The 240,549-nt window shown below is 40.0% G+C and overlaps 10 protein-coding genes across 21 annotated transcripts; 4 read left to right on the plus strand and 6 right to left on the minus strand.

Annotated features, from left to right (window-relative positions):
* Window positions 1–9,670: 9,670 nt before the first annotated feature.
* kdrl (kinase insert domain receptor like) lies at window positions 9,671–55,819 on the minus strand. 2 transcript variants are annotated; one of them, XM_085427355.1, is made up of 31 exons: window positions 55,701–55,815; window positions 55,294–55,605; window positions 47,679–47,769; window positions 46,574–46,785; window positions 44,904–45,025; window positions 43,482–43,641; window positions 43,237–43,379; window positions 42,975–43,146; window positions 42,721–42,841; window positions 42,441–42,610; window positions 39,084–39,240; window positions 36,931–37,036; window positions 34,715–34,823; window positions 33,364–33,648; window positions 33,128–33,274; window positions 32,737–32,865; window positions 31,559–31,665; window positions 31,057–31,186; window positions 29,859–29,963; window positions 28,199–28,312; window positions 27,944–28,032; window positions 27,593–27,746; window positions 26,753–26,850; window positions 26,277–26,399; window positions 25,917–26,028; window positions 21,418–21,517; window positions 18,932–19,037; window positions 16,759–16,877; window positions 14,742–14,820; window positions 14,263–14,363; window positions 9,671–11,723 (listed from the first exon to the last, which is right to left on the minus strand). In XM_085427355.1, exons 2-31 carry the CDS (start codon window positions 55,355–55,357, stop codon window positions 11,540–11,542), a joined length of 3,909 nt encoding a protein of 1,302 aa, XP_085283481.1. In that variant the 5' UTR covers window positions 55,358–55,605; window positions 55,701–55,815; the 3' UTR covers window positions 9,671–11,539. The 2 variants fall into 2 exon arrangements, with proteins under 2 accessions (XP_085283481.1, XP_085283471.1); XM_085427345.1 differs by having other exon boundaries at window positions 55,294–55,819.
* A 5,858-nt stretch (window positions 55,820–61,677) lies between these two features.
* Window positions 61,678–72,737, plus strand: tex11 (testis expressed 11). Its single transcript, XM_085427407.1, has 29 exons — window positions 61,678–61,705; window positions 62,837–62,949; window positions 63,246–63,330; window positions 63,814–63,893; window positions 63,977–64,057; window positions 64,167–64,286; window positions 64,514–64,594; window positions 64,718–64,803; window positions 64,880–64,937; window positions 65,029–65,124; window positions 65,210–65,291; window positions 65,536–65,614; window positions 65,746–65,897; window positions 66,067–66,152; window positions 66,449–66,586; window positions 66,743–66,845; window positions 66,973–67,097; window positions 67,651–67,736; window positions 68,375–68,428; window positions 68,539–68,579; window positions 68,691–68,768; window positions 68,880–68,950; window positions 70,409–70,522; window positions 70,734–70,800; window positions 70,976–71,125; window positions 71,234–71,342; window positions 71,446–71,566; window positions 72,154–72,321; window positions 72,666–72,737. The coding sequence occupies exons 1-29, from the start codon at window positions 61,678–61,680 to the stop codon at window positions 72,735–72,737; spliced, it is 2,724 nt and encodes a 907-aa protein (XP_085283533.1).
* Window positions 72,738–73,098: 361 nt separating this feature from the next.
* Window positions 73,099–153,595, minus strand: dlg3 (discs, large homolog 3 (Drosophila)). 4 transcript variants are annotated; one of them, XM_085427377.1, is made up of 24 exons: window positions 153,242–153,595; window positions 152,269–152,400; window positions 142,116–142,195; window positions 137,085–137,195; window positions 104,556–104,609; window positions 104,002–104,052; window positions 102,748–102,872; window positions 102,193–102,362; window positions 101,899–102,035; window positions 98,675–98,820; window positions 96,844–97,005; window positions 95,879–96,004; window positions 90,276–90,432; window positions 89,598–89,700; window positions 82,545–82,659; window positions 80,190–80,366; window positions 80,005–80,080; window positions 79,290–79,389; window positions 77,779–77,820; window positions 77,518–77,568; window positions 77,073–77,434; window positions 76,845–76,954; window positions 76,667–76,758; window positions 73,099–76,281 (listed from the first exon to the last, which is right to left on the minus strand). In XM_085427377.1, the coding sequence occupies exons 1-24, from the start codon at window positions 153,258–153,260 to the stop codon at window positions 76,175–76,177; spliced, it is 2,805 nt and encodes a 934-aa protein (XP_085283503.1). In that variant the 5' UTR covers window positions 153,261–153,595; the 3' UTR covers window positions 73,099–76,174. The 4 variants fall into 4 exon arrangements, with proteins under 4 accessions (XP_085283503.1, XP_085283494.1, XP_085283520.1 ...); XM_085427368.1 differs by lacking the exons at window positions 137,085–137,195; window positions 142,116–142,195; window positions 152,269–152,400; window positions 153,242–153,595 and adding an exon at window positions 130,157–130,742 and having other exon boundaries at window positions 96,844–96,988; window positions 98,676–98,820; XM_085427394.1 differs by lacking the exons at window positions 95,879–96,004; window positions 137,085–137,195; window positions 142,116–142,195; window positions 152,269–152,400; window positions 153,242–153,595 and adding an exon at window positions 130,157–130,707 and having other exon boundaries at window positions 77,073–77,245; window positions 77,333–77,434; window positions 96,844–96,988; window positions 98,676–98,820.
* Window positions 153,596–155,020: 1,425 nt separating this feature from the next.
* Window positions 155,021–165,359, minus strand: gdpd2 (glycerophosphodiester phosphodiesterase domain containing 2). The gene is made up of 16 exons (XM_085382839.1): window positions 165,199–165,359; window positions 161,529–161,748; window positions 160,727–160,830; window positions 160,463–160,556; window positions 160,283–160,342; window positions 160,084–160,182; window positions 159,894–159,984; window positions 159,379–159,524; window positions 158,841–158,923; window positions 158,333–158,492; window positions 158,016–158,225; window positions 157,780–157,928; window positions 156,204–156,351; window positions 155,978–156,054; window positions 155,861–155,889; window positions 155,021–155,525 (listed from the first exon to the last, which is right to left on the minus strand). Exons 2-16 carry the CDS (start codon window positions 161,616–161,618, stop codon window positions 155,473–155,475), a joined length of 1,593 nt encoding a protein of 530 aa, XP_085238965.1. The 5' UTR covers window positions 161,619–161,748; window positions 165,199–165,359; the 3' UTR covers window positions 155,021–155,472.
* Window positions 165,360–170,058: 4,699 nt separating this feature from the next.
* pdzd11 (PDZ domain containing 11) lies at window positions 170,059–177,340 on the plus strand. Of its 3 annotated transcripts, none has more exons than XM_085427433.1 (6): window positions 170,059–170,167; window positions 170,824–170,921; window positions 172,858–172,998; window positions 173,110–173,208; window positions 175,658–175,745; window positions 176,323–177,340. In XM_085427433.1, exons 2-6 carry the CDS (start codon window positions 170,829–170,831, stop codon window positions 176,355–176,357), a joined length of 456 nt encoding a protein of 151 aa, XP_085283559.1. In that variant the 5' UTR covers window positions 170,059–170,167; window positions 170,824–170,828; the 3' UTR covers window positions 176,358–177,340. The 3 variants fall into 3 exon arrangements, with proteins under 3 accessions (XP_085283559.1, XP_085283570.1, XP_085283580.1); XM_085427444.1 differs by having other exon boundaries at window positions 175,685–175,745; XM_085427454.1 differs by lacking the exons at window positions 175,658–175,745; window positions 176,323–177,340 and adding an exon at window positions 174,449–175,646.
* A 301-nt stretch (window positions 177,341–177,641) lies between these two features.
* On the minus strand, window positions 177,642–181,374 carry stard14 (START domain containing 14). The gene is made up of 6 exons (XM_085427420.1): window positions 180,991–181,374; window positions 180,723–180,870; window positions 180,241–180,344; window positions 179,911–180,028; window positions 179,764–179,816; window positions 177,642–178,904 (listed from the first exon to the last, which is right to left on the minus strand). Exons 1-6 carry the CDS (start codon window positions 181,162–181,164, stop codon window positions 178,698–178,700), a joined length of 804 nt encoding a protein of 267 aa, XP_085283546.1. The 5' UTR covers window positions 181,165–181,374; the 3' UTR covers window positions 177,642–178,697.
* Window positions 181,375–183,024: 1,650 nt separating this feature from the next.
* rab41 (RAB41, member RAS oncogene family) lies at window positions 183,025–191,179 on the minus strand. Of its 5 annotated transcripts, XR_014914276.1 has the most exons (9): window positions 190,987–191,178; window positions 189,821–189,879; window positions 188,596–188,649; window positions 188,221–188,326; window positions 187,191–187,302; window positions 186,692–186,785; window positions 186,191–186,284; window positions 185,092–185,158; window positions 184,816–184,885 (listed from the first exon to the last, which is right to left on the minus strand). XR_014914276.1 is itself a non-coding variant. In XM_085427490.1 (8 exons), the coding sequence occupies exons 1-8, from the start codon at window positions 191,063–191,065 to the stop codon at window positions 184,821–184,823; spliced, it is 636 nt and encodes a 211-aa protein (XP_085283616.1). In that variant the 5' UTR covers window positions 191,066–191,179; the 3' UTR covers window positions 183,025–184,820. The 5 variants fall into 5 exon arrangements, 4 of the variants coding, with proteins under 4 accessions (XP_085283616.1, XP_085283609.1, XP_085283601.1 ...); XM_085427490.1 differs by lacking the exons at window positions 186,692–186,785; window positions 188,221–188,326 and adding an exon at window positions 187,593–187,698 and having other exon boundaries at window positions 183,025–184,885; window positions 190,987–191,179; XM_085427483.1 differs by lacking the exon at window positions 186,692–186,785 and having other exon boundaries at window positions 183,025–184,885.
* A 3,623-nt stretch (window positions 191,180–194,802) lies between these two features.
* Window positions 194,803–198,483, minus strand: arr3b (arrestin 3b, retinal (X-arrestin)). Its single transcript, XM_085382852.1, has 14 exons — window positions 198,445–198,483; window positions 197,368–197,398; window positions 197,150–197,210; window positions 197,004–197,048; window positions 196,725–196,918; window positions 196,511–196,570; window positions 196,333–196,409; window positions 196,102–196,237; window positions 195,929–196,013; window positions 195,733–195,805; window positions 195,317–195,454; window positions 195,084–195,161; window positions 194,961–194,984; window positions 194,803–194,872 (listed from the first exon to the last, which is right to left on the minus strand). The coding sequence occupies exons 1-14, from the start codon at window positions 198,450–198,452 to the stop codon at window positions 194,803–194,805; spliced, it is 1,080 nt and encodes a 359-aa protein (XP_085238978.1). The 5' UTR covers window positions 198,453–198,483.
* A 6,870-nt stretch (window positions 198,484–205,353) lies between these two features.
* inppl1b (inositol polyphosphate phosphatase-like 1b) lies at window positions 205,354–222,395 on the plus strand. Of its 2 annotated transcripts, none has more exons than XM_085427505.1 (27): window positions 205,354–206,472; window positions 207,909–207,972; window positions 209,980–210,118; window positions 210,266–210,386; window positions 210,818–210,958; window positions 211,527–211,614; window positions 211,727–211,804; window positions 212,119–212,256; window positions 212,407–212,521; window positions 212,656–212,756; window positions 212,835–212,937; window positions 213,047–213,243; window positions 214,567–214,684; window positions 214,840–214,936; window positions 215,043–215,181; window positions 215,330–215,429; window positions 215,596–215,684; window positions 216,335–216,416; window positions 216,717–216,806; window positions 216,897–217,010; window positions 217,092–217,180; window positions 217,271–217,358; window positions 217,595–217,747; window positions 218,127–218,208; window positions 219,525–220,311; window positions 220,387–220,517; window positions 221,530–222,395. In XM_085427505.1, the coding sequence occupies exons 1-27, from the start codon at window positions 206,336–206,338 to the stop codon at window positions 221,621–221,623; spliced, it is 3,675 nt and encodes a 1,224-aa protein (XP_085283631.1). In that variant the 5' UTR covers window positions 205,354–206,335; the 3' UTR covers window positions 221,624–222,395. The 2 variants fall into 2 exon arrangements, with proteins under 2 accessions (XP_085283631.1, XP_085283636.1); XM_085427510.1 differs by having other exon boundaries at window positions 205,355–206,472; window positions 220,402–220,517; window positions 221,530–222,394.
* Window positions 222,396–227,124: 4,729 nt separating this feature from the next.
* LOC146677889 (P2Y purinoceptor 4) lies at window positions 227,125–230,672 on the plus strand. The gene is made up of 2 exons (XM_085427523.1): window positions 227,125–227,584; window positions 229,022–230,672. The coding sequence occupies exon 2, from the start codon at window positions 229,073–229,075 to the stop codon at window positions 230,162–230,164; it is 1,092 nt and encodes a 363-aa protein (XP_085283649.1). The 5' UTR covers window positions 227,125–227,584; window positions 229,022–229,072; the 3' UTR covers window positions 230,165–230,672.
* Window positions 230,673–240,549: the final 9,877 nt, after the last annotated feature.

Here is a 240,549-nt window from a genome sequence, read left to right on the forward strand (position 1 = left end):
TGCATTTTGGCAGCAAGGGGGGTAGCGTACTGCAGTGTCGTGGCACTTTGAAGTAAGAGAAAGCTTCTTGGCTTTCCCGATCCATGACATTACAAATGACTAAAAATCAATATGTGCTTTTCTAATGCGTATTACTTAGTGGGATTCAGGTAAAGCACTCAAATAATAAAGGTGTACACAGTGACAACCACTTTTGATTTTTCTGTAAGGAAAAAGAAACTGCTGGAAGCAGACAGGAACAGCCATTAAAAAAAATACAGATAAGAATCTATCTGCTAGTTGTTCACTACGTGTTTTATTACACTCATACAAAACTACCATAAACCCGCGTCCACTTTGCTACATCACTGCACTGTTTGCTCTGGAATCACTGGTCTGTCCTTCAGTTTCGGCCTTTCTGGTATATAATCAGACCAAATGACGCCCTCTTGTTGATTTCCACAGAACTACTGCTGTTGCTGTAACTTGATTGATTTTCAGTTTGACAACCTCAAGAGGGCAGCCTCCGCCAATAAAACCATCAACCCAGCCATTCTCTTCCTCTCATCCTTCCAATAAAACCAACTGATCCACACATTTTTAGAAATCTGCTATTAATAAATATAAGCTTTGCGATCATTTCTAGTTTATTTTCAATATTGCTTATGAAGTTCAGCATGTGCCTCCATGTCTAAATATGAAATCAGCTTGATTCTAAGTTTGCAAACTACTTTTATTGATGGAGGAGCTTAAAATCTATTAAAGAGGATGGGTAGATGAGCTTGCTGTGGATATATCTCGCTATGACTGAAGGTCTTGTCTGCATAATATTAATGCAATGTACAAAGACATGGATAATACATTTGTACAACTGATAATAATACACAGATGGCATCAACAAAGCGTGGGGCACAAACGGCTTCTGTTCTTGTGGAATAATATAAAAGACTTTATTTCTGAAGTCTTGAAGAAAGGATTTCAAATCTCTGTGAAGCTGTCTATCTCAGGTTCAACAACTGAACTTCAACACTCTGACTTTTCTTCCTTTAAAAAAAGTACTATTTCCTAATTGTTCTCTTTAAATGTCCATCTGACTGGGTTCACATCATTCTGCATCTGATGGTTCTTGCAAATCTGTGAGAAAAGTCCTGCTGTCAAGTAATTACATGTCATTAGGTGACATTTATGAAGTGAACCACTCTGCGGGAACTCTAGTTTGACTTATCTTAAGGAAATCTGCTCATTTATCATCATGGCTGCTGTCACATGGTGTTGGCCCTACAGACTCAGAGCATTATTTCTGGATGACATCATCAACACAGTTCACTCTCAGCACATCAGGAACAAAACGTGACCTATTTTCTGCCCTTTATTCTCACCCACAACTTTATGTTTCAATCCTTCTGGTATGAGCATTAGTTGGCAAACATTCTGATATTTCAGTATCGTTACTGAAACACCACTTCACCACAGAACTTCTATCATAAAGCCCTTAAATGACTTTTGTACTTATAGTTCTTTGTAAATTACAGTGCTGATGATCAAAATCTCAGCTCAGGTTCATTTTGATTCTGTGTTTGCATTCAAATGTTTGTTGCCTCTGAGTGCGACACGATAAACACCTGCAACTATCTAGTAAAAACACTAGATGGTGCAGTTGAGTTATGCAACGTCTCCAGTCTTAACGCTTCTCTTGCATGTGCACAATGAAAACTCACAGGTAAATGTCTATCACTAATTTCATTGTGTTTGTGTTATGTATTACGCCTCACAGCGCTCTTGTTTACTCTCATTGCTGTTGTAATTGGCATTGTTTTATGCTTGCCACTTGTTCCTGTACTAATAATCATTAAATAAATAGAATAGAATATACAGCAAAAGGCAGTAAAAGCTTTTATACAGCATTGACAAGGTGGCTTAGATAGTTTTCATGATAATTAAAAGACTAATGACAGGGAAAAAATGCAGAAGTGTTAAAAATGAACCCATAATAATTGAATGTTCTCATTGTCTGATGAGTCTTTTGTCTTTTTTTCAGGAATGCACATATTAAATATTTACTCACTGGTTTGATAGAGCTCGATTTGCATATGGCAGTAGAGAGAAGGGAAGCCAGTTTCCTGCTTCGGTTGACCTCAGTCACCAATAAAAATGTGCAATGACTTCAAACTGAGAAACAAAAGTCACATCTCTCTCTTTGAGCTCGGCATAATGTAAATATAGCAGATCAATGGCAGTCAGAGGTGAAGCAGCCCAGGAATTTATTGATGTCTTCAATTTAACACGGCACATCTCCACAGGGGATAAAACACAACCACTTGTTACTATTTTGAGAGATGGTTTGTTTTTGTTTTTAAACAAATTAACCAATCCTGAGTCCTTTATAACGCAAAACATCTGGGAAGCACGAAATCATGTTCTGCAGTAAATGTACTCAGGATACGACAGAATGAATGTTGGCAACGTGACGAAAATGTTCTTGCAAGTTGTTTTTGCAACAGTAACAATTAGCCATCCTTTACTTACGCAAGAACACGCAAAATTAAACTCTGAGAATTAGAAGAAGCTACAACATGCATTGCTGGATTCCTGATAATACATAAATACATTAGTTTGTGTCATATAATCCATTACAGTACGACAAAACAGTATATTTCACATCTAAAATGTTTTTATGTGAATAAGAAATAACTGTCGCTTTTGTATTTGAGCTAACATATTCACTAAGTCTCTACCAATTTGTTGTTTTAGTAGAAGCTGTTAGTCCTAAGTAATAGTTGTTCATCTCTTCCCATAATGATCTTTGAGACTGGAACTGTAAAAGAGCAGGATTATTCAATATTCAGTACCAAAGATACCACAGTACCCACAGAACTCTACAAAACATTTCAAATTAAGTGATTTGCTAAATATAGTACCTGTTTTTTATGTGTAGATCTAACTGTACTAAATCAATTCAAAGAGTCGCCTCAAGGCGCTTTATATTGTAAGGTAGATCTTACAATAATACATACAGAGAAAAACCCATCGATCATATGATCCCTTATGATTTAGCACTTTGGCAACAGTGGGAAGGAAAAACTCCCTTTTTACCGGAAGAAACCTCTGTGCTACTGTATGGCTAACAACCTTTGTCACATTATCTAGGATTTCGACTCACTAGGTGATCACTTGATGTTAAAGAAGAAATATTAGGACCTTTTATTGAGAAAGATGGTGTTTGCACCTGCTGCCACCACTGGGACTGCTGGGAAATATGTGTCATGTGGAAACATTTTCAAGAACTTCAGGAAATTAACAAACAAAAAAAAAGGACAAGAAAAGAAGACGAAAAAAATACATTTGTGTCGGGTTGAGTAATTCATGTGTTCTGCATTACTAAAAACATTTGGAAATCAAGTAAAAATAGTTAAATAGTTGAAAAACACATTTCTAGGAAAACATCAGAAAACTTGAAAGTTTAAATTTGAATGTGACAGGCTGGCATCCTGGCAGTGGAGAAAAGAAAAAAAGAGAAATAATGTAAATATAGCAGATCAATGGCAGTCAGAGGTGAAGCAGCCCAGGAATTTATTGATGTCTTCAATTTAACACGGCGCATCTCCGCAGGGGATAAAACACAACCACTTGTTACTATTTTGAGAGATGGTTTGTTTTTGTTTTTAAACAAATTAACCAATCCTGAGTCCTTTATAACGCAAAACATCTGGGAAGCACGAAATCATGTTCTGCAGTAAATGTACTCAGGATACGACAGAATGAATGTTGGCAACGTGACGAAAATGTTCTTGCAAGTTGTTTTTGCAACAGTAACAATTAGCCATCCTTTACTTACGCAAGAACACGCAAAATTAAACTCTGAGAATTAGAAGAAGCTACAACATGCATTGCTGGATTCCTGATAATACATAAATACATTAGTTTGTGTCATATAATCCATTACAGTACGACAAAACAGTATATTTCACATCTAAAATGTTTTTATGTGAATAAGAAATAACTGTCGCTTTTGTATTTGAGCTAACATATTCATTAAGTCTCTACCAATTTGTTGTTTTAGTAGAAGCTGTTAGTCCTAAGTAATAGTTGTTCATCTCTTCCCATAATGATCTTTGAGACTGGAACTGTAAAAGAGCAGGATTATTCAATATTCAGTACCAAAGATACCACAGTACCCACGGAACTCTACAAAACATTTCAAATTAAGTGATTTGCTAAATATAGTACCTGTTTTTTATGTGTAGATCTAACTGTACTAAATCAATTCAAAGAGTCACCTCAATGCGCTTTATATTGTAAGGTAGATCTTACAATAATACATACAGAGAAAAACCCATCGATCATATGATCCCTTATGATTTAGCGCTTTGGCGACAGTGGGAAGGAAAAACTCCCTTTTTACAGGAAGAAACCTCTGTGCTACTGTATGGCTAACAACCTTTGTCACATTATCTAGGATTTCGACTCACTAGGTGATCACTTGATGTTAAAGAAGAAATATTACTAGGACCTTTTATTGAGAAAGATGGTGTTTGCACCTGCTGCCACCACTGGGACTGCTGGGAAATATGTGTCATGTGGAAACATTTTCAAGAACTTCAGGAAATTAACAAACAAAAAAAAAGGACAAGAAAAGAAGACGAAAAAAATACATTTGTGTCGGGTTGAGTAATTCATGTGTTCTGCATTACTAAAAACATTTGGAAATCAAGTAAAAATAGTTAAATAGTTGAAAAACACATTTCTAGGAAAACATCAGAAAGCTTGAAAGTTTAAATTTGAATGTGACAGGCTGGCATCCTGGCAGTGGAGAAAAGAAAAAAAGAGAAAAAAAATGCACAATGTTTGCTTTATTCGCAGCATGTGTTCCCCTTCAGTCATTCTGCTCACTGATTGGAAACAGAAAACAGATCTAAATCAGATAGGACCGGGATTCTGAGCATCTCATGCTTCTGTGTAACTCAGTGCAAACAAGAGGCGTGCAGAGCTTATGTCTTGTTCTGAGTTCACCAGTGCATCAGCTTGTTCCTTGAGCCTTCCACCCTCGGAGTGAAGCGCACTTGCCCCCATTGTTCAGCACCTTCGGCTGTATAGAGTCCTCCACCACTAGGGGGGGCCTGAGAAAAATGCAGCGATCAGAGTGGCATAATTAATGTGAACATGATGGTTTTTATTTTGAAGCTCAGTTGAATGTTTGTGGTTTTAATCTCTTCTCTCTGGACTTCTGTTGGCCACCCTGTTGCTCTGTGGTGGTTTTGATGAACTTATTATTCTTACTGAACTCTGGTCTCCTTTCATACACGTACTACATATGTGCACTGGGGTTATGTGGGTTAAATTACCATAAATGTTCCACCCAGAGGACATGGATAGTTTGTTTTGTTTAAAACGTTTGACATGTTTAACTGTTCCTTTGTCTCTTTTGTAGTTTGAGATTTCGGTAACGGTCCAGGATGAAATTTCCAGATAACAAGTAAATGGGTTGTTATGAAATTTTGTATAAATACTAACGTTCCCCTGAAGACCAGTCCTAATGACGGGAAATTATGACCCTGTTGCACTCTCAAATGGTAAAAAATTAGACTTATCCTCTTATATTAGTATCAGTATGAAAGTACAGTCATGCAAGTTTTGCATATCTCTGTGTTTTCAGGCCATCTATCCATCTACCTTTTAACCACTTGTCAAATTCAGGGTTATGGGGAGGGTCCCATAACCTAACATGCATATCTTTGGCCTGTGGGAGCCAGAGTACCCCGAAGGAACTCATACAGGCACAGCAAGAACATGCAAACACAACACAGAAAGTCTCCAGACACTTTTTAAACCCAGAACCTTTTGCTGTGAGGCCACAGCGATAACCACTGCATCACTGTGCCAAAATCTTTCAAGTCACTGAGGATGTATCCTGCTGATTGTGATGGTTCAGCTTTTTACATTACCTTCATTTCATACAGGCCCATATTGGCTTGTATAAAGTAAGGTAAGAGCAATACGTTTATTCTGTAAAATAAACCTGTGTAATTTATTTATTTATTTTACAAAAACAGGAACCTTCTGTTGACTTTTTCAGACTGTGTCTGTCTTTGAGGTTACAAAAAGCAGGATTACTTATATAACACAACATACCTAAATGTTGTATTAACATTTAAAATCTCTTATTTATTCACTATCGTGAATGACCAACGATACGAGCCAGACTTTTGTTTGATTTTTTTTTTTATAAAGTGGTCTTCTGCAATGCACACACACAGCAGATGGACAGAATGTCCTTAGGAAGCCATCTGTAAAACATGGTAGAGGTTGTGTCATGATTTATAATTCCATCAATTTTTGTCAAAATTGATGGAATTATGAACATAGAAAAGTACCATCAGAGTTTAATCCACCATTCAATATCATCTGGAAAGCATCTGATGGGCAACAGCTTAATGCATGACAGTCACAAGCATGACAATGATACCAAACACACTGTCATGCAGTAAAATCATACCTGGATAGAACAAACACAAACTCAAACACTAGCAGGATGGATCAGCCTCCAAAAGCATGACTGACAGTCCATGACCAGGCAAAACAGGCTCTTTGGAGCAACGCAGACTAATTCCAGCAATTCACCCAGACCCATAAACAGAATACTTTTTTTTGATTTTTTGGGGGGGAGGTTGTTTTGTTTTCAGAACATCCAGTTCTGCTCTCTGGCTGCTTTTTGCCCATGTGTGGTTAGAGGAAGCGGGGCGAGGAAACACAGAACCTTCTAAGTGGCTCTATTTTTGCCTCACTGTTTGTTGTTTTTGTCAATTTGAGAAGTTTCTGAGAAATACGTCCACACCTATGCTGTAATCGCTCTTCATCTCCAATGCAGCACCATCAACATCTCAACATTCCCATACCTGCTGCACATGGCCATATATTGACCTGATGCTGATCTCTTGTTTGTTTTTTCCGTTTGCCCTCTGAACCACAGAGGACCTGAAGCTCAAGTCTTTATTTAGCCGATGGCTTGTTTTTTTCACTTTGCTCATTAAAGGTAGACTAAAGTTGGGTGTCAAATGGGGACAGTATCCGGCTTATTGTTCTGCATTTAGGTGAGAGGCGTGGACAGGCCTCGCCACCTTTCACCTTCTCGAGCAGGGGTCTGGGAATGGCATTCATGTGGGAAGGGGTTTAACCTGCTGATTAGTCAGCTGCCTGTAATCGTGTATGATAGGATTTGAAGCTGTATCACAGATGTTTTTGGCAAAGTTTCAGAGGCTCCCTGGGCTCATTAATGGCCGTTTTTCAGTGATTAATGGAAAGTTTTTGCTGCTGTGTTTGCTTTGGGAAGAGGCTGTTGGGAATGGTCAAGGAAGGTGGATGGATAGTATGAATGCAGTTGTTAAATGAAGGAAACGTAAACAGTCCACACTGTACAGTAATGAAAATGAATAATCTATATAGAAGGTTTCTAAGACTTCACTGAGAAACCTGGTGCAGGAAATCCCTCTGATGCTCTCCCTTTTTAATCTATTAACTTTTAATTTTCTCCTCATCTGATAGGCAGATTTCAAATCCATAAACTTCAACTCAAAATAATCCAATCAAACAAGGACTTCACTCGGTTCTTAATGAGTTTAGTTAGAGCCAAAACACTTTGCATTACTTTTTATAGTCCATCTGATTTATGCTCTAACATGTTCTATCTTTATGGGTTTTTGAGGAAAAACATCTCACTCGAATTCTTTTCTGCTTCAGTGCAACATTTGTCAGCCCCCTTTGATTCATCATTTATTCATTCCTAAATGCAAGGGTGTGACTTGTTGTCTTGCAGGGTGGTAATATGCACAAAAGGTTAGACCGGGTTTGTTTTGGACACCAAATGTGCAGAAATATGACGAATCGTCGCAGGTGTTGTGGTATCCACTGCTAGGAAATGTAAGCATTTTAAGTAATCCTTGTTTTTTAATGTAAATGAGTCAGTTGTTTAACAGCCTCTCTGTGGAGCTCTACTCCCCGCACAGTGGCTTCAAAGGAAAAGTGTCTCATCCTTGTCCCTGTATGGAAAAACACTGTGTGAATTTGCAGATACAAAAAACAAAAAAAACATGACAGTGAAGAATACCCTCCCCTTCAACATCCTTCCCTTGTTTGTTTGTATCTGGGAAATCTCTGGAAATAGTCCACATCGGAGGTTGTTGATATGTGTTTGGGTGTGACGTTGGGTACTCACTCGCCTTATGGTAAACAGCAAATCCTACAAGGAGACAGCGAAGGGCCTGTGGCATGTGGTCAGACACGCCCAGTTACCGGTAACCAGAGGGTCCCATAGGAAGGTGCGTGGCGTCCTCCAGTCGTGACCAGGATGATTAAAAGGTCCTTCCTTTTCCACTCAGAGGGGCATTGTGCCGGTGCACAGACAGGCTGCCGACACCTTGTCCCTGGAAGGAAGTGAGTGTTTCACGATCCAAAGAGGACAAGACTGGCAGAAGGATGCATGAGTATTTCAATATAAACAAATCATTTCATTAAAGTTTGCAAGCTCAGATTTCATTTCCGTTGAAATTATTCCCATTTGTTGAGTAAATACGCAGGGTAAGGACTAACAATGACATCAAGTGTTCCCAGTGCAGAGACTGGGAACCGCCCAAGCAGTAAGTAGATAAATCTGAATCAAAGGGGTCATTCATCAAGATAAAGACTTATTTCTCCTACACGTTCTGTGCTTTCTGTTTTTAGTTTTCCTGTGAATTACTAAAATAACTTTGCTCCTAAAATTTATATAAACAGTGTGAAACAACAAAATCACTCCTTGCTGTTAGCATCAGTAGCAAGGGTACAGGTAGGCTTTTTGCTGCTTTTCTCACATTGAAATCAGAATCAGAATCCTTTATTAATCCCAAAGGAAATTATGGGTTACAGCAGGCAGCACACCAATTGTGCATGCACACTTACAAAGGAACCTTCTGACCAAACTTTACACAAACATCACATTGGAAAGACATGTCAGAGAGGTAGGCTGATAGGAAAAAAACAACGAAAATACATAACATGAGGTGAGAGGAGGAGGAAAAAAACTCCACTCAGACTGAGCTCCTAATGGGAGAACAGTTTGAGAACAGAAAAAAAAACCCAGCACAAAAAGCACATGACTGTCAATACACCGTAGAAACACAAGACAAGCAACAGGGGCGGGTAAAGGGTAAGAGAGAGCCGGTGTAGACAGCGCATCCGGTCCTGCAGCATGTCTGCGCTGGTCCAGTCGACCCGCCATCTGCCCCGTGTGTGTATGTGTGTCCAGAGTTCAGCTGAGACTGTGTCCTTCGGCCTGCCAGGCTAAGTAAACAGACTGTTTTTGTAATTTTTAGGTTATTTTCAGTAAAATGACAACATAATCAGTATCCTAAGTCCTATTCTGGACCTTAGCGGGATCAGGACCCTGCAACACCAGACAGAAAATGTTCCATCCAAGGCAGAAGGGAAAGAAAAGCTGTGCCACCAACAATCCACTTTGGAGATCCCTTCCCAGGCTCCCTAACGCCCACCGATAGTGAAGCTGCAAGTAGCAGAGGTAGAGGATTAGACATGAGTATATAAGTGTGATAGCTCAGACAAAGATAGAGACGCAAGACTGAGACAGTTTGGACATGTGCAGAGGAGGGATTCATAATTCATTTTTCCACATATTTCAAGCAAATATGAACCAAGCCTCAAGTAATGTATAAATATATAGATCTTTATTTATTCACTTCATACACTCAGTTAACAGTGTTGGGGAACATAATTTTCTAAAACACTACAACTTGTTACGCTACAACACAGAAGCAGCTTGGAAGGAGCTTTGAGCTGCTGCAAGCATTAGTCATGATTTTTCCAAAGACATTAGATAAAATACAACATTTACCCAAACTGATCAGATATTGAGATAATTAATACTGTTAAAGTAGAGGCTAAGCTTGACATAGATAGCTATTTCCATAATCAACGGCAATGATGATGTTAGACTGGCATGAAATAATGCAACAAATAACAGAAGTGTTAATTCATACTTAAACAAAAAACAAACAAAAAAGAAAAAAATAATTTTAAACATGTGTTTCTCAACATATGTTCCTAATAATACACCTTTAAAAATACAAAACCATATACTTGATATAAAGCATCAGTGCATAATAACTTCCTCTCCTCTTACACAAACAAAACAGCATCAGGAAAGGATCAAAATATTCACTTTAGTTTACTCGCTGACAAACACGGTTTCTGCAGTGGTTAATGGGCATGAGCTAGCTGGATTTCCACTGGGGGTGTGTGTGCTGTATCACAACATAAAAATAAGCTCAATGTGCTTTTAAACATTGGTGATGTTACGCACTGAGCTGACCTCTCTCTCACACACATAGAGTTTTGATAGCCCGCACCACAAGCTTTACTACAACAAGATGCAGAAGCAGGTTCCCTCAGCATTATTATCAGTGAACACAGTAGCACAAACAGCATATAATGTCTGGAATTCAACACCAGGATATTGCATGGTGATATCAGGAAGACTGAGCTGGAAAATTCTTTGGTTAACTTAAAATATGAATGTATATAAACAACAGAGCTGGATTACTAAGTGACAGTGTCTTCAGTCTATAAATACTCTATTAGTTTAACTAGTGGTCTCTTGAATAAACTGTTCCTATGATGTTTCTAACTATGTCTGTACAGAAGAAAAATACGCTTTTTTTTGTTTTTAGCTGGACTAACTTCAAATGAAAAATCATTTCTTTAATACCTGGGTGGAAAAGACTCCATAGTCTCCATAGTCTGACTGTCAAATCTGAAGCTGTCTGTTCTTACTCTCAGCTCTACCCTGTTTCCCCCATTAACCTGTGATTTTCTGAAACCCAAGAGAGATCCAGAGTACCCTTCTTCTCTATCACTCTTGGTCAACCTGAGTTAGTTGAGCTGAATATTTGATGAGATCACAGGAGCCATGACCTCAAAAGAGACTGTTCATAATTAATGCGCTCCACTCTCTGCTTTTTGTTTTGAGCAAAAACGAAATTCGTATGAGACAACGGAGCCGGATTACAAAAACAGTTTCACAAATTACAGTTTTTATTTTTTCCAATAAAGTTAACCTATATATATATATATATATATATATTTTTTTTTTTTTTTAAAAAGGTTTTTGGTCTGAATTTGAAAGGTCTAAGGAATCCTCTCTCTTTTCTTTTAAGGCTTTTTCATCTCTAAACGCTGTAGCTTGTTTTAAAGTGAAATCATTGTGGTTTGTTTCACAGTAGATCAAAGAAATACCTGAGCCTGTTTTTAGCTGTTTGCCATATTACAGTGAACGTGGACCGGACCAGCAGCTTTAATGTTGCCTTCAAACTGGAGAGAAGTCACCAGTTAACAGCCTTCCTTGAAGTAGGAAGAAAAAAAAATCACGGTCAAGCTGATTCATGAGCGTCCTTTCGTATTTCACACTCAAGTGTTGCTAGAGAAACGATCCGGAGATAAGAGTCAAAACAGAGGAGGGCAAAGCCAAAGGCCTTGAGGTTGTCACTCTCAGATTCTCCAGGGACAAAACGGGAGGTTACACAGGAGGGGTGGAGTAGCGCACCACGGTGTTATAGTCAGGCGGCGGGCTGTGACACTCGAGGCTGGCGTCTAGAGACGAGTCGTCCAGACTGAAGTCCAGAGGGGGGACGATGGGCTGGTATTTCTCCTTCTCTGCGTCACACAGCATGGACTCTTTACTCTTACTCGCTGCCTTCATCCTGAAGCCACACAGAGATATACCTCGTTAGTTACACATACTTATTGTCATAAGCTTACACCTCTAAATATGTTTTTCAACTCAAAGTTACTGATTAAATTTAAACCTCTACGATTGGGCGTGGTTCTTCTTATCTGTGTTCATACATGAATGAAAAAAAATGAACGTGGCCGGAAACGTTTGCCCCAAAAAACCGGATGTTTTTTTCACTTGTTTGTATTTGTTTACTCGTGTACATCTATCTATACAGTTTTGTGCCTTACATCTCCATGGTAGCTTTTACTTTGTGCAGTGCACTGTACTAAAATGTGCTATAAGAATAAAGCTTTTCTTGCTTGCATGTATTCTTAACAGCATCTTCTCTTCGCTGTTGGCGAGGACCGCTCCTTAAAACCGCAAATTTTTAACCACGATATGAGTTTTAATCAACTATTTAAGAAATCAGATTTTCCGCACATTTCCTATTACTAAGGCTGGTTTTGGCTTTGGAAAATGGTGACAAACATTTATGACCTTTTACAGAAAACATAGTCATATCAGTGAATAATGGGACACCTCATCAGGCAAATTTGGAAAAGTGGGAAGAAGCAAGAAGATTACATTTTTTTTTAAAATTAAAGACAAGTTTAAATGGTGTGTAATTTGTTTCCATGCGTGGGGATTGCTACACAATAGCCTATGCACTTAAATGCTCTGTGCTTAATATCAAGGTTGCCTTCCCTCATGACAACTTCATTTGATTGCTCTCACAGTAGGAGGCTCTTGTGATATTCCTTGATTAAGATTTAAAAAAAAAAATCCCCCCTGTGAAGCTACCATCAACCAAACGTATGATGCAATCAATCATCTTGAGCTTTTCTGCTTGACTACAATATGAGTAATTGCCTCTTATTGTCTTGGTGTTGCTAGGGGTTCCCGGACCTCCTCTCTCAGGGCTAAAGGGTCAGTGCCCAGTGGGGGGAAGTGACAACCCTGTACTGGAATTTTATGCTGATGAATAAACTACCTGTTAAATTAGACATCAAAAGTAAAGAAAACAATAGTACAGAGTTGTTGTTTAGGCAGTGCCAAGGGCAGGGAGGAGGTCCAGTTGGACCAAAGGAAATAAAAGTCACTTTAAGCTGTGCTAAAGCCATCAGCAGACTGTTTCCCAGCTGTTCACATGTTTAAATCAAAGTTGCTTGAATATGAGCTGGGGTGTCTCTTAATAATATACCACATTGTGCTGAGGCAACATTCTCTGCATAATCAGCACCAATCATAAGCAGAGGGAAGTGAGGCTGGAGGAATGGTGAGGCCTGGGTGAGTGTCAGGTGGACCGTCATACAAAGCACTACAGCGGGGGAGAGCCATGTAAAACCCTCCTGAGTTCAAAGGTGGCAGTGATTGAGTGGTTGCCCAGCGAGGAAGTCCTCCCCTTAAAATAAAAGTCATTCTCTGGATGCCTGGACTCATTTTTCCTACCATGCCGAGGCCCTGATGGGACAAGCAGGCCTGCAATGACTCCTCGACTTCAGGTTTTGAAATCTAGAGGAGACTCTGAGTGGGTGTTTGTCGAAGTCTGGCAAGCTCTAAATCAGTTACAGGTTACAGGGCTTCAGAGTGTCATTAACTCTGCTAAGAGTGTCTCAGTTTTTTTTACACAGTCTCTCTTAATAATTTATAAGTGCTTTTATGTTGCTTTCACAACTTTAGCCTGCTTTTTGCTTGAGCTTAAGAGAGATTGGAAAGATTTGCTCTAGAACAGTTTACTTTACCATTGTTGCTCTTTTAAACCCCTTGAGTGTAAGCCATAGGACTTTGAAGGAGTATTAATAGTCGCTACTGTGCAGGGAGCAGCAGAATAATAGGAAAAGGTTTAAAGTGTAATTACTGAGCTCAGAGGTGTGACCCTGTAAATTAGCCCTGTCACCAAGCTTCACATGTAAACCTTAAGATGCCGGCAGAGAGCTGCATGAGAAAATCTCGGCAATATCAGATGTTTTTCCTAGAATAAACTCTAAAGTGAGAACATATTGTCTCCGGGTCTTTACAGCAGTTTAGAAGAACAACATCTTTAAATCATCAAACGATCAGCTGGATTTTGCAGTTTGTCTACGTCACTCCTTTGAGATTATTTGTATTTGTTGCCTGGTGTTGGATTGTAGCAGACAGCCATGAGTCACAACTTAAATCAGGCTGGGAGGTATCTCATTCAGGACTCTTTGGAAACAAAGAGATTTTAGTACTCGCTCTTAAAAACAGCCAAACGTCGGCCTGCTTTTGTGGTCAGTCCTTCAGATTGTCACCTTCAAGCTTTTTTCCCCACCACTTTTCCTTTGTGCTCCTATTCCTCACGCATGGGTTCTCCAGACAAAAGGGAAAACTGGCCAATTACTTATTTTTTTAGGCTGAAGAAACTTAGGCCGAAGACAGTTACAGCGTCTACATTCCTGCACAGCGGGGAGGTTTCCAAGCAGGTACTCTGAGTCTCTCACAGTGTGTTTGTGTGTGCTGATCTGTCACTGACGGGGGCATGAGGAGGGGTGCAGCATACGTACGCCAGAGCCATGATGCTCAGAGGTCGGCCTGCCAACGACTCAAAGCGCATTAGTGTCTTCATGTTGTCAGACAAAAGGCCCATCCCGCTGTCTGAATGACCCTAATGAAGATTGATCGACAAGCAGAGATTGAATACTTAAAACCAATGCTGTACATAGAAATTAAAACATGTGACTCAATTTAATGCATTTACATTTTAATTATTATAACTTATAACAAATTCCAGCTAACTTTAGCAAATAAAAGCAATAGCATCTAACTGCTGCAGGAAACCTGGCTCTGTTATAACTAACCAAATGTAGCTAAAGTAGGTAAGAGGAGGATTTATGAGTCAAAAATCTGAAACATATCATTAAGGTTTAGCTGTCACTGTATGTAACAGTCAAATGTGGAGCTGAAATCAAATAAAGGATAAGTTGTACTGAATGATGTGCATATTTTGTGTGTTTCAGGTTTAATTTCATGCCTAATAATTTACCTCGTGGTTCTCACTTGTTCCGTCCTCCATCATAACCTCATCAAAGGTTTTTACGCTGGCGGGACGGATCTTAATATTCCTGGAAGCAAAAAACAAAAACAAATCTTGGGTTAAGACTCCAACCCACCTTTAAACATTCAGTTCAGAGAGTCCTTTGATTACACTGGAGCTGAAAGGCCAAGTTCAGCAACAAAACCAGAGGAACTTAATCACTTGCGTCAACAATGTGGTGCATCTATGACATTGTACTTTGAAAACACACCTTGTTTGCTTTGCATTTCAATGCTCAGAGGCTAAAACAGCAGCTTAATTTAACTTAAAGGGTAGCTGTCATTACTGTGTTTCAGCACCTCTTCCAAAAACACACTTGGGGGACTTGAGAAAATCCAACAGCTCAACAAATATTATTTTAAGTGGACATAAATCCTGAAGCCTCGCTTTATAGTTTCTGAGGAAATACCTCGCAGGAGCCACAACACTGAAGGCTCGCAGACCATCGAGCTGACGTCTGTGTATTTCTTATCACATGCCAATCGGGTCTCTCATTGTCCTCAGGTTGGACCTAAACGTTCTCCTGGTTGAGTTTAGTCTGAACGTTATGGGAACAATAATTGTTTTAGATATTTTTCAGTTAAAAAAACGATTGAGGTATTTCCTTCGCAAAACAGACTCTGCGCTGTTTGCCTGTACAGTCTGAGGATTGGTTTACATGTACGTAGGACAAGGTGATGGATTTCCTTTGAATGACTTAACAAGTTCACTGGGGAGTGCAACAGACTTGAGCCAAGAAGACTAAAAGAGACTGCAGCCAATCTAGCAGCCCTGTGGGGCTGTAATTCATAAAACCGAATATTGGACAAATATAAAGTTTGACTTGATGACAGTTCTGCATTAGTAGATAAGAGAGGGAAAGTTATCACATGTAATCCTGAAGGAGGAATTAATGTTTCTTCTAAATTTCAATGGAAGACATTAAAACTCACAGGGGTGACAGACGGGAATTCTGGGGAACAACAACATTTCTAGACCCTGAATGTCTATCACAGACTGGAAATGAAAGAGGGACAAAGCCACTGTGATTTGGTTTCCAGTTTTAGAGCTTCAGCTCAAATCACTGTGTTTGGATTGGACTATTAAAATTAAGGGACATTGCACACTAACTGAAACTAGTGGTCAAGTGCATAAATTCATCAAGAAATGTTTACTGTGTTCAATATTCAAACACAATAAAGCTTCTGTGCAAGTTGACTTTTTTTTTTTAATGGAACCAGTGGAGTCGCCCGCTGCTAGCCACTTAAAAAAGAATGCAGTATTTTTTTTTTTACATTTAATATCTCTTAAAACGTTTTCAGAAATTTGTAGTTTACTGAACACATTCTGATATATAAAAACCCCACCGCCATTTGGCCAACAAACTCCATCGTGATGCAGGTGGCTTTTCCATCTTGAGTGAGTGAGTATTTATCTATTTGCATTGCTACTAAACCTCAATAATTCAGAGAATAGAAACAGCGGGGCATCTTCAAGTTAAAAATTCATATAAAAATAGAAAGAAAATAAAAAGAAATCTCAAAAGTAAAAGGATTAGTCCACCAATTTCTGTACTAGGACATTAATAGTTTAGGATTTATTAAGTTTTCATTTAAAATTTAGATTATGCTCAGCTTCTTGATTGCATTTGCTTATTTTGTTTATATTTGCTTATTTTTAGTGTTAGTTTTTTGTTTTATGATATATTATAATAATATTGGTGCAGGTGTAGTGTTGGGTGGAGGGTGAAGTATATGTTATTTTTCATGTGCAAGATTAAAGTAGATTTAAATCTGCACAAAATTTCATGGCAACTCCTGCAAATTTGCAGTCTGCAGACCTGTAGGGGTCAATTAAACTCTTTACAGCACCAGTGCCAGTGCTTGTGTATTGTCAGTACCATAGCAGGGAGGAAAGCACATGTGTCCGTGAGTATTTTAGTGTGATTTATGAAAACTAGTCCATGAAAAATACTCCATCTTCTTACCAGTTGCTCCCTGAGTCGCGGTGGGAGGTTGGCCGTGTCTCCTCTGACGATACTGGAACAGTCTGGTCTCCCACCTTTGCCAGCAAGGCTGTGTTGATGGGTATGTAGTGCTTACCCTCCTAAATCAACGAAACAAGAAGGTTTATGATTGATGCTATGCGCTCTGCACAAACACAAACTTCCATAGGTTGTGGTGAGCTGCCAAAGAAACCAGGCTCATGGCTCCAAAATCCATAACCATATTCATGAAGCTGGAACAAGTAGCAGGAGAGTTCATGACCGAGCTTCTTGTTACACAAGCTTTAGTAATGAAAGTCTGTTCTTTCTGTTCTGTTTCTCATGAAAGTAACGTTCACAGACTCATTTGTAATGCAACAGTTTTCATTTGATGTGATGTGATATGTGGCCTCATCTGTGTCTCTTATTACTTAACTGGACAATCTACAGTCCTCCAAAGACGTGAAATGTAATTCCTCTGTGTAGCTATCTGTCTGCAGTAATGTACATTATGGAAAAAGGCCTGTTTACTTCTGTGAAAGAAAGATGCCTTGTGGTTCCTGATGACTGTAAGTGGTCCGGTTTTGTTCAGGTTTTAACCAGTTTTCTATCCACATTGACAGCTAATAAGCAATCGTCTTTCTTAAATATACATTCATCAGCTTCAGTCGCTGCTACTCTTCCATCAAAAAATGAGGCCTTTTTTTTTAAACGTCAATTTTAAACGTAGGCTGTAAGGTTAAGAAGACAAACAGCCTTCAAGTGCACTTAACGTACACGGCAGGCGAGCAGACTGCCTTCATCAGAGTCTGCATGGATCCACTCTGGTTTTAGTCTTTTTGACACATGCAGGCATGCAAGCCATAGAAAGCGACTTTATTAAGAGTGAGTGTAATTTAGTCTTCCAAGCCTTTTTAGCAGCACGGGAACTCAGGTGTAAAATTTCACTTAGCTGCTTCAGTTTCAGCGCCAATCACGCTCTAATGGGACACTTTTGGCCTGATTTACTAATGGTCTGTGGCAGTGCAAAGCCTTCTTTTGGCATTATGAAGCTACTGTTGGGATTTAAAGCAGTGTGGTGTCAACTGAGTAAAATTACTTTTTACAGTGGGATGAGCAGTTTTGCAGTGTTTCAGGTTTTTAAGTCACAATGAAAACTTGATTTCTCTATGTGTCACATCTCTTACATACCTGCCAGTATACTTGTGTGCACAGCGCTGATTTTAATTAAAAAGCTGCAACATCACATAGAAATGTGGAAAAAATTGCTTTTTCATATTTATGCACAATGGATAGTAACAATAACTTTAATAATACAGTTCAGGCTCTATTGGTAAATAATGTTTCGTGTTCTCTTGGTAATAAGCTGGTTATTATCCAAACAAATTGGCTTTGTCTTTGTTGGTAAATTATGCATTGTCAGTAGATCAGCCACAGACCGTTAGCCTCATGCTAATTTCCCCTTTGTGCTTTAACAGAGTGAAGGCAATGTTAATGCAAGCATAGCCACTGTTCTGTCAAGTCAAAATATCTGCAAGTAAAAAGGTTTTCTGGACTCTCAGGTGTGTTTCATCTCATTTCGGTGTCAAATATTTGCCCAAAAAACTAAACATTACGACTTGTTCTTGTCTTTGTTGACCCAGTCATAACAAAGAGCTGTTCAGCTTTGTAACAGTCTGTGTCATTTGACACCAGACAATGTTATCATGTGTCACACTAACAATTACATTGTTTTTTTCCCACGTGTTTTGAAGTGTTGTTCCTCTACACAACCGATGGTGCCATTTCAAGGAGAGCCAAGTGTTTGTGCTGACTTTTGTTTCCCTTCTCAGTTACAGCGAGCAAAACACTTCAACTTTTGTTTTTTCCCCCCCTGTTAATCACAAGCAGTGCTTGTGACTCATCCTGTAAATCTGGTAACTAATATTGGTAAAACTGTTCTTGTATAAAACCGCAACATGGTCAGAAATCCTCCCTGATGTGGGGATTTAAATTTGAAATATATCCACACTTCTCAGTAAAAACACTTCAATAAATCTCTGGTATATCCTCATAAACTCGCAGTTTCAGTTCACGCCCAAGCCTGATGGCAGATCAGAACAGTCTGGTGTTTAAACAGTGAGACGTGAACTCTATAATTTGCAGTGTTTAATTGGTTAAGTTTTGCCCATCATACCTGTTGCACACTAGCCTGAAGCAAGTCTCCCAGCCTTTCCACCAGCTCAGTGAAGGTCGGCCTCTGCTGTGGCTCACCCTGCCAGCAGTCCAGCATGGTCTGATATCTGTGAGGAAAGAGCAAAGATAAATACTGGATGGATACACTTAATGTCAAAGCCAAGAACAACATTCGGTATATTTGGGTTGATGTATTGTAAAATGTAGCACCTTCAGGAAGAAAAACATCGACCTCCAGAGTCGTGGCTCTTTGTCTCTTTCACCACTTATAAACAAACCTCTTTTCACTGAGCAACCACATGTGGTCCACCTCTAAACCAACTGCCACACATACGCTTCTGTATTGTCAGTAAATCTCGAGCCTCTGGGACTGTATCAGTCTCTGTTCTGGTTTTGGGTGTGAAAAACACACAGCCTCGCTCAGGTCTCTGAAAAGCTGTCAACCTCTCTGCCCATGTGGGAAAACTCAGAGCTTTAATGTGATTTTCCATTGCAATGTCCAGCTACATTTCGTGAAGGAATTTTGAAACAGAGCACCTCAGCTCCTGTTTAAATTATATTCACAGCACACTACTGATTGGGATCAATCAATGGCAGACCCTTTTCTGCTTTCAGCTACAGCAGCTACCACATTCCCTCCAGAGATCTTACGTTTTATGTAAACATAGCCATTGTTATTACATTTTGCCATTATATTTAGTCAATCTCAGGTCTTAGGAGTTGGAAAAGCAGTTGGTCTGTTGGTATATCAACCCAATATCCTCGCATCGAAGAAGCAGAGATACTGGGATTCCCACCTTGATTAATACAGAGTGCACTCTACCAGGTGCTAGCCCTCTTAACAGTGACAGGATGTAGGGAGCATGATCACAGCCCTCATGCATATCATTGAGGAGGAAGTAGACACATTGTATGACTGCACAATTTAAACCACATTTCCTGGCTGGTCCGTAATGAGAATAAATAGCATAGGCCCACATGTTTAGAGGTCTTGAGGGAGTCTGGTGTTTCTGAGGGGGAAAGATTCTGAAGAAGTGAACTACTTCATCCGGTTGGGCAAATGCAGTAGGATGGGAAATGAGCATCCTATTTATTGTGCTCCCATTCTGTTTAAATTCTTGCGCAATGCATCAGGACGGGGGATCTTATTAGCAGGCGGGAGACAACATTCCTGATGAATCAGGGCTGTGAGAACACAAATTAAATGGCGCTCCCTGAAACCTCATGTGGTTTTAATCATTCTTATATTCTGAGTTTGGGACGAAGGTCAAGGTGTCATAACCTGGGATTAGAGATCAACTGTAAAAATCTCACGGGGATCACCATAATTCACCCCAATGACTCTGCATGAATTCCTGTGCATCCTATTTAAAGTGATATTAACTGGGGGTTTTTTTATCTTAACTTTAAATTACATGCAGGCCCCACAGCCATAAAAATGCAAAATATGTAATTTGGCAACCCTACACTATTTTAGACAATGAGCTAACTGAACTGAGATGGAAAATATGAGGGATTTTTGGCACCAGTAGGTCTGCATCTACAGATCATGTGCCCTAACTGAAATCTACGGTCTGGATTAGATTGAGTGAATCGTTTCCAATCATGGCCAGGCAGAGCTGATAGATTAATCCAGTTACCTTTACTTGGCAACATTCTGAAGCTTTTGATAGCATATCATTACTAAGCGGACGTGCAGCATTATTCTTTCAAAACAAATGCAACTTGTGAATTTTAAGTAAGTGAGGCGTGTTAAATGAAATCCAGACACAACATATGCACACGTGTTCAGCGAGAGCTGCAGAGCTCTGCAGGGTTCGGATCAGTTGCAGAGCGACTACACGAGGCGTATCACAAAAAAAAGTTTCACTTGCTGCTTTACGAACTGACAGAACTGACACCAAAGAGGGGGCTCTGTGTTCTCTTGCACATATTTATGTCTATCTGAATCCTCCAATCCTTTCGAAAAAGAATAAAAAAAACCTCCTTGTCAGGCCTCCAAAGTAGGCATTTGAATTAAGTGCTAAATTTCCTCTGCACCGCTGTCAGTCAGAAAACGCTTCACAGCTCCAAGCATGCCGCTGTAGTGAATCACCAGCTAATATTTCCTCCTGCAACTCCGAGAGCAGAATTTTTATCCAGCACCCCTGACCTGCTGGTGCAGTGCAAAGAGGGAGAAGGAAACAAGACCTCCTCTTAGCTGCAGACTGATATGACAGGGCTTATTTTCTTTGAAAGGAGAACATATGGCCGGTGATGTGGAGGTTACTGCCTGAGACATAAACACACCTTCAAACTATATGGTGTATTTTTGTTTCATGAAATAAGTCTTGGATTTTTCCAATCAGACCTACAGGATAAGACCAATATTCAGCACTTTAGTTCAAGTTATTTCTTAGGAACACTGCCTTCTTCACCGTTTCATCCCATTTGGTAGAAACACCTCCTCTTTTGTTTTTAAAGAAAGATGATACCCTGAATTCTTACATTTCAGAGGAAGCATATTCTGGCGCTCTCATCCTGGTTCCCTCTTTGAGTTTGCAGCAAAAGTCTTCATCGATCTGGACGCCCGGGTATGGGGAGGCACCTGACAGACAGACAACGTGGTTTGTTATTTGTTATTTACATAAAGGCGCAAACACAGTTCAATTAAATAACTACATCTGAATTTTAGATGTGAGAAAATGATCCCTTTGGATTAATTAAAGTATGAAACATCTACATTTATTATTTAAAGAAAAGGAAAACCTAAAATAGTTTATTCTACTTCTTATTTTAACTGAAACATTAAAAATAATATGCAGTGACACAATATTAACATAACTCAAGTGAACACAAGCCAAACAGATAAATTACTGGTCTTTGCTTTGTCACATAAAAATCTCTCTCAGATTTGGATAGTGTAATAAGAACTGTGTTCAAACCAATTTAAATGAAATATAAATGACTTCTGGCTAAAAATGATATACAGCCAAACCGTAATGTTTTTAGACTCGTTAAACTGTCTAATGGATCACTCACCAACCAAATCGGACATTTTATTTACCTTTGAACCATAATGTTGGGTATAAAATTCTAATGCTTGGTTTACTATGAAAACATAGCATGAAATACTAATGGGTATCAGATTCCCAGTCTGCTGGTTTAGGGTAGTAATGCCCATTTTCTGAATTATCAAGTAATATTTTTCTTTGCTCCAATCCCAGTGAATAATACAACAAATCATCTTTGCAGCTCCCCAGATTTACACAGAGCGACAGATTCGGCTTTGCACAGAAAGTAAAATACCCAACGTCAGCTCCAGCTGTCATCATATTTCTAGATGCGGCTCATGTCCATTCAGTGTTTCCTGACGTGTGGGTTTGTGTGTAAACAAAGCAAGAACCTGAACGTGGACTTAAATGGATGCACTAATCCACTATGTAATTTTAATGCATATGGCACAATTTTAACCTAAATATTTTTAGTGTACATGACTGGATTTTTGTTATAGTATTTACAAAGTAAAATAGAAGGAATTTCACATTTGATTCATGTGTAATACGTATCGTTAATGTGCAAAGTTTGCAATAAAATACCCATTTCATTATATCATACTGTAAACTGCTCTTGCCTTCTAAGTTATATTTAGTTGGTTTTATTACGAAAAAAGTATACTTTGGTATTTTTATATTCTTTAAAATTTTAATCAGCATTTATCGGTCTAATCTATAGGGTGGGCCATTTATATGGATACCCCGTAATAACATGGGAATGGTTGGTGATATTAAAGTCCTTTTTGTGGCACATTAGTATATGTGAGGGGGCAAACACCTCAAGATGGGTGGTGACCATAGTGGCCATTTAGAAGTCGGCCATCTTGGATACCACCTTTGTTTTTTCAATCTGGTTGTTCAGTCTGACGTCACTAGCCGTGTCTGGACCTAAACTCCGCTGCAGGTCCATATATCAAACGATCACTATGGCATTACTGAGAGTTGAAAAACTGTCTAAAGTCTTTCATCTTTAATAAAATGATCAGCGTTCTGCTCTACCAGGTGTAACAATTGAGTTTAACATCCAGGCATCCATGAAAACAGAATTTATGACATTTAACGGAGTTAGAAGTTAGCAGGGAGTTAGCTCGCTAGCTTCTATCTAAATACAATATAGCATGTCCTGACTGCGGGGTTTTGGAAACAAATTAAAACGTACAGCTCTGTTATCACTTCCAACATAAATGAAGACAGAAAACTAAACAGCAGTGACGTTTGTAGGGTGACTGAAGTTGGGCTAGCTGGTATATAATGATGTGCTACGTGACCGCTAGCGACACAGCTATGTTAGCATAATATAAACAAGCTAACTTTTTTTCCACTCGATAAAAGTTAACGTGAGTGTTCTCGGTGGTCAGGATCAAATGTAATCACATGGCAGGATGCTGTAAAAGGACCAAACTTCAGCCAGGAGAACAACTGAGATAATCCATCCACAATACGAGGTTAGTCATTCATATACTGTTGCATGGGCTGGGCTGTAGCTACATCCTAAGGTTTTAAAAACTGAGCTTAAATAAATGATTAGCGGTAATAAAAGCCGAGGGAGGTCAACAGTGATCACTGACTGTTTTAGGAGCTTTTTGAGATCAAATAGAAGAAAATACATAACATTAAACATGTTAACAACACAAAAGCCATATTAAACGCAGACTACTTTAGGCCCGGAAGTAGGATTCGTCGTGTCATCACTGAACAACCGGATAGGAAGAGGGCCATGTGACATATCAAACTTATTGGTAATGTCACAAGAAAAACAATGGTGTGCTTGGTTTCAACGTAACTTCATTCTGTAGATTTTTATACACCAAGCACACCATTGTTTTTCTTGTGACATTACCAATAAGTTTGATGTGTCGCATGGCCCTCTTCCTATTGAAAAAACAAAAGTTGTATCCAAGATGGCCGACTTCTAAATGGCCACCATGGTCACCACCCATCTTGAGGAGTTTGCCCCCTCACATATACTAATGTGCCACAAACAGGACTTTAATATCACCAACCATTCCCATTTTATTACAGTGTATCCGTATAAATGGCCCACCCTGTAGTATGAGAGACCTAGTACATTGTTTGGCATCAATACTGTACTAACAATCTGGATACATGAACTCAGAAAACTGAACTGACAAACTTTTGGTTCATAAAATAACAGAGAGTATACTGTAGAGCTCCAATTTGTCAAATTTAACCCCCAGACATCAAGTTGCACTATTGCAAAGATCTATTTCTCTGACTTTCTTTTGTTGTTGCTCATTTTGTGTCCCTGTTTCTTGATTTATTTTTGTAAGGCTCAGCTAACACTACCCAGATGTGCGAGTGTTTCTTGGAAAGTGTGGCGATAAGGTGGTGAGAGAGGAAGAGTAAGAAAGACAAAAATAAATAAAGGGAAGAAAACTGTGTCATTGTGACATCGGCATGCTTTCCACTGAAAAGATACAAATATACACCTAGCACTAGGTTTCTCATACAATCACGGACCAACGCACAACGCTGCCTTAAAGGCTGGAGTGGTCACAGCAGGGGCACACTTTTACACTGACCTGGCTGCTTGGTTACTGTGAGTTTATGTTGCCAGCTGGGTTGAAACAGACTGCTTGAATAAGGGGCGCTCACTTGTTTTAATGTCCCATGCCTGTGATAATATTCACAGGCCCTGATTGTTTTTTGCATGAGTGCCAGGAAAACTGTAATGCAAGTCCAGGCTGGCAATGCAAGTCCAGACGCCTTTGTCCCAAAGGCACAATTACACAGTGGAATAAGACAGCTATTACCCAGGACATCTGGTGAGGCTGTAAAAGCTAGGGGCACTAATCAAGTCCATTATCAAGATGAACATCATGCTAAACGTCCATCCATCCATCCATCCATCCATCCATCCATGTGTATGTGCAGGACTGCTCATATACAGTTTTGACTTATGACAGAGACGAATGCTTTATTGGCCTGCCAGCCCTGAATATGTGAGGATTACGAGACTAAATTAGATACATAAAGTGTAAATGTGAAATACAAATAATAACTCAGCCTTTTAATAGCCTTTTAAATCTATTTTTTTAGCTATAAGTTTCATAAAATGTTGCAAACAATGACATACAGCTATAAATACTGCCAACACTTCAATACTGTTTAAATGCTGAATTCAACTTGTTCCTGATATTTATCTTTGTTGTGTTTGCCTTTGAAATGTTTTTGCTAGTGACCAATAAATATCTTTTTGGTTTTGACTAAATAAAATACAGTTTGAGTACATATCAATTAGGCCTTAGGTTAGGTTGCACCTCTTGCTTAAAATCTGACCCATCAAGACACTCGTTGTCAGGCCTATTTAAAACCTGTCTGGCATCCAGTCAAATCCATTTTACCTTGTTTGTAGATTTTTTGCCTAAAGTTGACCTTTTGTACTAATTCTGTCTAAATACTTTTGCCTTTGGACTGCACTCGGGTAACTTTGCAGGATTCAGAGTTCAAGAAAATCTTTACTTATCCTATGCCGGTGCCTAGGTGCAGTCACTCAGTTCATCCACTATCTCTAACATGTTTTTTTAAGCTCTACTTTCTTCAAGGCCAACATCCCTGTAAATCAACTTTTATCTGAAACTGAGCATTTAGAGCAGTCTGAAGCCCAAGATTTAGGTTTACAGGGGTTAAATGTACATATGACTTTATAATTTTAAACTCTGGCCATGTTTAATATAATAGGTTGACTTTAAGGATATATGGTGACTTATGTTTCCAGAGAGAAGTTTTATGCAACTCACGCGTTACTCAGAACCACCAACTGTGATCTGTTATTTGCAAGTCGTCAAAATACAAATTCCTCTTCACAGTTTCATTTTGAGTTTAAAAATAATCATTTGTAACAGTCTCTCCCACAAAGAAGCTTTGGGTTTGGTTTTCTTGTACTGTAAAACAGCTATCATGTCTGTGTAAGAGACTCGTGACACTTACCCAGAGAGAAGATCTCCCACATGAGAACACCGAAGGACCAAACATCACTCTGAGTTGTGTAGATCTTGTCAAAAATGGCCTCAGGTGCCATCCACTTAAGCGGCAGTCTAGCCTGTGCACAAGTATTTAGAAAAGAGATTATATACTACCTTCTATCATCTGTGGATATCTCCAAAATTAATGTGAACACTGATTACACCACACTATTACATCACTGGGAAAACTAGGGAGTATAAACACACATTTCAAACAACTCCTAAATGTATCAAGTCTTCTTGTTTCTCAGTAGTTCTCAGTAGTAGCAGTAGTTCACTGTTTTGGTGTGGTCTAATAATGATACTAATAACCTAATAAACTTACATCTCCTTTGCGCACGTAATCTGGGTCCTTGTAGACATCCCTTGCGAGTCCAAAATCACAGATCTTCACAACATTATTCTCAGAAAGCAGGATATTACGTGCAGCCAGATCACGATGAATGCACTATTAAAAAAACAGCAAAAAACATAGTGAGATTTTTACTGCAAAACTGTGTTTTCTGCACATTGCAAGTTTGAATTCACTGCTACGCTGCATTTGGGGAAACATATGGTCAAGCCATCAGTGATATTACAATAGGAAATTCTTTTTTCTATATACAGACTCCTTCTGTAGATTATTTATAACAATGGCTTCATTCTCTAATCACTGTCATCCTGTTCTCCAAAACTATGAATGAGCTGAAAAATAAACGAGTTCTACACGTACATCCTTTAAACATCAGTGGGCACGCTTAAAAATAAAACCGTTAAGTTAACAATGAAATGCATTGACTTCTGTTGTGAGGGAGAAAATACCTTTCGTGAAGCCAAGAACTCCATGCCTTTTGCAACTTGGAAACTGTAGCAAATTAAATCTTCCAGTGTCAGAACTCTCTTATATAAATCCTCAGGTTCTGTGAAAGAAAACAACAAGTCCCAGTCAGAGTGATTATTCATTCTGGCCTTTAACTTTAAGACAATCCTATTCCTCTGCTTAGTGTTTTGAAATGTTATCAGCAGCCCTCCACACCTGTCAAATAAATCAGATAAGATGAAGCACTAACGTCTCTCAAGGGAGAAACTGCAAAGGCCCTGGACTACAACACGCCATCTTAAGAATCCATCCTGACACATACATGTCTCCTCCACACTCTGTCTTTGAAACATTCTTTATAGACGAGTGATAGAAAAAAATATTACACGCCCTCCTATTTTTCAGATGTCAGGTGAAACGTGTAGTTATGGACGCAGCATGCTGCAAGAGGAACTCACAAGGAGCTCTTCCACTTCCACCTGAGTAAACAGCTAATCAAACCCAAAATAACACATTAGAAACAACAAGGCTGACGTGCTGAGCTCAAGGCAGAGAGCTGTGCAATAGTCGGGGTCAGGAGAGGAAATAAACAGACGCCTCCCCAGACTCAGTGGGGTGACAGTCGCTCCTGCTGCACTGATTGTACTGCTGAACAGGAGGAGGAAATGTCCCATCAGACTCAGACTGAAAAACAATCTGATGGGAGCTTTCATTCCTGGGCAGAAGGGGTGGAGCAGAGGTGAGAGGAGGAGGGGGAGAAGAAGGGGGACAGCAGGAGGGACAAGTGGGGAGGAGAGAGGAGTGCGGGGGTTGAAGGGAAGCAAGACGTGCTTGGCTTTTACCTTCTTCCTCTTCCTCTGAGTCACAGTAGCTCTTATCTTCGATAAAACCAGAGCTCGCGGAGCTTCCGGTGCTGGCCACGCTCTCCAAGCGGCGCTTCATCAGCTCGCTGAGTTCGCAGCCCAATCCGGATGAAACCACTTTACCATCCGGGCTCTGATCGACACACAGGTTTCATTATAAATAGGAAATTCAATTATAAGTTTTACACGCATCAGATTTTTGTGGAATATAATCACACTGCATTAAGGTACAATGAATTTATCTTTACAAAATAGGAGACATTCCAAGAGCGTTGCAAAAACAGTTACTCTCTGTACAAAAATGACGATACTGTACAGATGGAGACTCACTTTGTAGACGAGAAAGTCGTCTCTCTTGCCCCTCAAATAGTTGGACAAATTTCCATATTTGCAGAACTCCACTATCATCATCAACGGTCCTGTTAAAGATGGAATCATTCCTCTGATTATTATTTACGGGAATAAAAACAAGGGTCAAAAACAGATGCCAACTTAATCCTAAACCTAACGAAGCTGGCAGTATTTTAGTATCCTTTAAAAAGACAATGCTTCTATATATTTTATAATCACAGTAATAATGCTCACCGCCAGGTTTCGTGCAGGCTCCCAGCAGGTTAACCACATTGAGGTGATGGCCAATGTGGATCAGGATCTTTAACTCTGACATCAGAGCCTTTCGCTCGTTTGATGTAGCGCCTCCTGTAACGAGTGTAAACATCAGCTGGTGCTTCAACATCCAAAGTAAATGGTCTCGTAAGCCTTTTAATTTTAGAAACTTCCAGCTTGACTAAATTCATGTGAAAAACAAGTAAGCATACACATGTTTTTTAACTAAAACAGAGAGTGGAGAGTTTTTTTTAAGTGCATTCAACTTATTATCTGTATTTATATATTAACAGTGAAATCTATTTTACTTTTTAATTTCTGAGACCTAAGACTACTCTAAAATCTAATGTGGTATACAGAAATATTACTTAGATTTTTATTAACTGCATTGTTTTGCACAATACATTGCAAGCAGAAAGTTTATGTTCACAGTTTTTTACTATGGGGAAAAGGCTAAAAAACTGGGATTACAGGAGCAATTTAATTTAATTCAATTTAAGTATTGAAACAAGAGAGAAAGCTATGTGGAGGGTTTTTTAGGCCCAGTTATATCAAACAGCTTTTGTTGGACGACATCTTGAAAGATAAATACCAAAATAATTACAGAGATAAGAGGGGAAGTGTTCACATTACACACCTGAGTTTGAGAAGTTTATTCAGTGATATGAGTTTACATTGAATTATGAGAATCGAGATTTAGACCATGCTTTTTTTTCCAATGACCAACCACAAAACCAAAGCCGCCAGATTCTCTGACTAAATCATGGCCAATCTGAGAAAACCTGCTGCTTTCCATTAACTTTGACCTATGACTAACAACAGCCAGAGCATTAGTTCCTTTCAGTGAACCTGTGATTTATGAAGAGTAGTGATTAATGATAAGAAAGAGCAAAACATCTACCCAGTGGTCCTATTTTTTCCTTCTTGCAAACACATCTTCCCCAAATCTCTACTCACTGATAGGTCTGCAAATTGCTTCTATAGCGTTGGCAAAAAGAAAGAATTTTAGGGAATTACATGTGCCATTCATGCATTCGCTGCGGTGAATGAAATAGCTTTGCAATAACAGCCAAAATTGTTTAGCTTCCTGTTTTCATTTTGAATATTTACAGTGAACATTTGGAAAGATGTCGGAATGAGATTGTAAATGCTTCAAATAAAGACTGAACACAGGAGGATTTCCAAATGTTTGACTCTCTAAAATGTGTCAAATAAACACATGAGCATATTTTTGTTGCTCATGTTGGGCTTGTCTCTTATACTTAAAAAAAAAAATTCACACGAATAACTTGGACACTTCTGATCAAATCCATTTCCCAATTCCCGTCAGCGTGAGAGGTTTTACTATACATGCACTTTGCAAGAAACCGGCATTGGATGTTTTTTGCTTTGAGCTATAACACCATGCAAACATTAACTCTGTGTATGGTGATGTAGTTTATGAGTCTGTGTAATGCATGTGAAATAAATCTTATGCAGAAGTGGCAGATATTCAACATTCATCTGCTGCACATTAAACGATGACTTTACTGCCGGCCTGTGCAAGTACTACGACCATTGCACCACTATTGGTAGATTGGCCAAATTATGTAAGAATGTGCACAACATAAAAGGTCAGTGAAGTTTTTGGACATCCTACCTTTCAGCATTTTGACTGCAACAGTCTTGCAGGTTGAGAGCTTGTCGATCCCAAAAGCAGAAGCCTCGACCACTTTTCCAAAAGCTCCATGGCCGAGTGTTTTGCCTGGCAAAGGAAGAAGGTTTTTGATAAGTGGAAAGGCATTAGAACTTTCTGTCAGGCTCTATAATTAAAGCAACCTGCTGAAGCTCTGACAGTTTTTCTGTGAGGATTTGTGGTTCACTTGAGACCGGATGATAGCCAGGTTCACTGATAACCCTACATACCAGCTGCAGAGAGGGGTTACACCTATTCATTGTACCTTATGTAGCTCTGTCTATGATTTAATACTAACTGATAACCTTTATATACATTTTTGTCATCATTAAAATTCAATCTAAAATCTTAAAGGCAAGATGTTACACAAACAGTGATGTTTAACTGAGACTTAATACTGATGCTCTGTCTTTGTTTAAATGTCATTTTGATGAGTAGACTGTGGAAGATTTCCAGTTTGGCCCCAAACCTGCATACATAAAACTTCCAGAAAGCAAAACAACATATTCAAAAATCCTGAGGTGACGGGCTATGTATAAATTTGCTGCTTTGTTATGATCTGCTGTATCTACACTTACTGGACTCTTTGTTAGGTACAAATTTAATTACTTGTTAATACAAGTATCTAATCAGTCAATCACATGGCAGCAACTCAGTGCATTTAGGCATCTAGACATGGTCAAGATGACCGGCTGAAGTTCATAACTCTGCAACAGAATGAGGAAGAAAGGGGATTTAAGCAATTCTCAATGTGGCGTGGTTGTTGGTCTCAGATGGATATTTCAGAAACTGCTGATTTATTGGGATTTTATCTTTAGGGTTTATGGAGAATAGTCTGACAAATAGAAAATATCCAGTGAGCAGCAGTTCTCTGGGAGAAAATGCCTTGTTGATGTCGGAGATCAGATGGGAATAGTCAGATCACCGTCACCAGATCTCAGGCCCACTGAGCTGATTACAACAGTGCCACTAGAGTATCCGACAAATCTGCAGCAACTGTGTGATGCCAAAATGTCAATATGAACCAAAGAATAAAGGCATGTATGGACAGGAAAGGGGTCCAACCTAGCACTAGCAAGTTATACCTAATGAAGTGTCCAGATGGTGCATATTTAATGATGAAACTTCTTTCAAAACACTGATGACACTAAGGATTACTCACCTAGTTGTAGGCGATCACGAGGAAACTCCCACTTGCTGCCATCATACTGAAGAAAATCATTCTGCTCCTCGAGTGGATACTCATCGGGATCAATGATGATCGATGGACCCATCTTATAATGTGCTGGTTGCTGAAAAATTAATGTTATCATTAACATTATGTTTTAGGTTATTTTAAGCGGCAAATAAGTAGTAAATAATACAAATTCTTCCTCTAGTCTTTTTTCTTTAGTCAAGTACAATATGTTCTAATTATTTCTTTTATCTAAGCTAAAAGGTTACTATTTCCCAACGATCATGACAAAGAAAAATCTTCAATACCAGCTAAAAGGATAATTCACTTAAAAAGCATTTACAACACACATGAGTCAGTCATTTCCAAAATAGCTGCCTTCAAGAACACAAAGGAGAAAGTGTAAAATACCACAAGTGCAATGCCACTCCCCTGATTTTGTGGAGTGATTCACTCTGCTTGTAAGAAAAAGCATAATGTAGTCCTTTACCTTCCTTAGCTTGCGAATGAAAAGAATAAGCATGATCCAGAGGAACGTTGCTGCAGCTCCAGTACACACCAAAATTATGACCTCAATATTTGGCTTCGCCTCATCACCTGGAAAGAGAAGAATTGTTGTCAAATACCAGACCTCCTTTGCAAAAGTGAAACTGTGGCCTTCTTGTGATCTCACATGCGTCATATTATATTGGCAGGGTCTGGTGATTTATGACCAAAAAGAAACAATCTGTAACAAATTACCAAATAAAGACTACGGCTTTTGACTAAAACCTTTATATCATCTCAACCTCTTTCACTCTTGTTTATTTGTTTCTTCCCAACTTCTCTTTCAGGGATTGTATATAAAAAGGAAGTGGAAACACGCTTAGCATTGGTGGTTTGCTTGGAGAATGCATACCACACTTTTTTCCTGTAGTGTTTTCATCTAAACACGGCTTTTCTAACCATCCATGTCCACACTACAGACTCACGTCTCTCAAATCTACACAAAATTTTTCCGGCTCTTATTTCAAGCCATCCTTGACTAAACAATCATGGCAGTGCACACATGTAGCTTGTAGCTGAAATATATATATATATATATATATATATATATATATATATATATATATATATATATATATATATATATATGAACAGCCGATTAAGCTAATTCTAAAGTGCACAGATATGGATGGAATGACTTGCATGATGGCCCACTTTTTTACATTTTCTAATGACCTTCTACTCCAATTATCTACTACGTGTTTCCAGTGCCTTGGTGGTTGTAGCAGTCAATCATTTTCAACTCATTAGTGGCCCTCTTAACACTTTACAAGGGTTGTGTCCTCTACATGATGGCTCCAAGCCAAAGCTATGATCATAAAACTCAAGAAGGAATTCATTTGGCATTCCTCGCAGCCACAGATTTTCTGTCAGGGGAGAATTCTCTCACTAAAGTCTGACCAGAGCTATTTGTAGTGATGACAAGAAAACAAGAGGCCAAGAGGGTCTCAGAGATGTTTTGACAGGGCATGCAGAAAATGCTTGACTCCCCTGATGAGCAATGCTCTTATTTTGATCTGCAAGTTTCATTTTATGCTGACAATCCAGTGCTGTAAACATAGCAGGTCAGATTGTTTGGAAATTTCTTTATGTTTAATTGTTAATATTCCATGACTGACTCACCAAACACAGTAACCACAGCGCTTGTTTTCAGGACACCCTCAGTGTTGCTGGCTATACACTCGTACAGACCCTCATCATCTTTCTTGACCCTCTCAATGATCAGGGTACCGTCCTCGCCCAGTGTGATACCTGAAACGCACAAACTATTAGTTAAACAGCCGAAAAGAAGTGCAGAATTTTAACTTTGGAAGTTTTTTGAAAACTCGTGGCAGTGCAAAGGCAAGTTTAATGACTACACAATTTTAACAGGATAAAACCTTTAATTTGTCAGTAGACTGCACTTAATTCATCTTCTTCTAATATGTCAACCCGGTTACAAAAACTGTAAAAACAACAACAAAAAGATTCTTTATGAAAGCCATAACATATGAGATACTTTTCTCAGTGGTACCTGGATTTTCTTCTAGTGGAACACCATTTTTCAGCCACATGATTTTTGGAGGAGGAACTGCTGAAGCGTTACAAACCAGCCTCAGGGTGCTGGTATTGTTCACATCTTGGCTAGTCAGATTTTGATTCAGCCACGGTCTTCTCCTGGCTGTAGGAAAATAAAAAAAAAGTTTGGATTATTGGCGCTATCACTGTTTCGTAGAGGAAAAAGTGGAATCATATATAGCTCTAACTTACCATCCAAAATAAGTACAGCCTCCTTGAGTTCAGCCTTCTTGTTGAGCTTGTAGGCTCGGCACTTGTAACCTGCAGTGCTGTTTTGAGACACATTGTGCAAATAGAGAGAAAGGGAAATGGAGTAGCGACTGAACTGGAGGCTAGACACGCTGGAAGTGACTGTTTGATTCCTGGAATCCAACCACTGTAGATCTGTGTAGAGATAACGGGTTGCCCGACAGGTCAGGTTGACGTTGTTCCCTTCAATCGCTTTCTGAGGTTCAGTGGTTATTTTCTCAGGTTGATCTAGTGTGACAAAGAACATGGAAAACAACATATTTAGTCATTTACATTTACATGGCATCTACATCCGTTTACATGCGTGCAATTATCCAAATTGCCAGAGAAACTAATTAGGACAACAGTTTTTGACACAAAGGTACTTATCAGAAGACCCAGAATGTCAAATTCCCTGTTATTTCCTGTTTCATCACTATTAATTAGAAGCATGTTGATGGTGCTTCTGCAGTGATCCAACTCGAGCGAGGCTGACTATGTGCCCCAGGGGATACAGAATGCGCTTGTTTATTCAGTTTGCTGGAAAGCATTCTCTGTTCCGTAAGAGAAGACAGCTGTTTTTACAATCCTGTCCTCTTTTTTTAGCAGCATTCCATCATTCTCTGCTTTCCTCACCTTTGAAAGAGAGTGGGATTCCTCTTGGGAATTCTCCCACCCTGGGAGAATAATTTTTTGGTACTTGGCATCCACTCCAAAAGAAGTCCTCCACCCTTCAGGACATGTGATTCATGCAACTTTTTAGGAAAGGTGATGCACTTTATTGCAAAGTGAGCTCTGCTTGTGCACGGTGACACCTCGTCCTCACTGTTATTACATACCTGTCTCAGTTGATTTTCATTTTGGGAACATTTGGAACTGCTCACATGCACATAAAAAGTAAATCCTTATTGCACACACAGGCTCATGAAGAAAGAGCAATGACCTGCTGGTGCAGGAGCAGGAATGCGGTTATTCAATGATGTTTTTAAATGCATGCCATGTACAGCACTCCATATGCCTCAGGACTTGTTTGCCTCTCTTCCGCCCCGAAGCTGTTCAACTACAGTGGAAGATGTTTTTAATTAATGCCCCCCTCTGGTTTCTTTATTGCACAATGCAATCTGTGAATTCCTTTCCTGTTCTTGCAGTTCATTACAGCGTGCGATGTGCACACAGATCATTTGTAAAGCATAGAGCTCATGGTATAGTGTGCTTTGTAATTGAACTAATGTGTTTCTGCATGCAGCTGTGTGATTATAATGTTTTGTTTTGTTTTTATTACATTTTACTTGTTGTATTCTGGTGACCTACTTACCATCAACATAGAAAGGCACTGTAATGTGGGCGCTGCCAATGTCGTTCTCAGCCTTACAGTAAAATTGTCCTGAAACTCGTGCATCTCCGATCACCAGGGTACTCACAGTCTGATTGGAATCAATAAAGCGATTGTGATTAATTCTTAAAATCAGATAAAACATAATAAATATAATAATAACAGACACAAATGCTTGATATCATAATTCACTTTCTGCTGTCAGTGTGATCGATTCTAGCGGTTTCAATCACCATCAGAGCACCGAGTCGCTCTTAATAAACAAGTGGGAGGTCTAGACACAGCCTGGTGTGCTTTATAGTCTGCAGTGCTTGACATTAATGAAAGGATACAGCTGGAGTTATAAAGGCCAAAGAGTCTCCTTCATACTGGTGCTATAGATCTAGACCTGGGCCTCCATGTCCATTTCCTGGAGAGCACCTCCAACGCCATGCTCGATTTTAAGGTTAGCACAATATTTTAATGGCTTAAATAGACAAAATAATAAGTGAGACACTTGGGTGAAGGCCAGACTGCATGGGGTTCTGTTTAGTGTTCATGGGGACATCTGTTTTTGGGGTCAGTCGGCTACATCAAAGAGAGTGAATGATGTGGGTACATTGTCTGGGGTATGCTGGCCTAAACTTCCTGGGCTGGTAGGAACTATTGTGTTGGCTGTGAGAGACCCAGCTGCAGCTACAAAACCACATCAGCGTGCCTTTACTTAAACTGTTCACTTTACAAACATACAGGCATCAAAATTAAGTATCATAACGTCCAAACCTTGCTGATAGAACATTTGTCAAAACACTGAGTGACCTTATGATATTATGTTACACCTATTACTTACCATTATGTAACATGAGATTGAAAGCACTCACTGAGACGATTGTGCCTGTCCCGAAGACGTGACCTGACCAAACACACTATGACCTCTGTGCCAAAGTCTTCCCTTAGTGTTTCCTTATATTATGACTCTCCTTTTTTGCTGGGCTTTCTGAGGAGGCCCAGTCATGACTGTGTTCTCATTCACGGGCCAAAACGATTTATATGAGGTGACAGAGAGGAATTTACCTCCACCAAATCCCTCTTCGTTTAAACTGCTGCTTGTTATCGTTGAACCTTAGCCCTGACCCTCATAAAGCACCGGCGACTGGCCACAGGTACTTGTAAATAAGAGGTGCCTCAATATCTATGTCAGACACGTATAAAAATCGATGACCTGTAAAGAAGGCCAAATTTACAGTTACGTGGTGTGCAAATGACTGGATAGTTCTTGTTGTCATGTATTTCACAGTTAGTAATGGTAAACAGTCACTTAGTCATTCGCATTTACATGGCATCGACATCCGTTTCACAATTAATGAGCGCACCAGCAATTTATGGACTACAAATTCAGCTCAAAACAAAGAATCGATTCAGAAAGGTCAATGATGCTTTCTCCTGCCCTAACACAGCTGTAATGGATTTCTTGAACCAAATCCTATACAGACAAGGGGCATGGCAGCGAAGGCCTGTTCTCAGTTAGGTATGGCATGAACAATTTTAGCATCAAGCTTCCACGGGAGATTTGAACCAAAGTCTGTGTGGGATGTTTGGGGTTTGCATGGCAATACGTCTTTGATGTCTTTTAAGGAAAACTAAGGGATTCTTATCTTCAAACTATCTAACTATTGATGCCTTAAGCGTTGATTTTTTAGGAAATAAAATCTCTCTAAATTAATATGTCTGCCTTAAAGCTAAACCTAAGCCTGCCTTCATAGTGTAGCTGTTTCATGTGCTTACATCTACTACAAAGACTCTGAAAACCTGGGGTGTATTTCACTTTAGTAATGGGAAAGGAACTATGTCTGTCAGTTGTGGTTGCACCATTTCCAAACTGCGGGCCTCAAAGAGCAAAAGCTTTTGTACAAGAGGAAAGCCAGTGTAGGTAAAGCAGTGTCTTTACCGCTATTTTTTTCTTGTAAATATAAATCCTTTCTTTTCAGATGCGGCTCATTAAATGTGTAATAAAACCAAGTTATTTGTCCCTAATTCCCAGGTAGCTTAATTCCAGGAACAAATCCCATCTCTTATCGCACATTTCTCCATACCATCTCTCTTCCAGTTCTTTATACTGGCGACAGCTATTTATTAGACTCAATTCATGAGGAAATGCATATTATAAAGTGCATCCATTGTTTAAAAACATATACTACATATAACTTTAATCTACATACCTTGTTTTTTCCTTTAACTAGTTGAGAATTCGTGTTTATGTTTTTAATCCAGTTGTAGGAATCATTTTTCCTTTCATCCACTCTGACAAAGACAGGCTCCAAATCACTACAGGAGGGAGAAAATGCAATAAAATCAATCATTCTGAACAACGAACAATGTAACAGTCTTTTGTATTTGAGAACTTTAGTGTAATATCAAAACACACCCTGTCCAGATCACACGATAATAATGTATACCCTGCTATCTCATTGTGAAGGCCCTCTCCTGAGGGTTCTCTGAACCCTCTAGCATGGGGTGTCCTACTTCTTAAACCCAGAGAAAGCCTTGATTTAGGCCCCGCTGGTGGTGAACAATTAGTTTGATGAGTGGAGAGGCACTGAAGGAAACAGCAGCAGCAACAGGAAGGGTTGTGCTGTGCGTCACCTCATACAGGAACACCCCTCCACGTTCTGGCCAGAGGAGATAAGGCAGATCCTGAGACCTTGGTGGTCAGCAAAGGACAGCTGATAACTTCTCAACCCTATATTTCTGCCTTCTTAAAAAGCTTCTCTCAAATTCAAACCCTCCCCAAAAGTGACATTTCCTTTGCTCCCAAAAGATTAAGGGATGCAAGTTGGATTTACAGTGACAGCTACTCTGCAGGCTCAGGGCACTATAAAACAAACATTTTGCACAATTGGCTTCCCACCAGGCTATAGCTGTTCCTCTGTCTCATTAGCCGCCTGCCACAGCCCAGCCACAGTTCCTGGTGCCAGCCCTGATTATCTTTGGCCCAGCAGAAAGAGTTGCTTTGACCTTACTAAACCTCTGCAATATTTTATCACGAATCTGGTAAGCAGCAGCTGGTTTTATGCGATAATTTAGTGAAGAAACCAATGGGAAACTGGTGGTTTAACACCATCTAGTATGTAACATAATTAGTCGCTTTCAGTCTGCATTGTTTTCTTTGCCACTGGATGTGGAGACTGATAACACGCAGCTAATGGCCTATTGTTTTCCTGATCTTACAATTCACAGGCCCTCCAAACCACGATCTGAGTGACTGTTCAAACGTTCATTTTGTGTACGGGTTCACCGCCAGGCTGGTATCCATGCACAGTCACACATATACAGCACTCTCAGTTCTCTTCAGCGCTGCAATAACTCGGGGAATCTGAGATTTAACTCCCCCGTGTCTCCCTCTTAGCCTACAGAACCACTGACCACTAATGAGAGGGCAGCTCTCCGCGGCTTTGTTCCTTTGATTAATGGGTCATGTTCTGGGACAGAGTCAATTGAATCAAAGTAGGTCTGCTTTATAGAGGGATCTCCGGGTCGGACTGGTGGCTCTGAATCCTGCGAAGGTATCTCTTCACTGCGTGTTGCTGTTGGTGATTTTGATTCAGTATTGTGGAGTTTCCGTCTAAAGGTACAAACTAGTTAAAGACTTTTTAATACCAACTTAAAAACAGATTTTAGACTAAACATACAAAAGAGAGACAGAAAAAGGTGAAATATCCTCTTTCAGATGTTCAGAATGAACAAGAAAGTATTTAGTCATATGTTTATTAATGTGACCAGAAAATGATATAACTGATGTTAGTATCCCATTGTCCCAAGTTTGAAACAGCTTAACAGATGTGGGAATAGCAATTTTGTCCTTAAAATTTCCAAAAACATAAGTGTCTAAAAATTATATGATTAACCATTAATTGTGAACCTTTTAAGACTTTGTATGATTCCATAGACACCCTGTGCATGGTTTCCAAAACATGGAGATTATATCCACAGCAGGTGGACTCAATTGCATCATTGCAACAGTTATTCAGGCTGAGAAAATGCGACAGTTTTTTATGCAGAGAGAAACATCAGGCGGTAACTTTCTGGAAAACCAAAACTGAAACTGGTATACAGATAGAGCTCATGACTTGGTAACTTTATAATTCAATTCAAACAATTCAAAGCATGGAATTGTTTTTGAGCCTACACTTAGGTTAAGTGGCCTGCTTGAAATTAGTTACTTACACTGTTCATTCATTCATTTCATTTATTTATTCATTTTCAGGCACAACAAATACCTATATTGAACATAAAATACACAAAACAAATGCTTTGAATTTCTTATGGTATTGCTCAACCGTGACAGACTGAGCATAACATGAGGGTGACTCACTTTTTAAACTTCGGTTCTGAATGAAATGGTTGCCAGTGCCAAGTGATGGTTGGCAACGGCAGGCCAAAAGCAGTGCAGGTTAGATGATGCTGTTTGCCCGACATGTAAGGTTGCACGTCCACAGTAGCAATCTCCGCCTCTGAAATACTTGGCTTCACTACATACACACACAAGTACACAGTAACCACATACACGCACAAACATGGAGAGAAATTGGAAGAGAAAGACAACATGTTAGACCAGAGGTCATGATTACCTCCTTTAAGAAGCCAAAAAAAGCTCCCACTCCCACATTACACATTTTTTTTAAAAATCAATTATGAGCAAATAAAAAAAGAATTCAAGATATTTTTTAGGGAAGCAGCATTCACCATGATAGGATCAGGAATTTCTCCTTTCATTATTTTTTTTCTGAATCGTATTCATTCAGCTTAGTTTTGCACCTTATGTTCACCCTGGCTGTCCACACCCCACTCTCTGTCCCACTGGGTTAGCTAAAAGAATCGACCGTACCAGCCCCGCCTGCTGTGGAATCTCAAAATGTCTCAAAAAGAAAGACAGTCTTGATGTGCAGCTATGAAAGGCGGGCCGTCGACATTAGCTCTCCTTTAGACTGTGTAGGGAGAAGAGTGGGGGGATGCCTGCCTAGCCCAGGGCTCTAGGTCAAAGAACAATCTCACCGCAGTCCATGCCTGGGTCACTGAGTCAACCATTTGTGCTGCAATGAACAACAGACAAAAATGCTTCTCCCACCTCGGGAGATGTACTTATCTCAGCACTATCTGAATTTTGGACAACAGAAATAGTTGTGTTGCATTCAGTGCCCCAGCTCATGCACACCTGCACATCACGTAGTAATCCAGAGCACTCTGACGACTGTAAACAACAGAGGTGTGGACTCGAGTCACATGACTTGGACTCGAGTCAGACTCGAGTCATTAATTTTATGACTTTAGACTTGACTTGAAAAAATGTTCTAAGACTTGTGACTTGACTTGGACTTTTACACCAATGACTTGGGACTTGAATTGGACTTGAACCGGTTTACTTGAAAAGACTTGATATTTTACCCCAAATACAAAATTTAACATGCATATTATATAGAGATTGAAAATGTGACGTCATTCACGGGTAGAACCGCAAAGGATTCTGGGAACTCGTGGCAAGCGGTACTAGCGCACGCAGGCTTTCAATTAAAATCAGTTATACAGCGATAAAAAGAAACACAAGAAGCCGTTGTATTATTAACTGCAATAGCCGGTCGCATGACAGCCACGGGAAGCCGACGGGTAAAGAGATCGGTTGTTATCGGATTACCTCGTTGAAGAGAAATTGTTCGAGCCATGTTTCCGAAGTAACAAAGAGGCGACGGGTGGCCTGGATTGCAGCCATTCAAAGGTCAAATATAACGTCCCAGAACACTCCAGCTCACAGGTTAGTCTGCTCCAAGCATTTACACAAAGGTCAGTGTTTTTTAGTAGTTAATACGTCACTTTCATAACATAACTGGTGATATAGGTTACAAGCAAGTCTGGCGCTGAACAGAAATTGTCGCCCTATGCTCCTTTATTTATTGTGCATAAATAGTGAATTGTCCTGACACAATATTGCGTTTCGCCTCTGTTATTATGGTACATTGACAAAAACATATACTTTTATTCACAGGATAAAACAGGTTTTTTGTATCACTAATTGCCCAGTACGATTACAGCATACAGTATTATTGTCACTGCTACATTTCTGTGATGGGTACCAGAAATTATTTCCACTACTAATTAATTACCGTTGAGCTCAAAGGTCCTATTAATAAACGGTTAACGAATGTGTATTTATGACGACGATTTGTGAGACTGGTAAACTTATGATACGTACGATGGTCTTTACTTTCTACACGGTGCATTTCAAGGTCCTGCACCCATCCGGCGGTAAACTGTACCTGGGCTTGTTGCAGTGACCGGAAGTTACTAAACTTCATGAGTGTATGCACTCACTCCAAGAACCGTATGATTATAAATATGCATATAAATATGCTAAGATGAGATAGCTGACTTCATCTAACTAGCAAATGTTGTCCAGGCTACGTTGGTGATACAGTTTTTTTAATGTGTATGATATTTTTGTCATGCGATTTTAAAGCCGGTCCTACAACCGCATCCAAGAATGACATGCAGCTTATCTCAGAACTGTCGGTGAAAACTATTCTTGGAGCTAGGTTTAATTGAGCTGCATTTTAAAGAGGTGCAATTTCACAATTTGTGTATATTTTCTAAGTTCACTATTTTGTCATGTGTTGAGAAAAACACAGATTTTAAAATTACATGGTCTAACATTTACATTTAGCATATAACTGCAACATTATTTTTTCGTTGTTTTTTTTTTTTTAAAGACTCGAAAGGACTTGAAATTCAAAGTTTCAGACTTGTGACTTGACTCGGACTTTTACACCAGTGACTTGAGACTCGACTCTGACTTGCCTGACATTACTTGAGACTTGACTTGAGACTTGAGGATAAAGACTTGAGACTTACTTGAGACTTGCAAAACAATGACTTGGTCCCACCTCTGGTAAACAACATATGAACAAGATTTAAAATAGTTCTCTAACTGGTGCCAGGATTTTCTCTCCACTTTGTTGTGTTTGTAAAAAAAAAATTCATTCCAATAAATAAAAGTTTTGTGAAGTGGGCCGGTCAAGGATCATAAATAAAGTTTATAAGAGGCTAGAGGGGCCTGATTTTTACACTTTTTGGCACACTACTGGGATTCCTGAAAAATGTTTAAAGAATGCTACTTCACACTTAGCATGTGTTCCCGCCACATGCTAAGTGTGAAGTAAGGGATATACAGTCTCCTTTTTGTTCTTTATAGCAAGCAGACTCCATTCATGTATCTACTCAACATGCTAAAATATTTATATCCTAGTGTTGACACTTATCAGTATATTAAAAGAGTTGTCATAACAATGAATTGCAAGCTGATTTTTCTCCAGCTAAATACATAATGTATAGAACATGCTGGTTATATGAGCCGTACTGTATGCACACAGGGTGTAAGGATTGGAGGGGTCTGGGGCAGCTGGAGCCCGTGTGCAGAATAGAACTCGGGCCTTTTACACACTCCACCAAGCCCCTTTCAAAGAGCCCCAATAATCAACAACAGCTGCTCCTGCTACGTCAATCCAGCCCTGGAATCAAAAAGCTCCCAAGTTCCTCTCACACTAGAGCTGCTACCTGCCGTCCAGTGATCTAGACTGAGAGCAGCAGCAGACGTGCTGGGGGCAGCCTCTGTCCACAGCCAAGGCGCTGCTTCATTTCGTCAGGATCAGTGAAGATTATCAGGTTTGTGGTAATGGCTTACCTGTGACTTCCAGAACGTAGCTGAGATTCCTGTACAGCCCCTTTGCTCTGTTGCCCAGGCTTATGGTGAACACGCCAGAATTCTTCTCCTGCACATCAGTGATGGCCAAGCTAAAATCAGACATCCTGTAGCAAGTGGAATTCTTCTGGATAGGAACCCCATCCTTGTACCTGAATATTAGAGGCACATAAAAGTTTGTTTGTTGTGCATATGCAATAATAGAGGTGCCCAACACTCATAACAAAAGGTTTATTTATAGTGGCTCGAAACCATTGCCTACCATGCTATCACGTCTGGTGGTGGCAAAGCGATGACCCTGGGTTCAAACACAATCTTCCTTACACCTTCAGTGACTGTTCTATGCTGTCCATTCTTAGAGGAAATGTTAAGAAATGGATGCTCTGCAACCAAAGAGTATAGATTAAATAAGGTTATCATTATTACTTTACAGGATCGCCCCAATATTACAATAATTCACAGCCTAAAATTCTTTTAATTTCACTTGTAATAATAAAGCATTAAAAGCATTCTCACCATAGACAACAACTTTTGCCGTGACAGTATCATTTACTCTGGGATTCAGCTCAGCTTTGCAATGATAGATTCCCTTATCCTCCATGGTAATGTTTGGCAACACTAAAGTGTTACTCATTATAAGGACCTTAGAAGGTTTGAGTAGGGACTTGATTATACTATGCCGTTTTTCCTGAAGACAAAGAAAGCACCATAAATTCCAGTCCTACTTATGCAGGCTGTTCCATAATATTGTAAAGTCAATGATAAACCATTAACTTACTTTGTCCTTTGGAAAATGCCAGGTGAAATTGATTCTTCCATTATAGGTGGTCTCCCCACTACAGTTGAGGATGAGGGTGTCTCCAGCCAAGATTTTAACACGGTTGTTATCTGGAGTAATCCTCACATTTTTAAGGACATCAGCTGTAAAATTGGAACAAACATAATGAAATGTTATGAAACCTTAAACAATCAGAAAGTTAAAAACAATTAAAAGTCATGTCACCAGGAAAGCAACAGACTCACTCAGTCTACTTGGAAGGTATTCTGACTTGAACACTTGACTGTTGACTTTGGCATGACATGCCAGCATGTTGTATGAATCGTAGGCACCGTAGGGGATCCTGAACCCAACCATTGGATCCCACACCATTTCCTTTGTAACCTTCTCAGTTAAACTTGGCGCCTGTAATGAAAAAGGCAAAACTAATTTGATGACACTTGTGATGCCAAATATAGGTCACTGAGCCAGACTGACTAAAGAGGAAGCTGCATGACTTCATTTAACACGTAACTCATGCTCCACCGGGCTCAGCTGGGGACACATCTGTTAAGCTGTTTTATAACACATGCATGACAGCCGTGAACTTTTCTAGACATTACCAGAAGGAGATGAATGTAGAAGAACGTAAATGTCCAGTGCAATCAGATATGACATTAAGCAGTGTTAATGAGAGCTCCAGGGTACAAAGTCCGTGTGATGTTTTGCACCTGCTTAATAGCACAGGTAACAGTGCAGTGAACTGTCAGTCATGTATCCTGCCGTTTTAACCAGTATTCCCAGTAACAAGCACTGTGAATGTGACTGCTGCATTAATTTATGCAATTAGGGAAATAACATTTGGAAAGGATGTCCTTGCCTGCTGCTGTTTGTTCTCATGTCAGAAGAAGGACTGGGATTGGAGGCAATGGAAGAGAAGGAAGGAAGGTGAAGAGGAAGGAGGAGTGTCATGCATTTATTAATAACAGGAAGGTCACACCAGTACTATCTGTGGCATTAGAGTCAGAAGTGATTATGCACAGTTGGCACTATGACACAGTCATATATTAATCGCAAACAATGAAACAAAATGTCACAAAAAAGCACAAAAAGGCCACAAAGGCACATCATCAAGTACTAACAGGGTCTTAAGTTGTATAGATAAGTGCACTGGAAAACAAGGGAGTACTCAACCGCTGCCTACTAAGATCAAACAGTCTTATGCTGTTACCTGTTGTTTTCTAAGACTGGACACAACTTTTCTGCTGTTTCCTGATGTTTGTAAGAGCAGAGAGACTAAATTTAGCCTGATGATCTATTCTGAGAAAAGCACTCTTGGAACACCTTCCTGCTCTTAGAGGAAGCAGACAGGATGACTCGCTTTGCCGCCCCTGAGCTTCCCATAGCTAAGCCACTGTCCCCGGTCTGCTTCTGTGTGCTAGAATGATTTAACACACAGAGGGTGTGAGAACCACTGTGATGCCCTATGCAAGGAGTGGAAGGACATTTTTTTCAAAACAGGTAAGGATACCCTGCTGTGGTATTAATAGTAATCTTCTCTCAGGAGACGTGCTGTGTGAGTTTCCTGGAAGTTCATGTTAAGCAGTGTCTATAGAATACTGTGTATTACTATAATATGCAGTACTATGAAGGCATTTATAAAAGCATGATGGTGCTTAAGACCCTACCCCTGTCAGTGTTACATCAATATCAGGTGAGGATGTCCGACACGGGACAACAAGGCTGGTCTCGTGCCTGTAGATGCCAAGAACATAATTTTTAACAGGCTCCACAAATGGCTGGTCGGGATCTGAAAAAAAGAATTCAACATCTTAAACACAAGTCAGGCAGAAACACCATTTCAAATTAAATGTGGCCCATCACAAGTTGTTTTTTGGGGAAACCATGTTTTCTAGTAAAATTATTCAGATTCTGGTAAAATAAGCCAACTTAATTTAAAAGTGCAGTGGTTAGCATTGTTGCATCACAGCAGGAGGATAATGGGTTCATAGCTGCCAGCTGGCTGTGATCCTCCAGTGTGGTTTGTGCATATTTTGTTTTAGAAGTGCATGTGTTTTCTCCCAGTCTCTGGCTCTCTGTCACTGTGATTCACTTGCAACATAACCAGGGTGTACCCCACCCCTTACGTCTGCTGAGACAGGCTCCAGAACCTTTGACCCACTAGGAAAAGGAGGTTTACCAAGTGAAAAAGAGCATGTCAGGGTATTCAACAGAGATCCAGAAAAGAGATCAAATCTCAGATTGGTTAATTCTGGCCATATAAGGACAGTCAGTCTGTGGGAACGCTGTGGCTACATAAATAGTCTGTGATTGAAGGAAGGTCGAACATTAGTGGTGTGAAAAAGTTACAAAAATTAACAAACAGCTGAAGATTTTTGAAATAGGACACAGAAGGTAAACTGTGGAAGTCATTTAAAAAGCACAAGAAGAATTAAAGCTAGCTTTATATTTATAATAGTTGTAGACCAATATTAAGCAACTTTATACCAACATTTTTCAAAATATAAAACCACTTTGGTCACATTGGCTGATATTGGAATTTACTCTCTGCTTCCCAGTACAATATCCAGTCATATAAGTGTATGTAGTGCCATGTGAGGTTTAGGGAAGCGTTGTTACAAGGAAAACAGTAGCAGAAGCAGGAAATGGTCAATGACCAGGGTTTCCCGAGCAATTAGCTTATCCTCTCACCTCCAGAAGAGGTGAGAGGATAAGCGGCACCACAGAAACCACTTCCTTTCTCTATTTTTTTCTCTCAGATGGAGACCTGTGGCACCTCAGTCAGGATTCCAGTTGAAAAAAAGGTAGCAATAACCGCCTCTATATTTATATCTAATGCATACAACTACAGATTTTAGTAAGCAGGTCTTGCTTGCTTTCTTTTTTGCACATTCTTCCCATGTCATTAAAAAAATCCTGCCTTTTGGAGCTGACATAGTGAAAAAGGTAGGGTACACCCTGAACACCATGGTCCTTTACATCCGTCTGCCTAACTCACTCTTTCTTCCTTCTATAAAGGATGTGTCTTGTGTCTTATGTCTTGCAAATACCACACTGTTCTTTGTCAGTTCAATACTGTCAATATCACCGTCTGTGAGATCAGTTCAATATTAAATCCTGCAGCTGCCATCAGGAGATAACAATTATCCTTTGAAATCTTTTTTTAAACACAAATCTTCCGTGCATTTTAAATTTCTGAATGAAAAAAAACATTTGGTTCAAAATGTAAGAACAATTTTCAGTTTTAGAGTTCAGTTTTTCTACCATTGGGTAATTTCTTAAATTATGAACCTCATAATTTGAGCATTATACATCCAAAACGGTTTCTAGCTCTCACCTTTTACATACACATAGGTGGATTTGATTTGGTCTGAACCATCCTTGGTGTATTTACAGGTGTAAGTCCCAGTGTCATTGGCAATCAGGTGTGTGACTATCAGTCTGCTGCAGTGAGACTGACGGTGAGGTCTTGAATCACACTTCTCCACCTTCACTCCCTGCGATGAGATCGACCGCTTGGCAAGTGTCCAGCTGAAGACACCGTGACCTCTGACATTATTGAAAATGAGAGAGAATGTTAAATGAGATTAGATCTTGGGCGAGGCAAATGGTATTAGAAAAAGCAAACCATTAATTCTATTAAAAGTGGATCTATTTTTAGAGAAGGTGTCACATCTGGCAGTAACCACAAAAGCTACTAAATTTAGTAGCTTATCCCTGGGGGCTTTTGGGCTTCATTTCCATTTTAAGTTTATTTCAAGTTCATCTTGAGTCATCCAAAAGTTTGAACTTTCACATGGGAACATGTTTCTCTTCAATGATGTGCTTAACTAACACATTCTTTCCACGCAGAATTCAGTTTAAAATGCTCATTAAAGAGATCCCAGAGGAACATCTAGCATTTCTCACATTCCTTTCCCTTTGCCTGCAGAATTTTGGGTCAAGCAGAACCTCTAGTTCTCATCCACATCCAAAAAACAAGACAGTGCTCTACGCATCAGGCTTCTTACAATGTGGCCTTGTAAGGAAGCATTACATTAAACCAACATGAGTTCCTAAGCATTCTTTGAAGGCCTAAAAAATGATGCAATACCCTAAATTCCTAAGAAATGTGAATGTACTTGGGTTCTAAATTCCATAAAGGAAGTGGCAGAAGACTGATAAACGTTGACCACTATCGCTGGTTCCGGTCAGGGACTGTCCCAGCTTCTTTGTAGCTAGTAAGAGTCCACAGAACCAGGGACGTCCTGCTAATTCTCCCTTAAAATTTCTGCCATATAGTGAGCGCAGAGTCTGAAGTCCAGCAATTAGAAGAGCAAAGGTAAAGTAAATGAAGTTGTATTGTAATGCAAAGTGGTTAAGAAGAGTTATACACCACCATCATAAATGTTTGATTACATTTCAAGTGAAACCAACAAAAGTAGGTGCTTTCAACTGCATACCTGCAGGTGAGGTTTAACAAATTGCCTTTATGAAGAACGATTGGATTGTCGGAGGGATGAATCCTAGGCGAGTTTGCGCTCTCCAAATGTCCTGCAAAACACACACACACACAGACATTTACACCAACTCTTCAATGGTATGTTTTCATCATTGTTATGCTAAACAAAATGAAAAGCACAGCGGGAAGTCCCCATTGCACAACTGCTGTGTAATGTGCCTTTAGTGCTGTGCGCGTGGGTTCACTTTGTCCAGTTCTACTCCTGCCTCTTGTGTAAGTGATTGTCCACTGAGAGCACACTGTGGGGACTTTTGGGAGCTGGAGATCAGGTTGTTGAATGGATCGGGGTCCTAGGTGATCAAAGATAGAATAAAGGGAGGAAGAGGATGATACATGGAGCAGCTGTGCCTCGATGCCAAAAAGGTCAACACAGTCCGATTTAGCAGGAACCAAATACTTTTTTTTGTTCATTTACTAGTGACTTTTTACTCTGAATGCTGTGCTTATAATATCAAGAGGGTGGAGATGTTTGATTCAGAGGTGGACATATCTCGTGTGGAGCCAGCAGAATCTGTTGAGAGGTCTCTCTAACAACAGTTAACATAGGAAACAGTGTAGTTCTGCCTGCTGTCCAGAAAGAGTCCCAGTCCCAGATGTTGTTTCTTTCTTTTCACTAAGATCCCTAAACAGCCTGTCACTGTGGACACAAAACAAGTATATTAAGTTTACCCTTGATCTGTTGTTAAGGATAATGTTGGTTTATGTGTTTGATGCATATACTGGCTTAAGGGGCGATAATGGCCTTTTTTATGTGTTACCCACACACCTGGAAACCTGCATTTACACACAGAAATACAGAAAAACAATCACTCACACACGTTCTCCTAGCATTTGTGTATTATTCAGAACAGCTGTTGTGGCAAGAATGAGCTGACGCTGCCAGTGTTGGCAGGGGGACTCAATATTCACTTCCTCACAAAATGTTATAACATCATTGTTTTATTGTCCAAGGTTAAGCAGAGGGGAAGGGTTGTGGCTTGCACTCTTTCATGTCGTAAAACCACACACTTTTGGCTGCATGTGAACACAAATCAAGAGCCCTGGCCTCAATAAACAACCACATAAGCTGCAGTTCATAATTGTATGGCTTTTATTTATAGCTGCCAGACAAATTTCTTAAGGGCATTCTACTTTGCATTTTTTATGCCTTGATACATAACAAGAAACAAGAATACCATCAATCGCAATGTAATCAATCAAAGACAAATAAAACAAATATAAACAAACCCACTATGTATCATGTTTTTTCAGCCATACTTATTACTGCCTTGACACATGCTCATGAATTCAGGTAAGAAAATCCCATGAAGTTGACTCAGTTCATCTAGATGCAGCGTTTTCAGTGGGAGAAATGCTTCATTACTAAGTCAACTGACTTCTTCAGTCTCAGCTGACAATAGGTTTCTTCCAGTTTCAAAATGTCCAAAATTAGCACCACTATGTGACAAGTTCATGGCTGTCAGGAATCTGCAACACAGAGGTAGTACTATCCCCACTGTAGTCAGGGAATTCCCTGAGTAAATGCAATTATTGCACCTGGACATTTGTCAGAGGTGATCCAGGACAGAAGAACAACCACTGCCATCTTTCACAGACTTATAATGCTTATAATGCAACTTTCTGTGAAACGTGCTCACCCATATGGAAAAGATATATATAAATCTTATAAAATTTGTATCTGTCTTGTGTGAAACTTGTATGAAAAGCATATAAGAGTGAAAACAGATACAAGATCCCTTGAAAAATTATATAATGAAACTTGTATGTTTTGGATACTTACTAAAACAATATATGAAAGTAATGAGAAAGTGGCCACTTTCATGAGTAAGTCATGTAAGCCTTACATGACTTACTCATGAAAGTGGCCACTTTCATGAAAGTGGCCACTTTCATGAGTAATCACATATAAGTTTTTACTATTTCTTTTCCATATGGGCATGTCCATTGTCCAGAGGTCATGACAATGAACAATAACGAAACTGAGCTTCTGGGCTATTGTTAGGCAATGGTGTCAGTTTCGGTCATTATGCAACTATACTGCATATACTGCACTGTTGTTATGCATAACCTGCCAAGAAATGTAACTGCACATTGAATCAATGCAGGCTACAAATATTGTGATTGGTCTGATCATTACCGTTAAGTCCTCCTGTGCCTTTGCAGTTATTAAAAAAAAAAAAAAAAGATCAGTGAGAGAAGAACAATCATTGGCTTAAGATGAGGACTTAAAATCGCTGAAAATTCCTGGAAAGAGCTTGCTAAACCTATTGGAAAGATTCTGAGGGAATTTCCAAAGAAGTGGAAAAACCTGGGGGACAAATATGCTTGCCACCTCCCAAAAATGACCACAACAAAGAGTCAACATTTTGTTTCTATCAGCTGGCATGCATATAAAAAGGCAGGACACAACCACATAATAATGAACACATATGCACCTCCACAAGCATAAGTGCCAGCAACATCGGCCACTTGCGTCGGTTGTGTCGAAGGCTCACCGCAAAGGTTCACCGCAAAAGTCTAAATCAGGGCAGAGACTGAAGACTTGGATGAGTAATGAGACGTTTTACCCCAATGAAAACACTTCATCCAGATTAAAAGAGTCCACTGAGACTAATTATGGCATTTTCAACTTCTTGAATCTTTGACTCGGTTACAAATACATCCCATGCATAAATGCTTAAGTCCCACAGCATACCCAGAATCATCATCTTGACCTTGAATTGCACGGGCAAAACGCTTATCTTTTAAAACTAGCACATTTTTTATGTCCTTCTCTTCAGTAATGCACTACAGATGGGTGAACCAGCAGGGGCCCCCAGCAGCCCATTAAAAAAAGACAAGAGAAGAGAGGAAAAAAACATTGTCTTGTCTACACACCCATCCTCAAAACTCCCATCTGCCCAGAACTGACCTTAGCTGGCATCCTGACAACCCTAACCCCCTGCAACAGCTGTGCCCTGCGTTCCTTCAGGAGATCGCCTGAAAAATGCCAGAAATTGTTCATATTGAGTTGGTTCAAAGAGCCCCAAAGCTGGTTCTCATTAAAAGGCATTACAAAGAGGACAGGCATGGAACAAACAGAGAGGGAGTCAGGGAGGGTGCGAGAGGCCGACTGACTTCTGCTTTTTTCACTTGCATGATCTCAATTGACTCACACAGCATCAAGCTGGTTGCTGACACAGAGCCATGTTAGCTAAGATTAGACCAGAATCACATTTTTGTGTCTTTGTCCTCGGTTGGCATTGATTAGAGGAAATGGCACAGGACACTGTGTTTGGAAAAGACAAATGGTCAGGAAATACAGACAAAATTTTGAACAGCATGGATTTCAGGATTTTTTCAATAGAAATGTCTGTGGTCAAGAAAATAATTAAATATTTAGTCTGGAAGAACGGCCAAACAATGGCTGAGACTGAGACTAAATGATTCAGATTTTCAGCATTGCAATGGAAAATAATGGCCTATGTATGCTCTGCTTAGCCATATTTTGTCAAAGGATCTTGAATAATACTTGTTAGTTATGTTCCTGACCTGAGAGAAAGCATATACTCTTTGTGTTTAAGAAGATACTTTGAGCACAACTCATAAAAAAATTCAGTGACTACAAACACCTTAAAACACTACATAACTATAAATTAAAAAAAAATACATAAAGCTAAATAGAAAAGTGATATAAATGCCACCAGCATGCTGCCAGTAGCTCATTGGTGATGTTGTGTAATAATTAAAAAAAAAAAATTACTGTATCAGATGACTGTACTGTCACTGAACCGAAAAGGAAACTCCAAGTCACGGCCCCTAAAGCGCAAGGAATAATGTGCGGAATTCCCTTCTCTTTTGCAGAGGGCACACTTCACCTCCCTGTACTTCCCCTCCCATCATCAGACGGCACGAATGTCTTGAGAGTCGAGGGAGAAAATCATTTTTGGGAATAGGGCCCAACGATTCCTTTGCGTATCATTGCCACTTTATCCTTTGCTCTTCTGCTGTCACAAAATTAGATGGGGGGAGAAGTGAGAATTACGAAGTAAATGAGCCAGCTTTGCTGTACTGTGACCTTGACGATGGACTGAAACAATAGTGAACAGTCTCTGCGATGAGATTTCACGATAGCGCACTGGTAGTTTATGTAAACAAACGTACTACACACTAACTTATTTTTATATTTTCTCTCAATTATATGTTAAAAGTACTTTAAATGGTATATGATACTACTCTGTCATCTGCTATGAAGCCAGACTAAAAGGCTAAACCTGATCAATATCCAAACAAAAAGTGGAAGGGGGAGAGGACGGATTTACCGCTAGAGTACATGAGTCAGCTTTGCCATACTGTGACCCTGGCAAACAGAGTGAAACAGTAGTGAATAGTCTGTCATGGATAGTGCTATGGTAGCTATTGTAAAACAAATGCAATACACCACTCACTATAACCCATTTTTGCATTTTCTCTCAACAATATACTGAAATTACCTTCCAGGGGGATACGATCCTACTGTCATCTGTTAAGAAGCTAGACTTAAAAGCTAAGCTTGATCTGTATCCTTCAAATCTGAGTTTGGGCGGTCTAAACATCGCACCTTCTCGGGGTCACGCTGCTGTCCTGCTGCAAAAGTGTCCGTGACAGTTCACTGCAAGTTAGACTGACAAAATATTCAAGACAAACTTTATCAAACCTTTGACAAGACTTGACCACCTGCCATAATAAGAACCAGCTAACAGTGCTCTGGCTGTGCTACTTGTGTCCTGGAACATTCTCACATGCAGAGTCCTACAAAAACCCTACACTTTGCCAACTGCAAGGTTAAGACAACAGTTACAGAGAAAGCCTTTTTTATTAGCCGTGTATAAGCCTTTAGAGGTTTGGAGGCAAAATGCCCCAGACTCCTCTAAAAAAAACAACAAAAAAAAACAAAATAAAGGAACATCTGGCCGTGATGGGCGGCCACTCTAGGTTATATGAAGCTGTGTAGAGCCAACAAAGAGGGTTCTCCTGCATGAGACTCCTAAATAGTAAACCCAGAGGATTCCTGTTTTATAATGTATGATTAAGACTAAGAGGCAGACAGAAGCTCCTTGAAATCGAAATCCCATGCAGGATTCAAAGAAAATATATTGCTGGTTCGAGGTGGATAGGTCTAGCATGGAACAGATGCTGGAATAATCCAGAAAAGCAACACAGTTCAATTTGTAAAGCTGAATTTCCCAGTGTAGGGGAATGACGTTTTCTGCTCTGCTGGTAAATCTCCCACTCCAGGTTAGTGTGTTTTTAGGATGTGTTTTTCTTGTGCTGCCTGCATGGAGCCAGATGTACTGCCAGTGAGCAATGAGCCCCCACTGCACTTGGCTGACACGTCATCACTCCCATTTTCCAGTCTTCAAGTGTCCACACAGGAAACAAAAAAATACTCTGGACACAACATCAACCCCTCTCATCACAAGACTGTCTACACTGCAGGAAAAAGAAAGAACTGACAAAGAGAGTGTTGTATATGATAAGCAACAATAAAAGGACAGCTTCCACTTTCCATTTCACCCATCTCCTTAGTCACTGATGTGTCAGTTATAACTTTCATGGCAATTTTCTTTCCTAAACTCAGGGGTGTCATCTGACTAAATGTAACTCAGAACCCAGAATAAAAGAATCAGTCCAACACAAGTGATCATTTCAATTATATATATATCATTACATTTAAAGGAAAACTCCAATGTATGAGTATTCCTACAGGCATCATATCTCAAGTGACATCCAGAAGGGTCCACTGAAAAAAGATTATCTTGCTGACATTTGTGTGAGCTGTTGCGCTTCAGTTAAATTGGTGTCAAAAGGTCAGAACGAACATATGTAACCTGTACTCATTTTGAATAAGAAGCAGCTGCAAGTCAAAAATTAAGAAATCAGCAAATACAGTTTTTTTTCCCTTTTCACTCTAAGCCATCTTTAAAATTACTGGGATATAGGTGGCTGTTGTGTAACAATAACCCAGTCGAATGCTTGCGCATCACTCAGTGACTTATAACTTTGCTTAGTTAACGATGACACCGTGACATTCTCACAACTATTCACCAGAAAAAAACATCTTACACATCTCTGAATAAACAGAGACACCTTGACGACCATCAGTAACTAATGTCTCTACCAGTCAGTGGCTCCTGTACTGAAACAATAGCCCCTTTCCTCCTTGCTATTGTCTTGTGGATGAAGTTTGACATAGTTGAACGTGAGCACAAGGAGCTCCGGGAAGAAATCTTTGCTCAGGTAGCGTGTCACATTTCCGTGACCTTTACTAGCCAGAACAATTCCAGGCTGCCTCTCTTGTCCCTACATCCGCTTCCTCCTCTTTGCGTCTTTCCCACGCTTTGTGAGTGGACAGTGAAGGAAACCTACTCAAAAAAACAGTGTGTGTGTGTGTTCAGTAAAAGAGGTTGAATGTGAACACTATTTCCTTTGTTTGGATGGGCTGTTTGTTTTGAAGTGGTGAGGAAGCCTCAGTTTGTATCTCTGTTACACACTGGACTGGACCTGGCACAAGGTGAAGGAACATGCCAGATTTACTCAGGTTTTGTGGCGTGAGACTGAGACAATGGAGTTGACAGGACTGTCAGATAAAACATGACACAATGTTTAATCCTGTCCACGCACACATACCAATTGCAGGAACCTTTCCTTTCATAATTTATAACAAAGTACTGACATGCAAAATATTCAAAGTATCTAAGAAAGCACACAAAAATAGACCATTCTGACAGACCATTTACTCATCTCAGTAAATCCAGTCATATTAAAATATAGAGCCCGACTAATCGCCTGTTATGAATCAACGCATTTTACCGTACTAACAATCTCCCAATGACAGACGACCTCTAGGGGCTTGTGTGAAAATTGCAAACTCAATAGCAGAATGATGATTTTTTTCTGTTGGCGCATGATCTTCGAAAATGTGCAAATAATCTGCGGTCATATCCATACACAGAAATCATTTTACACCGCAGCTGGGATCAAAGAATAACCCGCCAACAAAATCAGCTCTTGGTTGCAGGTCAATTAAACACCGGAGAAATTTAAATTACTATAAAAAAGAAAAAGAAAAATAATGCTAAAAAAAAATTATTGTAAAAATTGGCAGCTCAGGTGGCAGAGCAGGTCAGCCAGTAATCAGAAGGTCGGTGGTTCGATCCCAGGCTGCCTCCTAGCTGCATGCCAAATATCCTTGGGCAAGATACTAACCCCATGTTTGCCTACTGGTGGTGGTCAGAGGGCCCGGTGGCGCCAGTGTCCGGCAGCCTCGCCTCTGTCAGTGCGCCCCAGGGCAGCTGTGGCTACAACGTAGCTTGCCATCGCCAGTGTGTGAATGGGTGAATGACTGAATGTAGTGTAGCGCTTTGGGGTCCTTAGGGACTAGAAAAGCGCTATACAAATGCAGGCCATTTACCATATCTCGTGTTTTTAAATATTATGCAATCAGTCTTTCATTCACTGAAGGGAATTAACAATCAATCAGAAAGTCTGTTCTTTCACTCGTAAATATATAGTGTATGTAAACATGAATGACTCACCTAATGTTAGAGATAAAAAACACAAGATGACTGCGACCCGGTTGAAGCAGTCAGGTGGTGCCATGCTGCGAACTTCCCCAAAGTGCAAACCTTGTGATAAAAATAAATGCAATCGAGTCCCTGTTTGTCTCTTTAAATTCCGGCTGACTGCGAGTCTTAATTGGCCTATAAAACGCCTTTCATGAATCCCCAAAAGGTTCAGGTGCGCAAGGACAAAGCAGCAGTAATTTCCCCATATGCCTGCACGCGATTCGCGGGGGAGCTCTCCTGCGCTGCTCGGCAGTCCAACTCCCGGCACCGGCGCACTATCCTCTGGGCAGGTGCAAAAGTAGTAAAAGGAGAAAAAAAAGTTAAATAAAGGAAATTAAATCGGCGGTAAAAAATAAAAAAGTTGAAGTGAAAAGTACTTCAGCTCTGGTGCTGTGTTTGGACTCAAGAACGAGATGAATGAGCTCCTGCGCCTTGTACCCACTGTATCTCCTCCCTATCGCCTCTGTGCAACACTTACAGTGCCGTCCAGACGTGACACGTTTAATGGAGCCACACACAGACGGAGGACGCGACGTCACTTTTGTTGAGGAGGGGGAGGATGGGGGAGGAGGGGACGACTTCTTCATTTTAGCTACTGAGGGGGAACAGTAAGTCATTGTTCTGAGTTATTCCCACTATAACTGTGCAGGGGAAAAAAAAGATGGAACAGAAACGCAGTCATTGCACGTATCTTATCATTTAGGAAACTCCACTCAGTTTTTCATACCTGGCAGAAGCTCCCTTAGACACTAGAGATACTGAGCTACCTTAGAGTCTTAATGAGTATGTTTTCAAATTAAATTCACAAACCTATAAAGGGAGTTCTTCAATCACCTATTAGTAGGGAGCAGATGCTCTTCAGAAGCATAAACCGTCTCAATTTCTTTCTGAAATAAAATCTTCTGGTGCACGAAGTCTCTTATCTTTGACTTTTTATCCACTATCACACTGTACTCTCTTAGTGTTAAGGAATTTTCCACATCCCAACTGCCATAACTGAAAGGCTGTTGTGCCCAAATGTTGTTGATTAAAAGCAGTCTGCTTTAGTTAAAGCTCTTGTTAACATTGATTCATTACATATTTTTGCAATTTTTAATTATAAAATAAATTAGCACGCTATGTATTTATTTACTTAACTGACCTTTGTGTGCAACACTGATAAAAATCAACCTGTGTACCTGAGGTTAAAGGTAATTGCATTTATCTTGACTGGAGAGAAAAACAAAACAATGCAGTGCAAACAATCACTGTGATATCAGCTTGAATCTATCTGCCCAGGTTTGCAGAATAAACATTTGTTGGATTTATTTTTAACGTCAGAAACAGGATGCACTTCTTTTTATATCAATGTAAATAATCTTCTTTTGTCCGGCCGTACCCTGCAGTGTGTGGATATGCTGCAGACTGTTTTCTTTTTATCACAACAACAATCACTTTGCTGTTGCAGGTCATACTAGCAGGCATTGTAAATAAGAACATCCTGCCCTCACCTTTCCGCCCACAACAGGAATCCACAGCTACCATTTTGGCTCTGGATCGGAAGTAGTGTTGTGTGCTAAAGGTGACACACGAGGCAAATTGAAATGTAATGTAAACCAATTTTCCGACCTATAGCAGGAGAACTGTGATGTGGCACATGAGAGCATGGGAAACTTGGCCATTCCAATGCTGGTAATCCTTATGCTAACTGGGAGTTTGAGACCACACTGTCACAACTAAAGAATTCAGCAATTTCCTGCCCACTATCAGTACTTTAAGTCACAAACAGCCAAAGAAAGAGAAGCTACAGACAAGTTATTGCTCTCTCTCGTGATTTCTTTCGAAAAGGAAACATCATATTGAAGGCTGCACTGATTTATTTCTACCAATTTTTAGATTATGACTGTGGGAATTTCACTTTGGGAAATTTGGGAAGCAAGAATTGAACATTTTATTATTAGATGATAAACTATTAGCTCATGCATTGTAAGAGAGCAATAACTTGTAAAGTGTATAAAATTGCAACTCTAATTTTCTTAGTTTGTTTCCATATTTAAGCTTTTAAAAAGGGAGACATTCCCTTTGGGCTAGCAGTGCAACAGATAAGTCTCCTGATGAACAATTGCTGGAAGTTACAAGCTGAGAGGGGTAGATTTAAAATGATTTATTTTGGAAGCTGGTGCTCAAACAGACTGTGGGGGACTAACTGGTTGTACACACACCGCATGCAGTCTTCCTTTTGTTCGTCTTGGGTAAATGAACCAGAAGAAATGTCCTTTCTGAGGAGAGTAGTAGACAGCGTCTGACTGCATGCTCCGTCAAGTGACTGTACTCTGACATAAATGCAAGTAGTGCCAGCATTTCCAGACTTCAGACTGAGGGTGTGAAGGCAAAATTAGAAGTACAAGTTGATGAAAACTTGCTTAGTTACACTTTTCTAGTACTGTACCGGACCCCCTCCCCCCTCCTCCTACATTCAGAACAGTTTTAATTCTTTATGGCATAGATTCAGCAAGATGCTGGAAATATTCCTCAGAGATCCTGGTCCATATTGACATGATAGCAGATTTGTAAGTTGCACATCCAAGACGGAAATCTCCCAATACACCACATTTCAAAGATGCTCTATTGGATTACGATCTGGTGACTGTGAAGGCCATCTGAGTGAACTAATTGTTATGTTCAAGACACCAGTTTGTGATAATAGGAACATTGTAAAATTGTGTGTTGTCAGCTGGAAGTAGCCATCGCAGGATGGGTAGTAATAAAGAGATGGCCCACACCAGTATACCACCACTATCATCATCAGTTTTTGATACAAGCCAGGATGGATCTATGCGTTAATGTTTATATGAAATTCTGGCCCTACCATCTGAATCGCTCAGCTGAAATCAGGACTCATCAGACCAGGCAACTTTTTCCAGTCTTCTCTCTAATTTTGGTGAGCCTCTGCGAATAGTATCCTCAAGCTCCTGTTCTTAGCAGACACAAGTAGTGCCAAGCATGGTTGTTTGTTACATCTTCTTCAAGGCTGGATATGTTGTGAATTCAGAGATGCTTGTCTGTATACCTTGATTCTAACGAGTAGTTACTTGATTTAATAATCATAGTTACCTGATTCTCATTTACACAGGTTACGTAAATGCTTTAAGTTACTGCCATATAAATGGCCCATTAGATATTTGTGTAATCCGAAGCAGAACCTAATGAAGTGGCCAGGTAGTGTGTTATACTATGTTAGCAAAACTAATACTTGCATAAATTTGTAATTTTTAAGTCCTGGACAGAAGTTTGCAGAAGTCAGAGGATTTTTGGAAACTGTGTTACTGTATTAGGATCAGTAACACAGTTTCCATCTAGTTTAGCTCCATCTAGTGTTGATTGGAAAAAAAGGACAGGACTGGGAAAGGCTACATCTATAGCCATATTTTTTTTTTCTCTTAATGGGAAGCAAAAATGGTTTAATAAATATATTGATAGAATTTATGGATTAAGTGGGTTTTGTTGACTTCACACACCAAATGAACACTATTTTATTTATTCTGAACATTTGCCCTTCCAAGTATTCCATGCTACTGGTTTAAAAAGTGGGTACCTGCTTTCCTTTTAATAGAAAGTATTATTATTCCTCTGTTTTCTGCTCCCTTTAAGAAGTCACCACAGCTGACAATCTCCCTCAATCTCAACTTATCCCTACCATGCTCTTATGTCACCCTCTGCATATCCTTCTTCAGTGCATGCATGAATCTTCCTTGTGGTCCTCTTGTTTCATACTTAACAACCTTTGCACACCTAAACAATCTTGCATTAAACACATAGCCCCGTGAAAAAGAAAGCAACCCCCTCCAGCAGCTAAATATGTTCACCTGGCCTCCAAACTCCCCAGCTAATAATCAAGAATCCCTGGGATATGCCGTAATAACCCTGATCCACACAGACCCCACCCTGCAACACGCAGGATCCAATTTCCCATTGCCAGACACTACAGGATGCCCCCACAGTTCCCTTGTTCACACTCCAATGGGTCAGAAGTGTTCAGGCAGCATAACAGCGGTCCTATACAATATTTTGCAGATGGTTTTACAGCCATGTTGTGATTTCTTGGTATTCCTGTAGTAACTTCTTGAGCTAAATACAATATACTCCCCTAACAGAGACATATGGAAACTTAGGCTTTCATCTTTTTCTTTGATTTGAATTGCGTGCATACATATAAAAATAGGAATATTTCAACTTTTAGAGAGAAAACATTCACTTCAATGAGGAGACTAAAATATCTAAGTGAGATGTCAGTGTTTCATTATGTCATAGTGCTTTTGCCTACCTTGGTACCTTTGAGTATCAAAAAGGTATGAATAAGGGTGGAAGTTTGATTTGGGAAAGTGATGAATCTGTCAGAGGGCACTTTGTTCTTTACACCTGTAAATGGCAGTAAAATGGGAGTCTTTTTAATACTATTATTAATGTTTTGTGTGATTTGAAAAAGAATCATAATTCAAGTTGAAAATTGAAAAAGCCTTACCTGATCTCCTCTTTCTGCTTAGCTCTGATGCCCCCTCTTTTCCTGATACCTGTTGCCAGAAAGAAACCGGAAAGTTTTATGTACTGTGACTTACAACTAGATTTTTGGTTTTACACATAAGATAAATTGTTTTGTAACCATAATATCAGAAGGAGTTGGCGAGATAATATTACAGTCGCATGTCCGTCTATGATACCTATGATATTCTGACTATGATACCTGTATTAACAACCACAAGTAGAGACACCTGTACACTGAAAAACAGAACAGGTCTCTGTTCATGCATTTAGAATTACTAATAAAAAAGATGGATGTGCTTTTGTGGTAACATTACAACTTATATTTTTTTATTTGTTGCCTGGCAAGCTCTCTTTTTCTGTGTTATCCTGATGTCTATATCTAAAACAAATAATAAACCCTTAATTTCCCACACTAGTTACTATAAGTACAGGTAATTTAATCTACTTGCCAAGCATGTGATGACTGGAAAATGTCATTTGGCAATAAATGTAAACAAGTGCGCTAAGCCAGTCTTATAAGGCTTCTTAGATTTACCAAGAAATAAGGGCTTATACTTTTTTTCCCCCTTTTTTCCTTCCTTTATAACAGTAAGTATAATATCAACCATAGACTTTATTTAAGAGCTACTGGTGCCAACATGCGATCAATACCAGTTAGTGTTGGCAAAGTTAAAACTTAGAGCACTCCCTGTCAAAACATTTAGTTTTTGACAGAACTCCATTATCTGTAAGCAAACTTTGATTTGTACACTGCTAGCAATTCAACTTTGCAGTGAGTTGAGCTGACCTTAAAATGACTGAAAAATCAAATTTAATATGACTTTACTGCCTTATTTTATGTTCCCAGAAAGCTAAAGCCCTGCATAGCCTGGATCATCTTGTGCTCCAGTAGATGACCCTTCTCTCAAAAGTCCTTGCTGATTCTTATTTCTGTTTTAATTATTTTTAAATTGAAATACTACATAAACATAAGCCATATACATAAAACACTACACAACACATACATAGACCAAGGTAGATAATGGAAATGAAGGGAAAAAAAGACAAATCATTTTCAACAGTTACATTTCTTTGACCTTCATATCAACATAGTGTTGCATCTGCAAATATATAGAAATCTTGCTTTTATAATAAATATTTCTCTTTAAACATGTCAAAACTGTGCAGTTTTCCTTCTTTCATTATATTGTATAGAAATCCGAATGCACACAATAAAATCACAACTCAAGGATTTGATAATATAAATGTCTCCTCTAGTTTATGTTCTTTTATAACAGTTTTATATACCTTAAGAGTCAATTTCACCTAATATTTATATAACCTTGTTATCTGATACAATTGGCTGTATGGGAATGGGAGGTATTTTCTTTTTAGTGTTTTTCCATGTGTATTTTATGATGGGCTACATAAGTACAATAGCACTCATCTGTGCTGCAAAACAATAATCTCTAAAAGAAGTTAGTCCCAATCTCCCCATTGCAAAGTTTTGAGATGAACTGTAGGTCTTGTAGGACCTTGCCCCTCTAGCAAATAACTTTCTATAGAAGATGGGGATAAAACAGTAACCAACAGAAGCTGTCTTTATCCCTTTGTTTAATAGTATTTGATATTTGTCACACCTGCAATTATTATCAAGCTAGTATTAGGAACAGCTTAAGGTAGGCAGAATAATTCCCTCTATTGGAGTAATAGCTATTTTCAGTTGTTTTGCTAACCTCGCTCTCTTTTTCGCGGGCTTTTGTGATCGCTGTCAATCAAATGCCAACATTTCAGTGAGGAGCTAGCTGCTAGCACCTAGCCTGACAGATATTTTTATTCCACAAAAAGTTAGACATGGAGGAACTTACCTCAACTGTGAAAAGTGAGTAACTGACTCTTTCTCTTGACCCACCTATTTATTTATTAAAGTGTTTTTTCGAAACCATATTGGGTACCAACTGGAGCTGGAGCTTAGTTGTTAATTTAGCTTCCAACCTAGCTAATTCACAAATTGTTAAGTTGCATCTATTATCTGGACGCCCAATAGCTAATAACAGTTTTGTGCCTCTGGTATATTAGCTAAATGTTACTCAGGCCATGGAAGTAATAGTTATTTTTCTAAAAGATAAAGGGAACTAAACAGGCAAAGTCTGAAAATCCCAAAAGTTGTATTATTAAAACTTACTGCTGTTGGGACTATAGCAAGAAAACGTTAGCCAGCAGGCTGCCATCTACATTTGTAAGTACAAATCTACACCTGGGTAACAATTTGAAACTTTTAAAGCAGTTTTTAATGGAGAGTACATTCTCTTTATTCAATGGGTAAAAAGGGTACTTGAAGACCTTATGTGTATTTCAAACAGGGTCTTAGAATTTTTAAAGAAACTGCTTTGTTATAGACTTTTTATACATTTTGTGCAGCCTGATAATACAGATGATTAGAGGCATAAAACTGGGGTTCATGTTATCCACTAAACTGCTCGTGTTATCTTGGTCACCAGCCACAGTGAATTATCGTTATATTTTACATTATTATAACAAGCTAGCCCCCTAACTTGCTAATATGTAAATGAATACTTTTTTAAAATGGCAACTAATTAACCTAATTTGGGATGTATGACTCATACTTCATTTTAGATTATATTCTACCTTAAAAGATGAACAATCATTAATAATTGTCTTAATATTTCAGTGCTAATAGCCTAACATTAAGACACAAGAGAATATCTGAATTATTTTTGAAATGAGAAAGGACATTAATGTAGTCAAACTGGATTTTAAGACAGATTTTTAACTTAAACAAAAGAATAAGAAAGTGGGGTGCTCTCCATGTCCCACACTTTATTGTCTTGCACAAACAGTATCTGGTTTTCTTTATAGTGTAGAAAATTCGGATATTCTTATTGCATGAAAAATCAGATGTCACTTTTCACTTCAGAAGACAACATGTCCACTGTTACCCTGTTTGTGTCCTGTCAACGTCTGTTTTTGTTGACTTTTTTTTAATACACAGGTCTTACTGAGCTCCTGCTGCAAAAGCAGCTAACAGATTATGATGAAGTGATAGAGAAGCTCTTCTCTGAAGTCCCTGCACTTGAGGCTTTGCCCAAAATACCAGATCCGCAGGTAGACAAAAACATGCCAACTTGTTTAACTATACGCCACAAGTCAGTAGTGATGTAAAGTTATAGTATAACTATAAAACCCCCCAAAAAATAAAATAAAATGAAGAATTAACAAATACTTATTGAATAATTTTTTTTACACCGCTAATATTCTTGTTGCTGAATTAATCTAACCTACTACAAGTTATATGACTGTTGCAATAGTTGCATGAAGTTTAAAGACTTTAATTTAATGTAATATTGTTAATACTCATATACAAGAAGCTGGCATAATTTTTTTTGTTGTCGTGTTTACAGCTGGAGGAGTGTGCCATCAAGCTGTGGAACTGGGGAGTTACTAAGAATGTGGGTGTCACAATAAGTACAATTCAAAAAGCCCAAGGTAAATTTGTATTTGTATTGTTCCACCCCTTATTTTTCGTATTTTGCTAGGAAAATAGGAAATATATACAGAAATGCATTTAAACATACAAATGTACATGGAAATATATAAGACAAAAACTCAGTCTGTACTATTCTAACAAGTTTCAAAGTTAATATTTGGTATGAGCACCTTTATTGTTCAACCCATCCTAAATTTTAAAGGTTTTTGTAATTTCTTTAAGTAGTCTTCAGGAATAGTTCTCCAGGCTTGTTGAAGGAGATTCAAAGCTCTTCTTTGGAAGTTGGCTGCCTTTTTTCAGTTCTCTGTCAAGATGATCCCACTTTGATCCCATTTTGACTTTAATAATATTGAGGTCTGGACTCTGAGGAGGCCAGTCCAAGACTGATTGTGTTCCACTGTGCATTTTTCTATGCTTTATTACAGTGGTAGTATTTTGGGATCTTCTCTCCTCACATTCAAATACTCTCACTATGCTTACAGTGCGTCATGTTGCATGCAGTCTGTTGTACTGCTGTGAGCCTGAGAACCCAACAGAGGGCACCATTCGCAAGCAGATTCTGGTAAGCAGTACTGAAGGCAGCCTCTGTGAGTGCCCAATGTTTCAGGAGGACAAGGCATGTTTGTCAGTGTCTAATCTTTACAGATGGCCAGCAAAACAGGGAGAACCTGGCTGGACTGCAAAAATCCCCAGATGGCAGATAAATACTTAAGCCTTGCTGTCAAGGTGAAGAAGAAAATAACACTCATACTGATAGTCTCTTAATTCTGTGTAGGTTTTGAAGCAAACACAAATACCATGTTTTTAGAAATGACTCAGAATCTAATATCTCCAGAGCCTTGAAATCCTCTACAGCCAACTGATGTCCAGAGGCAATGGCACAGCTGACATCAGTTCATCCAAGGAGGATGTGGAGAAGGATCTACTTCGAATTCTCTCATACCAAGCAGAATCGGTGAGCTGTGGCGCATGTGATGTTCGACACCTTCGATGTGAATATTTGTTCTTGTGATATTTGGCAGCTTAGGAAGTGCCATTCTGACAGACTTGCAGTGTGAAGTGTGAGACAGCTAAAATGTGAACTGAGAAACAATGAGAGGGGTAAATTTCTGACAGCTAATAGGGAGTATTATATTGTTTGCTGACATTTAATTATAAGTTCAGATCTGTTCTCCTTTACAGGCCATAACTCAAGGCAATAACAAAGAGGCTGTGGCCTACATTCAGCGTTGTAAAGACATGTTGCTGCGACTACCAAAGGATGTAAGAAAAAAGGCCATCTGTTGCTATTATAACAACACTATATATTGATTTTTCACTTTTACACTACATATTGTTATGGGATGTGTGGGGGATGTTAACTGTGATTATACTTTCTCAATACAGACTGCGTACCTCTCCCTAATGTGCTACAACTTTGGAATAGATGCTTACAATGTGAGGAAGTATGAAGACACTGCTTTTTGGTTGAGGTAATATTCTAATGTTCATTTTCCCAAGAAAAATGTTGATAAAGGTTGCAATCGAAGAGAAATGTTTCCGTTTCAGTCAAAGCTATGATATCGGGAAAATTAATATGAAATATGGCCCTGGATCTGAAGTTTTGGTAAGACAGTACAATATAAACTTTCATACAAACATGACTGTCATTTAGAATTACAATTGTAATAAAAGTGATGTTAATTTCCCTACAATAGGCCAAGGCTTTGCGGCTCCTCGCCACTGTTTATTTGGAGTGGGACTGTGAGAAGTTTGCAGAGAAGGCGGTCAACGCTGTTAGCTTAGCAAACAAGGTAAAACATTAGGAATCATTTTTAGATTGTTATTTATATAAGCAGAGGAATCTTCAGCTTTTCAGCTAATTGTGTAATTTGACAGGAATGCGTGAGCACATATGGACTGTACTTAAAGATCAAAATACTCCTGAGATGTGAGTCATCAGACAGTGACTTCAGAGCAGGTTAGTTGATACCACAACCAGAACATATTGAGTTATTTAGACAGAATTTGATTGGTGCTGCAGTGGGTTGTTAGTCTCCAAAGTGATAAAACTGTGGGTTAGGTGTTCTCTTAGAGCTGTTCTGACTACAGTAGCAATAGATACTTATACCGAGAGCCTTGGAAAGAGTTAATATGTCTCTGTAGATGACTTCAGCAGAGTTACAAATGCACATTAAAAAGCATTTTTAAAAATTCATTTTCAGGACTTAATGAGATGCTGGAATCAGAAGTTTCTCTTGAGCTGTGCCTAAGCACAGTGAAACTATTAATCTCTGAAAAGAGGTAAAAATCTTTGTTTGTATGGTAATAATTCCCATTAGTTTTTTGTAGAAATATATAATACAGAAAGAAGCATCTTTTTTTTAAGTCTCAGGCATATTTTATCGATCTGAATATGTCTGTTATTTTTCTAGAGAAGCGCTGGCTTTTGAGTATTTGAAAAGTGTGTGTCAGCACTTTGAGACATCCCCTGACCTGGGAACTGCTCTTGTCTTGCACATTGAGCTGCTGCTGCAGAGAGGCAAAGAGCTGCTGGGCAAACAGAAGATTGAGGATGTTATCACTGGTACTTTATTTTTGCTATCAGTACTATAATAAATCTAAATTAAGACAGAAAAAAACTAAATTGCATGACAAATACTATATATTTATCACTGCGTATAGTATTAAAAAGAATGAATAATACTTTAAATGTGCTACTGTATTAGTATGATCATTTTTTTACACCCACATAGGCCACTGTACAGGCAAACAGCTGACCACACAGGCTCTTACAAGTCTCCATGTCTTGCTGTGGGATAAAGCATCCAAGTACTTTGAGGTACACATCTATTCACAATGCATTTTAGAGTCCATACAGACATGTATACTTATAAGCATGTTCACAATCTGCAGTGTTGCTTCACAACAGGCAGGTGGCCACAAAAAGGTCCACCTAACCCTTGTTAGGTATTGTTTGATGTTTCCTTATAAAACAGCATGTGTATGTTAGAAGTTTTCCTATAGTGTTAGTTCTTGTTTTCTGAATTTCCACCATAAGTAAGTAGTTTATTTAGCATAGGTTCAGTGTAGAGCTTTACTTTTCACATGGACAAAAGTTTAACTTTGTGTTTCCAGGCTGGAAGCTATTCTGAGGCTCTTCAGTGGTATAACTACTCCTTAAGTCTCTTCAAGGGAGGTCAAATGGAGCCCAACTTAGCCAAACTGCAAAGAAACAGAGCTTCCTGCTTCCTAAAACTTAAGCAACTGGAAAAGGTAAGAGAACTTGAGGCTGCTGTAGTTGGTAATTTTAAGAACACCAGTATTTATATGTCACTAGTGACAACTGAAGGTGTCCCTGGCATATTTTTTTTTACAGTTACTGCATGCAAATATGTTTTCATCTGTATTAAAAATCTTAATTTTTGTAAGGCCAAAGAAGCAATTAAGGAAGCACAGAGATGTGATCCAGACAACATTTTTACTCAGTTTAGCGTATACAAGGTGGCTGTGCAGGAGAATGAGGCAGAGAAAGGTACCTAAAAAAGATTACTTACTGGGACTGGGGCGCTTTATAAATCATACTAGTGTTGCCATAATAACAGCAATATTTTCACCATATTATTTTTGATGATGTGGCTGATTTATTTATTTTTTGCTAGCCTCAGGTGCATTGCATGCAATGGGACGTCTGTCCAAGAATCCTGTAGCCTGTGAGGACAGACTGCTGGTGTCGGAGGATGCTGCTTCCAATCTCCTGAGTCTGGCTGCTCAGATTGCTCTGGAGGTAGAATTGATCACAGGACTCATTGCTCGTTTCTGTACACCAGTCCTTCAGTTTAGGTCTGATTGAGTTATTATTACATTTCCCAGTCTTATGATGATATAGCGCCTCATCAGTGCTATTTGCAGCTTGGACAGAAACTGGCAGTTTTTGTGAGTGGGAAGTTGATGAGGGATTATGTCCTTGTCACTGAACTCATACTGGTTCCTGTGCAGAAGGGGCTGAGAAGAATAGCATCACTGAGAAGATGATCGAGCATGTTAAACCTTTCCAGGAAAATGTCCAAGCCAGCTGGGATCAAAGATAAAGCTTAAATATTTTTCAACTCTTGTTCGTGTAGACTTATACTGCAGTCCTTCCTCAATAGTTACATACTTTATACTATTATACAAAAAGAGGTGTGACTGTAACTTTCCCCAGCTATTATAATCAATAGTTTCAGTTATTAAATCAGCTTGAATTTTCTTTAGTGTACTATGTGATTCTGATGCGCATCGATAAGTATTGGTGGTGGGTGGCATTAATGGTGATGAGAAAGTTTCTAACTCTGTGACAGAATGGACAACAGGAAACCGCCATGAAAGCACTGGAGATTTTGTGTGAACACTCCAAAGATCAAGCACAGGTTCTGGTTGCTCTGAGGTATGTGAAAACTTAAGGATAACCTAAAAAAAAGAAGCAACATTTTAACCTCACTTTTATTAAAATAGTATCTAACATGAATGATATGATGTGACAGTATGTAGCCAAAAACAGATTGAGTACAGAGCCTTACACATAAGGCTGTTATTAAATAAACATACAGTTACATACACTCATCATGAGCACAAAGAACATTTTAATTTGGTACTTTAATAATTTGAAACCCCGAGTTAATATTCATGGTAACTTAAAAAAATAAAAATAAAGCTTCCACTTGTGAATAATTGCGTTTTTTTTTATTATGTGCTTGCATTCTTATTGTCTTGATTTGGATGCAGTCTTAGATACGTATACATTTGATGCTAATATCTAACTTTGCTAATGGATATCATGTTTGGTTTTTGAGATCTGAAAATAATGACTCATGTTTAAATCTCGAATTGGGTCATGATGGTACTGCGTCACACATTTAGTAGAGGTGGCTCAGAGATTGTATTTAGTCTCATAGTTTTCCACACACCTCTATGATCCACTGACCTATATTCCCTCACATTTTCACTGAAAGTATGTCTCTGTATAATACAGTTAGTAGGTGAAAGAAAGGAGGTCAACGCCAATTTCTTCATTCATCTTTTTAGGTGTTTGGTTCGGCTTGTTCTCTCCACAATAGAAAAATTGAGTGATGAAATAAGGTGAGGCGAGAAAGAGGGAAAATACCAAATGTTTTCATATTTCAAATTGATGCTGATTTAACTGAAAAAAACAACAACAGATCTACATTTCCTACATTCATTCCATGCAGTGATGTAAGTCTGGATGTCTTGCTGCCGCATCTAAAAAAGGGTAAGTGCAAATCCATGAGGGTTTAATTGCATTGTGAGTGGAAGTGTCTCAACTACAGTGTCATGTGTTGTGCGTCATAACCCTCGGATGTTTTCTTTGCCGTCACTTCAGCTCTGCAGACAATTTCACACCCCTCTCACATGACTGTCGATCAACGCACAGAGGAAGCTAACTGGTTCAGAAAGATTGGTGCTAAGATTCTTTCTCTTCTTTTCACTTCAATCTAACGTGGTGTGCTATGACTTAAAATCTTGCAGCACCTTCATTTTGTCTGTGTGCTCATGTGTGTCCTTGTTACAGCTTGGAACTTGGCTTTGCAGTGCGAGAGCAGCCCTGACAAAATGAGAGATTTCTTTGTGCTCTCTTACCAGGCAAGTGTCCTTTTTAGCTTTGTCAGGTGAATTAATCAATGTCTGCTCTATGTGGGTGTAGATCAAAAGCACCTGAACAGGAATAAACATTGCTTTATAAATAGAAACGTATCAGTTTACACTCACAATAATATGTGTTCCTTAACCTTAGCTTTAATGGAATACATACCATTACATTTGGATCTATAAAGTTTGATTTCTGCCAGCGATTTTCTCATGTCTGATTTACATACATGCCCTGATGCCTAAAAGTACCCCATATACAATTATTTTGATCTTATTTATAAGAAATTCAACTTACTAGTGGGCGATCGTGACTCAAGAATTGGGAGTTCGCCTTGTAATCGGAAGGTTGCCTGTTCGAACCCCGGCTTGGACAGTCTCGGTCGTTGTGTCTTTGGGCAAGACACTTCACCCGTTGCCTACTGGTGGTGGTCAGAGGGCCCGGTGGCGCCAGTGTCTGGCAGCCTCGCCTCTGTCAGTGCGCCCCAGGGTGGCTGTGGCTACAATGTAGCTTGCTATCACCAATGTGTGGATGACTGGTTGTATAAAGTGCTTTGGGGTCCTTAGGGACTAGAAAAGCGCTATACTTACTTTGACTTTTGGTTAAACGTAGTCAGAATTTAAATACAGTATTTTAGAAATACTTTCCTACATTATATGTACAAAACTATGGACTTACATGAGCTTTATGACCACTGATCCCCTCTTTGCACCTATAGCAACTTCCACGCTTCTGGGAATGTTTTTTGCAAATGTTGGAGTGTGTCTGTTGGAGTTTCTGCCCATTTAACTATGACTGATGCTGGACATCACAGTCTCCATTTTACTTCAGTCCTAAAGGTGTTTGATGATGGCAGCGAAGACCTACCACACCAAAAATTATCCAGCCACACGTTAATGGACCTGGCTTTGTTCTTTTGGGAATAGTTATGCTGGAAGAGAAAAGGGTCTTTTCCAACCTCTTCCCATAGATTTGGAAGTGCAGAATTGTCAAAAATGTCTTTGTAAGCAGAAGCATTGAGATTTCCCTTCACTACTGCTAGGAGGTCCAGGCAAACCTCAAAAAACAACCCCATAGCTTTATTGAATTCAGTGAATAAGAGGTGTAGCCTAATACTTTTGTCCATGTAGCGTATCATGTGTTAGTTCCTTTGTCATACGTGCTTAAATGTCTATTCACTGTGTCTAAATGTCTATTCTGACAGTGGCTGTGCTGTGTTCTTATTCAAACTGTAAAAACTGAGTCTTTGCTGCCTACAAACGAAATGAACTACAAAAATATAAGCCCACAGATTATGATGTTACTGGAAGATTTTTAAAAGTTCTATTTGTCTATCTGTACTTTGTGCCTACCTGTCAGTCTCAAACTCTTGAAAAAGAGAACTTGATCTCAATGACAGAGCTTTTTTAAATAAAAGAATAAATAAATATTAAGGTTTCTACATGAACCTATAGTTCTCCCAGCTGTGCCCACCTGATCGCACTCTCCTCATGGGCCAGAGGACATGTCTGCTAATGGCTGCTGCTGCTTCTTTGGAGCTCGGCAGGAAGTCTTCTCACCCTACCCAGGTGTGCCACCCACTGCCCATCTCCTACATTTAGCACACTCTCACTCCACATGGATGGAAATTTACCAAGACCAGTGGAGAGGAGAGGTGACTAACAACATCATTGGTGCTAGCGTAGGTGTTTAATTTGAATCCCCCTGCCTTTGAAAAGGAACTAAACACTAGGTGGCGATGATTAATCCAGAATGCTTTGCATGTTTGTCTGGTTCCAGGAGTTCACTCAGACTCTGGAGCACATTCAGATCTGTTCAGAGGTGTGGAAAACCCTGAAAGCATCAGGTGCATTTAGCAGCTACACTATTCAAACTAAAAGCAATTTTTATTTGCAAAGTGTAAACTATTTAAAACACAGAAAAGGAGAGTTAAACACAGTTATATGTTATTAAAAAGCTGACATAATTTTTTAAGTCTACTTCATGAAATTGAGCTATAAAAATGTATTCTCAATTTACAGGAAGCTTTCCAATGGACCCGACAGACTCTCTACTACTGCTGTATGAGTTTGAAGCTCGTGCTAAACTGAATGATCCCATAGTTGAGGCAATACTGGAGTCTGTGTTGGAGCTTGAAAGTGTTGAACCCAAAATGTTAGAGACCATGGCAGGTTAAAAAGACCCTCTATTATTAATCATGTCTGTGCTGAAATACCTAAAGAAACACATCAGTGTTTTCAGTATTCACTCTATGCTCTAATTGTCTTTCCTTTATGTAGCCTTGGCAATGGAGCCTCCAGCCTATTTCCCTCTGCTGTGCAAGAAGGCCTTGAGGGTTGCTCTCTTTCTGCACAAGAAACAACCACAGGCTGACCTGGCGCACTGCAGGCACAACCATCACTACCTTTAGCATTTCATTAATGAGCATTTTTTTTCTTTTTAGATTTTTAATGAATAGGTTATTGACTATTTTTCTGTGTCCTCATCTTAGCAAGTGTGTTCACAGCCTTATCAAGCTGTCCCTCCCAAGTGGCGTGTCAGAGGTGGAGGCCCATGTGCTCGAGGAGGTGTGGAACTACTACGAGGAGGCCCTGTCTATCATTGCAGCCGCAGTGAGTCAGCACCAATCACACACCGACATCCCTCGGCTCCCACCTCCTGTTCCCTCCAACAGGAATGCTCCTGCTATATAATTCACCCCCTCTTTTCCACTCCATGCTTGCCTGCTGTTCTAGAAGCCTCTTTTTATCAATGGGCTATCAGCCGCACTCCAATTAGCAGATGCTTCCATTCACCACCCCTTCCTGCCAATTTGAATGTTAATGCGCTGTACAAGTTGTCACACTGCCGGTGAGCTACAGCTCTGAAAGAGACATGAAATTATTGAGACATTATGCAGCTTTAGAGGCAGCGCACATTTCCCCTTTCATATTGAGTTATTACTTGAAAGATGTGGAATTCTTTGGATCAAAGTAAATGGACAAGATTAAAGTGTTGTGAAATATGAATGAACCGTCTCCACTGAGTTTGTTTCATGCTCTGTTTTTATGACTTACAAGCATAAGTAAATGTTAATATACAAATGGACAGGATTTGATGAAAGTTTACTTGGCATTTGCTGCCTCAACCCACTGAAAATGATTTGTACAAGACAGTAACCCAGGTGGCCTTTTGAACATCTTCCTGCTCTTCTCCGTAGCCGGACGACTTCCCAGAGATGGAGACCTTGTGGTTGCTGACTCAGGCTTGGAACACTGGGATTTTGCTGTACAGCTTGGCTCAATACCCCGAAGCTGAGAAGTGGTGTGGCCTGGCCATGAGCTTTGTCCGCCACCTGGGATCTCTACAGGAGAGCTATGAGACACAGGTAGAGGACTGGTGGAGAGAAGGAAGGGGATGAAACACTGGGTTGATAGTAGCTTAAATCATCCTGCTGCTTTGTTAAATACAGATTTTTGGCAGAATTAAATCTACATATCATTGTACAACTCCAGGGTTGCTCATCAAAATACACCAATTATAGTTTTGAAGTTAGCTCAAGGAACTTCACCAGAGGTGATCCTTTAAGTATTGCAGCTTTGTCAAGAGAAAAGTATGGCAATAAAACACAGTCTCATAAGGTTAAACTGGGACACAGCAATGAAAGTAACTGCTCCATTGTATAGAGGTATAAAAAGCTTAGTTATACAGCTGTTATTTATGTACCCACAGATGTCTGGTCTCTACAGCAAAATCCTGGACAGATTGGACAAAGCAAAGAAAAATGTCAACATGAAAGAATAGACAAACAGGTATAGGTCAGCTGTCGGGAGCCTGGTGCACGCCTGTTCTTCGGGGAAACCTACCTACGTTTATTCAGTTCAGTTTTCAACACCCTAACGTTCTCAATGTTATGAGAAACATTTACCAGAAATTCCAGTTTGGTATGTTCTTTTAAATTATTTTAACTGTGGTGTATTCTGGTAGACTAGTACATTCATTTCTGGTCTGATTCTTACCTGAACATTTGTTCTAAGCTCCTATCCATTTATACTTTTCCAACAGAAACTAAAAAAAAATAAATTAAATAAATCTACCACTGCAGTAGTTGTTTTTAAAGCCAATCTGTATCCCAAAGTAGAATAAAAGGCACATTAAAATCATATCTGAGTCACATATTTTATTTTCAAACAAATAAACTCTTGTCAAGTCCCAAAATAAAACCCAAACAAAAGTTGCAGGACTGTGTTCCCTCATGACTAGGACAGGGAAGACCATGAGGCCGAGTGTCCTGATAGGCTGTACTACCTGCAGTGACAGGAAGGAAACTACTGTACAATCAAAGGGTTCATGTTTGCAAGCACTTACTGCACAGATGTGCTATAACATAAACATATCATCACCCAAAAGTACAAACAAGAACCCTGTCCCCCCACCCAAAAAAATAAAAGTATATATGTCGTCATTTCTCTCATCAGAACAAAGACCCTCGTCAATTATACACACACAGAGGCATTCAGGTTCCATCTTATCACAACCTCAATGGAAAAGTGTAAAATGAAATCAAGTTCTTTGGGCTTTGACATGGCTGACTGAGGTATGAATACCACACACATTGTTAACAGTCAGCTGTATTTCAACTAAACGCCAGAGTGGACCAATTCTAAACCTCTAATAATGTACTGATCAATGCTCCTGCTTCCTGTGATATTGTGTAGGTTTCTGCCTGCATCACTTTATTTTACAATATATTGTTTTGTTTTGTTTTTAAATCTATACACCCAGACACGTTCCACAAGAAATCACATGTAGACAGGCCCTACTTGAGGGAACTGAATTCCCAACTGACTAGTTAGTGTTCCAATAGGCATTTGAAGAGAAATACCAACAATACAGCACATTTGTATGGAAATTATATCTCAAGAGTAGCTCAAACTTTACTTACCTGACATTTGTGGTCTATAAAACATGTTTGTCCCAGTTTGATTCACACATGCATGAAGCACAGGTGAGGGGGATCTGCTGGGGGCTTATTTACATCGTACAGCTACCACACCCTTTGAAACAGTCTGCAAGCAGTTTATAAATGGCTCTGTTCCCTTCGGTAATTCCCTGAACTCTGGTTTTGACACAGGTAATGACAGCTGGTTTAGCAGTGGTGCCTGGCAGGTGGGCACACCTGTTCAGAAAATGCCTGCAGGTACAGGTGCTCTGTGGGTGGGAGAGAGCAAGGGACCCAGGGGTCTAGGTTAACACTTCTTGTTTGGGTCTGGCTCTCTGAGGAGAAAAAAGAAGTATATCCCTTTGCACTCTTCCCAAAAAAAAAAAAGCTGAGGAAGAAAGCAAAAGCGTTCACAGGGTCAAGGGCCACAGCACTCCTCCTTCAGACGTGCTCTCTCACATGCACACATTAACGTATAGTGCCAAGATATGCATGGAAGGATGGTGCAGGTCATTTCAATCCTGGTGACGCCACAAAGCAAACTCAAAGGTTACCAAACTGATGGCCTTGAACAAGCTCCCAGCCTTGCAGAAAAAAGACAGTACAGCCCGATTACACTGTCCACTTGGAAACAGCTTTAGCTAAGCAACAGTGCCTTTGAGTAGTTTGTTCACATTTGACAACTGTGCAATCGCCCAAACGTGGCTGTTCAGTCACGGGGAAATGGTATCTGTATGTTAAGATTCCTGAGCTGGCCAAGCTCACCCCCAGACGTGCCAAGAGCTCAACACAGTGCTTCAGCACCTGCCAACAATAGATTAAGAATTCATCGATTTATAGATGCACAAAGCGTAGGTTTTCTCAAACCCAACTTTAGTGTTTTTGGTTGGTGGACGGGGGAGGGGGATGGGGGGCAATCGAAAACAGGTTATAGTTACTCTAATATTTAGGACATCCAATACAATTATTGTCTTGTTCTACCCGTTTTAAGGCCACCATCATGGCGGCAGATACGATAGTACCGTGTGACCAATCAGAAGAGAATCCTCTGGGAAGGCAGAGAGTGTAATAGGGTGATCTGCTGCTCAACATGAGTTGGGAGGCTCTGGTTATCCAAATTGCAATCCATTGGCCAAATTCTTCTTTAATTATAAAGGAAGAGGGTTGAAATACAGGGGAGGGAAAGTGCCAACAGAGGCAATTTTTTTTCCTTCTTTTCTTAATCTATTGCACTCAAGTCAGGCCTCCTGACAGTTGGAGGTCACAAATAGGAAAGATTTTCCTCATCAATTGTGTTCAGCCTCCCTCACAGACAACAGGTAGTCACAAAACAGAATTTGTATTTGATGTAAGGCAGTTTGGTGTTTTGCAGAGAGCCCAGTTACACTTCTCTACCCCCGTCCTTTACACAGAGCAGCTAAAAACCACAAGCAAAAAAAATCCCACAAGAAAAAACAAAAAAAACAAAAACAAAACAAAAAAGGAACTAACAGCCCTCCAAATTGACAATTCTAGTGAAGTGTAAAATGTGTAGTTTTTAATATGTAGTAAAATCTCAGTAGGATTTCATCATTTATTTTGTGATTTCATAATATAAATGTAGAGATTCACAACGCACTTCTTCTTGATCTGCCTCCCAAGATGTCTTTATCAGCTGCAGCACAGACAACTGGCAGATGACCAAACAGCAAGCTGGTTTGTGATAAATAGATCAGTTTGTAGGCTCCTCTACTAATTTCCTCAGTCATTATAAACAAGAGAGATGACTCCTTGAACAGTACCATCAGCAGGGCTCGATTTATCCAGTCTTTTTTAGAAAAAAAAGAAAAAACCCTTTATTGGTCTTCAACTTCTTGTCTTGCGTGTCTTTTATAATGTGATTTGATGAACATTTACAAAGTGTTCCAACTTGGTATGATTTGTCTCTGATCCCCTGAAACTTCTTTTTGAATCCCAACTCCTCTCCAGATTTCTGCAAAACCTTCTGATCTTCAGTCAGTCCCAGTTCACGAAAGGATGTATTCCTTTTCCCTTTTGTTTGCGGTTGTCAAATTCCTTTGGAATGGCATTTCCAGTCTTGAATGGATTTGTTGAGAAACTCATGCAGGGGTGTGCACAGTCACAGTAATGGTGATAAGACTTCTTTTTCATTTAGAGAGTAACATAATGATGACACTAAAACTTGATATGAAACATATCTGCAAAAAGGAGGTGAGGAGAGGGGCTATTTGGGCTTGGGTGGGGTCTCTGGGAGGCAGGAGGGGAGCTCTGTGCCGATGCAGAGAGGACGGCAGGAAGCTCAGAGTTTCTCTGAGGAGGGGATCCAGATGTAGGGCCCAGACTGCTCCTCAATGATTAGCTTGATTTTGTTGTAGATCTCCTCTAGTGAGTCACCCTGTACAATAGCTGAAGGCAAACACAAAGGGAGAGAGGTGTGTTATTTGGTTGCATCAGAACTAGAGTCCCCCCACCCCCCAAAAAGTAACCTAATCAAGAAATTCTTCTGTTGATCAATCAATTCAGTTGTTTTATGAAGCCAAAAAGCCAAATCATAAACAAACACACACCATCAGGTCATAAATAAAACTTAAAATCATGGATTGAGATTATTCACTGAGGTCATGGCTCAAGGGAGCTGGAGGGTCAATTTCCTATAGACTTACATACAACCACAGAATTCACTGACTTTAGACTTCAATGACAATAAATAACCAGATCACTGAGAAAAAAAAATCAAAACCTATATCCCAAATTGTAAGTACAAATATTTTTTGTTGGCAATGAGACTGACCTGTGAAATACTCCCCAAAGTCTTGCTCCAGTTTAACTGCCTTGTCAAAGACTTTATTGGCCTGCTCATATGTCTGCCTCTTATTCATCTCCCTGAAAGTGACAGTAGTTACGGTTAGTACGACGGACACAGACCAGCTGTGATCTTGATGACAGTATGTACAAAAGCTTCGACTTACATTAGGGCTTCAATGGATTTTGGTTTGATAAAGATGGCAATCGGATAAAGTTGTGCTTGCTGCAGTCGTTTTATGGCATTCCCAGAAACATCCAGAATGCAGTGTTTCCCCTGTAGGCAAGTAGAGAATACTTTAAAATACTCATAGTGGTGAAAATTTAACACTTTCTGATTTAACAGGCCACCCAATCTGGTAACCCAAGCTCACAGAGAAATGCTCGATGCCTACCCTCTCAGCCACAGTTCTGACAGACAAGATGCTTGTCCCATAGAGGTTCTCGTTGAACTGGCCCGCTTCAATAAACTTATTATCCTGGATATCCTTCTCCATTTGCTCTCTCGAGCCCACAAAGTGGTAGTCCTGGCCGTCAATCTCGTTCTCTCGCCTAGGACGAGTTGTATCTGCAGAAGTGAATGGAACAAGTTTATTTTTGTTGCTGCTATTTTGTTTAGTGTACTGTGTAGAGGTGTCGAGTGTTGTCAACTCACGTGGTACACACGAGCCAAACTTGTGGGGGAACTCAGAGATGAGGTCATCATTTATTCTGTCCTTCATTGGGCCCAAAATTATCACAGGTCTTGTGTAGTGGACTGAATCAAAAACAGAGAAGACAAGTGAGGATAAATGTAAAAATCTACAGCATGACAGATTGTGGAGAAGCGATTTCACTTACTTTCCTGTCGAATGACTGGCTCATAGGAAAGAATTGTGTCCTCCTGACCCTCTGTAACAACAAAAATTTAAAAAAAATGAAATTTTACATCCTGTCTGAAGGAATTACATAAAGCTGCCACAGCTGATAAAACTCCAAAATGAAATATTAGGTTGCAGATATAATTTCACACGTACATTTAAGGACATCTACCGTGTTATTCATCTATGTGGGCAGAGTAAAAGAAACCAGAGAGACCATGAGAAATTAAAGGTGACTCACTCGAACTACTTTCGCTGTCACTTGTGTTGGATGTCAGGCATTCTGCAAAAGCAAGAGAGTTTCAGATCATTTTACAAAACCATAACCACAGTGGCATTCAAGTCAATTCTCTTCCTATGGGTGAAATTTAGTTTCACCTGCCTCAAAGGACAAAAAGGGGAAAAAGAAAAGCACTCTGTTTCTCAGCAACTAGGCCACATAAGAAAAAGGGGAATAACGAAAGCAGAAGTTTGGTTTGGTGCAGCAGCCATGCTCTGGCAGTATTTGGGAAGTGGTTTTAGGTGCAAGCAATAGGAAATTAAGTGCTTCCTGTGTTAACATCCCAAATGACCCACAATCCCCAGGCCAGTGTTTCCTATTGCTAGATCTGTGCCGGTGGCAGCTGATTTCATAGCATAGAAAAGACTGAAAACATACGGCGCTACACTGTAGAGAGAAGGGAGGCAGGAGCTGGTTGACTTTGGGGAATAAAGCAACACCCTGCTCTGGTGATGTATTGTAGCTCTGCGTGACCTTGTATGACAAAACATGTAGAAAAATGTTGTGAGACATTCAAAATAAGTGTAATGTTCACCCAGCCTCTCTTGGGAATGCTTTTTATTTAAAATATATATCCACACTGTGAATCTGTGTAGATGTGTGAGTGTGTTTTTTTCTGTGAGCACACAGATTTGTGTGTGTCACTCTAAATTTTTTTCTTTTTTTGCATTCCCAGCTGGGCCTGCGGAGACAAAGCATTTTTCTCTGAGCTCAGGGGACAGCTGCTTGACACAGTACAACCACACACTTACTCAAACTCTTTGATCCATAAAAGTCATCGCTTAACCCTGGGAAGTCCTAGGTGTCCCGACAGGTGAGAGCAGAAACCAAGAGAAGAAAGCAGACAGGAAGAAGAAGAGGTTAGTGAGAGTTGGGGCAGGGAGAGAGAAAGAGAGAGAGGAGTGCTGTGTAGTGCTCGCCAGACCCACTGACACACGGCGCTGTGGTACTCATTGCGCCTGAGCTCCACTTTGTTCATAGTAAGCCACGGCCTTTCAATTACACAAGCCCAATCCCATTAAAATGGGATTTTGACCTGTTAAGTGTAAAAGCTTCGGCCTGGTTAATGAGATTCTTCCTGTTGTGGGTCAGTGACTGACTGGGAAATTGATCAGGCCTTATATACAAGGAGTAGCATCACAGCATTAGAAGGCGTGTGTGTTAATACAGCCGAGAACACACCCAGCTGGCAGCACACACAGTTAGAACACTCCTCCGGAGCCCACAGACAGACACACCAGAGAGAACCCCACATCTCCAGCTCAGTGGTGCTGGCTTGTGGCATGTGGGGCATCTCCCTGGGACAGTGAGAAAGGGATGAGAGTGATGCCATCGCACAAACCATCCCTGGAGGTGAGCGGAAAGATGAAAGTTGAGAAACAGAATTGAAGCATGAAGGGGAAAGAGGATGAAAACAACACCCCTCCCCCACCACTACCACCGCACACCCCAATCACACAGCTGGTACTCACGTTCAGACTCCAACTCCTGCACAATATTCTCCTTGCTCTTGTAAAACGGGAACTTGCGTGAGAGGTTGAAGCTTTTTTTGCGCTTTACTTTGACTGGCTGCTATTTGATGTGTGGGTGAGAGAGGGGAGGAAGGGAGGGAGGGAGGGGGGTTCAATGAGAGGGTGAAAACAAAAACAGAATGGGTTTCAATGAAGGTACTTCAACACCCATGCAAAATCAAACAAAAACAAATGAAATGTAAACAAACAATTCACATTAAATAATGAAAATGAAAGGCAGGTAATGGGTGGATATGAATGGCACATCAATGTGAAGGAAACAAGCATGCGTTTACCAAATTAAACATCTTCAATAAATTTAATCCTTGTACCACAGAAAATAATACAGACCAAAATTAAAGCTGATTTATGCTTCTGCAAATTACATCTGAGAGATTGTCGTCTGACAGACGTGCAGACATTTTGCAAGTGCACATTTCTTAATATCACTGAGTGCACGAGCTGTGGAGGTTGCGGAAATCTCTTCCTCTTCGCGGAGCCTCTGGGTAATCTATATAGTAATTCGAGAGCTTTTTGTGCTTGCTTCAGTGAGCAGGTGCTGGTCCCTTTCCCACACTCAGGGGGGAAGTAGGCCATCTCCCTGGGAGCCCAGCAGCAGCTCTGAAGACAGCCGCTCTGGCACCAGGGCAGGGAGCAGCTGGCCCTCTACACTTACCCTGTTAGACTCAATCATGCCTGTCCTGGCGTGGAACTTGACTGTTTTTAACCTGGCCCGCTCCTTCTTCTCCACTCTAGGGAAAGAAAGAGAAATATATCAAGTTCAGGCCGGGCATGAATAGGAGTAATCACATTAGCCTCGTCTGGCATTCGTACACCGCTGCAAATGAAGAGGAGTGATACCTTTTCTTGCTTGGAATGACCCCAATCTGCTCACTCTCTCCGTGAGGTGTGACAAGCCTCGCCTGCCACCACTCATCATCAGAAGCGTTTATGACATGAAGGATATCCCCATAAGAGAAGCTCAGGCCTTGGCTGGGCAGACAGCTGTCCCTCGTTCGATCGTAGTCAAACAAAGCTCTGCAAAAGCAAAGCCTTTGGTTACGCTCTTTCATCTTGTATCTCTGATCAAATTACTGTACTGAGCATTCGAAGTTGGCACAAAATGACAGTTCTGACTCTGCAGCATTACATAATTGCTCTTTGTTACTTTGTCTATTACTTCACATTGCTTGCATGTGGGCTGCGATTTGACAACATTTTAAATATTTGGTATTTAGAAACGCTTTAGCTGATACACAGTACTGTGCAAAAGTTTTAGGCAGGTGAGGAAAAAATGCTGTAAACAAAGAATGGTTTCAGAAATATAAATGATTGTTTATTGGCTCCAAATGTATTCTGCAGCAGGACAACGACCCCAAACATACAGTCAAAGTCATTAAGATGATCACAACATCATCGAGTGTTTCTGGGATTACATGAAGAAACAGAAGGACGTGAGGAAGCCTACACCTACAGAAGATCTGTGCTTAGTTCTCCAAAATGTTTGGAACAACCACCAGTCGAGTTCCTTCAAAAACCGTGTGCAAGTGTACCTAGAAGAATTGACGCTGTTTTGAAAGCAAAGGGCGGTCACAGCAAATATTGATTTGATTTCAATTTCTCTTTTGTTCATTCACTGCATTTTGTTGATTGATGAAAATAAATGATTAACACTTCCATTTTTGAAAGCATTCTTTGTTTTTTCTCACCTGCCTAAAACGTTTACACAGTCCTGCAGTCAGAGATGCCACTCATATTTAGTGACAAAGCCATATACAGTCACACTTGAATCCAACTCATTTATACATTCAACAATCAATTTTAAAAAAAAAATGCAACAGAAAGCAACTTCAGACATTTACTAAGGCATGCCATTCATTTTCATTTGCCGTTGCCGCATACTTTCCACTTCAATAGACCACGTTTACAGTCCAGGTGCGTCACTAGCTTGTCTGACAGGTCAAGCCACAGCTACAACTGAATCTAAAACTACCTGCTTTACAGGTTTAAACTTCCCTTGACCCATAAGCCTATATCTACAGGCTACGCCATACTCTAGTGGACAGACAGACTGAGCTCAACATGCATTTTTCTCCTCTGTTCTAAAGACTTGAGCCAGTCTGCTCCTGCCAACTGAAACTGGGAATGTCAATACATAAAGACTACTGGTGAAACTGTCATGGTGCAATATAGCTTATCTCTTTGTGTGCTTACCAGGGAATCGAAAGCACCTTCAACACAGGCTGAGGAGTGATAATCAAATTCTTTCCTTTAGCTACTTTATGGTACCTTAACACAGACAGTGAGAGCACATGTGATACTTTCAGACTAAAAGATTCCTGAGACTGGGCTGGGTGGACATGGCAGCTCCCACATTAGCCGGCAAAACTAGATAGCTTTTCCTGCATAACTGCGGGCTTAGTCACCTGCACAGGAGCAGGCTAGGCTCTACATGCCTCACAGGAATCAGTGTATATGAGAGGCATTTCTCACGATACTCCTCTGACCATAACAGGCCTCCAACGTAATAACACTTATATACCTTCTGAGACATCCCGATAAGATCCGAGCTACTTTCAGGAGTAGCTTTAATCTGATAGTTAAAAACAACTGAAGAGGCGGCTTGGCCGTCAGAACCGAAAGGGTAAAGTGAAATGAATTAATGCTTCAGCAGAAATATGGGGAAGCATTTTTGACTGCGGCGTTGCATCACACGATCCTTTCACCTTGAGCCCTGCGACTCAATGCATTTATATGAACAGAAGGTTGCCACCTGTTTCAATTCCTAAATGAGCCTCAATCCAGTTTGGCAACTTGCCCAAAGTGTCATAACACAGGTCATCTCAACAAGCTCCCCTGTCAGTCGACATTAAACAAAGTCATTGTCATAGCAGGCATCAAAACAACAACAGGGAACGTCTGTTCATCTTTCTTTAGCTGGTGATGAATAGTGTGAACCCAGTAGCCTGAATTAAATGATGTCACGCGAAATGCTTAGCATAAAAAAATAATATTGTAACATGTGATCTATGACATTTATGTCGTGCTGCTACTGTCTAACAGTGTGGCCGATTTTAACAACACGTGTGTTTGGGCTTCATCTTCCCCTGCAGACGAGCTGAGGTTTGTTATGCAATAGTGAGATCTTAGAATTGCATGTTGTGAGTACAAGCATGAGTATGTGTGTGTGTGTGTGGGTGGGTGTGCCGACTTTACCTGACATATAGGGAGCGCTTCTCACTAGTGCGCAGGGAGCCTGATCCTGAGCTCATGCTGCTGTTCATCATCTGCTCCCTCAGGTCGTGGATCTTGGACTCAAAGCGACTATACTCTGCGTAGCGAGAAACAAACAAAAACTGTGTCAGCGGCGGGTTCTGGAGAATAAACTTTCCCTTTGAAGTTTTACGGTTAATGCGCTCAAAGTTAACTTGGTGCATTCGATCTTGAGTAAAAAGACCAAACGGGAGCATTGGCCTCTGCCTTCTTGTTTCACTACGGTATAATTGGAGAGCTGTGCCTCAGCCAGTGCTGCAGTGAGCTACAGTAAAGAGAGGAAAGGTTGAGCGAATCCTTAGGCTGATTAATGACCCCAGGAACTGATGGTTTATCACAGATCTGCCTCACACATCCAGTCATCTTTCATGTCAGGTGATTAATTACAGGGATTAATTAGGTTCAACACAGGCTCTTTAGTGTGGTTAAAAAAAGCGAAGGCCTCCAACAATTTCAAATGCATGACCATTTGTCATAGGTGTGTAAATCCAGTTGCTGCTCAGGAGCACAGGGATGATGTATGAATCCACCTGGACCTGCTCATTAAGAAAGCTCTCATTAGCCTGCTGTGCACAGCGAGCTCTGGGGCCGGGCTGCTGGAACGAGCAAGGCCACCGCACCATGCAGCACACTGCCAGATAAACAGAACAGCAGATGCATCCAGAAAAACAAGTAGGCTAAGGTGCTCATGTGATCACACAAAGGATGTGCTGGAGCAGTATAAAGACAGCACTGTGAACAAGCAATTTTGTCATTTAAATGTTTCCTCTACTCCAATGTTTCATGTCGCACAGCTTGCATATCCTCATGAATGTAGCTGTACGCAACTGAATCAAATTATTACTGCCATGTGATGAGATGGAATATTGCTGTAACGATGACACATCTATGCCCTAATATTAATTAACCTATGAAAGAACCAGCGGAAAAGAATCTCATCCAAATTTATTCCACATATCGAGTTGACTGGCATGCCCGCAGGGGTACCTCACAGCTTAATCATCAATAGCTGGCAACACTTCCTGTAATTTGACCAACAAGAGATCAAAGTCCATATTCTGTCAAACAAGCCTGGAAGCAGCCTTGAAAAACAAACACCTACACCTACAAAGATGATTTAGTTAGTCCAAGCTCGCGGGAAAAATTCTGAGCAGGTGCAAAAACAAGCTTCAGGTTGCTGATCTATAACCCCCTGCCGAAACCAAAAGGATTTTCAAAGCAAACATGGATCCGGCCCAGGCCCGGTGACAGCGCTCCACCCTGATCTCTGCTCAAAGGGTTAACGATACAACAGAGTGACGCTGCAAGGTGAGGTAACCAGACACCGCCTGACTGCCTGTAACCAACAGCAACAGTGTAGCACTCCTAGAACAGGGACAGCGCACACGGAAACAGCCATTCAGACTAGTCCACTTGGCTTTCAGGCACAGGAGAGAGGAGAGAAAAGCAGCACAAGAAGCTGCAGCTTGGGGAAGGAGGGGCCGAGGGAGAAGACAAAGAGTAGCTAAATACAGAGAGACCTGCTTTACAATGCCACCAACCTGAGAACTGTACCAGCAACTCAGGGCAAGTGCACATTAGACAAAGCTAAACGATTAGCTTGATCAAATTCCTAACAGCAAAATGATTCATTTAAGTTCAGTGAGCACTGAAGAGGAGCAGAACTACAATCAGTTTTAAGCCTCTGGGGGAAGATGGGGTGGGAACTATAAGATAACTACAATTTGCTGCCACACCTTCTTGATAATGGTGACACCAGAATACATGAATTCTGCAGTAAATCGGTGTACAGCACAACCCAGTAACTGTAACTGACAGGGGAAAGAAAAACACAACTATAATCAACTTGTGCAAAAAAAACTAATTTCCGGCAATTTTGGAGTCAGGTCATATAAAACAATAAGGGAAGTTTAACCTGGTACACATTTGAAAGAGAACCTATAAGCTCCTATTTTAACCTCTAGCAGAATGATTCACGAGCCTTTAGATTGGCTGCCCCTCGCTAACAGAAGGTCTAAACAGACAGTGGGCGGGGCCTCTGTGCTCACAGCCAGAGCTGTAGGTATGAGACCATCATAACAGGAATATCTGCTTTCACTGACATAAAAGCAAAGTCATAGAAAAAAAACATGGAATCAAGAGTTTCGATGTGTTGGCCTCTACTCCTGTTTGTTAAGAGCACTGACCATTAATATCAGCATACCTTTAATATGTAAAATAAGGAAAAGCATTATAGCTCCCCCTTTAAAGCAAACAAACAAAAAGAGCAGGCTGTGATGGTGCTGAATGAGGGTCACAAACCTTCCACAACATCACCACAGGAGAACACCACCACTGTAGTGAAACCTCAGCCCTGTATTGATCGTTAGTCCTGCCTGAAATACCAAGCACGTGGAGCTACAGTAACGCAAACAAATCTTTCATCAGCGCGGCTTGACAGTCTGGATATCAGATGAAAATCTAATACAAATGAGAACAAGCTCAAATCTCCCATAACAACAGCATTTAAGCATGTGATCACTCACAAGTAGAGATGCAAATCAAAGCAATTTATAACTGTGTGCTAGCCATGTTAATAATCAGCCCAAGAGACAGTCTACCCACATGTTTTAGGGGGGAGGGGGTTAAAATATTACCTTGATGTCATCATGTCAAGGTAATTTGAGCAGTAGAAATCAATCCGGTATTTGACTAAGGCATTAAATAAACACCTGTAAACTGTAAAAGCAACTGAGTCACAAGCTTAAAAAAAAAAAAAAAAAAAAAATGTCATCACTCAAAATAGCTTTTCCTGCTGTTTCTCGGACACATGCTATTTAACAAATGACCGACAAAGCATAAAAGAAAAAACAAGAGCTCTTTCATTTCCACTGGCTACATCAAACATTACCAAAGAAACAATCTAACAGGAAATACTTTCAGAAAAACAGAAACAATCCACAATTATCTGATAAGACTCTTCATTTAAGAACAGCTATATCTGTCCGGTTAAGAACAAGTCAGGTTATTGATTGGGACATTCAAGACCAGCCCAGCTCTTGCAGGGGATCAATCCAACATAAATCATTCAGTGACATCTCTGCTCACAAGCCCATCTTTAGCCCAAAATTATAAATGTTAAATCCTGGTTTCTTAAAGCGATTAATACTCATGAGGTAGCCTGTATTTTTAGGAGTGACCCACAGGGGAAAAATAGATAAAAAAAAGAGAGACACAGCTAATAGAAACTGGGACTATTCTGCACCTCTCACTCCCACTGCGTGTCCTCATTAGTCGAACAGCTTTTTTATTTTGGGGGACGGTCGCTTCGCTTTTGATCCAGTTATGCAACACAGCAAGCATGTACTTGTAATGTGAGTGTGCGTTATGTTGACAGGAATAGTCGGGCCAGTGAACGTGCACGCCCCCTTCCCCGATATTACAGCGTGGAAGGTACATGTAGACCCTGCCTAAAATATTTCTACAAAAGCCCATAATGCACACTTGTGAGTTTAATGAGGGTGCTCGGAGGGTAACATTTCCTTCACGGCCCTCCTCCCACTCCTTAAATGCAAAGATTCTGGAGTAATTACACTCATTGATGTCGGGGCAGGGCAGCAGTGTGTGGATATACACCCTTCACTTCCATCGCTTAATGTGAGTTAAAGGCCTGGCAGTGCTCCAGAAAGCCACTGAGAGTTGGGGGCCCTCCCACCACAGCTTGTGTGCCCCATTGTGGCTTCTTGTAGTTTCAGTGTTGGCCTTCGATCACAGGCCCATGGATGCTCAGGCCCCAGCACCACAGAGTATACTCCAGGCATTTTGCCTGGCACAGACTAGCTCTCACTCTCTCCACTTCCCCCCCAGATTGACTGTCCTTGTACTGCTCACTGGGGGTTCCTCCTGCTCCAAACTCAAATGAACATCATGTCTCACACACATACACATACACACACCCCTTTAGGATGCCAGCAGAATTACTGAAAACAGATCTCAGGTCACCAGAGGGGATACAGGAAGTCAATCATTTGCCAGCACTCGACTTGTTCGTTTGGAGTAGTTTAAAACTGTATACAAACAGATAATTGTCTATCACGGAGTCACAAAGGGGGCACAGAACTGAAAGCAAGATTTGGTATGAAAAACAAAGCTTCTTCTCTTCTAACCACATCATTATTCAAGAAGCTGCCTGAATGACCCGACATGCGAGACAACATAAACTCACAGGGAAGAAACCCAACACCGCACTTTTATCGGTTTTTGATCTCAGTCTGAGCTTTTCATAGACTTTAACCCCAATCTAACTCACAGATCCCACTCCGACTCGGTTTCAGTGGCCTTGGAGAGTTACTGGACAGTTCAGGCTGATGTTTTATTGAAAGACAACGAAATATGGAGCGAGCATGCTACGACTTATGCCCCGTCACATTCCTGTCATAGTCCAACCTGAAAAGACATATAGACATAAAGCTCGCAATATCCTCCCCATTGTTGCTGCAGTATGAAGTGCAGCCTGTTCAAGTACACTTACAGAGAATGACTGAAGCACTAAGAAATACAGCCACAATCAAAGCTTTAATTCAGCATTAAAAAGAAGGAGTGGTGCCATTTTTTTGAATCGTCTGCTAATGTTGGAAATAAGGGCAACACGTGAATTCTGCTTTTGTCAGCTTGGAAAAGGGACCTCTGGTCAGAAAGTCGTAATGCGCAGGTGAAGTCGCAAAACTGACACACACACCTGTTTGACCACACCTCTGTGCCCCCACCTATAGGTTTAGGTTACATAAGAACAGTAAAGCAAATGCTGGATGAAATCTCTCTTTGGGGTATTAATTACAACCTAAAGCGACTTCACCTACCTCCAAGTAGGTTTTACATGGAGTAAAAAGCGGTGAAAAGTCGTCAATGGAGTCCAGGTAATGGCAGCAGTTTAGCGTAGACATACTTATGTTAACCACAGTATGGGTGAGGCGATCACATGTTTGCCACTGTAAGGAATTCATCTTAAGACTGATATTAATGAGAGCAGGTATAATATCGCACCAAGGCTTCCTCGTGGCTTATGAATGAAGAGCTCACACTTTACTTTGTCCTTCAGGAGTCAAAGTACAGGCGAAGAGCAGCAAACTACGGGCCGTACTGGCAACCAACACAAACATGTTCTACAATGTAACTCACTCTCTTTGTTCGCTTTTCACCCCCGTCGGTGTTTGCCGACACCTTCGACCTTCGTCTCACCTTCGCTGGAGAAAACTCTGGCTATAATCTCGCTGTGGCTGCCGGTAGTTTCTTCATCCAGCCATTAGGGAGTTCATGCGGCTTCTGCTCTTCTGCTGTTGTATCCAAGCCCATCCCCCATCATCGCCCGTACTGGCTGGTAGACATAAAAGTTTGCCGCTTTCCACCTCTTCACTTCGGGTGCGTTAAAGGTTTCCCCCCCTCTGGTGTCGAAATGGAAGCGGAGCTAGCAACTTTCCGCTTAGTCGCCTCTTTCCATCGCTGTGCGGGTCTGTGTGTACAGACAGCCCAGAGTTTGAACAGGGAAGGACAACAGCGGTTTCGTTTGCCCGCCTTGCAGTTGGCTCAACACTTCGGGCTGCTGCTGCCACAAGAGCCGCCCCCGACCGAATACTCGCTGAAAGCCGGCCTATCCGCTGCGCTGCCCTCGTTTGCAGCACGATCTGAGTGCGCATGGGCCGCGGCACCAGGTAAACCCGATTGCACCATTAAATAGATATTTAATCAACATTGTTATAAAGCTGGGCTTGCGAGAGACATGTAGAAAAAGAACCAAAACACACGAAGCCGAGATATCGTGATTTTCGCTAAATGCTGTGAGTCTCAAAACAATCGTTCCTACATTTCCCACAATGCAATCCTCCAGTGCACTAGAAGAGGAGGGGGGAAAAGTACAAGACATGCCTGGACCACAGGAAATCGGAATATTTGAAAAGAAATAAACATAATGGAAGAAACATTATGGCACATCTTTACGCTGCACCACAACTGAAACATTTTATATTGAATAACTGTTTTGCAAAACAAATGTTTAGACTCCTTACTACAGCACAAGTCACAAGCTTAATCCTTAAATTAAAGTAAAACATCTCATGGTACAATATAATTATAATTATTCATTCTTTGTGTATCACTTTGATGTTCCTACGGGAGCTGATTATCTATAATACCACATAACAAAATTTATTAGCACATTTAAATTTTATAATCTGCAAAATAATAATTACCAAAGAGAAAGTAGCAATATTTGCATCCACATTAAAGTGCAGTAAGTGGTTGAATTACCTTCTAAAACTGGTTGCTCTCATAAAGTGGAGTTGAACATTATCAGATTACAAGTACTCTAGTTCGGGGGCTGGATTAGCTCACTGGATACAGCAAGTGAGTGTTATGCTGTAAGGCTATTGCAGAGGCCATGCCCTATACTGGTCTTTCTCTCAGCTTTCCTGTCATCTCTTCACTGTCGCACCACAAAACAGACTAAAACAAAAGACCCCAACATGTATTCAAATCAGTACTCTAGTTCAATTGCATTAGCGAGGACCACCAATCATGATATCAAAGGTTTAGGGGAGGAATATTTATACTGGATCTTGCTACAAGGCTGCAACTTTTTTCTAATTGGCTGGTGCTCTCAAACAGAAGGTTTGAACAGCAGGTGGATGGGGTTTCTGTGCTCACAGCGAGAGCTGTTTGCCCGAGATGACCTTATCAAGGATATCCGCCCTCTGAACTTTAGAGCGGTCTAATGTTTGAGCTCTCCAGTCACGGTTAAGGATACAAATATTTGCACTTATGCTGCCTTGATTTCATTTTATTTTTTAATTAGTCATTTCACATAAATAAGCACATTGCATTTGACTTAATATAAACTCCGAGGCATCACCATTTTCACAGGAATAGGAGCAAGATAACCTGAATGACTTATTTGATTTCAATGTAAGCCCCGTCTTGGTACAATGACATATTCACACATTACATGAGATTGTAGGGTCTTACCTTCAGGCCTGTATTGAGCAATGATGGTAACGGTCTGCCCAGCTCTCTTCAGTGCTGCAGCTGCCTGCTCATGTGTGGCATTCCTTAGATTTACACCATTCACCTGTTTAAAAATTAAATAAATACAATTTTAAAAAGCAAAAAGGGGACATTTGGTAAGAAAACTGGTTAGATTTTTAAGATGGCTGGAATCATGTGATCCTTGAGACCTATACAGAAAAACAAATGTAGCAAAGAACAAAGTCTATGCTCAAAATAGATGGTTTCAAGACTTACTAATAATAAACCGAATTACTCAATAAAATTAGTAAACAAGTATGAAAATGTACAATTTTTTAATGATGTCAGCTGATGAGTCATTAGTTATCTTTTCTGACTGACTCATTTTTTCCATACATGATGTAATATGCTGCCAGATTAAAAGCAAGCTGAAAATAAACCAGTCAAACACAGACTTCAGGGCAGAGGGCAGCTAAGCTCCCTAAGAGTCCATTTGGATTTAATGTCTTGCTCAAGGACATTTGTGAGGCAGATATTTGCTGGCTTTCTAAACACAGTCCCTCCTTAATGTTATCATCATTATTCTGACAGCAGGAGTTGGCTGAAAACCCCTCTGCCTCAGACTTGTTTTAGTTGTTGACGTGGGTAAACAGAAAGCTTGAAGCTAAAAATACTAACTGAGAGAATCCTGTCGCCCCTCCTCAGCTCCCCGCTCAGGTCAGCCGGGCCTCCAGCCAGGATGAAGGAGACGAAGATCCCTTCTCCATCCTCCCCGCCAACAATGTTGAAGCCCAGACCAGTAGAGCCCTTGTGTAGCACCACCTTCCTTGGCTCCCTGTCAAATAGAGTGGCGGTGTCAGGGTGAAGGGCGGGACAAAGAGTGTATAAAAAGAGGCCAAATTTAAAAGAGACGTGGCCAAAACTGGAATAGAATTAGCATGAACAGAGAGTACAGAGACTAGTTTGTTATGTCAATGATCCCAAAATGTCAAGTGTGTCCAGTTTAGGCAGCTACATGCAGCAGGCCTGCAGATGGTTTATTGTAGGCTCACTCTGTTTATATACTTGAATCTGAGAACTTTAAATAGAACATTTAAACGATTTATGTTCAGGACACCACTCGCTGGTAGAAAACGATGATTAACCATATAATAACCATGCATAAAAACCATGCACAACACTGTTAACTCATTACAATAAAACAAGCAGGAACATGATTGGGTCCAAATGCCTGTCATCTATTGGCTACATCTTATGGAAATGTACACACGTGTCAACACTTAAACACCCACTCGTATCAATGTACAATGAGCCGCCTCCTGCTCGACAGACCTGCTGAAGCTCTGCTTTAGCTTTACCCACTATGACTCATCCTCCAGGAGGCTATTCAGACCGCCTCAGTTTTAAGATGCTAGAGAGGCCAAACCGCTGCTACGGTCCAGGCAAAAGCCCTCTGAGAACACACTTCACACAAATGCAAACACACCCACACACACTCTAGGAAGCCCAACAGTCGACTCTCTCTCACTCTTTCACGCACACATGCCGCGCACGCACGCTCGCGCAGATTTTCTATACAGATGAACACATAAACACACATGCATGCACGCAAAATGCAGTTTCCTTTCTCAACAGAAAACACTGCATGGTTCCCATTAGTGGTTTTCTCTCGCAGTACTCAGCCTGCGGTCGACAGGAACAATTCCTGCTCCATCCCTAATGGCTGCGCTCAAAGTCGCTGCTAAGACCATTTTCCCATTGATGGCAGCAGAGGCAGCATTCCAGACTTTCAGAATCATACCCATGAGCAACTGGAAAAATGCTGGAGACTCCTGAATAGTAACATCGTGCTTAAAGAAAGACTGCTATGCATTTTAAATGAAGTGAACTTTGCAGAGATGCTAAGAGCATCACACAAGATAGATCAATATCCATATAGTAGACTCCTTACAAGCAATGTGCTTACAAAAAAAGATTCTGGTAAAGAGATTATATGACTGTGCTGATGAGACTCATAACATTGCTACATTATGCTCCAAGTTTTATCCACAGCCTTTTAGAATTAGCTAAGTGATAATTGCCTTTGAATATGCTAAAACAACTCACTCGCCTTCACACAAGTCAAGCCTAAAATAACCAGCTAAGCTAATTCATCTCAGCTTGACAAGGCACACAGATCTCCATGGTTACCTGAGGATCCAGAGCCGGTGCTTACTTCTGAAAGAGCATTTCCTAACTGTGCGTTCAGGCAGGCTCCTCACCAGCGACATGGAAGATGAGATGTTGACCGTGAACATGTTCGCTATGCCACATTGCTCAGCTCAGCGCAGCATTACTCCCCGACCCCTCTTCCTGTCTGGCCTTCCGCAGTGAAGTGGAATACAGAATTAGAAACTCCTGGGATCTGGGCCTTGTGTTCCCTATCTCATTCTTGTGTGATGTGATGGGAAACAGCTCCTCTTCGGGCTGTGACAGTTGCTCGCTCCCTATCACTAGTAAGGCAACGCATTTAACCCTAACAGTCCCAAGCAAACAAAAAAACCTCTTCGATTCTACAGGAAGAAGCAAAAAACAAAACAAAACACTCTTGTCTCGCACCTGGAATAATTTGGATGGACTAGAGATTGTCCACGTTTGATCCTCTTTCAAGCAATCCCCTCGTTTCTGCTGGGATGCTACTGAAGATTCGGCCCCCCTCCAGTCCAGCACACCAGCATTCCTGTCTGTCAGCCTGGCCCTCTGGACACTAGGCAGATATATTCCCAGAAGCTCCTTGCTAATTTGTCAGAGTAAACAAAAGAGGAGCTCATGGACTGACTTTCATGACTTTTAGGCCTTTGATTTGACGCCCTCATAGTCTGTGGAAGACTTTTGACAGGTGCTTTTCTTAACAGTTGCTGCTGCTGCCCTCCAAGGAGGTATGTGTGTGTGTGTGCGTGTGTGTGTTGCTTGTCCATAGGATGTGAAGTGCTTGGTCAGTTACATGGAAAATGGGAGTGAATTCCTACATTTTAAAAATGCAGGGATCAAGTCCTCCCTTTCTATCACAAGACCTGCTCCCCCCATCCCATCCCAACTCCCTCCCACCCCTCCGCCTTTTTCATCCATGCCAGGAATGTAAACAGGTATTGAGCAGCAAAAAACCCTCTTCTCTCTGCCCAGCGGTTTCTTTAATTCAGAAACCACCCTCCCCTCCCCTCGCTATATTATCCCTCTGTGCTTCACTTTTCTGGCTGAGGCGGTTGCAGTGCAGTCCTAAAGCTCTGAATGGATATCTGGGCTGCAGGGTTCAGCAGGTCATGCTGCCCTGAACTCAGCCAAGTAATTGGCTCTGCTTGGCTGATTAATGGTGGACACTGCAGATGGATGCCATTTTCTCCACAGACAGACACTACCTATTGCAGCACTTTATCTCTCCCCATCTCCAAAACAGATTACATCAGCGTGTGTTCACGGGGACGCACCATCTTCCCTCTTCTTTTTCATTGTCTAAATTTTACCCATAGATTTTTCAGTGTCCACCCCCTTCTTCTTCGGGGTCTGCTCTTTTCCTTTAATTTGACAGGAAAATATTTATTCATTGCTAAGGTGATAGACTGTTCATTCTCCGTGCTTCTCACCGTGACTAAGAATAAAATCTGAGTAATAAATGAATAACACCTAAGTTGGGAACTCTGCTGTGGTTCTTTTAATTCTAAACCCCTCATTTAACTCGCAAACTAAAGGTCATTGTGTTATCCAGATTCTTGAAGAAAAAAAAACAGTCAAAGGTTGTGTTTCCATGTGTGCAAGAGACACATAACGTTACTGATTAGCTCAGCTGCTTCGACAGTACTAAGGCTTCTGTATTTACACAGGCTGTGACTAAACAAAGAGGCCGAAGCAGGAGGCATTGTTGCATACAGTAAGGGGAAAACATGCAAACTAAAAGTGAGAATGCATTTCAAAATCATGCCATAAAGTGTTTGTTTCCTTATTAACTTTACACAGAAGTCCTTAAGCTGAAAAACTAAATCAAAATATTTGGTGGGACTATAGCACCAATTCTCCTAGGTACACTTGCACATACTTTTTCAATGTTCTTTCAGCAACTTTGAAAACTTTCTTGCAGTTTTGTGTATTTAGACTGTCTTAGTGCCTTCTGTCTCTTCGTGTGATCCCAGACTGACTCAATGATGTTGAGAACAGGGCTTTGTCGGGGCCACGCCATCTGTTACAGGACTCCTTGTTCTTCTTGTTGCTAAAGATGCTTTTTTCCCTTTTTCTTGTTAATATTACTCTCACTTTATGTTTGGCGTCTTTATCAAGATGCAGGATAAATTTAGTGTTGATCAAATGCCTCTAAACATGTAAAATGCCTAAAATGTTTGCACAGTAATTTGCATCTGCAGTAAAGCCTGACAGGGCTAGTAGAGGGTTGTTGCTTGTTTAGTCATCTTGCGCCCTGTCACGACTGCATGCAGATGTATGTTTACACCAAACATGCATACTAATCTTTTCTTGAGTCCATTGTGGACGGAAACAAGGATTTAAAGGATTGTCTGATTACACCATATAATATAACATATCTCCAGAAAGGGGGGTAATATCAGATGGAGAAGGGGGTGTTGGGGACGTGTCTGCGATGACACCACTGAGGGGGATGTGCAGATGGGCAGAGGGCCGATATAAGCTCTGACTCATTCCTCACAACAAGTCTGCTCTACTTCTGTGGAAGCCTGTGCCTACTATAGCATCCATCTAAAATAACCCTTCGTGTTTGGAGCCAATGAGGAAGCTTTGGGGATTGGAAAGAGGTGTCTGCCCTGTGCCCAATGGAGTAGAATGACGAGAATGATGAGATCGAGTGGTTTGTCATTTATGATGTCCTCAGAGAAAATGGCTTTTGATTCTGATACCCAAATGCATGCATGGTCACCATATGTTGGCTGCTCTCACTTGCACAGTTGGCTTACAACGTGTCCGGTGTTCTTGATCGATATGCACAGGTATGGCATGTGTCAGTGTCATAATTGCATGCTGCACTTTAAGCATGGCACGCGTGTGTTCGTGTGTGTCAGCGTACAGTAAGCATGTGTGATTGGTGCTGGCAGTATGGGTGATGAGAGGGGTAAGACCTGAGTGCATGGCCTGGTTTTCCCAGCGTGCATATGAATCATGACAGCTGCAGCACTGTCTGCTGCCCTGTACAGGATCAGGCTCTCTGTTTACATTTACATACATAGAGAAGCAGGCAAAATATTTCACCGCTCCTGTCATCCACACTAGCCTTCAGTTCGACCCTTCCTTTCAAACACCACATTTACCACAAGCATTTAGTTAGAGTAGGACTACAGTCACTCTCCTTTGCACTCACTGCAAGGCATATATGTTACACAATAAAGGTAAATTACATAAAAACAATGGTTTACACACAGACATCAGTGCAGTCATCCATGAAGTGATGGAAAATGGACAAAACTGTGGCTGTAGAAACAAATAAAAAGAAAAACATTCAATTAAATCAAACACCAGGAGGCCTTTTGCAAATTTGATAATGCCAAACAGAAAAAACCCCAAATGCAAGCCATAAATAATATGTATATTATGTCTTCAGCAGTAAGCACTAGCCAAAGTAGCTTTGGCTGGAGATATAGGCTTAGTTTTATCAATGCCTCCTGACAGATGGAATTGAGCAGCTTGTGGGAGCGTGAAGCCCTTTCGGCTGCACTCCTGCGGTGATGTGTTTGTGAAGAGCAGGTACGACTCCATTTTAAACTGCGGTGAACAAAGCACTACTGTTTGAGATTCGCACATATGAGCAAATTAGCAGGAAATCAAATATTGACCGAATGGGAGTAGGCCGTTTAAAATATGAAAAGCACAAAAAAAGCGGCAACGAAAAAAAAAGAGAAAAAAAAATGAAACAAAGGGCAATGACTATTGAGATTTTCTTTTCACTTGTTCTCTACTCAGTGTTCTGTTGATGCTTGTTTCTTGTGAAGTTGTGAAAGATAAAGTAGTAGTTCCAAATAAACTGAAAAAGCCTCAGCAAAAATTTACATGCAGACAGAAAACGAAAAGAATTCTCAACATAAATATCGCCTGCCTCGCCCTCCAGCTCTCCTTTCCTCCCTCCTCCCTTGGTTCATCTTAATCTTCTCTACTGCTATTTATGTGCACAGATGTGGCCCAACACACTACTGGTAATCCTGATGGGTTATATGCCCTGGCATTTTTCTAAGTGCCGAGCTACAGAGAGGAGGGTTAGCTAAGCAAGGTATGATGGACTAGGTTAGTACCTGCCAGAGAAGGGGAGTGGACCTTGGCACAAGGGAGCAGGGGAAGGACAGAAGCCTCTGTAGAGGGCCTGGGGCACCTTGCTGTCCCCAGGTTTGTGGATGACACTGTAAATAGGTTCAGCCCTGCTGTGGGGTACAGGAATCACAGTGAACGGGACAAGTGTAGGACACAAATAAAGCACACATACCAACAAAGATGCGACAAAATGCACATACAAGTCATGTAGACAGCTTGTACAAGGACATTACAAGGCGACGTAACACTCGGCCAGTAAGACAGCACACATAGACACCCGCATGCAATCACACAGACAGACACACACACACACACACACACACACACACACACACACACACACACACACACACACACACACACACACACACACACACACAGAGGGAATATAGCCTCTTCCCTAGAGCTGTGGGTTAAGCTGACTCAAAGCCTCATGGGACACTCCAATCAACCCTCTATGAATGCTACTTCTGATCCAGTACTTGGATAGGAGGTCAAAGGGTAACACACGCTCGTAACAAGTGTAAGATGTGACAAAAGACTTCTCTCAGCACACAGCTGCCACACACTGTCCAGCTATTAAGTAGTATGCACCATCGGGGCCTCGATGAGATGAAAACTGCAAGCTAAGCAGATTCTTTTGTTAATCAAACACTATAAGCTACTGTAAACAGGTGTATCCTTGAAGCCACCACAACAACGCTTGTACAAAAGCAACAAAATAGAGGCTACTGGGAACAAAATACGATCCATGTTAAATTAAAATAGTTACTTAATTTATAACCGTGTTTCTTTAATACAACTACACCAGCCAATACCAAAAAAAGCCAACAGCTGATCTCCACCAACAACCTGTGCTAAGACTTAGCCAAAGCTACGCTTATACAGCCTTATGAATGTCAGGTTATGGAGGAGGATCATTCATGGAAGAAGCCGGTCTTTAACGTACCTCGTGAAGTCTTCCTCCCCCATCATGTGGCGGGGAACGGGCGAGTACCTGGACGGGGTGACTTGGGGTGGTGGGTACACTGGCTTGGGTTCCATTCCCCCCATGTAGTTGTGGCTGACGTGGTTGTCCACCATGGTGGGGAAGGCTGGAGGGAGGGCCAGGCCAGTAGGGGGAAAGAAAGAATGATTACAACACCTGTGCAACAGGAGAACTGCACAAAACATAACTGCATAAAGCTGGTTAATCAGATATTACCGGCTCCTAAACGACAGCTTCATTACCACACCAAGACACTGCTTTATAATGATAATATTCACCCAAATATAAATATGATTTTTGTGTCTCTGTGTGAACCAAAGTGGGAACACAATGAAATAAACTGGGAAAAAAAGAATCCATGAGCAGATTAGAATACTTACTGTTATCTTGTTTTTTTTTAGCTCCATATATTTATTACTGGACTCTTACTAGACTGGCTTTGCATGATTCACAGCTCAAAATAATCCCTTTGTTAAGTATCTTTTACTGGAGCCAATCACTTCACCCATGGTCTAAAAAGAGCTTCTCATAAAGCCAGCTTTCTTCTGATTGGCTGTCCCTTGCAAACATAAGGTCAAAAAGGTAGGTTAGTGATGCTGCTCAACCCATAGCCAGAGTTGTGTGTTTAAAATGACCATAATTAAGATGTCCTCTTTCTATATGTATGAGGAAAAATCATAATTGATTTACCTTCTGGGAATGTACAGTACAACCACAGATTAGGGGACCCATGAAAAAGGGAATAATCCCTCTCTACATAACTCTTTATATCCATCTCTCTGGAGTACAGATTATCGATATAAGACAGTTTGAATTATATACGCCTCCAAACAAGTTTTTCTAACTTCTCTGTTTCTTTATAACTTGTCTGATCATCTGACTGCTTGTATTTCTGACCACATCTAACTTCTTATTAACTTCTTTCCTGCATTCCCAAAGCTTAGCAATTAACTTGGTGAGAACGATGATATTATTAGGAGTAGAAATAGTGGCCAAAACCACAAAAATAGGACCCAGGTTTTCCTTTAAAGTACCACTGGGACATTTTTTATAAGCTGGCTCGCTTTTTTATGCGAACAATGTAATCTATTGTTTCTGCTATATGTCTGTTGCAAAATGGGGAACTACCACTGACTAATATGTGAAGGCATGTGCCGCATTTTTCTAAAAACCTGTTTCCTTGTGCATGCACATAGCAGACAGATCACACACATGAACAAGCCTCTTTTTCTGAATTTACATTTTTAGCGTTAGCCGAGCGTGATAAAGCAAGTGAACTACTTCACTTGCAAATCCGGAACCACATCTAGATTCAAGGGTTAGTGAACTTAAACGCAGACGACTTCAAACATTCGGAACTTACAAAACCTTCGATAGCCCCATCTAATACTAAATCACTGTTGTGTGGAAATTTGAGATGCTGCAGCTCAAGATCGTGGGCTCTCATGAGCAGGTGGGATGTGAGAAACCATCCACACTCAGTGGGAGGCAGAGAACTGTGCTTGTTGTTGCTGTGGGAAGGATTGTGTGTCTGTGTGCGTGTGTGTTTGTGTGCACGAGCGTTCACTACATACACTATGTGGGTGTCTGGGCATAGCAGTTTTGGGGAGAGAACAGTGAACCAACAGAAAAATTCAGAAAACATCGCTGGTAAAGATGAAACTTTAAAAAAATAATCATATAAAAAAAATTACTCTTTACCTTACATCTCTAATTTTGGAGCTTGCTGATTATTGATTAGCAAATTTGCACTTATAGTACGACTACAAGAACAGGAAGAGGTAGATACGTACTGCTGGAGTAGTCTGGTGGGGCATACATGTCGTTCAAATGCACAGGTCCCGGCTTGGCCACCTTGAGGTAAACCATATCGGAGGTGTTCTTCAGCGCAGCTACTGCCTCCTCATGACGCACATCCTGTAGCACGATGTTGTTCACCTGAATGCGACGATAGTCCAGAAATCAGAAGAGGGGGAAGAAAAAAAAAATCTTTGTATCAACACCTGAAAGCCTTGTGTCTCCTGCTGCACTGTGACAACATCACGCATCACAGCAGTCATCACACCAGCCAACACAATAATGAATCATAGCTTGAAGGTATTATGAGATTTCAGTACATTTCAACAGCAAAGTGAAAGGTTGGTGTGCCGTGCAGTGATAACAGAGGTCAAAAGCAGTAGGTAGAGGTTTGAAGGATGCTCTGTATCTCTCTTTACTGTTTCTCTTTTAAGATTCAGGTCCCAGGAAATATGCTGCCAGTCAAAAGTTATTCCAGCAGTTTGGTAACATTAAACCAATGTGCTCACTTGCAATAATGCAATAGAGAACAGGAAATAATGCCATGTTTCTTGATCAGTCTATGATCTGTAGCAGCATGCCACAGTGCCACCAGATCTGCATTTTAACTACTGATGTCTTTGAGTTGACATTTTTCTTTTGTGTGCATTTCTTTCAAAGGCCAATTTTCTGCCTTGCCTGCAACTTCTTCAAAATGCAGCAGCACAGCTTGTTTAAGCAGACGTCACCCCAAATCCTATGTTTTAAAAGTGATTTTAAGATTTTACTTTTCAGTTTTAAACCACATCTAGGTCTCACCCCTAGCTACGCTGCAGAAATGTTGCAGCTTTAGATCCTCAGGTGGGGCCCTTCTGGCTGTTTCAAAGTCGAGGTTTAAATCTAAAGGTGACTTTGGGTTTCCCATCAGGGCCCCTCTGATTCGGAACAACCTTCCTGAGGAGAAGAGGTTTGTAGAATGTGGGACTTCTGAATGTCTATAGACTTTATCTGATGTCTTTTTAAAATCTTGTTTTTCAATTTCATTTTCTTTGTAAATATGATCTAAATTTTCTTGTTGTTGTCTCAACCTTGCTTTAATTTCATTCAGCTTTGTTTACTATGAGTAACACCACGTCTTATACCTCAGTATCCTGCTTCTTGTGTTTGTCAAACCATTCTTTTCCTTTTTATTTTGTGAAAAACTTCTTCTTATTATTAATGTTAGTAGTAGTAGTATTAAATAAAAAGACAGAAGCTAGGCTACAGAAGCCTAATCACTTGTCCAATCTGACAAAAAAAGGTCATGAATGTTACAAAGGTGTTAGAGAATTTCGTAAAATATATTGTGTTTGTATTTAAATAATGATTAATGACAGCTCAGTGATGAGTGCAGCGATAATTACTTGGACTTTTACTCATGAATGCTGATTAACGATAGTTTTTTTTTGAAAAATATCTGCCTTTATCAAATATTTCTCTCTCATGCCCAGCTGAGGGGCTGCTTTATTGCCCCAATTCGTGACTGTGTTATTTTTCTTATAAATTATTCTAAGTGCTAATAATGTTGTCACATTTAGCTTAAAGTCACAGGATGTGACACCTAAGTAAATAATGTGATGTACCTAACATCTGAGCACTCAGTCAACCCAGTATATTTTAGTGCCATGCAAGAAGTATTTTCCACCTTCCTAATTTCTTTATTTTTAAAAAAAAAATATTTGTTACACAAACATATTTCTGATAATTAAACGAGTTTTAATATTAGACAAAGATAATTTTTTTTATAGTTTTTAAATGTTGATTTCATCTGTTAAGTATAAAAAACCTAACTGCATTCGAGTGTTTGTGATAACTGTCAATGAGTTGTTCACATCACGGAGAAGTTTTGACTCACTCTTCTTTGCAGAATTATTTTAATTCAGCCACAATGGAGGGTTTTCGAGGATGGACGACCTGTTTAGGGTAATGTCAAAAGATCTACATCGGATTTAAGTCAGGACTCGCAAACCTTCATTTTGTTATGATTGAGCCACTCAGAGGTGAACTTGCTGGTATGTTACTGATCATTGTCCTGTTGCATAACCCAACTGGGCTTAAGCTTCAGGGTATGAACTGATTGCCAAACATTCTCCTTCAGGATTTTCTGGTAGAGGGCAGAATTCATGGGTCCATCAATTATGGCAAGCTGTCCAGGTCCTGAAGCAGGAAAGCAGCCCCAAACCATCACAGTACTGCCATCATATTTGACTGTTGATATGTTCTTTTTGTAAAATGCTGTGTTCATTTAATGCCAGATGCAATGGGACTTAAACCTTTTTTTAAAAAAAAAATCAGTTTTTTTCTCGCCAGCCCACAGAATATATGTTGGGAATCCTGAAGATGCTTCTGACAAATTTGAGACGAGCCTTTATCTTCTTTTCGGTCAGAAGTGGCTTTTGCCTTATGGCCATATCTGTCCATTCTCTTTCTTATTTCTAAATCATGATCACTGACCTTAATTTAGGCAAGTGAGGCCTAAAGTTTTTTAGATGTTGTTCTGGGATCATTTGTGACCTCCTGGATGAGTCGTTGATATGCTCTTGGTTGGCCGGGCACTCCTGAGAAGTTTGCACCACCAAGTTTTCTCCATTTGTGGATAATGACTCTCCCCGTGGGTCACTGGAGTCCCAGAGCGTTAAAATAGCTTTTTAACCCTTCCAGACTGACAGATGTCAACGTTTGTTGCTTTTTGAACAAACAAAGCTTACTTTGTCTTCGGGTTCTGTTTAAGTGGTTTCTTGATTTAAGAGGTCTGGCAGTAATCAGGGCTGGGTGTGGATAGTAATGTGATTAATGCGATTACTCAGTTAATTCGTGATTTAACAAGAGGGTGGCAATTCCTATTTCCCACAGGACCAGGTAGGTTTGGATTACTTTTTCCCTTAAAAAATGAAATCATCACTTAAAAACGACATTTTGTATTTACTCTGGTTATCTTTGTTTAATATTAGAGTTATCTTGATTATGTAAAACAGGTAACTATGACAAATATGTAAAAAAAAAATCATAAAATCATAAAAGGGACAATTTTTTTCATAGCACTGTACTTGTCCGGTTATAGAAATAGCTTTATAGAATGACTGCAAGGAAAATGCTAAATATCTGTTTAACTTGCAAGTGAACCACATGAATAGCTAATGAATTCATTTGGATTCGAGTGTCAGATATGCGAGTGAGTCAGAGGAAGGTGCAGGCTCCTACAGCGAGCAGCCGGTCTCCGGTTTGCAGTCGTCCATCTTTTTGAGCAGCTCCACCTTCTATAATCTTGGTAATATAGATGCTGTTGTCTCCTGGGATATGTTGATTCCCAATCCCTCCAGCAATGCTGAATCCCAGTCCTAGGTGAATAACAAAGACAGCCAGTGCTTTAAGAAAAGGATCACCCCAGACTGCATGCTTTCATTCCAGGTCCTATTTGTAAGATTATGTTATTTATTACCTTTTAAGCAGCACTGCAATCACTTTCAAAAAGAATATGTTAACACTGACTCTAACCTTTGGGCCCTTTCAGCAGGTTGACCTCCAGAATAGTCTCAGGTGGGGCCTGTCTCCGTCGAACCAATAACCTCACCACTGGTCCTGCCTCTTTCAAGGCTTCCACCGCCCGGCTGTGAACCACCTCAGACACATCGACATCATTCACACGCAGCACGCAGTCATTAACCCTGTGAAAGAAAAGGTTTAAATGTCACATGTAAAGTGCATGGAGTTCTGTGGAGTTTACTGACTGCATAAAAAAGGGAGACCCAAGCAAAGCCAGTATAATCAGAAACCTCAAAAGAACATGAAAAAGAACTTCCATATCATAATTTCTGCATGTTTCAGGCTTTGGTCTTCCAGTGAATCATAAGTCTGAGGAAGCACACAGAGCCTGGGGGCAGAGGGCTGTAGAAACTCTGCCTCCCACTCAGCGCTGCCTGGCGGGACGCAATGTTGGTGAGCGTTAAAGATGAGAGTAGAGAGGTTAGAATAGAGAGAGTATAGAGGAAGTAGTGGAGCTTAGTAAGAGTTGAAGAAATAGGAGGCAGCAGGAGGAAGACGGTAACTTACCCCAGCCGCCCATCCATAGCAGCTGCTCCTCCGGGGATGATCTTGGTGATGAAGATCCCTGGATCATCAGGAATGTGGGGATTGTCTATTCCTCCAGCAATGCTGAAGCCCAGACCAGAGTTCCCCTGAAAATAGGTTATGATTAACATTTTCAACATAATACGATAAACAGCAAACAAAGTAAGCTCAAGGTTAGTGCAATATATCTCTTTTAGTGTATTTAAATCATGTGATAGATGCAAAATGATCCAGAGATTTCTCCAGGCACTTCCTCATGCCCGTTTCTGTGGAGGCTCGTGTGTGTGACCGCACGTCCCCACGTGTGACAAATTGAAATGCCATTAGAAGAGGGAGCATGTACTCTATGAACCCACAGAGAGATATCTGTGTATGAAGTACATTAAAAATCTGGGGTAAAGATGAGCTCAGAGTCATCATTTCGGTTGCCTGATACAATGCTTCTCACTCTCTGCAGGAGATGGATACTGCCACCTCCTGCCGTCCCTGTCCCTGAAACGACAGAGGACCCATTTTGATCCAGCGGGACCAGGCACACTGCTGCATCTGACAGCCATGGCCACAGAGACAGGCAGCAAACAAGACAGCTGAGAAAAGACTTCGCTTTATTATTTTCTATAATTAATGAGCAACAGTCGCAACAAATTAGGACAGAGGGAGGCTGAGGCCTCCCAGTGTGCTGCTCTGGAGCCAAGAGGAGTACACTGGGCCTTACCACCAAAAGTTACACACCCACAGACCTTTTAAAGTGTGTCTGTGCATAGTTCATTTAAGCTTTCTACATGGAGAAATGCCACTTAGAGCGGAAGGGGCAAAGAAATATGCTGCATCTACCGTGGGTGGAATAATGAGAGCAGAAATGTACAGTATAGCTCTGCCAGTAAACCTGAGCCACCGCTGACAAGTTCAGTGGTGGCTGCTAAACAATTGCACAGGAAGGTGCTTTACATTTCTGGCGTCTGCTGATGACATGTGTATCAGGATTATGTAAAAAGCCATGCCTAGCTGGCGTTAATGTGGGTCACATAGGACATCACACTTACGACGTTGCTAATGCAGTGAGAAAACGCCTGTCTTCACTTGCATAAAATTTTATATAAATTAACAATCATTAAGATTTGTCTTTGGTATTCATTTAGACTGAGCTGCTTACCACCACCTAGTGGGGAGAAATCCATCAATCATCAGAATGAGGATACTGTGGGAAAAAATGCATCCACGATGTGTAAAACTTACCCTCTCCAAAATGATCTCTTCATATTTATACATCCCATCACTTCCATTAACCTGCCAAAAACAAAACACAAAAAATGAACAGCATGGTTAGTGACACCTCTGAAGACAAAGTATGTAGTTTGCCAACACGTAAGAAAAATGGGACGTGTACAAATGCTTCGGCAAAATCCTTCATTGTATGTCCAAAAATGAGAAAAAGATCAGACTGAATACGAGAAACCCAGTAAATCGGGATTAGTGTCAAAATATGGCTTTACTATATATATGAAAACCGCCACACATTCCTTAATGCTGTAAATGAGAGGCGCATTTCTTTCTTAAAATGCAAACGCTGTAAGAATACATGCGCAACTGCAGAACGCACAATCCCAACAAACGGGCAGAGTCAATAGGAAAATGGATGTCGGTCCACATGGCAAACAGCATGTTGCTGCCAGGAGGAGGCCTTTTCATCCACACACACTCGCAAACATACAAACATGTTCATGCACTGACACAGGAAGTGTGAATGAGAGGGATATATACTGTAACAGACAACGAGAACAGATACTTACATAAGGGCCTGCATCTAGTGAGTCTGCGTTGACAATGATGGGGGGAGGGTTGGCCTGTGAATATGAAGAGATACACATTATCTCAGTGTGTGAGGCTGGCAGCACGCAGACGTAATGCGGTACACACACTATCGCTTGGGAGCAAAATGAACGGATGCCACAGGAACAGGCAGTGAGTCTCCTTGGGAGTGAGACTGGGGAGAGAGATGAGGGTGGGGTGGGAGGGGTTGAAAGGGGGGTGTGAGGACTGAGAATGAGGACTGGGGCAGTGAGACTGCTGCTTATTAACCGTCACAGCCAGACATCCTGCGGTCACCTCATAAAACAAAGCAGCTTGTGTTCCAGCTGTTGGCACAATACGTTTATCCCACATCTACTTCCACATAATGAAAGCACGGAGCATTGTCTAGAAAAATGCATGAATTTTGGCTTGGTGCGCTACAAGGTTTACGGAATTACACAAACTCTACACAGTAATCTCCTCTCACGTCTGTTATTCTACATGCAAACAGGTAGTTTTTTAATCTCTCTTTATGCAAAATATCTGTCTGTCGCACTTGTTTAGTGAACAGAAAATAACTGGTGCTTGGTCTGAAATAAACAGCTCATTTAAACGCATCATGATGCCAATTTTTTAATAAACTTTTTCACCTTTTTCAGTTGTCCGGACGCAACAGTTTAACAGCAAAACAGACAGAGAGGTCAGTAACTGCTTGTTGCAGGGTTACTGTCAAAAGTTAAGGGTCAAACAATTCTTGAGTACTATGATGGGTTGAATTAGCTCAAAATATAATGAATACAGACTCTAAAAGCTATTTTAGATTTCTTGGTAATAATTTTTAGGGAAATTGTTTATTCTCTCGTTTTTGTTTCCGTTAAGGCTTTTAAAAAAAGCTCAAATGTACAATAGGGAGCACGTCTTCCCAGCGGAAATATCAAAAGCAGCATTTAAAAAGCAAAACTCAAACAAGATTAAGTTTCACAGTCCAATTAACCTCCCAGCTCAGCTCTATTGTGCCACCTGGTGTTTCTTTGCCCACTTCAGGCATGCAGAGTGAAGTTTGATGGAGGGGGTTTGTGTTGGAGCAGCCGATGGCCATCCTTTACTTCTACTGATTTGATTGACTTGTGTGCGTGAGGGGGATGCAGACAGCGGTGCATGCAGGGCCTTATACTTCCAGGTCCAGCACTGAGGAGAAAATCCTTAGCTGTCTGTCCTAACACTAACCTCGCCAACCTCTCCCAATCTCACCCTATCACCTTACAGTGTACAGTGTTTAAGCAGCTGAGTTTGACTGATTCTGAAGACTTACATATTACACATCGCCTATCATACATCTTTTCAATCTGAACTGTGTTACTGTGCCATTTCCACTTTATAATTTAAAACTACCTGGAGTGATGCTGCTCTACTGCTCTACAATATGAGCACATATACACAGATGTACATGATATATAATTAGATATAAGGAAAGGAAATTCAGGAATCTGGGATTTGGTTTGATAAAATGAAACTATATAAATTATTTTTTCAGTTAACTTCAGTTTGTCACATTCATGATATAAAAATCCACTTTTACTTGCTCTATTGAACAGTTACCATCAATTATTTACAAAGGCATGGATATTAAAGGGACACACGCGGGATGAATGGTAGAACAAGATGAACATTTTTATTTTGTCTTACTGTTTATATATCTACTATATTTCTTAGCAGGTCCTCAGCTGTCTGGGGTGATGCGCATTTTATTGTCAAGTCCTTGAATATACACTCACTCACACTTTATTAGGTACATATTGCTAGTACTGGGTTGGACCCCCTTTTCCCTTCAGAAACTGCCTTAACTGATCATGGCATAGATTCAACAGGGTGCTGCAGACATGATATCATCACATATTTGCAGCATGTTTGTTATCTGCACAGCCATTGTATAAATATCCCGTTCTAGCACATCCCAAAGATGATCTACTGGACTGAGATCTGATGGCTAAAAGCGGTTATCAGTAGATTGGTGCATAATTGTGGTTGTAAAGTGGTGGATATGGCCACAACAATACGTAGGTAGGCTGTGGTGTTTAGATAACTCAGTTGTTATTGAGGGGCCCAAAGAATACCCACCACCAACAACCTAAACTGTTGATACAAGGGACGATGGATCCACGCTTTTATATTGACTGAACCTAATTCTGAAACTGCCACATTAAGTGCAGCAGAAATAGTCCACTTTTGGTGACTTGTTGCCTTAGTACTTTAAGACTGTGGCCTTCTTCTGCTACAAGATGAGACGTGTATTCAGATATGCTCTTCTGCATTTCTTGGTTGTAAAAACTGGTTATTTTAGTTGCTGTTGCCTTCCTAACACCTCGAAGCAGTCTCCTCTGACCTCTGGGATCAACAAGGTATTGTTGATTGCCCGAGAACTGCTACTCACTGGATATTTTCTCTTTTTACAGACTGTTTTCTGCAAATCTTAGAGATGGTTGTGGAGAAAATTACCAGTAGATCAGCGGTTTCTGAAATGCTCTGGCTCCAAAAAGCATGCCATGTTCAAGTAACGTAAATCACCTTTCTCCCTCATTCTGATGATCACTTTAAACTTTAAAAGGTCGTCCTAACCATACCTACATGCCTAAATGCACTGGGTTTATGGGTTGATAGTTGCGGTGTAGATATTTGTGGTGATGAGCAGTTGAACAGGTGTACCAAGTGAAGTGGCAGGTGAGTGTACATCATGCTAATAAAGACATTTACTGTAAGATGTTAATCTACTTGAACAGCATTAAACAAGCCTCTGATTCAGGGTTTTCAATCAAGCTGCTTGTGGCTGCAACACATCTGTGTCTACAAAACAGTGGCTTGACACACACTCTTGACAAAAGAGTTCATCCTTTGATCAAAAGCGCCTTGCAAGATATGCATAATTTCATTCACACTTCTCAGTGTCAAGTTCCCTGGTAATGAAGGTAGGTCTCCAGACAAAGAGGAGCTGTAGTTTTAACCTGCTCCACTCAGTAATGATGTGCTATGACTCTGGACAGCTGTGGCCCTCCTCCTCCTCGTCCTCCCTCCCAGTCAGCACAATTGGGCCGTCGCTGTTATCTGCATATGGACTAACAGATGCTCACGTCTGTGCTTGTGTTTGCACATTTCTCATGAACGGCTTGAACTTTCCCTTCCCTTCATCTTAGACCCCAACTCAACAGAAGATTTTGGTGGTGAAAGCATGTTTTATGTCAGTGGCAGTCTACTGTGAATGAAAACCATGAAACCGCAGTTGACGAAACACAGCCTGGGGGCACCTCGGGGGAATACACTGGCTACTGTTGTCCCTTGGTGACTGACAGACTAAGCTACTGAATCCACTACTGAGACCACATGTGAACACACCTGTTACAGTATAATGCCTCCAGTGCTTATCGTAAGTAACACAGAAAACTAATGCTTCCCGAGGGGATCACCAAACCTACAACTCCGGCTGAAAGACAATAAACCTATCAGTGGTAAAAAATACAGCAGCATTATCCTGGCCTGGGATTGCTGCGTAATCCCTCTATCTGAATCTCGCATAACAAGCAAACAAAAAGGAATAATGGAAGATAATCTCACCCCGAGTTTGTTTAACATTTAGCAATTTACCCAGGTAACTTGGATTGGACTGGATTACTGCCCCGCCTCCCCCTGTGGAGAACCTGCTCTCACCTCTATGCTAACCTCACGCACAGGAAACAAAACAGCTGGTTAAAGAAATCCGACCATAAAAGAGGATTAAAATACATAGCAGAGGTAGCATATAGCACTACCTGTGCTGTAATAGCCCCTTTAGAAGAACGACGTCTTACAGTATCTGGATTTTCCTACTGTGAGATGTAAGTTGAAAATCACACAAGTGAAGCGAAAATTCTGACTTTCTATGTCTATGCCTCTCCAAACACTCAGTGAGTCTCCTTGACACTGTAAAATCCACTCAATGTCTGAATTTTGCAGAAGAAATTTACATGGCAGCCACATTGGAGTTTTGTCTCGATCTATTATTTGGATAATTACATCCAATCCACGGGCATCTGCGTGTACACCTGGTACAATAAGCACTCTAATTATCACAATTCTTCCCACATGGGCAGTGTATTTTGTGTTTTTTTGTTAATAAACATCATTCTCCAGGTAAAAAGGAAACAACGGCATGACTGGTTTATTTTAATAATTTTTGTCGAAAAGCGGAACTTGCTAGTCGTAAGAGGTCATGTGAGGTGACCTTTTAACTTCCCGGGCAGATTGTTTTTTAATAATGTGCCCACAGCAGATGGCATTCACAGCTGGCTGGGGTCCAATCACATCGCAAGCCAGTTGATCTGATCACAGAGCTTTCAGTGAGCATTTGTACCTTTCATTTAAAAGTGCTTTTTCTCATCTAGAAAAGACACTTTGACGGTGGTCACATTAGAGTCGGGTTTCAACAAAAGCTCATTAAGGTGTATGAGTACGACTGCAAAGGACTTTTAACTCCAGACTTTAATCATTTATACAAACAGTTGCTGTTCTTTACATGTGTCCATTTACAGTGGTAAGTTCAGGCTGAAGCTTTAGCACAATCCTGCAGGGACACCCATACAAACAAGCTGCGATATGGACACAAAGACCTAATGCGCACACGAGGACAATAAGTCCAGACTGCCTCCCCAGCATGAGCTCCTTCCAACAAGTCCACACTGACCACCGGGAGCGATGATCGCCACAGTGCTTTCTTTCTCTCGCTCCCGAGGTTCATCTGTTCATGATGGTTTCCTATTCACCGATCTATCATCTTACTCTTCTGTCAGTTGCGACTGTGGCATCTGTCTCTTGTCTCTCAGCATCACAGAGCTTGTGTATCATGTTCTGGTGGCACTGCACCACACAGCACTCAACTTGGCTGCAGACCCTCAGGACAGCAAAGCTACACAGACTCCCAGTGAACCTTGGCAAGTGCAGGGCACAGGCTTCATCCAAATTGTTAAATAATCAATGTGTTCCCATGGTAACCAGCGCTCGCACAGCATTGGCTTAGCCACCTCCCCTTGCTCCACCTCTCAGGGCTCTCGCTGTTACCTCACTGCAGTTTATGTGGCTCTGTGCTCACACATGCCCGGCCATAGGCTGGATGTGCCTGACTGCCTTTTCTACACACACACAAGCACATACACACCGCAGAGCCCACACACCGATTTAAGTGAATACCACAGCTTATAATTTACATGTCTATAAAGATGTGAACCCTCACCATTTAAGGCACAAATCCATTAGAAGGAATATTCTTTTTATTCTGACTATGCATACGTTTAATAGCACGCAGGCAGGCGAGTACTGAAAGGGAAAGGTTCCTTGTACAGGGTTAGATGAGATAATTGAAAACACAATAATATTGCAACAAATATGTTTATCAGTACAGCATTAACTGCTTGACTAGCACAAACTTGTCTAAAATTAACAATTTACTGTTTTATAGGTGATTTTCTTTACAGTTTTTACAGCTTTTTACTTTTTATTACTTCCTAAGATAAGTTAAAAGGCTACTGAGGGATAGTCATATCTACTGTACAAACCTGAATAGTACAAATAAGCCACTCCAATACGAGCAGCAAAATGAGTCTAAACAGGTTTGCACATAGCCTCTCCTTAACATATAATTACTACTGTGGTAAACAAATGGCAAAAAAACATAACAAATATCAACAAATCTAATTTTAAATGTGTTGGTGAAGCTTGCATAACATATACGCAGGCAGCTGCCTCTGTTCAAAATAATCCAAAACCTTAGGAAGGTTTGACTGTCAGCATTACATTCTGTGCTTTTAAACCCTCATCTTCGTCATAGGTAGAGGGGGGGAAAAGACGGAGAGGCTTCAGCATGTGCACGGTGACAGCATGCTGACAGGGCAATAACCCTTTCCTCCTTAGCAAACATTTCCATATCAGTTCTGCTCTCACCAAGGCACGCTGACATGAGAGCTCAGTCTCCAGTGGTGAAATATGACAGTCAGCCCTGCTCAGACGATGCGCCCAGTCATTTAAATGCTTCAGCCGATGCTGAAGGAAGCTCTTCCCAGGCCTGAAGTCAGCGCTAATAGCAGATAGGAGAACAAGGTATGCTGTGACGTGCTTACGTTATCTAAAAAAGTAGATGCCTCTAGCTGTGCTGCGTTTGTTTTCTAGCAGAATGAGAGATGCAGTTGGTGCTGCTGCTCTGATCCTTCGGCTCTTATTGGCTTCTCGTAGGCCACGCTGCAGTCTAATCAATACCTGCTCAATTACCATGCGCCCAACATCTCATTCACGCTGTATCCCCTGTGCAAGCGGGAAGAGGGAGGGCGAGAAGCCAGGTGAGAGAAGAAGCATCTGAGAAGGCTGAACAGATGACAGCGAGAGATGTTTTACTTGCAGATGCTGTCAAAACTCAATGTCAGGGACAAAGGCGGAATAACGAGATGTAATAAAGAAAATCCCACAGCGGTAAAGGTCAACTGTTCCAGCTATCCCTTTACAACGGTAGCTGAATCCAGCCATTCATTTCAATAGGGAAATTAATTAGTTCGCACATAAAACAGACCAATTAAAGCTCAAAGTTTTCTGATTTGATGGCTATGATTGAGCATTTTGACTATGTTGCCCCCCCCTGCTTCCAAACCCTCCCAACACACACCTATGAAGGATGGACACACATCTATGAAACTATAATTAATAGCCCGTCACAGCTGTCAGCAGCACTCCCTCCTCATCTTTATGTAATATTACAAAAGCATGCTCTGGCTTACCTCTCTGCCATGCTGAGCAGCTTCAAATGAGAGCTGGCTAGTTTGACCTTCACAAGTAGCAGCCACTAGGTAGAAGTACTGAGTGTAACGAATATTCATAACAATGTTGCTCAAGAAGGCTTTCTACAACTGATCGGGTTTGAACTTGACTGCACCTCGCTCTGTGTGCTTGTGACAGTACATCTGGCATGTAGCAAGCGTGGATTCTGACACGACAAAGTGGGAAAAGAGCAGGTTGTAAATAATAACATTAATAGTGGCTGACATTGCTCACGCTGGCTCACGGTGACAATGTCATGGCTTACTGGCACACTTGAATACAGCTGAACTTCTATTAATGTTATTACAGTGTAGTTAGACAGACCTGTGCTTTTCCAAGTGGGGTGGGTGATATTTCAGTATTATCTTTTTTCAAAAGCAACATGTTTCCACTAATGTCTTTGATTCAAACCTTTGACTTTGATTGTAGTGGAAACTAATGCAACTGAGTTATGGAGAATTTTTTCATCAATCTGCCACACAGCCGAGACACCAGCAAATCCATAGACCACACTAATTTTAAGACTCCACCTTAATTATGATGTCAAACATTCTCCTATGAAGTTTTGTGACTGCATCTTGAATGCTTGTAATGCTTTCATAATAAAAAAAACCCAGTCAAAAAACTCAAAACCACAGTAGATTTCTCTATTTTTCCATCACAGATGCACAGAGACAAACAAATGGCCTTAATAATATCATGACTTTAGCCGTTCTTTATATTCTAATATCAGTACTGCTGTGGTCTGTGTGTTTTTGGAAAAATGACAAAGCAACAAAGCAGTTGCTGCAGGTGATTATCTAAATCAAGGATCTAAACCCTCAGGGCGTTATAAATAAAGAAAACTTGAAACATTTTTTGCAATCTACAGATAATAAGGTACAGAATAAACCAACAGAAAAAACCAAGAACATTTAACAGCAGAAATGTTGAGAACGATTATTTTTAAATACATTAAATATTCGTTTTTCATTTATACATTGCAAAAAATGGGCCTGATTGTCCAGTTTAGAAACAATCAATAAACGGATTCAACTGACTGACTCAGTATCCTAACCATGTCGTTATTCTTTGCTTTTAAAGACCATACAATACATACATTCCTGCAACATATAAAGCTGCACGACAAATGATGCATCGGTGTCAGCCCTGTGACTGAGTCATCCCTGCTTTTCAGATGTTGCTGCTAATAAGTGGTAACAGCATTACAGGTGCTCTTGGAAACAGCCAACCGCTGTGCTAAAGATGGGTAATGAAAAACTTAGAAACAATAATCATCACAGATTTTTTAGCAGATACATGTACTGGGAACATTACTAAACTGCTAATTCAAATTAGTCACTGGTCTCACAACCAGCACCACCGAGTCAATGTCACAGAAAAACAGCTCCAATGGAAACTACCACATGTGCTGTGGTGAGGCTTCACAGTGACAGGAGTCTAATAGTCATCAGTATAATCCTGCCTGCGCAGGTCACTGTAGCATGTTAGCGCTCTGCTTTTGACTGGTTATCCTGAAAAAGCCTCTGAATTTATTTCCCTCCGATGGTTTGGATTTGTAGCTCAGGACTAGCTACAGCGCACAGCTACAACCAACTGAGTGCTGCCATTTTCAAGCTTTTATGGGTTTACTACTCAGCTGCTCTGATGTGAAATATTCTTAGTTTTCATTTTTGGTTTACTTTGCATGTGCCAAGTTACTAAGATACATCTTCAGCAAATAACTAAAAATGTGGACTTTTTTTTTTCAGTGGAGGAAACAAGCTTCCATGGAGGAAACACCCAGGCAGGATGAGGTGAGATATTTCACAATGCGAGTGCAAACACTTAAGAAAATATCCAGAAATGAGCTCTAAATAAATTAGCTAAATAAGATCTTATAAGTCTAATATCATATGAATATTTAGGTCAGTTGTTTTACTTAAAGATTTATTTTTAGTCTGTTATGCCTTTATCAGGCAGCAAATGTAACAGTAACAGAGAGATGGGACGATGGGCAGAGAAGGTGGATGAGCAGTTACCAGCCTCCAGCAGGTGAACATGCAATAGTTTTACATGAAGGTTTTTGTATGAACTAATGTGGCAATAAAATGATTTTAACTGTGAGTTTCAAGTGTGTTAGCAGATGGATTTTTAGTCATGGATAGAGCTGCATTAGCTGTTTCTAGTTGTAGCTTCAAATTTACCAAAAACACAGCTGTTTATATACTAAGAAACTAAGATTTTCATCAGTCTTAAGTCTATCCTGACATCTCAAATGTACTAAAGACATGAAATCTCACAGAAGTATCATACTGAAAATCAAAGCGATCCTCATCAAAATAAATAAACACTACGAGTAGCAAACAACACTGTTTTTTAATGCTCTGTTTTCACTTTTGTCACCTTTCCTTACTTCTTTCCAGTGAACCCCAGACCACAATCTTCTGAGCTGCATTTAAACCAATCCAATTTTAGACTTTTTTTCCTTTAAATGGGAACATTGCAACTGTGATTCTGCTTCATGGTCCTAACAGTATTGCAAACACGATCCTTAAACCCCTTAAGTGCATGTTATTGCAAGAAAAGAGATTAGCTTTCTTTAATTTCCTTTACCTGCTTTTGACTACACACGATTTTGCTCACGCAGTCCTACCTTTCATCAAATCTGCTAGAATATTTTGGACCAAATGGCCGCTGCAGCTGTTCAGGCAGCGCTCGTTCACAAATCAAAATCATGATACAGTGATAAAACTATAGAGAGCAAATACAGAGTCCTTAGCGATCTACTGTAAAATAATATAGTGAAAATAACAAGCCTAACTTTGGCCTAAAGGCCAATAAAAACCATTCGTCCCCATCTCTCAGGAGCCGAGGCCTGTCTCAACACAGCGGCAGAGATCCTCCTGTCATGGTTGAGGTTTCATGATTTTCTATAAGCTCCACTTGGGAACGCCCACATGCACACAAATCTCCATTCACTACCCGTGCCTGAGTTTTGGCTCACAATAAGTGTAGGTGTTGAAAGTGATGAAGAATTACAGTAAGTAGGACACAAGCGAGGCAACAAATACAAGAGCTGCGCCTCTAGTTTCCCTCTGATAGTTATGAATACATGAGCACATTTATCCATATGCTGATGTATTTAGCGCCAAACAGCAGAGGGGAATAAAAGCAGGGCATTGTTTTAAACGTTTGTAGCACTTTGGTGATTGCCAAATCAATCTGCCTCCTGTCGAGGGTCCAGATTGCCTATTTTTCACTGCCCACCTTGGGCTGCGTTCAGGCAATACACACTGTCCCCTAAAGAATGGGTTTCAGCCAAGAGCAGAGCAGCCATATTACTGGACTGGAGAGATGACACACTGATCTGAAAACATGCAAACCTTTTATTTCTCTGACACAAAAACCCCCACTGTATACCAGCTGGCTGCTGAAACACAACAACTGATTTAATAGATGGAATATGATAGCAAAATATATGGGCTGCAGACATTAAATAAATAAAAGGAATTGATTAAAATATCTTTATCATGTTTTCTGTCAAACGTGAAGATGCATGCTTAGCTTCAAGACTATAAATAGAGAGAATAAGCCCGTTGGACTCTTTACAAATAAAGGTATGAGAGTAAACTACCTCCCAAGATGTCACCACACCCTGCTGAGAAAATCCCCCTGTGAAACCACAACTCACTGATTTGCGACTTCAGTTTTAATGCAGACGACGCAAGCAAGATTTAATATATTAATTTTATTTTTACCTCTAGGACAAGCCAGTGCAGATGCATCAGAGATATTATGAGGTCAAAGAATTCCGAGTAGAAATGCACACAAGACTTTTGGGAATGCCAGAGATGTTGATGGTCCCTCCCTTCCCCTCAAAAAGCCAATCACCATGTAGCACTGATGCATGTGCTCGGTTTCTTTGCATAAACAGGAGCTGTAGCTTTCGGGTCGTAAGATGAAGCCAGCTTTAAACCAGCATTCTATTCGAAGGCCACCAGATGGCGATAGCTGTGGCTGCAAAAAGGTTTCGGGTTCTATAGAAGTCTTTCTAACTTGACCTCTGTAACCACTTTCCTGATGACTCACTCATTCATTCATTTTGGGTTATACTAAATGAAAACTTAAAGTTGTTTTGTAAATCTAGGTATATGTGTAATATGAATTAGCATAACAGTTGCTTAGGGCTTCTGGTGGGTTTAGGTAAAGAAGCTGACTGTGTTGGCTCAGGTGGAAAAAAAAATAACCCTTATTTTTGGGCAAATTGTTTGTAATCACATTTGACTGGTAACTCTACACTCTACACTGACCATCCATTTAGATAGATTTCTCTTGCTAGCCTAAACTTAATACCTGGAGGTGTTTTCAAGATGGCTTTGTATGAGTCCACCTAACCCAAAAACTCTTGGCTCCAGCTTCTTAAATGTAAGCACAGTAAATCTGTGAGCTTTGGACTGCTGGTCAAATCATTTGCATCATCATAGAAAGGCACAGCTCATTTCTCATTTTGAAAGGCTAAAAGAACGACTAGTTTGACACTAAATGTTAATGCGGTGTGAATGACGGGCTGAATTTCTTGAAAATCCCAAATTCTGGCAGAATGTACTGATGTTGCGTCATTCCTGTCAATCACACTGTCCCTCCCCTCCCCTCCCACATTCCCACCTGCTGAGATATTCTAGAGAACATATGCAGGGCTTGGATTTGGCTGATTACATAATTGCACATTTTAATGGTGAGTATTAATCCACAGTGGCCCATATTGGGTTTTATAAGCAGGCAGATTGGGACCCGCTGGCTCTCAGAAAGCAGGGGCAGTCGGACAATGAAGCTCTGGGCTGGAAGAGCGCTTTACAGTAGAGCTGAGGACCACTACTGTGTTCCATAATGCTATTCACCACATAGCAACTGCACATTTTTATACTGCATTTTAGTCACAGCATCATCAGCATCAGAGACATATTTTTCTGCATATAAAGAAACGATTTGCATCCTGACTGCTACAGCCGTGTGGTTGAGGGAAAAATTGTCTTGGAAAACAAGCAGGCTTTGGTCGCCTGCGTATCAACATTGCAGCCTGTGGTAATTAGCTAGCTGAGCAGCAAAGCTGCTGTGCAGCTCTGACTGAGCCTGCACCATGGCAACACACAGGGCTGTGTCTGAGCACAGGCTCCTCTCTGCTTTCCTCTCCTCCCCCTTCTTTCCTCTTCTTGTTTATTTATTTATATTTTACTAGCTCATCCCTTTCTTTTACGCCAAAAACTCTCATTTCTTCATCTCTTTCTTCCTGCTTCCCATCCTTTCCTCTCTGCCCATCTCTATTCCTAATCACCCTCCCCTGCCTACCGTCCCCTGTTGCATCATCACACAACATAAAAGACACTCGGTGGTTCACATACAGGGAGGGCTCGGCGCTGCTGCTTTCCTCGACATTCTGAATGCGGGGTGGTGAATTTTTCTGACATATGGCAATCAGTATCATGTCTTCCTGCTAAATTCCATGTTCATCTATGCTGGATTACACACAGTGTGCATTTTAAACATATTTAACAACAACATTTCTGTCAGCTGATCGAATGCAAAATGTTCATGCTGAACAAACTGCTGAAAAAAATAAGAATTGTTGTTAATATACAATTGAGTAGATTTAGGCTAAATGCTAGATTTAAAATGTGTATATGTGGTAATTAACAGTACCTATAGGCACAGCTGTAACCTCTATACCAGCTGTTCCTTCCTGTGTCTATTTTTATGCTAAAATAAACCAAGGGTGGGATAGACTTCAGCTTCTGGTTACAGTTTCACACTGAAATGGCGTACAGTAGGCTTTGACTTATAGTTTCTCTTGTTTGGTGGCTTTGTCATAAATGTTATCAAATCAGATAGCAAGTATACAAACTTCATTGGTTTAAATAGGCAGTACATGCAGTGAAAGTTTGTTACTTTTGCCAGTGCTGACCGAAGCCCTAAACTTAGCGTTCACACCACAGAGACTGTTACAGCGGGACTAAACACTTTCCTGATGAGTTTCTGGGCTCAGTTCTTACTTTCATGTTTTACTAAGTAAAACAGATGCAAGTCCATTTTTAATGTTATGATCATTTTAAGAGTCTGAACATGGTTGAAACCCTGACGTCATCTCCCCAGTCAAAACTGATCACCGTACAATGAGAAAGGCTGAACTGTAGAGAACCGTCTCTTAAAAACTGATCAGATAAATAATATAGATCTGGTTATTGCCAATTAGTTCACCAGAATGAATTTTAAACGTGTGTGGTTGCAAATTTGTGTCACTGCTCAGATGTGGTCGTTCTCCTCATCATTTTTAATCAAGAAACTTTCCAGAAAAAGAAAATTGTTCATCTACCTTTATTCTAATCAGTAAAGCAAACATAGAGACACAGACTTATCTTACTAGAAAATCAAACGTCGCCCAGGTGATGTTTAAGATGTGCCTCAAACATGGTTCGACTTTCATTTTGGAACTATTTTATAAGCATGATTTATTCAACACTGAAATGTTTCTTGGTCTATCTAGGATAGGAAGACTTTTCAGTCACTGAGCAGTAGCCACCGAGGCTGTGGCTGTAGCATCTATGATTAGCATCCTGCATACAAAGGCAAATCAAGATTTATAAAGTGTCAAAGTGTTATGCTCTGTGCACACAACCCTGCAGTTAAAGACTACAAAGAAAAGTCATCCAGTCAAGTTTTGCCCATCTGACCCTGTTACACCTGGAAAAGCACAGTTTTGTGAAAAAAGGCAGTTTGCACCTTTGAAAGTGTTGATAAGACACCTTCCACACTGGTAATAAAGAGATCTGAATGATTTCTAGCTGCTATGCTTAAACATTAAACATAAATGTTTCCTTTGTTCTCTCCTTGCATGCCTCAGCTCGTGTTGCTTCAGCTTAAAGTCAACAAAAATGTCGGAGGCAGATCTTTTAAGCGGCTGCTTATGATCATTTCTATATAATGTTTACAGAGTTTTGGTAGAGTGAAGCATCTGTTTCAAGGTTTTCGTTTTTTTAAGAGCATTTGGGGAATTCAGAAAAAGCTGGGAGCTGGGAGAGTAGTAGTGGGAAGTTTTATCGAACGCCTCACCTGGGCGAGTGATTTCAGGTTCAAGTTTAAAATGAATGCAGCAGATACTTAACTTTACTATCAAATAATTGTTGTAAGCATTAAGCTGCCATGCTATGCTACTGGCTGCGACTCGTGTAACAAGTCAGTTTTTTAGAGAAGAAAGAAAGCTGAATTATTTTGGAAAATCCACTCGGCGTTTTGCTCTACTTATCTCGTGGTCTAGGAACACCTTTTCTGCAACTTAAAGATTTCCTTTGAGAACTCTGATACACCATGTGATCATTGTCCCTTTAATTGAGAATCTTGAGTCTAACTGATAAGGACATAAGTAAGTAAAATGTATTTATATAGCACTTTTCACTGATAAAAATCACCCAGATCTATGTGATCAGACTGACATGAGAGTATTTTTGCTGCTAATACTAAAATGAGAAAATGTGGATGGCTAGCTTCTCCAGGAAAACAAGAAACCTAAACATTTATACGGGTTGATTCCCCCAACAGGATTAGCATGTGTTCCAATGGTGAGAATCAATGTTTCATTAAGCTACTGTGCATCTGTTTGACTAATAGGTACAGGTACCTACCTAAATCGCTTTAATCTGGGCAAGTAAAGACAATGATATGTGGTAAGAGTTTGTATTTGGTATGTAATTTGGTATGTACTAGAAGAGCACGGCAGATATGATAAGTGTCACGGGACAAACAAAAAATAAACTCTAAATCTTCTAACGGCAGTATAATAACAAGTGACTCATTTTTTCCCGTCTCTGTGATTTAGATGTGTCTGTCTGTTTTTCCAAAATTGATGTAGATAGAAATGATTTTCCCTTATGAAAATAATATTATTATATAATATAATAATTTGTATATACAACAGACAGAGGCCTGGATAATGCTGGCTGTCAGCTTGGTGGGTGGAAACAGGAAGCCCATGTGATATAAAAATATGCTGTATGTTCATGTAACAGGAAGCTGCAGATGCCCCATGCAGGTTCTGGGGCTTGGAGAGAACCTTCTGCTCCGCATGTTCCTTCAACATACAGACATATTAAATAGGAGAAGAATATACATGGTTCTTGTAACATGTCGGCGGCCAACACCAGAGCAGCCTCAGTGCTTCTTGGCATTGAACATCATGTTTTCATTTACATCTTCTGCCACAGGTGTCCAAAGCTTTGGCAAAGGCTATGACACATGGGCCATTTTCATCTCGGACTAGACCACTCACATCAGGAGAGACATTTTTTACTGTAGGATAAGGATGACTACTCTGAATAACTTTGTATAAAACTGCAGTGACCACTTCGTCTAAGCACCGGTTTATGTTTGCCACTGTGGGAATACATCGCATGGATGGCAAAAGTGGCATCACATCCACTGGCGCAAAATGGACGAGCCTGAGGCAAGACCACACCGCCCGTATGGGCATTTATATGACACACGTGTGCAGGAGCACAGGGATTCCCAGATGGCACAGAACTCATGTAGGGAGATTTCTGCAACACTGCTGCAGAAGACTGCAAATGGATAAAAGCGCCATAATGGTGAGTATAAATGCATGTGGCTGTGTGATGATGTCACATCGACAAGGCAAGGGACCAATGCAGGGAGCATAAATGTAATTTTGGCAGCAAAACTAAGCCACTGGACTGCCTCACTGGGTCAAGGTTTCTAATTCCACCTTTATTTGTCAACCTTCTGTATATTCTTATATGCAAATCAGTAAACAATGCAAAGAATCACATATGAGCCATCTATTCATAGTCTGAGTGTCTAACAAAAATTTTCCTTAAAAAGCTCTAAAATAGTTTATTAATATAGCTTTAAAACTGCTATATTGTGGGGTTTCTTTTATAAAACATATAAAAAGCCTGGACACATTTATCAGGGTTATTAAATGATTCATGTGGAATAAGGAGGCTGAGAATTAGCTGCCTTTGAGGGCAACGAGACCTGAAAGAAAAAAAAAATTAAGCCATTAAAAGGTTTATTAAAGGATTTTCTACAACTTGTTTCTTATTTTAGGCCATTGTTTACATTAGCTTACATTAATTTGTAAGATATGGGTTAAAATATATAGCTTTTGTTTTTGTTTTCACTTAATATTGAAATTATATCACTTTAGATAAATGCGTTTGGGATTGCTCAGGCTTGTCTTCTCTTCTCATCAGAAAATGGTATCAAAAACATGGCATTTGCTACTTAACAAAGATCTTGTTATTACTTTTGTACTGCAAAGTCATCCAAATTTAATCAATAAATGGCTAAATTTAAGGTCGTACCCCGTGCAGCAATGCATACAAATATCACCGGCCTAATCATGCTGCTGCACAGGTCTGGAGATGCTGCTGCATCTTCTCCGAACACTGCTCGTCACCCCAAGATGAAACCTTTGATTCATGTGATGTATGAAAAAAGAAAAAGCGGAGGAGGCGAAGGGCAGTGGGAGACAGGAGGGGGATGATAGAAATGAAGAACACTGAACAACAACACAGCACACACACACACGCACACACACACACACACACACACACACACACAAATGAGAGGCCAGACCAAATGGCTGAAGGGCTGCTTGGATAATGCATTAGACAGAGATGGCACTCAGAGCAGCTACACATGGTAAGAAATGCACTGCTTTGCCAAATGTCCTCCACACACACACACACACACACACACACACACACAAACACACGCGCGTGCGTGCACGTCGGTGTAACTAGAAAATGGAACACAGACGCAAAAAAGTCTTCATTATTCTGTATGATGAAATCATGAATTCTCATCACTAAGTAAAGCTCAGAGAATTTCCTGTAGAACAGAATTTTAACTACTTGGTCATCAGCTCTTAGTATTATAATTAGTTATACCATCGGAGATCCATATATACCATGCATACATAAAGGCAAGGCGAACACTAAAACGTGGAATGAAAGCAAAAATATCCCTTTGTAGATTACTATGAATGAGTGAGAACCAAATCAGTGAAAGTAACCCTACTGCTATTATATCCTTCCTGAAAACTCTAGCAAATACTAGACAACCTACTTAACTGGTTAAAGAACCTTTTAGGAAGTGCCCATTGAAGGAATTCATGCTGAATTAGATGAATTTTAAATTTTGAGCCAAGCCAAGAATTGCAACTCAGTTGCTCCTTTGCGACAAGCAGACACGTACAAATCTGAAATATGAGCACTAAAGCTGATTCATATACATCTGCCCATTTACTTTATCTTCATTATTTAGTTAAAGATTTCCATTTAGGCAACACTTCATTTCTCAGCTTATTTCGCAACAGGAAAAAGTTGCTCTTTTAAACAGATGGCATTAGATTTCCTTCCGTTTCCTTTGTGCGCCATCGTGCAATGTAGAGTCATATTTACAACTATGTTTTCTTGTATATCAGAAATACTCTCTCCAGTTAGTAATGCCAAGTCTTTCCCTTCTGTCATAATGTATCGTGTGAAAATGCTGAGTACTAAACTAAACATGACTTGAAGATATATACAAGTAAAAGCTTATTTAGACAGGTAGTGATTAAGCCCTTGGAGCCACAAGAGGGCTTTTAATTTAAAAGGCTTGAGCAGGAAGTATGGGTATCATTAGGAGCGTCTCAAAAACTGCAAAACAGAAGTGTAGGAAAATAATTAGGAGACTGAAACAAAGTTCCTTCTGCAAAAGAACCTTAGGTTTGGCATGACTAAGCTGCTGTAGGTACACATTTATTTATTTTTTCACAGAAAATGCTAATCCTGATTATACTAGCACTTATTTTAAAGTATTCTTTTATAACTATTCAGTAGTTACATCCTGTTTCATTGGTTGGACAACTCAGGATTTTGTGTACCTTATTGTAAAGTGTTACCAAAATAACAGCCGATATGGCGGTTGAATAAAAGCAATAAAAGCACAAGCGTTGTTGAAAGCACCCACACACCCCCACAAAAATGAAGAGGAGTCAGAAGGCTTAGGGACTAGCTCTTCACTGATATTGATTGGATATACACGTATTTCATGTATTGCAGCATGTGGGTGATGGAACTGGTGTACTTTGCTTAGGATGTTAGCACATTCTTACTAAAAGGAGTCACGGGGGGGAAAATACGATACGATCTATCACAACGTTTGATTCTTTTAATAAACAACTACAGGGGTACAGGATCACCAAAATCTCATTCCATCAAAAGGCCCGCATCCCTCGCTCCATCGCTGATTCAGACGTCCAGTCTGCCCTGCACAGCGCAGCACAGTCGCATTTCTAGGCCAGTCTCTACTGTGATCAGCAAAAACCCCTTAAATAAAACAAAACAGGCAAGCAAACAAACAAATAGCACTCCCCTCCCTTCTCTTTTCTCTTCTGCTCTCCTCCCCAGCTGGCAGCGAGTGCCAGAGAGGGGAATGGGCGAGTTGATACGGGGCTGAGCCCTGGCAGGGCCTCTGACAATGACCATATGGATCACAGGGGCACGACAGCCTCGGCTTCCAGCAGGACACACACCTCCACACACAGGATCTGCCGCTTCGGGCTACTGCACCTGTAACGCTACACTAAAGCCTCTACATACATCACATAGCTGTAGAGGGGTTGCGCTAATGAGTAAACCACTTGATGAGCTTAAATCTGTGTTGGCAGAAGACACAAGAAATTTCTCTGATTCCAGCGTTTCACACAGAACCTCCATTATGAAAGAGTACGAGCTGATTCAGCTTGGTAACGCAGCAAACGGGGGAAAAAAGAAAAAACAACAACAACCGAGTAGAGGCTTTTAAGAGAGGTGTAGGAGGTGGGATTAAACACAGTTCAGCTTTTGGGTCACAGGTATAGCCGCGCTATATCACAGGTCTTCAGCTCCTATAATGGTGGCTGGCTTGTCAAAGTCTCCACAATTTGCTGACGTCAATGTCTGACTAGCCATTTCTCCGACGCTCTGTGCTTACCCTCTTTAACAGCATAAAAAAAAAGCTAACTTTTGTCAAAGTGCACATAAATATTGCAGTACGCCTTGTTTCCCTTGTAATGTAGTGCATTTCCCATGGTTCACTGTTCTCTCTTTACCCTCACACCGCATGGGTACAGAACACTGTGTTTTTGGGAAAAGGTTGGGGGTGTGTGCTTATAGTCTATGTGTATATAGTTATATGAAACAGTCTGTCTGTTACAGCCTGTAGCAGCGTTTTTAATCCATTGTTTTCAATCCAGTGGAAAGATCAGTGTAAACTGTCAAATACCACAGCTGCAAGTACAAAAGAATAGTAACCAAACATCTATGCACCATTTCAGTAGCAGAAACATGTTCATCGACATTTTTTTCTCCTATCCTATGTTGTCATGCTGCCAAGTGAGCATGCCAGGGTGAAATATTAAGACACTAAAACACCGCTAAGAGGCAGCAGCTGCTGCTCCTTGAAATGTGCAACAAAGTGAAAAGCTTGGTGCAACAAATCGTGGACCTGGAATGCTGAATTTGCACGTTTGTATCGCAGTTTTCAATATACTGGATGATAACACACAATAACATCCTTGAGCAATGTCACGCAGTGCCTTAACATGTTGGAACATCGTAGCAGTTCCGAGATTATGAAGAAGCAATTTCTTTGTTCTACTTCTTGAGTTTTTACTTTGTAGGAAATTCTAGTGGGGGTTTTTATTGATTGCAAAACAAATAGAAATATAAAAAAATACAGTTGAGAAAAATCAGTCAATACTAATAGTTAAATTAACAATTTAGCTATCTGCCAATGCTGGCGCTTTTTGTTTGCATTGTTTTTGCTGTAGTTAATCTACCTTTTGGTCTGCGGAAGCACAGAATTCTTCATTTAGCTCCCTAGAAAACTATAAAAATATATGAAGCATAGCAATGATGTCAAACAACAGATACAGATTGGCGAGTACCACATTTTAAATGTGATCTTATTGGAAAATAAACTCAGCCAATAGGAAGCACTAAATCTTTCATATCTCATGTTGATTTCATATTTTGCGGTTTGGCTAGATGGTTTAATATATGCATTCACTTGCACTGAACTGATCGCTGTAATGCAGTAATTTGGGTAGGAAAATGTAAAACATTTCACCTCCTGCATGGTTAAAGCAGGCAAATCAGTTTGAGGAAAAAGGTTTTGAAACCTTCTACATTGATTACTCCAAATATGTGATTTAATTTTCACTTAACTCATGAGTGAGTGAGAATCTCCTTCCTACAAACATTTTTCTGCTCATCTGTATTTCAGGGATGCCTGATTGAACAGCCTTGCTCAGGTCATGCCAGTCTCCATTAGGTTAAAATAACCGATTTTTGTTATTTTAAAACATGAATTTTCTTCTTTGTGTGTTTCCTTGTGTTGGTCGTTGTCTCTGAGTCTCTGAGTTAGCAAAACAGCCCCAAACCATGGTGCCCCCTCTCCTGTAAGTCCAGGTGTTTTTTTCTTGTAGTGGACACATAAACAAATATAAAGTTGTAGGCATTTCTGCAGGTGTTTTAACGTTACTCTCGGGTTCTTTTTCACCGCTTTCACGCTTGCATGTTGTGCTCTTGGTGTGATCTTTGCAGGACGCCCACACTAGGGAGAGTAGCAAGAGCTCTGAATTTGCTCCATTTGTAGGCATGTAGATTTATGATGAACACTGAGGTATAGAAACACTTGTGTAGCTGTTGCAGCTGCCTGAATCTTAATGACTACCACACTGATAGCAACAAATAGTCTCAGGGTTTAGGTTAGGTTCTGGTTGACATCTACTCGTTTTTTGTTTTTTTTTTAAATCAGAAAAAACTGTAGTGCCAAAACGTATGAGAAATGTTCTAGGCTGTGAATATTTGTCTAATTTAGGTTGTGGCTAAGCCAAAACCCAATTCTTTTAAGCCACACCGCCAATCTCATCTCATTCAACAGCTGAGCTTTTGGGTTCACTTACTTTTCCAGCTTGGACTTTAAGTAATTACTCGATACAGTCGAGACAGAAACTGTGTAAGCGTTCTTCATTTAGCGCGTTAGTCCATAGTTAAGACTTACAAAAAGATCAGATCACATACATCCTGATAACTCTAAACTTTTTCCTGAAAAATGCAAGCTGTGACTCCAATTGTGTGACGTTACAATGAAAAGCAAACGCATTAAAAAACAAAACAAAAAAAACAACCAAAACTGAGCCCTTGTTTACAGCAGGTTCCGAAACGCTTCACAAGGTTAAAATGAACACAGGACCTGAGCTACACATTGAAAGATTTCAGAGAGTAATTACCAGTACACTATATCTGCCTGTTTCTGCCTCCTACTAAATTTAAAATGCTGCTTGGGGTGAGTGTGGGAGAGAGGGAGGAACAGGCTAGGAACGAAAGGTCTTCAGATGAAATGTTAATTCAACACTGACGCTAAAGAGCGATGTCTAAAAGCACTGACACTGTAGGGTGGCAGCAGACAAGCAAATAAGTGGGCTTTTATAGTTTTATCGGTACATGATACTGATTCATAAGGGTTTAAACTATAAAACATAATAAAGCTTGGAATAAAACACAGAACACAAATGTTAAAACCTGGAAAACAATAAAAAATAGATACAGACTTGAATGAAGTCATCCAAAGTTGATGATGGCACTTTTTCTTACTAGGTTAGGAATCTGTGTTTCAGACTCAGATATCAGACCAAGAAAGATGCAAAACTACTTCTACTGCAAACCTTTTTCAAAAAGATTTGGGCCGTTGTGTAAAGTGTAAATAAAAATAGAATGATTCTCAAACATTTAAACCCTATATTTATTTGAAAGTAGTAGATGATAAGAGATAAAAAATGATCAATTTTGTTGTTTTCTGAAAAATGTATATCTTTGGTTTGAATTTGATACCAGCAACATATTTATAAACAGCTGTATCATGGGTAATAAAAGACAAAACTCACATGTAAATTTGCTTAAAATTTCAGGTTATTAGATAAGAATTTTGAGTTGGGGGTCTCAACATAACTCAAGCATTAGACATAATAATATGAAATTGAGAAAATAACTTGAAATTTTAGGTTATTAATCCATTACTTTAAGAAAAGTACCAGAATTTTTTCTCTTACGGATGGCATTCTTTTTCCAATAGTAGAAAAAAGCTGAATTAAAATGTGAAATTTGTTTTGTAAATGATGGATGATGGAGAAAAGAGTGAATGCGTTTGATCAGTAAACATTTCAAAAATCAGTACTGGTAATGGGGGGCATTAGGGCTAAAAGCTGGAGTAGTTTCCATATCCTTTAAGGCACCTTTAATGAAGAACAATATATACCAGCATTAGAGCATCTAATGCTGCCATCCAGCCATCCTTATTTTACCAAGACAATGTCAGACATTGTTATCACATGCTAGAGCAACATGGCTCTGTAGACTGCTATTATTCACCTTCTAGAGTTGTCTCAACCTCAACCTTTATAAATTTGCTTCTTGCATCATACTGAAAATAAGTTTGCATTTAAAATAAAAACAGACAAAAGAAAGTGCTGCAGTTTGAAATTCATGTTACCTTTGTACTAACTTCTAATGAAATATATAGTTGAAATTATAAGCAAATAATTGCAAAACGTCACAACTTTTAAGAACAGCTGTGTGTTAATTTTGTATAAAACTGGGCTGGAGACGATAACATCTCCTGCAGGTGCAATGATGAAAAATGCCATCCATCATGCATTAACATTCACACCAAATTTCTAAGGAAACATATGGACATAGTGAATGCTGTTTCATCCAGATTACACACTGCTTTTCTTTTTCCTAGACAAGCTCATAGATAAACCCCTCCTTGATCTGATGAGGAAAATTCCAAGCCTTAGACTAAGCCTTTCGAGATCACAGTTAGAGGATCCAGCTCAAGACCTCTGGACGTGGAGCACACGCAAATCCCATCCGTTAATGCTCTCTGGGTTGCTGTCACAATAATGGCAAATCAAATCAGACTGAACAAAATCTCATCAGACAGATGTAGAAACCAATGATACCGATAAATCAATGCGACTGTAAAAAGACGCACGAACACACACATGCACAAATTTCAGATTGAGGCCTGAAAGCTCCCAAGTCATAATCACCTATGGGAGTGTTTGGCATGGAACGCCCACCACGTCTGTGCATTCATTTAAAATGCCACAACCACTACAGAGACATGTTATAAACAACAGGTCTGGCAAAGCGTTCTGGACTAAATCTTGATGCTAATAAATAAAGTAAAATCCAATTAATATTTAAAGCTAATCATAGCCACGGAGTTGGAGAACACACAAAGACAGATTGAAGCCCGCAGGGGGAAGAAGGAGCTTTCTGACTGATGCTCCCAGTAGACTGAGGTCTCTATTTTTCTCAGATTTAAATTCAAAAGCTCTTGTTTTAAAGAATGTTCTTATAATCCCAGCAGAAATCATCCATAATTAAACTAGCAAGCTCATGACAAAAGCAACACAATCATTCCCTAAATAGATGACAGAGGTGGGGTTGCCTGATCATTTCCTCACATATGCATGAAATGTTCATGGCTACAGGAGCCATTTAAAAATGTCAATGATCCAGCTATAAAAAGCCAGCTCATACAATTCTCAATGACTGTGCAAGGTTATTACTTTTCATGCTAGCATGCCCAAAACATGAGTTGTTATGAAAGCTATAAGCTACAAGGATGTTGGGCGTGTGTGTTACTGCCCTGCTCTCTCTGGCTGTGTTATAGGTAGTGGGGGAGGGGGAACGTTCACTTTTCCCTAGCTAGGATGAGCAACGGTGAGGAGGGCCAGGAGGGCGGGGGTTATGGTGGGTGTGCATTTCTACCCATGCTGTGCTATAGCTCGTTCATGGGATGGGAAGCGCATATATGTAGGCCATTCACATGCCTGTTTTAGGAGATGGAGGGACAGATGCTTGTCCACAGTGTCAGTGCCTCTCCTGCTTCTCTCTCTGACAGCACCACCAACTGCCTCCTCTTACATAATCCCCTCCCCCTTCTTCAGGGCTGCTGCCTGCATTTATTGGCTTATTTCTCTCTTTTTTAACCTTTGCATTTTTACCCCACTAACCCCCGCTGCATGCCCCATTCCCTGACTCATTATCCGCAATTCCGCTATTTTTATTCCAGTGAAGAAATGTAAGAAATGTAGACACTCGTATATTCAAGCCATGAATGCCGGGTTGGATACGCTTTTTTGCAGAGTTTTTATGTTGGTATGTATTCACACGACAGAACGAGAGAGCAGGGATCCTTCGAAAGGATAGCACAAGCCAGGATTCGACTGAGGGGTTTATCCATTAATGGTGCTGTTTCAACAGGATAAGATCACTACATGAATCACGATGCAGTCGAAAGAGATTTTTCATCAAGCAGATGCTAATTTGCTCCAGTTGTAAGTTGAATATTGAACAAATACGCTGGAAAACCAAGGGGTAACACTGACGGAGAGTAAAATTCTCCATGTAAGGAATAAATGCTTACATAATCACATCTGCTTTGAGCTTTCAAATGTGTGAAACATGAAATACGCATGACTGATCTGGATGTGGCTGTAATGGAATAGATTTAAATGGATCATGCACAAGACAGAGAGAATGTCCATTTTCTTTTTTTCGCCTCCTCAAAGCTAAAGCCTCTCCTCCATGTAGTAATCTGCTAATATCAACCAGGTTGCAGCTCATACGAGGGCTCAGCTCAGGAGGAGCTTTCTCCACTGTGCTGCTGAAATTTCAGCCTCCATTTTCTTCTCACCTTCCTCACTTCTTCCTATTCTTCTTCCAAAACCAGGCTCAGACACAACAGGGGGTGAAATACAAATAATGCAGTGGCTTCACTTGCCGCAAACACAGGACTGCACAGGCACATACTTATGCACAGCAAGATCCATTCCTTGAATCTCATGCTCACCGAGCAACCCTTCCCCCACCCAAGCTCAATCTCATGCTCACATACATGCACCTTCCTTAATTAAAGCCTGTGCTCCTGAAGCTATTCTGACCTTCCATCAACTGTGATTTACAAATACATGTAAATAAATGGAGGCAACAGACACAAAATGGTGCACATGTAAAGAGGCAGTTTCATTCACACTGTGCGACACATAAAACAGGCAGCATTTAGATTGCGTCTCATTCTCTGTTTGTATTACACAACACAGTCTATTGTGATGCTTTGAAGCACAATGGCCTGCAAAAAATACAGGGACTGGCATCAGAGATGGATTTCATCATCCCTTCCTCCACTCTAAGCTAATTAGACAAAATCTGTTTTTTACATCTAATTTCTTTGAGTCAGCTTGTAATGTCAGGGTTACCGACTAGAGGGCTAATTCACAATAATTGCAAACTGCCTCTCGGTGCTGCTTCCATGAATGAAAATGCACCATTTCTTTGGCCTGTGGTAACTGCATCAGCATAAGCCTTTGACGACACACACACTTGGTGTGTTAAACCTATAAGCATTAGTCATCTGTGCCCAATCCAAAAATGAAGATCATCTACATGCATGTGCCGTGAAGCTAGATCAGCTCTATTCTGCTCTACAATGCGAAATACACAAGCGACAATTAGGAAAGAGAGGGCTTGAGAAGAATACTAAATCTGAATTTTCTTCCTTAAACCGACAGCTTCAGCTGGCACATGATCATTTCTGTTTTACTATGGCAACAGCCCCTCTGATCTGCCTCGTCAGGTCCCACGAGCCTGAGCTATGTAACAGAGTGAGGAAGAGGAGTTACCTGGTCATACCACTCCCGGTTGGTGCAGGTGCACTCGGGCCACCATCCTCCTTGTCCACTGGAGTTGTTGCCATTTACTTTGGGGCCACCCTTGGATTGGCCCTTTGGGTTGGGGCCTCCAGGGCCCCCACCAGACATAACCTTGCCCTTACTTCTCCCTAAAGTGCCCCCTCCTCCTCCCATGCTTCCACCTCCCCCTGAGGCTGGAGGGGGTAAGGTCTGGCCTCCACCATACCCAGGTGGGTATCCATAGGGCTCGGCCTGCCAGTCTCCTCCATACGACGGGGCGTCCATCCTACGCAGGGCAGCCATACGGGTCACCTCATAACATTCTGGGCACTTGCAGCAGTGGTGGTGTTTGTGCATGCTGGCTGTGCTGGCTGGGCTGACACTGAGATGAGCGGCGTGGCACTCTGTCTCTGCTGCCTCCTCAGATCTCACACAGCACGCTGTGATCGGCTCACAGAGCGCTAATGCCGATGGAAATAACACTAATCACAGGAATTTCTACAGATTTTCCCTTTTCGTCAAATCCTGTCACTCTCCAGTTTATTCCTTCCGGACGCAGAAAAAAAAACGGACTGAGAGGGATGGGAAGCAGCGACAGGAAAACAAAAATACAAAATGGGCACGTAGTCTTTGTCCTCTTGACGTTGAAGATCAAAGGAAATATTTAAAATATTGTATACCGCCACACAATCAGAGACCAGCCCTGATGATAGAAATTTCCTCTTGCTTCTCTTGGTTCACAGTGATACGCATATAAATTCATAGATATATAGATATTTTTTGTTTATATATCATATATATTTACACACACAAATACATATAAAAATATTAATATAAACAGACAAGCACAGATACAGATATGTACAAGGATAAATGTATATATATATAAATATCTATATGCGTGTGTACAAATATATATATATATAGATATATAAACAATATGTATAAATAAATGATATCCGCAGATGAAAATCTTCAGTTAATTCTTGGTATCTTCCTGTTCTTGTCAAAATCTCGCGGCTTTTTTTTTCCTCCTGCGTTGAAAATCGTTGTCTTTCGCTCTCTGTCTCTTTTCTCAGCCTGCAGAGAGGAGCTGAGCACTGGATTGCCTCTCAGCCAGCTTGCCCTAGATGTGGATTATTCAGAGGGATGTGAGCTAGCAAGAGCGAGATAGTGAGAGAGAGATATAGAGCAAGAGAGAAAGAGAGAGAGGGAAGCAGGAAGGGACGGAGGGGGTGGGGAGGGGGAGATATGTAGCAGCATCCCTCAGCCCTGACAGCCACAGCCAATCAACTTGCAGCGCCGCCATCAGCAGCAGCAGCAGCACCAACAGGACTGAGCGCTTCAGTAGCTGCTCTTAAAGGGACCGCAGCACCCAAATCTCGCTGCTTCCTGCCTTGAGTGAAAAGGCACTTCTTCCCTAATCAAAACACAATAAAACATTGTGTGTGTGTGTGTTTTTTTCCTCTTAATATTTTAAAGAGAAAAAGGTCAGGAAGTCATAGTCTGCAATCTGCCAATGCAGTACTCAGCCTCTGATCCGCAAATTCTGAGTCTAATCCATGTTTTCATCAGACCAATGCAGCTGAAATCCAACTTGCAATGAGCACCCCTGTCATTCTGATCACTGGTCATCTCCACGGTCATCCTTAGTTCAGCTGCAGCCTGAACAGCTTTCTTGTGCTAGTAATTGTCAACCTCAGGCTCTGTGTCACAGTACACATCTGTAAATACTCTTGCAGTGGAAGTAGGTGCAGGAGATGAAAATCCCTTTTCTCCTCAATATCATGGCTCTCAGCAGAGGATGCATTTGAATCACGTTGCATTACTTTAAAGCGTTCTTTCGTTTCAAAGCGGCACCGCTGTTGCATTATTTTAATGGCAAGTCCTGCGCGTGTGCAGGACTGGGTCAAAAATAAGCACGGCGAGGGAAAAAGTGCACTCCTGATGCCTCGTATAAGAACCATAGGGGAATTATTTCATGTTCACAATGATGACATCAACACATGTGTACGAAACCAACACGATTACACGCTCGGGCTTTCAAGTGGGTGGAGGAAGAGATTGAGAGTGAGAATGTGTGAGCGGAAAAAAACCCCCACTATATGGCTTTCATGTATCTGTGGCAGTTATATTTTCAGTAATGCGATAGGACTGCTTGTGAGCCATTTTAAATGCTTGTGAACTCGTGGGCTGATCACAGCTAGATACAAAACATCCTGACACTGAGGGTGAAGGGTTTTTTTAGTGAACTGAGAGGGAATGTTACAATGTCGCCATTAAAGCCCTGTATACATGCATTATTAATGAAATGTGACGGGGAACAGAGCTGGGTGTGTCTGCATGGGGGAGAGGGTATATTTATACATAGTCTGCATGTTACAGTGCATATATACATTAAAGCAAGAAGCCTTTAAAGTGTGTTGATAGACACCATATTGCCATATTGAAAATCTGACATATATAAATGCCTATCCGTGCAACCTTCCCGTTAAACTGAGCAGGACTTTGAGGGCAAACTGGATTGTGTTGCAGCCCTACCAGGAGGCACACACAGCAGGCTCAGGCTCACTTAATTACATGCAAGAGTAACTCACTTCATTATAATGATATCCTCTCACTCTAACCTGCAGAGATTTTCATTTTCAAGCAAAGAGCAAAAAGAGGCATTTTTAAACAGATGCTGGAAACCACTGTATGAGTTACATCGTAGGATGTGCAGCCACATATGCCGCTGAATTGAATTAGAGCGGCGAGGCGGGGCTTTGAAGCAGCAGCCTGGAAGACCAATGTAAGCATATCGATCACACCACACATGACAGATCACATGTTGCAAGCATCCTTTCCTAAAACCCCTTTCTCCTGTCTCTTATAAACTGTCCACACTGCATTTACCAGTCAGTGCAATCATGGGGTGTGCAGTAAGAAGCTACCTTTATACATACATATATAAAGGTAGGTATGGGCAGGACAAGAAAAGAATAACCACAGATTGGTAATCGTCCACATACAAACACATGAACAGGTGTGACCAGTTCACATATGCAGACAAATCTTAGTACCTCAAAGAAAAGGAAACTGTTTCAGTTCCATATTATAGATGGGAAATACAATTTAAGAGCTGCTTTTCTGTACAGTTCAGTACAGAATACAGAATTAATACAGGAAAATGATTTTGCATGAATTAAATTGTACTGGGCAAGAAATGTCTTGATGGATAAAGCACTGTCTGTACTGATTGTTTAAAGTTTATAAATGGAGGATAACGGACGCATTAGTGAATATAGTGTAATCAAATACCATTGCCCTGGATTAAATGCAGCTTTTGCAAAGAGTATGTTTGCAGAAGATGGCCTCCCCTCCCTCAGCCTGGTTCTGCCGGAGGTTTCTTCCTGTTAAACGGGAGTTTTTCCTTCCCACTGTTGCCAAGTGCTTGCTTATTCTTTACCTTACAATATAAAGCACCTTGAGGCAACTGTTGCTGTGAACTGGTGCTATATAAATAAAATTGAATTGAACTGAATTAAATGTGTCCAGAGTGTGTAAGAAAATCCTTGTTAATATTGTCTTCAGGCAAACAGCATTAGGTGATTTATGGCTAAAACTAAGACTGCGACCTCTGACCCTCTGCTTGAGTTATGACACACGGGAGGAGCACATAATTTGCTTTTTGAACAGAGATGCTTCATTTCAGCTTTCGGCACCCCCGACACAATCAGCTCAGCAGCAGCCTTCACAGCTCTCTTATTACATGAACCCACCTGGACACCCTGTAACAAACACACGCTATCATAACGAGCATTACAACCCCCCCTCCCAACCACTGCACGGACCATCTATTGAACTTTTCAGTCATTTCTAGGCATTTCTCAGAGAAGCTGTGTAACTGCTCCTTCGTCACCTGACCGGATTTAGCACCATAAAAGGACAATCGGTAGTGAGGCAGTCTTAAAGAGGCAGCTCCCAATCAACACATAATAAGATCTTGTACTGTAGCCTTAACCAACTGTAATAGGGGATGAAGAAACAAGTCTCTCGGGTATCATTACATCCACTGAAAGGAATTCCCAGATTATAGAAGAATATGTGAGATATATATTTCACTGACAGGTGATGTGTTGATGGGAGGCAAGTAATTCGCACAGGGTGAGAAGACAGCAAGTCAGTCAGTCTAATTCAAATGAGTGAGATCATTTAGATTCGCCACAATGCTCTCCCAGCATTTCAGAAGCAGAAAACTGAGGCTACATGCCTAAGACTCCTATTAATAGGCCTTAGTGGCAGAGAACAGCTGCTCCACCACACACATGAAACTCCAACTGATGGAATAATGAGAGAGAGAAGCATACACATGGAGATAAATGAAGGAGACAGGAAAAGAGGAGAGTGAGAGATTTTATCAGAGCTGCAAGGATAAGGAACAGTGTTTATGCAGATTTCGTACACGCATAAAGAAGAGGCAGGAAAAAGAGCAATAAGAAAAGGGGGGGTTGGTTCAAGTAGGAGGTTATAGGATCAGGTGAAAGTAGCTGATAAAATGTGATGAAGGTGGTTGAGGTCCACTGCAGATGCCGTAACAGAGGAGAAACCGAGCTAAGGTGCCCTGTGTGTGGGCAGAAATGCGATGACTAGAGGGGGCATTACTGAAGCATGGTGCTGAACAGAAGGGGAAGTAAAAATAGAGAGAAGAAAAACAGAGAGATGCTGAGAAAACAACAAAGTGCTTATGCATCCGTGAGTGCATGGGAATGCAAAATAAACTGTGTAATTACCCATCCACCTTGCCACAGAGTGCAACGCTTCTGAAATCACTGTGCTTGCTGAGTGTGCATCATCACGAATGTGCTCAAAGCATGTACGGCATGACAGCAGAAGAGAGCGAGATGGAGGGAGAGAGGAGAAAGAAAACAAAGACGCAAATTAAAAGAGGAATGAAAAAGACGGGATAAAACATAAAGAAGAGCGAGGGGAGAGATAGATATGGAGAGAAAGAGAGTCAGAGCAGTCTGTAGGGATGCAGGCGGGGGAGGAATGTGGTTTCCATGGCAACCCGCGGAAGGCTGAGCTCTGGGTGTCCGTTCCAGCTCTGCACTGCACCGGCCCTCGCCTCTCAGCCGCCTTGCTGTCTCTCTCCAGCCTCCCCCACTATAGCTTTCTCTTTACACCCCCATTCTCTCCCTTACAGTCCCTCCCTTCCCCTGCGCCTCCTCATCTCCCTCCTTCATGTGAAAGAGGGAGTCTCACACACACACACACACACACACATACGCAGCCAGCTCCATATTATCCATACCAGAATCAACCTGTGCTGTCACTGTTTTATTATGCAGGCATTATCATACAAGCACAATGAATCCATGTGCTCGCAGCCACAGCCTGCATCACCTCATCTTTTACCTGGTCCAAGTCCACTAATCCAAACGCCCCCCTCACATACACCCACACACACACACACACACACCTACTGCACTAGTTCTGGGCTTAGCTCAAAAGCCAACGCCTGCAGCCACTGTGCTGCCATGTGCCTCTGGCCGTGCTGTAATGGGGAAATGCGTGTGAACACGGCGGCCTTTAAAAGCACTGAAGAACATGGCAGCCTACTGAGACATATCTCTCACATGAAAGATGAGGACTGAGCATGTTGCTCGTGTAAGCATCAGATGAGCCACAATCCTTTAAAGAGACCGCTTGGCATTTGGAGAAGCATCATTTTGGTATCACTTTGGCAAGAAGCTTATCTGCTGTCTTGCCAAAAGTTACAGCACAATAAAACAAGAGGTGCCAGGTAATTAGCTTCTTTTAGCAGGACTGAAAACAGCACGTTTAATTTTTTCTATCCAAACAAAAATCATAATCCACACAATGTAGTTTTTACATTTTTTTTCACTTGGAGATCAAACAAAGAGAAGGTGTTAATCTGTGAAATTTATACATGTTGGTAATATGAATTTTGTGACATTTTGACAAGCGAAGCCAGTTTTTTCCCACTGTTTCTAGTCCGAAACCAAAGTAAACTTCACATCTAATAGACAGACATGAGGGCGGTATTTGCCTTTTACCTCATAGCAAGCTAGTTAAACAAATAGTACTTTGGGCTTTTGTCTATCTATCTGAAAACATGTGCTGCACTTTTGTTAACTCATAAGAAGGACTGACATCCAAGGTTGAGTCATACTCATGCAGCAAAAAAAGTTAAAAAATAACCCTGTTTATAGTCAGCCTATATGATAAATCAATGCATTTTGTAACTTTTGTCAAGACATGCTCACTTGTTACAGTAAAAGTTGCATGTATACCAAGAGGTCAACAACTGATATTGGTTAAGAAGACACCAGAGCAAATCTTTCTCTGGTGGGAGAAGTTTCACCTCTCACCGTACTGTCTAGAAAATAAAGGACTAAGCAGAGCAATTAAAGATGGCTTTCGGGAACCAGTGAACGTTCTCCAGGAGTCAAATGTTGTCAGGTTAGGGATAGTCCAAACTTAGAGACTGTGGACAAGAAACCAATGACTACATTGACTGAAGTACGGTAGTCTGACATTAAACTGTGTGGAAAAAAAGAACTATCATAGTGAATAACGAGTGACTAAGAAAACGCTGATTCAGGGACAGCATATATTGCACAGTCTTAAATTACTTATTTAAATCTTTTTAAAACCAGCCCGTAGCTACAGTGAGATCCTCAGCATGGTGAATTATATGACCACATATTTTAGGCCTTTAAGTGTTTTATGATATACTATTAACCACGGTGTTCAGTATTACCATAATAAAAAGCTCAATAACTGTCGTGGAAATTTTGTAAGCATCACATCATCAGCGTCACAGTATCGTCTTTCTGACGTTTAATGGGATCATTGAGCAAAAGTTGAGTTCATGACAGTCCATGGAAGCAAATCTTTGCTTTGCGTAACTCACCTTTGGCACGTCGACATGAGAACGAGCCACCAAACCAGAAACTCGCTCCACTTTTTGAGGGCTGCTCCTGCTGGTCACTCGGACCCGGGACACACTCTGTCCCTCTTGATCCTGCAGGGGACACACATAGTATTTGTTTTTCAGACAAGTAACGTAAAAATATTGTCTCGCAATAACATGGACACGCTTGTGGATACCAGAAAAGATAATCATATACATTAATTTTCAAATGGCATTAAGTATATAGGTAAATGATGCTCTTCTGCATAATTTGTTAAAGCAGTCTGGTCAATCTCCACTGACCTCTGACATCAACAATGCACTTTCTCCCTGAGAACTGCTGCTCACTGGATATTTTCTCTTTTTTGGACCATTTTCTGTAAAAACCTAGAGATGTCTGGGAAAATCCCAGTAGACCAGCAGTTTCTGAAATTGCTAGACTAGCCCGCCCAGCAACAACAACCACGACACATTCAGAGTCACTTAAAATCACTTTTCTTGTCCGTTCTGATGCTCAGGTTGAACTTGAGCAGGTCATCGTGACCATGTCTACATTTCTAAATGCACTGAGTTGCTGCCATGTTGGCTGACTAGAGATTTGTGTTAGCGAGAAGTTGAACAGACATATCTAACAAAGATAGTGAGTTTTGTTGAATATATTATTATTATCATTCATAATAAATCCTATGAAAAAGATGTGTAATATGTTATACAGATTTACAAACTGTAGTACTAATTTAACCAACAGGAAATGCTAAATATGAAAAAATCACTCTGAAATCTTTTTGAAAACAATTGCAGAACTCAAAATTTTGAAGTGTGCATCTATTTTTTAAACAAAGTATTATGTTTTCTGTATTAGGTATTCGGAGTAGATTACATGTCTTGTAATCCAAACATAACATTACTGATCCTAAACATGACATTAACTGCATTTGTAAATAATCTGACAACACCAACAGAGCTAGGACGAACAAGCTAGCTTAGTTTAGCATAAAGAGCTAAAAAGTATAAATTTATCAGTCTACCAGCACCTCTACAGTTTACCAATACAGTATATACTTTTTTTTTTTTACCTTCTTTTGTATTTTTAAATTATTTAGTCTGTCAAAGATGCTTCCTGAACCCTAAGCAGGACTTCTGACAGACATTTAACAATACCAGGCTAGCTATTTTCCAAGTCTTCAGGGTTTATGCTAAAAAAAATAGTCACCTACTAGCTCTTGTATCATAAAGAGAAATGAGCACATGTATCCTATTAGTGTTCTTAGATTTCTGCAAGGAAACAAGTTTGCTTATTTAAAACTTTTTATGTAATAATTTTAAATACTTTTTAAATTTAAAAAACAGTCAGGAGTGACTCCCAATCTTGTGAAATAACATTGTGTTGAAGAGAGAGAGTAGCTTTGGAAAATCAGAAAGTTAAGAAAAAAAATGCAGCACAGCACTGTTTGTTGTAAAAAGGGCGCAAGACACAAGACAGCCAAAGTTTAGCAAATATATTATATGAGGAAACTAAACACAGTGTCCTAAGCCTGGACATAGACTGAATAAAGACCCTTAACTGACAGCAGAGGGCAGCCTTTAGAGCAGGCCATCACCTGTGCAAATCTGCAACCACGTGTTTCCACCAATTTTTCAAATTCGTTTTCAAATAAAAGCTCTTAACTTCCTTCCGATGGCTTTAAATTAAAATGAAAGCTCCTCTTTTGCTCAAGTTGAAAAGATAATATATATACACCCACACGCTGAAGCATGCGGGCAGCTGTACCTGGCATCTATGTAACCAACTGGAAGAGAGTTGGAAGGCAAAATTCAACCATCAGAATTACATCAATGTGAAGTTTGCAGTCTTCTCACAACATTTTCTTTACATTAGTGAGGCTCAGTGAGTGTGTCCTTTGATGGCACCTTCTCCACATTTAGGACAGGCAGGTCAGCTGACACTGGCAGACAGTGCAGCTGTAGCCCCTTCTAATGCTGGAAGCTAACAGTATGCCTTTTGCACAACACATAGCCAGACATCTGCAAATTGGTGCAGTCATTCAATTAATTACTTCAAGTCCTATAACACTTGGAATTCATGATATATTTAAATTCTATTCTTTTGATATTTCATGATTATATCCCAATACAACCAAACTAGTGACATCACACTTAGCTTGGAACCAAAACATTAAATAACCACTATGAAATCAATCACATGAAACTAACTTGTTCTCTTATGGTTTCTTTTATTTATTTTCTAAAGGAGCCATTCTCCACTCTCACCTGCTACTCTGCACCAAATCAGGGAATTTGCAGACTCATTTAGTTTCCCTCCCATCCTCCACTCAGGTGATCGTATGGCTAGAATACTGATGAGCACCTCGTCGGGTGTCCATTAAGCAGCTCTCTTTCTCTCCCTTAAACTTCCCACTATGACTGCTGCATCCTTCCAGCAGCTTCTCTCTTTCCAGGACTGTGCCTATAGGCCTCACAAGCAGCTGGGATCCAGACAGTGAAGGATGGGGGAATGGATCAAGAGGCATGTTGCACTGAATTAGAAGCTGAACAGGGTGGATCACAGATGCACAGAGACGAGCTTAGGATGTTGGACTAAAGTTCAAGCCACAGTCATAATTTATGGTTTAGATCCTCTACCATGGGGAGTGACAAAGTTTGAACACATGGCCCTGCAATAAGCAACAATTTATGCTTGAATAATCCAGTGATTTCAAACCAGGGCTACTTTTTTAACTGCCCAGCAAGGGGGAAGGTTGTAAGAAAGGACGGTTAATTTTTAAAAATGACTATTTTTTGGAACAGATGATTGTAAAAGAAAAAGTCTTCTGCTCTGCAGCATCAGTTCAATACAATCAAGTGGATGACAAGTTTAGTGCAGTTCCTCTGTTCAACTGACCAGCCATAATCCAGTTCAGAGTTATGAAAATTTTAAAAAAAAAACACACTGACATTAAGTGATTGACTTGGGGGAAGGGCTGTTAAGCATAAAGGAATAATGTTAGATTAAACCTTAGTTCCCATGTTGAATGTTGAATTACTCTCACCTTCCTTTACATAAACCAAAAGGCACTGAAAAAAGTCCTACATGATGTAAAGCCACATGAGGATTCATAAAAACAGCATCAATCGAATTATTGGACTGTGGATGAAAGTTATTATTGATCCCATCACACCAAACACAAAGAGCAGCTGGAGTGGATCAGAAATGTGACGACCATCCTGAGAAAAAATCTATGCTTATTTTTAAAATGAGTCATCTAGGAGGTATAGCGTGAGCCATCAGTTGTCATACATAAATCACCGTTTACAATTTAATGTCTTTTCTACAGAGTTGGCTCTTTTTTGGACTGCTTAATTTATTTGTATAAACCCCATATTGACATATCTCCCTTTTTTTACACTGAAAACTGTGTAACATGGGATCTGGGACAGCACTTAGTAAATAATAAACAGCAAAGAAGCTGCATCAGGCAGCAAATTAATCAGCAGAAAACAATAAACAGAAAAAAGCACTAAAGCTAAATAAACTATGAAGGATCCCCATTTATGGTAAAATGGGTCCTGAGCAAAATTAGGGAATCAGTGTTTCAGTCAGGCAGCTTGGTCGAAGTAAATACTTTATAAAAGTAAATATGGAGATTAAAGATACTATATCTGCTAAAAATGAACTAAGTCTGATCTTATCTGTGGTCTATGTCAAAACAAACAGTCATATGTAAACTCATACGCCTATCGAGTTTGCCATGATGGCTTGTGATGACTGGCAGAGGGAGCAAGTCTGTATTTTCCAGCATACTTCCTCTCTGTAGCTCACCAATGAATTCAAAATCACACATTATATTTTGTAATACATTAAAACTGAGAAAAGCTTTAAAACCAATGTTGAGGGGGCTTTTGTCACCTCTGAAGTATTTTGATGGCAGCTAATGGTCGTCTTTCAACGCTACCAAGACTCCAGTCACCTAAAGGCAAAGTAAGTGCTCATTCAGTTGATGTTTGAGCAGATCTGAAATCATCTCCTAATAATCTATCACTAAACTGCTCCACACTCACAAGGTGAAATACAGTCTTGGTTTTACTAAGCATGTTAATTAGCTGGATTAAACGACAACAGTGTCTTTGAAGAGTATTTCAGGCCAGTGTAATTGTATTAGTCTGACATTTCAGTTCAAGAATCTGGTTTCTTTGCTTAAAAGAATGAAAGCTAGCCATTGTGCCTCAAATTACATTTTTTAAAATTACATTTAAAAATTTGGTGCTGAAATTGAAATCATGTTGTGCCGGTCCAGCCTGCGTGGGGACTCAAACTGCAAACAAATGTGTAGGCACACTCATGTCGTCATTATTATACAGACGCTATAGCATATCTCTCTTGGCTACAAAGAAAAAGAACAAAGGCCATTCAGCTAATGAGTTATTGAAGTCAGCCAAAGATCAATTTCATTAACATTTTGGCATAGCTCAAGGAAAGTTGCAAAGCAACATTAAAGCACACAAGTGATATCAAGTGAGCAGTTCCAACCCATCTAAAGGCCATTAGGGGATAAGTGACAAAAAAGTGTCTGTATATAACCAGAATGTGTGGATTTGTTTTACATCACTTGCCTCCACGATGCTGTACATTTAAAAACATTTAGGCCTACATAAACTCTCCCTTCATTCTGCGTCCCACACTAAAAATATTCTAAATAACCATGCGACTATAAACACTTGTTATAATGACAGGACTGGCTGACTCCCACTGATGAGCAAATGGTAATCAGCGCTCTTTTGACTCTGTCTAATTTCCTCTTCTCCCTCTACCCATGGGTGCCCCCGTCCAACTTTTTCTCTGTCTGACACTCACTCACCAGGTTGAAGTCATAGCTACTGTGACTCATGGTGACATGTTATCCGTGTAGGAGTGCGAGGGACACAGGTAATGACATCTAGCGTTGCCTACTGAGTAACAGCAAAGTGCACAACAGCACGTGTGAACATTAAGCTTATTTTCTTGAAATATATAATGTAAAGCAGGAAATTTACCTCCCACACATCGCGCCTGTTGTCTTCTTTCACAACAGTTTGTTCTGTTTGCAAGGTCACCTCGTAACACTCTTGAATATCTGCGAGGAAAAGAAAACTATAATAAGCATTTTTTTTCCCTTTACTTGGACCACAACAAACATTACAGCAAAAGACTTTCTTTGTTTTACTTTGTCATCTCTACATCTTTGTAAGTTCTCAGTCGTCTAACTGCTTTGGATGCGTTAAAGAATCCGCCGATCAATCACCGGCACTTGGGGAGAAGTCTGTTTTTTGTCCTCAAGGGTACAGTTGGTAAAAATGTGGGGGTGGGAGTCGTCTGTTTACATGGAAGCTATGTCTCCATATTTGCAAGTGTTCTTCTTATCTTCTTGCTGAACTACATGACTCAGGTACTGACTAAGTACATCATCAAGTCTGTGTCTAACATTATAATTTATCATACTACCTGACAAGAGTGTGTCACAAAAAAAGAAAGAAAAACATCCTGCACGTTGTTATTTGTCACTTACACGACACGTGATTTTAAGATCTCTTTGCTTTGAAACTCGGTTTTACGCCAAGACTTCTACACATATTAACGAATCAATACATGTAGTTCACTCTAGCTGACTGATGGGACAATTTATAAACTCTTGCATTAGCAAATTTGGCCACTTCAACACATGAGCATCAGAAAGGGACAAAAACAACTCGATATCACAGCAAAGCATGTAACCCTGGCCCACCATGTGGATGTCATGCTTTGCTTCTCCTAAGTGTGAAATAGGCGCGCATGCAGAAGTTGCAGTACCAGGATGCTTTACTGTTATGTTGGGTTGGGAAAAAAATATGTGATTTAACTGAATTTGAATCTGTTATGGTTGCTGGACTGTGAGTGAGTGTTTTATAAACTGACGATCTACTGGGATTCCCCACACAACCATCTCTCGGGTGGTCATCTTTACTGAGTATGGTCTGAAAAAGAGAAAATATCAAGTGAGCAGCAGTTCTCTGCCAAAGGTCAGAGGAGAATGGTCAGAGCTGACAAGTAATTCAAGAAACTCCTGGTTACAACCAAGACAACGCTAATATAGTTATTATTCAAGGATAGTGTAACCATGGTAACCATCTTTGATTAGCATGTACTAACATGACAGCTAAACATAAAGAACAGCTAATAATAACGACACCGTAAAGCCACCAGTGGTGCTAATAAAAGAACTTAGGAGCATTAATGTCTATATCAGATTTTCCCCGGAGCCACACGAGTTCTTTTTTCTAGACTTTTAGGAAACAGGGATCCCCCAAAACTACATGCATGGGCAGGGCTAATCAAGCATTTGCCATTAATTGTTAGGCAGCATGAAATTCAATCAAAAGTGAGTAAGTCTCAGCGCACTCTTTAACTCCTCCCCCCTTCTTCTGAAGTCTTCTCATCACTTCTTGGCCCATGTCCCACGGTCAGCCGCTGAGTGGCAGCCGTTTGACAAGAATGCGCTGAGACAATTTTGCTGATGCCAAGTGAGCGCCTGGTTACTGCAGTGTTGACATAAAGAGGTTGCAGAAGAGTTCATCAACTTCGCACAGTTCACTGTCAGGACAAAAATGGGCTGCAAAACACTTTGGAGGTGAAACGTTTTAAACATGTCTTTCAAGAATGTGCACCTCTTATTGAAACGGGGACTCAAAGTCTATGTGCATGTGTGAGACGGAGAGACAAGAGTCAGTATGTCCCAACAAGACGCTGTAAGAACAAAAGTGTAAGAATGGAGCATGTGACTCATCACTGTGTCTGAATGTGGAGGAGTGAAGCCATGTGTGGGCAGAGCAGTTTGATGACCAGCTGACTAAAGAGCAGCCTCACTTACACAAACTCTTATGCACATGCAGACACGCAAACATGCTGTGGGCCTACCTGCAATAACCTAATTCCATATAGATGCAAATATCCACAGTCACGCAAATGAGCCTCCTTACTTTACCTCATTATTTTCTACACATATTGTAGTACGCCACACTGTCACTGTGTTTATTATCTCTCTGTGTTATATAAGCATCCCAATAGTGAATGGATACAGTGCATGCAACATAACTAAAACGTCCTCAGCTTAATTCCAGCTGAGAAACCGACTGCATTTTACACCCCGCCTCTGACTGCTTGTTTTCCAGTCTTCCAGGTCACTGTCCAATAAAAGAAAAAAATGCCTAAAGACAATCATTTGAAAAAAAAAAAAAAGGTATCCTCATATCCCCACACAGAGTAGTTGCTGAAAATTTATTGTTACTGATGGTTGAGCAAAATTTTTATTTAAAAGTGACTTCTCTCTACCTGAAAAGTCTAAATCCAATACAAGATCAACTCTTATAGTAAAGAATTTTGCTTTGCATCTGTGTCTGCTGGTCTGGGTGTTTTAGAAACTGCTGATCTACGAAGATTTTTGTGCACAGCTATCTCTAGGGTTTATAGTCCGAAACGGGGAAAATATCCAGCGAGCTGCAGTTCTCTGGGTGAGAATGCCTTGTTTATGTCAGAGGTCAAACAAGAATTGTCAGACTCCTTGGAGCCGCTAGAAAGAGAACAATAACTCAAACAAAACTTGTTACAAACAAAGTATGCAGAACTGCACCTCTGAACACACAACATGTTGAACCTTGAAGTAGATACAACAGCAGAGGATCACAGCTGGGGCCACTCCTGTCAGCTACAAAGAAACAGAAAAGAATATTGGAAAATGTTGCTGGGTGAGAATTTGTCATAAACAACACGTCTTGTATCAGTGGTATCCTCCTAACCTGAACATAACAAAGCACAATCGGCTTCCACGGTCATCAGGTTTCAATTCATTACGATGTGGTGGAACAGGAGACTGACATCATGTATGTATGGTCAATATGGACCAAAAGCTCTGATAGATGTTCCCCAACCTTGTTGAACCTTGTGAGTTCTGAAGGCAAAAGGGAGTCCAACCTGGTACTATCAAGGTATACCCCAATAAAGCATCTGGTTAGTGCGAGCTACTGCTGTACTCAAAAAATATTCAAGCCCAAAAAGGGCATGAATATTTTCCATGTCAATTTTCCAATTAATTTTATACATCAGTGTAATGTAAAACATAAAATTCAATGGAATCTGTTCTGATCTGAATATGTTTCTTAATGAATATTTATATAACTGAATAAAACTATTCATTTCTGTTGCGTTTTATTCGAAATAGATGTTTATGAAGGTAAAGAATCATTTGTTGACTTTATATAGCAGGCAGCTATGCCACTTTCTACCTTTTAGCTGTATAAAGCTAATCTAAAGATGGAATTTAGGAAGTGAAGCTAAAGATAGTCATCAGCTTAAATTCAAACTGAAGACTACCACCTGACCTTTGACCTAACCTCACAGAGACATTGGACACCACAGGCTGCCATGCACAAGCTAGGATAGACTATTACTGTGAGCTGTAAAAGGCCTACTTGTTCATGCACTTGTATATTATTCTCACACAATCTTTGACAAAAATACACACAATCGTTTTATTTTGAAGACGCCTCATGACATAAAATAACCAAATATCTAAGCAGCAGGTCGTGTAGAGATCTACTGTGACACAAAAACCCAAACAAACATAAATTACTCAAGGCAAAAGTCTAAATTTTATAGGGTTATCAAATGTCACTTCCTGAGCAGTACTCAGCTTTCTAACATATTCGCTCATCTTTCTTTCCAGTACTGTCTCTCACACATTCATGTTTTTTTCTTCCCTTGAAGATACAGCCACAGTACCTTTAACTAATAGACAGACTGTGTGCCAAACTGCACAGAAACAGCTTAAGTGTTAATTAATATTAAAAAAAAAAAAAGTGTAACTCCACTTGTGTTCCTGCTCCAGTTCTACAGAGCTAGATAGATGCTGAAGTACTGAAACCACAACTTTACTGACATCTGCACACAGGATTTTAGGAGTTGCAGGTATAGGACAATCAGGTGACACAGGAATATCAGGCTGCTTATTTACAAATATCAAATAGTTTGAAGTTATTGTGTATTAATACTTTTGGATTTCAACATTAAAATGTATACAAATGCTAAATGGAGTCAATTACTTTTTAAATAAAGTCAAATCTGAAACGTAAAACTAATGCAAAGCCATCACTATACATCTTACTGAGGAGCTTAGATTACAGGAAGTCTCTGCGCCAGGTGGAAAAAGATCCGAGAGACTGAGCCGCCAGTATTGCTTAATATTTTTCCTGACTACTGATCCTGTCAATGACACAGATCCGGCAAAGATGCATGGTTTAAAGCAATCATCTGGTTCATCTAGCTCAACAAAGGCTCTCAGAAGAATTCCCTTTTTTTATCAACAGCTTTTACTTGCCTTGTTTGCTGAGGTTGCTGCTTTTACGATTGAGAGACAGACAGACAGCAAAGGCATGCCCTGCTTTATGACAGTAGTAACATTGTTTCTCTGGCTTTGGACTTGGTGGACCACCTTTAGCTTATTGGGGCTAAAATGCAGCATTTTTCTACGTATGCTCACAGTTGGATCTTTCACATTTACTCACACAAATACTCTTGTAGGTCAAGGCAAATTTCTGCAGCAGAACTTTAGCCTGCTGTAGGGTGGTTACATTTTATTCATTCAAATGTAGCACAATCTGCTCTGAGACACAGCTCTCGAACTGTTCAAACAACATCAGCTCACTTAGTGTTTGAAAGCCAGTAACTTTGCTTGGTACATCCCATCTGTCAAAGCAAACTTAAAAATTGTTTGAAAAGAGGTTCTCTTCATTTTACAAGAGAGCAGCCTCGGGTACCAACTCTGGTACCTTTAAATTTGTCGTATATGATGCTATCTTCAGTTGAGGGAGCTGCACAAGCCTCTTGTGCCTTATCAACCAGCTTGTAGTGAAACGGAAGAGACCAAAGATACTTTGGCTAATGCAAAGCAACAGCAATGGAAGCACAAAAATGAAAGAAGGTCTCTGCTTCAGTTTCCTGAAACCGAAGGAATAGACCAATAGTCTTACTCACAATGAAGAAGAGAGATGAGGAACAACAGAAGGACCAGTAGTACCTTCTTGACTTTGTTAAGGAGGCACAGAAAATGGCTCAGTGTTACTCTTTTGACACTAACTCAAGCTGGAGGATCCTGATATTCTAAAACTCAATTTCCCTTTGGGATTAATAAAGTTTCTCTGATTCTGATTCTAATAGCAGCCTTCAATCTTACGGCAGTTTAATTTGAACTCAAGCTCATCTTTACATGTATTGTCTTTTGCCTCAATTTTAAGATGGGCTAGGTGCATTAAAGCATAAATAAACTTTAGACAAAGGTGAACAATCAAGAGAAAATGAGGCCCGAGGCCCCTGCTGAGACCCTGAGGTGAGCAGCAGCTTCACCGGCCTCCTCCCCCACCCTTTCTAAGGAGCAAACCATTCTGTCCACCATTAGGAACAGCAGACTTAAACTCCTTTTCTGTAGTGCATTCTTTCTAATGGTCGACAAGGGACAACTGGTTGCAGATATCAGCTTGAATGGGTACATTCTAAGAGAAAATAGCTATGCTGCTGCCTTGATTGAAAACCTCAGCGAGTCCTTTTATAGTTTTGACATAGTTTATGATTATGGTAGATGGTTAAGGCCAAAACACTCAACTTGAGGCTTCAAAATGTAGGAGCACAAACTAACGAATGTCCACCTGTCTATGTATTTAAGAAAAGTACCGGTAAGTTCAACCTTGATTAAATCTTGAAAAATATTAGTTTAGTTAAGTTTTGCAGGCCATGCTTCAGCTGCATCTTGGACACCTGGCTTGTTTTCACACAGCTAACACTTCTAATTACATCACTCATCTATTTTTGGCAGAGTTAACAAGTGAGAGAAAGGTGCTCAATCACATCTTGAAGTGTTCTGAGATCAGGATTCACAGACACACTTCGTACAGGGCTTTCGCTTTTTTCCACTTCAGTGACCTTCCAAACAAAGTTAAAAAAGAAATCGTTGAACTGTTCCAACCCTCACAGACCACATAAATTCCTGACCATAAAACACAACACACAATCCAGACCAGAAGTCTCTTTCACAGGACCGATTTCTGGGTCTATTTTGGGGCGTCTGGTCGAAAGCTTTTTTTGTCACAGTTTAAGGGGGTTTTCCCGCATTTCCCCCCTCATCCACAGTCCTCCAAAATATCTGCATGCATGATCGGTGCATTGCAGGCCTCTTCTTTTTGTCATGTACCTATTTAATTAGACTGACATCATCTCTGTACTTCCTGCCTGGTTGAATCACAAACAAAAAAAGACAGTGCCCCTGGTTCTTTACATGATGATGAGCAACCCACTGCTCACCAGAGCAACACATTGACAGAAAACTAGGTCACAGTTTTAAGGCAGGGCAAACAATTCCCTCCCTTGTCGCTGTTTAAATGAAATATTCCCCAGGAATTTAGGCTCCACTGTAATTGAAAGTGTGTCGGCCTGTATGTTTGCCCCAACTCACAGCGAGCAGCACCCCGTGCTCCCCACTGTATGTTTGTACGTTGGAACAAAAGGGTAGATGCGCAGTTAAGGCAACCTTTGTTTGTGACTGTGCAGCCATGCTGACATCCAAATGGATGAACACTGAACCTTCCCACGGGACGTGCAACACCTCTTTACTTCCCGCAGAGTATCAAAGTTAAAGAAACTGTAAAGACAGAATACTTTACTATGCATCAATTTCTTTAGAGTCTGAAAATGGCAGATTTTCAGACTCAGGTCTTTCATCTCTTCTGAACAACACAGTCCCTGCTCCAGAAAATTTCCTCCCACCATTAGACTAAATGGCCCATATGAACCAGTTCACATGGCCCTGAGCATGTGAAGGCAAACACAACAGGAGCGGATAAGAGGATGAGTAATGTTTATACTGCACTGTATTCCTATTAGTGCTATGAACCGGCTGCTCTTCCACTCCGCCTGCACTGATGAGAACCACATGTTGAATGAGGGGCCAGTCTTCTTCAACCATTCACCTGAGACACAGCGACCAGACGGCTCTTCTACTTCTTCTACCCTCACACATTGTGCAGATGGTCCAGAGAGCCAGGACGGCCTGGAAGAGGCTCGCATGGGAGCCTAGAGCTATTTATTTTCCTGTCGGCCTCAGGCTCGGCCCTGATTGAACATTCTTTGCGAGGAATGTTTGGAATCCTGAAAGCTAATCCTCTCCGAGTCTCCCTCACCTCAATAAATAATAAAATACATTAGATCTGATTTCAGGTTGATTACATTAAAACAGTGCATGGTCAAATGTCCACTAATACCTGGAGAAATGGTCAGTAACCACATGGGGTTTTTTGGTGACTTTCTCTCTCAACTTTAGGGTGATTTTTTTAACAAGTTAACCAAGTTCAATAGCTTTGGTTAGCATTCTAACAAAAGGGTGACATCTATCCAGTACAAAGTAACACATTACTGTAATCACATTACCATTTATGGTAGCGTGGAATGGTAGCAGCACAACTGTAAAGTGCAAACTGCATTCAGGACAGAAGTAGTTTCATTATGTCGTTCAGTTCATAATAATTTAAAGAGCTTGGAAAGAAAGTGACTGGATTTCTTTAAGTTTCGTGAAGATGCTTCTTCAGTTCCAACAACCAAATGGTGGAGAGTCCCAGGTAAACCCTACTTGGCGTTGTCTCTTAAGAGGGTCGTTGAACTACTGTTGATCATGTGACTCATCACATGAGCCAAGGTGCAGGAAAAGAACCAAAAAAGCTGATGTTGCTAGCACAACATTAGCTCTTTGCAAACATCTGCACAGACAGCATGCTAATCCAAAGGTAGAGAAGAATCCTGAATGATACTAAACCTCCACCCAGCAGCTACAGGCTGATCTTCAGTAGGGAACAAAACGAGTAAAGAGCACTAAGGCTTGCAACATTGTAGCCTCGATGCAAACCAGTGGTGTCATTAATATAAAGCCACTAAACTGTGCAATCAACAGTTATTTCATTGTGATGAAAAAACCCCAACTGCATATTTAAGCCTGCACCAAAGTGCAATAAACTTTTAATCCCTAAACTCAGTGAGTATGGATAAAAAAATCTTTTGAGACTCAAGAAAACATCAGTATCTACAGACAATTTCAGAGGTTATCGTCAGCACAAGCATGATAGACTTCTTGCAATCAGTGCATCAGATTAAAAGCAAGTATTTCAATTGCTTTTCTTCATGTGTTACACGTTGTGATTGACTTAACAGCACATAAAGGCAACACCGGTTACATTTAGATCCATGATTTGTTGGAGAAAGACACAAACATTCTAGTTTTACTTTTGTACACCTCAATGGTGGACTGAATTTGTATTTTATAGCTTTTCACTACAATTTTAAACACAAGGTCCAAGGAGATGTCAGTGCAAGTGACACAACATCTAACCAAGTCAAGAAAACTCTTGATAAGGTACGTGTATCATTATTAATATATGCAATCGTTAGATGCCTTCATGAATGGAAATGCAAAGAGTTTACAACAAGATGCAAACCCAAGAACAAGAAGAGGAAATTAGACCTGTCCAGGAATCACCTAAAAGAGCCTGCTGAGAAAATCTTAGGAGATGAATGAATGAAGATTACCTTGTGCCAAAATGATGGGAATAGAAAAGTATGCATAAGGAGAGAAACAACTCCTAATCCAAAGCAAATCACGTCATCGGACACACATGATTGAAGCAATTTTATGGCATGGGCATGTATGGTTGCCAGTGAAACCAGGTCACTGGTGTTTACTGATGATGTGACTCCTGATAGAAGCAGAAGGATGAATTCTTCAGTATACAGGGCTACACTCTCTGCTCAGATCCAATCAAATGCTGCAAATGCTGCCAATCCCACAGAGCTTCACAGTGCAAATTGAGCCTCTGAAAATGAGGGACTACATATTCTTTTTTAAATTCTCTACTTCCTAAACCATTCATGCAAACTCAGTCACATTTTTATGGTTCTATCCACCATTTGCTCCAGCCTACATTTTTAGAAACCATTCAAATGAGACTTAACAACTCATTTGGTCTTAAAATGTGGACTCTGGGTGATGAGGTACAACAAATTAGTCTCTATAATGAGCCCCTTACCTTTGACAAGACGCAAAAAGAGCAATACATTTTATCTTTATGTTTAAAGGGTTCATCAGTCAGCACAAGAAAGTATACCTTAAACTCCCTTCAGTATACATCATTAGCAAAACGAGCCACACCGTATCATTTTTAACTGCTGCCTGAGTCATAGCCGCCCTTCCCCCCTTAGATCCCCAGCAAAGAAGCAGCAGTGGGTCAGCAGAAGCAATAGCAGACCCAGGGGCAAGCATCATTATAACATGGCTGTGGTAATTAGAAGGACCACTCAACCATTTGCTAAACTGAAGTAATGTGCCTTATCTGCTCTAAAAGGAAGTGAGGATAAGGTTCACACAGGCTCATTTCCAAAAACACAAAACACACCACACTCAGCTTGTCATGGAGGTGTAGCTGGTTACAACTAACATTAACTCATGATTCACTATTAGCAAACACTTTAGCCAGAAGCAGTTACATTTGCTTCTGGCTAAAGTGAATAAAGTTTTCTGACTTTATGATCTATACCCTGCTGATACAGTTTTATGAGACATAAATGTGCCTATTTTTGTAAAACTGAAAGGAGGAATTGTGTTTCAACAGTGTGACAGGTCAGAGTTTATAACAGCACAGTCTATAGATAGACTGAGTTGAGCGTGGCTTTAATGGGATTTTATTACAATCCGAGTATGCTACAGAGGTGGTTAAACAGCAAACCTTTGTGAGGCAGACTGAAAGGCCTCTTTCATAAGACTTAATTGGGAAACATTTAGACTCAGTTAACTTCCCATACAAATTAATACAACCTGACCCCGTCTCCATCCTGTGTCAGCCTTCAGCCAATCACACGGCCACGCAAATCAAACTATACCAGCTGCACTAAATCTAATACTGATAGTGTGTGGCAACAGCGCACAGTAAATTAAAGGAGATCAAGAAAAAAAATACCTCCCATTCTTAAGAAGATAGACACATGAAGAGGAAGCGTTGTTTGGAAAGGACATCCTGAGAAAGGTCTGATGCAACATAAGCTAGAGGGAAAAGTTTCGAAAGACTCTCTTCTTCAAAACAAGCTTACCGAGAAGGGCTTGAAACAGCTGGCTGCCCAAGATGGAAGACACTTTGCCCACGCTGGTCTTCAAGGCCTGTTCCTCTGGACTGGTCAGGTTGGACTGGTACTGCTTGAGCAGCCTCACTGCCCTAGCTGTGTCTGCCTCACAAAATAAATACATGTCTCAGAACAACAGCAGCAGCAAAGCTACATAGAGACAGGGGAAATGAAATAACAGTGTTATGAACCTGTATCCCATTTGAGAGGCTAGAAAAAGACATTCGTGGAGTTGCAATTTTCAAAAATGTCAGCAATTAATCAGTTCATACAAAAATTCCTGACTACTCTAAACTTACCTCTTTATTTTAGCTCTAATTAAACTATTATTAAATGTAAATACATGTAGCCAACAATACTGCCACTACTGCTTTTCTTTGCACAGACACACACTGTTATAAGAATTTAAATAAATAATAAAATACGGAAGATTTCTCCTTTTTTTAAACTAAACGTATCACTGCTGCTGCTTGTTATAGTCTCCTGCAGAGCACTTTAAAGGCATTTCTCTCTTTCCCATCAGGACTGTGCAGCTGGTTGTTGAACCCGGTGGGTGGTGAGGAGCACAGAATGCAGAGTTGATGCACATCACGAAGGAAATCTACTACTTCACAGTTTCCTACCTAATCCTGAACATTATGATCGAGTAGGAGAATAACATCTCAGAAAACAACAACAACAACAACAATAATAATACCAACAGCACGGAAGCTGACAATTTCCACTTACTCTTAACTTTCTCATTCCCTGAGGGCTAAAACAACAGTCTGGTTTCTCGAGGGGATTACAGCGGAGGTTCGTGGGACGTTGAAAAGCCGTGCAATAACTTTGATGGCGTAATGAGCTGGCATTAACCTAAAAACTTTAACTTTACCCGAGTATATAAGAAAAAATGTGACACGTGGGGAAAAAAAAGATATAACGTTACATGAACGGTACTCACCATATTTATGCACCATCATGTGGCCGACTTGAAAAGTCACATAAGTTATAATTTCGGGGTGTTTTGAGGGTTTAAGAAGCAAGAATAATAACTGCGATAGTTTCGGATAATTTTATAACCGGGACTGTCGCTCCTTCCTCACAACAGATTTTTTTTAAAATCCAGTCGCTGACACTCGCAGTCTGTCTGAAGTGTCGCTGCAGCGGTCCGCAGTGTGGTCCACACCCACTGACTGAGGTTAAGATGTGAAAAAGCAAAGACTGTTTACTTCATGTCAACTTTTCCAGAAGTTTTCTTTTTGGGGGGGCAAAACGGCTCCAGAGCGTGACATGTTCACGTTCCTCCTCCCCTCTCTCACACACGCCTCGCCTCCGTGGAGAAGGCCCACCGGTCCGGCCATAGCGGCCCCATTCGCACTGTCAGTATTAACGCTTTAAACACTGACACCTGCAGATAGCTTCAGCACATGACATCACTAGTAATGATCAGCGTGTTACTTAAGCCGTTTTTGTCTCTCGTTGCATGTTTATCTGGTAAGTCGCCTGTTTCTCGATTTTTTTTGTAGTTGGTGACATCTTGTGGTGCGATAAGGTGGTGCTGGGAGTCCGTCATTAAAGGAAAAGTACACTATGCAGACGTGTTTTGGACATGTGCAGAGAAGAGTTATTCAGGGTGCGGAAAATAGAGCTACTGGGCAGGTGGAAAACAGGAAGACCTCAGAGAAACATTTCAACTGTTCAAAATATAATCTATTGATCAGATTCAGTCATGTTAGAAAGAAAGTACACCAGCTGTCAGCTCTATGGCTTTACATGTCAGGACATAATAGAAATGATCCATTTTTTAAATTAGGTGGACAGACCCTAGGGCATGCTACACTGTCATTATTTAATGAAAAAAAAAAACTGCTTGAGATAAAACACTGAAGCATTATATCTGACTTTATCGGTCTCTTGCAGCATGGTTGGAAACGTTAGAGATGGGTTCATTCGGCAGCTCTCTTAAGTTCCCGTCGCAGCATTTCAGTCAGGTTTAGGTTCGAACTTTAACTGGGCCTCTGAAACACTTTTGCTTTTCTTTTTCAGATATTCTGTTGTAGATTTGCTGCTATGCTTGTGATCATTACCCTGTTGTGTGACCCAGTTTTGGCCCAGCTTTAGCTGTCAGACACATTGATGTATATAGGAATTTATGGTCCACTCAATGACTACAAGGAGCTCAGGTCTTGGGCTACAAAATAAACCCAAATTATCACCTCTCCGCCACCGTGCTTGACAGTTGGTATGAGGTGTACGCTGGTTTTCATCAAACATGGACCTGTGTGCATTGTGGCCAATCATCTCCACTTTGGCCTGATCTGTCCAAAGGTGATTTCTCGCAGTGTCTTTTGTTTTTTTAGATGCAAATTTACAGATCTAAGTCCTGCTAACATGTTCTTTGTACATAATCAAGTCTTTCCCGTGCCAGCCCTTGCAAACAAGCCATACTTGTTCATTACTGTCACAAACTTTAACATTTAACATGCTAACTGAGGCCTGTAAAGTCTGAGATGGAGCTGGTATGAAGCACCTCCGTTATATAAACAGTTCATTCTTAATGCTCCAGCCACAACTATCTGTGTCCAACTTTAACAGCTTTTCTAATGTGCTGATTTTATTAAATATAAATCACAGTTGTTAAAACGATTTTTTCGATATGTCACCTGTTTATTCAAAATTAAAATTTTACCTTCGTGTTCAGTAGATGCGGAAATAAAGCGACACAAGTTACCATAAAAAATATAGTTTTATTAACGTTGGCTCAGATTACAAATGTTTATTTAATGCAGTAGTTTGTTTTTTTTTTACTCATTGGATACAAATCAATGTAATAAAATGCAAAAGGTAATTCAGATCTACACACCATGTCATATAGTTTCATCAAACTGTCAGTAGTAGCAAAAGAACAAACAAGTATTTAAAAAAAACCAACGAAAGATAAACCTGTGTAACTAGTTTTCTCTCTCATTGTCAAACACACACACCCCCACACACCAAAACTGTGTATACTGGCATCATACTGATATGTAAAAAAAACAACAACAACATTATGGCCTGCATAATTTTATAAAACAGTGCGTGTCAGTTCACATTAACTTGCTGTCCTCCCGATTTAGGTCCAAACCCCGGTGTTAGTGCAGAAAAGGCTGCGATTGTGAGCTTCAAGACTGAAACATCTGCAGCTGAAGGCTGTCAGGGTAGCCTGGTGAGGAAGACTTCCAGCTCATTGTCATTGCTCGGTCCATCTGTCACAACAAACAAGGGATACATTATTATGTGATCTGTTAACTGTTATAAAATAGAACATTCAAGCTGTCAGGTTATGAAAATAACTTTTTTTTAGCTATCATGTGATATACTTTCTATTTGCTTTTGATGGTTTTATAATGGTGCTTTCCTTTGTGTTTCACTTTCAGCAAAACCATGCCAGGGATTTTTTTTTACATTCTATCTTCTGTTGCAAATGTTTGTTTTATAGGTTTGCCAATAAAGGGGAAGATAACCAGTGATCATCATTTTATTTTTTAAACTTAAATTTCAAATATTCAATGGCAAAAAACCCATGATATTGATACAGTACCTGCATTATGGCAAAGACTGTGTTTTGTCCTATGTGGAAGAGAGACATTGGTTAGTCAGCTTGTTAACTTTCCTCCTCATTTTTATACAAATTTGTAGACTAAACCTCTGTTCTTACCAGTGAAAGAGTGCCATCATCACAAGAGCAGATGATATATCCACTAAAATCCATGTTATCAGGTATGTAGAGCGTGGCTGAAACACAAGCATGTTCAAAGTGTGTCACAAATCCTGGGAAACACTGCGACGAAGATGTGAGCGCCACATCCAAAATCTTGAAATGATAATATTTCTTGCATCATAATGAAATAAACAGTAAAACGCCCAGCTACTGCATTGCTCACCATGACCCAGTCAGGGCGCTCCATTTCTTTTAGGAGGTGGCAGGCGTTGGTAGTGACAGAGCTGGCTCCTGCACACCACAGCATAGAGAACAGCCAGCGCTCATTAACCACGTACAGGTTCACTGTAATGTTTCGTTTGCGAAGGTCGCTGTCAAATACGAAGACAAGCACATCGTTTAGACGTGAACAAGAAGAATTTTGAGAGATTACAGAGCACTTAAAAGAAGCACGGAGAAATATGTGAAACTGTAAGACGGGTATCGATTGCTATGCATGTGCATATTGGTAAATGCATGGATGAGGTAGGAAAGTTAACTCTTAAAGTCTCCGGAGATGACTGGAGAACTGCATGAAAAACATCCAACATCTCTCATAGATCATAAATAAAATCTGGTGGCTATATCTTAGGATTCCCATTTGATACTTGAGCTACTCAGTGATAGCTTAAGCCTTAATCTTTGGAGCAGTGCCATCCTGGAAAAGTCCACTTCTACCCAGAATGCTTCAGCAGAGGATAAAAGTGATTACTCATTGACCCTTCCTTGTAAAAGTCTTTTGATGTATGACAAATGTGCACTTCTCAATATGGTGAAGCATGATTCATTTAACTGTATCGCTAATACCTGTCAACCAAAACCAATTAAATGCTTCGGTGACCATTTATCTTTGTGATTAGAGGTTTAAGCTCTGCAAACCTGCTGTAACATCACTCCCTTTGTAATTACAAACAGGCTGTTTTTGCAGAAACAGTCTGAACACGTCCTGCACAGGCGTTCTCAGTCACCTCTGACTCCTTGTATGTCAAACTAATGCCCAATCATTATATGCCACTCTTGCTCTCTTGTTACATAATCATATTTAAATGGGACTGCTCAGCATCTTTAGACATGATTGAATGTTAACTGTTACAATGCAGTGCACCCATGTGGAGGCACCCCCATTCACTGTGCTTCTCTGCTTATTTATTCAGCTTTCTCAAAACTCTTTAGATGAGTGCATACATGAGCGTAGACTGTGCATCAAATATGCAGAAAACTTTCCTATGTTTTTTTATGTATATATATATTTTTTGACACATGAAATGACAAAATGTGGTTGAGTGCAAGGATAAGGATAATGAGTTATGTACGCCCAGTCTGCACATTACAAATCCCTGATGACCCCTAATAAGTCACACATATTTGAGTAGTACTTATGCATTAATTGTGCCACCCAGGAATAGTTTTATTTTGCGAGACATGTAGCAAGGCCACGCCACGGTGAGTTTGTTTTGCACTCAGTGAAGCGCTTCAGCGACTTCTTAAAACATGTTGCTACACTGCATTTCATTCTTTAGGCCCCCTCCCTTTTATTTCCTATGGTTCTTTTGCTAAGCCATTGAACAGAACACCTGGGTTGGGACATTATTTGAATCTTGTATCCTCGAGGCCAATCCTACGCCCCTATATTGAGTGTCAGAGCTGTGTCTCAGCATGCTACACGCAGCTTTAATTAACACACTGCTGTGCATGGCCCCTGGCACCAACATGTACTGTAGATAATATTGAGATTTCTTACCCACCTATTTATTTCTTACCTGATGTTTTTCATTTTTATTTCGCTGTATTTCACATTTAGGTGGCTCCCGTTATTTTTTTCCAAATCCGTTTCATTTTCATAAACCTGGATAAAGTCTGGGGCCTGCTTCTTTACAACTTCTCGTTCTTTAGAAGGAAGCCAAAGAATCTATGAAAAGGAGAAAGAAAACTCTTAAAAATATGCTTGATTGTGAAATGCTTGAATCCCACAATTGATACAAGTGAGTAGACTTACCAGACTTTGAGGAATGCCAAACTCTAAGGTGATATTTACTGTGTCATTTGTGTCAATTTCTTCTGTTTCTTTATTTTTCAGGTCAAATATCACTGAGGTATTGTGCTGTGTCGCAAATTCAAGAAGGTCTAGCAAGGAGGGTATGACCTGTGTCCTGGCTGTTTCTTTCTCCTCTTCTGAGAGCAGGGACACTGTGCTGTAAGGATCATTCTGCAAAGCCAGATAATTTCACATGTTTCTTTAGTCTGACACATGATAATACATAAACCTCTGCGGGCAAATGTGCGCTCACGCATAAACCAAAGCACAATTACTACCTTGAGGAACTGTTCTCCTGCGTTTAGAGTCCGTAATTGTTTGAAGGTTAGGTCAGTGCTCTTATTGAATGAGGAGCCGTTAAACTTGTCTTTAACATTTGTCGTTCTCAGCAAGAAGTCAGGTCCATGGTCATGCATCAAGAAAGGTTTTCTATCTCGACTAAATTTAAGCAAGAGTTAAACAAATTTTAGTATCTGTGAAGTCAAAATAATCAGTTTTTCATATTTATCAGTGAAGACAACAATAATAATGATGAAAATAATGTTCTAAAAATGTAATAATTAGTTAGTTATGTTTCCCAAGAACCAAACAGCATGCTTATAAAGATCACTGCTACATTTGAGGTGATTAGTAGAATGACATGCCCCCACTTGCAGGACTGTAATCCACGGTGATACATTTGTCTCATATTTGTGCGCATGAAAAACCGAACTAAAAGCAAAAACACATTCCTCTTTCAAGAAAGCAACTGTGAGTCCTCCTAAGCGTAAATCATTTTCATTGTACCTGAGCTGCACGTCCGTTTCAAAGGCTATCACGCCGCACTTGAGGCTTCTGTTGAACGACATGATGGTGTTCTCTGGGGCCAGCTGAACACAGGGAGGACAGATGGGTGAGACACACTGATGTGCTTAAGTGCCCTTCCTACCCCAAAGCGGTGTGAGCACAGACAACCCCCGTATGCAGTGTTAAATGGAGCTTATTATTGACCCAGCAGCAAAGCAAACTAACAAGGGCACAGTAGCGTGGCATATGAGGACGTCACATGACTGGACCTTTGCTCACACCTGAGCCAGGGACAGTCTACTTTTTTATATTTGACAATATATGAAAATGGATTGTGCTTATAATATTAGCATTAAATATTTCTCAAAGAACTGAACTGCGTTTTTAAACGTTCTTTAAACTTGTTTTAATCAACTGAAAAACTTGAACATGACTGCAATCTGTCAACAATAGCAGCTCTATCCAAAGGTGTAATGTCATCACTCTATAATTATAATGTTTATTTGCAGGGTGGTGCCAAGTAAAACAGGACACTCACCATCGGCGCGCCTCTGTGGCCGATAAGTTTTGGTTTTTCAGGTAGTTCCTGCACTTCTATTAGACAAGGAGAGTGGATGAGCAGGGGACACAGGAAGATGGCTGCTGAGACCACTAGAAACATCCCTGCAATGACCATCTTAGATCCTGGAATAAACACAAATCAGACAATAATCTTTAAATATTTAAAATGCTCCAAGCGTGAATTTGTAAAGAAGCCCTTTTTATTTATTTCCCCCCTGCAGGAATTGACTTTTATTATATTTAAATATATAGATTTATAAATGTATATTTATACATTTGTATATCTTTCTTGTGTATTGAACTAATGCTCATCATGCAGAATCAGTTTTCCAGTGACTGCCAGATGAACCTCAGCTTCAAAGTTCACCAGTACATTTGTTTCCAGTGTTAGCCCTGTAATTAGGTTTGATACAATAGTGTGTATATAAAAGGATTATGTAATTGCCTTTGAATCGTGTCTGTGTGTATGCCGAAACTAGGTCTGACACATACGTGTTTTGGCCAAGTGGAAGCGATGAAAGACAAACGGGCTTAGCAGAGTCAACGCTCCAACAGCACCAAACTGCAGGAAGGGAGCCGTGGCCTGCCAAGAGGTTGACACAGACATCAAACACATGTGATATTCCACTTAGAGCCATTTAAAAAAAAAAAAAACTAAAAAGTTTCTGTACTCTAACTCTACCTGGAGTAGAGTAAGAACTGTTGGCCATTCTTCCCTCCCCTTTATGCTTACTCCTGAAGCCAAAGCTGTGATGAATATTACACAAAAACAGAAAATGATCTGTGCAGGAAAAAGGGGGGAAAAAAAGCAGAAAGCAAATATAACATTAGACGATTTTAATAAAACTATAGACTGGACAGGTAAATGTTTGCATGCTTACCTTATGAAGCCAGTGTAAGTGGAGTTGCTCCTCTAAGGCAACTTGGATCAAGGCAAAGAGCTGTAATCATCGGAGAACATTTTAAAAATGGCGGCTTCTCATTCTTAGGTTTAATGATCTTTGAATGTGGAGCAAGATTTGGTTCCCCTGTGTGGTAAACAGACAAAACTGTATTCTTACCAGCAGCAGGATACAGTAGCTGGCCAGCACTGCAGAAATGATCACCACTACCAGGAAGTAGTTTACCCATGTCTTCAGTGTCCTGAATATTACCCTGATAAGGGTGAAGCACATAGATAAAAGAATGAAGGACATCAACAAAGACAAATAAATATTCAGTGTGTGTGTGTCTGTGTGTGTGTGTGTGTGTGTGTGTGTGTGTGTGTGTGTGTGTGTGTGTGTGTGTGTGTGTGTGTGTGTGTGTGTGTGTGTGTGATCACTCACTCATTAACATTCTGTTGGTCATTAGAGATGGCAAAACAAATATACAACCAGCACAGGGAAAGCAGAGACATCAAAGTGACAACTAAGAGCGACAACCATCTGCACTGAAATGAAAAGGAGGAAAATTGATTACATTTTTGTAGCCTTAAAAAAATTGTGTAGTTGTCCAGAGAGCTATCCCCGTGCGTGTCGATGTGTGCACAAATTCCAATAGAAGCTCAAAGTGAGACCAATGGAACAAATCCAACATTTTTTCATAATTGGTTGAGTGCTTTGCCCGCACTGTGTCGTGAGAACTCGGCGCAAACAACCCCAGCGCCCCCACCACCGCCTCCCAACCACCACCATCGCCACCAACAGCACACCTCAAGTGTCATTTCCCTCACAGATTTACAGAGCTCCTGCATCCTCCTATTCCCTTTCATATAAGTACATAGCTTGTTAGGGCCTGTGAGTTTGTTTGTTTCTCTTGGCACATAAATGAATTTTTTTTAATGCAATCACCACGTCGGTTATTGTGTTTATATTTCCTAACAATTTGTCAATGACTGTTTTGCAATAAAAGTATCAGGTTCACAAAGCAACAGTTCATAAAGCAGCATTTTATATTTCGGATTTCAGTCAGGCAAAAATTTTAATCCCGGATTACTGGGATTTATAAAGGTTATGCTGAATGGAAATAAACCAAACCAAAAAACCCTAAAAAATCAAATAAAACATGGTTATTTAAACATTACACACTCCTGTAGAGAGATAAAGAAAAACTGACTTATCATAAGAAGAAAACAGACATTAAAACTACCTTTCTCCTTTGACTACTTGACTCCGTCCAGCGGCAGCTATAAAAGCCCCTGCTGAAGAACAGGCAGCACAAACAGACTTGAGACAACATTTCTCCTTCTCATCCACAAGCGTAGGAAATGCAGATCTGGTTTTGTGCTGTGTGGACACTGAAGAAGCTAATGCTTTTCTCTGGATGCAGTGACGAACTTTGGGCTGATTGATCTCACCAATCCTGTGTGCTGGAGGGGAAAGAAAAAGACGACTGTGACAGAAAGCAAATGAGGGGGTGATGGGCAAACTTTCTTTGGGGTATTAAGGCAATCCCTGCTCAATAACCCCCCACCCTCCACCACCCCCTACTCCCACCCCTCAATAGAGCCTGTGTCTAAAATAGCAACTGGCTGCATTTACAATGGCCAACACCACGGGGTATTGAAAGTGGTGCACAGACCAGCCTGAGAGTGAAGTCAGACCATTGGACACAGTGACAGGCACAGCCATGCGCAGAGAGCGGGTGGAGGAAATAAAGTGAAGACGACAAATAGTTTACAAATGGAAAGAATGAAAAAGAAAACGACATAAACTATGACAGAAATGAAAATGGTTTCGATTGCCAGACACTTTTCCATTGACATGAAGTAAACTGTGAACGGGTCACAGCAAGATTGTTGTCAACGTGTTGGGGCTTATCATTCTACAGTTGTGTCAGGCTTTGGTCCCCTTCCTTGAAAGACATGGGAATTTACACACAATGTCACCCACTGAAATGCTGAACAATAAAGGTTTCTATTGTGCACAGCCAACTTTTCCTTGTTGAACTAGATCCCTGGAGTTTTGCCAAATATCTCTTCACCTGAATTGTTCATCTTGTTTTTACAAACAGGTACCAGATGACAAACACGTTCAAGGTGAGGGCACAATAAACTTTGAGTAGTAAAAATGAAACCTAAAAATTACTTATCACTCTTAATTATTCTGTAAAAGTAAATAGCACAGTGCAATCAGCATTAGGACGCAGTTGCCAACAAGAGCCTGTTTGGACAGGTCCACAGGTCTAATTGTGACATGGAAATGTAAGAAGGCTTGTTTCACTCCACAGACGCTTGCTTTACCAGGAAGTTATGAGCTAAATATTGAGCAATAACCGTAATATGTGACCAACCATGGCATCAGTTTGTGACAAGGTAACTAAAGAAACATAAAGGTCACTGAAAGTCACGGCTGAGTTAAAACATTGTCCTTTTCACGTCCCTGCCTAATATAGTAACTGGAAGCTATCGCTGTTTATCTTATGGTATTTTAATTGCTGCTCTAAACCTTATACTAAGCCCCACTTCAGAGTACAAGGAAATCCTCTCATAGTGGATAAACCCCAAGAAATCCACAGCACACACTGCCACCTGTATTGTTTGGAAGATTTAATGATATCAGTCAGACACACCTTTCCAATTTGTTTAACCAACGTTTACACTGTTATAATGTAAACTGTAATTAGGCACACGAATGATGTGAGCATGCTCCATTAATAAAAAACTGATGAGGGGTGAAATTTTCAGGTAATTGTTTACCCTGAAAAGGATAAGCGGTAGCGAATGGATGGATGGATGGATGTTTATAAAGATTTTTTTTTAACCCCACTAGATACAGATTAAGAAGAATATTAAAGAAACAAAGACTTACTGCTTTCACACTCTCACTATCTATGAGCTGGCTCATCTTTCACGTAGGTTTTATTTCCTTTTTGGACAAAGATTTGTGCACTTCTTTACTGGGCTTCCATTATTAGTTATGCCATCAAGCTTGTCCTGCGCCCTTCATCATTTCTATTTCGATTTATATCCAGGAAAAAAGGCTAATGATGCAATTTTTATTAAGTCTGATTTATAAGCTCTCAGCAACCCAGTTCAACAGTAACGCAACCCAGGAACCAAATTTTGGCAGAAGTTATGAATAAGACGCATATAGATTTAAACATAGGTCAGCCAGTTGTGCAATCTTGAACTGCTCAAAAACAAGAACACTTGAAAAATGTTCAAACTGATTTTCATTTGGTTTCCACTGACATCATTTTGTTTTCAGCTTGAATATTTCATTCATCAGATTTGATGTGTGATTTTAATGCCCCCTTAATTATATATTTTTCTATCTCCTTTTAGTCTTGCGTTTTCATTTTATTACTCGCATCTTGGAAAAAGTGCTGTTTAAAATGCTTTGATATTATTTGATATTTCCCATGTCTCTCACACAGTATGGGAATAATGTTGGATGGTCCCAACTGTTCCGTTCATCTTGCTGGTTTTCAGTGTTCTTCACTGTGAAGTGTCACAATCATAGACTGTGTATTATTATTTTTGGCTGACGTTAAGTCTGACAGATAAGCAAATAACAAACCTGACAATTGCCAAAGAGGGAATCAAATAAATACTAGAAATAGAATCAGAAATCACAGGGGAATACACGGATGACATGATGAGAAAAGAAGGCTGATGCGGGAGAGACAGGTGACGGCAATCAGACAATCAGGACGGGGAAGTGAAACTCAAAAATTAGAGATACTGGCAAAGGAGCGCAGTAACAGATAACTGAGGAAACAGCACAAAACAGTAAAATCCACAAAAACTAATCTAGGATTACAATATAGTACACACACACAAACTAAAGCATGACTCACAATGGTGCGGGGAGAAAACAGACAACCAAAGCTCCTCAGAGGAACAACAGGGGAAACCGAGGATAAAGGGATAGGGGAATATGCTGACAAAAAGACTGAACAATAAACCCCGGAAAGACAAACTCAGACTTCATTATATCAGCTGAGTGCTCACAAACTAAAACAAGACAAAAGAGTCAGGTGCATGCCACTACACAAGGAGAAATCTATGTTTGTGGTGGCTTAATGAAACTGTAGAACTGATGCTAAGTCAATGATTTCAAGATGACTCAACAGGGGAAATGATTTAGCTTGAGTCTGTGTGGTCCACGGGGCTTTGTTCATAACCTTTGTCATCCTTTGAATCCGGAGGGGAAAACAATTATATATTCAATCACTTTCCTGCGCACTGATTTACACGAATAAGGCGCTTGTTGTTTTTAAAACATCTATCTATCAGGACACTAATTTAAAATGATGCAAAATTAGATCTGATCCTATTACCCTGCTGTTGTCTCCATGTAAATATTCTTCCAAAATTAACCTAGATATCAACGAGTTATACACCTGTCCATGAAGGTTTGGGTGGATGCTGACAGAAGTGCTTGACCATGCGTCCTATTGAACACATGCCTATTTCGTGTTCAACATCTTCTGGATTGATGGAATAAACAGTTTGTATAAATCCAAGTTCACAGATCTGTAGTGATAGTATGTAGTCAGAAGTTGTGTGAACCACTGTAGTTACATTTGCACTGCATCTTGTGCTCGCTTGGATCTGTAGCGCTTGCTCACATTTGCCAGCGCTTTACTCCAGCAGCTTATTGCATTCTGTACACAACACTTCTGAACACTAGAAAGTTTGCATAATACATACCATGTAACCTGTGCAGGTAATGTCTTATATATTTCTCAGATCGGAGAAGTGTGCGCGCAAATTTAATTTTAAAACGTTGTTCGGAATAAAGACCAGTCTCTCTGTCTGTCTGCCGCAATGAAACCCATGGGTAAGCTTCCCGACAAATTAAAAACGACTCACCAGTCAATCTAGGTCATGGAGATCTTCGCACGCCGCGAACTGGCAAAGACGCACCGGTCTTGGAAAAGACCCTCTGTCGCCACCCTCTCTTTCCACCATCCCTTTTACTTGCCGTGAGTCTGTGGGCTGAATGTAAATGGGGTTCACGAATAGGGACGGGCAAGGGGTGTACCGTCAAAGTGAGGAAAGATAGTGTGAGAGAATACCTGTACAGCGATTTGGCGTCCGCGCCGCGTGTGGCCACGCCTCATCCAGTTTCTGATTATGATTTTTCTAGGTACCCAGAAAAAAAAAGAAAAAAAAAAAGATAATACTAACCGACATAATATATTTAAATAGTCCTCAGATAATTATGAATATATGTGAATTACCTTTTGTGTTTCATCATCTGCTCCTATTGTAAACGAGGCTATTTCCAGTAAACTCACTGCTGTACCTGAAGCAGCCCGGAGCTTCCTCACATACAGGTGACAAGTGGCTTTAGATTGTTTTTTATGATAATGTCGTTACTTTTATATGGGCCTAATCGACAAATCTTATAAAGGGGTAAAATAAGTATCTAGTTGGTCAGCTGCAACATCATCTTTATTTATGTATGGATGCATCAGCAGTTTCTGTATAATGCGCAGATATACAAGATCCATGCGTGATTCTGAAAGAGGCTATCTGATGCCAGATTATTTTCGATTCTTCTTATCTATTCATCAACACGCTCTAGTTTCTGAGTCAATGAGTGAGTTATTGCCATTTGTCAGAATCAGTGGACTGTACTTAAAATGGCATGTGTGACATTTTGAATGCTTGCTGTACCAGACTCTCTAAGGATTCCCTGCTATGTCCAGCTGAATAGTGTTCAGATGCTGATTTCAAGAACACATGCCCCCCCCCTCCCCCCCTTTTTTTAAAGAAAAAAATTGTTTGAATGTAATAAAAAGAAGAACATTTGCATTTTTACTGCATAAACTCACACAGAACAGAAAGATATGCGAGTTCAACTGTCAGTAAAAAAGGGGAAAGCTGAAACGACACATAACTGGGTTCAGTATGTAGTAAGGGCATCATGCTGTGCAAGTTTGCCCATAGATTCTCACCACCTCATACATAATGCTCTCACTTACGTTCTAACAGAAGAAGAACCATCCTCTTCATTCATGTGCATCTTTCTATATATCTTTCTTTCATCAACCACACTCCTACATGTGTTCATCCTTCCTCCTCCTTATTGTCCCTGTAAAATATTTAACTGGGTGAGCGCGTACGTGTCAAGCTCAATAAATATGTTTTACCTGATGTTTATACCTGCGAAATAACTGGACGGCATGTGGGTGATGTGGGAAATTCCACCCCTCCTCATGGTAGTTTTACCTGGAACACAAACATATGAGTTTAGCAGACTTTACTCCTGTTGTGGAAAAATAATCTGTTGTTACACTATCTCTTACCGTACATTACTAAATCTCCATTTGCACTATTTGCCTATTTGCACTACTCTGCCTGGTTTACACCCAATGTCATTTACCCATTATATTGTATATTGTATAGCTTTCTTGTTATATGTAAAATTGTATTGTATTTATTTAAATTTTTACTTTTTAATTATTTTACCTGCATTTTTTAATCACTCTTATATTTAAATGTTCATTTGCTATTTTATCTAGGGATTGAGAGTAACGTAGTTTCTATTCTCTGTATGTCCTGTACATGTGGCAGAATTGACAATAAAGTTGACTTTGACTTTGACTTTGACTTTGATAAAATCGCGGTTGAAAGCAAAGCCTGTAGAAAAGGAGCAACACAGCATGAACAGTATTCATTCCAGCTCTGATACAAAATATGTGCACCTTGTGTACTTGGGTGTAGATACAGTGTTTCTGTGAGGCCGTATGCTGTCATGACCTCTTGTGCTACCTTACCGATCAGCTGATCATGCTTCTTTTTGTATCTTTTCATGGATACCCTTGGTACAAGAAAGCTGCTTTAATATGAGCATGAAACTGGAAACATTACAATGACCACTCCTTATCCATGTCGTTTGTGTACAGCTTGGCAGATTTTTTATGATTTGATGGAATATTCTGCACCTCACGACTTACGCAACAAACTAATTCTAATATAATTTTGGAGAATATAACAATTTATCTTATAAAAAAGATTTTATTTAAATATTTTTAAAGACAAAATCAAATTGTAGACACATGTGCCATTAAGAATGATTCATGTGCTTTTAGTTGTGCAAGAGTAACAAAATCCTGTCAACTATGATGTACTGTTTTGACAACTTCAACGATCATTTGAGAATTAGTCAAACTGAAAAAACCTGTACTGGATCAGTATTTCTACATCCTGGTGTACCTTTTCTTAAGTGAAAATCAGAATAGCTGAGTTTTACAGCAGTGTTAGAACGAAGTCACGCAGGCATAATGTACTCTGATGGTAAATGGAAAGGACACCCCTCACTGTAACTTGTAAGGTTTTACACATTTGGGCATAAAATTTAAATGTGTGGTCTTTAGTTTGTCCTAAAATTAGATAAGCATAACCTCAGATAATCAACAAAACGTGACGTTTACTCTGTGTTATCACTTATTTAACAAAAACTTGGTCAAAATGCAAGAAGCAGCGTGTGAAAAACTCAGCATGCCCTAACTGCTTTCACAGGAATCAAGACTTAAAATAGCTGCCAGGTGCTGCTAATCAAACGCACTTGATTTATTGATCTTCGTAAAAATCAAAGCATCTCTATAAAACTGAGGTTTTGGCAGTTTGCTGGTATGGAGCCTCCAGGTGTGTGTTAACACAATGTCAAGATGAAAAGACATCAGTGACGATCTTGCAAAGGAAATTCCTGCTCAGTCTGGGAACGGTTACGAGGTCATTTTCAAATAATTTGAAGCCCATCATTCTATAGTGAGAAAGATTATTCAGGGGTGAAAAACATTCTAGACGGCTGCTAATCGTCCCAGGACTTGACGTCTGACTAATTCCACCTGAAATCCAGACAGTGCGGTACTCAGAAACTGTAATAAAACCTGGACGCTATAGGCCTCAGTAAGCAAGGTAAGCAAGGATTATTTTTTGGGGGGGATCTCCAGGAGAAAGTCTCTTCATTCTACAAAAACCAAAAACCTAAAACATGGTTGCAGGGCTCAAGTTCTCAAATTTGCATTTGATGAAACCACATGGCTTCTTGAACAATGTCCTTTGAAGAGATGAGACCAAAGAGATGCTTAGCTATAATCCTCAGCACCACTTTTGTGTGTGGACCTCGTACTTAGTTTTTCACGCACTGCTTCTACACATTGGTTTAGTTCTCTCTTAAATAAACAATGACACACTATAACAGATCCTTTGTTGTTGCTCATCTCCCATTGTATTTACCTAATCTGAAGACCTTGGTAGGAATGATTTTGATTATGTCCTGATATATAAAAGTTTAGAATTGACAGAAGGTGGAGTTTCTTTTTTCTTTTTCTTTTTTACTATGACTTTATTTAATGTTACTTTGGTTATAATAGTACTCAAGCAATGCTCCAGCAGCAATGGAACTCTTGAAAGCGGTTTCGGTATGCTGACATATTTAAAAGACAAAAAAGAAAAGAACAAAAAAAAACTTGCCATAGTTTTGTTTATCTATCTTGCAAAGTTTCTGTGTTTTCATTCCAATCTGTCAACACGTGTTTCATTTCATTTAATTGCAATGTCCAACTTGCAGAGACCTGAAGCCTTCTTAAACTGTCTCAGTGAACAGTAAACATTGTGCATGATTTACTATCGTCAAAGTCATGTCTGAGTGCTGAAACCATTGTTAATCTACAATAATAAAAAAATTGTTCATGCTTCACTATTTGACTGAAGATAATAAATGCAGTTACAGAGTATGCACTATAAAGCTTTAGCATAATGGAGCCCATATCACGCGTCAAGTTTCTGCAAAGCAGCTTCACACAAACTTTCACACAAAGTGGGTGCATTTCGCAACACACATTTTTCACTTGGTTTTTTTTTCTGCTCAAGTTAGAAAGAAATGCAAACATATGCAACTGTAGTCACAGTTCACATTTAGAATGTGTGTGATCTTAATTTCTGATTATTTTTTCCCCACATAAGATTATATGTAAGAATATGACTATCCAGACACGGGACACGGGGACATAAATGATGAGCAAACATAATAAATATGTCTGTGTAGGTTCTCAGTCATCCATGTCATGGCAGTCTTAAAAATTTGGCTGATAGGATCACTAGTAGGATCACTAGTAGGTCAACTACCCCCACAGGGTCAACCACCACTAGGGGTAAAATACCTGAGACTCTCCACCTTTTAGAACTGAAGAAGGCCCTTGGAGGAGAGGTGAAACTTCTTTTTTCAAGCTCTTAACACCACAATGAATACAGAAGTTTTTGCTGCAATGATAATTATGAAACTGCAAACTTTTTTTTGGTCAGACTGCAAGATATCACCGAGGTGTTTTACTTCCCGGTTGATTTTACAGCTAGCCGCCATTAAGATCTCCATCTGCAAGAGCTTTCAGGAGGTCAATATGCTGCAAAACGTGAGCACTTGTAGGATAAAATGTGAGAGTATGTAGATTTTCTTTTTTACCTTGTAATTTTTTTCACACACGTTTTTTAAAAAAAATTGCAATGGCAGTAAATATTACAAAAAAATTGTCAAGTAAATTTTTACTCATTATTCACTTTTTTTAAACTACTTACAACTTCAACTCTGTGATTAGGACCTCTGTAATCAGTGAATAAAACTGTTCAATTGCGCCCTCTCGAGTCACAAATACACGAATTCACGCGCTTTGACTTTTGTAGCTGTTCAAAAGTATTCGCGCGAATACTCCACAATGCTGTCGGACCTCTTGAAGTAACTACTCCACACCAGGAGGTGGCGATAACGCACTATAGCTGCCTGCAATTGCTTACAGCAACAAGTTCACACTGCTAGCCCTCTGACTGGCAGGTGAGATACATTCATGTTTTTCAATGCTAAATGATTCCAGTACCGTTATTTTAAAGTTCCTGTGATAATAATAACGCGTGTCAAAGCGCTTCCCGTTTAATAGAGCGGAGCGAGCTCGTTTACAGTTAAACAGTAAGCTAATCGTTGTGCTAGCTCGTGATGCGTTTGTATGTTATTGCTGTATGAAACTGTCCACTGTGAGATCATTTCACACGTTTATTTTATCTCGCTTCTTCCCCGTGATCCACATGCGTATTTTTTTAAAGGTATTTCTAAGTGTTAGCCATATAACGTCCCTATTCGGAATTGGTGGCTAACCTGTTACAGAGTTGTGAACGCAGCTGTGTTTTAGCTGATGTTTTGGTCTTCTCTGGTCTTTATGCCTTATCTAAAAATGATACATACAAAACCGGGTGTAATAATGTGGGTACATTAATGCCAAACCCCGGTGAATGAAGGCATTGCAGTCATGGAATAGGGACTGACATATTGACTTGAAGTTACGTGTCCGAAACCACAACACAATAGATACACCTGAGCCCTTTAAATCAGCGGTCTGGATTTCAGGGATTTCCCTTTAATTTGTATCAAGCAGTCCAGTGCATCCGTAGTTCATAACAATGAACTGCTATTCTCTTCTCGGTGGGGAATTTTAGCAACCATGGACCAGAAAATTCCCTACGACGATTACCAGCTGCCAGTGGTATTCCTGCCTTCTTATGAGAACCCACCTGCATGGATACCTCCACAGGAGGTATGGCAGATATTAATCCAACTAACCTTTGTGCTTAAATCATGTGCTAAACATTGTGTACCTTATTATATAGTGTATATTTTTATTTTATTTTATTTATGTATTCAACTTTAGTTACGATTTATAAGTTGTGCTTTATTTTTTGGCTGCTCTTACAGTGCCGAAAATTGTATTTGCCCCCTTACTGATTTCTGACTTTAGACCTGTTGAATCAAGAAATCACTTAAATAGAAGCCATCTGACAAAGAGAAGTGGGCCTAACGATCTTAACTAAAAAGCAAAAAGTCAAAAAGTCATCATCTAAAGAAGCTCAAGAAGAGATGAAAAACAAAATAATTGACATTGATCAGTCTGGAAAGAGGTACAAAGCCATTTTAAGGTTCTGGTACTCCAGTGTACCACGGTGAGAATTATCGACAAATGGGAGAAGGCATGCAACTGTGGTGAACCTTCTGAGGAGGGGCTGACCAAGAGTGCACTGATGGCTCATCCAAGAGGTCACAAAAGAACCCAGAACAACATTTAAAAGACTGCAGGCCTCACTTGGCTCAGTTAAGGTCAAAGGTCACGATTAAACAATAAGAAAGGAGAAAACCACTGCTGACTAAAAAGAACACAAAGGCTTGTTTCACATTTGCCATAAAATATTCTTCATGATCCCCAAGACTTTTGGGAAAATGTTGTATGGGCTAATGAGACAAAAACGGAACTTTTTGGAAGGTTTGTCTCTTTACATCTGTCATAAACTAGCAAATCATTTCATAAAAAGCACATCATACCAACAGTCAAACATAGTGGTGGTAGTGTAAATGTCTGAGGCTGCTTTGCTGCTTCAGGAGCTAAACGATGTACTGTAATTGATAGAACCATGAATTCTTCTCTCCACCAGAGAACCCTGAGAGAATGAACAGCCATTAGTCTGTGTACCTGCTAGAGCAAACTTGGGTTATTTAGTAAGATGATGAAACACTCCAGTAAGTCTAATTCTGAGTGGTCCACAAAGAGTGCAAGAGTGAGTCAAAGTTCCTTTACAGTAATGTGAAAGACCCATTGCCAGTTATCATAAACACTTAATTGCACTTCTTGCTGCCAGGGGTGGCACAACCAGTTATTGGGTTTAGGAGGTATCTACTTTTTCACACAGGGCCTTTTTGATATATGACATCATAATCAGATATGCATTTTGTGCTTGGGTTATCTTTCAGTAGCTGTTGCATGTTAAAAATTGTTTCATGTTCTAAAATATGAAGGTGTCACAATTATGGGGGGAAAAAGAAATCAGGAAGTGGCAAATACTTTTTCACAGCGCTGTACCTAAAATATCTACTGGTAATTTTACTGAATACTATTAAGTTTATCTGAGAGTCACAAAGATTCTTGGAGTTTTTTTTCTTGCTACTGCTTTTTGTAGCTTTTAATGGCATCTTCCAGGCCAAGGAATGGGGCTGCCCAATGTAATGTGATAGGTGGTCACATACAGGTTGTAACCTGCAGGTGCATGCACAGTCCTTGTGTCTCCTTGAGGCTTTTCTGTCTGTCATGGTTTCGTAGTTGGCGCCTTTAACTTCTTTTTTTCAGTTAGTGTTTGGGTTTCAGTGAGTTCATGAAGCCTGTCTTATATGCGTTTGGAAATCTGACAAGCAAAGAGGTGTTGGCGCCTGACTGCAAAGGTCAGGACTGTGCAATACCATTAAATGTGCTACAGAAAGCAAATGGGTGGATATTTTTTGTGAATGTTTTTATTTAGATTTTATTATCCCAAAGGAAATACCTTTTTTGTTGTTGTTGTTGCTGATCTGCTTATTTTCCAAACAGGTCATGCTGAATATGTTGAATATGATGCTTGACTCTTATCACATTGTTTTTAAGGCAGAAGAAGCAAACTTAAAGAAGCTAAATATTGCTGGCTGTTCTTCTTCTCTTGGTTCATTTTTAGCGGGTTCATCATCCTGACTATAACAATGAGCTCACACAGTTTCTGCCTCGCACCATTGTGTTGAAGAAGCCTCCAGGAGCGCAGCTGGGCTTCAATATCCGTGGTGGGAAAGCTTCACAGTTAGGGATCTTTATATCCAAGGTGCGTGCACAGCCCTGGTTATTAATGTGGGGTTGTTTTTTTTCTTGCTGTGCTGCTGACTATTTGTTTGCCTATTTTTAATCAATTTAAATCATTTCTGTGTGCTGGCAGGTGGTCCCAGATTCAGACGCCCACAGAGCAGGGCTACAGGAGGGAGACCAGGTTCTTTCAGTGAATGATGTTGATTTCCAAGACATAGAGCACTCAAGAGTAAGTCGAGGCTGAATTTCAAACAGGCTTTATTCAACACATTGTCTCCAGCACACACTTACATATTGAAATCTACTCTATTCATAAATCTGATTTAGTTTAGGTGTATTTCTATTCATGTATGTACAAGAATAACAAATAGCTTCACATACTATGCTGTGCTCTTTAATCTTCAATATAGTCAGAACATATTCAAGGCGGGGTTGCTCAAGTAAACCTATAATGGTGATCACGATAATAATTTTTTGTGTCAATATCAAGCTCACTATTACAAAAAGTAAGTCAACTTTAATTTGGGGGAGTGCGGTATAGGATAATCTAGACATATTGTTTTATTTGTATTTCAAAATTTCAAGAGTTGAAAAAAACTGATACCTATACCCGGGAAAATACTTGATATTGGATACCCTTTTATATACTGTGGGTGAGATTTTTACCCTATTCTGCAACAACAAGAGTATCAGCAATGAGGTAAATTATTAAATTAAATCTAAGTTAGATTTAAAAATATAAGTATTTGAGACAACATTTAAAGATTTTATTCATTTTATTCATTTTTAATTTGATTTCAGAAATATCCCTACACCCTCATTGTTATTTGGTTGAATGTCTCTTAGCAAGTTGCACCTCAACCAGATGCTTTTTATTATTCTTGGATTATTAGTTACACACTCATTCACACATTGTGGCTATACTTGTAAAACAAACTTAACCCTGTCATGAATGTGGTCCTGTTCTTGAATTATTCTGACGGGATATTTGACCACTGTTCTTGGCGGAATTGGAGTTCATTTTTACCATTAAAAATTACCATGACATTTATACTCACAATGAGCATTATATACAAGTGCATCTCAAAACATTTGAATATTACAAAAAAAAAGTTCATTTGTTTTTGTACCTTCATTCAAAAAATGATGGATTATAACTCATGAAAATCAGAAGTCCACTATCTCAAATTAGTAGAATATTTCAGATCAAAAAAGGATTTGGAATCTTACTATGTCCAGTTTCTGAAAAGTGTGTTCACCTATTCTTTCAGTACTTGGACAATGCTCTGTTTCCATGATTTACTACATCAGTGCAGTGTGACATGGAGGTGATCAGTTTGTGGCACTGCGGAGGTGTTACTGAAGCCCCTGGTTGGCCTGATGGTGTCCTTCAGCTCGTCTGTGTTTTTGTGTTGGGTGTTTGTTATCTTCCTTTTGACAGTATGCCATTGATTCTCTGTGGGATTCAGGTCAGGCGAGACGGCTGGTTATTCAAGCACAGCAATAACATGGTGAGCAAACCATTTGGTAGTTTTGGCATCGTGGGCAGGTGTTAAGTCCTGCTGTAAAAGGAAATTGGCATCTCCATGAATCTTGCCGGCAGTTGGAAGCATCAAGTGCTCTAAAATGTCTTCTTTCAGAGTCTAGGAACTTGATTTCGAAATGAAACAAAAAAAATTTCATGTGAAAAACTTCGAACTAAGCTTTGAACTGATGTCAAAGCTGCTCCTGATGCACTGACACCAGCCTCAGTCCACTCCTTGTGAAGGTCTCCCACCTTCTGGGATGGAGTTATCCTGACAGTCCTCTCAAAGCTGCGGCCATCCCTGCTTGTGGATACTTTCCCACCATGTCATATTTTTTTTTCCCCAGCCAGGTTTCCATTGATATGCTTTGACACAGCACCGACCAGCCAGTCTTTTCAGCACTGGCCTTCTGTGGTTTGCCCTCGTCATGGAAGGCTGTCAGTCAGCAGACTTCCCCGTGATTGTGGTTGCATGAACTGAACGAGATCAAGAAATGCACCTTATTTGTACTATTTGAACCATAATTTGTTCAAACTGAAATTGAAATATTGTTGTAGTTTGAGATGGTGGATTTCTGATTTTCATGAGCTGTAAAGCCATAATGATCAAAATCAAAACAAAAGAGGCTTGAAACTTTTTTTCCTGCATATTTTTTTTCAAGCATGAATGACTTTCTAGAAGAGAATTCAAGTGTAAGCCATTCTGGCCATAATCAAACCGCTGTGAGAATGATGACGCACTAGATGCACCATAATTGTTTTGTGTTCTGTTTTGTTTGTTTAAAATCAGCAATGCTTGAGGAGATGTACATTTTGCTTTTATTTTGAAAAATTCAGTTCCTGTTGCAGCATGTAAATATTTGGACATAATGTGTAAATATTAGCTTTAAAAAAAAAAAAAAATTTGACATGCAAATGCATGTTGTAGCATTAATGTGCAAATACAGAAAGCATCTACTCACAGATGATTTCTGTATTTGGAAACTTGTCAGGAGGACAGGTTTTTGCTTGTCCTCCTGATCTATCTGCTCTTCCAGTGAAACAGCAGATCTCATACTAAAAAAACGCAAGATTAGGTGGAGCCAAATGTTGCAGTTTTCTTTTTGTTCCATATCTTGTTCATCACAACATTGCATTATATTTTCTGTTTAAGATCATGGATAATGTTTGTCTTCTTCAGGCTGTAGAGATTCTGAAAACTGCGCGAGAAATCCTGATGAGGGTTCGCTTCTTTCCCTACAGTAAGCGTTGGTTTACTCGATTGTATCAGGAGCATGCTGACAACCTAAAAAACCATTTATGTCAACATGTGTTTTTATCTTAACTGTTAAGATGTTTTAGAGAGATGAAGTAAGAAAGAAAAAAAATGTTTTCCTGCAGAATTTGTGTTCATGGGTAGAGATCTTGTAAGATATTATTTTAAGACAGATCTACACTTAATGTCCTTAAATGTCTGAGTCTTGTTTTGCTGTTAGGTTAAGTAAAAGAAATGCTCAGAAGAAACTGTTGTGCTCACTTTGGCTTTGAAAGCAGGTTTTAGTCTGTGCCTTTTACTATTCCTCAGTGTGCTAATACAGCATGAGTTATATATTTAAAACATGCTGAATTTTGCAAGAATTTGAGCATTGTCAGTATGCCATCGTGCCATCGTGCCCACATAATAATAAGATTATCATCTGGCTTATCTGAGTGCAAAAACAAAAGACAATAAAAACTTTAAAGCAGTAAAAACTTTGAGCTATGTCATACTGATACAGAAATGTATAACAGTGCCCATGTCAGTACTCTAATGGTGTCCTTTGTGTGTTGTTTTATCAGACTACCAACGGCAGAAGGAGAGGACCGTACACTAGATGGCAGCAGAGAGAGAGACAAAGACAGAAGGATACTTTACTGCACTTCACTAACATCCTCCCACACACTCTGGCCTCCATTCTGTCTCAGCTCAAAGATGACTAATGCATGACTAACAATCTCATTCAGTCTTTCATGTAAGGAAAATATACATGACGTTAAAGACTGAGTTTCATAGATACTCCTTTCTGCATGCTTCACATGATGAACTCTACTTCGATTGAACATATGGTTAGGAAGTTGTTTCTATGCAGAGCTTTTTTTAAGACTATAAACTAGATTTTACACTATAAATTATAGAACAGATAAATAATAAATATTTTCTAGTCAAGCAAAGGATTTAAAGATGACCTTTCCCATGTTTCCTCAAGCCCTGTTATGATATTTCTGCAGATGTTTGCATATGTGTGGACTAAACCACCATCACTTGATATGAGTTATGGTCACCCGACCTCTGTTGAATTTATGAATATATTGCACAATGCTGTTTTTTCATATTTAGTAAAGATTTGTAATTGTGTACGAAATGCTAAGTGATGTAAATATACATTTCAGTCACTGCTACTGAGGGCTTTGGTACTTCTATGTTCCATGCACGAGTTTTACATAAACTGCGCCTGAGCTGATTTAATGCTGTTGCATAAACTATGTGTCTGAGGTGCCAAATGGTTTACGAGCATGGCTTGTAACGTGCTATTAAAGTGCATAACATTTATCGTAGCGTAGTGGTAAAGCTTGTAATGGGGTGTTATCTGTGAGGAGGCACCAATGTTTGCAGGTTTAATTCAAACCAAAGACAGTCTGGTGCTTTCATAATTTTGGCCTGCATGGTTCAAGATGTGCATAGTCAGTAAAATCTGCAGATCCAACCTCTGGCTGCAAATTAAATCTGCATACAATGGAACATTCATAGAAAACAGTTGAATACCTCTGGATCTTAGTGCATTATGCATTCATACAATAAACTGTACGTTAATAGCTACCAGTTTCATCGAGGTATTGTCTTTATTTCTGCACACTGATCATTTTTATGTAAAAAATTTGTTTGAATGGGTTCAGTATTTGCATTTTTTTTTTATAGAGGTTACGATTACAAAAATCAAGCTCGACTCCTTGACCTTTTCTAGTGTTTGGCTCTGTGCACTTGAAGAACTGGAACCAAAGCTAGAGAAGGACCGGTTTGTTCTGGTGCAAGTAGCAAAACTTGTTTCATCCTTGAAGTCAGTTTCTCTTGAAACTGATTGACTGCATTCCTTTTATTTGACAATTACAATGAGTACAAAAGCTTGTTAACCTTAAGGTTTATTTGAAAAAGAAAACAGAAAAGAAGGAATGCCTTGTAACATTGTTATCATTAAATAGTTTAATATGAAAAAAAAGTCAACCTACAGGGGCTTCATCCCAGGCCATTACTTCATCAATTTACATCAACTTGAAATAAATAAATAAAAAAGCCTTTATGGTCATTCCAATCCTTCAGGTCAACTGATATTCAACTAACAAAATACAATAATTCTGTGTGTATTGTGACTTGGCAATACAACCTAACTGGGAGTTCACTTCAGTGCCTTCCTTGTGGACCAATGAAACTCTACCATTTGTAATAATTTACAATGCAAACACCTTGGTTGCACAACGTCTGAGTAAAGGCAACACACCTTCAAAAAGAGCCTTCCTAATTACAAACCTAAAGACAACCTGCCCCACAAGTTGCTACCTGTACATTATGCTGTGAACATATTAACAAAACCGTGTTTAAGTATAAATTATCACAACGTTACCATCGTTCTGTGTCGACTACAACCCCAAATGAAGATAAAGTGAGCTGAAACAGTTTCAGCTGTTTTCAGACCCGATTCCTTTGCAATATTCTGAAGAGACGTTAGTGTCACAATTCTCCACAGGTGTTTGCCAACTTTCTAATCTTATTTCTATTCACAGTCACTAATAATGACCTGCTAGAAGTCAAGTATATTTCCCTTTCTTCCACTTAAAATTTGTTCATGTAGCTGCAGCTAAAGATCGACTGTCTTTGGTCCAATTGTAAATGTAGTATTGCAAATGTGTCACATTCAAACCCCAAAACCTCTAACCCTGTACAGTGGAAGTTAGCTTAGCTCAACACAGACTGAGGTGATGGCAACTTGATCTGTGCTCATTTCCATCTTGTCAGACAGTTGTAAACACTTCATGCTCTTGCTCATCCTCGAAGGCACACCGATTTAGAACTGGAGGATCTTGGTTACATCACAGAGAGCCGGAGACCTCAAGTCCATCTACAGTCCACCTCTCAATCTCTCCGTCTTTGTCCACCTTTCCTCCCATCACTATCATTCAATTTAGCTGCTGTCCTCCCCTTCGTTAGCATCCAGCTTTGAGCTTTCATCCACATTTTCCAGTGAGTCTGCTCTCTGAATTGACAGCTCAGCGGGGTCCATCATGGGAAGGGTGTTCTGCTCTGGGTGCAGCCAGGGCTTCAAATCGGGGGAATTCTGACTTTTCCAGTTTGAGTATTCCTGTCCCGCCTTGTGCACACTCTTCATTACCTAAAAAGAGAAGCGATGATGCAATTGTTAAAGGACTGCTGCACTCCTCCATTCTCAGTCAACAAAGCTGAAGATAAAGATGGTCATAAAACACTGCGTGGTAGATTACATGGCAAGTAATCTAGTTCTTCAAACAAAACTGAGTATGTAGAGAGAAGGTTTAAATTTTGTTTGCCTATGTAGGTTTTTAAATGGATACACTTCTAAAGTCTTTTAAATAAGGTGTTTTGAACGCCTGGTTTTATAATGGTTGTATGCATTTTTTAGACATCGGTAGATTTGATGGTGTAAAGCAATTTAAGTTGTTCTTTTACCCATTTCCAGTCAGATTTATGTGACCTGGAGATACCATATGAAATACTTTCTTGCTGTTGTTCTTGTCTCATTGATAGTTTCTCTCTCTCTCTCTCACACACACACACACACACACACACACACACACACACACACACACACACACACACACACACACACATGTGGATACACTTTGGTCTAAATAGTTTTAATCTACGGAAAATATGAAACTTGGGTTCTTCCAGGAGGGTGACTGACAGCTTAAGCTGAGATTCTACTTTGTCAGCAGCCTTGTCAGGACAGGCCCTTAAATTGTTTCTATGGTTACCATTGTCACTTAAGACACGTGAAACTTTTCCCCTCCCTTATGAGTGTGCACATGTACACACACACACACCCCTCTTGCACGTTTAAAAACCCTTGTGAAAACACACCTAGACTGTCACAGATGCCGATACTGTGCTTATGGATTTAACCATATCACTTACAGCTCTGATGTTTACTACAGGTGAACAAATGTTTAGCAGGAAATGGTCTGTGGAAGTGGTTGTGAATCATTACATACCTTAGGAGCAAGAACTTGGGATGCTTTGTTCACCACCCACTTTGGGAGAGAGCCTAGAAGACACACATTCATCGTAAGAACGCTGCAGAAATGAATCAAGAACTCTAAGTTTGAATGGAACAAAGTAATTGTTGCATATAGTTTTACCTTTGGGGTCTGCTTGTGAAAGATATGTAAAAATGCAACTATTTGGTCCCGTGGCCTTGATATAATACCCCGTCTGGATGGAAACGGCTCTTACGAGGTTGCTGCGAGGAGGGAATTTCTATAATTCAAGGAAAACATTTGCAGAATAATAAGGAACACTATACATTTTTATGGTACTTCTGCACAATGTGACAATGGATAAGGCTAGCTTTAAAAACAATAAATCAGTGCACACATAACAGGACAAAGAGGTGTCAAAGACATGTACAAACAGTATGTGTAGAGGCAATGGTTGCTATGTATCTTGAGTGGATGTAGGAGGTGGCGTACCGGGTGTTTGACTGAGAAGTTAACCATGATGTACTCGTCATCTGTGACCTGCCACGAGCGCAGTGTCACAACATCTCTGTTCTTTAATGGAATTGGACAACGCCCTGCAGAAGGCCAAAATAATTAATAAATAAATAAATAAATAAATAAATAAATAAATAAATAAATAAATAAATAAAGTTATACTTTGGCAAGCTTTCTCTGTTAGTTCAGTATTTAGGCTCAACAAGTTTGCCCTTATTATGGCAATAAATACACTGGTGTAACAAGAGGCCATAGATGAGATGAGTCTTCATAGATGAGAGCTGAATCAAGTATATACACACACACACACACACACACACACACACACACACACACACACACACACACACACACTTGTAGTTATTGTATCAGCAAACACAAGATCTCACATCTAATCAGGCCCACACCAAACCACAAACACACACAGAGCATTGCAAGTGATAAGAGTGCTCACTCACATGAGTAGTAGCCCACATCAGCATTAGCAGAGAGCCGGGCAATGTCAAAACTCTCCTGCATAGTTACATCCCACTTCTTGCGGTACCGGCTGTCGTGAAGGACGTCGAACATGGTAGCAGCTGACACATCATTAACTATCATTTTACACTGGGGGAAAACATACAGATGGTTACAGGACACCACCCACATAGCACGACAGCCTAATAAAACTGATTTATTTTTCAAACGGTATAATAGTTTTTAGATTTGGTGCTAAAGCAAACTCACCTTCATCTTGTGGACTTTAGGTACGTGATTTCCTTTATTCACAGCGCGCACCTCGATCCACACTTGCATCCCATTGTTGTCATACTTATTTTGCCAGTTGTCGGTTGCTAAACACTGTTTTTTGAAGTCAACAAAGACCGCCTCATCGGGTAAAATATTCGAAACCCGAGACATATTCGTCTGTTTTAAAAGAAGCCTTTCTTCTTAAAGAGGAAAAAGAAAAATAATATCCTTCAATCTGATCGCCCCCAGAAAAGTTCAGTCTCTCTGTGCTTTTCCACGGACGAGATTTAAAGCTTCTGCCGACGTGGTGCCCTCGGTGAGAGAGATATATGTCTGCTGATCACCTGTCCAGTTGAGCAAGATTTTTGTGTTGAATTCCTGAGCCATTCCTTCAAACACCTCTCCCGCTGACGTAGAGGTTACTTCCTGAAACCAGGTGTGCGTAAAGGGAAAAAAAAGGTGTGCCCCGCCCTCAGCTGTCAGTGCAGCTACTATAGGTCGAAACTTTAACTAAACTTAAAAAGTATTTTTAGAAAAGAGCAGCCTTACTGGGTGTTATTCTGAGTAAGTATTAACAATACAAACAGGGGTGCACTCACAGTACTCTGCGCATTGTGGGCGGATCAGGGGAGTGGGTAGGTGAGAATTGCTCAGCGTCGATCCATTCTGAGTATCATCACGACTGTGAAAACTAAACAAAAGCACACCTCTAGTAAACTATGAGTGGAATGTTTAAAAAAAAAATCTGATTTTCACACTTATATTTGATAGTGGCATTACAGTCTGAACCATTTAGGCTTCTTTGGTTCAAATTAGACCTAGTCTACATTGAATTCCTGACTAAATTGAGCAAATTGAAAGTGTCTTTTCACATGGATATTTAGGGATGTACGGCCTGTCTCATCTTGAAAAAACAAAACACCCAACTCTACCACGTGCAAGCAAAACAGGTTTTGAAATCTGTTGAAGAATTTGTTTTATCCACTTATTTAGCAGAAAGTAATGGATGGGTGGCTTTTCTTATTCAGCCAGTTTCCTAGACTTGTATCCAACCCAAAGAGCAAATCTTATAGTACAATTAGGTGAAGATCTCCAATGAGAAAAAGTTTTTTTGTAAAAGACTAGGCTTAACCCACGTCTGGGAAAAGCAGTCATCTGAAGCAGTGAGGACTGTGCACCATGAATATAGGATGCAGAAAAAGATGGTTCTTCTTACTGTACCAACATCCTAACACCAAGTCTTAAGCCCCCAACAGCCCTTAGAACACGTCTGTTGAAAATGCAAGCTGAGATTTGTTAGTGTTGTACCAAAGCTGTGTTCAAGTATTGCATAAAGTATTATTAAGAAATGTCTCTCTACTGCATACAACTTGGAATAAGTGAAGGTTTTTCCAGAACCTTCTGCTCTGGACACATAATACTCAAGGATGAGAGTAATAATCTATCTGTAGCAGGATTATTGGAAATAAAATTTCATTTACATTCTTTAGTTAGATATTAGCAGATTTGTGCAATGCAGTGTCATGCTCACATTTGACCACACCTAACTGTTATAACATTTTACAACTGTGATGTGTTACATAGTTTCAATGGTGACGTGTGACACACCTATGTATAACCGGCTCAGGTGCTGTGACTCATTTAGAACTTTATTAACCTCCTAGGACCTGGCGTTCACATATGTGGACATCACATTTTGGGTTAGTTAGACCAAAATACTCAATTTTGCTCTACAGGGGCCTGATATCCACTTACGAGGACATTATACTGCTACTGTTCTATCGAAATTTTAAACAAATATCCTCATATGTGGCTCTCATTTTTCTTAGAAACAAAAATCAGGTAAAAAAAAAAAAAAAAATCTGGTCATTCTTTGTTTTTACATTCATCGGGTCCCAATATGCCCAGATATCAAAGAGAAATCAAAAATGCATGCTGTGGAAGAGTTCGGGTCTTAGGAGGTTAATGAACAGAATTAATATGACTGTTGCCATAAAATAGTGAGTTTTAAAAACAAAATGAACACAGAGGTTAAATTTTGGTGAAATATCTTTATTTTACTCCATGTGATAAGCCTACACTTGTTGTCATTAACTCTCCTTTTTATACATAAGATAGTAATAGTACAGTATTCACACAAACATTGCTAAACACGAGTAGACATATTTCAAATGGACAGACACATTTCAGAATAGCACAAAGCTGAGTATTTAGTAATAGAAGAGCTGCTCATGTTAAAACGGTTGTTCGCGTTGCAATTTAAATACCTTAACTTTCAAATCCATTTTTTAAAAACGCTGGACATTTAAAAAAAAAAAGCTACAGCAAACGATCAGTGTCTTTTGTTGTGCTATGGCTGGTTAGTTGGTTTGGGAGATGGTGTAGGCTTTAACTGCGACTGTAAATCAAGCAACAGACCACACCGGCAAAAAAACACCCCCCCCCCCCAAACTCACTAGGCGTAAATGTCACCTGTAGGTGGCGCCTCAGCAAACACGCAAACAATAAATAAAATAAAACTTTAAAACATGCGTATCGGCATCTGTACTTTTGGTCACGCGTACAATGTTAGCTGTATGTCCAAGTTACAAAATAAATAAACCAACAGTCCTACACAGGCAATAGCAATACAGCAAAAGATATGGCAACTAACGTCTGCACTTTTTTTACAGCAAGGGTGTTAGTAAGCTTTAGCTGTATCTGAGGACATCTATCTACCAGCTCTACAAACAACTAGTGAAGCCATGAACCAGTCAGCAGGCTTCTCTGATATTTTACAATATTGTGGCTTGATTCAGTGCACAACGTTGGTGAACAAACAAGCAAGGCATCTGTGTTCTTATCCATGGAAATCCTGCGGGGTGAGCATGCTGCATGTTGTTGCAATAGTGTAATCAACACAACACAAATCGTCGATGAGATGGTGACCAAAGTGACAACTCTCCATCGACGTGGAAAAACTGATTTTCATAGTATTAGGGGACCATCTACTCAGAATGCCTCCTCAGACATGTTAGTACAGTGCAGAGCTCATTCAACAACATATAAACTTTTAGGTTAGTAGGCTTTCTAATTTGTTTGGGCTGGTTTCCCTTTTACAATGGATATCCATTTCCTTATTACACATCCTTCTGCAGTACTGTTAAATACAAATTTGTGTTAATCCGGTCCGCTTACACACTTGTATTTGGCAATGTAAGCTCACAGACGTGTTAGGTATAAGTAGTTCCACTGACACAATGAAAAGGGTTTACTTGAGCCTAATGTGGTAATATAATGTTTTGCAATGATAACAGTTCACTGGTTGAGAGCCAGTCGTTACTTCCTCAAAATAAGACAAAGTCGACAAATGATAAGCCGTTTAGGAGACAGAACTCTCCATTTGAAACAAAAACAAAAGGATAGGCAGAGAACTCAACCTTGTAGAGTCATTTAAATAATCCCAAGCAGTTTTACTTTACAACAACAAGAGTAACAGCACTAAGATTCTAAACTGTGCAATAACTCAAGAGCAGTTAGCTATGTCAGTCTGCAATCCTATATAATGCCATGCAACTGGATGAAAATCTGAACATATCAATTAACTTATTCCTTGTTTTAAATGTTTACTTTTGAACCATTTTTTCCCCAAATAATTTGTTTCAATACAGTAATGCACATCCACACGGTTACTCTGAAAAGTCACTGAGTTGAAAAGGGAAAAAAAAGAAGAAAAAAAAAAGACAGGTCCTCCATCCCGATGGCCGTGTGCCAAGGGTGGAGGAAAGTGGCCACTGAGAGACAAGCTGTTGGTGGGGAGGAGACAGGCTGGCAGGGGCTGAGGTGTACTAGCATGAGCAGCTGCTCTCAGTTACAGTCATCTCTGGCTGTTTCTCCAATTTGATGTCGATCACTGAGAGAAGTTAGTTAAGTAACACTTCACATGAATTGCAGATTTCACTTCTTTTTTTTTTTGTTTTTTTGCAGTGCCTTTCATTCTCTGCATTCTTTCCAGTCAACTAAGTCGCAGTCAGTGCTAAGTTACAAATATTTTTAAAACTGTGGCATGACAAAAGGTATGGCAGCAATTTCTGCGCAAAAGCAACTCAAAAAGGATACTGTCCTCTTTGCTTTTCTCTGGTGTGCTATCCATCCCAGGCAATGCAGCAGCAACGCGTCGGAACAGCTGCAAAACAGTAAGAAAAATTAAACATTTGAAAGGAACAATTTGGTAAATAAAATGTAGTAGTTTAAGTAGCAAAAAACACAAGACAGTCCTGTGAAAAGAAAAACTCTCACAGGTCTTTACGCAGTCCTGTAAAAAACTAAGAGCTAATTTCTGTTGTACACTTGCTGATGTGCTTGGGATCGTTGTCCTGCTGAATGACCCAGTTTTAGTCTTTGGACAGATGGCCTCATATTTGATTCAAGAATAATTTGTTTACAGAGAAGTTCATGGTGGACTTGATGGCTCCAAGGTATCCTGGTCCTGTGGCTACAAGACAAGCCCAAGTCATCACCCCTCCACCACCATGCTTGACAGTTGGTACGGGGCGTTTGTTTTTCGCATAATGTGGCACAACGCTTTACGGCCAAATCTCTACACTTTGGTCCCATCTGCCCAAAGGACATTGCTCCACAGATTTAGCGGTTTGTTCTTATACAACTTTGCAAACTAAACTATGCTCCTTCTGGGAACCTTCAAAATAAGTCACCCCCCCCAAAATGTCCTATCATATATCTTTCAGCATTGAACATGCTAACCAATGTCTAGAGTCTGACATGTAGCTCTTGAGTTTTTTCAGTTTATCTAAACATTGCACGGTCTGTCCCTTTAGTGGAAGACTGTGGCATTGTGGAAAGTACTGAAAATCTGGTAACAATACAGTTTATCATATTACCAAACCCTAGATGGTAGTCAATGGGCAGTATGTAATTAAATTATAGCTAGTTATCTCTAAATATTGCATTTCATTGAATAAACACAAGTGGTAGTCAAAGCAACGATACAGTCATCTGCTGAGAAAATCTATTATATTCATAGAAATGTTTTAGCAAATCAGACAGAGTACTGGGAAATAAAGGCAGTTGCAATAAACCTGCGCAGAGCAACTGCACTGAAAAGTCTGTGTGGAGAAAGCTACGACAGGTCATGATGAGCCACGAGGGGGGACAGAGTAGAATTAGCTCAACTACCCTGAGAAAACGGAATCGCTACCTGTTTGACATTGTAGCCAGTCTTTGCGCTGGTTTCAATGAACATGACATTCAGTTCCTTAGCTCTCTGCTCGCCCTCCTCCGTGGTGATCTGTCTGCTCCGGTAAAAGCAGAAGGATGGAGATGGCCGAACAGACAGATATGGAAAGAAACCGCAAAGAGGACAGGCCAGAAGAAAAGAGAAGAGATGGAGAGAAGGACAAAGAGAGCTCAGCAATGAATCTTGTTTGGAGTGAAGAAGAGAGTGGTTAGTTTATAAGGCGGACAGAGACAAAGGGACAGAGGCTGCTGTGCTGAGTAAAGACGAAACAGCATAAAATCCACTCCGAAGGTCAATGATTCATTCAACAGCCACACTCTAATCCATTAAATGATCGAAGACATGGAGGAGCTTCACACCCCAGATGTCACAGGCGGGCCTCCCTAACCTCTGAGACAGTATGAGCCTTGCTTGAAACGGGATAATTTGTCACCATTACACCTGCTCCTGCTGAACACCAACCTGTTTGACGTTATAGCCAGCCTTGGCACTGGTCTCTATGTACATCACATTGAGCTCACGAGCTTTCCTCTCTGCCGCCTCAACAGAAACTTGCCTGCCATGGTCCCGGGAAGGGTAAGGTGAGGGTGAAGGATGGAAGTGTGGTGTTTTTAGGGGAAAACACAAAAAAATATTCAAAATGACATGAAGAGAAAAAACGTAAGGCAAAAGAAAAAAAAAAGGCAAAACAGAAATATGATCAAAGTATAAATAAAAAAAACCCCCAATATAAATAAAAGTATTTAAATAACTCATAGAAAGGCTGAAGTATGCAACATTACAAGGAAATAATAAAAGTAAAAACTGGATGAGATGCACTGAAGGGAAGTGGGATTCCAGGCTTTGGCAGAGTTTATGCTACACAAAGATACCTGTTTTGTAAATGCACTAGGATCCATTTATCAATCTTTGTAAATAGAACAAGAAAACAATCATTCGCGCTTATCTCACAACCATGTACCTTTTATCCGCTAAGTCTGTTTTGTTCCCGACGAGCATGATAATGACATCACTTCCTCTCTCTGTTCTAACATCATCAATCCACTTTGAGGTTTGCTGGAAAGAATTAAGATCTGCAAATGGGGTGAAAACAAGCAACAAAATACAAAATCATTATACACATCAGCCACATGTGCCCCAAAATACATGAAACATCTGTTACAATACATTCAGTTAAAAGCCTAGAGAAAAGCCTAATCTTATATAAGAAAAACCTGTAGTTATGTGTTAGTGAGCAGGAGTATTCAGAAGAAAAAGCTTGGAGAAGAAGTGTATTTTGTATTAGTGTACTAGCAGAAATAAAGAGCTTCCTTCCTATTACTCTAGAGCCCTACAGAATGGTTAGAGGACAGCCCTGACTCACTGGTGATGTCATAAACAACCACAGCAATGGTAGAGTCACGGATGTAGCTGGGAATTAGGCTACGAAAACGCTCCTGTCCAGCAGTGTCCCAAAGCTGGAGCCGGACCTGAGGATTGGAATTGCAGAAGAAGAAATTGACAAAAAAAAAAAAAAAGTCGAGATAAAGGGCAGCAAAGGGAAGGATGAGAATGTGGAGAACAGGACAGACATAAAAAGAATTGCAAGCCAAGCAGTAAAGAAGAGAATGACCTTTAAATGGAGGAATTGCGAAGAATCATTCAAATGCAGAAGGCTCAAAGATGACGGGTGTTATGCAAATGTGAAAGTAGGCCCTGCTGAATCATTATTTAGGCAGCTCTCACAGGATTTCTGCTCATGAAGTGATATCGGCAGACATCTTTTTCATTATTCTTCAAGTAAGACTTATAACTATTAGCATTTACACTCCCCTGGACACTGCTGGAGAAATGCTTTTGAATCACTACACCTAATACAAACAGTATCTGAAATATACCCTAACATGCTATCCAGCGGGTTTGCTAGGCTCATTGGTGCTTTTGATTTTGTTTTTTGCCCTTCCACATACTAAGTGAAGGACAAGGAGGAGAGGCAAAGCCACAATACCTACTGGCTATGTCATAAACCACCACAGCGGCGGCTGAGTCGCGGATGTAACTGGGGATGAGGCTGCGGAAACGCTCTTGTCCAGCTGTATCCCAGAGCTGCAGCCGGATCTGTGGCCAGCCACGAAACAAATGTGGGAACATGGGGGCAATTCATGATCCAGCCAGGGGATGGAAGGAAAACAAAATCTTGAAATAATGATGGGAACTAAAAACACGATCACATGTTCAACAAAATGAGTGAAAAAACAAAACAAAAAACTAGGATAATCTATAAACAATGTGGAATGGTGTGATAATAAGCAGAAGCATGCTTCTATGGCAGTTTTAATACCTGACCAGTTGGAATGATGTAAATTACAGTAACACACTGGGCTTACCGTGCGATCTTCCAGATACATAGTTTTTGACAAAAAGTCAATGCCAATTGTTGCCTGTAAAACAAACACTTCAATTAAACAGTGTTACCAGCAAGTTAAATGTATTACATACATTTAAAGAATCGTTACCTACATTATATGTTAAAAACATATTTTATTGACCTTTTTCATAACATAGCTAAAAAATGTCCAGAAAGAACAAAATTATCAAGTATTGTGATAGCGGTTTTGTGTGAAGATGCTTTAGATAGTTCATCTGTAGCTGGACTTGACATAAACAGATGATAGTTCTTTCTTTTTCCTTCTGTCATGATTTTTGTACTTAAATCTGAGGCTGATGATTTAGTTAATTTGCCTTACATGTAGATTCTTATATCAGGAGTTTGTCATTTAAACTCTAAATGAGCCAAATAAAGATAAACTACTACTACTTCTACTGACATTTAGACTTGTCACACAGGTAGCGCTCATAATCTAATCAGTGGAATGCACTCACATGCTTCCTAACATCCGGAGTAAGTGATTTTTGTAGCAAGCCCTTTGTGTGTTGCAAACATTCTACTCTGGTTGACTGGTGAAACATAATGGTTTCGGCAATTTGAAGTAACCCGTTATTCATGTTTCGTTATACACTTCACAGAAGGTAAAACCTCAGGGGCTTAGCTAGCAAGCTGATCGCAAAAATGGACACTATATTTACCATATTTACAAGAATGTGAATAGACAGATTACTAAATGCAAATTCCCTATGCCAAATACAATTAAACTAAATGATCCCATAATTTCCTCAGGGATTAATAAAGTATTAATCAATTTTAAATCATGCTTTTTATTTGTTCTTGTTTCTAATGTCTCTGTAAAGCACTTTGAATCACCTTGTTGTTGAATTGTGCTATACAAATAAACTTGCCTTGCCTTGCCTATTGTTTTGTGTTAATTTTTTTTAATTGTCCAATTTATCCATCCATCCATTCGCTTCCGCTTGTCCTTTTCAGGGTCGCGGGGGGCGCTGGAGCCTATCCCAGCTGTCTAAATATTTACAAGTATCAGCTACTGACATGATAAATTGGTCTATTTTATTCTATTTTAACTGTCACATATGTTATTAGATGATCAGTCGCATTGAAACTGTTCGCTCGTTTTTTATTACACCTGTGCTTGTGGCAAAAATGTCAGTTTTCAGACAAAAATGACTACACAAATCCCTGTTATAACTTCTTTTTACCTGGTAAGTGTTGTCAAAACTGTCATACATAAACCTGGTGATGAGTGAGGTTTTCCCAACTGTACAGAAAAAACACAGTCACTTTAGTAACACAAGAGGTATTCCAGGTAATTCAAGCCTAAAACCACCACTCAAATGGTAAATTTAAAAATTATATAATTGTGTAATTAAGTCTGTATTCAATGAAGAGATAGAGAAGAAAAATGAGTCGGTGACATCACACGGTGAGTAAATTGCTATTACCACTGATGCAGTGTGGACGACTGAACCCACACGCTGAGCTGGCAATATGGGTGGAGCCACAAAATCTGGAAAATTAAAATGTATTCGACCCCTGACAGCTGGCTCGTAATACCATACTGTATCAATTACACGACACAAACATTACTAACAACAAGCCACGTTTTGCAATGTCAGGGTCAGTCTCCGAACCTGAGCAAAAATAATGGCAATGAAGGAAAAAGGCCGACTGGTGCGAAACCACCGGTCGACGTGGCTTGTTCAAGATGCTGCAGCAGGAAGCTAACAGCCAAACAACTATACACCGACAAACAGACGGTTTAAATTAATTATTGAGATTTTCTGTTTGAAGCCTGTGATCTGTAACAGACTTAGAGCAACTATGTAAGTCTTTAAAGTGCGCAAGCGAGCGTCAACATTGACGTTTTAGCCCAATAGAGCTAACTAACTGCTAGCTACAAGCAGAAGTAACGTGCTAACAATGAACCTCCATCACAAACTAATGGGAGGAACAATGACAATGCCCATTGACTCATTTCGTTAATTTTTAATATGTGGATAAATCTTGAATACAGCTGCTACGACACAATAATTTGTCATATTCTTGCCCTCTTTTAAGGCACAAAACAAGCTAGTTTAGCGATCTATCTCAAGCTAATGGTAGCTATTCAATGACATCATCACCGGGGAGAAAAATCGGTAGGTTAATAATCTTTGTCATGCTCTAATATCCTTTGTTGACCTTGCAAAATTAACAGATTGTCCCGTATCATTCCTGGTCACTAATATACACTACATGACTGTACCATACCGTGCAATTTTAAGCTAACACCACAAAGCTAGTTAGCTGATCTTGCCAGTTCTCCCAACATTTCCTTTCATCTGACCAAATTAACGCTTCTCTAAGTACTTCGTGCCCATCTTACCACTCTGTTCGCCCAGAAAGACGAGCTTGAACTTTCGTAAGGGGTTGCCAAACTCTCCGCCGCCGGTCGTGGTTGACATTTTGTCAAAAAAAATAAACAGCTTACTAGCTGACTTGGCTAATGATGTGATGTCTAGACCAGAGAGGACCAAGCCGTGTATCCTTATCCTACACTAGCCAGCGCTATTGTTTTCTGAAACATACAGCAGTGGAAATAGCGCCTTCAAGTGGCAAACACAGAGAGACAACAAAAATGGCAAAGTTAAGAAAGGCCTTGCAATCAGGATTACCATTCTATTGCAATATTTGCAGGTTGAAAAATCTGCAGAAACAATAAATACATAATTTAAATGCATTTGTTTACAGGGAGCGTAAATGTTTACACAGGACATTTTACAACTGCAGGAAATTTTCTGTAATATATTCATTCAGTCAAATTAACTCGTGGAACCATGTTACTTTCATTTTTAACAATTATTTTAAATAAAATAATTTGTGTAGTTTATTTAAGCAAATATTTGAAAATAAAGAAAAAATAATAAATAGGATAAAATCCCAAAAAATAAATTCTGAATAAATTGCATGATGGGCAGTTGGGCAGAATAGATTTCAAATTAATATAAATGAAATCTTATGTGAAATTGAGCATTCAGTATGAGGGTGACTGTTTTCCACTTAATGGTCAACAGTTAGGTAAACAACTTTTTCAGCATTGGTAACAAGGCTGCATCAAGCTGACAAGTCATTTGATCTGTAGCAAACAGCAACTGAAATATCTAATAAAAAAGTTTATTATTTTATATATTTATTATTATTATTATATAAAGTGTCTTCCAGTTGTAGAATTAACCACAAAAAGGTCTTCCTGAATATTGTATCTCAATCAGAAAACATTTTATAGTGCAGCAGATAACTGAACATTGCTGCAAAATCATCCACAGGTGGTTAGGGGTACCAAAGTTGCAATAGTCTTTTTATGATTGCTTAGTTATATTCGTAACACGAGTTGGCCAATATAACAATGAAGGACAGTGCTGTCGTGCGGCAAGAGGATTCTAGGTCAGATTCCAAAGAAAGACATAAATGTGAAGTTAGGTTAAGCGTTGTTTCTAAAGTGGCTGTTGGTTTGATGGTAAATGGTTATCTGTTTCTCTTTGTTACCTAAAAAATCCTTTATGACAGGATGTGTGAGCATGATAGAGCTGAGCCATAGGCAAAGGAGTCTTCATGCATCAGATACATCTAATTCATTGAAATGCATGGGAATAAATGGCATGGCACCAGATGAAAACAAAAAATGTAAAATTGTATTGTTTTTTGAAAGATTGTTTCTGTAACCCGCTGCACTATTATTGGGAGAAAGAACCACAAGAAGCAGAGAAACAGTTATATATTTTTGGGTCACTATTTACAGACAAGTAGGCCATGTGAAATGTTACCGAAAGCTGGCTTGCTGCAACTTTTTGGAGCAGTGGTATAATAACTGGTTACACCCAGAAAAACTTTAACTGTGACTTAATCTAGCAAAAAATGATAGCTAACATAAACATAAAAATGTATCAGTTTGGTTAGTGTGGGGAAAAAAAACCCCTTCCAACACCAAAACAGATCATAAATATGAACAAAGAGAAGTTTGTACTTGAGAAAAATGGATTTATTGAGTTCTCTTAATTGTCTTAACAGAGTGTCACATTTGTGTTTTTAAAATAGCCACTCATTTCATCCATTCACCATTTTTCAACATGTAATTTCTAATGACATAAAAATAAAGATTACGTTAAATCAAGCTCTGCATCCTCATTACCAATGACACATATTGAAAGGTCTACTCTATTGTGGGACACATCTGTTGGATTCTAGTGCTATGATGTCACGCACGGAAATTTCACACAGACTTCTGACCCTCAGTAATTGAGTTCTCATAGTTATTTATAATAGAATTGAATATATACAGGGGAAATTTGAGCATTTGTGCTCTTCTTTGCTGATAATGAGTTCCTTTGTGTTCTGTGTTCTCTGCATGAGAGATGATTTTCCTTGACTGGCTGCTTCAACCATCCGTGGTGTTAACTGTGATATCTGACCTGTGGATTAAATGGACAGACAATGGACTGTGACTCTAACATTATTCAAGGTAACTTATGGAATATATCTCATCTAATTTTGTACAATCCAGTTTCCAAAAAAGCTGCAACATGAATGCAATGATTTGGAAGTTATTTAAATACTGTATTTTAAAAAAAACAGCATATCAAATGTTGAAAATTAGATACGTTTTGTGTTTGTAGAGAGAGAGTGGCAGGGGCATTTTCATCATTATTTTAGATCACATCTTTTTTTGTTTAGGGACACTGTTAATATTTGGGAGGCCTGATGGGAACAGTTGGTGTAATTTGAGAGCACAGTGTTTCCCAGTTCTTGTTTGATGTAGGACTTCAGCTTCTTTGCAGTCTGGGGTCTTTTTCATTTCATAACACACCAAATATTTTCATTTGGTGACAGAACGAGACTGCGAGCTAGTTAAGCACCTGGAGTATGTGCTTAATTTTTAGTATTGTTTTAGGAAATAAGCAAGACCTTATGTGAACTAGAAGCCATGGATATGTTGCTATGAAACCTACATATACATTTCAGCATTAGTGATGCCATCACAGATGTGCAAATTACACATGATACGTGCACCCCTCCCTTCTTCTCTGTGCTAATAACAAGCCGGTTGGTCCCTTTTCTAAGCCCAGATTATGCTTTTTGACCTTGTCTCTTGTATACAGAAATTTTTCTGGGCTTTTAAATCATTCAATAACATTATGTAGTTCTGTTAAACAAAAATTTATTCTTTAATTGTTGAACTCTTTCTTCACACAGTCTTTTACAGAATTGTAAACCCTCTCGCTCATCTTTGCTTTGCTGAAAGTGCCAGCCTCAGACGGGGTACTCATTCTACAACCACTCAGTTATCTCATTTAACTTAAAACATTTTGAGTTTCAACATTTGATAAGTTGTCTTTGTAGAAGGGTTACATTTTTCAATACATACATTTTGTAGTGTCCCTTGGGTTTTTTTGTTTGTTTGTTTGTCTGGTTTGAAAATTGGGTAATGGATTACTTTGATTTGTGAATTTTTATACAGTATTGCAGGCCACCCCTTCTTTTCTATTTATAACATCTGCAATTTTTCAGACTCATACACTTTCAGCTATTGCCCAACTTTCAAATATCTGCATACATGCTGCTATTAATGTCTACTGGAGATCTTTTAATTATTGATCTTGGGGGTGGAGCAAGAGGATTCAAATTTCATTTTTCACACAGGATTGAAGGGTAAAACAGGACACTCGTTCAAGGGCCATCACTTCTGCGCTTTTGCAATTCATGCAATTTTCTATCCAAATACGGTAGTTCTTTAACATGTGTTTTATGTCATCATCTAATATTTTAGTGTGTAGGGATGTTATAGGAGGGGCAGTAACCCTTGAAGAAGTCAACACTGCACAACTCACTGTATCTGAGTTGACCTCACCTGAACTAAAGAGGCATTTAATCCAATTTGCTGTGGTTCATAAAACACATAATTGTTCATGAGAAACAAACATGAACATCATATACAATTATCACTGCCACAGGCGAATACACGTCTTTTTATAGAGACTATTTTATACTTTATACTTACACTTCTGCTCAGTACACAGTAATGGCACGCAGTAAAGGGGAGAGCATGGCATATAGATGACAGTAAGATCAGTTACAGAAAGCCACTGTCTACTTTTAGTGATATTTCAGGAAGTATTTTAATGGTAATTTAGCTGGCACTAGCAGTTTACAAAATACAGAACTCACCTGCAGGCTTTGGGGACATCAGTGTCACAGGAAGTTCCACGACAACATCACTAAACATTTTACAGATTAACATATACTCGTGAATAATTTGCATTCATTTACACAACTGGCAATAAATGAAGGAGAACTGATATTTACCGTCCTGTCAAACCACCCAGCAAGCTATGGTCAGAGAGAAATGATAAAAGAATCCCTTAGTCTGCACAGTTTGGCACAAAAACAGGAAAGCGTTATGGGTTAGTGTTTTCTATTAAGCCTTACCCTCCACTCGAAACTGTAAGAGTGACCTTGACTTTGTAGGAGATAATAATTCCCTGCATCTCCTTCTCTCCTTGACTCCTGCAAGGAGATGGGAATAGTTTACGATTTAAACCTTGGGGATTTGGTTTAAGGTGCTATAAGTGGACGGCAGAATATATAGTGACAACATTGCTGCTCAAAAAGAGGATGAAGGCCCATCCTAGTTTCACCTAAAAGAGACCTAAAAGTCTTACAGCGTTGTGGATGCTAAGTTGGTGTCCTGATCTTTTAGACGTCCATCGACTGCAAGACCTAGCTTTTCTTTGTTGTTGGCAAGCAGGGGGGTTACTTGGAAGGACTTCTCAAATGTAGAGATGGCATTTACGGTCTCTCTGTGTTTAGAGGTGAAATAGAGGGAAAAAGAACTCACACTAGGTTAGTATTCATTATTTTCAGTTAATCTACTTAGGGCCTTTTTCATTTTAAGTAGCAATAAAATACAGACATATTGGAATATTGGTGTGTGTGTGTGTGTGTGTGTGTGTGGGGGGGGGGGGGGGGGGGGTCGTTTATAGCCTCAGATTCACTGATAGTTACAGCACATAATGTACTTTTTAGATACATTAATTTGAACCAGAAATGACTCGAGTCCGGTTATTATTCGCCTTACCCAAACTCTTGAGCACAGACTTCCTTGACGTAAGTGTCAGATGAGTAGAGGACCACACTTGTGAGCTGGTTAACTTAACACAAAAATAGTTCATGTTAGAAGTATGAATTAAACTATATGCCTTGAAAATATTTCCCCCATCTCTTCAAACTATACAAACAAAAATGATTCTGATCAGACATATTTGGGTCCTTACCTGAGATTTTGATTTTCTTCACAGTCTTGTTGGTTTCATTGTTGATTTGCACTTTAACGGTTATTGGATCTCCATGGTAATAAACCTGGAAAAGAGTGATTTTAAAACACAGTTTAGCAATTATTATGTAATATTTATAATGGTAAAAATGCATTTGGTATATTTTCAAGTACCTCTTTTTCAAGGGAAGCCTCCAAGTGCACTGGTTTGTCACTCATCATAAACTGCTTGGATAGATCAGCCTTGGCTCCGGCCTTGTTGTTAGCTGGGGCGAACTGTATTTTACGAATCATCAGACGACAAGTATCCCTAGAAGGAAATAAAAGGGAAGAGAATAACCCATGCATGGCCTTCATACACAGCTCAAAGACTGAAAGGTTTAAAATGACGCTGCACAAACATACTTTTTTTGAATGACTTCATCTGGATTGTCAGGTGCGTTGGCAATGTATGCTTTAATCTCAAAGTCCACACCGCAAGCCTACAACAAGGCGAAATCCAGATAAATTAATTTTTCCAAACATTTAACACAATGTGTAAGACTTAAAGAAAGCAAACAATAACACTGGATGGTAACTGTACCTTGCCGGAATCATTTAGCCCAGGCTGTAAGGAAACTGAGCATGGAAGATTTGGTGGCATCTGGAAAAAGAAGAAATGAGTCACATACATGAACGTTACACTTTAAAATGATTTTAAAATAAAAGCGGGGATATGATCTAAGGTTAATCAAAATACCTTGCATTGAAAATAATTTATTTGTTGTTACGCAAAGAGAAAGATTAAGGGTTTGGACCTGGAAGGAAAAGGCGTGCCCCTGCTCTCCAACTTTTTTCAAGAGGGATTCCATCATTGGGGATTTAGCTTCGCTGCCACCCGTAGGTGGATACACCTGAATGCGATGTAGCCAGATGTCCCTTCTGAAGGTCAGTCCGATGACATCCAAGTCATCACTTCCATAGCGGAAGGCACAAGCAAGATAGACATACACTGCAGTGGAAAAATGTTGTTTCAGTCTGTGTCAGTAAATCATCGCTTATAACTTTTATGATTTGCAGACTATAAAGTAAAATACCTTTTCTGTTGTTAAGACCAGAAGGATCCACTTTAACTACCCCTTCTGCAAATATGAGAAGAGTCAATCCACAGCCTTAGATCTTTCACAGAGATTCTTATAAGTTCATATATTCACATATATCAGGATGCAGTTTTGCCACGCACCAACTATTTCTACTGAATCCACATTGTCCACAAAGTCCCTTTTCCCCAAGTACAAGGCAATCTATATGAAATGAAGAAAAAGGAAAACGGTTACTCCTCCACAAGATTAAAAAAAATGTGGACGCTATTTCGGGAAGTTGGAATAGCAACATACAAATTGCACTCCTCCCTGTGCTCAAGGGGTGCCCTGTAATGATTATATTGTAGAAGCCACTTACAGTTCCATTCCCACTGGTCTTCTTAAATACTCTGGAAATGAAAAAAAAAGAAAAGAATCTGAATCTGAAGAGTATTTGAACCTGAAAGTCCTAAAAAAAAGGCCCTAAAACACATGCAGACAAAAACACAAGATGTTAAGTCTAAATGAGCAGTGACCCATAATTTCATTATTTTTGCTTGATTATAAATAATGAGCTCTTTCCCCCTATTTTCTAAGTTGTCTTCTATAACATATTTGTGCGCTTACAACTTTTCTAGTTTTTGTCCTGGATAACCTCCCACTTGCCATCAACTCCCTTGCTCCTCTCCTGTGAGGATGGATTAGTGCTTAAAGTCGAATTGAACCTGCTGCTACAAATGTCTAATCTGAACGTAAGACGTGTGATTGAGTAAGCTGAGTAAACAAAGTTAAACATCATATAAAATATGAAAATGACATAGTTGGATCAATACTGGGTTAGGCAGGCTATTTTATGAAATAGCTGTTTATGCTACAAAACAAAAAGTAGTGGCAGAATTGGCAAATTTAACACCCAGATTTATCCCAAGATATGGAGAGTGCAAGAGTGCAATCCTTTTGTTCTGGGCGGATGTAGTAAACAAACAGGTAATCCTTGGTGGTGTTTGTCGCTTTCAAATGCCACATAATCCTTTTAATGCTTTTCCAATCCACAAAATCCATCTTAATAAGGATTTTTTCTTAAGTGTCTAAAAAGTATAAAATAAATCAGAATCAGAATCAGAAAGACTTTATTTATCCCCAAGGGGCAATTAAGAAGTTTTAAGGTTGTTGCAGAAGCTACTTCTGTCACGATGTTACATCCAATCTACTATCCTTGTTTCTTCTAAATTAATTATTGCTTTCATCCCTCATGAACAACTTTTCGTGATTATAAAATAAATAATCAAAATTAATTAATTATTTAGAAATCATTCATATTTAACTGCATTAAACAGGTTGCCTAAAGTTCTTTTTGGATTTTATATTGAAAGTTTGATGGTTGATTTTTAACCTTTCTAAAACTGTCACAATATTAACATTGTTGATGAATAAGCCTTAAACCTTTCACACTCACTTGGACATGTCGATGGCAAAATTTTAGGTCCACTCTGCAAAAAACCCCAAAACACAATAAAGTCATAAATAGCTCAAAACACGAGATAGTAACAAAAGCTATAACTATTAGGTGCTTTGGTTATCTGTGTCAATTTTAGTTTATTATGCCGGTACAGTACACGCTAGAAAGCTCCTCATTGATGACACTATGGCAAACGACAGTCATGTTGTTCCCTATAACTTCTAATAGGAAAGGATCTTTCTGATTTTATGGTTAGTTTAAGATCATAATCATAATAAACAACATTCCTAATACCTAGCGTGACACAGACCATGCGCTCCTTGTTAACGGATATATAAATATTGATAAAAACTACATATTCCCATGTAATAATACCGTGATAAATTTCCAACAAATGCTGACTCTGTTCTGTGCAGTTACAGTGATCCGATACCTTCTTCATATACCTTCTTCATCTGATTCTATTATGCTGCAGGTCAGCAAGAAAAACGCTAACTTACCGTGCCCTCGGTTCTGACAGTGAGTCGTCTCTGCTGTGCTCTCTAATCCTTCACTGTTGATAGTGTAAGTGCCTGCCAATCACGGACTCCCTATTGCTTTTATACTATGACCTCCCAACCTTGAAACTCTCCTCTTAAGCTTACTGTCCTGAAGAAGGCTGTTTTGGAGAAAATCTGATTATTTCATTATAACACTACTGTTTTAACCTACAGCATGTTTAAAAATAATACTGTGCACGTAATTTCAACATAAAAGATAACGATAGGAGCCTTGGCATTAGTACAGCATGTAATGCAGAAAAACTTTTCATTTTATGTATTGATTTGAGCTTTTTTAAGAAGTAAATGTATGCATGAATAAAACTGGGAATTTGATACTTTGCAGGTATGGTGCAATAATATAGTTTAGTAACAAAATTTTCATGAATTCTTTGCTCTCAAGCTTCAGATGGTCTTAAAATACTAATTAAGACTTGCTAAGCTGTAAAGAATGCCTTGTGAATGGACTAAATGTTCAAGGACTCCTTTTCTTATAGCTTAAACTAGAGTAGAGTGGTATTAGTAGGATTTTAGTTGTTATGGTAGCAGGTCGACAGATGGCTCCTCCACCAAGCCTTGCCCAATCTGTGCACATAGGAGGTTTACATAAATCCAAGTGACTTAATGTTGCACAAGGAACACGGCCTTACAGCTAGCATCAGTCTGATTACAAAATCATCCTGGCAGTTCTACTGTTTAGCTATGAGCATGGTTGATTGAGCAACTTAATGATAAGCACGAGTATATTGTGATGTCATGCCAATTTTGGATCCTATTTGAAGTATGAAAACTGAAGCAGAATTTGTGGCTATGCCATGATTCCGTGGTTTGGAATATTTGGCTTTAAGTTAATGAGGATCTGTTAGTTTGGGCTCTATGAAACTGGTCTACTTGAACTGTAGGCATTTGTTTGACCCGCCTTTAATGTCTGCCAAAGCACCAGCATTTATTAGCAGTGACCTTTAGCAGATCAAACATCTTTTCTTTAGCCTGAAGTAGTTAATTGATAAATAAGCGAGCTGGATGGATTGTCACACCTTGGCAGTCAAGAATAATGAATGAGATTGGTGTATGTGTGTGTTGGCCTCTCTGCAACTGTTATACAGGTACAATGTTTGAGATCTCTTTAAAGCTGTCCTTGCAAGACAGCACTGGTGTGAAAAACAGCACCGGATCACCAGGTAGGTGTTAAATCTCTTTAATAGGTTAAAGCTGTCCTGATCATTCCACTATAGTGCAGTATAGAAAACAATCAGCTTCACTTCAATGTTTTCTGTGATTCTAATAAAGCAGTAAGATCTTGCACAGCTTAAGGGATTGAAAAGCAAGCTTCCAATTGCTCTAATACACAAAAAGTTATCGTGAGAAAGTAAACAATTACTTTTGGAAGGTAGGGGATATACAGGAGCATCTTTATGTGGAACCTGGTGATTTTAACACCCTAGAATTGACAGTGCTCAGGTGTTTCCTTTGATGTCCTGCAGTTAAGAAAGGGATCCAAAATGCTTTAAGCTGTCAACTCAGTAACAATTTAGAAATAGAAGAAATATCAACAGACTCAAAGTCTCAGGACTCTTAGTAATACGGGGATGTCAGTAAACTTTGACTCAGGAAGAAGGGAATACTATGCTAACTAAGAACTGTCTCAGAAATCGGTAAATTGTGAGTGGACTTGGGTTCAGAAACTGTTCTTGTGTCGATTGAAAATGAGGCAAAGAGATGTAGGGATGTAGCTGTCTGAGGATGGGACCTAGGTTTGGGCATCATCCATCTTTTCGAAACAGATGAGGTGTTAGTCGACCCAGAAAAATAACAGTAGTCGGCCAAGGAACAGGTGATGTTTCAGCTGAGGCATGAATAGATCAAATGTCGACCCAAGAGCAGAAGAAGAGCAGGAGAGGTGTTGACAGGTCTTGCACACTCAGAAAAAAAGAAGGGTGCCAGATGACTCAAGAGCTAAATTGGTTTTAAGTGACCCAGGAGGCTAAGAGATATCACCAAGGCTGCTGGGCATACGTGAAGAACACCAGCATGTCCCCTTCCCAAAAAAGGTGAAATCAGTTAGGCAATTAGCTAACTGTGTGAAAGTTGACATTTTTACTGGCTAGCAAACAGCAGTCTAGGCTGAGCAAGCAAGCTAAAAGTCGACTGGCTGGCCTCTAGTCTGGGTAGCTATTGGCTTGGGCCTAACATACTCTGGGGTCCAGCAGAAATCTAGATTGTGACCCTTGATATCATTGAGAGCCTTCATGACAAAATTAAAAGTGGAATAGAAAGTTAAAACTTAAAACATGAGACAAATTTTTTTTTTTTTTTTTAAAAGATGGAAAACATGGACGCAAAAGTGGTACAAACACACTCTCCAAAATACCCTAAATGCTAACTTTAACAAATTTAACTACATCTAAATTATAAGTCTAATTTTAAGTGTTAAATGTAATGAAATCTGTTGATTTGAACTTTACTTGATTGCTATACTTTCAGTTTATAGCAAGTACATTTCCTTAATGATTAATATTTCAAATAAAAAAAAACTTTGATATAATATATTTCAATTACATTTCACTCAAAATTACTGCTTCATGTTTATTGAGAGGGAAGAAGTTTTTTCTTTAGGGCTTGTGTTTCTAAAGGCACCACAGTGACTAGCTTTATAATAGTTTATGTTCATACACCATTTTAAGTCTCTCTCGGTTTGTTTATTTTATTTTATTTTTTTAAACCTTTGGTTGTGTGATGTCACATACGTCCACATAAGCCCCTTATAGCTAATCTGGTGACAATTTAGGCAAGCACTTTATATAGACAGTCAGTATTGTCTCTCAAAGGGATTGCTGACTTGTCCCATTGTATTACAGCACCATGGTATTAACTACCTCTTAGCAACACAGTCTTCATCATGGTGCTAAATTTAGACAGACTTGCAGTGTTTGTTGCTAACAGTAACTCCATTAGTTCAGATGCTGAGCCAATTACATCAATTTCCAACAGTGTGAGATGCTGTCGGTGTAACCTTGAGCAAAAATTTATTGGTGCACATCATTACAATTAACATCACCGATTTTAATTATTTACACATACTGTGAACTCGTCATGTCAGGTAGGCTGACCTGTTGGCCTTATGCCACTTGTACTCCGTGCCTCCTGTGTGACCTTTAACCATGGTATTTTTAGCAGCTGCTGCTCATTAACTTAACTGAAAAGATGCTGTAACTTGAAGTGGTTGTGGCATCAGTTAGAAAGATCGCTGCTAAGATGCCTAATCATCCAAAAGGAGAGCAATTATTTGTCAACGATTTGTGATTTATAATGTGCCTTATTGGGGATTGTGTTTATTCTTAAAGTCAATCAGTCTAACAGCTATACTTTACACTGGTAGCAGTTTACATTTTTGTAAGGGCAGTTTAATTCATCCTATAGTGGAGATGATTTAGGAATACTGAGTATGTTTTTTATCAAGCTCAACTCTTGCCATTACTTGTCGTATTATTTTACAAAATATTTTGTATTTTGACTGTTATATTATTGATCCATGCAACTCTAAAGCTCATCAAGCATCTTTACCATACAGACAGACAGGGTTTCTGATTCAAGGTAAAGAGAAGGATAAAAGTCAGTTTCAAAAGCTGATTTGACTGCCAGCATTGGCAAATGAGAGCGAGCAGATGACTCTTGGAGTACATTTGCCCGTCTCTGTCTGTTTCAGTATCCTGCCCAGTCCTTGCCTTACATAAGCACAACATTTGAAAGAACTGGATAGAGTAACAGATGTGACAGAAACCAATTACCATTGCACAACAATTGTGGTTTGTTAGAATGTTATATACAAAAATCTATGACTAAACAAAGAGATTTTAGCAGGAATAATATTGAACTTGTCAGTGTTTATCATAACTTTGATTCTGGTGAAGAGCTCTTCTGGTCACTAACTTCCAGTGAATCCACCTACTCTCTCTCTCTTTGAAAAACCTAAACTAAAACTTGAGAAATTGAGCATGGCATTTCAAGTTCAAGTTCAAGTTCAAGTTCAACTTTATTGTCACTTCAACCATATACAGTTTAAAAATACACAGTGAGGCGAAACAACGTTCCTCCAGGAACCAAGGTGCTACAAGACAAGTTAGTGCAAAAAAAAAAATAAAAAATATAATATATCTAGTAATAATATTGTGCAAAAGAGCATTTACAGGTTGGTGTGTGCGATGGTTTGGTGGTGTAGGTCAGTGTGTTTGCGCTTGTGTTGGTTAGTCAGTCCAGTCTCAATGTTTTGAGGTATTTGAGTTAAGCTGAGTGATAATGTTAGTGTATGTGTGTGTGTGCGTGTTTATCAGTCAGTCCCTTTTTGCTGAGGAGACGGATGGCTTGTGGAAAAAAGCTGTTGCACAGTCTGGATGTGCGTGCCCGAATGCTTCGGTACCTTTTTCCAGATGGCAGGAGTGTAAAGAGTGTGTGAGAGGGGTGTGTCCGATCAGCCACAATGCTGGTGGCTTTGCGAATGCAGCGTGTGGTGTAGATGTCCTCAATAGAGGGTAGAGAGACCCCGATGATCTTCTCTGCTGTTCCCACTATCCGCTGTAGGGTCTTGCGGTCTGATATGGCACAGCTCCCAAACTTGTTTAAGTTGCTGCGCTCAGTCTGCGCTCAGTCTGGCAGCTCACTGCTAGCCCACACCAGCTGATGGCTTAGCCGATACACCGCTCTAACCTTCAACTGGAAAACCGCATATATGACACACGTACTCTTTCTTCTAGCCATATGTAAAGGCCACAAGGTGTGACATCCTTAAATTCATGAATATAAGAATAACAATCTGCTATCCTGACTGACATCCAAGAATCATGTAGTGATTCCTACCTAGTGATCTGACTCTGGGGTGGATACTGTCTCTTGAGTGGTTTTTGATTGACAACATCTGAACAACAACTGAAATGTTGTTGAAATATAATATATAGTCATTATGTTTCAAGAATTAAACATTTCATCTTATTTCATCTTATTGTCATCTTATTGTTATTAGAAAAGTGCTATGTAAGTACCAGTCAGTTTATCTTAATATCTGTTGGCCTGGCATAAAATAATGAACAGATTGCATCAGGGTGAATGATTTCTACTCACCCAGTCTGGCTTTTCTTGTAGCACAACCCACCACGGGAAGCAGAGCTTTTAGCTGCTCTGCTGCTGCTCTTGCCCTATGACAGCTGGGATAGGCTCCAGCGCCCCCCGCGACCCTGAAAGGATAAGCGGAAGCAAATGGATGGATGGATATTATTATTATTATTATTAAGGTTCGAAGTGTTTTAACAGTATTTGATAAATTACCCTTATTTTTATTTATTTATTTATTTATTTATTTTACCATATGTATGATTTGTAATCACTTTGGATTTTCATCATCAGATGAACCATCAGATCATATTTTTAAAATACCAGCCAAACCAGCAATGACATTTCAGGCACAGTTATGTAATTGTCAATCATAATTACCAAAACTAAGATAATCACAAATGAATCCCTGGTAAACATTAGCGGGTGAATTAATTGTTTCCTTGTCACCTTGGGTGTGCTAGTTAGCATATAGTGCTTCAGCTTGGCTTTTATGGTCCAGTAATATGCTGTGTAAAGCACATGGTTATTCTAAAAAGAACTGATCACAGATTGAGAGTTAGGTAGATGCATCATCAGATTGGGATGTACTTGTGTCTATTTGTTTTATGGGCTCTGTGGTTGGTGGTCAGCACATTTCTGCTGAGTAGCAAGAGGCAGAACAGTAACAGCTTCCCACAGAGTTATTCGCTCCAGCTAATGTAGTGGGAGGAACGTAGGAGGGCTGAATAATGAGTGATGCTTTAGAAGGGCAAAAATAAGAATGTTAGGGATGATCATAACCATATGGACACAGCGTTTAGCTGGGAGTGAACGAGTGAGCAATAGAGGAAGGGAAGTGAAGGGAGGGTTAGAACAAGAAAGCGGGTTGGCTGACAGAAAGAAGGGGTGAAATGCTGGCCAGAATCTGAAATGTCTGAGGATAAGGATGCTGGCAAATGAGGAAGAAATTGAAGTTAAGCCAAAGAGCTCACCGATGAGGGGAGAGCTGTGCTTTCTGTTTAGAATTTGAGGGAAGACAAAAGGCAGGGGAAAGAAGAAGAAGAAAATAAATGGGGAGGAAATAACAAAAAGGAAGCAGCATTCTGTTTCACACTCCGGTGGTGAAGCTGAGGGCCTCACAAGAATTCTCCTGGCTATGTCCGCCATCTGGAATGTCGAGTCACTTCCTCTGTCTGCCCTGTGCTCTTATGGGGTTGTCCTCTGCCTCTGTGCTCCCTCCCTCTGCTCTGACAGCACTCTGAAGAACCGCTGGAGACCACGCCAGAGCAGACGGAACCTTTCTGACGAGACACACACAGCAGCACACTCTTCCAGCATGAAAGTAAATTTCCCAGAGTAGCCTACATCCAACCAAACAAACTCCAAATGGAATCTGAGCTTGGAAGAAGGAAAGGCAACTGCAGTGATCAGCTGAACTTTTGGAGGGTGTTCCTATTCCCTTATATGGCAACAGAGCTGGGAAATCATTTGAATTAGTCTGGTTTCTGTTGCATGCCTGTCTGGTTTTAGTGCTGACTGAGTTCCATCTGGTATGTTTCTGTCTTTGCTGCCTGCGTGTTTGCCTGGGAGTGTGTAAGTGCTGTGTGTGCAGCTTGATTTGTTTATTTTGCCATTCTTGGTTCTTCTTTTCCTGTTGTTTGCATGTGGGGCTTTTGTTTTGGGACAAGAGGAGGGCTTGTGTTTGTGGTTTAGCTAGAGGCTCCGTCATTGCCTGAGGGGTGGCTGTTTCATTCAGACTCTGCACTTCTCGCTGTTTTTCTTCTACCTCCTTCTCTCTCTTTCTCCCTCCCTCACTCTGTTATGATGGTCTGTGTTTGTTGGAGCAACACACCCACCTAGGTGCAGCAACTTGCGACCAAAAACTGTAACTAGGTCTTTCTCTACACAAGGATATTACCAGATAAATGGACTGAAGGCTGTTGCTGGAGTGGACTAACCTTGCGCTCAGCTGGATATTTCTTCTTTGTGACCTCAATTCAACAGGATATGTGACCCAGAAGAAAACAACAGGAACCCAGGAAGTGCTAGCTGATAGAATTTTCTTCTTTCTGACACTTTGGTCATGAAGAAGAGGATCATGGGAAAGGCTGAAACACTAAAGTAGACCACTCAGCACACTCAGTGGCTAATGACATAGGTGACAGAGCTCCAGTGCGGTGCTATCAGAGCAAGTGTGACAGTAAACCTATGTCATCACCTCATGTGGATTATTTTTATGATCATAACTCTCAACATTGTTTGCCATGGCTACGGCAGCATGGTATCACCGTGACATCAGCCGTGTGTATGCAGAGGACTTGTTGGCACGGGCAGGGAGGGATGGCAGCTACCTAGTGAGAGACAGTGAGTCTGTGCCAGGAGCCTATGCATTATGCCTGCTGTGAGTACACACACACACACACAATTTCACATACTTAGAGAGTGAGCCGTTTGCCTCTCATAATCGAACACAATTATCTTATGGACTATACTCTTTAGGCCATAGGTGTCAAACTCTGGCTCGCGGGCCAAATTTGGCCCGCAGCCTAATTACATTTGGCCCGCGAAGCCATACCAAATTACTATCAGAGCTGGCCTACTGGTATTATACAGCTAATATATATATTGTTTAGTATTAAGCTTTGCTTGTTCCATATTCAGTTTTTCAGCAAAACGTGTTTGAGTCCATAAAAAAAGATTCATTCTTATATCTGGAGGAATAAATATATTTCAATAAATATTAATGTTAGCCCGCGACTTTGTTCCAGTTTTGAATTTTGGCCCACTGTGTATTTGAGTTTGACACCCCTGCTTTAGGCGGTATATTAATAACAAGCACATTTTAAATGTGAAGCCATTGATAGTAATGCTGTATCCCTCAGAACTTAGAAGGGAAAATGCAATAATAAGTGACCCTCTGTATTAATATTGCGAAATGTATTGGAAGAAAGTCTCATTTTATTTGTTTTAGCTCACTGAAAATATCAAATTTCTCATTTATTGTTCTGTTTTTACACAAAACCAGAAATAAGTACACCTACCCATGTAAGACATTTCGATTTTGGCACATAGACCTGGCAAATATTAAGCATTTAGCTCTACAGAATGTCGTCATTTGTAAATTGATTCAGCAGCTTTTCTCATCCTGTCATATCCATCACTTTCACCATCATCTGGCAGAAGGCAGTGAAGGAACATCTGTGGCTAAAAGTGCCTACACGCTGGGCAGACTTCACAAATACACACTCTCCAGACTAGTCAGATGGTATCGTCCAAGTAAAGTCCATCACAGGCTGTCTAACCCTAGCTCATTGCTCCCTGTTTCCCCACTTACCCCTCTTTCTTCCCTGGGGCCCCTGAAAGTGGGCAGGAGCTCCAGCGACCGCACTACGCTGACTGCTCATCAGCCAAAGCCAGATACATTCCTGAAAGCTGAGCCTGGCTGGTCACAGTGCTCCCACTTTCCCTTCATTCTTTTCTCAGTATCTCATTCACTCTTTGAAATTGCCCCCCTCCCCCCTTTTTGTACTGACCCTTTCTTCCATCACTTTCTTCATGTAATATACTGTAGCAAAACACTTTAAACCTGTTCATCTTTATATGCTGCCTGAATGTGTCTTTTGAAGTGATGGATGGAGATGATGTTCTTCTTTGGCACATTGTTGATCTGTAGTCAGTGATCTGTAAAACTACTGAGAAAATTATTGTCTTTAATACATACATGGGATCCACATGGGATCCTTAAAAAAACCTACATTTATGCACACTTTGCCTTTGAGCATTTGCCTTGTAGTATTTTGCAGTACCAATAACCACTGTAATTTTTGGTTTCTAAAGGTTCCAACGTCATGTTCACACCTATCGTATTCTTCCTGACGCAGATGGTCTTCTAGCAGTTCAGGTGAGTGCTCACTGTCACATGGCCCTGGATGCTCTTCCTGGAAAAAAGGACCCAAGTAAAAACACCACACCATACGCGTCTCAAACCTTGTCACAAACTGTGCACACGGAGGGGAGTACGACTCAAGTTAGAAGGATCAAACGTTGGTTTGTTTTTGCCTGTTGTGAGGAGAACAGGAACATGTTTGAGTTTCGTCTCTGTAAAGACTCTGTTACAACTGCAGTAACTTTGTTGTTTGAATGGCATCTCTGCCATGTGGCTGCATGCTTGCAGCATGAGCTCAGCAGCACAGAGGAGAAATTGTTTTAATGTCTCAAAGATTCCTACTCAACCCACACACTAAGTCATTGACCAATGGGTGTGCTTATTTGTCATGTGTATGTATGGGGCTGTTTGTGTTAAGCGTAATGATTCTGTTGGATGTGGGAGAGTTTAAGCCAGAGATGGTATGTGTCTGTTTTTGATGCTTCGAGCAGGCGTATTTAGTTCGCAAATGACCTGATTATTAGACTATTAAAGAACACACACAAGCACAAAGTTTGCACCAACAAAAGCACGCACTCAGTGGGTGAGTGAGAGGAATAAATATTTTTGGGGCATAAACCACAAATCATCTCTGACCTTTCTTTTTTTTATAGCAGTGTCTGCTTATTAAAGTTCAATAACAAGTTTAATAGTGATTGTCTGGCAGTTTGTTTTTTTAAGGCCGCTGACTTGGAAAATTCCTCCAGTTTCCAATAAAGACCTAAAACTCTGTTGCTATTTCAGTTGTTTTTCCACTGCCATGTGTATAAACCTTCAGTATGTATTTTCCCTCACTGGATTTGCTCCACTAACTCACTAGTCGTGCGCTTGCCTTTTTGTTTTTCCAAGAGGGCCATGGAGATATTTTGGGGCCAATTTTGTCTTTCACTGTCTTCTATTCCTTTTCATTTCTTTTTAATTGCTTTTCAAGAGACCCTTGTGGTATAAAAATACTATTTGAAGAGTTCCTGGCAAAACAGACATTTAGCTCAAGCCAAAAACTGGTTTCTCACCACAAAACGAAAACAAAAACTTCTAAAGGAGGGCACAGGAAAAGGGCACACTTGGTTTTGTGGTCTAATATGTACCATGCCATTTTGTAGAGTGTGAGTACCTATGGCAGCATCTTTTCTTTATCTTAAATTCCAATCATGCTGCTTTCAGTTACTTTAAGTTTTCCAGATTTTAGTGAAAACCTTTAGAGAAGGCTTACTTGAGCTTGTGGTTTTAATGTGTGTTGTATGAATCTAGTCATGTATTAAAGATAATTTTGAAAAGAAATTTGTTATTATGTGGTGAGGGGATTTTAGAGGGTTTTTTTATGCAGGACCACAGTGAAACAGAGAGCTAAGTGCTGCTATAGTCAGGAAATAGCTGGAAGTGATGTCATCTCTCTGTTGGGCCACAAGGGAAAGCTTTCTAAATCTCTCAGGGACACCTTTTATCACAGCAAATCATCTGCATGTGCCCTTTTCTGTCATGCAAATCAATACTTCTGCTTTGCTCTACCAAGCAAGATTTCGGAAGAGGAAAGGGGGTGGAGGTCTGGTGTGAAACATTCATTGAAAGATATGTTGTACAAATTAAAATCTACTTAGTAATTTAATTCTTTTATAACACAGTCGGGGAAGATTTTCTCTTAACAATCTTGAAATCTCATCGTTGATTCTTAACAAGTTTAAGAACTTCTCATTTCAGTGTTTGTGGATCCAAATAAGGCCTTCATATAGCAGCACATTCTTTTACATATACGTTGAAGCTATGCAGTCATATCTGTACTTCTATGCACAACCTTTTAAAAGTGAAATACTCTTTTTAATTCAAACTACTCGACAGATTTAAACAGAATTATTGCATCCCTTACCTTCTGCATTCCTTTTTTTTGGTTTTCTTCCTGTGTAGAATGAGAATTTATGCTAGGTCAAGACATTTTAAACCAGACATAAAATGAATCATCTGCTGTTGCATTTGTGTGTTTTATAGACAACACAAGGGGTGCAGGTGAATTGTTTCCGGACACTGGAGGACTTGGTGTTGGGGTATCAGCAACCCCACAAAGGCCTGGTCACTCCTCTGCTGTATCCTGTACCCCGTGATACGGACAGTGGTGACGAGAGCTCAGGTTGGATGTCACGATAAATCAGTTTTTTCTGTACCCTTTATTAACCTGCATGTTGTACACATAATAAAACATGTGGCTTTAATAGCGATGTCTAGATCCTTCACTCTGTGCTGTAATGTTCAAATGTTGTGTTTCGCGTATGCACAGATGATGAGAAGCCAACTTCTGCTCCAGCGTCTGTCGGCACAGTACCTTTCATAGGCTCCCCAGCAAAAGCAGCCCCTCGTGCCCTGTTTCTCGATAAGTTGCAAGAGCTAAACACATCCAGGTATATTTATTAATTAATTCCATTGCCAAAAATACACCTATTTCAGAGATATTCCTTGCACAGTTTATGTTATAAATTATTAGCCTTTTTTAATAAGAAGTGTCCATATTTGATATTACTGCATCACATAAAGTCACATGCATGAATGTGGTTTCTTACAAACTTATGCTGCATATTAATTTCTATTTTCACGTTAATATGATTGCATCTAATCAGCTCTTTTATTAGCTCATGCACCTGTTGGCGATCAAGCATAGCAACTATTTGCGAAGCACTTCCCTCTTTTGACTTTTTTGTCCTATTAATAAACTGTCTGCTCTGTGTTAAACCTCTGCTCTTAGCCTACTCTGTTTCTCTCATATTCAGTACAAAAAAGATGGCTTTCATGCTTTATACAATATAATCTGATTTTTTCCTTGTTTATTTAATAGTACTGCAGGTGATGTGATTGGCCTGTTGAATGACTACCTCTTCAGTGAGCTTCCTCTTGACATTGAGAATGTGCATAAAGGGGCAACAACACTATGCCACCTCAAACGCACTCTGGGTGCTGCCTGCCAAGGCCTCAACAGGTTAGCATAATTTCACACTTGATTTCAGTGCTGAGCTTTTGACCAGTTGTAGCAGCCTGCAGTGTACGGATTGTTATTGCCACACACAAGGTGTCATTGTTTGCTATATGCAGGATATATACTAGTTCACCTGCAATAGACTTTTAATTTTTGATTCACTTCTTTAAAATTTACGTATGTTTGAGACTGATTAGGAAAGCATGATGGTAAAGTCATTAGCACTATTGCCTCACAAGGAGGTTCTGGGTTTGAATCTATCGCAGGTCCACTGAGGTCTTTCTGTGGAGTTCATATCTTCTTCTTGTACCTGTGTGGGTGCTCTTGTGGTAAACCAGCTTTCTCCTGCAGTTCATAGATATTATTATTATTCTAATGTTAAATTGTCTACAGGTGTGATTTTGAGACTGAGCGATGTTACTCTCTGTTAGCCCTGTGATAGACATTCCCAGGGTTTACCTCACCTTTCGGGATAGGCTCCAGCTTCCTCATGACCCTGAATTGGATAAGAAGTTAGGAATAACAGATGAATAATGGGTAAATTAAAATTGTGCATTTATTTATTCAACAGTGAGATTGATCTGACTCTCTCAAGTCTGGAGACCCTGGCCAAAGTCTTTGACCATCCTAGCTGCTCCTTAACACCCCTCAAGGCACAGGTACAATACAAACTATATATTATGTTTTTTTTTTCTTAACATTATGCACTAAATGTAGTAGACATCCATATAGACAAACTAATTGAGTGCTTTTTTTTTAATTGTTAACAAGGGTTCAGAGATGGATATAGAGAACCTGTTGTGTAAGATCTCAGCTTTGGTCAGTCTCCTTTCTTCTTTGGAGAAAAAGGTACGTTTACGATGAAAATAAAACTTCTGCTGTGGAGCTGAAAAAGGTCTAACACTCGAAAACTCATTCATATACTTCTTACATGGGCAATAAAGCTACATAACTTAGAATTAAAAGTCTTTAACAAACTACCAGGCAGCTCTTTTTGTTAGTCTTTATCCTTTCCAAAGTTTACCTTTAGTCATAGCGTTCGGTTAAGTGATGATAAAGTGTTAATAATTATACATAAATTAAAACAACCCCCTTTTTTTTCCCTGATAGACAGCACAAGTTATACATTGCAACAATGCATTTGATATCATTTTCCCATAAAGGTATTAAAAGCTTTACAAGATGCTGTGACTAATCACAACCTGGCAGTGCAGCCCAACCCACCCCCTCCTGAACCATCACCGACCTGTGTAACCCCCGCAAAGAGCAATGCCCGGCAGCTGCCAGTCTACTCCTTTCAGGTAAACTAGAGTGAGAAAAAGCCTCAAGTTTTACTACAATCAAAAATCTATAGTCTGTTCTTCACTTACATGCCATCTTTTAAAGAGATGACTGAAAGCAAGACAAATGAACTCATCTCTGACCTTAAATGTACTGATGTCTTTTTTCAGGTGAAGATGTTGAGGTATGGCAGACAAACTGTTTCTGTGGATGTGGACGCAGGAGTGTTGCTTTTTGACAAGAAGACTGGCTCATTTGGTATAGAAAGAGTCTCACATGACAGAAGTAAGGAAATCTTTGCTTTGTTTCCTAGCTATTTACAGTGGCTAAAACGTATCTCTTCAAAGCAAAAATATTGTTTAATAATTATTATATGTATGTATTACTTTATTATTTTCCGTTTTTTCCCTCTTTATCAGTCCTTCAGATTGTCAAGTTTCAGAGCAGTCCAGCCAAGGTACGCATGATGGTTGACAGCCACCACAGCACACCGCGGGAGATGACGTTTGAGAGTGCACGGGTAAGGCGCGATACTGAAGTTTTTCATTTACTGGAATCTGCTGTTTCTCTCATCATAACTCACTGTCATTTCTTTTAGAAATGCGATGCGTTCTGCCAGCTCCTCCAGCTGATGAAAACCAGGCACTCTCAGCGGAGTGAACCTGATGTGATCTCCGTTTTTGTTGGCACCTGGAATATGGGTAAACATTAAAACACAATGGGAGTCTTTTTTCACAGCCAGACAACATTGTGCTGAGTTATTGTTAGGTGATCTTTTTAACTCTGACTTCTTCTGTTTTAATTGTGCAGGTGGCTCCCCTCCTCCTCGAAGTCTACAGTCGTGGGTGACCTGCTGCGGTCTGGGACACACCCCTGATGACTCAACCGCCTTGCTTCCTCATGACATCTATGCCTTAGGGACTCAGGAAAACCCCCAGGGGGAAAGAGAGTGGACAGATCACATCAAAGCAACCCTTCGCAGCTATACTCACATTGATTTCAAACAAGTAGGTGTCCTTTTCTCAATTTTCTTCTCAGCTGAATTCTGTGATTCCCATGGCTAAATATGGAGTAAATTAATCTAAATCCATCACATGTAAATGTAGAGAGATGGGTTGTTAAATGCATGTTAAATCATCCAGATAAGCAAATCCCAAAAAGCTGATTTTGTTCATCTGTTCATCAGTGACTTCTTCAGTCTAAGAGAAGTCACTTGGATGATCAAAGAAATGTTTCACCCACTGAAAACGCTACATCCAGATGAATTAAATAAGAGGTTGATTGAATTTATACATCAAAGTTTGTTAATTGTCATAGAAATGTAATAATTACTTCAACAATCAGAGGCAAGGTCCACTAATAGGATAAAGTGAGGAGCTTTATTTCACAGTCAGCTCATGAGTTGTTCTGCACAACAGCATTTTAATTGTCTTTTATTTATTATTTACATACATAACATCACATTATGTTCATGTCCTGCAGCTTTGGATTTATATAATTACATTATTAAAACTAAATTTAAAAAAATGTTTTTAATACCGAATTTCAGTTTTCCAAATGCTCCTTACAGAATTCATTCAGTCCACGTTCATACCTCTAAAAGAATCATCCAGCTATTAAAACATTTATCTTTACACAGCCCAAAATCTCCACATATTTAATTTTATATTATTCTGTTTGACTTTTTTTTTTTACAAACGGTGAGTTCATGCGCTATAATACCTTTGATCTGACCAGAAGTATTTCAAAAATGAGGCTTACCTTAAAAAAAAGATCAACATTAGTCCTACAGTTTACTTTACAGGTTAAATGAATATCAATATCAATCTTTTGCCATGTTCTACAATTGGGTCACCTCTGTCATTAAAGTTTAATTTTAAGCTCATGTAAATCAGTGCTTTATTCTTCTTATAGCATATACAATTAAAACAATAACACTTTAGAATTTTAAAGGGCAATAACACTTATGTGAAAGCCCAAATATTAATATATATGCATGACTAAGTGCATGTCTGTGAAGGTTCTCAGTCATCCAGGTCATTTTAGTCTAAGGAGCTTAGAAAGAAAAGCGTCTGGACTTCTTTAAGTTGCTTCTTCGGTTCTGAAGTCCAGAGCTTTTCTTTCTAAGCTCCTTAGATGACGAAGTGCATGGGAACACACATTTTGTCTCATGCAGTAAAAATGTTTAAACGGGAACATTTTTAACAACAACACACTCTAAAAATAAAGCATTTCATTCCAGAGTTTGCCTTTTTGGAAACCGTTAAATAATTGTTTTGACTGGTTGGAAACAAAAATGCAGTATTACAATGTGGGGTATTGTCCTGTAGGTGGCAGTGCAGTCCCTCTGGAATATAAGGCTGGCCGTGTTTGTAAAGCCTGAGCATGAGAGTCGCATCAGCCATGTGAACACAGCCAACGTGAAGACTGGCTTGGGGAACACATTGGGTAGGCTGCTCTGCATGATCTCACCATCACAAGTGCACACAAAGCAAATTCAGTAAATATACAGCAAGACCCCCCAAACTCTGTGCATGATTGTTGATAGGACAAGATGTTTCATTAACCTGTAGATTTAAGGTTGACTGCTTCTATTGTTTCAGGTAACAAGGGAGCTGTTGGGGTCTCCTTCCACTTCAATGGAACGTCCTTTGGGTTCGTCAATTGCCACCTGACGTCTGGAAGCGACAAAGTCCTGAGGTGCATTCTCCAAATGTGTTTAGAAATTTTGTGTGCTCTGGTCGTTTCTTGCTCTTCAAAAAAAAACCTTTTTATTTTGTTGTATCTCTTTTTGTTTAATGTCCAGGAGGAACCAGAACTTTGTGGACATCCTCAGGCTGCTGTCTCTGGGTGACAAACAGCTCTTTGCTTTTGACATAAGCCTGCGGTTCACCCATCTCTTCTGGTGTGGAGACCTCAACTACAGGCTTGACCTGGACGTACAGGTCAGACTGACACTGCTTATTTCCTTGTTCTCCTGTTTCTTAACATACTGAGTGACTTAGCACACTTGAAGATTTTCCTAATAGTACATGTGAAATAACAATTATTTGTGACATCCTATACACTGATGTCACTGCTTACTAACTCCAGGACATCCTGAAGCATGTATCCAAAAGGGAATTTGAGGAGCTAATGTGTGCCGACCAGCTGACCCAAGAGAGACACAAAAGGAAAGCCTTTCTCTATTTCAGTGAGTTTCAGTTTTGCCTTGTTTTATATTGAAAGTCCAGTATTATATCTGCACGCATTGTGAAAAATGCTGAAATGCAATTTCCTAAATAGCAACAGTATGATCTCATTATGTGCCACACTGACTTTTCTTATTCTTCTCACTTTCTTTATTTATCATGGTTAAGAGGAAGAGAAGATAGCATTTCCACCCACCTATCGGTATGAACGTGGCTCTAGAGATTGCTACCTATGGCAAAAGTACAAGACCTCAGGGGTGAGCTTGCTTTCTTTTTTCTTTCTTTCTGAAAAACAAGGAAATGTATAAAAAAAACAATGCACAACAGATTACACATCCCGAAAATAAAAACAATATTTACACCTGAATAGTTCACAAAAATTGGGGTAACTTTTAAAGTGGCATGTTGCAAGAAGTCTCATTGTCTGTGGTTGCCGGTGGTTGTTACTTCATTCTGGAACTGGATTAGCACATGTGCCTCACATGAAGCTGACTTTTTGTTTCACTGTGTATTTTTTTTTTTTTTTTGAGAATGAAAAGATGTAGTAAAAGTGTGTGCAAACAATAATCACCAATCTTTTCAGGGCTGGATCCAAATCACCCCAAAAATCAAATTTAAATCATTCAAGTAAATATACAGTAAATATACAGTCATTAAGACGAGTTATTTGTTACTTTTTTGTAACTTAATCCTCTTTAAAGGGTCGGAAGTGCTTCGGTGATTGACACTAGCTGACCCACTCTCTAAAAATAGGAGGCTAAGCGTTAAACTCATTTCTAGAACATGAATGTTTGGCATAACAGAAATCCTTCAGAGCACACGCTATGAATACGTATTTGAATTTCATTTTTACGCAGACCAATACAATGCACTGTTGATTATTTTATGGCTAAATGCATTCCTGTAGGTGCGAGTCAATGTACCATCATGGTGTGACAGGATTCTGTTCAAGTCCTACCCAGAGACGCACATCACCTGCACTGCATACGGTAAGCCGTGCAGACTGCTGCGGTAATGACCAGTCACCTATCGCCCAATAAAATGAACTTACTTGGTTGTGGGCCATTATGAAAGCAACGGTCATTTCCTCTCTTTAAGCCACACTTCTATTTTGACAAACTCAAGCAAACTGTTGAAACAAAACAGATACTGGATATTATTTTGACACACTCCTTCAAATATGATTAACAGCTCATGTGCTTTACCACAAAGTCATGTTGCTGTAGCAACAGCACACAGAGATATTTAGTGCGGCTTTTTAAATTGTGTAATATATTATCTCTTACTAGGTTGCACAGATGACATCTTCACAAGTGATCATTCACCTGTTTTTGCCACATATCAAGTGGGAGTGACATCACAGTCCACCTCCAAAACAGGTGCTGTCATGGTTGTTGTCCCTTTGGACATAAGCACTTTGACAGAATGTCTTCGTGAAATTAACAGTACAGTATTTTCAATTCAAACAGATTCAAATTCCAGCACGGAGAGGGCCTGGATTATTCTCGAAGGTATTGAGGCGATTGTGAAGACGGCGAGCAAGGCAAAGTTCTTCATTGAATTTCATTCTTTGTGCCTTGAAGGTATGGTTTCATATCAGTAAGTGAATTTTTTGTGAAGCATTATGCACCAGAGTCGTTTATCTTTAGTATTTCTCTTTGCAGAGACGCGACGTTCAAGTGAGAATGACTCACAGAGCTGTGACGTTCCTGGGTTTCTCAAACTCGCCTGGTCCTTCAAACAACTACCAAAGGTCAGGCATTCATACAGAGAAGTGGCTAAAATATAACTCATCTATTTATTATTTTTTTAACTTGTGTTTCACTTGTGTGTCCTATTATAGCTCCTTCCAATTATGTCTGAGATGGATCATCTTCAAGATCAACACATGCTGCTGTCTGTGAAGTCATGTGATGGGTTTGAATCATACGGTTGGTCGCTGAGCAAGTTTGTCCCTTCATGACTGTAGCATTGCTAACCAGTGCCTTCAAAGACCCAACTATGTTAAAACACAATGCAATAGTGTTTTTTATTAAATTTACTATATTCTTATCCATACTAATACTTCCTTTATTTGGCTTTGCAAACATCTCGTGTCAAATCTCATACATAAACAAAGTTTTACTTGATCTAACGAGCATTTTTATAAAAAATATCTTTGCCATAGGTGAATGCTGTGTGGCTTTGCGCTCCGTCACCGGTGCATCTGACCAGTTTGAGACTTTTCTGAGTCACCGAGGTGAGGAAATGGGCTCCATACGCGGACGTGTCAGAGTTCATGTGCCCAAGGACAAGCAAGCAACGCGGGAGAAGATCTATGGTGGGTCACATGAAACTGGTCTTCTTTTAACCTCTGCCTTGCTTGCACTATCACTTCCCACTAAACCTTCATCTCCATCCTCTGTCACTTTCTTTGACTCCTGTGAGTTTCACATTGCTTCCTCTATTTGGTTCCTCAATGATCCCTGGCTTGGCTTTACACTTGCTGGTATCTATCGGCTGCTTCCTCTTTTGGCTCCCGATTGACTGACCAGATGCATCCTGAGACAGGACAGATGGGTATTATGCCATCAGGTCAGGCACAACACACACAACAACAACAGCCTTTGGCCTAATCACCCCAAACAGACTTAGTTTTGTAAGTCCATTTTGTATACTAGAAAATGAGATTTTCATTTCCTGTGATTTGACTTTTCCAGAGTGCTTCAGTATTGAGAAAGATCATAAAGGCTCTGGTAGGGGACACATGTCTCCTGCAGTGACACGGATCCCTGTAACCAGGTGAGGACAGCGTCATTTGTCAAGAAAAGGGGCTCGGTGACATTTTCTGGGACAGACGTTGTACAAATGATTAGTGGATGTGAGCACATTTTGTCTATATTTTTCCATACTATCATGCTTACATTTAGATTCACATTCCACTGTATACACTTATTTTAGAGAATTGTATGAGAGAAATTTGTTTCCCATCTAACTGGCATAGATGCTGAAATGTACTACTTTAATTACTTTAATCTGAATGTCTGAAAACTTACGTTTCCCAATCTCTGGCATCTGATGGCACAAATTTCCCAAGACTAGAATACATTTTTGGCATTTTAAAGTGCAGCATCATTGAGAAACTTTGCTGGTTAGTTAAATACATGCAGATGGGCTTTTCTTGTTGAAGGCATTGTGATATGGAAGCCATATATCTTTAGTTGCCTCTGTCAGAAACTATTAGAAACTGCTGTGCAGGGCTTTGGCTGGGATTACACTTGCTTTCAGACATAGATGCCATCTAACATCACGACCAAATTGTTAATCTCGTGCTTTTTCCAAGTTTGAAGTCTGCTTGGATGAATTATGTGTAGTTTGTGGTATGTAGAGTAAGGTGTGTGTAAGTAAGCTTTTACGGGCACTACAAATGCTGGTGCTTTAGTTACTGCGGCCCTTTACATGTGATCCACCGGAATATGACTCAATGATGATATCTTGTGCCTATGCTACATTCTGTGAAAAATGCACTAGTCCTTAATGTAGACTCCAGGTGGAAAATATAAAACTAATGACTATGTGAATGTAGTGTCTGCAGCTGTCTGCGTACATGCCTGTAAGTGAGCACAATCCTGGCTTAAACACAGAGCCAACATTGTTGGAGATGTGGAAACTATAAAAACAATTGTGGGTAATTACTGTAATTAATATGAATTAAAAATATAAAATGCTTTATTCTTTGTCAGTTTGGTTAGATTTGTTTACACATTAAGCATGAAAAGATAGTGACGCGTTGGTTTATTAAACCAGTACCTCTTCTTTGATGTTTGCATGGCATCCTTATATGATTCAGTTGCTTTCACAAAGTATACAGTAATACCTCATCTGAACTTCTTGAATCTTGCTCCAGCCAACCTTTTATCGATGTTATAATAATAAAAACAAAGCTTATTTTAACTGAAAGGAGCTAACTCATTCTGGGAACTAATTGAAATGAAACTGAAACAAAACTCTAAGAAATATTAGAAAGTTGTGTGGCTAATGAGTGAGAATTGAGGATGACAGTAACTTTTGTATGTGGTTGAGTTTGCTTAATTCAGGGCTTTTTTAATTCATTGCAGGTCCTCAGCTGCTCCCGCCAAACTAAATCCAAGCAGCTACACCAATCCCGCTTACTACATCTTTGAAGGCGTGTCCGTGCCACATAGGGTGGAAGATGCGCTTCCCCATCGAAGGGATCCTCAGGTGATCTGGTCTGGTAATGAGGCTTTGCAGCTCCCAAAAGTCTCAGGGAGGCATAGCTTTGACAGCAGACCTGGCCGCAGATCAGACTTTACAGAAATTGAAATTCCAGCCATGCTGTCCCAGTATTTGACAACCAGTGACCTTCATGCATCCCAATCCCACTCTTCTTATCAACTCTTTCCAGCCAAAACCCCATCTCCCATTCCTCCACCATCACGTAAAGCCATTTCACATTGCCAAGAACAGACTTCACCACCCACAGGCAAATATCAAAGTAAAAATATTGTTCAGGACTCCCTACAGCCTGAAGTCAGTGTAAAGAACTTGTATATGAATCACTCAGCAATCATGAGGGAAAAGGTGAGAAGGGATCAACATCAGCTTCTTCCAGAAAGGACCAACCCTATCAAAGCAGCTAAGACACCATCAGCTCTCCCCTACACTCGCACACACTGTCAGGCCACTGCTTCCTGGATAGTGGATCATCAGCCCCCTGGACCTACAGGAGACAACTCACTCACTGCTTTGCAAATTGCCAAGTCCCTCAGCGAAGTCGACTTTTTCCCCATAGAGCAGAGAGGCCCATCTATACCCTACCAGAGGACAAATTATAGAAATGGCCCTACCATGCATGGAGATAGAGGATGCAGCTGGGAGAAAGAGGTAGGCGTAATCTTGTTTTCAAAGACAAAGCTATAAGTTCTGAGTTTTGTTAACCAAATAAATAATTCAATATAGTTTATCTCATTGCAGGTGTCGACCCTGCAAGGCGCACCAGAGACTGTGCAGGAACTTCTTAGTACTCTGGGCCTTCAAAAATACACCCTGGGACTTAGCCTCAATGGTTGGGATGATCTGGATTATTTCAGGTAACATTAATTTAGATATTTATGTAAGATCATTATGAGTATAACACCAGTGTATCTGTCCTGGAGTGACTCCATGGATAACTTTATTCTCTGTTTTTGCTTTTTTCTATTTATTTTTTGTCTCTTAATCTCTTAATTCCTGTGGCCAATGACTACAATCACGCAGACCTAAACATTTGAGAATGCCACACACAAATTCACCATCTGCTCGTTCTTCACAGACACAGTTTGAAAAAGGACAACAACACACAAACATACTGTTAGTTTATCCTCATAGCTGTCCAGTTTCCAGAACAGTACTTTAAATGCTTGATTGCCTGTATGTGGTACATTTAGGGGAAATGTGTAAATTCAAAACAAAACACTTTCAATTTTTCCAAACACGCTTTGATAAACAATTATAAACATAGGAAGAAGTAGAAAAAAGCTCATGTGAGTGAAAGGTCATTTCAACACACTTTTCTGGGAGGCAACAATGAGCAGTGAAGAGGAACTAAGGGGATCTTTTCTGAAACATTGTAGTTGCTTCTTGGAAACATATAGGCCACTTTAATGTAAACTCATATGTCATATCTCAACACTGGTACCACTGAATCGTGTTTTTCCCCCACTACTTTCGATCTTGCTTGTCTTTTTTCTTCACAATGAAACTTGGTTTCTGTGAAATCTGCACATGCGAAATGCATAATACAAACATTATGACATTCTTACTTAATTTTTATGAACATGTGATTTCTTGTTTGCGTCACAGTTGTTTCTTCTTTCAGTTGCACTGTAGGAATCTTATCCCAGAAGGAGATTTTGTAACTAAATAAAACTTTTGTATGAGACTTTTTTGATATTATCTATGACTCAACAGCTTTGCGGTAACTTCAGATAGAGTGCAAACTAACAGTGGATGCACATTAGAACCTGATCTTTTCATTACTGGTTAAAAAGAAGGAAAAACTGTGAGCAAGTATGACGATGTGTGTCCGATGCTGGAATATTAAATGTATCTTTAACTCTACAGTGGCATCACTGAGGAGGATCTGTGCGCTGCAGGAGTAATGAACGCTTCACACCGACGCAGGATTCTCGAGAATCTGCCCAGGACCTGGAACTGAAATAGAGAAACGGGCAACATTAATGGTACAAAATATCATAATTCACTCAGTTACAACTGGAAGAACTGTTAGAAGTAAAAGTAAGACAGGCTGCCAGCTGGACATTACTACAGCCCTGTCAACTTTTCATTTATCACATCAGTACTGTAACAATAGATTGTGTGTGTCAACACAGCAAAGAGAACACAGGAAGCATGCGTTGCACAATCTGCTTGATTCTTCCATCCATGTTGCCAGAGCGTGATGTTATCCATGGAAGTCCTTGGTAGGCATTTCTCATTACTGACGCGTATACAAATATTGCTTTGTGGTATTAAGGTCTCATTGATTTTACTGTCAGTGAATTCTAAATGACTATAATATTATAGTCTTTCAATTGCCAGTGTTCATAAAAAGTTATTGTTTTATTTTCCACTTCCATCCCTTCTGCTGTCTGTTTCCATTACACTGCTATTAATGAGCCTGGGCCTGAGCTTTTAAAAGCATCTCTATTAAACCCACGAAGCATAAAATCTATCTGTATCTACTGGAAGTTCATTTGGAAAGCTGATACAAAAAAGGCCTGCCATATGTCATTTTGTTTACTGTCCTATACTGTTATTATCCTGCCGCTTAATCTGTAATATGCCCACTGTGCATGGTTCATGCAGTTTTTATAAAGTGGATAAAGCAACTCTTGACTATCACCAAGCAATTGCATGTCATTTCATGCCGTCAGACAGTTGCTTCCATTGCCGTCCATTGCACAGATCATGGTGTGTTATCTTACTTGAATGCTGTCTGATATAGCCTACTTAATGGCCTAGTACTGAAGTGCACAGGGGTTATTGCAGTCAAAATCATCTACTACAAGTATAGAATATGTAAAATCAGATATACAACCAAATTTCCTTTACAATGACCTTATATTAATGTGTGCAGTGGAAGATTTATTCTTTAGTGATGCCATGATAATGGACTTTGATAAAGTCTAAGCCAAACAGATGATTCCGTCTTATATCCTGAGGGACATTGTACAAATTGTACGAATGCCTTTTTTTTTCTTTTGGTTTTTTGTTTGTTAAGCTACTTAACACTCACCTGTGAAATATTCAAGCAAAGGCACTTAATTCAAGGAAGTAACCACTGTTGCGCCTAAACAGAATATTTTAGCAAAGAAACAATTTGAAATTGTTACTAGCAGCCTGCCTCAAAAACACATAATTTGTTCTGATTTCAGATAACACAGTTTCATTACCAAGGTGATTCACAAAAAGCTGTTAGCTGAAAACTTTGCATTTCGCAACATAGTGTTCAGTGTGTACTTGAGAAAACTGACAGATGGACCATATCTGAAAGTCATATCCTTAGGAAACAGGAAAAAAAAACAAGAAAAGGCCTGACAGAGGACCTAAGATATGCATCTGGACCTTCTTGTGGATCTGTCTAATGTTTGCCAAAACCTAAACAGAAATGGTCTCAGTGGAAGGATGTCTGTCAGGAAGCCATTCCTAAGAAAGGGAAACAGCGAGAAAAGGCTGGCATATGCCAAATTATACAAGAACTGAACCAAAAATATGTGGCAGCAGATTTTGCAGAATGATAAATCCAAATGTGAAAATTTTCTGTCAAATCATTGTCAGTATAGGGGTCAGGAGAGAGGAACAACACATATGACCAGATTTGTTATCTTGACACAGAACGGAACAACGTCCTTCAAGAAGCCTGGAGAACTATTCCTGAAGACTACTTAAGAGAAATAACAAGAAAGCTTGTCTAAGAGTTCAAGCTGTTTTGAAGAATAAAGGTGGTCATACCAAATATCGCCTTTCAAGCTTGTTAGAATCCTACAAACTCAGATGTTGTCTTACACATCGTATTGCCATGAAAGGTTGCACATGTTTCACTATGGTAAATAGCTGCAGCTATTTTCAATTTTCCCAGCAAATGATCAAGAAATGATCTTTAGCACAGCACTTCACATCAGATACGTCCGTACAGACTGAAATTATGCCCAAAACATATGAGAGTTGCTTTTGCCAGCTCACCTATAATGACACATTATGAGGTAAAATGATACATTACAGCAGAAAGAGGTGAGACAACTGTGAAGCTGACTCAGAAGCAACAAATAATCCCCGGCGTGTGAATGTTTTTCAGGTTTTAACAGTTGCATTCATTTGAGGTAGTTACTTATTCCAGTACGGCCAAACACATGTACTAACAGCAGGCATGTGTCAGTCACCACTAAGTCAGTGACCTACTAATTGTAGTGATGTCATCACCAGAGGAGTGCTGGTAAGTTCAAAGTATGAAACAGCTGGCTTTAGCTGTAAAACAAGTTTTTTTTTAAAGTCACATGCTTTGCTGTATATGGATGATTTAAGCTGACATACAAAAAACTGCCACTTAGCAGACAGCAGCATAACAGAGTAAAGAAAGAAAAAGAAACCCACGTTACATTTATAAGATATCTAAACTACTCTCATGACTATGCAGTAAAAATGAGGCTGCCACCAATTAACGTAGTTTAGCACAAAGGTGTGTGCGTGTTTGTTGTCTGCCAGCCTCATGAAGTGTTAACAAGACTTCAGCCAAGAAATAACCTAACATAAACCACTAGTGTTATAATGTCAGAGAGTTCTTCGCTTTAGTACTACGTGGAATAAACAAACAAAGCTTCGTTACTGATCTTTAAATCTTCTGGGTTTTGTTATCTTTGAATACAGGAAGTCTAGTTGCTTTGTCCTGTCTGGTCTTTATGCTGAAATATTTTTTTTTTGCAGTACACGTATGAAAATATGATCGCTTTTCTCATCTGGTTGTTAGTAAGAAAATGACTGTGTTTTTCAAGAATTTTCTTGCAGTCTGATGCGTTAACATCTCACGTGTCCATTGACACTTAACTGACCGATAAGGAGCTTGCTCTGTTAGTGGCCCACTCACATTCCAGACATTTAAATCACCCAAACTCTTCTGTACACAGAAACTCTGCACTGCTACCAACAAGATGACCTTCCCGCATGGAGACACATTCACCAGGAAGCTGACCCGCGCACACACGCACAATCAAACATGGTTACTGTGTCTGACATATTAACCTTTGGGTGAAGAACAACAGTTTCTATTTGAGAGGGTTCTGCTTTCATGTAAATTAATTCTCATTTCCCCTAAAAGATCTTTAACTGGCTTAAAAAAAAATTCAGTTTGATGCTCTTTTGTCAAAGTATAACTGACTCCTCTTTAAAATCAGACAACTGTACTATGCAAGGAGATCGTCTCTCTGCATATCACCTGAGTCAAGGAGCATGCTCTGTCTGGACTATCTGGGAACAGATCATAAAATGGCGATTAATATAATAGCAAAATATCTTTGCTATTATCTCTGTTATTGCAATACAGTATCTTATCTTGTGATATTCAGTGTGTGGATCATCCAAACTTTGGTTTAGGAACTTTGCCTCATTTCATCTTACTTTATTGCCTGTCTCCAACAGCATTATTGGACAACTTACCTGCTTTTATTTCTTTATGATCCAGCTATCATTACACGCCCTAACAATCTTGTTTGGCCCAGAATGCAGTGGAGAGGAATAACTTAATCCCTAACAACTCAAGGAAGATACACCGCTATAAAGTCGTGACTCCTCTGACAGATGGGCTGTTCAAATATTATCTCCTATAACATTTCAGTATTGACTGCTATAAAGTTTTGACATGGGAATGAGTCTCATCTCAGACATACAATGCCAGCAGTGGAAGAATTACTGAGCTGTTTTACTAAAGATCAAGTGGCAGTATGACAGTGGAGAAATACTACATTACAAAGTTAACTCCTACAAGCGTCTGTTTTCAAAATTAGAAGTAAAATGTACAAAAAAAATAAAATGTAAAGAACTACAGTGTTAAAGGGCAAGGCTATTCTGTGTTGTGGAAGGTATATAAGCATTAGCCTAGTACTTTTGCGAGATCCCATGTTGCTTTTGCGAGAAATGTTTTTAATTTAAGTCTGCTGGCTTCCTGGTCAGTACTGAGACCGATGGAAGACACACCTGTGGGAGAGGATTTTTATTTTGCGCTTGGCCTAAACTAAGAAAACATGAAATCCTTGCTGGGCAGCAGATACAGTTTTTTAAATAAAAGTCAAAGACATCTGAATAGAGTTCCTAGTGAAAGGGGACAAAGTAATCCCAAGGCCTACTCTGACCTGGCTGAATTCATTAACAACTAGCAGCAGTACCTGCACAGGCATTATTTGGCATGCAGACTGGAGCAGTCAGGGATCAAACCACCAACCTTCTGATTAGTAAACAACCTGCACTACTGCCTGAGGTATAGTACCCACATGTGCACATACTTGTGGAAACACGTGGAGTTGTGGAACAATTCAAACAAGCTTGAAAGTTGACCACCTTTATTCTTTAACACAGCCTGAATGATTTTAGGCAAACTTTCTTTTCTTTCTTTCTTTTTCTTTAAGTAGGCTTCAGGAATAGTTCTCCAGGCTTCTTGGTGGACTTTCAAAGGTCTCCTTTGCATGTTGGCTGCCTTTTGTTCTGCTCTCTGTCAAGATGATCCCACACTGCTTCAGTAATGTCAAAGTTCAGGTTCTGTTGAGGGAAGTTGATTACTTATAATTCTCCATTGTGTATTTATATATCCAGCTTTTACAGCAATGGCAGTATATTTTGGATAATTTCCATACTGACAAACGAAGCTATTGCCAATCAGAAACTTTCCAGATGACATTAAAAGGTGGATCAAACTCTGATTATACTTTTCTGTGTTCATATTTCCATAAATTTTGACAAGACTTCCAACACCCCGGGCCAAAATGCAACCCTAAACCACGAAAGAGGACCCACAGTGTTTTACAAATGACTGTAGACACTCACTGTCATGCTTCTCTCCTGATCTTTAATTTGAACTGACAATAATTTGAACCAAAAATGTTCATTTTCGTCATTCATCATTTAGATCTGTTGTCACTGAATTTCACTCCAGTTCTTGTGTAGTTTGGCATATTTCAGCTTTTCTCTCTGTTTCCCTTCCTTAAGAGCGGCTTCTTGACAGACGTCATTCAATTGAGACCATTTCTGATTAAACTTCAGTGACTAAAGGGCCAGACAAATCTCTCAGGTCTTGCAAAATAGTGCAAAAATACTATGCATCAAACTGGGTTATCTTTTTGGTAGACTCGAATAAAACAAGGGGGAACAAATAGAACAGTTGACTGTTGACTGCTAGTAACGAAGCAGATAAAGATAAGATTAAAAACTGGTTCCTTGTTAAGCTGTGTTATGTTTAGACACAAAACACATTTCCTGAGTAAGGAGCTTAACAAACAAAACGACATTCTTCTGAAAACCGTCAAGTACAAGCACTGAAAATGAGTGAAAAAGCAGCCAATGTCCAAAGAAAAACGTGAAAAGACTGGACAAATTTTGCACAAGACTAAAACTCCGCCTCATAAATAAATAAATAAATAAAGGGTTGGTTCAAAACTTTTGCACAGCACTGCATTTCTTCGTAAGTCGGAGCGACGGGAAACTATCTTTTGATCACTGTATCCATACATGCATGGGCATGTTTGTCCCCGAATTAAACTCTAGTAGCAGTTCCACGTGTTTCTTTAATTCGATAGCTGCAAAAACAGGAATCTCGAGTGGCAGCTTGCCCACTCAGCACTTCCCACTTCAACCACACTCTGCCATCTATCATTCCGCGCGAACTGTGTTGGAGTTAAAATGTCGAGAAGTGTATTCGTCGCTGCGCATTAATGACCGCTTAACGCGCGTGGGTTGGATCACAGAGGCAGTGGACAGTGTGACGGAATGAGAGAAGCAGAGTTTTTTTCATACATCTGGATCACGGCTGAGAGTGAAACTTACAATTAAGCGAACTAACTCTCCGTAGCTCCACAGTGCAACAACGGGATCGCGATCCGCAACAACAACACGGCTGTGAGGATCCTGTTGGGCGGTGAGTAGCAGTGAAGTTACCATGTCGTGCTTCTAGAGAAAGGTGCGGAGCCGGATATGCGGAGCTTTAGTAAAATCACATCTAAGATTCTTATTCAGGTTAAGGAGATTTAAATGATCAACCAACAGCAATGGAAAGAAACCGATGTAAGTTCTGTTTAGATACACTTTATTAAACCCTCCTTACATCTAACTTTGCACTTCTTTCCCGATAGATTTCCCAGTGAAATACGGTCTACCCCGTTTATATAGTTACCACGCTTATCACCTTTAACCTTAAGGTGATACATAAATCGATAATAAAAATATAGTTTTATAATATAATGTTTATTGTTTCCAAACACTAGCCTTTAAGTAGTTAACTAGTTGAATTTTACTTTCTGAAGGGATATTGCTGTGCATAGTGACCATTTAAGCCCCCCCCCCCCCCCCCCCCCGTGTTTTTAGACTATGATTTTTAAGTTAAATGAAGGACTGAAATGCTTCTGACATGATTCCAGTAGAAAAAAAATGTGACTCCTCCACAGACTAACTGTACTACCACAACTGTTATTTTCATTGCTGATTAATCTCAGATTATTTTCTATCTTATAATGCATCTTTGGTGGTTCTACAATGTCTCTGTCACCCACCTGCACAAGTTTGTGCAAGTGGAGCTGCCATGCAAGGTGCTGGCCTGGCAACAGAACAGAGTTGGGGTTCTGTTTCTTGCCTCAGAAGGACAAAATTAGACTGGAGATTGAACCACCAAACCTACAATTAGTGGACAAACTGCTGTACCACCTAAGCACCATCCCCACCAGTAGCTTATTCTAAAAACAAAATTTTATAGAGGGCAAATTCTTTACATTTAAACTGAAGACGGTGACATATTTATATGTGCTGCTGTGATATTTTTAAATCTTAAAAATGTGTTTCCTACCATGATTTTGTCAATCTACTTCCAGTATCGGTATGATGGAAAGTTAGCTAAAGATACGGAAAAGTTTGGAAACGTTAGTTGTGATCCCAGAGATATATGTACTCTTTAACATTGAACTTTGTTGATTTTGATTTTATTGTGGTTTTCTACTTCTAATCACTACTCAGTGATGTTTTGCAGTGAATCTTGTACCTAAACAAGATTTACTACATCAGAAGCTTTGATGATTTGAGTTAAATGTTTAAAAAAACATAATTTGTTACCATAGAAATTTTTGGAATCCATCATAGATAAAAGAAACTGTATATATAAGATAAACCCATACAGAGCCAATAAAAAAGTCTTCCTGTTTAAAACAACGGTGCCATAAATTACCTCACTCTGTCATTTCAGTTGCTAAAACAGCTTGGTCCCTTGAGGGATAAATATGCAGCTACCAACCGAAAAAAAAGGTGAACTTTACAGTTACACGATTTAAAAATCGTCATATCTCAGTGTTTCTTTTTTTCCTCGCAGGTTTTGTCATCTGATAGCTTTAACAGCTGATCGCACAGGTCATTCATAGTTATGGAGAGGGTCACCAGCAGCTCAGGAGGACACAACCGGTCTGTGCTGATCTCGATCTTCAACTCGAGCTGTCAGTTTGATGAAGAGTTCAAATACATTCTGCTGCCAGTGTCCTACAGTCTGGTGTTTGTGTTCGGCTTTGTGCTTAATGCTGCAGCTTTATGGTTGTTTGTGAAGATGCGTCCTTGGAACGCCAGTACAGTGTTCATGTTCCACCTCGCCCTGTCAGACTTCCTCTATGTACTCTCCCTGCCCACCCTCATATACTACTATGCCAACCGGAGTCACTGGCCATTCGGTGTGGTTGCCTGCAAACTTGCACGCTTCCTCTTCTATGCCAACCTTTACTGCAGCATTCTCTTCCTCACCTGCATCAGCGTGCATCGCTATCTCGGCATCTGCCACCCTATTAAGATGATGAGCCTGGTGAAGCGTCGCCATGCACACCTGGTCTGCGGCATAGTGTGGAGTGTGGTGACCGTGTGCTTGGTGCCCAATATCATGTTTGTCACCACCTCCAGGAGGGGCAATGACACCCTGTGCCATGACACAACAAGCCAGGAGGCCTTCGAGGAGTATGTGGACTACAGCTCTGTTGTGATGGTGCTGCTGTTTGGCATCCCGTTCGTCGTCATTATGGTGTGTTACTGCCTGATGGCTCGGGCCCTGTGCCAGCCCAGACAGGGAATATCTTCAAGCCAGCAGAGCGCTGCTTCACGTCAGAAATCCATCAAGCTCATCATCGTGGTGCTTGTGGTGTTTGCTGTCAGCTTCGTCCCATTTCACATCACACGGACCCTCTACTATACGGCCCGTGTGCTGGATCTTAACTGTAAATTCCTCAACATAGTAAACTTTACTTACAAGATCACCAGGCCGCTGGCCAGCATCAACAGTTGCATTGATCCCATATTGTATTTCCTGGCTGGGGATCACTACCGCTCCAAAATGATGAATGTTCTGATGAGAAAAAGACAGACAGTGAGCAGCCAAATATCTGAGCAGGCACCAGCACGGCGGAATAATAACGACAGTATTGGCCTGGCTTATAAAAACTCAGCTCTTAAAGCCAGTGAGGATGTTGAGACGTAGTGCCAATTGCGAGCTACTGGTAAATATTTCTGCACCTGGCTGAACTGTCATTTCCGATCTGAGGCTTGAAGAGAAAAGAACCAGTGTACTGTGACTCTAACTCAGCTGGATAAGCTTTGTGTCTTTCAAGATTTCTGCAGAACAAAACAAAGAAATGTTTGGGGTTCCTCTCATTTTCTTCAGAATGCTATTTGTTATATAAAAATCATGTATTTTTTAATGAGTCTGTATATAACCCAGAGGCGTTATTATTCATTGCTAAACATGTAAATAAACAGTGGTTACACTCCTGTATACAGTTATTTATGAGAAAATTGTGCCTAGGCAGAAGAAAGGGAGACACTTGAGTTAAAGCCTTTAATACAGGTGCCTTAAAGTAAAACGATGAGACGATTGAGTCAGTCTGTCATCTTTGGTGTAGATAATAAGGTTTGATTGAACACTCGCTGATGAAAATATAACAGAAACGTCTGACTGTTGTCTTAAAACATAAGACAGTTGTGATGTAATCCTTCCTGTTTTATCAACAGTATTTGTGTGTTACCCAGAAACTGCAGCTGCAAATATAGCGCAGCCCCAGATCCCAGCTGCTTTTGTCCTTCAACTTTCACAGCTGTCTTTTTCTTTACCATGGAGGAAAGCGGAGAGACGACTCCAGGCTGTTTCTGCATTCAAAACCACCCACACCTCTGCAGCGGGAGAAGGGATTTTCCTTTTTCCCCTTTTACCTTCGGGATTGACAAATGGAATTCAAGGATAAGTTGGCTGCTTTAACTCTGAAAGGTTTGCAAGAGCTGAAATCAGCATAGGAAAGTTTTACTTAATCACACAGAGCCCTCCACCCTTGTTTTTTTTTTAAATTGCTGATGTATGAAGGTATGCAAGTGGAGAAGTGTTTAGAGTGCACCATCCCAAATGATGCTCTCACAATCTAAAATACGAGGACTACTTCTAAGTCTTGTGGCTACACAATGACATGTTACCACAAAAGACAGAAGTGTCATATCAGTTGTCACAGCCTGATTATGTGGTGAACAACTGGTCAGGGAAAGATTTTACATCTAATCAACATCACCTCATGTTTAGCAAAATTGAAAGTAACACCTTACGAGACCTAAATAAGGTGTCAACGCAGGCAGCGTTTCGGAAGTGAAAGCAGAATATGTGACTCAAATGTTAACAAAACCTGTTATTCACTGTAATCTACCATCACGTGTCCAGATATGAGGGATAAACAAAAACATATAGCTGGTGAAGCAGTTTTGTGCAAACCAGATGCCTATATCAGATTCCTGTATTTAAGAGTAAACCCTTATCAGCCTATTTGGGAAGTCTTTATACTGAATTTCCCTAAAGTTGCACCCCCCCCCCCCAAACAAACAAAAAAACCTACATGTGTGCCTACAAACTGTCTTGGTGAGAAAGATACCCTGTCATATTAGCTGGATGTGAAAGATGTAACATTTAATATCATGTTTTTGGAGGTTATAACAAAGAGTATTCAGGGGATTTTTAAACGCATGGGATTTCCATATTTATCCACACCAAAAGTTATAACTGACCCACAGGTATCTTTTAATTACTATAACCTGTACACATTCTACATCACAAAGATCTCCATCTTCTTTATCATACTGATCCAGCACTCGGCGTGTAATAAACATTTAATTCTCATCTTCCTAAAGGTTCAAACGCTTTTGTAGGACGACGTGTCAACTTTGTGCACATTTCAATAGTTGGCCTTGCACTGAACGGCAGATTTCGTTCATTTGGTCGCTTGAAGTAAGCTTACTGGCGCCTCCTCGTGGTCTGATTTAGTCAGGAGGCAGTACTTAAAAGTTCAGGATACAGTGTTGTGTTTGCAGTGAATACACTCGATTTTTTAAAAATGCATTAGAAAATTCTAAAAATTATAAAATGACGTTTAAGTGTAGAAAGAAATATTTTTGTGCCACGATCATGACGACGCTGTCTTTAAGATAAAAAGAGAAGGAAGCCAGAAGAAACGCGGGAGGATGGACAGGGCATCCAAACGGTACCATTTCTGAAAAACACCATGTGTGATTGTTAAGCATTTCACACATCTGCGTAAAATTAAACCCGACCCTCAAGGACCAACCCGAAAGGTAGCATGAGCACCCTGCCATCCACTCCAGAGGTAAAAAAAAAAAAAAACAACAGCAACAACAACACATTCAATTTACACGAATACGTGCAGTAAATATGTTGCAGTTAAGCAAGTCATGAACTTCATGACTTCCGAGTGGGCTCTGTGTGCAGTTTTCCACTTCTGAAAGAGGTGCCAGTGTAGACTAAGGTTTCTGAATCAAAAGTAAATCTACTAAGAACATACAAAATCTGGGATATCGTAATATTAGCCTACACAAAAAGATTTTTGAAAATTAATATTAATTAATAAATTAATATTTTAAGTAATTAAAAAAAATCAGTATCTATCTATCTATCAGACGTTTGTGTTTTTCTTTTTTTTAAATTACTGCTTTATGTGCATTTTTTCCTAAATGAGGGATGTTTAATTGAACAAGCTCAAAACTGATATTGATTGATTCATTTCTACGCTCCCGCTAACAGGATATGTTGCCACCTTGACCTACCAGAGAAACCTAGGTAGAGCAATTGATCATGTGCGCATGCTCCGATTAGACGTCGCTTTAAAAATCTGAAGAAACTAACCCTTCCTTGGAAAAGCTGTCCTCGCAGCTCTCATTTTAAAATAATATCAGGCTTTTTAAATGTTGCTAACAGCGGCAACTCGGACTAACTCACTTGTCAGGTGCTTTGGTTCGGCCTCTCGAAGTTTAAAAGACAAAAACAAATGACGAATATAAATTAAAGGTAAGTTTACTGTTTTGGAGAAATGTTCAGACGTCATACGTTATCAAGGCCCCACCCTACGCCTGCAAGCCAGAATCGCGAGTGTTTCCGCCCATTTTGGAAATTATTTCGCTGGAAAACACACGTGGAGCGATAAATGAGCAGGTCTGTCATTGAAAAAGCAGATAAACAAACGAAAACAGAAGTGACGCGTTCATGAAGCTAACATTTACCGATAATTATAGACCGCTAATATTTGATTAGAAACTTAAGCAACTGCCACATCCGTTTTAGCAAAGCACCAAGATCAAAGCGTACAAAGAATTAATTTACAAATAACGACAAAGTAAAACCGAGTATTTTACTAACATCTGTGTTTTCAAATTGCTTAAAAAATCAGACTAAATGAGACTTTGAACATTAAAAACTTGACGTCTTCGTTTTCATATTAAAAATATGCAAAATATCTGTGCGTTTAGTCCCTTAGATAAAACAGTCTCCAACTTAAAGTGGGTGATCTGAATACATTTGGGATATTCTCCATTCCAGCTGTTTAATTGATGTCATTATTTGTTGGCTTTCTTTCGATCTGTGTGCTCGTCTCTGTTCTCCAAGTTTGCTTGAATGAGTTTCAGGCCTTTCTTCCCCTTGATCGACCATCATGCAGTGAATAAAACACTCAATGTCCCCTGGCAGTGAAGATGTCTGTGCTCAAGGACATTGTGGATAGCGAGTGCATTCACTGATCGGATTCAAGACATTTAGAGAAGAGAAACGCGGAGCTTTTTTTTTTTTTTTTAATTCTTGTAGAAATGTAGAAAAATATCCTGCAGCCGAGCACCTAGTTAGGTGAATCTTTTAGCAGTCATTATTAATAAGTTTGTCCTATAGTATTAACCATAAAATACTCAAGAGGAGCTTTCCGTCACCTCAAAGCTACTGCAGCATCAAGCTGATCAACACAAAGGGATCTGGGGTTTTGCATTGCATGGTTGATTCATTCTAACATTTAAATTAGCTACAAAACTAAAAGTAGTGCAACTGCTTTTAATGGACCTGATACCTCTTTCTAAAGGTTAAAACCTCACTTTAAGAGTTGTTTAGGATCTGAGAGGACTGATAGTTTTCCTAGGTGGAAATCTAATGGTTATCTCACAGCTTTGCAATCCAGTATCTAACCGCCTAACAAAGTAAAAGTGGAAGAAATATAGTCAGAAATCATTCCAGTTTAAAAGAAATACAACACAAAAGCAAGTATAGAAAATCTTTTAATTAAGAGGATGTATTCGCTTTAGCAAGATTAAAAAAAGTACATTGTGCATTGATTGAGTGAGATATACCTACGCCTCTGCCTAAAGTGATGCATTTGTTGAGGTTTGAACATTTTTTTCTGTGTTTTTTTTCTTTTTTTTTTTCCCCTCTTGTTTGGCAAATTATAAGGCAGAGACGAGGGATTTCAAGGACGCGTGGACTTCAATTTAATCGGAGAGGCTGCGATTGGAGTGGAAGAGTGACACACAGAGGAGAGAAGTTCATTATTCTGCTGAAAAGGAAACCAATGGCTTTCATGGTCGCCATGGTAACCGGCCTTTCTTTTGCCGCCAGACCTACGATAAGGTACTTCACAGCATTAAGCACAATTATTGCAAGGTAAAAGGGGAAATATTGCTTTCCAATGCTAATAGATGTTAGATATTGATTGGCATGGAGATTCATACAGAAGAGCGCCCCAGCTGTTTCACCTGCGTGACTCTGTGCAACTTTTGATGAAACGCAGGATGGGCCTTTGTGACTGTGTGGGCTTCTACTCCTCTTGCATCTTCACTTGAGCTGAACACAAGGAGAAAACACTTTAGTTGTGGAAAGTAAAGAGAAGGAAGAAGCTGTAAAATCTTGAGATCCTACAAGAAAAATTGCAAAAGCCGTATAAAATAAGACATTGTTTTCTTTTTGTAGGCAAAATTCTGAATGGCTCATAACGTAAACACAAAACACCCTCTGTTTCTCATCATTTGCATGTCATTCTGTTGTCAGGAGACCCTGCTCCATTTCTTACACAATAACCGACTGGCCTTGGTAGCAGTGAGGTCAGCACCAAGCATCCGTCCAGGCCATGGGGGGTAGATTTTCAGAAGCAACCCGCTTAGTTGGTGAGAGGGTGGAGGATTAGCAGAGAGGAAAGCACGGGGAGCTGGCGTGTGTGTATGTTCGTGTGTGTGCAGGGAGGAATAGGGTAGCGGGGGGCAAATTGTTTTAACCCCTATTACAGCAACTGCATGGCGCTTCTCTTATCTAGGCCGCTGCAGCCACTCATTAATATTCTGTACATATGGCAGTGCTTTCTGTATCATTGTCTATTAATGGGAGGGATAATCGCTCATTCAATTATCAGGCAGTCAGCAAAAGACCAACCCTGCCTGCACACCCCTGGTTCACACAGTGGCACAGCCCAAAACAGAGGTGTGCCAGTGAGAAGGTGAGAGCGATAGCAGGGATTACAACATATTAGCTACTTTAATAAATCAGCCAGCAGGAATAATGCGAAGCAAATAGGGATCCGCTGGCGAACAAGGAGGATGCCTGAACTTTGGAGCAACAAAGCAGGAGAGGGTTGTATCTTAACCCTTTTTCCTGTTCAACTTTAAAGCCACACGTGGCTCTCTCACTCATCGGTGTCACGGCCATGATCCATGTGATAGTTTCTGAGCGCATTTCATGCTTTTAGACAGAGAAAAACGACTCTCTTGTGGCAGTAACCTGTGGATGGAAAATCCTTTGATAGCTGGGTGATAGAGTCTGGCAGCTCTGCTGAATAAAGCCTGACCTTGATGTCTGCAGGCCAAAGATTTGTGAAGTGATCAAATTTACCGTTCGTCCCTGTTGATCTGTGCTTTGTGGCCCCAGGACCTTGCTCTGACTGTCTCCGTGCTGCCGAGGCCACGGCCCGGATATGAGGGGGTTGCTGATAATAGTATTACCCCTGTCTGTCTTGACCCGAGGAGACCTTGTTGAGTCAACAAAAGCACAGGGAGACAGAGAGAGAGGTGTGGATGGAGAGTTGGAATTAGGTTGTTTAGTTCTCCAGAGTTTCTTCTGGAGCTGGGCCAGGAGATTGGGAGTGCAGAACTGCTCCAGGCGGGGGTGTTTTGTAGGGGGGGGGGGGCGAGAGTGTGAAAAAGATAGGAGGTGAAATGTTAACAAAATCTTATATAAAATCCGTAGTTTGATAAATTTTCGCATTTTGAATGAACCGAAGGCGGCTGAGGCTGTGGAGGGCCTTTGTTGGAGGTCCCATTTTCTCTGGCAGAGCGGCACGCTCACAGGGTCAGCGAAGTTATGAAAGTAATTAAAGCTTGGTGATTCACTGCCTGCTGCAGAGAAAAGAAAGCAAGCTGTCATTCTGATTTAGAAAAATAAATTACAATTTTAATAATGGGGGAGGATGGGGGTGCGAGAACGTCTAGAGCCTTGGTGGGTTGGAGGGGGAGGTGGTGGGGGTGGCATGCTGGGTGGGAGGAGGGGTCGAGGGGGTTGCTGGCTGCCTACTTATCAATAGTTGCAATTTTTTGAAACCGCATCGGTAGTACATTGCGAGAGCACAAGTGCCCTTAAAAAAAGAAAACCCTGGAACATTAACATACTGATTTCATGCGCATGGCAAAGGGCCTGAGCCAATATCAGAGAGGACTCAGCAGTCCTATTGTCTGCTGGGACTCTGGTCCCCTCTGATATGAAAATTCAATTATTTTATAACTAGATCTGGCGCTGCGTTTTGACAGTCGACGGTAGCGCCTTGCCAGCTGCGTCAGTGTGGGGGACCAGAGGCTCCTGATAGCGAGAGGGAGGCCTTTCAGACACTGACATGTTTTGGGGGGACAAGATTGCCTAAATGTGTTGCATTTAAGGACTGAAAGTTAATCTAATGCACCCCCATTATCTCACTCAGGTAATTCCAATACCATCCTCAATCTATGTTTACGCTCCTGCACGCACCCACATACTCGCACATCCATTCATTCTTCAGCACTTTGAATCTGATTCCCGGGCTTTCTGCATCCAAACAGGTAATGTATTTATTTATTTCTTGGCAGTGCTGGAAACTATATGAAATAGAAGTTGTTTTCTATGAGACATCAGCAATTTCTTGGTAATAATTCTGCAGGACGCTCAGAAATTTTTTGACATGGTACTTATTGTTAAGAAGCTTAAACAAATTGTGTATACAACACATAGTTGTACAGTGTGCAAAATTAAATGCTCTGCATTGTAAAATTTAGAGACATAAAGAAAAATTACCAAATGCCTCTGCGGAGGATTTTATATAAGCTTTTTCTTATACCTAATATAGAATTTTCTCCATGTTCATTTACACAATTATACGCACTTAAACTTTTGAGGTGGTATATAAGCTGTGGCCTATTTTCTGAGTTTACGGGACCGATCCTTTCATTACCTCTGTGGCTCATTGTGAGTGTTCTGAGGGGGGTCTGTTAAGATTAGGGAACAGGAAGCAACCCCCCAGTATGGCCCTCTCTATTTAGACCCCACTGTGTTGTGCTTATTAACCCAGCCTGGGAGAAGACGTACCTGCCTCCCCTCATTAGGCCGTGGTGGAGTACGCGTTGAGCCCGCAGAAGAATGGAGCATTAATTAGTATTCTCTGCAGGGGGAACTGCCATTAGCACTTAATTAGCGGTAAGAGTACCATTCAGCGGTGCAGCCAGTTAGTGTCTAACATAATATGTTCTGTGTCTTTTCCCTGCATGTCGTGGTAAAATAGTGATGAAAGGCCTTGGTTTTGTTGGGTTTTTTTCTGTGAGTTCTGCCGTCATATACGAAACATGCTAGATTTGTGTTTTTGTTTTACATTTTTTTTACCGCTCATCAGACTTGTTGCCACAGCTTGTTGTCCTTATGGTTTATTTCTTTTGAACTTTTGCTTGAATGCATATAGAAAAAACTGGGAGAAGCTGGCCTTTTAATTCTGTCTGTACAGCCTGCCTCTGTAGCCCAAACTCCGTGTACGGCTCTCCTGCAGCTGTTGACCCCCGTGAGGGCAAACTCTGTTTTCTCATCTGCCCGCAGGGCTCGGCCCGGGGTGGTAAAGTGGGTGATTAGGGGATTGAGATCAACTTTTCCGTTGGCCTCAGGGATGTTCCTTTGATCTGCTGAGTAGGCATTCTTCACTCGCTCTATTTTTCCCCCTCTGTGCTCTCTGTCCAGCACTGTCACCGCAGAGGAGGACAAGGAAAGCTGTTAACCCACCTCAGTCCACTCCTCGGCCTCACCGGTTCTCATTCTCCCCCTGCTTTCACCCTTGCTCCTTCCCCACCCCTCAAGAAGCTTTTGGAGGCCCAGGCTGGTAGCTGCGGTACCTTTCACTTCCTGCAATCTGAGAGGCGGAGAGCAGTCATTTGCCAATTTGGCCTGAATGGGGCGGATAGTGGATTGAATGTCGTTTTCCCACCAGGCTGCGCCATCCAGACCAGCAGGGGAGGGAGGGGGGCACAGGGAGCGGGGTGTAATGTTAGAGTAAAATTAGAGCTTTGATGGCAACTAATAGTGTGTGATGGGTGGCGCTGATGTGGATTTCCAGTAAAGACGCCACAGGTTCTCGTCTCTCTCGCTCTCTCTTTCCCTCACTGCGTCTCTCTGTCAGACACACCTGTGAGATTACGTGGGCCCTGCTTTCTTAAGAGCTGTGATTTCTCATTGATGTAATGTAATTATACTTCTACAACTCCAAGCCTGCCTATGTCAAAGGCCACGGCAGGTCTTGTTTCCTTGTTCACACACACATAAAAACACACACACACTCGTGCACCACCTCATTTTTTTTGAATGAGGAAGGACGGCACAATACAAAACTTACAGCGCTTCCTCTGAAATTCCAGGGCCTGATCGGATGGGAGCAGAATATGTTTGGAGTGTTCTTGATTTTTGCATTAGTTCACACTACTGAATATATTTCTCAATTGTCCCGCATGTTCTGCTCCAGGCTCTGCAAGCCGCCTTTGGAAGGTCAAATATTTGGCAAAGTTTCTTTTTACAGCAAGTTTACAAGTTTTCTAAAATTGAAGAGAACTGATTTTCAGAGCAAAATTTTTTGACAGATGCTATTATAATGAAACGGAGGTGTTATTAATATCACCTATAGGTAGTATGTGGAAGAGTGGGGCAGTGGTTAGCACTGACACATAAAAGCAAGAAGATCTCGGGTAAAACCCCGGCCGGGGCCTTTATTCTCCTGGTGTGAGCATAGGTTTCCTGCAGGTACTCCAGCTTCCTGCCACAGTCCAAACACATGCATGTTAGGTTAATAGGTGATTCTAAACTGGCCATGGATGTGAGGTAGATGAAATGCTGGAAGTGTATAGAATGTGAGGTTGAAATGTGCTAAAAGCGCTTTGAGGGGTCACTAAGACCAAGAAATGAAATGCATTACTTATAAAACGACCAGTCTGTAGTGATTAACAGTTTTAGCAACATGACACATTACAGCTGAGTTTAGATGAACAAGCATGGGCCATTAATCTTTATCTTTTTAAGTTTATGATGAAAATTATGAAACTGATGGAAAAATTATTGATTTTCAGTATTATTGTTATTTTTTAGTAGTAGTACTATTATTACCATTATTATTAGTAGTATGATTATTAATAGTCCGTTGTACTACCTATGCTGACCAAACATGAGTTTGTTTATAAATCAAAGATTTGAATTCAGGATTAATAATTCGAGTTTTTACAGGAGCAATTTTTTGTTTAACCTGGATTTTTATTTAAAACTGCTCACACAAACTGGAAGACGGCCATACAGACCATAGAATATTTTCATTGTTAGGTTTATGTCAGTGTCAGCAGGTCATTTCTTTGTTTACTGTCAGAATATGAATTAATTTACCACATTTTTAAGTTACACTAACACACAGTTTACAGTATTGCAGTCATTTATTGAGCTGATTAGAATTGTCCCAGCATGCATTGCAGCTGCTTTTTTGTGGTGGGGTTGGGGGAGAGCTAATAGTGTGTCACTCACCTTTCCTATCCCATCCCATCGCAAAACACAAGGATGCACGAAACACAACACTGAGACCTGCCTCAGGGCTACCAGGCACGCACACACCTGTACCTACACATTACATTAGATGTATTGATAGCTTGTGAGGCACGAGCAGCACTGTGATGCTTTAACATGAGGAAGGTTAAAGGCTTCTTAAATGTCCATATCAATCTGCATGCTTGTCAGCTTGACAATAGTGGAAACAGAACACCATTAGGAACACCAGGCAGTGTCATTCTCATGTGTGCAACATTAGAGAAATGGATCACTCTCTCTGAAAGGCATTCATCTGGATGTTTGCCAAGCCAACGCATGGAAGATGAATTATAGTGGCCAAGGCAAAAATATTGAACGTGAGGTATGACGTATGTTCAGGCTTTTCAACAACTAACTGGGCTGCTTCATTGTTTGGTTCAAAAGTGAGAAATATAATATCCCGTTCTTAAATTGGATCCGATTGCATACCTTTTATTGTTCTGCTCTTTCTG

This window comes from Rhamphochromis longiceps, linkage group LG2 (assembly GCF_057381845.1).
Source record: "Rhamphochromis longiceps isolate RC_006_pf linkage group LG2, R_longiceps_female_GT1.1, whole genome shotgun sequence".
Classification (NCBI taxonomy): Eukaryota; Metazoa; Chordata; class Actinopteri; order Cichliformes; family Cichlidae; genus Rhamphochromis; species Rhamphochromis longiceps.

What these genes read in the sequence shown, in the direction of transcription:
- inppl1b (XM_085427505.1), top strand. Translation starts at nt 206,336, where the DNA reads ATGGCTACGGCAGCATGGTATCACCGTGACATCAGCCGTGTGTATGCA. An exon ending in GAAAGCCTTTCTCTATTTCA is followed by an intron (nt 215,430 to 215,595) that starts GTGAGTTTCAGT and finishes ATCATGGTTAAG; the next exon opens with AGGAAGAGAAGATAGCATTT. An exon ending in TCATTCTTTGTGCCTTGAAG is followed by an intron (nt 217,011 to 217,091) that starts GTATGGTTTCAT and finishes TTCTCTTTGCAG; the next exon opens with AGACGCGACGTTCAAGTGAG.
- kdrl (XM_085427345.1), bottom strand. Translation starts at nt 55,357, where the DNA reads ATGGCACCACCTGACTGCTTCAACCGGGTCGCAGTCATCTTGTGTTTT. An exon ending in TCGTGATCGCCTACAACTAG is followed by an intron (nt 29,964 to 31,056) that starts GTGAGTAATCCT and finishes TTCCTTTGCCAG; the next exon opens with GCAAAACACTCGGCCATGGA. An exon ending in CTGAGCATCATGGCTCTGGC is followed by an intron (nt 11,724 to 14,262) that starts GTACGTATGCTG and finishes GTGTGGCTTCAG; the next exon opens with GATGAAGGCAGCGAGTAAGA.
- LOC146677889 (XM_085427523.1), top strand. Translation starts at nt 229,073, where the DNA reads ATGGAGAGGGTCACCAGCAGCTCAGGAGGACACAACCGGTCTGTGCTG.
- stard14 (XM_085427420.1), bottom strand. Translation starts at nt 181,164, where the DNA reads ATGTCTCGGGTTTCGAATATTTTACCCGATGAGGCGGTCTTTGTTGAC. An exon ending in TTCACAAGCAGACCCCAAAG is followed by an intron (nt 179,817 to 179,910) that starts GTAAAACTATAT and finishes TGTGTCTTCTAG; the next exon opens with GCTCTCTCCCAAAGTGGGTG. An exon ending in CCCAAGTTCTTGCTCCTAAG is followed by an intron (nt 178,905 to 179,763) that starts GTATGTAATGAT and finishes TTCTCTTTTTAG; the next exon opens with GTAATGAAGAGTGTGCACAA.
- rab41 (XM_085427490.1), bottom strand. Translation starts at nt 191,065, where the DNA reads ATGTCAACCACGACCGGCGGCGGAGAGTTTGGCAACCCCTTACGAAAG. An exon ending in GTTTTGACAACACTTACCAG is followed by an intron (nt 188,650 to 189,820) that starts GTAAAAAGAAGT and finishes TTTGTTTTACAG; the next exon opens with GCAACAATTGGCATTGACTT. An exon ending in AGAGAAAAGCAAAGAGGACA is followed by an intron (nt 184,886 to 185,091) that starts GTATCCTTTTTG and finishes AACTTCTCTCAG; the next exon opens with TGATCGACATCAAATTGGAG.
- pdzd11 (XM_085427433.1), top strand. Translation starts at nt 170,829, where the DNA reads ATGGACCAGAAAATTCCCTACGACGATTACCAGCTGCCAGTGGTATTC. An exon ending in AAGACATAGAGCACTCAAGA is followed by an intron (nt 173,209 to 175,657) that starts GTAAGTCGAGGC and finishes TTTCTGTTTAAG; the next exon opens with ATCATGGATAATGTTTGTCT. An exon ending in GGTTCGCTTCTTTCCCTACA is followed by an intron (nt 175,746 to 176,322) that starts GTAAGCGTTGGT and finishes TTGTTTTATCAG; the next exon opens with ACTACCAACGGCAGAAGGAG.
- tex11 (XM_085427407.1), top strand. Translation starts at nt 61,678, where the DNA reads ATGGAGGAACTTACCTCAACTGTGAAAA. An exon ending in TGCTGCGACTACCAAAGGAT is followed by an intron (nt 64,595 to 64,717) that starts GTAAGAAAAAAG and finishes TTCTCAATACAG; the next exon opens with ACTGCGTACCTCTCCCTAAT. An exon ending in GCCCTGGATCTGAAGTTTTG is followed by an intron (nt 64,938 to 65,028) that starts GTAAGACAGTAC and finishes TCCCTACAATAG; the next exon opens with GCCAAGGCTTTGCGGCTCCT.
- arr3b (XM_085382852.1), bottom strand. An exon ending in GGCTAAATGATTCCGGCAAG is followed by an intron (nt 196,410 to 196,510) that starts GTACAGTTACCA and finishes GCCTTGTTGTAG; the next exon opens with GCTTGCGGTGTGGACTTTGA. An exon ending in AACTTAGCATCCACAACGCT is followed by an intron (nt 195,162 to 195,316) that starts GTAAGACTTTTA and finishes ATCTCCTTGCAG; the next exon opens with GAGTCAAGGAGAGAAGGAGA.
- gdpd2 (XM_085382839.1), bottom strand. Translation starts at nt 161,618, where the DNA reads ATGTTGTCTCAAGTCTGTTTGTGCTGCCTGTTCTTCAGCAGGGGCTTT. An exon ending in CAAGTAGTCAAAGGAGAAAG is followed by an intron (nt 160,831 to 161,528) that starts GTAGTTTTAATG and finishes TTTTCATTTCAG; the next exon opens with TGCAGATGGTTGTCGCTCTT. An exon ending in GACCAACAGAATGTTAATGA is followed by an intron (nt 160,557 to 160,726) that starts GTGAGTGATCAC and finishes CACCCTTATCAG; the next exon opens with GGTAATATTCAGGACACTGA.
- dlg3 (XM_085427368.1), bottom strand. Translation starts at nt 130,522, where the DNA reads ATGCACAAACACCACCACTGCTGCAAGTGCCCAGAATGTTATGAGGTG. An exon ending in ACCGGGAGTGGTATGACCAG is followed by an intron (nt 104,610 to 130,156) that starts GTAACTCCTCTT and finishes TCATATTCACAG; the next exon opens with GCCAACCCTCCCCCCATCAT. An exon ending in GCCAGTCATTCGACAGGAAA is followed by an intron (nt 77,435 to 77,517) that starts GTAAGTGAAATC and finishes TTTTTGATTCAG; the next exon opens with TCCACTACACAAGACCTGTG.